Source organism: Cannabis sativa, chromosome 1, assembly GCF_029168945.1.
Source record: "Cannabis sativa cultivar Pink pepper isolate KNU-18-1 chromosome 1, ASM2916894v1, whole genome shotgun sequence".
Taxonomy (NCBI): domain Eukaryota; kingdom Viridiplantae; phylum Streptophyta; class Magnoliopsida; order Rosales; family Cannabaceae; genus Cannabis; species Cannabis sativa.
In genome coordinates this window covers 27,725,317-28,013,674 of record NC_083601.1, presented here as the reverse complement: position 1 = coordinate 28,013,674, position 288,358 = coordinate 27,725,317, and the positions used below count along the sequence as shown (strand labels likewise).

Below are 288,358 nucleotides of genomic sequence, written 5' to 3'. Positions count from 1 at the left end.
ATATGAAGCTTTCCATTTAGTTGGCCTTAGATTCACCCCTAAATATTTCAAAGGGAATGAACCCTCTTCCATCCAAGCTACGTGTAAAAAATGTTGCTTACAATCATCTGTTATACTTCCAAAATATATTTGAGACTTTGAAGTTTGAACTATTAGCTGAGAGTTGCGTGAGGGCACAAAACTTAACAAAAGCCTCTTGAATAATACCAATCGAATTCACATTGCCCTTACTGGAAATATCCAGGTCATTAACAAGGCATAGGTTAATAAGCTTCATCAATTTGCACATTGGGTGAAACCGGAACCCTTAGAATGGGAAGCATGGCTAGGCAAACGAGTGAGATACTCCATCACCAAGACAAACAAAAGGCATAAGATAGGATCTCCTTGACGAAGATCTTTTTGACCTTTAAAAGAACCATACAGTCAACATTAAAGTGTAAGAAGTACCTCGCAAGCAAATCACGATTCAAGTGATGAACTTGGAAGGAAAGCAAAGTCCTTTGAGTGAATCAGCCACAAAATCCTAATTAAGTGTATCATAAGCTTTACTAAAATCAATTTTCATCAAACACCGAGCTAAAATGTTCTTCCTAGTGTAGCCTTTAAGCAAGTTTTGAAAGATAAGAATGTTGTGCGCTAAAAATCTCTTTTTGATAAAAGCTTCTTGGTTGCTATGAATAAGGCACAGAAGCACCTCACTCAGTCTAGCGCATATCATCTTCGAGATACACTTGTATAAAGTGTTACAATAGGCAACAGGTTTATAATCCACATCCGAGGACAGAGCATTGGTTTTAGGGATCAAGGAAATAACTGTCTTGTTTAGCTCATTAGGAATGTGCCCCTCAATGAAAAAAGATAAGATAGAAAAAGTTATTTCATTACCAAACTCATTCCATATCTCCTTGAAGAATCCAACACCATACTCATCCAAACCAGGACTATTGATTGAGTGGATACTAAACAGCGCATCCTTCACTTCCTTATTAGAAAAAGGTCTTATGAGCTGGAGTTGCTGGTGCAAATTGAGCTTGGTAGCATACATAAGGAAGTTTGAATTAATTTTTCTGGTAGTGAGCAAAATAGTGAGAAATGACTCGCATATAATCATCAACAATCTAACCATTTTCCATGCATGACGTAATATGATTTTGCTCATTCCTTTTCTTTATACTAGCATGAAAGTAGTTTGAATTTTCATCACCAAAGGGAAGACGTTCGGTAAATTAAAATTAATCTGAGCAACACGTTTGGTAAATTGTAAACTAGCATTAGTGGAGTTGCCTGTCAAGTTAGACTGGGCAATAATGAAATTGTCCTTAGCACTCTGAAACGCCAAGAAGATGTCCTTAATCTCTTTCCTGTTGAATTTCTTCAAACAATGCTTTAGCCAGTTGAACTTATCGACAATACCATTCAGACCCCTCCCATGAATTAACCTACACCAGTTCTGTATCGTAGTTTTCTTATAATCTGAATGACCCATTAAGTAATTGAGAAAACGAAAAACTTTGATACCAACCTTATCTATTTTTAACTACTTAACAGAGCAATAACAATGATATGAGCAAACTTCCCATTGCAAAAAAGCTTCAGTTGAGGGGAAAAGATCCAACTAACTCTCATTTGTGAACACCCTGTCCAACTTTGAGTAAATACGAATCCCAAGGCCATGTTTATTAGACCAAGTATAATGAGAACCTGAATATTTTAGAGCATCAACTTGGCCTAAGGCTAGTTATTTTGAGCATCTAAAATATCCAAGTGAGTCACTTGCCTGCCCCCACACCAGTCATCATAGTTAAATATAGCATTGAAGTCCCACACAATAATCCCAGAAGATTATTTTGAGTTTGTTGGAATAAATAAATAAATAAAGGTATAGAATTTCTAAAGATTAGTAACTTTAATATAATCACTGAAACCTTTTTAAATGAGATTTTAAAAAGCAACAAAAGTTGTTGTTATTTTATACTTTCCTAAAGCATTTTCTTTTCTTTCAGTTTTAGAAATCATATGGCATTTGAAAAAAAAAAAATTGGGGAAAAGTAGACCTATAAAAATGTGTTTTAGTCCCGTAACTTAATCAAAAAAGGAAAAAAGAAGGAAAGCTCACAGTTTCTTCACTTGTAAAAGGCCAACCATAGATAAGGGAACTGTATTAAAAGAAAAACGATCTGTTAACCCTGAGAACTGGGAGATTATTGAATTTCATGTAAGAAATATATTTGGCGAATTTAAGGATGTTTGTAAGATTTGGATTTCATTAAACTATTGTTCTTATAGTGTACAGTTGAAGCCTGATGACTCCATTTGTGTATGCTCTATAACCTCAAAATGGTCTCTTTTGTCCAAAATTTTGACTGCACCATATTTCCTCACTCATAAATGCGTATGTAATTATGTATACAAACATGTGCAGTTGACCTGGCTACAATTGCTTCCTAAATCTGCAAATGGCATATCAGCAAATTAGTTTTTTTTAGCTCCATTATGTTAATAGAGTACATTAGACATGTACAAAAATGACGACTAGCATGTGCATGCGGTATAAAACGTACCTAAGCCCATTGATCAACTTCCACATTCTTTGCCATGCGCTGTCATCGTATAAAGCAGGTTCAGTAACATGTCCAAAAATCTTTTCCACCGAGGGTCCCTTCTCGTGGACATACTTGACTGATTCAGAGAGACGGTTGAGCAGATTTAGCAAGGCAATCACTTCATTTCGTTGCAGCTGCAGCTGCAGCTGCAAAGAGAGAAACACGCGTCTAAGAAAGACAGACATTCAAAATCACCAGGATTAACTGGCACACTAACTATACTTTCGCTAAAATCAGAATTCTTGCGAGGGAATTGTTTCAAAATGAAGTTGTCAAGATCATTATAGAAATGCTTCAGGGGCTCACATGCTGAACTGGAGAGTTATGCCCGTCAATGGAAAAGAGAATCTTCAATGCTGTACCGAGACCAAGAACCTGAAGCTTTCCCCAGAGACGACACTTCTCACAGCCAACACAGTCCATCAATGCACTGCAATTTGTAGGTAAATTAGTTGCATGTGAATTGTGGGTACATGGATAACTTTATGCAGATTGTAGCATTAACGAATTAGATGATTAAGCATAGAAGCAAGCATAAGGTAGTAATAAGATAAAATGGTAGAGACAAACCTAATATTTCTGAATTGCTTCTGAATTTGTTGCTTTAGTTGAGGTCCACTTTGGCCTTGCCACAACTTTGCTTCATCAAATGGAAGAGGACATGCAGCTTGAAGTTTATGACTGTACAGTAGCTGCTTCATTAAAGACTGTGTTTTCAAGTCTTCTGAATGGTTACCAGTATCATACTCAGCCAGTTCCAGATAATCTGCTGCCTGCAACATGTTATCAAGAAGAAACTGACTAAGAGAATCAAGAAACGAATTTGGATTATAAGAAACGGGCCAACAAGTGCTCACTTTGGTCACGGCTCGGAGAACAAAAAGGAACGTGAAGTACAAATTCTGGACACGATCTGGGTACTTTAGAACACGTTGATATAGTATTTCCACATTTTCACCCCACTGAAACCATATCAATAAATAATATCATTCCATGAGATAATACGGATTTATTCTACTGTTTCTGTACATGACTCCTACTATGAAAAACAGAATTTATACGTGCACCTAAACTATTATGTGCTATCAATAAATTGAAGGAAAAAAAAAACACAATTTGATCATGTTTTCTGTTATGCAAAATGGTGACAGAAGATCGTGTTTAAAATGCAAAAAAGTAACTGGAGAAAAAAAAACACACACACTTTGATCATGTTTTCTGTTATGCAAAATAGTGACAAAGATCGTGTTTAAAATGCAAAAAGTAACTGGAAAAAAAATTGAGTGTAAAAAGGTGAGGCTTAACTTCCTAACCAACGAGCAATCCATTTTTAGTTTGAACAAGAAGGCCTCATATTAAATTGCTGAATGCATGGAGTATGAATTGATGACATTATTTTTGCAACAATCTTTATATCTTCCGAACATAATCACAACAACTAAAGTTGATGTCAGCATAGCTAAAACACCATGATTAATTATTATGAGGCAGCAGGAGAACCTGATTGGTAGTTTCATCCAAAAGGTAATCAGAAGCTATGTGGATTGTTATTGAAGTATGAAGACCAGATATTAATTTGTATAGTACTTTCTTTTCCGGACATATTTCTCCAGATGAATCTGTCAAATTACCAAAAAGTTAATAAATAAGAACAAGAAAAATATGAATTCTTCAATGTATTTATCAAATAAAAATGGTACACGACATCCATCCACCCACCCATGAATGACATTCGCTGATGGTTAAACCAACAACAACAGACAACATTTCACAGCATGTGCATTCACATATCACATTAGAATAAAGATACGCTAGATCAAAACCAGCATTTTCAATTTTCATATTTTATTCCTTCAAAAAGTATACCATCTATGTCTCAATTGACATATTAGAAATGTAAAATTTCTGGTTTAAAAATATTATGCAACAAGAGTTACAAGCTTACAGCAAACAACAGCAAAAATAAAAAAATTACTAGGAAAATTAATGGCATAATAATTGCAGAGAGATCAGGATATATTTTATACAAACATTCGTGCATATTCTTATGCAAAATAAATATATTAATGCTTGCTTGGATTAGTGAAAACATTAACTACTATGCAATCCTCACTTTGTTAAAAATTAAAAAATGTCCAATTCTGTCAAGTGGTTTGCAGATATCAACTGGTTCAACTTACATCTTGGGCAATTTTCAGAATATACTGCATCCCATATCCTTCTAGCTGATGGTCCAGTATAGCCCGTGAAACGTTCAGGGTTTAGTTGAAGGTTAACATAGGTCATCTCACCTGCAGATCAAACAGTGAGCAATTAATCTCTTAAATCCTTTTGATAAAGATAGCTATAGCACACTATAGTATATAATCCGTAAGGGAATACTGACATCCAGGAATGAATCACCACGCTGTAGCCATTAACCTCAACAATCTTTAGCGTATGTATTAGTGAATTCAAGCTCCTGGATCAGGAATTAGCTTATTGTCCTATCATCTATTGATGAAAACTCTTCAGTACTACAACTTTTGAAATTAAACATGAATTCTCTTCTTTCATCTAAACCTCTCTATTAGTTGCAGGGCAGCTTTTTTAGTATTCACGAATTTTAGAACAGATTAGCAACTAAGACTAGTACACAAAAATAGCGGAATTACCATTATCAGTTTCGTCATCATTTGTCCATGGGTTATCTGCAACTATCCAGTCTCTGAAAGCTCTACTATCTAAAGTACGATCCACAGTCGATTGTGGCTTTCCTTCTTGACACACTAAATCATCTGGTGAAAGCCCATTGGTCCAGGGTTTCTTAAAAGTTTCTGGAAATTCATTTTCTGGGCATTCACAGACACTACAGTCCCGTAGACGACACATTCCATCATCAGGCCAAAAAGGGCAGTCACACCATAACTTGACCTATCATATGAAACAATTGCATAAGTCCCAAATTGGAAACATGGATTATCATATTGTCAGTAAATTACAATGAGGTCAATTAAATGCAACTTTAAAATTCAAAATACTATTATGCTTTCTCTATAATGAAAAAAGAAAATCATCACATCCAATCAACTTGCAATTGGTGCGTTAACCTGAGAAAATAATTCTGTAAAATTAAGAACAAATGAAGTGCAAATCATGCTGCTAGTATTAAAGCCATACTGAATGATGCAAATTATGCACAAATAAAGTGCTTAATCATGTTGCCTTCTTAAGAATCACGGGGTTCCATCTCAAAACCAATTGGCAATGAGTGGAGTAGCCCATGTTGCTCAATTCTCTACCATTTATTTTATGTGACACAATGTCCACAATATTCCCCCTCAAGATGATGACTATTTTTTTGCTCATCAATCTTGAACCGTATCAGAGTGGATATGGTCCCTTCGGATATGATCACTTGCCCGCAAGGGATATGGCTTTGATACCATATTGAGAATCATGGGGTTCCATCTCAAAACTAATTGGCAATGAGTTGAGTGGAGTAGCCCATGTTGCTCAATTCTCTACCATTTATTCTATCTGGGACAATGCCCACAATACCTTCTAACCACAGTTGCCGTAGATCTTTAAATACTTGAAAAGAAAAGGATATGCATTGTAATTACTTCAGGGTATACCTGATTCTTCCTGCCAGGACACCTCAACCAATCTATTAAATAGGACACACACACACACATGACTCTCCATGGTATGATCCCGCATCCGATCCCAAATGCCATAACAAGAAATTTATGTTGGACAGTGAACTCAAACAAAAAGAGGTAGCAGAAAAGGCTTTTGAACAAAAAGGAGTTTAAGCTTGTAAAAGGAATATTAGCACATAATATATTAGAGCAAAATTATTAAAGGAAGGCGGGAAAAAGGTTGGAAAACAGTTATACTATGAGATATCAGACCTTAAAATACCGGAAAAAGGAGGTCGTCACAAGCTCTTGTAGCAGAGGGTGCAAAACTTCCCCATTAATACTATCTATTACTTCATAATCACAACAGCAGTCCTCAATCATGCCAGTATATTTGTTTTGACCCTGCATCAGGCACATGGATAAATAAGAAGTAGAATGACTACTACTGTAATATTTCAATCCTTCATGTTTCAGATTTCTTTTATTAATTTTATTGTATGAGACAAAGCTTGTATCAAAAAAGAATTACAAATTTAAAAGTGAACAGACTATCTACAGTAAAGAAATAAAGTTTTATGATGAAGTCAAAATATATAATTTTAATTCCTTCATACATCATATAGCCAAAGGGCAACCCAAACCCAAAGCTTAATTCTTTCCCATAAGCAGTCCACATTGTCTCCACTGTCCAGAAAAGTTCTCCTGTTTTCTTTCCTAGACAAGATAGTTTTTTTACTCTTTCCAAAACGACACTATCTCTATTTGACAACTTTGTTGCATACTCAAAACGTTGTCATCAGTTTCAATCATGTTAATAGTTAACTAATCCAAATGAAAAAAAAAAGGCTCTAAAACACAACAATTCAAGAGTATAATAGAAGCAACAATTTAGGTGGCGTTTGGTAACACTTTTTTTATCAGTTTTCTGTTTTTAAAAGTAGAAAAGTGAAAATATTTTTCAAAAACATGTTCTATAAAACTGTTTTTACTTTTCAATTTTATAATTAGAAATCAAAATTTTAAAAACAAAAAGAATCACTTTCAATATTTTTTTAAACAGTTTTTTTTCTTAATCAATCTTTTAGATTAGGACCAGGTCCGGACCCAAATCCCCTCCCTACGGCCCTGGCGCTAAACCCGACTTTTGACTTGAACCCGAATCCGACCCCGGACCTAGACCCGACTTAAATAAAATCAAAAAATAAAAATAAAAATAAACTTTATAGAACACACTTTTGTTTTCTGTTTTTAAAATTGAAAAACAAAAGTGGTTACAGAACACATTTTTGTTTTTCAAAAACAAATTTTTTAAAAACAAAAATTTTACTTTCATTTTGTGATTAAAAAATTAAAAAATAAAAGTGTTACCAAACGGCACCTTAGCAAATTCACATATTCATTCTAGACTTTAAGAAACCACTACAACGTGCTACATTTTAAGCATACTACTAGAAATGATGACTCAGTTCAAATATTACTGCATTACTAAATAAAACCTTAAGCAACATTGTCTGAATCTTCCGCAAAAAAAGACAAAATATGAAAATAAATTAAGAACCAAAGTAATAATTAGAGATTACCTGAGGACAGTGACAGGGTTTGGAATCCTTAATGAAGAAAAAAGGGAAATTGAGGTAAGGAGTTGTAATAGAGCTCAATGCTGAAGCTACGAACACAATCGCCAGGGCACACACAAATGTCCATCTCGACATTCTCGTCTTCCTCTTTCCATTCTCCTCCTCTTTCTTCTCCACCATATTTTTCAATTTTCGGACAAATTTTATGAACTGAAAAACTCGTCGATTTTCCCAGGAACCACATGTAATAATAATAAGGGCATTTTATATACATTATTTTAATTAATTATATTCATAAAAAAAAAAAAGGTAAATACTATTTTGGACCTTGGGTTTTGCAAAAGTTACAGATTGGACCCTGTATTTTGTTAAATGACAAAATAGACCCTGTATTTTTTAAAATAGTAAAAATAGGACCCTAAGCTTAATTTTTGACAACTTTTTTTTTAATACAACCAACTTGAAGACAATGCTTAATAAGAACAGATACAAAAAATGTAAACAGTTTTGTCATAGCACTTTTAGATCGGATTATAATTAAACTTTATTTTGACAAAAAATCAATTCAGGGTTCATTTTGTCATTTAACAAAACACATGGTCTAATTGGTAACTTTTGTAAAACAGAGAGTCCAAAATGGTATTTACCCAAAAAAAAAATTACAAACTATGTAAAGAAAAAATTATTATTATTTTCTCATACATTTTTATATATAATTAAAACTTTTTTTCAATTTTTTTTATAATATATATGGTAATAATTATTGATTATTATATATACAATAACATTAGTTAGGTATATTTTTATGTTTATAATTATAATAAATATACCAATAATATTAAATATTTTATATATGTATTTATTTTATTTTCTATATTTAATAAACAAAATAATAATATTCATATAAGTTTATTATATCACTTAATGTGTGTTATGTTTATTTTTAAAAAATAAATAATATATATAAAAAATTGTTTATTTATTTATTTATTTATTTTGTTTATTGTGTCATGTTTATTTTTTTTAATTAAATAATTTTTGGAGTTTATAAAGTTATGTTTGTTTATTTATTTCTGATGTAAGAATTATATTTCAATAGAAAATTCGTTCACTAACTCATTAGAAAATAATCAATATATAGAAACAATAGAAATAAAATATACTTATTTTAGTATAGTATAAATTGGTCATGTTTATTTTTAGGCTAATTAGGATTTTTGCTCCATGAACTATTCAAAATGTTGGATTTAAGAACTTTTGTCTAATTTCATTCAATTTTACTATTTCAATGATTGCTTATGTACTAAATCATGCTCCACAGATTTTGATATCTACCAAATTATGCCCCTTGAACTTTGATATGTACTAAATTATAGTCCCTGAACTTTCATCTATGTTAGACTTTTTTACTAAAATTAGAAAAAAATCCTTAAATCCAACAATTTCAATAGTTCAGGGGGCATGATTTGGTATATGTCAAAGTTCAGGGGACAAAAATCCTAATTAGCCTTATTTTTATGTTTACAATTATAATAAACATACTAATAATATAAAATACTTTGTATATATATGTTTATTTTGTTTTCTATTTATTAAACATACTAATTTAATAATCAAAATAATAATATTCACATATGTTTATTATATCACTCTATGTGTCATGTTTATTTTTAGTAATTTTAAGTATTGATTTATATTTATATACATTAATGTTTATTATTTTGATATTGTATTTTATTAAAAAAAAAATCTTATTAAATTATAATAATTCATACTAAAATAGATAATAAATATTTATTTTTTAATAAAAAAAATATTTAACTTGTTTATTTAATAAAACTGTTTAACTAATTTTACAAATTTGTTTATTTTGAGTTTTAATAAACATATTTTATTATTTAATGATTAAAATGTATGGTTTCATGTAATAAGTTTTCAAAATGTATAAGTTTTTAAAATAATTTTTTTTTGCACATTTTTTGTAATTATGTTGTTTTTGTTGTACATTTATGAAAAAAAAAGTCCAATACCTAATGCATTTCTCGTCACCGATTCAAAGCCTATACGCGACGCCGCCTTTCAGAGGTGTTTTATGGTTTTAACGGTCAAAGGGATGACCAAACGAACTGCCACGCGCGGCAACATTATGAGATATTCACTTTACAATTCTTTAAGACGTAGGTACCGTAAAAATGGCATGTGTCCATTACAACCGTAGAGATCGTTTTTGAATATAAGCAACTTGTGACGATTTTTCAAGGGTGACGTGCTCTGGCCAATTAGAGATGAGCATTGCTCTTAGACCACTTGCGGTAACAAGTGGGACACCACTTATATAATGTGGTGGTAAAATTTGATTTTTTATGCTTACATATTCTTAAATTTTTTCTCCTAAACTCATAATATTTGATATTTGTGGGATATGACACATTTTATAATATCCCTAAAATACCCCCATTTACATTACCCCCTCTCTTTTCTTCTCTCTTTATTTCACTACACTGTCGACCATCGGGCCATATCAAATTCTATTTTTTTACACATGCAATCGGCCTCCATCGGGCCATCGGACCCTTTGGGCCATATCAAATTCTATTTTTTTACACATGCATCGGGCCCACTATCGGGCCTTTGTCTTCCTCAATTTTTTTGTGTTACCATCGGACCGGCATCGGGCCTGTATCGGGCTGCATCGGGCCTGACGAAATCAAACCCCAAACTCAGATTTTGCCCAAATCACATCCGACGAAAAAAAAAGAGGGTTGGTGAGGGTGAGATGGTGAGAGAACAACCGAGAGAGATAGAGGAAGAGAGAGAGTTGAGGTTTGAAAATGAGAGGGGTATTTTTGGGTTTATTGTAAAGTGGTTATATTTTTAAAATTTTAAAATGTATTAGATTAGGGAAATTTTTTTAAGGTATTTTATGCATATTTTTTCAAATTTCCCCCTCCAATAACTACAACTAAAATAATCTAATCTAATTATAAGGAACCGACCTTATTTGAACCCATCTAATAAAATTAAATATCCAATCATAATTAGATCGGTTACATGTAAATTTTGAAATCCAATTGGATCACTTATTAAGTGCGACATCCGATCAAATGAGTAACCGAATGAAACCTATCAAATTATCATTCAATAGTCATTTGATTATTTTTATATATTTTTAAAATACATTTATAGTTTTATATATTTAATATATTTTATTTAAAAATATATTAATTATTTTTATTTTGCACCTGCACACTTGAGATTAAATAAAAAATCTTAGATCTAAAATATTAATTCTAATCTTCCTAAACACTATCAATGCATATTGAATAAGTTTTGTTTTTTTGACAGTTTTATTGCAGGATCATGAGAATTATGTTAGAATAAATTAATATTTATTATGTATGTTAAATTATTAAGTTTTAAATTATATTTTTTTATATATATTTTCTTTTTAATGAAGTAAGCTTAAATAGTAGCTAAAAAAGATTAAATAGATCCAATTTAATTTAATAGAAAACCAACTAATACATCCAAGCTGAATCTATAGTGCATGCTCTCATTACATGCCCATTTGCACACTCATGTTGGATCAAGTTGGGTTCAACACTTTTGTTTCTACGTACAACACTGTCAACATTTGGCAATTAGTTTGATAATCTTTTTACTACTCTTGATTATGAGCGGGTTTATTGTGTTTCCATGTTGCATGTGGGCATTATAGAAGGCCCGAAATTAATGCGACGGTTTGGAAGAAAAAATTCTCCTCGATAAGTGAGGTTCTTGCATCGGCTGATTAATGTAAGTCTTAATTATTGGCTTAAGGCTCAGGATAATACTAATTCGTCATCTATGTTTTTTGAAATAAAGGAAATGGAGCGGAGTTTTGGACTATAAACCAGAATTGAACCACATCAAAATAAATATTGATGCTGCCTTATTTTCACGGGATAATTCTTAATAGTTTCAAAATTGTAGCTTGTGATAGTTTTGGCTACCTTATTGAGGCTAAAACTTGTTATCGAGGTTATGTTTTTGATGCTACAGTTATATATTGAAGAAGTAAGCAATTACAACTAATTACAACTTGTAGAAATTGAGACTGATAGCATGATCTCAATTCAAGGCATTCATAGTAATCAATTGATCTTCTATTATTTGACTATTCACGATTGTTTACTTTAACTCTCATCTTTACCCAATGTTAGGTTAGGTTTTATTAGACATGATCAACAAATTAAGTTGTTCATGTTGTGGCAAGACATTCTCAATTTATTTCTGGTCGCAATATTTTTGAGTATAATGTTTGGGTTGATTTAGAAGTTCTTCTATACTCTAAATTAATGCTAATATTTCAATAAAATTGCTATTCATTTTTTTTAAAAAAAGATTAATTTATATTATTTTTTTTTTTTGTTTTTATACTTAATTGAAAATAATTTTTAATGGCTTCTGATTTGGCTACTCTTACCACTACAAGAAATATATAAAAATATTTATAGTACACTATAAGAATATAGGATATTGGCGGCTAAACCACCTGAACTTTACGGTTTGTAACACTTAACCACAAAAACCGAAATTTTGGCGGCTAAACTACCTAAACCCTGGTTCCGTTTTGCTCTACACACATCCGTCTAAAAATCACAGTTAAGTGCCACGGTGGACTGTCCACGTGTACACACTTGTACACGTGGTAAGTTTTTAGTGGTCCACGTAATATTAATTTTAAAAAATTATTATAAATATTAAAAAAAAAATTAAAAAAATCAGAAATTTTTTTACTTTTTTTAATTTAAAAAAATTAAAAAATTAATTTTTTTTTATTATTTTTTTCTTCTTTTTTCTTTCTTCTTCCTCCTCCTCTTTATTCTTGAACCCAAATAATAAAAAGGAAGCAGAAGCCAAATTCAAGCAAATCTCTGAAGCTTATGAGGTATGTCTCTTTAGCCAAAACCCACCCCTCTTTTTCTCTCCAAAATACAAAACTTTATTAATATGAAGCTTTTTAATTAGCTGTCAATTTATGGTTAATTTCATTTTTGCAGGTTCTGAGTGATCCCCAGAAAAAAGCAGTGTATGATCAGTACGGTGAGGAAGGGCTTAAGGGTCAAATGCCACCACCAAACGCCAGAGGATCGGGTGGAGCTTTATACTTCTCGACCGGAGATGGACCCACGACTTTTCAATTCAATCCTCGAAATGCAGACGATATTTTTGCGGAGTTTTTCGGGTCCTCAGGACCGTTTGGAGGCTTGGGAGGGATGGGTGGTGAAGGAGGAGGTATGAGGGGTTCAAGGTTTTCAAGTGGGATTTTCAGAGATGACATATTTAGATCGTTTGGGGAAGGAGGTGGAGGTGGAGGTGGTGGCGGTGGCTCCATGAACCATGGTGCCCCTAGGAATTAAGCATCTCCGATTGTGAATAGGCTGCCTTGTAGCCTTGAAGACCTGTACAAGGGAACTGCAAAGAGGATTTATTCAGATCTCTAAAGATGAAGAGGATTATTAAGCAAAAGTAGCGAGAGGATTTATTAAGCAAAAGAAGAAAGAAGAAGAAAAAGAAAAAGGAAGAAGAAAAAGAAAAAGAAAAAAGTAAAAAAAAATAATTTTTTTATTTTTTTTAAATTAAAACAAGTAAAAAAGAAAAAAAAAATTATTTTTTTTTTCTGATTTTTTAATTTTTTCAATATTTATAATTATTTTTTAAAACTAATATTACGTGGAGCACTAAAAATTTGCCACGTGTACAAGTGTGTACACGTAGACAGTCCACCGTGGCACTTAACTGTGATTTTTGGACAGAGGTGTGCAGAGAAAAACGGAACCAGAGTTTAGGTAGTTTAGCTGCCAAAATTTCGGTTTTTGTGGTTAAGTGTTACAAAACATAAAATTCAGGTGGTTTAGCCGCCAATATCCCTAAGAATATTACTCTTTAATTACACAAATTTATAATATTTTTGAAAAAATGTTACCGACCTAAGAAAAAAAAACATGTTAAGTGAATATTTTTATAAGTATAAAAAATTGGAATAATAAAAAATAAAAATAAAATACATTAGCTAGAGAAAACTACCACATCACCTTATTTAACATTAGTATTATATAGATATATAGATAAATAAATAGATTATCAACATCATTTAAGGCTATATCGAAAGTGTATTGGGTTGAACTTTTTCGTTTGCTTATCAAGAAGCTCCTGTGAGATTTGGATATGAGGCTTTTGCTCATACTTTAGTTGTTAGTCTGACTAGGTGGCCCCAGAGGCCCTGTGGTCTCCACCGACTGAAGGGTGGTTCAAACTTAATATTGATATGATGGGTTGCGGCTTTCTGACTATTGTATGGGTTTTGGAGCGGTTATTCGAGACTTTACATGATGTTGTGTGGTGTCTGCAATTACCTGTTAGAATTTATTGGGGTCACAATTGTATATATAAAATGTGTGTTGGGTCATCAAATAAATAAGTCAAATTTATGTGGTCTATTTTGGAATAAAGTTTATGACTTAAGGGCATGATTGTTATGATTTTAATATGTGGATACCAATTAGACAATTTCTAATTTGATGAGGGGCCAAATTGGAAATAGTCAAAAAGGATTAATTTAAACCGGTATTGGTCCCCATTTTTGCATCGCTTCATATCGTATTCTTGAATCTCCATCATCAAGAAAACTCAAGTTCCAGAGAAAAGGTTTTGATGCAAAAAATTGGAAGATCATACCAATCTAAGGTTATTACAAAATCGATTCTATGGACTCTGGTACGCTTCCGCTATTCTTTAATCTTATTGTTTGATTCTCTTGAATTAATTAGGGCTATATACAGATTTACAGTATTTTTAACATGTAGTATCAGAGCATCCCTAAATTAATTTTTGAGAATTTATGGTAGTATTGATCTTCCATTAAATTATTGTTTTTGCATTTAGAATATTTTGTAAATCATGCTATAGTATCTATCTGCGATTGAAGTTCAATCGTAATCGTTGTTATATATATAGTATCTATCTGCGATTGAAGTTTATTTTTGCGTATATATATTGCTGCGATTGAAGTGTTTTGTGTAATCAATCGTTTGATTACTGTAATACTGTATATATATATCTCTCCGAAGGAAAAGACAAATTTAAGTCTTTTATTTTATATATAGTCAAAATGTCAAAAGAAATTATATATATATTGTGTGTGTGCATTCTGTGTGTGAGCATGTGATGCATTTAATATAAATGTTACAGTATTTTTGATTAAGTCAGTGCGATTGAATTGTTACAGTATGTTTTGGTTTGTTCCCTTGCGAGAGAGAATGCATGTGATGCATTTCCTTTCTTTTGCTTTATTATTATTATTATTATTTATTAATATTATTATTTTATTAATATATAATAATTTTAAAATAATAATAATAATTCAGTAACAATTAATTCAAATTTTGGTTTAAAAATTTATTAAGGATATATAATATTTTAGTTAAATTAATTGAAACAAAATGTCACCAAAGTGATCTCTTTTGTGTAAATTAATTTAATAAAAATATTATGATAATTGTGTGTATGTAATTCATAAATTTATTAATTAACCCAAAGGTGAGTTAATATTTGGATGAATTTCATGCATGTTTGTGGTGATAAATGTGTGACAATTATAAGGTATCTTGTGTGAATAATATGTTAGCCCAAAGATTGCATATTGTTTGACATAATTTATTGTCAAAGTTTGATCACTACAACAAGAGTACCGCTTACAATTAATATTACTGTCCAAAGACTTAATATTAATGTTGTGTTTGGTATCTTGAGATGGAATTAACCATTATTTGAATTTATTGTTTTATTCGGATTCTTATATGAGCATGTTATTTATGTAATTGTATTGTTCTTTTCAGCTGTTGCTAGTGTATCTGCTAACCTTAATTCGGTACCGGTCCTTAATGGTAATAACTTTAAGGACTGGAAGGAGAACATTTTTATTGTTCTTGGCTGCATGGATCTTGACCTTGCATTAAGGATGGATCGTCCTGCTTCTCTTACGGATACCTGTACCTCCGAGCAAAGGAGGATTTATGAGAAGTGGGACCGTTCAAACCGCATGAGTCTTATGATCATTAAGCGCGTTATACCTGAGGCTTTTAGGGGTGCGGTGTCCAAGGAGGTCACCGATGCCACAACTTTTCTTGCTGAAATTGAGAAGCGCTTTGCGAAAAGCGATAAGGCGAAAACAAGTACTCTTTTAAAGAAACTTATTTCCATGAAGTTTAAGGGCAAGGAAAACATAAGGGAGTACATTATGGAAATGTCTCACCTTGCTTCAAAGTTGAAGACACTAAAGCTTGAGCTTTCGGATGACTTGCTTGTGCATTTAGTGCTTATCTCTCTTCCTCCACAATTCAGTCAATTTAAAGTCAGTTACAACTGCCAAAGGGAGAAATGGACTCTTAATGAGCTCATTTCATTTTGTGTTCAAGAGGAAGAAAGATTGAAGCAAGAGAAGACTGAAAGTGCTCATTTGGCAAGCACCTCTAAGGATAAGGGCAAGAAAAGAAAGAATGAGGCTGCTAAGGATAAAGGTCCTGCACATAAGAAACAAACTCAAACCAACAGTGATGATGGTTGTTTCTTTTGCAACATGAAAGGACACATGAAGAAGGAATGTGCTAAGTATATTGCATGGCGAGCAAAGAAAGGTACATTTCTTACTTTGGTCTGTTCTGAGGTAAATTTAGCTTCAGTACCAAGAAACACTTGGTGGTTAGATTCCGGTGCTACTACTAACATCAGTGTTTCTATGCAGGGTTGCCTGAGTTACCGAAAGCCAAATGATGCTGAAAGAAGCATTTATATGGGAGATGGCAAGTCGGTAAATGTGGAAGCAATAGGGCATTTTAGGTTGTTGTTAAGTACTGGTTACTATTTGGACTTAATAGATACTTTTGTTGTACCGTCTTTTAGACGGAATTTGGTTTCTGTTTCTTGTTTGGACAAATGGGGTTATTGTTGTTCATTTGGAAACAATTACTTTAGTTTATCTATTAATTCAAATACTGTTGGAACTGGTTCACTTATGGTTTATGACAACTTATATTTGCTTGACACTGTTGCTTCTTATAATGAAACCTTGAATGTGGAATCACGTGGTACTAAGCGTAAAATGGATAATGAAAAATCAAGTTCCTTATGGAACAAACGGTTAGGTCACATCTCTAGAAATAGAGTTGAGCGACTTGTGTCTGATGGAATTTTAGATTCAATTGATTTTTCAGACTTTGATGTTTGTATTGAATGCATCAAAGGCAAACAGACCAAAACAAAAAAATTGGGTGCGAAAAGAGCTATAGATGTTTTAGAGTTGATACATACGGATATATGTGGGCCATTTCCTACACCTTCTTGGAATGGTCAACGATATTTTGTATCATTCATAGATGATTACTCAAGATATGCGTACCAATTTCTACTTCATGAAAAGTCTCAAGTGTTGGACGTGTTCAAATCTTTTAAGGCTGAAGTTGAGAATCAACTTAGCAAAAGAATAAAGCAAGTCAGGTCTGACCGTGGTGGTGAGTACTATGGCAGATATGACGGATCAAGTGAACAACGTCCAGGACCTTTTGCCAGATATCTAGAGGAGTGTGGAATTGTCCCACAGTACACTATGCCGGGATCTCCTAGCATGAATGGTGTTGCTGAAAGACGAAACCGTACTCTTAAAGATATGGTAAGGAGTATGATCAATCATTCAACCTTACCGGTAATCACTCTGGGGAGAGGCACTTAAGACAAGACCTACATTTTGAATAGGGTACCAACTAAAGCAGCCGCAAAAACACCTTATGAGCTTTGGACAGGGCGAAAGCCCAGTCTTAAGCACTTTCATGTTTGGGGATGTCCAGCTGAGGCTAGGCCTTATAGGCCAAATGAAAAGAAGCTGGAACCTAAAACTGTGAGCAGCTACTTTATTGGATATTCTGAACGATCCAGGGGTTTCAAGTTTTATGATCCCAAAGTAAAAAATATATTTGAAACGGGAACTGCAAAGTTCTTTGAGGATATTGAGTTTGGGGGGAGAAATACGGTTAAAGACTTTATTTTTGAGGAGGATTTAGAATCACCCACTTCTCTTGAAGATGAGTTGATTCCTATTCCAATAGTTGCTTTTGACAATATTCAGGATTCCATTCCTAATATTGATCAAGTTTTAGATCAAGAGCAACCAAACATAGTCAATCAAACCCCAGAGGTACAAACTCAACAACCTCAAGAACAAGTGCTTTTGCGACGGTCCACTAGAGAAAGAAGAAATGCTATTAATCCAGATGAATACATAGTGTATCTTCAAGAACATGAGGATGGCATTGGAATGATGGAAGATGATCCAATCAACTTTCATCAGGCCATGAAAAGTTCTAACTCTCAAAAGTGGAATGATGCCATGAATGAAGAGAATAAGTCTATGCAAGACAATAAAGTTTGGGAAGTTGTCCCATTACCAGAAGGTGTAAAACCAATTGGTTGTAAATGGATATTTAAAACCAAGAGGGATGAAAATGGTAATGTGGTGAGGTTTAAGGCACGTCTTGTAGCAAAAGGCTATACTCAGAAAGAAGGCATTGATTATAAAGAGACTTTCTCTCCGGTTTCATCAAAAGACTCTTTTAGAATAATAATGGCAGTTGTTGCTCACTTTGATCTTGAGTTACATCAGATGGATGTTAAAACAGCGTTTCTCAATGGCGACATTGATGAGACAATTTATATGGAGCAACCAGAAAACTTTGTGGTTGGTGACCCAAAGAAAATGGTTTGCAAATTAAAAAAATCCATCTATGGACTCAAGCAAGCTTCCCGTCAATGGTACCACAAATTTCATCAAGTGGTTCTCTTATTTGGTTTTGAGATGAACGCTGTTGATGATTGTGTGTATCATAAGTTTAGTGGGAGTAAGTGTATATTTCTGGTTCTATATGTCGATGACATATTGCTTGCCACTAATGATATAGGCTTATTGCACGAAACCAAGAGATTTCTATCGAAGCATTTTGAGATGAAAGATCTTGGTGACGCCTCTTTTGTTTTAGGAATTCAAATACATCGAGACCGTTCTCGGGGTATTCTTGGATTATCACAAAAGAGCTATATCGATAAAGTACTCAAACGGTTTGGCATGCAAGATTGTAGACCAGGTGATACCCCTATCGTTAAAGGAGACAAATTTTGTCTTAAACAATGCCCTAAAGGAAGCCTTGAAATTCAAGAAATGCAAAAGATTCCTTATGCTTCAGCTGTTGGGAGTCTTATGTATGCTCAAGTTTGTACGCGTCCGGATATAGCGTACATTGTTGGAGTGTTAGGCAGATACTTAAGCAATCCAGGAATTGATCACTGGAAAGCAGCCAAAAAGGTTATGAGATATTTGAAGAGAACAAGAGAGTACATGCTCACATATAGGAGGTCAGATCACTTTGAGATCATTGGATACTCTGACTCTGACTTTGCGGGATGCCAAGATAGTAGGAGATCTACTTCGGGCTACATATATCTGTTAGGTGGTGGAGCTATATCATGGAGGAGTGCAAAACAAACACTCATAGCTTCATCCACCATGGCAGCAGAATTTGTTGCATGTTATGAGGCATCCAACCATGGTATATGGCTGAGGAACTTTGTCACTGGGCTGCGCATTGTGGATGGAATTGAAAGACCACTTAAGTTGTATTGTGAAAATAAGTCAGTTGTATTGTATTCCAACAACAATAGGAGCTCGACGAAGTCAAAACACATTGACATCAAGTTCCTTGTTGTAAAAGAAAGGGTACAAAGTGGGCAAATTTGTATAGAACACTTAGGTACAAACTCCATGATTGCAGACCCCCTTACTAAGGGTTTGCCACCTAAGGTCTTTCACGAGCACACTGCTCGTATGGGTGTTTTAGATTATGAGGATATCTAGATTCAGTGGGAGTTTGTCTTTAGTGTGTTTTATTTGTTTTATGAAACATGTGTATTTGGATATTTTTCTGATCAGAAATTATGTTATTCAGTTTATTACACTTTGTACATTTAAGCTAAAGTTTTGATCTCCATAAAGTAAAGTAGGACCAATTGAAAATTGACATGAATAGATCACCATGCATGTAATTTTCATACCACATTATCATGATTGATCTATGTCATTTGGCTATATTGATGTATGTGACCATTGATGGGTTTAGTTGTGATTGATACAACGAAAATCGCTTTGATCCTATGTTGATATAGTTAATGGACGAGATTGCACATGCCTATGGTTATGATGACAAAGTTATGAGCTCAATAAGGGTAACACATTTATATGTATACATATGTGACCCAGTGGGAGATTGTTAGAATTTATTGGGGTCACAATTGTATATATAAAATGTGTGTTGGGTCATCAAATAAATAAGTCAAATTTATGTGGTCTATTTTGGAATAAAATTTATGACTTAAGGGCATGATTGTTATGATTTTAATATGTGGATACCAATTAGACAATTTCTAATTTGATGAGGGGCCAAATTGGAAATAGTCAAAAAGGATTAATTTAAACAGGTATTGGTCCCCATTTTTGCATCGCTTCATATCGTATTCTTGAATCTCCATCATCAAGAAAACTCAAGTTTCAGAGAAAAGGTTTTGATGCAAAAAATTGGAAGATCATACCAATCTAAGGTTATTACAAAATCGATTCTATGGACTCTGGTACGCTTCCGATATTCTTTAATCTTATTGTTTGATTCTCTTGAATTAATTAAGGCTATATACAGATTTACAGTATTTTTAACATTACCCTGATGGTGGGTCTTTTAGCTCCGCCTATTGCCGAAGCTATCACTATGTTAGTTGGGTTGCAATTGTGTTCTCGTACGTCTTGGATATCGTAATATTGAGACGGAGATGGATCAAGTTGTTACAAAATTCGTGATAAAAAGAGAGGCTTGTCTGGTAGATTACGGTTCGGTTTTACAAAATATTTATTTAATTTGTGATAAGCTTTGAGTTTTTGTTTACAAACTATATAGCTCATAATCTTATCAAACTTGTTCTCTTTCTCTTGATGGCCACTTAAATTTATGTAAGTCTTCCCACCTATTTTAACATTGGCCTAATAATAATTATCTTTCATTTGAAAAAAAAAATAATTATAATAGTGAGATATAAGGTAAGAAACAAATGAAGTAAAGTTCTTGGTGAATTCTAAACTAGTCCTACTGTACAAGCTGTAGTAGTGTTTTTTTTTCTGAATGAAAAAGTTGTAGTAGTACGTAGTTGAAATACGTGGACAAGAAAGAAAGTCCTCTTATTTGTTTGAGAAATATCTTTATGTTTTTATTTGTATACACCAAAAATAAATAAGAGATTAAGTGTATACAAATAAAAATGTAAGAGGTTTTGTCAGTAATTTTTTTAATATTTTTTAGTTAAGACTTCTGTGAACTCATTGAAGGACACGAAGTAGCTGAAATATGTGGACAAGAGAGAAAGTCACTCTGTACGATCGAACACATTGAAGGAAGGACCCGAGAGAATTAAACATATTAAATATAAGCGCATTAATTTTGGTCTCATTATAAGAAATCGGTACGCGTTTTGTTTTTTTCTAAAATGAAACCCTGACATTATAAGCATCTAATTAACCGGGTAGGTACGGTACCTACTACCTTTATTTAGGTATGTCAAAAAGATCAATTGAGATTCACCTCTGAAACATTCAGATACTTATTGAATTTTGGATCAGATTCGTTCCGCCCGAGCGAACCCACATATAAAGGTGGGCAATCGCCTTTGAACAAAAAGAATAAATTTTTTTAAATTAGTTACAATATATATTTGTAATAAAAAATAGCATTTGTAAGTATAATATTAATTTTGGTATAATAGTTAAGCTATTTAGCATACAGTTTAGAGGATCAGAGTTTTAATCCTACCAAAAATATTTTTTTCCTTTTTAAGTTTATTTTTGTCCCCCCTCACTTATTAAAAAAAATTACGTTCCCCTCACTTTAAATCCTAGGCCCGCCACTGCCTTGTAGTAAGAAGATTTCTTATAAGTTTTGAATGGTTGGTGCTTAGAGGTGAGGACAAGTAGGTGGTGTTGATTATAATTGTTTTTGACTCAAATAAAACTTGATTTTATTCGGACATCTCGAATCTTTAAACTTAAATTTAGTGTTAAAATAACACTAAAAAAGTATAATTTTAATATTAATAATTTTTTTTATTCCAATCACAACACTAAAATTTATTTTTTATTATTATATTATTTTATTAAACTATCTCTCATTATAATATGTATATAAACATAAAAATTTAATCATAAACACATTATTTTAATATTAAAAACTAAGAAAAAAAATTTAATGTAGTCTATAGTGTCCCACTATTTTTAGTGACACTATAGACTCTCACATATGTAGGATGACATTTAGAGTTTTATTGGAATAATTTTGTATCTAAACTCTACTATTTTTGAGATTTTAGTGTCCCATTAGATAAATCGTCAGAAAGCCGCTTAATATCGAGATGTAAGTTGGTGTTGACTAAAATATGACATACTAGGCAACTAAACCGTACTTTGCGCGGTCTTGTGATTTTTTTTTTTTATGAAATAAATTAGTTTATAATATTAATAAAAATTTAAATGCATAAATTATTTATTTTAAAGAACGTGATTGACTAATTAATATTATAAGTTATAATATGTAAAAGATAATTTTAACAAAATAATATATTATTGTTGACCGAGGTTTTCGGCAACTAATAAAATATGAATATAATAAGGAGCTATAAGAAAGCGAGATGAAGACTTTTTACGTGGTTGGGGCGTTAATGAGCCTTAGTCCACGAGCCACTGATATTTATGGATGTCTTTAATACAGATCTTACACTTGGGAGAATGTTTCTCTCTTTAATACAAAGAATGTTCTTGGTGAGTTTTTTCTCTGTTTGCTCTTAAGGCCCAAGATTCTCCGACCCCATTAAATGAGCTTGAAAGGGGGTATTTATAAAGGTTGTTTTAAAGGGGGACAATCCCTAGAATTGTACTTACACATGTGTCCGTAAGTATCCATAAAGTTGGGCATTTCCGATGAATATACCATGGGTGCCGCATGGTCAAATCCCTGTGTGCCGTAGGTTTTTATGGAGAATGTCCTTTTTGTCTTATGATTGACGTGACTCTTCGCAGAGTAGCCGTCGCTAGACTTAAATGATCATTACCGTAGCGTCATTGCCGTCGTGGATGTGCCGTCGACTTTATTGCGTGTACAGTCCCAACACGCTTCCTCCCATGCGGCATTAAATGCGACTTGATGTCTCGGGAGAGACCTGACACATCCCGGAGTGCCTTTGAGCTGTGCTCGCTTCCGGGAGTACCTTGTACTCCGGGTGCATCTTCCGGGACCCATGCGAATAGCGCTTCCTGGTGTCATACAAAGACTTAGCAGTTCTTCTCAAGTAATTTGATCCACGTGTCTCTTCCTGACTGGTCCACGTATATTGGGCGATTTTAGGAGCAACATTTACCCCCCAAGCCTTGTTTACTTAGTAAAAATAAATCAAGGCTTGTCTAAGTATCTCCAGTTGACTCCTCGTTTCCCCGGCTCGAGTCTCGAGCGCGTGGGGGGCACATTAAATGATGGTATTTAATGCGATAATACGTTTGTTCGTAGGAATGTTTCCAGCCGCCTCTGGGCCTTACGATACGACGTGGGGCGCGTGAAGGTGTGTCTAATAATGGCATTAAATGCAGTGATTCACTTTTGCAGAGGCCGATTCGTTTCACGCCCCATGATTGATGCGGCGCATTGATGGTGTCAGGCGGATACTCAAACGTTTGCACCGCCTTAATGGCGGATTGATCTGACCCGTTGATCTGTTGGGAATTCGAATCGTGCGCTTCCCCAACCGTACGATTGGTAGGTGAAGACGCCTGTTCCTCATGCATTTTTGCCTATAAAAGCCACCACCTTTCCTTCATTTCGGTTACTTTCCATTCCTTACCATTTTTGCTTGAATTTCTCAGAGAGAAAATTTCCTCAAAGTAGCACAAACCGTCTTAACACTTGAACATTTTCTGTAGTCTTCCAAAGGTTCGATTTCGCTGCTTCTCAACTCTCGCTCAACCATACCCGCACTCCCCCGCTCAACAATCAACCGTAAGTTTTTCGAATCTTTAGACTCTAGCATGCTTACATTTGTTTTGTTTGTTTTCTGGGTTCGTACTCGTAGATTTTCGGAGTGTGAGTGTTTCGAGCTCTTCGAGTTCGTCTTACGCTTTACTGTATTAGTTGTAGTCGTACAGTTTTGTTTGAAGAAGGCCGTGTATCCTTCGTTTAGCATTCGCTTAGGGCATAGGAAGACCTTTTCTTTTTGCAAAACCACTTTTACTGTTATTTTACTGCACCCGACACTCGTTCGTGGATTCTCTTTCGAGTTTCCTGTGTGACACGTGTCCGAGTGGGCCTCTTTCCACGGTTAGGGGACCCCCACTCCCTTTTTCCGGTTTAGGGTTTGATATGGGGCCTAATCGCCGGGTTTTTTTCTTTTCGTTTTTCTCGAGCATATCATGTCCGCTTCGGCTCAAAGTCCTCGAAGAAGAAGGGGAAGAGTATTGCCACCCCGAGGAGGTTTCTCCGGGACCCGTTGCCCGCAGCGGTACAAGTCCCGCGCCACCGGCCGGGGAGGCGCCGAGCTTCGATCGACCCCGACCTCGCCCTCACCACCGGAGAACATCATTAACGTAGCCGGGAATCAAACCCTCTACCTCGTGACCTTCCACCGCCTCCTCGTGACTCCTGAGACACCCAACCTCAACTATGATGGCTTCGGGCTTGGAGTCGACCCATTTGATGGCCGTGCTATGCTCCCGCCTCCAGACTATTTTGTTGATTTTCTTGTATTTGTCGGCCTTGCGCCATACCAACTTATTCCTCAAGCATACCGCCCGCTCTCGGCTTATTTATTTTTATGCCGCACGCGGGCCGGGGTCTCCACCGCGGAGATTTTATATTTTACGAACTTGTATCCGTCCCCAAGAAAGGGGACAAACTTAAGGACGGCTTATGGGTTCCGGATCCACCCCGCTAACGAAGGGGTGGTTCCGTATAATGTGCGTACTCATGTTAAGGAGTACCGCCACCGATTTTTCTTCTCCTCCGCTTTAGGGGCCGTGGACCATCCGGAGTCGCTCACGGAAAGTGGGTGCGATCCCACCTTACCGCCGTGACGCTCACCACTCGTGCGTTCCTTCGAAGGGCCCAAGCCTTCGCCTCTTACGACCATGCCGATCTTGACGTCGGGGCTCGGTCACCACGGAGAATTGCGTAAAGGCCAAACTTATCCTTTCTCACCAATCCGTGGATGACTCCAACCTTTCCAAGGTTATCCGCCCTAACGTGAGGGCGCCTGCCGGCGGAGAAGGCCTTCCCGGGATGAGCTTATTGCTACGGCAGAGAAGAAGTACCAAGATTATCTCTACCGGAAGGCCCAGGAGAAGGCGTATTCCAAAGCTGCCCAGTCGCCTTCGGGGAGAGGGCTCCGTGTGGGGAGCCCGGTGGTGCGGAGGAGCCAAGCCATCGGCTGAAGTCCGAGGCAAAATTTTTTGACAAGATTCTTCAAGAAGAGATCGAGGTCCTTCCGCCGGGGACCTCTTCGTCTTGAAGGTTCTTCCGAGAACCGTACTTCCCGCCTCTACCTTCGGCTCCCGAACCAAACTCGGCGCTCCCGGTGCTAGCACTTCCGTGCCGGTGGTAAGTCTCCTTTGATAATTCAATATGTCCCTTCGCCTGATGAATATACCGCCGTAGGCCCATAGGGTTCGACGAGCGTCTCCGTAGGTTTAAAATGCCGTCGACCCGGTGGGGGGATCATTTGAAGGAGTTTTATTTTACAAACTTAGAGATTACCTAGGTCGGTCCCGGATGGCCCCGCCCTCCGAACTCTATTCCCCTTAGGTCCGTCGGCCACATAGCGTCCACTCGGTTTTCGGCCCTCTGATGCTATCTTGGAGACGATGCCGACAAGCATTAAAGTTCGGACTTTGCTAGTACCGAACTAGGGAGTCCGGTAGGAGTAGTTTATTTACCGCGCCTTTTTGTAAGTAGTTTCTCACGACTTTTAACACTTGCTTGCTTTATTGGAACAGTACCTACATGGATGCCATCCCGGGAACGGCCGGGCCGTCCATACTCCTGGCTCCTCCGCCTTCACCCCTCTCCCCGGCCCTTCCTTGAAGGCTCTTCCGCGCTCCTCCCGAAACCATCGACTTGGTGGATGACGAGGAGGTGCTTCCGGAGAAGGCCGTGGGAAAGTGGTGGGACTTTCTGGAGGAAGCCGCCGAGGGTGGCTTCGAGACCCCTCAAGCTCTCCCAAAGGGTAGCAAGAGGAGGACGAGGAGGAGTCCGAAGGGCTCGATCCGCAAGCGCGGGCAAGATGATTGCCCAAGACGAGCCGAAGAGGCCTCGAGGGCCGACACTCCCGCTCATGGCTCGTACGGCCGGGTGTCTCCAATGGAGGAAAATCCGCTCCTCCTCGCATTGAGCTTACCCCGATTCCGGGGATGAGGCGAGGCAGAGCTCCGCATAGCCAAGCACAACTACGCTATGGACGAGTACTCCCTGGGATATGCCGATGTGGAGGCCCTTAGGAGGATTCCCCGCGCGAGGTTGAGGCGAGCATTAGCCATCCGACTATCATGATCCGTGAACCTCAACCTCGGACCCTTTGGCTGACCGGTTCCGTCCCCTCCTGTGGCCCACTCGGCTCCTTTTGCCGCGGAAATGACCTGAGTTCGCTTCTCGCCTACACGCCGTGCGCCCAAGCGGCTTGCCACTTGCGCTTCCCCGAACTCTATCTTCCAAGTCCAGGACCTCGCCCATTCCCTCACAAGGTAAGTACTTTGCAATTTCTTGCGTTTCCTTTTTGGTGTTTGTATGTTGTTTTCTTCCTTTGAGGAATTTTTCCTTACATTCCGTTATGGCTCGCCCTGTACCGAGGGCCGGTCGCCTCTCCAAGAACATCATAAGCCATGGCTTCGCTCCGTCCGATTTTGGGGACATGAACGACGTCAAGAAGGTCCTCCAAGACCTTACCGGCGGAGAGGCAGATCTACCAGAGGCCGCCGAGCGCCAGAGGCAGCGGCCAAGGCTAAGGAAGAGAGGGCCAAGGCCGTGGAGGAGGAGGCCATCCGGAGGGAGGCTCAAAGTGAGGACATGATCCAAAGCCGAGGCCCACGGAGAGGCAGGATGGAGGCCCATCATCAGAGGAGCTAAGGGCTCGGACCGAGGGCCGCCGAGAAGGCTAGGCGGGACCTTCGAGGCCAGGGAGGCTTTGACGAAATGGCCGCCAAGGTGAAGTCTCTAGAGGAGACTCACCACGGATATTGAATCCAAGGCCGCTTCCGTCGCGGAGTTGAAGGAGCTTCGGGACTATAAGGATGCCACATTAGGAAGGCCAAGAGGGCCGAGCTCCTTTCTCCCGTCTCCCGTGCTCGTGCCCGAAGCGCTTTGATGATGGTGTCTACATGGCTTGGGCCACCAACGATCGAGCATCAAGCTTTCTTCTATCCCAAACCCGAGGACATGATTGCCAAATTTTGGGAGAAGAAGAAGAGACTTGATGCTGAGCTTGAGGCACGGATCGGACCTCGTCTTCCGCCACGGCCGACCGAGCCGCCCTGTAACGTTACTTCCTCAAAAGCAGCCTTTATTTAAAGCGGGAGACAATTTGCGTCCGTCCCCGGCCATTTATATGTGTATGACCTAACCTTCGGTTAGGATATTTTATTATATATATTTTTTTTATATATATATGTGCGATCTTTTTTCCACACTTTATATATTTCAATTCCGTCCTTTGGCTCGGATTTCATACTTACGCCTTTTATTTTTGCGCATGTTTTTGACCTGCCCTTCGGGGTCGATATTTTACTTAGCTTTAACCCTCGCCCTTTGGGTCGATGTTTTACTTAGCTTGACCCGCCCTTGGGTCGATATTTTACTTAGCTTAACCCGCCCTTTGGGTCGGATGTTTTACTTAGCTTGACTGCCCTTTCGGGGTCGTGATATTTTACTTAGCTTGTTTTTGTTTGTCCGTGCGTATACCCTAGTACCCCCCCCGAGTGGCATAGAAACTTTGTTTTTAAGGCACTCAGCTTTATTTAATATGTAGGAGGCATACATTTGGACGCGTACAAACCCTTTGAACAAATGCTAAGTTTAATTCGCCATCGGTAGTATTTTCCGAGGTGATCAAAGCATTCCAAGCTCTCGGGGACAAGAGTTCCGTCCATTCTTTTCGCCTTGTAAGTGCCGTAGCCGATTTCGTCCTCGATTTCATATGGTCCTTCCCCAATTTGGTCCAAGTACCCCCACTCCGGTTCTTGGGTGGCACGGGAAGACCCTTCTTAGGACCATGTCACCGATAGCGAATTTTCTCGTTTTTAACCTCGAGTTAAAATACTTGGTCACATTCTTTTGATAAGCGGCCATCCGTATTTGGGACTCATCCCGAGTTCTTCGACTTGATCCGCAGCTTCTTGGAGCAAGTGGCCTCGATTGGTGGCCTGGATCATAAGTCGTTCTCCCCGTGGGATGGGAATAATGTTTCCACCGGACCATCGCTTCACAACCGTATGCCATCGAGAACGAGCGAGGACCGGTTCTCGGGGGTCGTCCGTAGGCCCACAATACCCTTGGCAATTCTTCAAAGCCAGTTATTTTTACAAGCTGCCAGCCTTCTTTTTCAAGGTGACCTTTAGGATTTTATCGACCGCCTCCGCCCTCGGCCGTTGTTTGAGGTCGGCTACCGCGTAGAAGCTTTTCACTACTCCGTGCTCTGCGGTGGTCGCAAATTCCTCGCAATCAAATTGCTTTCCATTGTCCGAGACTATTTTGTGAGGTAAGCCGTATCGACACACTATGTTTTTGACAACAAAGTCCAACGCCTTCGCGGTTATTGTCTTCATAGGCTTAGCCTCTCGTCCATTTGGTGAAGTAGTCTACCGCTACTATTGCATACTTTACTCCTCCTTTTCCCGTAGGTAGAGACCCGATGAGATCTATGCCCCGTACCGCGAAGGGCCGGGGGCTTGTCATCGCCGTGATCTCATTTGGAGGAGCTCTCGAGTATGTTCGCGTATCTTTGGCACGAATCACACTTTTGGACATAGTCTATACAATCTTTTTTCATTGTTGGCCGAAGTATCCCCGCCTCAATATTTTCTTTGAGAGGCCGGGTCCTCCCGTATGATCTCCATTGCACCCTTCGTGGACCTCCAAGATGATTTGTCTAGCTTCGTGGTCCGATACACACCTTAGATAAGGCATGCCGAGTCCTCTCCGTAGAGAATTTGGTCCATCATTACATAACGATGAGCCCGATACCGAATCTTTCGAGACAAAGGCCCTCTCTTTGGGGCAACTCACTCCGTGGTTATGTATTTTATGATGGGGACCATCCAAACTGGGTTCTTGCCCAACCGTTTGTGTGGCCTCTTTTATTTTGATGCTTGGCTCGCCAAGCTGCCCACGGTACTACCCCGGCTCTTCGATCTCACTATCCGAGGCTAACTTAGCCGACAGTCCGCATGAGCGTTCTTTTCTGGGATTCTTTTCTATTTTATAGTCCGTGAACTCGTGGAGCTTCTGACTATTGTTACGTACGCGGCCATTCTTTCGCCGCGTGTTTGGTATTCTCCTGGATACACGGTTTACGACCACTGGGAATCATCGTAGATTTCCACCCTCTTGGCTCCTACCCTTAGCCAATCTTAGTCCCGCTATCGTGTTTCATACTCGGCTTCATTATTCGAAGCCGTGAAGTTGAATCGAGTGCTGCCCGAGCCGCAACCGCTGGGTGATATCATAGCTACTCCGGCTCCCGAACCGTTTTCGCTGAAGCTCCATCCACGAATACTCTCCAAGTGGGGATGGGTGGCTCCTAGGCATTGGTAGGGTTGCCTCGCTTCATTACATTCGGTGATGAAGTCCGCCAAGGCTTGGCCTTTGCGAAATCCGGGCACGTAATGCAAGTCAAACCGACTCGGCCCATTGCCCATTTGAGGAGTCTTCCTGAGGCTTCAGGTTTTCGGGAGGACTTGCCGAGTGGATGATTGGTCAAAACTCGATTGGATGGGCTTGAAGTATGGTCTCAACTTCCGTGATGCCATCAAGGCGTAATACTAGCTTTTCGATGACCGGTACCTTGTCTCGCTCCTATCATGCGTTTACTAACATAATACACGGGATGCCGGATCTTTCTTCCTCCCGACCAATGCAAGACCGACCGCATGTTCGGAGACCGCGCAAAGGAACAAGTCTTCTCCAAGGACTCGGCTTTGATAGGATAGGAGGTTTGGCCATATGGTCTTTTAACCTTTTGAATGCCTCTTCGCATTCGTCCGTCCATTCGAACTTTTGGCATTTCTTCGCATATTGAAGAAGGGTATGCACTTGTCCGTGGATCGTGAGATAAAACGCTCAACGCGGCCACCTTTCCTGGCCGACTTTGCACGTCCTTATGTTTCCCGGGGGATGGCATGTCCGTGAGAGCTTGAATTTTCTCCGGTTCGCCTCAATCCCTCTCCGGGCTGACTATGAAGCCCAGGAATTTTCCCCGACTTGACTCCGAAGGTACACTTCTTCGATTGAGCTTCATGTCGTATCTCCGACGACTTCGAAACATTCTTCTAAGTCGTCCGCATGGCTATTGCATGCTTTGGATTCGACGAGCATGTCGTCTACATATACTTCCATGTTTCGTCCCAGAGGCTTTAAACATCCGGTTAACCATCCTTTGATAGGTTGCTCCGCGTTTTTCGGCTCCGAAAGGCATGACTAGGTAACGGTATACCCCCTTACCTGGCCTCCGAAGCTAGTGCACTCCCGTCCGTCGTATGCATCTTTATTTGATTGTACCCTAAAGATAGGCATCCATGAAAGATAGCATTAAACCGTGAGGTGGCGTCCACCATCGGTCAATCCCGGGCAATGGAAAAGGGTTTTGGGCGAGCTTTGTTTAGATCCGTGAAATCTATGCAAACCCGCCAAGTTCCGTTCGGCCTTGGCACCGTGACCGGATTGGCTAGCCATTCCGGATAGTATACGTCGCGGATCATGCCGTTGGACAAAAGTTTATCCACCTCTTCTCTAAGGCCTCGGCCGCCGAGTCGAGCGGCGTCTCTTTGTTGTATGGGGGGCATGTCCGGTTGACGCGAGGACATGCGTGATGACATGAGGGCCTGATGCCGGCCATGTCCTCTTCGGCGCCACGCAAAAACATCAACGGCGCCCCTTCGTTGTTTTTATTATTTTATCCTTTTCCTCCGGATCTAGGCCTCTCCCTATCCGAGTACTCGGTGGAGCTCGTCGTCGCACACCGGTATCTCTTCGACGTCCTCCATTGGTTCTACGACCCTTTCGATCCTATACGAGATCCAACTCGTCTTCTTCACCTTCTCTCTACTTCGGGCCCCTGGACCATGAGCACCGGCAAATGGGTGGCAACGTTGTAACATTGCCGGCCTCTCCTTGGTTTCCCCTCACCGTTCCGACTCCGGCTTCCCCGGGTAGGAAATTTTAGGCATAGGTGCCTGATGTTATTGCACCGAAGTCGACGAGGGCCGGCTCGGCCTAAGATTGCGTTGTAGGCTTGGACGCCTACCACCACGAAGGTGCAATACTTAAACGTGCTCGTGGAGTGTCCGGCACAGTGGTAACTAGGAGCCCGACTTTTCCCATCGGGATTAGAGTTGTCCCGTTAAACCCCGTGAGCCGCGATCCGCCAGAGAGAGTCCCTACTACTAACCCTATCGCAGTTGAAGGCCTCCTTGAAGAGCAAGTTCACTGAGCTTCCATTATCAATCGTGACCCCGGCCACCACTTTATTTGCAATGGGGGTCTCTATGACCACGGTCGTGATGAGGAAAACGCACCGTCTCTTGGCGTCTTCTTCCGTGAACGTTATGGGCTGGTCCATTAGCCGAGGCCTTCGAGCCGGGAGCTGAGTGACCTCCCACACCACCGTGCCTCGCGGCCTCGCATATCTCTTTCGCTCCTTCCGAGTGTTTCCTCCGATATGGGGACCTCCGAGATCATGGCTACCCGTCCATTAGTGCCGAGGCGTAGTCCGGTATATGCCGGGTGTCACCGCGGAGCAAACGGAGGCAATACTCCCGCCGTACCCCCGGTGTCCCCGAAGGCATGCCCCCGCCACCTCGCCCCGGTTAAGGTGGGGTAACCTATTCTTGATCCACTCGTAGAGGTGGCCCAACCGCGATCGATTCTCAATCTCATCTTTGAGATTTTTACACTCGTTGGTGCCGTGGCCGATGTCGTTGTGATATTCGCACCTTTTGCTCGGATCTCCGGAGCCGTCCTCGTACAATGGCCGGGGTCTCCGTAATGCGTATTCGCCTTGTGGCAAAATAGACACGTTCCCGAGAGTCCGTGAGCTCTCGTGTACCGGGTGTATCGGGGTGTGTACCCCTTCTTTTGGCGCTTCTCTCCCGTTCGGTGCCGCCTTGGAGGATCTCTTGCTTCGGACCCTTGAGTAGGGCCCGTTCAGCGGCCGAGCAGCTCGTGAAGGAGCCCGTCCATTCACCCGACGGATTGCCATAATGGGAAGATGCCGGGGGCGAGCTTGCCCTTGTATCCGGAGGGCAGAAATCGTATGCCACTAACCAGGGGTCGCGGCCCGGCGCACCCGAGGCGATACTCGGCATGTATCCCGCTATCCCTATTGGATAATAGCCTCCGTAAGCCACGATCCGGGCTTCTTCGAGGTTAATATATTTTTGGACTCGCTCGGAAGTCCCGAAGGCTGCCAGCCGCCCTCTTGCCGTAATTCGTTCCGGTAGTGGAGTCCCAAGACGATTCTTCGCTTGAGAAGCGCAAGCCGCGGTCCGTCGTCAACCTTCTTGGTCTTCGAGGCTTCCTCTCGGAACCTCTTGATGTAATTTTTCAAAGTCTCGTGGGTAGTTGCTTGATGTTAGTCAAGGCACTAACCTCCAAATTGACCTTCCCGGCGCGACAAATTGTCTCCGAAGTTGGTTTGGAGTTTGTTCCAACATCCCACCGATCCCGGTTCTAGTTTCTTGAACCACTCCTCTCGCCGAACCGCTCGCAGTGAGGGGGAAGCATAGGCACTTGGCGTCATTGTCGACCCGCATGACTGCTCATGACTCGCTGAATCGTGACAGTGATCACCGGTCGCGAGTTCCCGCATATGCCGCCATTTCGGCATTTTGAAGTTTTTAGGAGCTCCGCCTCCAGATATGCTTGGCGCAGTGGTTCCCGTCCTTGTCCGAGTCGAGTCATCTCCCTTCCGCTCGGGAGACTCGGCAATATCTTTTCGAAGGCCGGCAAGCTCCGCCATAATCCCTTCATTTACACCCGAGGAGACTTCGGGTTCCGTATCTTTTTTGATCAAGGTGATCCCGAGGTCACCTTGATTCCCATTGATTTGATTTCTCAAATCAACGGACATCTCTGTCCTCCTCTTCCTCTACCCCCCGGTTCCCGGTGCACGGAACGCTCTTTCGGTCCCCTCGATCCCGAGGGCCAAGACTCCTCTTCGGGGCTTGCCCCTCTGCGACCTTTCCACCTTTAGGGAAATGCGAGCGGACCTTACGCGGATCCCGCGCCTTTTTCTTTCGACCAGGGGCGAAGTAGGGTTTTTTGTTGGGTTTTCCTCGGCCAGGTGCCTTATGCGGCCAGGTTCCCTAGGCCTTTGCCGCCGGGAATTGGGCGAAGACGTAGCCGGCTCCCCATCGAGTCCAAGCCGCCATTGCCTTGGGATGCACGTGAATGCCACCGCTCTCCATGGCTTTTTGCATGGCTAGCATCACCTCATGCATCTTTTGATTTTGCACTTTCGAGCTTCGATCTCGCCTTCGTGATCGATGGCTTTTTGTCCGAGGAGCACCGCCTCGGTAGCTTCCATCATCGTAAGCGTATTCGTCGAGGTGTTCCTCGTGGTTTTCATCCGGAACTTCTTCCTCGGACTCCTCTCGCTGCCCTTGAGGCTACATCCTCTTCATTGGGATCTCCGAGCGTCCTCTGCAGGGCGAGGGTGACGTGTAGCTCTTGTCTCCACCATTGTTATGAAGTTAAATGCTTGTTGTGAAGCCTTTCCTCACTCTCAATGAAAGCACCAAAATGTTGACCGAGGTTTTCGGCAACTAATAAAATATGAATATAATAAGGAGCTATAAGAAAGCGAGATGAAGACTTTTACGTGGTCGTGGCGTTAATGAGCCTTAGTCCACGAGCCACTGATATTTATGGATGTCTTTAATACAGATCTTACACTTGGGAGAATGTTTCTCTCTTTAATACAAAGAATGTTCTTGGTGAGTTTTTCTCTCGTTTGCTCTTAAGCACTAAGATTCTCCGACCCCATTAAATGAGCTTTGGCGGGGTATTTATAAGTGTTTTAAAGGACAATCCCTAGAATTGTACTTACACATGTGTCTGTAAGTATCCATAAAGTTGGGCATTTCCGATGAATATACCATGGGTGCTGCATGGTCAAATCCCTAGGTGCTGTAGGGTTTTTATGGAGAATGTCCTTTTTGTCTTATGATTGACGTGACTCTTCGCAGAGTAGCCGTCGCTAGACTTAAATGATCATTACTGTAGCGCCGCCGTTTCGGGGGATGTGCCGTCGACTTTATTGCGTGTACAAATTCCAACACGCTTCCTCCCATGCGCATTAAATGCGACTTGATGTCTCGGGAGAGACCCGACACATCCCGGAAAGTGCCTTGAGCCGTGCTCGCTTCCGGAGTACTCTCGACTCCGGTGCATCTTCCGGGACCCATGCGAATAGCGCTTCCTGGTGTCATACAAAGACTTAGCAGTTCTTCTCAAGTAATTTGATCCACGTGTCTCTTCCTGACTGGTCCACGTATATTGGGCGATTTTAGGAGCAACAATTATATATATAAAAGATAAAGGATTCATAAATTTGTACTTAGTATAAATCTTCATCCAATTCAATTCACATATTGTTTTGAGATGTTTCTAATACTTAATTTTACTTAATTTAGGTAGTGTTTAATAATACTTTTTTAATCAATTTTCTATTTTTAAAATTAGAAAAGTAATTTTTTTTTTCAAAAACATATTTTATAAAACTATTTTCACTTTTTAATTTTTAATTGATAATTAAAATTTTGAAAACAAAAAAAAAAAGTCACATTCAATAGTTTTTAAACAGATTTTTTTTTCTTAATTAATATTTTGGACTCCGATCAAACCTGAACACGAATCCCCCACCCATGGCCCGGCCTTGAATCTGGCTTATGACTCGAACTCGAATCCGACCACCAACTTAAATAAAATCAAAAATTAAAAATAAAGATAAACTTTACAGAACACACTTTTGTTTTCTATTTTTAAAATTTAAAAATAAAACTAATTACATAATGCATTTTTGTTTTTCGAAAACAATTTTTTTTATTAAAAAATTAAAAAATAAAAATATTATCAAACGACACCTTAATTTGTCACGTTTAAAAAATAAATGAAAAAATATTTTCAACCAAAACAATAAATCAACTCATTATGAAAATATAACCATTGAAAATTTATTACTTACAGTGATGTATTTATCTATTACATGTAGCCTCACCATTTATCTAGAAACATATTAATTATTATTATTATTAGGATTGTTATAATAATGATAATTTTATGAGTGATTAATAATAAGAAACCATTATATTATTATTATCACGTTATTATTAAATAAAAAAAAATGAAAAATTAATATCCATGTAAATTCATGGTGATAAGTTATTATTTACAGTTTTCATGGAATAAATATAATAAAATAATTAAAAGTTATTACATGTCAATGGGAGATTCTAGAAAATAAAAGACACAATTAGGTTTTCATGGAGTAAATATAATAATATATAATGTAAAAAAATAGAAAAAATTAGAAAATTAAAAAGCCTGATTAGAATTCTAGATTTACCTTGTTAGAATCCTAATTAATACATGCAAATTGTTAAGAAAAATTTAAAGAAAATTAAAAAACCTAATTAGAAATTTACATAAACAAAATAATCGTATTTATATGCAATTTCGATCTAACTGGAGTACATGTGTAGTATAGTCTTAGTAGAAGAAACCTTCTATACTTAAAAATAAGAATATGTAAAACTATTATACAATAAATTGTATATTTTTTTGAAATGTAATTTTAATAATAAGAAGTCTTATTAATAATTTATATGTACAATATTTTTTATTATCATCTTAATTAAGTGCTAACGTTTCACCCTTTTTTTTTTTCTCTCACTTCCTTTAATTAAAGAATAAAAATTAAATACTATGATGATTCCTCTACTTTTAAATTTAATTGTAACACATTACATTTAGGTAATATCCCTTGGAACCATATGAGAACTCTTAGTATTATTATTATTATTATTAATGCATATCTATATGTAAACGAAAAGACAGCTAAGATGAATATGAACTAATAAAAAAAATAAGAAAAATAAATAAAAAGTTATTAAAAATTATATTTAATACAATTAAAAATAAAAACAAAAAGCCTGATATTTCATATATACAATTGACAAAGAGAAATAAAATTAATGTATTTGATATTATTTATTTATTTTTTGTGAGAATATTATTTAAAATCTTTATAACGTCTAAGGAGACAAAAATAAAAAGTTTAATTTGAGAAAGATTAATATATATATATAATTGAATATGATAATTTTGGTTCTAACATATTATAATATGGTTCTATTAATTCTACTATATACGATATATTTATCTCTTGAAAAATAATAAAATAAAAAAGAAAAGATTATTTCAATCTTAAAAAAAATCACAAATATAAAATTAATTAAATCATGAAAGTTCTTAGTTTACTAATTTATATATAGAGAGATACCATACTACCATAAAAATAATATACTACATGCTACCATACTCTGACACACAACCATACTATATCTCAATCTATTGAGCCAATAAAAAACTCAAATAATTGTGCTTACTGGTGAGAATGGAAACAAGGTATATGTTTCATTAAAATTATAACAAAAGTGAGAAAGAATAACTTACATGGAAGTAGGGTGATCATGATGGTTGGTGAGGAAAAAAAAAGAGCTTCAAATATAAGGAATCATTCCTAGACTCTATAAAAGTTGAAGATTGTTTATAGTCTGATCAGTATATAATATTTATGTATTTACATACATATATATTTACACGGATATAATTTTGTCCGTTATTGTATTTTCACGGATTGTAATCCGTGATGTACGACAGCCGCCAAATGAGGGAGTTATTTGATCTGACGGCTGAGATTGATTTAGGAGTAATTAGAGTTAAAAAGTAGAAATGTACCTGACACTCATTTAATGTACCCTGAGACCCATCTAATGTACCACAGAATACATTCCGTGAAAGTACATCACGGGATAAAATCATATTCCTATATTTATATATGCACACTAAAAACAACACAACAAAGAAAAAAAATTTATATGAATTTACATAATAAGAAAATTATAGTAGAGCACAAGTAATAATTAAAATATAATTCGCAAAAGAGAAAAATACATTTATTTATATAGTGATAAAATAACTAAAGGGGGTTATGGATAGATAGAAAGGTTGGTAACTCATGAATTTATAAAATGTTTATTATTATTAATTATATTTTTTTATAAATATAAAATAATTATAAATTTAAAATGTATATATATATATTCTTTATTGTAAATAAAAAATTGAAGTCTTTTAATGAAATAGAAAGGGATGTTGTGAAAATAGTTTTTTAATTTATATTTAATGAAATCATTATAATGTAATTTAAGTTATTAATGCATGCATTATGTAAGTAAAATAGAGAGTGACTTTTTTTTTTAGTACAAATAGAGAGTGACTTTTAGTCTTTACAATGTAACAGAATTTTTAGAGTATAAAAATAAAATCAAATAAAAAAAAAATTGAAGTCTTTTGATTAATTAGAAAACGTTGTGAAAAAGTTTTCACTACTACAAAATGAGTTTTTAGCTTCCCTTTTTTCAACCCATTTTATAAAAAGGGAAGTAAAGGATGTAAAAATTCCTGATTATTGAAAATTGACCTTTAAAGACGGTTTTTTTTTATAAAAACCGTAGGTATAGAATTGCATTATACTATTTAGAGTCGGTTGGAAGTTGGACGACTTTGGGTTATATGGAATTAACCTATAGCGTCGGTTCCTATAAAAGAACCGACGGCATAGGGTACACGTTTATTTGACGCGTGTACCCGTCGGTTCTTACATAAGAACCGACGCCATAGGGTCGTCCAAAATATAAAGCTTCATCTTCTTCCTCACAACGTCCCTCAGCTTAACCCAGCAAACCCAAAACCAGCAGAAAGCAAAACCCTCACCGCAACCACCTCCGCCCCACCCTTTCTTCCCCATTTCTCAACTATTTGAGCCTATTTTTTTTTTTTTAAATCTTCCATTTTCGATACTTAATCACATACACCTAAAAAGTTTTCATTTTTTACCCTTTTTGAGTGTCATTCGAACCCAAATAGAAAATTTTGGGTTTAAAATCCGGCCACCATTTTTTATTGAGAAAATATTGAATCTCAACCTCTTTTAAGATATCAATATAGTTTCTATTCATTTTTATAATGTACATTATTTTATTTTTGGTTTTTGTAAATTATTTTTTGGGTTTTTTCATTTTAGTAATATTGTTGTGTTGTATATGCATAGTGCCAGGATTTTTTATAAAATTGCTCGTCAGATTACGGTTATAAGGTAAAAATTTAAACCTCAATATATAGTATATATATATATATGTAGTTTTATATTTTATTGAATATGTGTATATATAATGTGTGTATACATTGTGTGTATATTAATTTTTATGTAAATACATTTTATATATTGTATTGTATATATTTTATGTAATATATATATATATATTTATTGTGAATACTAATGACATTAGAAGGATTTAATTAGTTTAGAAATAAAATTTTTAAAATTGAATTAGTGTGAGATATAATTGATTATATATATGTATGTATAATTTAGTAGCTAAGTAACTTGTTACTATTTTCTATAACTAGTTATAAGTAATGAAATAATTATTTTTGCAATTTCGTTGTATTTCTTTATATTGTAGGTTCGGCATAATTTTGTGTTGATCGTATTTGAGAGCTTGCATTTATAGGTATATACTTTAACTAACTTTTTCTTATTATATAATTAATTATCAATGCATGTTAGTTGAGTTTGAATATCTTAAATATTCATCCGTAGTGAAGTAGATTCTGCGAATACATGTACTGCGGTCGGATGGGTGGATAAATTTTATATTGTTTATGTTAATTTGTTTGTTCTGTATTGTTATATTTGTTTTGTTTGTTATTTTAGACACTTTTAAAATTTTTGGGAACGTCCAATTACAGTCGTTATGCTGCCGAAATTTCGGTAGAATTAGGATAAATCTTACTAAAAAGATATTAATATTTACATAACACAAATAAATAGTTAATTATAACATAGTAATAAGAAGTTAGGTCACATAAAAAATAATTATATACACATTTATATAAACTTTTCAATTTTACCAACATTCTAATCAACTAAACAACCTAATAACATGAACTAAACTAAAACAAGAATTTGAGTAATTTATAAATTAATTGTGAGAAACCTAGTTAGTTACATTGTGTAATTAGTAACTAGCTATAATTAGTTACTATTTACAGAATTTTTTTGGATAGGATTTTTGTTATAGATAAATCATGGATGCGTGAGGAGAGAGACACACTGCGATTTCAAGTAGGGTTCGATGCATTTTTAGAGTTTGCCTTAAAGAATTTTAAAAATCACGATCGTATTCATTGTCCGTGTGTAGATTGTTGTAATGTATCTAAAGGGAATATTACAATGATTAAGGACCATGTGTATTTACGAGGTTTCAATAGAAGTTATACTACTTGGTATTGGCACGGCGAACGTTTACCTGATGATCCATATCCATTAGGAAAGCGGGGGGTAGATGATATCGAGGGTAATGATTTCGATGATCATCCAATGGACTTGCTTAACGAAACACAGGAGGAATTTCTTAATGATCCTGAGAAATTCGATAATTTTCTAAGTGATGCTGATAAACCCCTGTTCGATGGTTGTAAAAACTAAGATTACCAACAATGGTAAAGTTTTACAACATAAAAGCAGAAAATAGAGTGAGCGATAAATGTTTTACTCAATTTTTAGCTGCTTTTAAAGATATCTTACCATTTGACAACTGCTTCCCAGAATCTACTTATGAAGTGAAAAAAACATTAATTCTATAGGATTGAAGAATGAAAAAATTCATGCATGTCTGAACGATTGCATTTTATATCGTAAGGAATATGCAGACATGAATCATTGCCCGACTTGCGATTTATCCCGCCATAAAGTAAACAAGAGTAAGGAGAATAGGAAACTTATCCCCCAAAAAGTTTTGTGGTACATGCCTTTGATTCCGCGACTGAAACGATTATATCGTAGTGCAGAACATTCTGAAAATTTGATTTGGCATGAGACCAAGAGAGTGAAATATGGAAAACTCAGACATCCTGCAGATTCTCAAGCTTGGAAAAAAGTAAACTACATAAATCCTGAATTCAAATCTGAACCAAGACACATTCGTCTCGGTCTGTCTGCGGATGGAGTAAATCCACATAGATCTCTAAGTAGTTGTCATAGTTCATGGCATGTCTTCCTAGTTATGTACGATCTTCCTCCCTGGTTAGTGATGAAGAGGAAATTTAACATGCTTTCTTTAATGATATCAGGCCCGCAACAACCCGGACATAATATCGATGTATATTTGGAACCATTGATTGACAATTTAATAGAATTGTATGAGAATGGTGTTCAGGCCTATGATAGTTTTAAAAAAGAATTCTTTAATCTGAAAGCTGTGTTATTGTAGACTGTCAGTGATTTCCCTACTTATAGTAATTTATCAGGCTTAAGCACAAAAGGTTATGAAGGTTGTCCGATTTGTTGCACTAACACATCGGCTCGTCGCTTGGCAAATGGACACAGGATGTGTTATATGGGTCACAGACGGTACTTGCCTGCAAATCATCCTGATTGACGGAAGAAGAAAGCATTCGATGTTACTGAAGAGGGAGATATGGCTCCTTTGCCACTGTCTGGGGAACAAATTCTCCAACAAGTTGAACTTGTAGATTTTAAGTATGGAAAGACGCAGAAAAATAAAAAAAAAACAAATGGTTGTTTTCAAAGAAAGTCAATCTTCTTTCGTCTTTCATATTGGAAAAGTTTACTTGTTCGACATTGTTTGGATGTCATGCATATTGAAAAAAATGTGTGTGAGAGTATTATTGGTACCTTACTTGATATTCCTGGCAAAACTAAGGACGGTCTAAATAATCATTTAGATCTCGTTGAAATGGGTATACGACAATCTCTGACACCTGAGAAGAAAGGTGAACAATTATATTTGCCTCCTGCTTGTTTCACTTTGTCCAAAAAAGAAAAACAAACAGTTTGCAAATCACTTGCAAATATGAAAGTACCCGATGGTTACTCGTCTAACATCAAAAACTTGGTAAATGAGACTAAATTGAAACTAATGGGTTTGAAATCACATGATTGTCATGCGTTAATGCAACATCTGCTTCCAATTGCCATTAGATCAGTCTTGCTAAAAAATGTTCGAGAGTGTTTGACACATGTTTGTATTTTCTTTAATAAGTTGTGCGGGAAGGAATTAGAATTGGATAAGTTAGATGTATTACATGAACATGTAGTCAAAATATTGCACAACCTAGAAAAGTTTTTTTTGCCATCTTTTTTCGACATCATGATCCATTTAATGGTTCATCTAGTGAGAGAAGCAAGGTTGTGTGGGCCGGTATGGGAAAGATGGATGTATCCATTTGAAAGAAATATGAAGGTACTTAAAAGTTATGTGCGTAACCACTATCGGCCAGAAGCATGTATGGTTGAATGCTACATATCTGAAGAGGCTGTGGAATTTTGTTCAGAGTACATGGCTGGAGTTGAGGCAATAGGAATTAGCAAACCAAGAACTGACCCAGATGAGGTTGATAGAGGATTAAAGGGGAAAGGGACAATGGTGACAGTGTCCAAGGTTGAACTAGATCAAGCTCAATTAGTCGTGATGAACAATAATGCAAAGGTTCAACCATATATAACGTAAGTAGCTTTTCTTTGATTAACATTACTTAAGTCACGATGAACAATAACTTGACTTACCTTACTTGTTTTACAGTGACCATATGGAGTTGTTACAATCAATGGTTCCAAGAAATCATAAAAATAAACAAAAGTGGATTGCAGACCAACATCGTCAAACTTTCATTGGGTGGTTAAGGAATACCATTATAGCAAAGTTGAACGAACTGAATCATGGAGTATCTGATGTGTTGAGTCGTATTGCCCTTGGACCAACTTTTGCGGTAGCAAAGCATGAAGCGTACATTGTAAGGGGTAAACGTTTTCATACAAAGTCAAGAGTGTTGGTATTATATTTATCCAGGATCTTAGATATATTTGCAAGTATGTTGATTTAACAACCTAATATTGAACTTCTAAAACGATGAACTAAACACATAAAAGTTAAGAATAACTTACAGTGATTGCAGCGGAATTAATGTCTCCTTCCACTCAGATCTCTAACCCTTGATTGCTGTCTGTAGCAGAGTATAATCAAGATCTGAGCCCGAAAGTTCTTCAGTTGGATGTGATCCTTCACAGTCTTCCAAACTATGATGAGATACTGAATGATGTGTGTGGGCACTTCTCTCTCACTAGGGAATTTCGAAATCTTCTCTTGCTTTTCTCTCTCTTGATTTCGTGTGACACACTTTGCAAAGCAAAGTTTTCTCATGCAAACACATGCATACAAAGAGAGGAGAGGGGCTGCTATAAATAGGAAAAGGGAAGATCACAACTTTCCAAATAAACAGTTTCCTCTTTTACTGTGTAATTGAATAACTGCCTTATTTAGTGTGATTCACCACTTTCCTATTTAGGCTAGGCTTTGATTAGCAATTAAATGATAAATTAAATTGAAAATAATAATTGGAAAAAGGCATTGATGTGGCCGGCCATGGTGTGAATGGGCCTCACATGATTTTTGCAATTTCCTCAATTTTATTTCTATTTCTCCAAAAATGCCATTTTTCCAATTCTAATCATTTAAATGCCAAAACCAATTATTTAATAACTAAAATAGATTATTAAATAATATTGCCATTTAAAATTAATTATTAATTCAGACATGCAAAGTCTCATAATTAATAATTAAACCTAGAAACCCTCTTATTTACAATTTCATCCCTAAACTGTGAGAATTCACAAATTAGACATAGTCTAACTTTTAGAATTATAATTGATTAATCATAAATCAATTATAGAGTCCTACAAACAGTATAATCTCAACTAGAATGGGGACCATGGATCTATATTCTGAGCTTCCAATAAGTTGAACCGATTTACCAAGTAAATCCCTAACTTATTAATTCCTCGTTGAATCCACTCTTAGAACTTGGAATTGCACTCTCAGACTTATATAGAGCATATCATATGTTTCACGATATCAATATGCTATCTCATTTAACTATTGTTATAATCTTAATGTGATTTAGAGATCCTCTATATAGATGATTTACATCGAGACGGGACCAATTTACCGTTTACACCCCTCAATGCATTTTGCCCATTTGAGCACTTAGTTACCTGTAAATGATGTTTTAGTGATCTAATATATACTGAAACAAGAGCTCATCCATTTACTTCTATTTAACTAAGCTCAAAAGGAATCATCACTTTACTTCTATACACCAGTAGAAGCTATAGATTTCCATATTTATGTTTAGCACTCCCTATTCAGTTATGCTATCATGTTCCCAAAATATATGTATTATCCTGACTCAAAGCAGGCTTTAACTAATAAATCAAAGAACAAGAATAGCACTCCTGAGATTGAGCCTAAGCATATCAGGATTTAGATTCTCTTAATCTAAGATCAACTTCTGACATTGACTTGGAAAGATACAACGGTAAGTTTACAATATCTTTAACCAAGTTCAATATCGGTCCAGTCCAATGCATACTCCATGCATTCGAAACCAGTATACTTTGCCAATGTTCTGGAAAGAACATAACACTTACTCCAAGTGTAAGTATACTTCATCGCTGATTATCACATCAGTGTAAATCCAAAACACTGATGAACAGGGACTAAATCTTTTGAATCATATAATCACAATCACATTCCACTGTATTGACGATACTGTAATTGTGAATAACTATATGTTCTGGATTTAACTGATTTTGTGCATATATCAAGTATATGTATTAAACCATAAACATGTAACATACATGTAAACATACTTCACTTCTAAATTGATAACTAATCAGATTGTAATGAGTTTTATTTAGGGCATAAAACCCAACAAAGAGATGATGCTCGAGAGGTTTAAAATAGTGGCATACGTATCGTCGCTAAAATTATGCACTTTGCAAGTGCAAAAGATAGAAACCCTGTTTTAGGTACTATATGGGAGCTCAATTATTTTGCGTTCCGAATTCCACATTTTAAATGTTCTTGGGTTGACAACAATGTTGGAGTAAAAACTGACGAGCTTGGTTTTACTTTGGTTGATTTAAGTAAGAGAGGAAGCAAGAATGATCCATTCATCATGGCTAGCCAAGCAGTTCAAGTTTTTTATATTTCTGATCCGGCTAATGATAAATGGTCTATTGTTTTATCGACACCAGAGAGGAGGTTCTTAGAGACTGAAGAGGATGAGGAGAATATTGACTTATGTTATGATGACTTCATTGTTGGACAACCAATTCATGAGCAAGTTATGGGAATTGATCGTAACCTTGAGGAAGACGACGCTGAATACATTAGAAACGATATCAATGAGGGAATATGGGTCAATTGTGATTCAGGCAAACATAAACAAAAAAAGAAAAGAAAACGTGTCTAATTGGTAACTTGATATATAACTTACTTTATATTGTGTTTGTTTATGCTGAATACTTAACAATTTGTTTATGCATTTAATATTTCGTATACATTACTTGTTATATATATATATAGAGCTAACTTGAAATTTTGTTTGTTAATGGTGTAGATATGGCCAACTCGGGTTCAGGATCTGATTCAGACCCAGAGGCGGAGTGTCCAACAGTAATACCTACACGAGGGCCTACGCAAATGAATGAAATATCCAAACTAATAGATCAAGGCAAACGATTGGCCCTCGAGGTTAATGATAAAGGACAATACTGCGGCAAAAGCTATGCCAAGCTCGTATCAACTTTAGGAGTCAGATGCCGGCAGACGATAGGGTTGTCCTATAAAAATTAGAAAGAAGTCAACCCAACTCTGAAAAATAAAGTTTGGAAAGATATACAAGTAAGCAGTTATTTGTTAGAATTTTGATTTGTTTTTTATTAATTCAAATGTTCACTCTAACCGTGTTTGTTTTCCTTCAAACTAGACGGGGTTCATTGTGTTGGATTCCTTCAAACATGATTGTCTCATCCTAGCTGTGAAGTTAATGAAAGACTTCAAGAATAGGATCACACAAGACATCATAATGCCCGCTGTGGAAGAGAAGGATCTGGGACGACTGACACAAGTCCCTGAAAAGCACCTCGAAATCAACCATGCTGATTGGTGCACTTTTGTTGAAAGTCGACTAACTCTTGAATTTCAGGTACGCTAATTATATTTGTACTAAGATAAAATCTTAAATACAAGTACATGTATCTAATGTATTTTTTTTGGCATTGTAGGAATTGAGTAAGGTGCAACGTGAACGTTCTTCGAAAATCCAATCCAGACATCGAAGTGGTCGGAGTGGAATGGTGAACGTACGGGAAGCTATGGTAAGTAATGCTTAAATTCTAATAATGTACTATAAAATTTAATTGGTACTCATTTAATTGTTATAAAATAATGTAGAAAAAGGATCTCGATGTTCTAGATCCCCCAGCCACCGTGTTTGGATCAAATCTAGCACCAAGAGTCGAAAACTTGTCACTAATTACGACAAGGAAATTTTAGAGAAGATAGTAAGTATATATTAATCCTTAATTGAGTTCTACTAATGAGTTAGTGTATATAATTCACATACTAATTGCTTGAATATATGCGTGCATTAGGCTCAATTAGAGGAGAAGCTTAGTCAGGGACAAATTCAGGTCCAAGGCCAAAACGATATTCTGACGCAGGCGCTCGGGACACAAGAGCATCTTGGACGTGTCAGGGCTGCTGGGTATGCTATTACTTGAAATGTTATTTATTTAGTTACACAAATAAAAACGTAGCTAATTTGCATTTTATGATTTACAGGTTCCTGACCAGGGCATCTAAACTGTTCGGCAGGAAGAAAAGGGAAGTGTCTGATGTTGTGGCTCGGCAAGCGAAGGAGATAGAAAAATTAAAGCCAAAGTCCAATCCCTTACGTAGAAGAGAAACGCTGCCGAACAAGAGAAAGAAGGAGAGTTGGCTGGTGAGGCGTATGTTCCACAACCATACGCTCGTGAGGATGAGGGTCAACCACAAACTTATGCTGAGGAGTTTATTTCTCTCAACGACCAAGCTCTCCTGTACAATTTCGATGACCATGCGACCCTTAATCAGCAAGTATATCTCTGCTCTGACAACATCGACAACATTGTAGCCCAAGCGTATTTGCACGAGCATGTTGGTAAAATCATTGTTCACTGCACGGACTACGATGATTCACATGCCCGGATTCTGGTTTCAGAAATGCTGCAAGAGGACGCTGAAATCCCAATCCCAATTGAAGGGTGCAGATATGTTAGGGACATATCACAGATGTTCCTTCCTTGGCCTAAACACTTAATTCTAACATCCGAGGTAACTTCTCTTATAAATTAATTATTAATGATTAGTGGAGTTTGAATATCTTCATTATTCAACCATAGTGAAGTAGGTTCTGCGAATATATGTGCTGCGGTGGGATGGATGAACAAACTACTGTTATATATGTGTTATTTGTCGTTATACATGCATGTTTAAAATTTTTGGGGGCATTCAATTACAACCGTTATGCTGTCGAAATTTCGGTAGAATTTGGATTAAATTTGATATATTATGTTCTGTTTTGTTTAGGGTCCACTCGCTCAACCGCCTTCAAGACGTGATGCGTCGAAGGGGAAAGCTCCGATGCTTTCTCCCCAAGGCAGTGGTGCACGGGAAGATGAATTGTTCTCGAAAAAGAAGATGGACTTGATCCCTAAATCGCTAAAATGGATGGTTGTTGAATTCCTGAACCTCAAAGATAAACGTGATATAATCACAATTACTGTACCCCGAGGATTCATAGCACTACGTACCCAGATCACGTTATCTGGAGAGGATTTGCAGCAGGTTGCTACGTGTGACTTCATCGACAACCAAGGAAAGTTGTTTGGAATGATGTATACTCTTCTTTAATCTAATTAACCTTATATATCAAATTCTAGTCAAATTATTATAAGACACTAATACTTAACAATTTTTTTGGCAGGCACATCTGGGAGAGCATCAACAGTATGAGAAATTTTTTCAAGTTTTACGACCCAGAGCTTCTCGTAGTGAATGGGAAAATCGATGAAGAGAAGAGTCAGTCTTTTGACAATGCGGCAAGACGTTTGGCTGATTGGTTATCATTGATGAATAACAACCACCAAATGTTCTTTATTCCTTGGAATATCGGGTAAACTCTATTTAATTCTTTAGTGCTAATTGTTCATTTCTATATTATGACTTCAAATTTTTTTTTATACTATCTTACTTATATTCCAATATAATTTTGTAGTGCGCATTGGACGCTAGAGGTCGTTACGCCAAAGAAAATTATCCATTTAGACCATGTACGTGGCCGTCCAATTCCTGAAGAAATTACTCAAATGATAGGAAGATAATAATTTAATGACTTCTTATGTAACAAATATAAATTAACTAATGAATTGAAATGCTAATATAATTTTTCAAAACAATGCATTTAGACGCACATGAGTATCTTGGCCCGTGGCAAGGAATTTCACTAGCAAATTGTCCAAGACAACCTAAAAGCCAAGAATGTGGTTTTTATGTTTTGAAATACATGACTGACATCGTCGTACGTGCAAACCCCAACCGTTACATACAAGATCAAAAAGTTGTAAGTTTTAATTATTGATTATAGTATTTATTATAATAACATTTATAATATACATATATATATCAACTAATATAAATTTTTAATTTTTTTAACAGTTTGGGGGTAAGGGGCAATACGATCTAAAAACTGAATTGTTACCATTACAACGAAAGTGGATAGAACGATTGATGACGCTGATTCACGATGACGATTGAGGTTGAAAGGCCTAAGAATTTTTCTTCATTATGTAATTTTTTTAGCTTAACTTGTAGTTAGATTTATTAACTTATTAATATTTTGGACTAATTTTACATTAATGTTTGTGTAATATTTAATTACTTTTATGAAATAAAATTATGTATTTTAGCCAATTTTAAATTTAATTTAAATAATATTTAATTTATATTTTAAAAAATAAATATGTAATTTAAATTAAATAAAATAATATATAAATTAATAAATATATAATTAAAATAAATTATATAAAATTAAAAAAATTGAAAACTGCTTATTTTTGGCGTCGGTTCTTACGCCACCTATGGCGTTGGTTTTTTAAAACCCTTTAGCGTCGCCCTGATCAATGTCGGTAGCGAATTTTACCAAAATCGACCCTGAAAGGGCTTAAAAACCACCTCTAAAGGGGTTTTTGGTAGTAGTGTTTTAATTTATATCTAATGAAATCATTATAGTGTAATGTAAGTTTCTAATGTATGCATGCAATATGTAAAGCAAATTAAATGTAAGTTACTAATGCATATATAATGTAAATAAATTAAAAAGTGACTTTTCAGTTTTAGAATGTAAATATAGAATTTTTAATAGAGTATAGAAATAAAATAAAGTCAAAAAAATCAAAAAAAAAAAAGAAAAAGAAAAATTAGAATCCTAAATTGTTAAGTTGTCATGTCATCTTGCTTAGCAAGAGAATTATATAGATATATAGATAGATAGATAGATGGTAGGTATAAATTGAATGTTGTCTTTCATTTTTTCTTTCAATCGATTAGGAGACTTTTTTGGAAAGTGTTTTAAAATCAATTTAATTGGGGTCTTAATAGGTTCATAAGGTATATATTAGTAGTTTTTCATTAAACGTTTTTTCTATCAATTTCTTGCTATAATTAGAATTCAATAATTTTAGATTTCTCAGTCTTGTTGACTAATATGAGATTTCAGGGAAAATTAGGTATTGTAAAGGCAAAGATTTTAAACTAATAAAGAAATTATGGTATAATTGTATTCTTCAAAAGTTGGTTTTTAAAAAGGAAATATTGTTATAAGGGTTAGTAACCAAAGGAATCTACTTAGTATGGATTTGTTATAAAATAATATAAAGTAGATGAGAGAAAAGAAGAAGAAGATGAAGAGAGAAAGAGAAAGTGAATGAGAATTTCTGAGTTGTTTATTCTAATGGGGTGAACCCTTATTTATACAAATACAAGAGTGAGATATTAAGAAACTAAGAAAAGGGAAACTAAGAAAAGAGGAATGTTGATTACAATTAATGGTAATAAATAAAAGATTTGGACATCCACATAATTATTAATATTTATAACACTCTCCCTTGGATGTCCATAATAACTGCCTTATTAAAAATCTTGCTGAAAACTTGATCAAAGGAAAAAGAGTATAGTGTAAACTAACTCCCCCTCATTTAAGCATTTGTGGAGATCTTCTAATCGACGAATTTCGATCTTATCTGCCGTCTTCTCAAATGTTGATGTTGGTAATAACTTTGTGAATAAGTTTACAAGATTGACACTTGATTAAATATGTTAAACACCAATATGTATTTTTTTGAAGCGTATAAAGAAGAATTTCGTGAAATGTGTTCTAACTCTATCTCCTTCAATGTACCATCCTTTTAGTTGACCGATGCAAGCAGTATTATCCATAGAGAATTGCTTAGATTGATACTTCTTTATTGAGTGCAATCCATATGTTTCCCGAATATGCTATGTCAATGATCTCACTCACACACATTCTCTACTTGCTTCATAAAATGCAAGTATGTTAACATGATTTAAAGTTGCCTCTTTAAAAACCTTGTCAGAAAAACCCAGTGGGACAAAATCTGAGCTAAGGAAAAAAAAAGTACAATATATATTTCATATTCATAACTATTTGCAAGCTGCCTCGTTAAAAACCTTGCCAGGAAAACCCAGTGGGACAAAACCTGAGCTAAGGGAAAAAGAGTGCAACATGAATATGTCTCCCCCTCATGCACATATGATCCATAATTCTTTTGGTGATAATAGATCTCATAAGATTATTGTTATCACTTTTAAAATATCACCATATATCATCTTTGATCATATATTTTCTATAACTCTTCCAGAGTATGTATGGACTTCTAAATTATAGATGAGGGGTTCGTGGAACATTAATCTTTATCCAACTAATTGTATCATTCATGTGTATATACAATCTTGTTCATACTAAAATTTAACATTTCAAGTAGATATGAACATAACACATTAATGGTACTATAAATTTTTATTTGTGACAATGATGGTACTCCAAGACCATATATTTGTTCCATCTTGTTGTATGATCTTAATTTCCATATCAAATGATCATCTATCTATAATTCTTAATACATATGAAGTACTTCAGGACTTCAATACTAATGAACAAACTTTATACATTTAATATTTCTCGATATACAAAAGAAATAAAAGTTTGTTTTGCAATTAATCAAAAACTCTTCAAGAGTCTATCACAACGTATAATTTACGTATTTATACTGCATAGACAACCATACGTATTTTTCAAACAATAATTTACTTACATGTCTTTATTTCATACAAAGATCTTTGTCATATAGTGTGCGCGACTTAGAATTTATATCACTTAAGACATGTATTAAATTCTTCTAGAATTTTTAGATAAGGCTTATTTCAAATTCTCACTATATTAGGAGCTCCAAATAAATAATCTTTTGTTGCAACATTTATGTGACGCTTATAAATCCTCATAAAATATATTCCAGGCTATAATCAAATCATGATTATATTTTCTCAATATTTAAGCCTTACTTCAATCAATCTCATGTCTATGCAAACTTTGTACAACAATTCATTATGTACAAATACATATATGCAAATTTCTCATTAGAAATATTTATTTGCACACCCTACAGGTCTTACTTCACTTTATGTGAGTAAATTTTCCTGGACTGCGTCATAATATTTTGGCCAAAAATCAAAATGTATGTCGATAATTCTCGACAAATCTAATATCATGATCCTTGCTATCTCATGTTAGTTTATTGCATATGCACACATTCAATATTTATTGTCGACAAAAATTTCAATAAATGATAATTTCTTCCCATATTGACATAATTTATAGAGATATCTTTAAATTACATATTTTTTAAATATGCTTATCATTTATAGGTACCTATAACGAATCACTTCAGGGATTCAATTATGATGAAATGTGTTATGTCTAACTTCTCTTGGGAGTCTCTTCGAGTACCGTTTTCATCACGGTTATCATTTTAATACTTTATAACATTAAGGTATCTCCATGAGTACCTCTAGATTTAACAACTTCAGGGCAAATCGAATGAACATTTACTAATAATTTCTATATTGTTCATTTACGCTTCAGGCGTTTTCAACTCATTCTATCTCAACTTTGAGTAATATTGATTTGCAGTTGGTATATATCATTTTGAACTATATCGTTCTTATACACTTTGTGCAAGGATCATTTTTCAAAAATTATCATCGATCCCAACTGCTTCTCTCCCCCTGATCGAGAGAATTTTTAAAAATTGTGATATATAATAATATTAATACACCTGTAGGGATTTCAATATATCACAATGAATCAATATTTATTTAAACCCATATATACTATGTGACATTGAACTTCAGGTTCAATATACTTCAGGTTCAAGTTCAATACTTATGAACTTAATTCATTTCTAAGAATGAGTCATACGTGTATAATTAGAAATACATAAATTTACACATTTTGTAAATGCATGATCATATAATCTTATTACATCGATAAGAAACTATGCAATAAAAATCTAACAATGGCTCAAGATTGTTAAAGAAATATAATTTAAAAATTTTTTATGTGCAAATATATGCACATTCTTCTTTTGAGCCTTATTAAATTAACAATGAGAAGAATCTTCTGGTTCTTCAACAAAATTTAGTCAAATCATTTGATAATTTATTGCATATGATTGATCATGTCAAAATAATTCAATTCATGAACTTCAAGTTCACTATAATTTGTATTTCAATGAAACTTTCAAAAGGTAATGTAAATTCATTACAACATAATCATTACAAGTTTCATTTTTATATACACGAATAATATAATTATATTATTCTCCAAAACATATACACTCTTTAGGAGTCACTATTATGTTTATCAAACTTTATATTTCGCCAGGAATCACTGTCATCAATTCAATGATGTGTATAATTTAAAAGATACATGACAACTTCATCATATTATTGTAATGGTCAAATAGATATAACCATAATATATCATTCATTTTTCCTAATATCTTTTTAACAAGTCGTCTAATTTATTAATAGACTATTCATCAGTCTAATTATCATGACTTGATATATTATATATTTAAATGTACAACAAGTACATATAATAAGTTATTTATTATCACTTTCATAACTAGATAAAAGTTATACATCTAGGTACATACAAAGATATTTTACTACTCAAAGTAGCAATTGCATGTAAGACTTCTTCAGGAAGCTTTTTAAATAATCATTTTGTGATTCTTTATCACTTTGATTATATTGGATCACTAACAAATTACTCAGCAATTTCTTTAACAATATTTCAAAGAATATATGAATACAATTTTTGCATAATCTCCAAGATGTATGCAAACTTTGATCTTTCACATGCAATAATTTTCAACATTGCAAGTAATAACAGTGTATAATAACATGACTAATACAAACAATCTTTAAAAGTAGTTGACTTCAATTTGTATCATTCTCTGCAGGGAATGATGAACAATAAATACATGTCTCATGTATTTAAATAACATTAGTCATGCTCACTGTTATTCTTATTCTTTGATGTTTCAATGCAATTTTCTTAACATTCTTTTTAGGTATTCAAAACTCACTATAAAATTGCATCAATAATAATCATTCTTAATGATTCTTTAGTTGTATTCACATAAATACAATCATTTTTTTTTGGACAAATATAAAACATTTACTTCAGGAAATGTTTGTCAAAATCTATATCGATATTAGATTACTTTTTATTGTCCTCAAAGAATACAAGAACATATATATAAATATGTATTCATCTCTTTCATTATATATTCATCAACTATATAATGAATATTACGTTTGCATAATCTTCAGGATATATGCAAGATTTTATTGAGGACGCATAATCATCAGGATATATGCAATATTTTATCGAGGATGCATAATCTTCAGGATATATGCAATATTTTATCGATGATGCATAATCTTTAAGATATATGCAATATTTTATCGAGGATACATAATCTTCACGATATATGTATAATTTATATAGATTTTCTCTATCATATCATAAGCAAACATATATTGTAAATATTATGAATGATAAGAACATAATATGTATATATATATATGAAATCAATAATAAATATATAAAAACATATACATACATATATAATATATAAATATATAGATAAAAAGAAAAAAGAAAACAAAAGATTCTTGAAATTGTTTCAGTCAGATAAGTATATATATAAATATATATTTAGTGTATCGTGACTTTGAAACAATTCAAGAACTTTAACAAAATACTTACATTGGGACTTGGGCAGAGACTCATGCTTGAAGCTTGAGCAGAGAGTGCTGATAACGAGTTATAAAATATTATAAAGTAGATGAGAGAAAAGAAGAAGAAGATGAAGAGAGAAAGTGAATGAGAATTTCTAAGTTGTTTATTCCAATGGGGTGAACCCTTATTTATACAAATACAAGAGTGAGATATTAAGAAACTAAGAAAAGGGAAACTAAGAAAAGAGGAATGTTGATTACAATTAATGGTAATAAATAAAAGATTTGGACATCCACATAATTATTAATATTTATAACATGATTAGTTTAGTCTCTTTAATCTCTTTTAGTATTAAAGGGGTTTATTATTGTCTTGTTCTCCTTGGATTTCACTTTAGGATGGAGAATGTTGTCAAATTTACGCTAATTAGTAATTGGCCGTTAAAAATTCCTCCCGAACCATTGAGATTGTTAAATTTAAGGACTTTTGTCTAATTTCATTCAATTTTACTGTTTCAGTGATTGTTTATGTACTAAACCATGCTCTCCATACTTTGATATCTGCCAAATCATACCCCTCAAACTTTGATATGTACTAAATCATGTCCCTTGAACTTTCATCCATATTAAAATTTTTTTACTAAAATTAGACAGAAGTCCTTAAATTTAACAATCTTAATAGTTCGGGGGAATTTTTAACGGCCAAAAAAATTCAGAGGGCACGATTTAGTACATATCAAAGTTCAGGGAAAAAAATTACTAATTAGCCTCAAATTTAAGTCAATAATTTAGTTTTATTTTGTGATTTCATTTTCTTGAAAGATTATTGTGTTTTGTACACGAATTTTAACAAGTTACTAACCAAAAGTGTTGCCTTTGGTTAGTATTGGTGTTTTGGTTTGTTTTACTTTTTTTTTTTTTTTTTAAAAAAAAAAGTAGGTTTAATTTTGTATCTATTGGGTTATTCTTTGGTTGATAATCTCGTTTTTTTTTGGTATTTTTTAACTTGTGTTAATGTTGTTGTGGTAGTTGATCTTTTTAGGTGGTATTACTGCTTTTCCAGTTGAAATTTTTGCTCTTTTGATTTTGGTTGGCCTAAATTAGACTCATTCGTGTGGATTTCTCCTACAAACGATTAATTTTGATTGTTTCCAGATGAGATGGGTGTGTTATTTGAGGATGTGGTAACTTTTTTGTATATTATATATGTATTTTAGCAGTTAGATAAGATAAGAAACAAATGACGGAAAGTTCTTGCTGAATTCTATACTATTTTCCAACTGTAAAAGCTGTAGTACAGTAGAACCTTTATCTAAGAATACACTTGGGACCAAGTAAATTATATTTTAATTGGGAGGTTATAACTAAATAGAGTTACACTAGAAAAAAAAATTAAAAAACCAAAGAATATCAATGTAACAATAATAACAATAAATAATCATTAATACTATATCATAATAAAAATATTTTAGAATAAATATAATATTCATACATGTATTAGAATTCAAAATAAAATTATTAATTTTACATAAATAAATTTACAAAATACATGTATATATTTTATTAAGATGTAATTATTCTTATATAGAGGTATACTTTCTTAATACGGGACTTAGAAAATGTATAACTAATTACAATTTAGAGGTTATTCTTATTTATAACTGGCCCAAATCGGGACTTAATTTTTTTATAACAAATTAGAGGTTATTCTTGAATAGAGTATTCTTAAATAGAGGTTCTACTGTAGTTGTTTTTGCTAAATGAAAAAGCTAGCTGTAGTACATAGTTGAAATATGTGGACAAGAAAAAAAGTTCTCTTATTTATTTGAGAAATTTTCCTATCTTTTGTAGTTAAAACTTCTGCCAATTCATTAATTATAGGGGACGAAGTAGTTGAAATATATTAAATATAAGCATTAATTTGGACCCATATTCTTTTGTTGTATATCATCGTTGTAGTAAGAAGATTTCTTGTCGGTGACCCAAAAAGAGATATATATCAATGATGAAGTAAAATAACCTTGGCCACATAAACCACCTACATTTCATTATAAGTTTTCTCTTTCTTTCTCTCTCTCTCTCTCTCTATATATATATATATATATCTATACATAGAGATCTAGAGAAGGAAGTAAGATACAGAAATCGCAAAGTATTAATTAAGAGTATAGTAATATAGTAGTAGTACATTGTAGAATAATTAAACGAATAAGTAATTGATATGGATCCACCTCAGGCTCACATAGCGATTCTTCCATCTCCAGGGCTTGGTCATCTAAACCCGCTTGTAGATTTCGCTAGACGACTGGTCACCGACCACAACTTCTCCGTCACGTTTCTCATCCCAACAGACGTACCGCCCACTCAGACCGAGAAATCCATACTCGAGTCCCTTCCTTCCGACTCCGTCGACCACATCTACTTGCCACCTGTCAACATGGACGATCTCCCAAAAGACACCAAGTTCGTCACCTTCCTAACCCTCGCCGTCACTCGCTCACTCCCCTCCCTTCGCACCATTTTAAAGTCTTTGGTCTCTCGTTTCAGCCGCGTCACACTCCTCGTCGACCTGTTCGGCACTGAAGCCTTCCACGCCGCACGAGAGTTCAACGTGGCACCCTACATCTTCTACACTTCCACCGCAATGGACTTGTCTTTGTTTCTCCACATGCCTCACCTCGACGAAACGGTGTCGGGTGAGTACCGACATCTGACCGAGCCGGTCAGGCTTCCCGGCTGTGTTCCGATTCCGGGCACGGAGCTTTTCGATCCACTCCAGGATCGAACCAACGACGCTTACAAGCTCGTTCTCGGTAACGCCAAAAGATTCCGTGAAGCTGAGGGAATCATTCTTAACTCGTTTAAGGAGTTGGAGCCCGGAGCCATCGAGGCTCTTCTACGAAACCCCGAGCCGCCGATTTATCCAGTTGGGCCGATGGTGAATATGAGCCCAAGAAAGAATGATGCGGAGTCGTCGAGTTTATGCTTGGCATGGTTAGAGAAGCAGCCACGTGGCAGCGTGTTGTTCGTTTCGTTTGGCAGCGGTGGGACCCACTCGTTGGAGCAGATTAAAGAGATTGCTCTTGGGTTGGAAATGAGTGGGCAAAGATTCTTATGGGTTGTGAGGAAGCCGTTCCAGGTCAAGAAAGAAGACGGTACCACTTACTTTGACCGAAACGAAAAGCCGTCGTTTGATTTCTTGCCTGATGGTTTTTTGGATAGGACGAAAGAGGTTGGGATGGTTATGCACCCTTGGGCCCCTCAGGCCCAAATCTTGGCCCACCCTTCGACAGCTGGTTTCATGAGCCATTGCGGTTGGAACTCGTCGCTGGAGAGCGTGGTGAATGGGGTGCCAGTCGTTGCTTGGCCACTGTATGCTGAGCAGAAAATGAATGCTATTGTTTTGAGTGAAGAGATGAAAGTGGCGCTTAGACCTAAGGCTAGGGAAAACGGTTTCGTTGAGAAGGAGGAGATTGCCAAAGTGGTGAAATCTCTTATAAAGGGTGAAGAAGGGAAAGAGCTCAGAAATCGAATTGGGAAACTGAAAGAAGCTGCGGCAAAGACTTTGAGCCCTCATGGTGCTTCTACTAAAGCATTTTTGGAGGTTGTTGCCAAATGGAAGAACCAGTAATTCAGTTTATTGATGATTTATAAAAGTTAATAATTTGTATGGGTTGTGTGACTCATAGTTTGCTTTGCTGATAAGAGACGGTTACAGGACACTTTCAAATCACTTACTTTTATCTAATCTTTCCTTAATTTTCTCATTTTTTAATCTTTTATTTGATGAAAAATACTTAATTATTCATATATGCCAAAAAATTCTTTCTCCAATTATTTATATCCATTAAAAAAATATACACTATAAATTTTTAAAAAATATCTTATAAACAACTAATATATGAAAATCATCTATACCAAATATAACTATATGTAATGTATATATAATTAAATATAAAAAAATTTACCGTAATTTAAACAAAAAATATATATACACATAACTTTATAAACCTAAACCCTAAGTTTAAACTATATTTTTATAGCTTTTTTTTTTTTATTTCTCTCACTGCACTTTTTTTTTCTTCTTTATTTTATTTTAAATTAATAAAAAATAAACAATATATTTTATAATATATTTATTGGTACATTACAAATTATTATCAATATTCTCTTTACTTCTTCTTTTTTCTATTTCTTTCTTTATATATAGATATATAAATAGATTTTTAATCTTTCTCTCTCACACACATCAAAATATTTTTTAAAAATTTAGGGTTTGATTGGTTTGTGATTCAAAAATAGTGTTTTTTAAAAATGTGTTTTGGAAACAAAAATTTAAATTTTGTAAGTGAAAAATTGTTTTTAAATATGTGATTGGTTGTAGTATGATTTAATGTTTTTGAGTTTTAAAAAAAGTGAATATGTGATTGGTTTGGAATCTCAAAATAAAAAAGTAAGAGAATAATTGGAGAGTTTTTGGATTCAATGATTTGAAAACACAAAAAACATAAAAATGGTGTTTTCATTTTTTAGCCTAAAACTCAAAATAGTATTCAAATTTTGTTTTTGAAAACACTCAACCAATCAAGAATTCTTAGGTGGACCCCCACCATTTTAATTTTCAAAAACATAGAATTCTTAGAGACATACAAACTTTTTTTTGATAACCGACGACTTCACCATTGTCGATGACATAGATTTTCTATTGGTATTTTTTTTTCTCTATATATATATATTTTATAATATATTTTGGTACATTACAAATTATTTTCAATATTCTCTTTACTTCTTCTTTTTTTATTTTTTTTAATATATATGGATATATAAATAGATTCTCAATCTTTCTCTCACACACATTAAAATATTTTTTTAATAATTTGGAGACCTCCAAACTTTTTTTTGATAATCGACGACTTCATGTTGATCATGTTCAGTGGTCTAAACTTGGCACGAACAATTCATGTTTATGGAATTTGTTGGGCATGACCCTTGATAACTCTATAAAAATAGAGTTATTTACATCTTTCTAGGCATTAAATTAGCTTTGTTCTCAAGTATTTTTAGTCTATTTTAGTAACTTTTGTTTGGTTTTATTTAGTTTTGCAATAAATATTAATTTTAGTATTTTAGATTAATTTTAGATTAATTTTGTAATATTTTATCAATTTTATTTAGTTTCCCATTTTATCAGTGTTAATCTTAATGTTGTGTATTTTTGTAAAAAAAGATCAAGGGTAAAATTTAGACTTATTAAGTGTCAAAATGGTCAAAATAGAGAACAATTTGAATTATGTATTTGATGTAGTTGATTAATTTACTAAAGTCCAGACCTAAATATCTTTTTTTTTTCAAAAGTTCATTGTATTTATTAATAGGCTGATATATTTTTAGTGTGATAAAGGTTTAAGAAAATATACAAAGAAAAGAAAAAACAAATGAAAAAAGAAAATGGGCTTGATATTTTTTCTTTTTGTAATTGGGCCTAGGTGAGAGAGGGGTTAGGCATATATCATATATGCATATAATTGAATAGAAAAAAGAAGCAGAGGAGGCGTGATTGGAAAAAAATCAAAAGGCGGCTGGACTGCTACTCCTCACACCGAAGAGAAGAAAATGAAGAAAAAGAAAAAGAAAAAAAAGAGAGAGAGAGTTTTATTTAGGGTTTTAATTTAGCATTTTTATTTTAGAGATTGGCAATTATTCAAAGGAAGAAGAAGAGAAATTTGGAAGAGGAACTTGGAGTATTGTGACAAGCTCCAAATGGGTTGTTATTTCTATCTTTTCTTTTAAACTTTGTAATTTTTGCACAATCTATTATGAGTTAATTTTTATTTTGCTAGAATTATTTTGTTGACTTAAATTGTGATTTGATATTTTGTTGTTATGTTTAGTGAATTGATTTTGTTCATTCAAGAGTGTTTATTGTGCAATTGCTTACTTTTGCTTAATCACCATTAGTAAGTAGTAGCTAATCTTGATTTTGGAAAAAAATATGGTTAGTGAAATTGCTTGAATGATGCATGAATATCACCTTGGAAAAGTGTGATTTGTAAATGGCATAGATATATGTTATTTACCATGTATGACTTGAAGGAATTGTGCTTAAATTGGTATTCTTAAAATTAATTGGGCATAGGAATATGTTAATTAATTAGAGAATCAAGCCATAAATACTTTGGAAAAAGGATTATGACATTTTAAATTCCTAGTTGACTTTATCAATTTACAACAATACTCATTTGCACCATTATATCAATTTTGTATTTTTAGGCCAATTTAATACTTCTAGCTTATTTTTCTCATAGTTTGTGTTTGTTAATTTTTTACATATTCTCAACACTTTATTTTATTTTTGTTAAAACCAATTTGTGAGTAATTAGTTTTATAAATTAATTTCCAGTTTTCAATCCTTGTGGAGACGATACTCGATTTATCACTTTATTACTTGTTAACGATTGCGTGCACTTGCGTATGTAATTTTTTCACATCAAGTTTTTGGCGCCGTTGCCGGAGATTGATTTAGTGAAATTTTATTTTTGGAACTTAATTACTATTAATTTGTTTTTTTTTTTTTCATTTGTTCATTCTACTTTCCTTGTTCTATTTTACGCTTTGTTTGTCTTGTTTTGATTTCTTTTGCAAGGTCTTGAGATGTCTCATCTACAATTCCTTATGAATTTTGTTCAACATCACTTGGAGCCCTTGTATGAAGCATGGTGGAGATACAAGGCATTTCTAATGAGATTTCCATATCATGGGTTGTCCAAAGAGTGTCAATTAGAGGTCTTCCTCAATGGGTTGGATCCAAGCACACGAGAATGGGTAGAAAGAGGAGATGGTACCACCAATTTCTACCAATTATCAACCGATGAAGCCTATTGGATGTTGGAAGATATGGCGGAGTACAATGAGTGGTGTTGTAATTGTCCAAACAATGACCATGTTTGGGAGGACAATTACAACAATTTGGAGCCAAATTTTGACACTTACACTCAAGGACCAAATGATGAGATTTTAGAAGATTTACAAGAGTTCAACATAGAAGAAGATCTTCATCAAATGGCTCAATCAAGCTCACTTGAAGTGTTGATGATGGAGTTCATGGCTAAAAATGATGCCTTAATTCAAAGCCAAGCTTCATCCTTAAGGAAATTGGAGAACCAATTTAAGCTTTTGGTGAATGAGTTGCGTGATAAATCCCATGAAACTTTGGGTATTGATATGGAAAATTCAAGGGAGAAAGAAGAAAGTAAAAATATCATTTTGAGGAATGGTAATGAGTTGGAGATACTTGGGAAAAATTTTGAGCAATTACAAGAGCTCACTTCAATCCAAAGTAGTGAAAAAAAAGAGTTAAGGAAGCAACCATTCCAAGTTGGTCAACATTTATTGCTGCTCATAATGTTGTAACATTATCACAGTAAAACTGCCCAGTTTTTGAAAAAAATTCAGCAAGAGCATTTTTGCATTCCTCAAGTCAGAGAGCTCGTGGTAATAGAATATCATGTTTATGAAGATCCTTTTTGGCCACCACCTCCTCCTCCACCATTGGCATGGTACCTTGGCATCCATCTTGTGCATTCATCGAATTCAAGTCAAGTTGAGCATTAAGCCTATTCGATTCCATATCTCGCCAAGCTTGAGGGCGTCCACAACAAAGACCCATTCGTGAGGGCATATGCTACTCTCTATGGGCTGAAGCCGCTCTTTAACGAGTGCTTCTCCAAAAGTCAAGCCGACGACTTTAAATCAAGCGCTTCTTGGGAGGCAACCCTAGCTTTCTAAATTTTATTTTTATTTTGTTTTAAATTCAATAAATATGCAATGTTAAATGGTTTTGACAATTGCATTGTAGTTTTTTTTTTCTCTCTTTCTTTTCTTTTTCTCTTTTGTAGGTGCAAGCATAAAGTCAAATGGAATTGGACGCACTTATGGAGGTTGACACAAGCAAGTTTGCACATCATTGACTAGGGGAGTTCTTCTTTAACTCTTCTTTATTTATTTTTAAACTTGCTTACACATATTTGAGAATTTGGTGCTTAAACATGTTTTGGGAAACGAAATATTTTTTTTCTTTTCTTTTATTTTGCTTGTTTGACAAAAAAAAAATTGAGGCATATGTGCCTTGGTTTGGTGATTTTCTACATTCTAATACATGATTGATAGTGTGCATAGCTTGTTGAAAAATGTAAATATTGCTTGAGCTTGTAACTAATTCTTGTGCTAGTTTCATTTTAATTGAGATATGTCCAATTTTGAGCACAAATGTCTTGATTATTTAATTGTGTGTGATTTGGTGAAAGTTTGTGTAAATATAAGATTTTGTGATCTCACAAGTCTTAGAATTTGTTTGATTCTCTCTTGAGGCGAAATCCTAGACTACACTAAACCAAGGACATGATTTAGGCCAATTTAATAGTTCTAGCTTATTTTTCTCATAGTTTGTGCTTGTTAATTTTTACATATTCTCAACACTTTATTTTATTTTTGTTAAAACCAATTTGTGAGTAATTAGTTTTATAAATTAATTTCCAATTTTCAATCGCTGTGGAGACGATACTCGATTTATCACTTTATTACTTGTTAACGATTGCGTGCACTTGCATATGTAATTTTTTCACAACAAGTTTTTCAAAATAGGAGTCAAGCTTGAAATATTATTATATAGAACATGTTTGGCTTCCATTATAAAAACGATGGGTGAGATAGGTCAGTTTGTACACATAATTTTTTATACAAAATTATATGAAAAATCGGTAAGATTAAATTTAATACAATTTATTACTTAATTAATATCATTAAATAATAATTATAATTTAATTTATCTATATAATTTAAAAAAATTTTAATATCCGCCGCGAAGCGCGGGTTGTTTACTATTATAGAGAAACATTTTGTGCTTTATTTATAAAAATTTTAAATTATATATATGAATATTAATTGTAAAATAAAATTATATTAAATAATTTTAAATTTATTTTTATGTATATTTTTTTAAGAATATTAATGAAAAAAAATGATAAATCTATATAAAGAACTCTAAAGAATTGTAAAATAAAAATTCATCTTGTAATATCTTATATAAAAGAGAAAACACGCAAAAAAATATTTTCAAATGTAAGTTATAGTGAAAAAAAAAATTAAAAACTGAATAATCCTCACACAAAATAGAGATCTAAAAAAACTCATTCTATAATGTCAAAAACAATTGTCATCACAGTATCTCACATGTACTCATCATTATATTTAGAATTGATGTTATCACGGTATCTCATTTGTAATCATTATTCATATCTTTTCCAATAATCTTCAAATGTACGTTATCCTGAGAGAAAATTATAAAAAATTAATTAATTTCTAATTGTTTTTTTGAGATGAATTGAAATCTAATTGTTAATATAAAAGTTTGTTACAATTTAGGCAAGATAAATTAGTTATATAAAAAAAATGATATAGAGAAAAAATTGAGTCCTATATTATTATTTAAAAAATCAAAATTTTACTATTGATTTTTTTTAAAAAAATGTTATTGAGAATTTTTTCCATTTATATACAGATGCAATATTTTATAGAATTCAATAATAGTTTTTTTTCCTCCATTTTTTAAGTAAATCGCAAAACTTCACTTTGGTTTCATGGTATTGATATACTATTTCTATTTTTCGAATCTCTTTCAATTAGGCTGTTTAAGAATCTTGCATCTAAATCAATTTGAGACTGGTCAAACACACGTGCGCCAACTACTTTATTATACATATCCTGCAGCTGGCATGGCAAATTAGTGAATCATGTTGGGTTTTGTGCCCTAAATAAAACCGATTACAATCTAATCTGATTAGTTATCAATTTAAGAGATTTGAAGTGATTTATGTTAACATGTATTTTTCATGCTTATGGTTTAATATATGCACAAAATCAGTTAAGTCCAGATCATATATTTATTCACAATTACAGTAATGTCAACACAGTGGAATATGATTGTGATTATATGATTCAAAAGACTAAGTCCCTGTTTCATCAGTGTTTTTGGATTTGCACTGATGTGATAATCAGCGATGAAGTATACTTACACTTGGAGTAAGTGTTATGTTCTTTCTAGAACATTGGTAAAGTATACTAGTTTCGAATGTATGGAATATACATTGGACTGGACCAATATTGAACTTAGTCAAGATATTATAATACTTACCGTTGTATCTTTCTAAGTCAATATCACTAGTTGATCTTAAATCAAAAGAATCTAAATCCTGATATGATTAGGCTCAATCTCAGGAGTGCTATTCATGTTCTTTGATTTATTAGTTAAGTCTACTTTTGGGTCAGGGTGATACGTATATTTTGGGAACATGATAGTATGATTGAGTGGGAGTGTTGAACATAAATATAGAATCTATAGCTTCTACAGGTGTATAGAAGTCAAGTGATGATTCCCTTCGAGCTTAGCTAAATAGAAGTAAATGGATGAGCTCTTGTTTCAGTGATTATATCTTAGTTCACTAAAACATCATTTACAGGTAGCTAAGTGTTTTAAGGGGCCAAATACATTGAGGGGTGAAACGATAAATTTATCCATTCTCGGTGTAAATCATCTATATATAGAGGATCTTTAATCAAATTAAGATTATAACGATGGTTAAATGTGATGGCGTATCTATATCGTGGAACATATAGAGCGCTCTATATATATCTGAGAGTGCAATTCCAAGTTCTAAGAGTGGATTCAACAAGGAATTAATAAGTTAGGGAATTTACTTGGTAAATTCGGTTCGGCTTATTGGAAGCTCAGTAATATAGGTCCATGGTCCTCATTCTAGTTGAGACCATACTGCTTGTAAGACTCAATAATTGATTTATGATTAATCAATTATAATTTTAGAATTAGACTATGTCTAGTTTGTGAATTTTCACTAAGCAAGGGCGAAATTGTAAAGAAAAGAGATTCTAGGTTTATTTATTAATTAAGAGACTCCATATGTCTAATTAATAATTATGTTAAATGACAATATTATTTAATAACCTATTTTAGTTATTAAATAATTAGTTTTGGCATTTAAATAGTTAGGATTGGAAAATTGGCGTATTTGAGAAAATAGAAATAAAAATTGTTAAAACTGCAAAATTCCAAGTGGGGCCCATTAACACCATGGCCGGCCACTTGCATAGCTTTTTTTTTTTCCAATTATTATTTTCATTATTTTAATCCTAAATAATTACTAACCTAAACCTAGTGGTTGCCTATAAATAGAAAGTGATGGCTCACACCAAAATAGAGAATTATTCAGTAATTCAAGAGATTGCCTTTCAGAAAATTGAGCCATCCATTTTCTCTCTATAGCTGACCCTCTCATTCTCTCTTTTCCTCTTCCAATTTCGAAATACATTGAGTGATAGAGTAGTGCCCACACACAGCAAGTGGTACCTCAATCATAGTCTGGAAGATCGTGAAGAATCCAAATCTAAGAGAAGGACATTCGGACTCAGATCTTGGTGATACTCTGCGACAGAAAGGATACAAGGGTTAGAGATCTGAGTGGAAGGAGACATATTATTCTGCTGCAACTAATGTAAGGTTTTCTAAACTTTATATGTGTTTATTATCGTTTTAGAAGTTCATATTTAGGATGTTAAACAACATACTTGTGAGTAGATCTAAGATCCTGGTAAAATAAATTCCAACAACTGGCCTCAGAGCCATGGTAATTGATTTGCTTGCAAGAAATTTAGACTTAAAACTATTTGTTTGTGATTTGGATGGTTTCATGTTGGTCTGCATGTTATATGATGATTGATTGATGTTTGTGAAATTTCGTAAAAAATAATTGAATTTGTTTCTGGAATTATTTTTATTGGATATTTTGGAAAAAATTAAGCAATTTACTTTTTTACAGAACTCAATTTCGATTTTATTTGAATTAGTTATGATTTTTTGAAGATTTGAAAAAAGATAGGTTGATCACCCATCCCACGCACGCGGAACCGAGTGTCCCTCGGTCAGCTACGTGTTCGGACAGGGTCTTGTCCGAGCGACACGCCAAGGGGTGTCTTAAGCCCCTTATCCGCTCGCAAAAATCATGCCAGGAAAGGCTTGCACCGAGATTTCTCGACAGATCACCTATTGGGCGCGCGCGGATGGTATGCAACTGCATACCATCCGTACAACTCACATTTTTTTTTTTTCGTTTTCTTCGATTTTTCATGCTGTTTCATGGAATTAACTTCCAATTTTTTGTGTATTTTTGTATTTTGATTTTTACTTTTCATATTTCAAATCTAATTATCAGAAATAAATTAATTTGAATTTTTTAAAATTAATTTAAGATATTAGTGTAATTTGAACTTGAAAATAGGTAAAAATCTATCTTTTTGCTTAATTTTTTATCTTATTTTTAAATTTGATTATTTTATCTTATTTTTAAATTTAAGGTCAGATATTAAATTTTTTTTAAATTATTTGACCTTATTTAAATTTAAAATATGATTACTATAATCATGATATTTTGAAAAGAAATAAGATATTTTGCTAACATTTAAATTTTGTTATTTTTTATTTAAATTAAATTATAAAATCAGAAAAGGATATTTAATTATCATTTTATTTTATTGAATATTTAATTTATAAAACAACATGAAAATTTAAAAGATGGTTAGTAAATTTTTTGAAATGATATTTAGGTTAGTTGAAACCTAATTTTTTAAAATTGTAGGTTTAATTTTAAATATTAATATATTTTATTTAAATTTATTTAAAAATCCGAAAATATTTTTTTTATTATTTATTATTTTCAAAATTTTATTAATTATTTTAAAATTTAATAAATTCTACATCCAACTATCCAATACAATTTGTTGCAGGAGTATATATGTGTTTTAGCTTATGTGTAAGTTTTATAAAACCTATTATTGCTTGATCTAAATTGTCATGGTTAACTTGTTGACAGATCCAATGATCTGATTTTAACCCATGGTTCAATTGTCAATAGGTCAAGTAAATAATTTGTAACAAGTAAATTTTATATTCTTCTTTCATCTGTGTATGACCTAGTAAAATGATAGGATCCATCCAAATCTGTGTGCCTGTGTGAGCCTATATGTTTACTTTTTGTTATAGATGCATATAGGTTGTTGCTAAATAAAATATCACACCATGATAGATTTTATTTAGGTCCATTTAGTTTTTGGGCCTATTCAATTAATAACAGTTGTTCATTTTAAAGTTAAATTCCTCTCTTTTGGGCCTTGTGTGAGAGTTGGGGGCCAATAGAAGTGGGTACGACATACTAAACCCAGCTCCCCCTCACATGAACTACCCCAACTGTGAAGGCCCATTTGCCTGATTTGGACAACTGTACTAGGTTAATTAAATTAGTTTAACCTAATAAAATTGATTAGCAACATAATTAACTCTTAAAATATATGAAATTAGTTTTTCATTTTAATATTTTAAAGTTAATTTTTTAAGAAAAACACTCTTAGTTTAATGATATTATTTCTAGATAAACTATCTGTATTTTTCTTGTATTTAATTAAATAAAGAATTTTAATTAACTAGATTCTTTCTGAAGCTTATTTTTTTTTTTAATTATTTCATTAAATATTCCTATTTAAGTTATAAATTAGTTATTTCTAACTAATTTTCATATCAACTTAAATTTGAATATCTTTGGAATTTAAAATTAAGTTGAGGAATTCTAGAAGTTGGTTATTGAAAATTCTAGAGATATTTTTTAAGTTTTTTTTTAAGCTTAAAATGGAATATTTTTTTTTTAAATTAGGTGGTTACAACTTAATTTTGATATTTAATTAAATTTAATTTGAAAAATATTTAAGTTGGATATTTTAGATTCTTTCTATAACAACTTAAATTAGTTTCTTTTTTCAAATTTTAGAAAAAAATACTTAGTTGAATTGAGATATTTTTTAGATAATTATTTCTAGTACTAGTTATTATTTCTAATATTAAATAGGAAAATATCATAGATTGTGAAATTAATTGTTTAATAATTAATTTTGGTACAATTTAAGTGTATTTTTCTAGTATTAAACTAGAATTAATAATTAAGTCTCCTCTATACTTAATTATTTATTTCTTGAATTTAATACATTTAATTAATTTGAAAATTAAATATCTAAGTTGATTTTCATCATGATACTTAAATATTATTATTTTCATGATATTTAATTAAATAGGAAATTATTTTAAGTTGGAAATTTTCTTTAAAATTCCATAACAACTTAAATTTGAATAATTTTCAATACATATTTTTTTTTATTTGATTAATCAATTTCGAAATTGTATTTAATTATGCAAGATATTTTTGAATTTATCTTGAAAAATAGATTAAAGTTGTAAATTAATTTTTGAACCAACTTAAATCAATGATTTTTTGATTTAATGATTAATTTAAAATAAATGAACTAAAATATAATTAGAAATTGAATTAAGTAGTCAAAGAAAATCTAGATAGATATTAATATTGGCTTGAAGTATTTTTTCTAGTAAAGTTTAAATTTATTTTATTTCGAAAATTGTATAATTTAATTACTTTAATTTTTTTTTTCTGAAATACAATATATACTTTTATAGAAAATTTAAATTTGAGTTGCAAATTTATTTAAATTAATAGAACTTAAATTAAATAATTTTCTTAATATTTATTGGAAAATTAATACTAAGATGGAAATAATTCATTTTATTTTCATATCCACCTAAGTATAATTTTATAAATATTAAATTAAATTTTTTAGAATTTTATTCTAAATTAGAAATTTTAATTAAACAAATATATATTTCAAATAAATAGATTTAAATAAATAATAGAAGACAATACATTTTAAATAATGAGCTTTATTATTATTAGGATATTCGATCTCCATTGTTGGTTTTACATAGCTATTGTTTTAGTGAGTAATCCTACCTAATGGAGGAACGTTCATTCGCAAGTTAGCGCCGTAGAATCTCGAAAGATAAGTATATTTGTAAGTTTTTTATATTAGTATTGATCATTCTAATAGTGGCGACTGTATAAGATTTACAAAAGTATGAAACAATGGTGGAAGCTCATGAAATAGGAATGACCTTGACTCTCGCCTAAACGGGACAACGTCAGATTCTCTTTTCGATCGAATAAAATGTTGCTAGAATGTTTATCATTTTAGATGAGCTGACAACTCTATTCAATGGATGGTAGCTTTGACTCTCGCCTAAACGGGACACTGATATCAGTTTGTTGAAAATCTTGGAAATTATTTAGGATTGTATGTTTTAGTATTTTCTCTTGTCATTCCTACTTGCTATGTGCTAATAATTTTTGAATAAGATTTTGTGTTAAACCATAATTGATTTCTATTTATTATTTTTTGTAGTATTCTGTATAATCATGTCAAATCCAATGTTATCACTGTTGACTGAAAATAAGTTAAATGGATCTAACTTCCCTAAATGGAAAGAGAACATTAATATTGCTCTCATAGGTGAAAGTGCGCTGTTTGTGTTAACTGAGCCGTCTCCTGAACAGCTGGGTGACAATGCAACTAAATATGTTAAAGAGAAGTTCGAGCGTTGGCAGAATGCTAACAACAAAGCTCGATACTTCATGCTTTCCAGCATGGTTGACACCTTGAAAACAAGGTTTGCAAACACTGTCACGGCTGCAGAAATAATGACGAAGTTAACTGAGCTATTCGGAATGGCATCTATTCAGTCTCGCTTTGACGCGACTAAGAAATTTATCAATGCACGGATGAAACCCCATCAGAATGTGCGTGATCACCTTCTCCAAATGGCAAGTTATTTCCAGGAAGCCCAGAATCATGGTGCTGAAATGGATCAGACAACTCAAGTGAGTCTTATCTTGAATAGTTTGACTCGAGCTTTTCTGCCTTATACATCAAATTATGTCATGAAGAAGAAGGAACAAGACTTTCACACGTTAGTCAATGACCTTCAGATATATGAAAATTTGATTGGAGGACCCAAGAAGAAAGGGAGTAAACCTCATAATTCTAGAAATGGTAATGGGATGATTAAAGCTGAGGCACACGTTGCCTCTACTTCCAGACCTAAGACAAAGAAGAAATGGAAAAATACTAAGAAGCCTGCTCAAGCTGTGAAAACAGTTAAAAAGAAAAAGGCTGCTATTCCTGGTGACACACTAAAAGGAAAGTGTTTCTATTGCAATGAGAAAGGCCATTGGAAACCTCAATGTCCTAAACTTCTTGCAAAGAAACAAGGTATTTCTTTTATTATAAACTGATGAGTTTTAGTGAATTATTATCCATTTGGATCATTAATTTTGGACTACTAACCTTGTTTATTTGTTTTTCTTCTTATTACAGCCCAAGCTGCTTGAACTCAGTTGCTATCTTAGCGAGTTGAATCAGAAAGCTGGACAAAGGAAGGAGATCGTCCAAGATAAATATGAAGCTAGTTTATTTTATTTATTTTTGAATTAATTGTTTCAATTTTAGAACAATTTAGATTTCAATTATTAGTTTGGGATTTTATTCCCTATTTTCTTTCATATTATTGCAAACTTTTTTTTTAAGATTTTATAATAAATTTTTCTATTTTCAAAATAAATTGCACTTTATGAATTGAGCTTTATCTTCTTTATCTTATGTATCAATTACCAATTATATTTATATGTTTATATGTGTATGTATTTTTATTATCGATACTAATTCTATAGTATCTTAAACTCTTCATAGAGTTATTACTACATAAACACTAGAAATTATTGTCTATGTTTGTGAATAATTGTTAATTCTAAAAACAATTATTAAGAATTTGTTTAATAAAAAGATCTTTTGATCTGATAGGGGTGGAGAAAAAGTTAAGAATAATATGCAGTTCAACGATTTTCTATATCTATTGAACTCTGGATTATATTCGAAACTCCACATAATCTCTATAACACTTAGAGAACCGTGATCTCTATATCCCTTAGGGGTGGATCATAATGTCTATATATTTAGGGGTGGACTATATACCACTGTACTCTTTGTGACACATAATTTTAAACATGAAAGTAATATAATGAATTAGTTATTATCAGAATAAATTCTTGATCTTGATTATATGTTTCAGTTTATATTTACTGTTGTAATAGAAAATGATACCAATAAAGTTCTTTAATAATGTATCACACTACCTTAATTGAGTGGGAGAATTTTAAAATTCTTTACTCATTTTCATTTGGTTGACACTTGTGATAGGAACTTAAGAACACTACTGAGAAAGTAAATCTAACCATTTGTGGATAGAAATAACTTATCAGAATTATGAGAATAAGATATAAGAATCTTGCATAGTCTATTCGAATGACTTGAGCAAAGATTTCTAATCCTCATAGCATTTTATGGTATCTCAATTTGATTGCTTAATCTCTAGCAAGTATTTTACACTTCAAATACTAGATTGCTATGCTGATGACTTAGTCTTAAATAAACTTATAGTTTCAGACTAAGATAATAAGTCAAAACTAGATATCCCTCAAAACAATAGTAAGAGGTTAAAAGTACATTTAACCAGACATCTACTATTGAGTGGGAGCCATCTGAGATGTAATCAAAGATTTATGAAAGATTTATGCAAAAAGCAGAGAAGAAATTGAAATTAAAAGGCGAAAAGAGAGGGATAGTAAATTAGGAATGGGAAGAAGGAGAAAACCTTGAGAAATGGTTGAAGGAGGAGGGCTTTAGTGAGAGAGGTAGAGTAATTTGGGAAGGAGAAGTGAGCGGTGATTCCAATGGAGTGGTCTTTACGGGCATGTGTCAAGAAATGGTATATCTTCCTCTTCGAACATTCACTCCATGTATCCATTGAGAATTATAACAGTACTTGTGTTACCAGATGTGATAGTCTTCAGATGCTTTGCCAGAGAGATGATTGGTCGGAAGCCATTTTCAACCGGAGTAGATGATCGGAGTCAGAGGAAATGAACCGCGGCAGAGTACAATCAACGGAAATACAAGAATGGGTGAGAAAGCTGTGGATAGTAAATACTGAAATAATTTCACACATACTGAAACAAAGTTTACAGTAAATACCTTGGATCGCCGTTCACCGGAGGAGACCAAGACACTCGAAATTCCTGTCGTCGGAGGAGCTGAGCACGAAGCACCAGCGATTATCCTTGGGGGCGCTCAGCTGAAGCACGAAGAAACCTAGCCTTTCTTCTTCAAGGCTACTGTATCCAACAATAAGAATGTCCAATTTAAATGAGCCCAATTTTGAATAACTCTTAAGGCCCAATAATTAATAAGACCCAATAACTATTAGATAACGTTTTTCTAAAAACGTTATCGCTGAATGTAATTAAAACTTTAAAACGTTGTAGTGATAGTCTATTTCTTAAAAAAAAATCACATTCTTAATACTAGCGATCAATTTGACAATTAACGAATATTAGCTATGATTATTCTCATTATAACCTACATTATGCATATACATATTTGTTTTAATATTACTTCTGTTTTTTATGATCAACTAGCTAGTTGCCAGAACTAAATTAATTCATATTACTTAATTGTATTTTTAATAGCTTTGTTTATTTTATATTCGGTGTCATTAATTTAATTTAATGTAATGATACTAATGTAAGAGATACTTTAACATTTGTAACTGAAAAAACTATATAATCCAAGTTGAGTAATCTATTTTTTTTTAGGGAAATCATTATCTCAAAGTTGGGCAAAAAAAAATATACATTCTACCGATCGAGGCATTTAATAATATTAACAACAATAATGGTTTTTTTGTCGTTGGACAACTTGGACATTTAATCATCAAGCGCTTAATTAACTTTTCAGGATTATATATAATAATAGGTATATAAATTTATATGTATATATATAAGACAAAATAAAAGGGCTAACCAATATAGTGGGGTTTGGAAGTTCCCAGCCTTGAAAAAGACATAAATAAATTAGAAGTGTGTAAAGGAGACTCTAACAATTAATGTATTATATGATCGGTTTATTAGAATGAATATATAATATATATTTATACGTATACTTGGACAAATACAATGCATATGCAAATATTAATTGGACAGAAAGATAAACATTGCTTTTTCTTTTTCATTTGCGGGCATTATCTTCTATAAAATAGTATAATTTAATATATGATAGAAATATGTGACACATATATTTATATATTGTGTATATACCTAGGGTTGTTGTATATATGCATGCACCTAATAATGTTCTTGACTTGTTAGTGTTGAATTGCGAGTCATATATGTCTATGAAAAAGGTTTTGTTGTCGAGGGATATATAGCTTGAGAAAGAAAACAAATTATAACAATTAGTTGTTATAAAATAATTTATTAACAAAAATTAGCTGGCTCTTTCTTTCTGCAAAATTATTAAGCGAGAATAATATATATAAATAGATAATAAGTATATATGATATGATCATTAAGAAAACAAGAACACAAAACTTTCCTTAACTGAATCATAATTTTAATTAAAGTAAAAAGGAGTTCACAGCTAGGAAAGTAGATTAGCCACTATTAGTAATCATCACTTCACTCTCTTATTTACAATTGCTTAATCATCATATATATATATATATATCACCTAGCTTCTCTTTTTTCTAACATGCACATATGCTTAACTTTTAAGTATGTTACGTGGAGAAGTACGTACGTAGTTTATTCCTTTTATTTTTCTTTTATTATGTATGTATTTAGATAGAGAGAGAATCTGGACTAAATATATATCGAAATCATATGTAACTAATAACTTATGTTTATCTTAAGAATTTTGGATCCCTATAGCTAAATGGAGGTGAATAACTAAAAGGGAAAGAAGAAAAAACTGAAAAACTATTACAATTTTGCCATAGCTATAGAGTGATCAATATGACAGATGTAAGTCGATTGATCAAATGTAGATATTTAATTTTAGACCAGTCAAGGAAGGCCATGATGAGGAGAATCCTTTTCCATTTTCTAATCATTGGATCTCAATCATGGTCCAAGAGTATTAGATGGGCCAACTAAGTAGGGCCCACCGACATGATTTATTATGCCATGCGGTCATGCCTGTCTCAATTCAGAATAAAACAAGGGATGAAGAAAAATGTGTCACTCACCTGAAATATTAGTAAGGGATGATTTACACAAAAACACACTTAGGTGGCATTAAATTTTTCACAACTTTGAATTGGAATTGTTATTCCTTCTATTTCAAAATGAGATAGTCATTCTACCTAAATGATAAAAAAGACATTCTACTAAAATAATATTTTAATACTTTAAAATACAACCAAACAAAAAAATAGAATAAAAATAATTTCATTTCCATTCTATTCTATTTTATTACTATCCAACTAAAACAAACACCTTAAAGAATATATATATATATATATGTGATAGATATTTGTGGTAAAATTTTCTTAACATTTACAATTGTTACATGTATAACTCTAATCAAAAAAGGGTAAATACCATTTTAGACCCTCTGTTTTGTAAAAGTTACCAATTGGACCCTGTGTTTTGCTAAATGATAAAATGGACCCTGTATTTTCTAAAATAGTACAAATAGGACCCTGAATTGATTTTTTGTCAAAATAAAGTTTAATTATAATCCAATCTAAAAGTGCTATGACAAAACTGTTTACATTTTTTGTATCTGTTCGTATTAAGCATTGTCTTCAAGTTGTTGTATTAAAAAAAAAAAGTTGTCAAAAATTAAGCTCAGGGTCCTATTTTTACTATTTTAGAAAATACAGGGTCCATTTTGTTATTTAACAAAACAGAGGGTTTAATTGGTAACTTTTGCAAAACAGAGGGTCCAAAATGGTATTTACCCATCAAAAAAAGTGACAGCAAATTTTACGATTTTGTTACAATTATGCTACTTTTTAGTTATTAAGTGCCAATTAAGTCAGTTAAGTACCGACTCAAAAATATAAATTAACATAATTCTTTAATTTATTTAATATATAGTCTAATAATATATCGTAATGACTAAAAAATAATATGAATGTAATAATATTATAAGATAAATTATTTTTGCTGTTATTTTTTTTTTTATTAAAATTATATTTGTAACAGTTGTAAATATGAGAGAGTTTGGCCTCATATATCCTATAAATTATAATAAACTCAAACACATACATGGTGGTGACACGTGACTTTGCATTTCTTGGTCCAATATTTGGGCCCTTGCCTCTTGGTAAAGCCCAATGTATTGAGGGCATACCAGCCCCCCTTTTCTTTTTTTAAATGCCCTATGACCCTTTCAGAACATACTAATTAATTATAAGTGCCTATTTTTGTTGGTTAATATATATATTCAAGAAAGTCCAGACTAGGTATTTGAAAAGCTATGTAGCCATGAGGAAGAGAGAGACCCTGTAAGTAGAGATCCACTTTTTTAATTGGGTGACTAATTACAAGTAGAATTACTGAATTAGTTATCATGAGCTTCTGCTATGCACATGTAATGCACGATTATACATCTGAAAATAACCAAATGAACATGAAAATTAAATATTATTCACACTTATTTACTTTATTTAAAGTTAGGGATCTTGAATTATTGTAAATAATTAATTAGTGAGGTTTTTATTGAATTATTACTTATTCCTGCACCCGTATAATTTTAGAGAATATCCAAACATCTTTAGCTGGCTTTTAGAAGAAGTATATATACAGTGACTTGCTACCAACTTTTCATTCCTTTTGTTCAGAATTTTTTAATTTTTTTTATATGATTTATATTAAGTTTAATAGTTTTGGCCTTACATATCCAATATTATTATCTTTTTCTTATTAATCATAATTAATTATGCAATGCAGCACATATAGGAGAATAAATAAATTAATAAATTATATCATCATTAATAATTGTAATATTTATAACTAGTTGATAGCTATCATCAAATTTTCTTTTCTACATTATTATTTTTAATTCATTATATTTTTTTTTTTTTGAATATTTAATAAAATAAAGAGGAAGTTTTTTAATAGCATATTGCATATATATAGGGATACAATTTTGTTCCGTAATGTACTGGAATGTATTTCATGGTACATTAGATGGGTCTCAGGGTATGTTACTATTTTTTAATCTTAATTACCCTTAGATTAACACCAGCCCTCAGATTAAATAAGTTCCCTATCTAACGGCTGCCGTACACCACAAAATATATTTTGTAAAAGTACGACAAAATCGTGTCCCTATATATATATACAACAATATATATATGCATGAATATTATATATAATTTAGAGAGAGAGAGTAGCCACTCTTTGAGTAGTAGGTACAATTTATATGTGTGTCGATAAATGACTATAGTAGAGTATGACGCAAGCTTTTTATAAAGGAAAAATTCATGTTATTAGGTTATACAATAATAAATTCATGTTATTAGGTTATACAATAATGTAGTGTATGTAGCTATACGTAATACATATATAGCCTATCTTATTGATTGTAGAGTATCATAATATAATACATATATTTTTTGAATAAATAATATAATACATATTAATTAAGCAGAACCCAATACTTTTTCTTCTTTTTGCTTGGTTAACATGTATGACACGTAACCAATCAGAACATATACGACTCCGGTGCATGCATCGTAATTCTACTAACTCAAATTTCTGTTACGTATATTCTATCTATTTCAAAAACATATGCATGTACGATAGTTGGTGTGATTATATTTTTAATTACTGGGTCAAAAATTATTATTACTCGAGAAGAGAACTTAATTGTAACTACCAAAACACCCACCTATAATAAAATTGCTTTATATAGTTAATTAGTTTCTCTCAATAATATATATATATATATCTTAAAAGGAATATTTATTTCTTTATTGCTATTGAGCACTATATAGTGATGCTTAGCACCTCTAGATATATATCGCTTTGCGATTGACTAGCAATGTTCTCTAAAAATTATTATGTTAAACTATATGAAATTTGATACTTAATTAGTTGGACTAATAATAATAATAATGACGCATTGCACTAATAATCACTTTAGCATTTATCATTTAAAAAAAAAATTATTTCTAATATAATAATTTATTATTTTTTCTAATATAATAATTTTGGTAGCAAAAGAGTGAGTATTAAGAAGAGCTTAGCTGCAACAACCGACCCTGAAATTTGCGATCACGAGGGAAGGCCACATCTCCCACTGCATTTATTTAATTTATGGTCCACTAGTATATATTATTACTAACCCCACTTTTAATACACTAGTTTGGAAGTTGAAAAACATTATTGATCCATTATTAATTTTATTAATTATTGTTTCACCAATAAATATACTTATTTTATTTCTTAGTTCTCGCTATTTATTTTTTTAAATATTATAGTTAATTAATTAAGCAGTAAAATTATCGGTTTCTTTTTTTTGGAACTATCGTTTTCATATATACGAAGGAAATTGGAATTCAATGAAAGAGTGGAAAATGAATAATAAATTAAGATTAAGAAGTAGAGATTGTGGTGTAGGCGACAATGTAGGGCCAATGTTGATCACGTGGCGAACAGCATCCGCTTCAGCTTCCACTCTGTGGGTCCCACACCCAAAGAGTGATGGGCTCCTACTATTGGCCCCTCAACATGGGACCTCCACCTCCAATTACATCACATCAAAATCTTCCAACTTCTTTATTTCTATTTTTAATTTCTAATATAATTTTTTTCAGTTAAATTCTTTCAATTATTACTCTACTTCCACTCAATTTTTTTAAAATTAAATTTTAATGATAAAACTCTCACAACTATTAAATTACTTACAAATATAAGGAGTCATCTATTTCTTACAAGTTAATTGTTAAAATATACACTAATTATATGTACGTCAAATTTATATAAGTACATGTAATATTATTATAATTTTAAAAATATAACAATTATTTCAAAATTTATAATATTTTTTATTTTTTAAATATTATTTTTTTTAATTTTAAAATGAATTTTGAAAATAATTTTTAAATAATAATGTTAAGTGTACCAATATAAACAACTCATAGTAACAATTAACCGAATGACACCTTAAATTTGCTATTAGTTCAATAGTTTAGAGAATTTTACCGTTAAAATTTAAGCTTAGAAAATTAAATACAAGTAAAACAACAATTGAGAGGGTTTAACCGCCAAAAACTCTTTCTAATATAATTTTATTTATGTATCCCAATTTTATCAAACATTTTATTAATAATCTGATGACTAATAATGATATTAAAAGAAATGATAGACATATACAACTTTTATTTTAATGAGAATCATTGGAACTAATTAAACAATAATTATATTAATAATTATTTTCTTTGTGGTGGGGTATCGGGTTGATGAGATACTAAAATAGTTAATTGTACTAATTATTAAACAATAACATGGATTTATTTATAGAAAAATATTGAGAAAACCTACACATTCTTTGTGATTTCAATATTGATGGAAGAGTCTACAACTACAAATGAATAATTAATGTCACATGCAGTTAATGCTAATATAAATTAATTAAATTATAATATCGTTACAACAATAGTAGTGTAAATATATATATATATACAGCTTAATGTACTGCTTTTTGTATACATTAATCCGCATGAATTCAGAGTCCATATATGTATATATATTTACGTGCATGAATGTACATATATATGTATATAACTATGGGACATATTATTAGAATTATTGGTTAAGTCGGTTAATTAGTGGTTAAGTCGGTTAATTACTTTATTACTGTGTCTGTATATATATGTCTCATTTCTTCTCCCAGTTGTAATACAGTATTCATTTTTCATCAATAGAAACAATTTTCTCTGTTACCACTAATATGGTATCAGAAGACTCCCCTCTCAATCTTCAAGAAATCAATTGAAGACTCCTCTCTCAGGCTTCAAGAAATCAATTGAAGCTTCTTCCCTCTTCAACAATGGTGCGTACTAGGGCCACCATCTCAGCTACCTCCACTGCTCAGAATCCACCAGTGGTCGATGCTACTCACGCCCCACCACCAACAATCGACTCCGCTGATGACTTACATCCCAATCTCGACCCTGTTTCTCGACCTAATCCAGTCGAACAGAATACTCATCACCAGATTCCTGTCTCAAGATCCGTTCCTGTCGATCAATCCACCCAGGAACCAAATCATCTTCCTCGATCAACCCCAATCGAGAGACCCCCTTACGAAGACATTCGGTCACCATACTACCTCAATAACGCAGACCATCCAGGGCTGGTTCTTGCAACTCCGATCCTTACAGACCGCAATTTTCAACCATGGCAAAGAGACTTCAAGATCTCCATAGGAGCAAGAAACAAAACTCCATTCTTGGAAGGTACCTTACCTCAACCCCCTATTCATGATAATCTTTACAGTTCCTGGAATCGATGTAATCAATTAGTTATGTCATGGATACTTCACTCTGTTTCACCTGAGATTAAAAGCAGCATCATGTACCTCGACACTGCTGCCGAGATGTGGACTGTTTTAAACAACAGGTTTAATCAAGGAAACGGCCCAAGAATCTTCGAACTGAACGAAACCTTGACTTATCTGCATCAAGGTGATGACACAGTGAGTGCTTATTTCACCAAATTGACAGCAATGTGGGACGAAATCAATCAACTTCGCCCTCGAATCCCATGTTCTTGTGCAGCTGCAGCACAAAATCAAGATTACAACAATCATGACCAAGTTTTACAATTCCTCAAAGGATTGAATGAAACTTATCATGCCACCCGAGACCAAATTCTATTACTTGATCCTTGCCCTCCACTCAACAAAGTCTTTTCTATGGTTATCCACCAAGAAAGACAAAGAACACTTGGTAATCGATTAATCCCTCCTATCACTGCTGCAGCACACACGAAAAATCCCTCTAATGATCCCTCTCCTGCTGCCAACAATACATCAAAAAATAAAAGACCAAGACCTCATTGCACTCACTGTCAAAAACCCGGCCATTACAAGGATAAATGCTATTTTTTACATGGTTTCCCACCTGGTTATGGCAAACCACGATCCAATGACTCTGCCTCTAATACCAGCAAAAAACCAGACACCGGTTCTTCTTCTCGGACCAATCCCCAAACACATCAAATTTTGACATCACAGAATGATCCCTCAACATCTCAACTTACTGCAGCTCAATGTCAGCAGCTAATTTCCATGCTCAGTCAACAATTGCAGCCCACAACTGATGCATCAACTAATAAAAATTTTCAACCCCCTCTATTTTGGATAATAGATAGTGGTGCTACTCACCACGTTTGCTGCAACATTAGATGTTTTTCTCACATCACAAAATCAACAACACACAAGTCCGTTACTCTACCCAATGGTACTACTGTCCAAATAGAACTTATTGGAACTGTGCCTATCAACTCTAATATCACTTTGCACAATGTTCTATTTGTCCCTAAATTTCAATTAAATTTACTTTCCATTACTTCTTTAATTGATGACAGTCAATATCATGTTTCTTTCACGCCTAACTTGTGTTCTATTCAGGACCATTCTCAGACCTCGACGATTGGGACTGCTAAAAGAATCGGCAAGCTGTACCACATCAATCAAGATGCATCATATTATCAAGCCTATAGTACCATTTCTTGTAATGTACAAAATACAAACCATTGGCATTCACGCCTTGGTCATCCATCTGTATTGGTTACAAACAAATTAAATAAAAGGCTGGAATTTTCTTTTGATGCATCTACTGTACACAATTGTCCAACTTGCCATTTTTCAAAACAAAAAAAGCTCCCTTTCGTCTCTCACAATAATTTTGCAATTGAGACATTTGACTTAATACATCTTGATATTTGGGGACCTTATCCCACTCCTTCAACTGAAGGATATAAGTATTTCCTAACCATTGTGGATGACCACTCAAGGTACACATGGTTATATTTCCTTCGGGCTAAATCGGATGCCCCTACAATCATTCAAAACTTCTTTACCTTTGTCAATGTTCATTACAAAAAGAATGTAAAATCGGTTAGAACTGACAATGCAAAGGAGCTAAAACTCACAAGTTTTTATGCCTCTCAAGGCACCATACATCAAAATTCATGTGTGGCTAGACCACAACAAAATGCTGTTGTTGAAAGAAAACATCAGCACATACTTAATGTAGCAAGAGCTCTTGCTTTCCAATCCAATCTACACTTATCCTATTGGAATCACATGGTCAAAACTGCTGTGTATCTCATTAATAGAATACCCTCTGCTGTTCTTAAAGACCAAACGCCATATGAGTTGTTGCACAACACATCCCCCAACTATAACCATCTCAGAAATTTTGGTTGCTTAGCTTATGTTTCCCCCACTCACATTGACCATAAATTTGCACCTCAGGCTAAATCTTGCATTTTCATAGGTTACCCTGACCATATGAAAGCATATACTCTCCTTGACATCCAAACAAACACAATTTTTCAATCAAGAGATGTCATATTTTATGAAGACATATACCCCATGCAAAATAAAATTCCAAATATAGAAATTGACAGTTTCTTTCCCAACTGTTCACATGAAACATATCCACATCCACCAAATTCTCCAACAATTTCAGATCATACCACTGATCATGAATCCCCTGATGCAACACCAAAACCCATTCATAACTCACATAAAAAAGTTGCACCAGCACAACAACTTGCACCAGCACCTCATACCACTGTTGCACCAGGCAACATTAAACCAGCACTTAAATCAACTGGTTCGAATAAAACATCAACTGATGTCAATACCCCAGCTACTGATTCCAATCAACCTGTTGCTAAAGCAACAATATCTGCTCCCAAATCAACTAAATCTGGCAGAAAAATCAACACCCCTGCCCATCTTAAAGACTTTAACTGTCATCATATTGGCAGCACCCAATATCCTCTCTCCAATTATCTTTCTTATCATAAACTCTCCCCTAAATTCAGGGCTGCTGTTCTAGCCACTTACCATTTGCTTGAACCCACATCCTACACTCAAGCATGCAAAGAAAAAGTATGGAACGATGCCATGGACACAGAAATTGATGCTCTTGAAGCAAACGATACTTGGATTGTTGTCCCATTACCTCCAGGACAACACACAATCAGCAACAAATGGGTTTACAGGATAAAATATAATCCTGATGGCTCGGTTGAAAGATGTAAAGCTAGACTAGTAGCAAAAGGCTACACTCAACAACAAGGAATTGACTATTTCGAAACTTATGCCCCTATCGCTAAGTTTAACACCCTCAAACTTCTAATTGCTCTAGCTGCCATAAACCAATGGCACCTTCACCATATGGACATAAACAATGCCTTCCTCCATGGTGACCTCAATGAGGACATATACATGAAATTCCCTCAAGGATACAAACCAAAAGGAAACTTACCTCCTAATGCAGTTTGCAAATTGAAAAAGAGTCTATATGGTCTAAAACAATCATCCCGGCAATGGTACGCTAAACTAAGTACCACATTGCTACAACAAAATTTTATACAATCCAAGAACGATCATTCACTTTTTATAAGAAACACCAACAATGTTTTCTTAGCAATTTTAATATATGTTGATGATATAATCGTTGCAACTAACAACACCACAGCTCTAAATCAATTCATCAGCAACCTTGATTCCAAATTCAAGCTCAAAAATCTCGGACCACTTCACTTTTTCTTAGGCCTTGAAATAGCTCGAAACAACCATGGCATCTCTGTTACTCAACGTCCATTCACTATACAATTACTCAAAGAAACAGGAACTCTTGGCACTAAACCGGTTTCAACACCAATGGAACCCAACATCAAAATTGACAATGAAACAGGACCTCTCCTTGCCAATCCAACTCAATACCGAAGCCTAATAGGAAAGCTCCTCTACCTCACCATCACTCGCCCGGACATATCATTTGCTGTAACCAAATTAAGTCAGTACCTACAGGCCCCCCGTGCACCACACCTCACAGCAGCCAATCGCATCATTCAATACCTTAAAGGCACACCTGGACAAGGCTTATTCTTCTACAAAGATGCTCCTACTCCTCTCCAACTTCGAGCCTTTACAGACGCAGATTGGGCATCATGCTTGGACACACGGCGGTCCATCTCAGGTTACTGCATTTTCCTAGGAAAATCTCTAATCTCCTGGAAATCAAAGAAACAGCAAACCGTCTCTCGCTCCTCTGCAGAAGCAGAATATCGAGCAATGGCCAACACATCCTGCGAGTTAACTTGGCTTCATTCAATCATTGCCGATTTCAACATCACCATCCAAAGACCATCCATTCTTTTCTGAGACAACAATGCAGCCATCCACATTGCAGAGAACCCGGTCTACCACGAAAGAACTAAACATGTTGAAATCGATTGCCATCTCATAAGGGAGAAGATCACCAACGGCACTATCAAAACAAACCATGTTCCTACTAAGTCCAACTAGGTGATATTTTCACTAAACCTTTGTTCCCCACTCAATTTCATCACATTGTATCCAAGATGAGTGTCCAAAATTTATACACTCCATCTTGAAGGGGGCTATTAGAATTATTGGTTAAGTCGGTTAATTAGTGGTTAAGTCGGTTAATTACTTTATTACTGTGCCTGTATATATATATGTCTCATTTCTTCTCCCAGTTGTAATACAGTATTCATTTTTCATCAATAGAAACAATTTTCTCTGTTTCCACTAATACATATAAATGTGAAGATGCATGGTAGAACTATATATATTATTATATATTGTATTTATATGCAAGCTATGTAATTGCAGTAACCAATCAAGAGAGATCTCTCGTAAGTACAGTAACGTCATAATAATAAAATAGATTAATTTGTAACATCTTAATTAAAATTAATTACGAATTGTAAAGTTACGACGTGAAATTGGATGGGGGTAGGAACTGTAGGATAACAAAATTACACACTAGATGTTAGCATGATCTAGAGTACTGCCTAAATGTATCCCAAATAAATAGGTATTAATTATTGGGAAATTTACATGGTATACTAATTTTTGCTATTTTCTTACAAAAATACTGCCAGGCGGTATTTTTTACTTTTTTTACTGTATTTTTTTATAAGTTTCATAAGTATAATGTGTTAAGTTTTCACTGGTGTTCTACTGGTGTTTTACTAGTGTTCTACTGTTGTTTTGAGTTGTTCTGCTTTGTGTTTTACTGGTGTTTTATAAAAACACAGTATTTTTGAAAAAAAATTCGTGTGACAGTATTTTTGTAAAAGTTAACCCAAATGCTAGTATTTTTGTAAATTTCCCTTAATTATTAGGGATCGGCTAGCTAGGTATAATACTTATAGGCCCGTTTGTACGTTATTGGACTGGATTGAACTGGACTGGACAAGATTGGATTATGCTGAAAGTAATTATGTGTTGGGTTTAAGAATATACTGGACTATTTTTTTTTATTTCTTTTTAGAAAAAGAAAAACTTAAATTAAAATAAAAATATATAATAATAAATTAAAATTAAAATATATAATAATAAATAAATAAAAATGAATAATTCGTAGCAAAAAATAAAAAATAAATAAAGTATAGAATAAAATAAAATAATATATCCTATATAATATAAAAGTATATATCATAAATATATAATAAAATATTTTATTATATTTTTTATTTAATAAATAATAAAATAAAAATACTTCAATAATATAAAATTATTTATCTTAAACACTAATTTAATATAAATATTATTTTTTTAAAATATTTATATGAATTTTCTAGTAATTTAAAAATAATATATAATTTTGTTCTCTTATTAATTGTTTTTCTTCGAATCAATTTAATTAAGTAACTATTATTTAATTAATAATACTATAAATTTTGAAAATTTATGTATAATAATTCAAAATTATACATTTTCACTAATTTTAATGAATAAATTTTTGATAAAAAAAAATGTATAAATAAATGTGCGATAATTATTTCTTTTAAATTCTTATTAAATTTATAATATATTAATAAAATTAAAATTAAAAAAACGATAAAAAAAAATCTCACCAGCATGGGATTATTTATTCCACCCTGCTGGATGGGATAACTAATCTCAGACAGATGAGGTTAGCTGAATTAGTTATCCAGACTTCTAACATGCCCAAACACTGAATTGGACAAATTAGCCTGTCTAATTCAATCCAGTCTTGCGTACCAAACGGGCCCTATTAATGTTCACTATTAATGAATGGTGAAGATCATTTATATCTTTATTTATACAATATAACAAATACATATATAATATAGTTTTCTACACATCTTTTATAAGATTAGTTAAAATGTTTATGTATATATTATGTTAATATTACGGTCCAATATATGTATATTTAATTATATTATTAGTTTGAGTATTTTTTTTTTAATTTATATTAGACTTGATACTTAATTACACCAATACTAGTATGACACACTATTAGACAGCTTAATTATAATTTTATTTTAACTTTCATATTTTTCATTTTTTTATAAATAAAAAAATAATATATATTTTTTTGATAACCACAATAAATAATGTCATAATAGTAATTAATCCTTAAGAAATATTTTTTTTTATTTTATTATTTTAAAAAAAATATAATAGAAATATATTTTTATAGATACATGAATTGAGTAAAAAAAATAATATTTTATTATTTAAAAAGAAAATAATAATATAAATATATTTTTATAAATACATGAATTGAGCAAAAAAAAATAATAATAAGAATATATTTTTTAAATTAATATGCACTTATAATAAATTTAAATTTAAATTGTAATATTAAAAAAAAACACAAATTATATTATACAACCATATTTATATATAACATATTATAAATTAAGATAATTTTGTTATAAATCTAGATCGATCACAATAATGATCTAATCAATAATAATAATAAGGACTAGGTGGTTGTTGTGTTGTACCTAATTATTGTATATATTTATATAATTTAATTAATATTGAGTATTATATATAGATATAGACATTTAGCTGTGTAATAGCCCTACTATTATAATGAATCCATATACTTCTATTTAATGTACAGTAGCTTAGCTCCTAGCTATTAATTTTTGTTTTTGTTTTTTTTTTTTTGTAAGAACTAACTATTTTGTTTTTTAATTATTAAATATTTATGTGTATATATACTATATAATAATAGAAAATATAGTTAATATGCGTGATTTTGACCAAGTCTAGTATTTTCGAATTAATTACTGCGGTCACTGTAAAGCATTCATTATTATGATCATCATTAACGGCTTTAATGTGTTTTAAGACTATTGTTACTAGACACCAGGTGGCATTTGGTTGGAGGTAATGAAATGAAATGGAATGGAAAAGAAACAATTTTCATTCCATTCCTTTTGTTTGGTTGTATTTTAAAGTATTGGAATGACATTCCAATGGAATGCTCTTTCCACCATTTTGGTGGAATGACTATTCCATTTTAAAAAGGAAGGAATGACCATTCCAATGTAACAAGAAAAAAAATTTAATTATTTTTTTATCAATTTTTTTTATGCATTTTAAATTTTATTCAATTCCATTCCTATTCTTATTCCCATTCCCATTCATATTCCTATATTTTCATTCCTCCCAACCAAACGCCTCCTAAATAGTATCTAATATTTTGTTATAAATGGTCATTCACGATTACTTAGTAATATTAATAATACTAATAGCAGTATAATAACAAAACGTTACTAAGGACATCTCCAATGGAGAAACTCAAATTTGGTGTTAAATCAACACCAAAAAACTACTATTTCAACACTAATTTTTTTTTTCAATTCCAACCACAACACTAAAAATTACACCAAATTTTATTTCTTTATTATTTTATAATATAATAAGAATATTTTAATACTAAATATATATAACTATTTACTTTTTTCTTCTTTAAAGTATTATTTAATTATTAAAAACTTTTTTTAAAAAAATAGTGTAGTCTATAGTGTCCCACTAAAACCATTTATGAGGATAGGTTTAGTGTCTCATTGGAGTAAATATAGTGTGAAACTACACTATATTTGGTGTTTTAGTGTCTCATTGGAGATGGCCTAAAGCACCAATAATTTTTTCTAATAATTTTCTTCTTTTTAATTACTTACGTGGCATATGCCACTTTCTAGCCGTTGTCAGCAATTTCTTATATAAATATTACATTTTTTTTTTGTAAATTTTATGTTAAATTTAGTTAAAAAATAAAATTATATATATTTGAAATAAATTTTATAATTATGCTCAAATATACTTTAAAATAGTATTTAAAAAACAATTGTAAAAAATCTATAAATATATTAAATTTTATTCAAAGTATATAAACACCCTATTAAATAGGTAAATAAAAATAAATAAAAAATAATATTTATTAATTTATTTTAATGTAAAATTTGACGCATGTTATATTTTGTATTAAATTTAATAAATTTTTAAATATTTATCAAATTTAAACCACATAATACATTACTATAGTTCAATCTTATAAAAAAATGCATATAGGCAACATTAGCATTCTATTGGTGATATTAGCATTTTATGGTAAAAACTTTTTAATCAAAAAATATCTAATATTTAATTACTTAATTAAACTAATAACAATATGGTAATGCTATTAACTTTTAAGTAGGTTAATTTGTTAATATTTTTCTTTCCATGTACAAACTATACACCATCATTTATAGTAGAATTACTTTATATATTACATTTTTAATTTTTTTTTTAAAATTTATGATTTGGATTGCTCTGATAATTTTTATGTATGTTGTTATATAGAAAAACAGTCTGTCATTTTTACTGAAACGACTTGTTGTTTTTTAGGCAGTTTGTTTAAATTTTTGATTGGTTACTTTTTAATATTTATGATTATTTTTTTTTTCTTCACATAACTAGCAATAAAATAAAATAAATGATAGTTATTTTATGTCTTCAACAACAAATTAAAATAAATAAAATACCAAATAACAAATTTTAAAAAAAAAAATTGTATGTATAAAGAAATGTTTAATTTAGTTTTAAATTGTATGTAGAAAAAAATAAGATTAGAATATACATTTGATTTATTAAGTTTTGAAATATAATTGTATTATATGTATTAAACTTTTAAATTACTATTTTCTTCACATTAAAATATTATTTGTATATATAGTTTTTTAATTTTTTTTTATAAATATGTGTGGATTGGATCGGTTACTTTTACATGTCAATCAACATCTAATCCGCACAAGTGCAGATTTTAAATTTTCCAATCCAATCCAATCCGCACAAGTGCGGATATCCACACTTTGCAGATTGAATTGGATTGGATCGGTTATTTTCTGAACACCCGTATAGACAATTTTGAGTGATGTGGGTTCGACATGATGGGTGAAGAAAACAATAGACTTTATGTTCAGGACTGTACCCAATAAATAGGCATTTGGTAGGACAAAATTGAAGTTTATGTGAGTTATAGGGCCTTAAATAAGGGTAACAAGCACAACTAAATACTTTCAAGAAAGTATTATTAGAATTCGAATTAAACAAACATTGAAAGAGACTTTTACCTTTTAAAACTAGTGAATATGCATTTTGTTAAGTAAGTATGTGGCAGTAAGGGAGGCTTCCCACTAAAAGGAGAGAGGCATGGCTACTTGAGCTAAAAGTGTAAGGCTACTTTCAACAATGTGCATGTGCTTATGTTTAATTCTACCATTTTGTTAGTGTATGTGAGGGCATTGTTTGCAATATACAATATGTTGCGGGAGGAAAGAAAAATAGAGAATGGCTTATATTCGCCACCCAAATCACTTTGAAACAACTTTATGTACTGACCAAAGTATTTCTGGACTTGTGTCTTAAAAGTTTGAAACACATAAGATTTTAGATTTAGTGTGGAAGGGGAAAATTCATGCATACCTAGTATAATCATCTAAAAATACCACATAATATCTATATCCTGAATTAGAGAGAATATGGTAGTGTAGCGCACTGGCTAATTGAGACACAATCTTTAGACTAAAGTGACCCAAACATGGGTGCCACTTACAAAAGTTGGTAAGAACTACACCGAAACACTGAAAAGAACTAGAAGGACTACACTAGTAATAGTTAGCTAAAATACAATTGAACAATCTAGACACAAAAGACCTAGCATTGGGAGAAGATCTTTCTAGGCTGGGGAAGAGGGAGTAGGGCCCATCCTTAAGATGTCCTTCCACCAAGGGTTGACCTGTTGCCTAGTCCGTGATGTAACAGACATTAGAATGAAATTCAAAAAACATGTCATCATCTCCAGTGAGTCGGAGATACTGATTAAGCTTTTCTATAGATTAGGAAAACATTACACATTATGTAATTCATTAGATCAATCATGAGATGGTGAATGTAAGAAAGCAAAACTAATATTTATAATGGGAAGAAGCTCACTATTAGCTACCATGTTTACCAAACCCGTGATAATCACTTTGCTTATTATTGAGATTGTTGAAGTTAGATGTAATGTGATATGTAGCGTAAGTGTCAACAGACCATGCTGGATCAGTTACGATCTCAGGTGTAGCAAAAAAGGTAGCCTTAGTGTTGTTGTTTCCAATGGAGGTCTAAGAGGAAGGAGGAGAATCCTCTCCATGACGATACTAGAAGATAGTAGCACCGTGACCTAGTTTGGTGAAGATCTGACACACAATTTTAAATTCAATACCTTTGTTAGATCCACAAGTGTGTCTAGGACCTCACTTCGCTCCACGACCTCGATTTGAGCTGGAGCCACAACCACGGTGACTGATCTAGAGCAAGATTTTCAGAGGGAGGAACCTTGACAACACCAGGGGTGAGCCATCAACGGAGTCGATTATCTTGACTCAACATAAGTGATTGAACTTCTTGAACATTCAAGTTTCCTTAACTCAGAATGCTGTTGATGACTCCATCATATTTAACTGGAAGGCCATTGAGGATGCTCATTATGAGATTGTCTTTTGGTACGCGAGAATCTACAAGAAGCAGAGTATCAGAGATGCTTTTCATTCAAGCACAGTATTTCAAAATCGTCAAACCTCCTTTCTTGGGTGTCTGAAGTTGATTCTTCGGATGCATGATGTGTGCCATGCTACGAGAGGAGAAAAGAGTTACAAGAGCTCTCTAAACTTCATGATTAGTACGATAGCCAACCACCTAACTGGAAATAGGAGGAGTCAACGATGAGATAATCCAGTTGAGTTGAAGTTGATCCTCATGATGCCACACCATGTGCTTTGGATTAGGGATGAGAACGTGTCTTCCGTTTTCATTAGTGATCTAAAAATTTTGAAGTTGTGGAGGAGTAGTACCAAACACGTATCCTTCAAGATTGCAGCCCCGAATCGCAGGAACTAGTTGAGCTCTCCAAGAAAATATATTTGACTCTGTTAAACTTCACCGATACCACATAATTGAGAGTGGAGGTAAATAGAGAAGCAGAGACACGAGAATCACCAGGGGAGGTGTAGGAGGCAAGAACTAGAGTTGAAGAAAAGGAAGCATTAGTCGCCATGGATGACTGAAATCTAATACCAAGTAAAGAATGTAGAGTGAGATTTGGATTGAATGGAGCTCTCTTTGATTAATTGAATTAGAGTTCAGACTACAACATAGTTTTTATAGCATAGCTATTACAAGCAAGCTAAAGCTAAATAGAGCTAAACAGAATACAACAAACTCTAACTGATTTCTAATAGCCTAACTAATTTAGTCGGTACAGCTCATTGCTGAGTTGTCATCGATCTAACAATTTCTGCACAAATTTAAGTTTCTCCTAATGCTATTTGAATCCAAATAAAAACCGTTTTAAAAATTCATTTTCTTTTTTAAAGTTCAAGTTTCAAAAGAGTTGGGTTATGAGTCATGCATGACTGAGAAAAATAAAAAATAAAGATGTCTTCTAATCTTATCCAAAAGACCAAGAGAAAGCTAGCTTTCGGCTTTACCGTAGCTCTTCAAACATTATATATAATGTCATACAATAATGGGGACAATACATTAAAGTATAAGTACTACTTTGTCATGAGCACCGTAACTATTGAAAGTTGTGAAATAATAAAATTTATTTATACATATAGCCACACCTACATACATTACAATTGATGTGCTCCATTACTATTTCATTAATGATTAATATATTATTCAATTATTGGACCTATATTGGAACACTCTCAATAATTTTTCTACTATATTTTTTAAAATACATTATTAAGGTAGCGTTTGGTAACACTTTTTTAATCAGTTTTCTGTTTTTAAAAGTAAAAAAGTGAAAATATTTTTAAAAAACATGTTCTATAAAATTGTTTTTACTTTTCAATTTTATAATTAGAAATAAAAATTTTAAAAACAAAAAAAATCACTTTCAATATTTTTTTAAACAGTTTTTTTTTTCTTAATCAATTTTTTAGATTACGACCATACCCGAACCCAAATCCCCTCCCCACGACCCTGGCGCTGAACCCGGCTTTTGACTTGAACCCGAATCAAACTCCGGACCTAGACCCGACTTAAATAAAATTAAAAAATAAAAATAAAAATAAACTTTACAGAACACACTTTTATTTTCTGTTTTTAAAATTTAAAAACAAAAGTGGTTACAGAACGCATTTTTGTTTTTCAAAAATAAATTTTTTAAAAACAAAAATTTGACTTTCATTTTGTGATTAAAAAATTAAAAAACAAAAGTGTTACCAAACGGCACCTAAAATTTTACTTTATATATTTTAATTACCTTAAATTTTTATGTTATATTATACATCAATTTCTCTATTTTTTTTTCTTTATATTATTTAAATATTATATTTTTAATATATTTTATTTATTTTATCTTAATAATTCATATAATATTACACTCGAAAAATTAAAGAAATTAATATTAAAATATATTTAGCTCAATGAATAGTTATCTCTATATTTAGCTAATCACTATTCATTAAGCTAAAAGAATATGTAAAACAATTAAAGTTTACCTCACTTGTTGAAATCTTAATTTTATAATTTTTTCTTTATAATTTAAAAAATAAATTATTTTAGCTTATCTATTAGGAATGCTCTTATAGAAAAATGTTAAAAGTAGCACCTTCTAAAATATTATATCAAGTATAAAATTTTATATAATTTAATATAATAATTTTTATAAAATATTATTAACTAATTATAAAATATTACTATTATAATTTACTGGTGTATAATGGCAATATTATAACTATAATATTCTATTAATTTTTTATAAAGTTTAGAATAATTTACAATTGAAAACAAATACTATTTATTTAATTTATTTTTTATATTTTTAAAAAATCCTCAATAGTTTTTAATTGTATTTTTGGCATAGGAAAACTAGTAGAGAATGCATAATACATAATTATGATATACCTTGGTTTAAAAAAAAAATTATAAAATACATTTTTATATAAAAAAATTATAATGATAATTTATCCTACACCAGAAACAATTTTTTTTAGAGACAAAAATAATACTCACCCTTCTAATATCTCTCTATATTATTGACTTAATAATTTAACTCATCCAAAATTCCAAAACTGGTCAACTCAACAACATACTACGCTACGCGCCCCCATCCCATCCTCTCTCTCTAAACAGTTGGGTCAACCAAACAGCTTTAATTAATTTACTGGGTCCCACCCTTGTCTTTGTACTTTCTCTCTCTTCTTCACCAATCTTTATAAGCCATCTTAATCTTCGAATAGAAAGAAAAAAGAAAGAAAAAACTTCTCTCATTGAATTTACATTATCTTCAAACATATATACATGCAATGCAGTCACCGGTATCAGCTGCCATGGACGAAGAATCAGCTCTGTTTTTCCCATCAGAATCAGATCTCGACTTCAGTTTCACCAGCTTTACCACTGCTACGTCATCCTCAACCACAGCTCGCACCAGCTTGGCTCGCAGCAGCCTCACCCTCAGCTTCAACGATCGCCTTTCCACCACTCAAGAGAGCACAAATACGACGCCGCTTTGTTCCCGTCCCCACCGTGCCAGGGACCCACACTGGTCCGCCATTAAGACCGCTCTCAACCTCTCCTCCGATGGCGCTCTTCACCTCCGCCAACTCAAGCTCCTTCGTCATCTCGGCACAGGAAATCTTGGAAGAGTCTTTCTCTGCCGTCTCAGGGATTCCGATCAAGTTAATAACAGCTGTTACGCACTCAAGGTCGTTGATAAGGATTCTCTGAGTCCCAAGAAACTCTCTCACGTGCAAACCGAGGCTGACATCCTATCCTTGCTCGACCACCCTTTTCTACCTACGCTTTACGCGCACATTGAGGTCTCCCACTACACGTGTCTTCTAATTGACTACTGCTCCGGCGGTGACCTCCACTCGCTCCTGAGAAAACAGCCTGGTAATCGTTTATCGGTTAAAGCGGTTAAGTTCTTCGCAGCCGAAGTCTTGGTGGCTCTAGAGTACTTGCACGCGCTGGGAATCGTGTACCGGGATCTGAAACCGGAGAACATTCTGTTAAGAGACGACGGCCATATCATGCTGTCCGACTTCGATTTGTGCTTCAAGGCTGACGTGGTCCCCACTCTAATCGAAACGCGCACCACCCGACGCGTGGCTTCCACGTCCGGGACTCAGTGCAGTTGCTTCGGCTGGGAAAATCTTAGCAGCAGTAGTAATAGTGATGGGGTAGAATCGGAGGGTGAGGAGACGGTGACGGAGTTTGTTGCTGAGCCAACGGCGGCGTTTTCTAAATCATGCGTTGGGACCCACGAGTACCTCGCTCCAGAATTAGTATCGGGAATGGGACACGGAAACGGAGTGGATTGGTGGGCCTTCGGGGTGTTGTTGTATGAGCTTATGTACGGAACGACACCGTTTAAAGGAGGGAGTAAGGAGAGCACACTGCGCAATATAGCGTCCAGTAGGCAGGTGAGGTTTCCGGATTTTGAGGAAGAAGGAATGAATGAGGCGAGGGAATTGATTCAGAAGCTGTTGGTGAAGGACCCGCGTAGGAGGCTAGGGTGCGCCAGGGGGGCCACGGACATTAAACGACACCCGTTTTTCGATGGGGTAAAGTGGGCTTTGATTAGAAACTACAAACCCCCCGCGGAGGTGAGAGTCTTGGAGAAGAAGACGAAATCGAAGACGCACGTGAGTCACGTGACGAGGGGATCACTGTCACACTCTCATCCCCATAGGAGACGCCGATTCTCTAGGTGGTGGAAGGGACTCGGTTTCAACAAGAAGAAGAAAATCGGTGGTTTGTTATAGCTGTAAATTTATTTATTTATTTATTTTAAAAAAAGGATAATGAAAATAATTTTCAAGAGTTTTCACAGAGGCACATTATTATATTATTATTATTATAATTATGATGATGGACAGTTTAAACTGAAAAAGAAAAAAAAAAGTTGGGCAGAAAAAATATATTAGGAGACGGCATATTTAAGATGTGTTCGTTGTAATTTTGGAGACATTAATTAATTATTGGAGAGTTCTTACATGTGGGTGGAAGTTATAGTTCTAAATAACTATTTATTACTGGTTTCAGAACATCATGTGTTATGCCCTGCCATGAAGAAGGTGTGTAAGTCTGTAATGAAGTTAAGTATCCATTAATACATGACCGAAATTAGATTCAAAGTTAGTAGATTGGACTGGTCAGCGTATTCAGGCATGTCAGTCAGATCGAATTCTAATATTTATTCACATGTAGCACAGTAGCAGCAGTGGGAGGAGAGGAGTGTTTTTTAGCCATGCCCATGCATATAAATATAATAATTATTGGATTAATATTGGAAAAATACTGAATATTTATTCAGTTTTATGTATCCACTAATAAAACTGAATATATATAATTCTCAACTAGGAAAAATACTCAGTACCATATCATTGAGATATAGAGCAATCAGCAGAAAACCATGCGATATAAATTATATTTACTGTACGCCAAATACAATTATACTATAAACTATATTTTTGTATTCTGGGTATTTTCCAAGTATGACAGTTTATCCATTCAAAAAAAAAAAAGAAGAAAATGACAATTTATAATGGTATATAAATGTGTAGCTGGACCCTATATATGTACTGCATGTCATAGGATTTTATCGTTAGTAATAAAATATAATTAAAACTGGTACTTATGACAGGATCATTAGTTATAGTACTATGAAGAGCTAGCTTGCTCTTGCTGCTAATTAAATTAATTAACATTAATAACAAGAATCAAAATTCTACTCATCTCCACATGGCTTTATATAAATATAGTTAATGTACTATAATTGATGAGAACCAGTATATATAAATATATATTTATATGTTTAACAACTTTCAAATATTCTTATAATAGTGTAACATGTATCCTTACTTACACCAGCCACTAACTATACAAAAATAATAAGAATAGTTCTGGTGCACGCCAATAAAGAAAGTAATTAACAGCTACACTAGCGCGAATCGGGCTGTGCATTATTAATCTAACATAATTTCTGATTAATTAATGTATGTATTTATTTATATTTGACAAACTAATGTGATCTAATTCTACCACACTATAATTACTATATAGTAGTTACTAGAGCAACATTATTTTCTAAGCAATGTCAAATATATGTAAACATTTTAAATACGTAATCCTTAAACGCAAATTTCATTCAGAGTTGATTAAATTAACAAAAAAAAAAAAAAAAAAAGAAAGAAAAACCTCAGCAGCATTAGACGACTTTTTAAGTTATATATTATAAAAATATAATAGCACTGACAACTGACAAGTCTTCTGTATTCAATTATATATTCTATACTAAATTATATTTATTTTATGAATGTGTGTTGTATTAATCTAACTGATATTTCTCGTTATAATTGTGTAAGTAATTATTTAATTTCCTGCATGATTTTTGTTTTTTATTCGTAAATTGATAATTATTGTTCTTCTCTTTCTTCCCTTAATAATTAGCTTTCTGTGTTCTAATAGTATATGGAACTGTGGACGTTCACATGTTAATATGAGCAATTATTTTCGTTCATGTCTTTTGCCAGTAACAATATTAAAATAACAATTAACAATATTATAGAAAGAAAAGGAGGGAATCCGAGAATCAAATCTAATTTTTGCTTGTGTTGCCTACAAGCGATTGAGTGAGTGAATTATGTAATAAGCATATTAATTATGCTTGGATTTGAAGCCTTTCCAAATCATGTATTGATAAATTGTATAAATATATATATATATATATTTATATGTAGATGGTTAGTACATAAAAAAGACCAAAGAGAACGTCCTCTTTATTTCCTCCACGGTCAAAATGAGAGGTGAAATCATTAATCACGTGGTCTGAAAGTAGAAGTTATTGAAGATCAACATGTGTCCAACTTCACTAAACCACCGCTTTTGAAGGAATTAATTCACAACTCCATTATTCCTGCATACACAGTAACCAGTAATCAAAGCAAAGCCAGAGTTAGTTCACTTCATTACCTGCAGCAGGGTCCTTGATCATAAAAAATATGTAAAGATTCCAAAAGGTTTAGACCAATGTGCATATAGTAAATTGGGTTCCAAAAGGTTTGTCTTACCTTTTGAAGATGCATCTTCTGCTAAGGGAGCTTCAGATGAGGCAGAAAATGAGTCCTTGCTGACAGTTTTCCTGGCCTCAAACATCATGGCAATGACTTCCTTCATTGTTGGCCTATTCACAGGGGATGAGCTGGTGCAGAAGAGTGCAATCTTGAGAAACAGAGTCATCTCATCAACTGTTGTTTGCTCACTCAGATCCAAGCCTAGTCTCTTGTCAAACAAATCATATGCAGGCACTGCATTTTTTATTGCCCTCCTCACCCAGTTGACTAGGTCCCCACCTTGTTCTAGTGGCTGAACAGGTGACCTTCCGGTCACTAGCTCCAGCAGAACAACCCCAAAGCTGTAGATGTCACATTTCTCTGTCACCTTCATGGTGTATGCATACTCTGAAATTGATCATATAACAAGTAGTTTATTACTTTCTTCTAACATCAACTATAGAACAATACATTTCAATTCTTAAAAATTGACTGATTTTCTCTGTCAAAATATTCATGCTTGACTGATTGTCTATCACAAAGACATGAAAATGCAAATGCAGTGTAAGTCAAACATGTATTCATACTGATAGAGTCTATGACGAATGAGCATGCCAATAGTAAATTTCTATGATATTTGGACACAACATATGGCAATGTAATGATGTATATATTAATGCAACCTATATAATGAATGAACACAAAAAGTATTAATATCCACCTGGAGCAATATAGCCATATGAGCCTGCAACAGCTGACATAGACATAGATTTTGAGTATGGAAAATCAATCAACTTTGCTAATCCGAAGTCTCCAACATGTGCCTGGAGAAACTCATCCAGCAAAATGTTGTTAGATTTTATATCTCGGTGTATGATTTGTGGCTTACAATCACAATGCAGATAGCATAGGCCTTCTGCTGCTCCAAGAGCAATTTTATATCTTGCATTCCAGTCAAGTAAACAAGTTTGCTCATTGCCATGGAGTTGTTCTCCTAAACTTCCATTTGCCATGTACTCGTACAAGAGAAGATTGTTGTCCTGGTGGTAGCAAAAGCCATGGAGCTTGACAATATTTCGGTGCCTGATCTTACCCAAGGTTGATATCTCAGCTCTAAAGCTACTGTCTGCACTTGCTCCTTCTCCCCGGGACTTCAATTTTTTGACAGCAATCACTTCATTGCTCATGACAGCCTTGTACACAGTGCCACAGGCTCCTCTTCCTAAGATTGTACTCTCTGAAAAATTGCTGGTAGCTTCAACAAGATCCTGGTAAGAAAATCCTTCTTTTGGGAAGTAATAGTCGTCGAAAACATCAGGCTTTGGTTGTTCCTCAATGGAAAGAAAAGTAGGATGATTACCGTTTATCGCCCAAAACAATCCCATGATAAGAAAAATGAAAATTAAACCAGCAACAACAGTGATGATGATCACTAACTTGGCTTTTGTTGAACCCTTCTTTGTCCCACTTTGTTTCTGAGTAAGAGATTGTGTTGCAGATGTATCATGATCATTTGAATCCAATCTGGACAGATCCTTGTTCCCAGCAAAGTTTGTTGAATCCATTCTTCGAAATGCAGGGCTGTTTGGCACTGCACCTACCAAGTTATTGTTAGAGAGGTTGCATACCATGAGGCTTGGCAGATCACCAATTGAGGAGGGGATTTCACCATCAAGCTTGTTATCATTCAAGAAGAGAGACTCCAACATCTGCAAGTTACCCAACCTTTCAGGAATTGGACCTGAAAGATTGTTGTGGCTAATATTGAGTGCAATCTGCAATGAAGAAAGTTGGCCAAGCTCCAATGGGATGTTGCCTGAAAACTGATTACCCCCCATTTGCAACTCTGTGAGTCGGCTTAATTGTCCCAAGGTACTTGGTATTTCTCCAGTAAACTTGTTATCAGAAAGTTTCAAAAGTTCCATATTCACTAGCTCACCAATTTCTGCAGGGAGAGAGCTTGTGAACATGTTACTGCTAAGGTCAAGCCTCTGAAGTTTCACACAATTTCCTACCTCATGAGGAATGTGTCCCGAGAGCCGATTAGAGGAAATGTTGAACGCCACAAGATGAACTAGATTTCCAATCTCTGGAGGAATATTGCCAACAAAGTAATTGTTTGCTAAGAGCAGCCTTTCCAACTTCATCAGCTTTCCAACCTCTGGAAGTATTGGCCCTGAGAATCGGTTTCGAAAGAGTTCTAGTGCTGAAAGATTATGAAGTTTATATAGCTCAAGAGGGAGGCTTCCTGTAAGGTGGTTATCTCCTAGCATTAGCTGCATAAGAGACTTGCATGTTTTGAGGCCATAGGGTATATTTCCAGACAATCTGTTTGATCCTAGGCTTAGGAACATCAATGTTTGGTATTTGCAAAGATGTGGAGGAATATTTCCAACTAAATTATTAGCAGACATGTCAAGAATGGTCAGGTTACTGTTAAGTCCTAAGTGAGGAGGAATTTTACCTTCAAGATGATTGTCAAACAGTTGCAAATCCACTAGAAGTGTAAGGTTCTGAAACTCCAGAGGGATTCTACCTGTTAAGTTGTTTATAGACAAATCTATGTTCTGCAGATTCTTCAGCTTCCCAAATTCCTGAGGAATACTTCCCTGTAGACGGTTTTCGAAGAGGTGAAGAAGCCGGAGCTTGGGAAGGTATCCCAATTGCCTGGGGATGAATCCTCTCAGCTGATTCTCAGAAAGATCAATCTCAACAGCATTGGTACAGTTCCCTAACGAATTTGGAATTGTCCCATTCAATTGGTTGGTATAAATGTAGAGTCTTTTTAACTTGGACAATCTTCCAAGTTCTTCAGGAACCGTTCCACTGAAAGAATTTTCATGCAAGGCAAGCAATTCCAGGCTTCTTAAGTTGCCAATCTCTGGAGGAATGGAACCAGAGAAACGATTTTGCCAAAGGATCAAATCAGTAAGATTCTGGAGTTTGTGCAAATTCCCAGGAAGAGCTCCTTCCAGCATGTTCTGTGACAATCCTAAAACCTCTAAGCTTTCACACTCACTGATTTCTGCAGGTAATGGTCCTGACAAGAAGTTCTTACCAGCCCTGATAATCTTAAGCTTCTTCAACTTACTAATGGAAGCTGGAATGCTACCAGTAAGATTATTACTATATATAACAAGCTCTTCAAGCAAAGTTAAGTTACCAATCTCCTCAGGCATTTCCCCATACATGTAGTTTTCACAGAGATAAAGCTTTTTAAGACTTGTAAGTTCAGAGATTGGGGTCAATAGTTCACCATGAAACCTATTAGTACAAAAGTCAAGGATCTGTAGATTATGGCAACTAGCAAGATTCTTAGGAATGGGACCAGAGATGAAGTTTATGGACACATTAAGTTCAATTAAATGGGGAAGGTTACAGATACTTGGTGATAAAGTTCCAGACAGATTAAGAGCACTGAGATACAAAGAAGTTACCTTAGAATCATTGCACTGTACTCCTTTCCAATTGCAGGGAGTTGAAGCAGAGGAGTTCCAACTCTCAAGATTGTAATTTGGGTCTGAAAGGGATTTTTTAAATTCCAAAAGGAAATGACCCTCTTCATTTAAGGAAGCTACCAGGCTAATTATAATGGAGAAAACAATGACAAGAGATTGAAGTAACAATGGTTTTTGATGGCTCCCCTGCATGGCCATTTTCGAGGTAGACAAATCAAGACACAATTTTGGAACGGTTTAAACCTTATGCAGCATTGAAATTAGAGTGGTTTATGAATAAAAGAGCAATTGTAAAAAGGAAAGTATCCCATAGATTGAAAACCCAAATTATGTAACGTAAAAACAAGGAAAAATATGAAGAAAGAAAGATGGAATAGTAATAATAATGCTAAAGAAACTAGAGAATAAGAAAGAGGAACCATTGACAAAACAAGAGTAGGAAAATTTACGAGCACTTAACAAGGCAGTGGACAAGTCTAAACAAGTTATAATTGAAAACCCAACAAGTCACAACCACAGAGTAGTAATCAGTCAACCAGAAAAACACTATAAGAGACACTCTGGCCTAAACGGTGGCATTAACTAAAAGGTTCTCGACATACCCACTTGAGAAAACAGAGCAATAGATACAAATAATAGGGTATAGAAGGCCATACAGCATTGAATAAAAGGTTGAATAGAGATAAGGAAGAGAGATATATAATAAAGACCCTTTTTTTACCTACTTTGACAGAACAAAATCGAGGGGTTGACAGCAAAAAAGAAATACAAGAGAGATTGAAAAATGTGAATGAACGTGAACAAGAGAGATACAGAGAAAAGAAAAAAAAAAAAGAGTCACAATCCTAAGCAGTGAAAGATGATTCAGAAGTCAACGCCACTTTGTACACCCAAAAAGTGATTCTGCAATTTGCTGTCGTTATTGGTGCTCTGATTCTTGCTTCTTTCTTCCTCTTCTTCTTCTTCTTCTTCTTCATGTTTTTTTGTTGTCGTTTTGTTAATCTTCTTCGTCGTCGTCTATGATGTTTTTCTTCTTAACAAACATCATTAGTTATTACTAGGATGAGGTGATGTGTTGCTTTTGGGCTGTCGTGGGATTGAGAGAGACAAGTCAAGGGAATTGCTCAGATCCCATCACTCTATAACATAGCCATTGTTGGTTTAGAGCTCTGTTTGATGTTGGTTTATAGGATTAGTCGTGGAATGTAATGATTTTCTTAGAGAACTTATTGGCTTAGTGGCTCACTAGTGCTTATCTTTCAATACTCCAACTATAGTTATGTCTACTCCACTATTAATTTTCTCAACTACATGCAAGGTACCCACCATCGTATATAGGCTATATAGCTTAGCTATAAATTATAACTTCTTGCCTATTATATATTATTTTAATATATTCATGAGCAAATCAGTGTTTGTGGTTAGCAAAGTTAACATTAAGACTTCGTAAAATTTTGCTTAAATCATACTCTTTAGAGAAAGTTGTAGAAGTCCATGCATAACCTTTAAATAATTATATGGAAAATCATTAGCAAGGTTTGGCCTAGTAGGGAGGGAATTAAGAATTGGGAATAGAAAGAGAACAAGGTTCCAACCTTGAATAACTATCAATATAATATATGGGGAATTGTTTTTATACTATTTTTTAATTTTTTTTTTTTTTAAATTTACAGTTTGGGTTGCTCCGGTGGTTTTTTCAGTAGTTTTTCCAGTGGTTTATATGTGGGCTATTATACGAATTTTGGTTTTAATTTAAGTTGCTCCGTCAGTTGCTATACATGATGCTTATTTTGTTTATTTGTAATGAAATAAAATATAAATTTGTAATAATATTTTTATTTTTCATCCTACTAATGTATAGTTTGTTTATGTACAATTAAAATACTATTGTCCCTTCGAGCTTTTAGAGGAAGGATAGCGATTTTTAAAACAAATTGTGTGACGTTAATAACATTAAATTGCAATCTGCTACTAAGATTTTACAACTGTGTTTGATTTTACTATTAAAGTTTCCTACACTTACTCTAATGATTTTAAGATCTTTATTAGAAATTTTTTACAAGTTTGTTATCTAGATTTTTAAGAGTGTTCTTAATTTGTGTTATTTATGGATTAATTGTACATGCATTATGAATTAAAAAAATAATTTGTTTGGCTAGATATGAAAATTCATATTTTTTATTAAATGTATAGTATTATTTTGATAATTATGGCATGTATAGTATTTATTTAATGAAGAGATGTATAGTATTTTTAACTAACGTGTATATCATTATTATATTTTCAATGAACTTATTTATTGCTTTTAAAAAAAAATTCAAAAGAAAAAGAAAAGAATTCAAAACTCTTTTTATTAATAAGAACTTTCTTTTTCTTCTTTTTTCCTTTTTTTTTTCTTTTTGAACTTTTTTTCTTATTAATAACTTAGGTAAAGAGGAAGATGTGATTATTTAAAATCAATTAAAAGAAAGGGTAATTTTTAGTAATATACCTAAAATGTAACAAAATTAGCAATATAACCTTCGGTCATTAATTGTAGTAAATACCGTTTATGTCCCTACCGAAAACGGAAACTAATATACGTGATTTTAGGAAACCACCATCTTCTCCGGCTGAAGAAACAACCGACATCAACAGCCCAAATTTCCCTGAAAAAATGGAAAAAAAAGATGAGCAATACACTATTAGTAACTCCTATATATACTTTAACCTCACCAGAAAAATAATTGAAGCAATGTACAGAACCTCCATTAGAGCTCTGCAACTCAACAATGGAAGGTCCGATCTTGTGAAAAATCATCAGAAACTCTCGATTCCAGAAATCAAACCAAAAAAAAAGGCAACCGATTGTGAAAACATCCTTGATTTAACACCTACATCTGCAAAAAAAAACACAGCGATCGTGCATGCCAATATCCAAAAAAGCTTCAGATCGATCACCACAATTTTCACAAAAAATTAAGTCGATCGTCACCATAGCGTTTCTCTAATCATCAAATACACGATCGAAGCTGTGCAAACTGAAAATTAGTTGATCAATCGAATCTTCAGAATCGCCACTGGAAAAACTCAACAACATCTTCGTTCCTCATACAAACTTTCCTGCAGAAAAAAGCAACAAAACAGCTCCAACAAACACTCAATTTCTCCAAAGAAGCTAAGAAAACAGAGGTAATTTCTCTATAAAACAGAGGTAATTAAAGGATTATCCTAACATACATTTGTAATTTTTCAACAGAAAAGTTAATATTACATTTATACCTCATTATGCACATTCAACTAGACATGTTCTATTCCTTTTTCTGAAAATCTTTACATTGTTAATCTCAGACAAATGGAATTGATGACATTGGTGCTTTACTACAATGGTAAAATTGTGGATAAATGCATATACACTGATTATGAAGTCACAGGGATACTATTACCAAAAAGTTTCTCATACAATGACCTACAAACCAAAATTTGTAGTGAGTTAGACTTGAACAACAAGACACTAATCAGTATGGAAATCCAAGCTTCAAATACGACCAACTATACCACCAATGAAGATCAAGGATGACAAGTACGCAGATTCTATGAGCAAATAAGGAAAAAAATGATGATGAGGCCGCATACCCATTACTCATTAACTTTTCAAAGGTTGTCTTCGTACCCCAACCAAAGTCTATCGTACCAACAATTATCATGCATTCCCCACTCAACTCAAATAGACAAAGAATGCCGAACCGTATGTACAAGAAACAAGAGTTACCTACAACAGCTCAACTTGCACAAACAATTGCAGAATATATAACAGACCAAGTTGAAAAAGCAACCAACACAAGCTGGGAGAACACATCAAACATAATTACTGATCCAAGGGTTGAAAGCATACAAATTGGACAGCTTTATAAAGACAAAGACACAATGAAACTCGCCATAAGCCTCTATGCCATAAAAATGAATCAACAATACAAGGTAAAAAGGTCATCATCCAAGGACTACAGCATAATATGTGTTGACAGTAACTGCAAATGGTACTTCCTAGCATCAAAACATGGCAAAACCGACATGTTTAAGGTCAGAAAACTCAATGACACTCATACATGCTCCCTAGAAATCATTTATGAAGACCATCCTCAAGCAACAAGTGACATAATTGCTGATTGCATCAAACGAAGGATCATAAACCCCAAAAGAAACTACAAACCAAATGACATTGTTGAAGACATAGCAGAAGATTACAGTATCTCCATCTCCTACCACAAAGCATGGAGAGCAAAAGAAAAAGCTACTTTCGACGTTAAAGGAAGCCCATATGATTCATACAATGAAATCCCTGGCTTCCTATACATGATTCAAAAATGCAACCCAGGTACACAAATAAACTTATAATAAAACAATTAGTAACAAAACAGTACCTGTTTCATAAATTAACTATATCATAATGTGTAATATTTGTAGGAACAATAACAGATCTTGTACAAGATGATGAGGGGAGATTCAAATACTGTTTCTTTGCATTAGCATCTTCTATCAAAGGCTGGAATCACTGCACACCAATAATAGTTGTGGATGCAACTTTTTTGAAGAATGCATATGGAGGTACTCTTATAGTTGCTAATGCACAAGATGCTGACAGACATATATTTCCACTAGCTTTTGCAATAGTCGATTCAGAAAATGATGCGTCATGGCAATACTTCATGGATAAACTCAAACAAACATATGGGAACGGGAAGAGCAATGCATAATTTCAGATAGACATGAAAGTATCGCCAAATCAGTGAAAATGGTATTTCCCAACTTGATGCATGGGGTATGTTGCTTCCATCTATTCCAAAATATAAAATCAAGATTTAGAAAAGGAGGAGATGAGCTGAGAGATGCATTCTATTGTGCAGCAAAAGCATATAATCTTGCTGATTTTGAAGGATTCATGAAAGAAATAGACATCATAGACAACCGAATTCGTCCTTACTTGACAAATGAAGTTGGCCTCAATAAATGGACAAGGGTTTATAGCACAAACAAGCGTTACTCAACAATGACCTCAAATATATCCGAATCCGTGAATTCAGCCTTGAAAGAAGTAAGAGAGTTACCCATTGGCACACTACTAGAATGTCTACGCTGCTTGGTTCAAAGATGGACTTGGACAAACAAAAATAGAGCTCTTGCTACACTCACAACACTAGCAAAAGGACCAGAAAAGGAACTCAAAGACAAATTAGATCGCAGTAAAAAATTGCAGGTAATATATCTTTTCAACAATACTTCATTATAACCTGTGAAAAATACTTAACAGTTACCTTCCTATAACTTTCCAGGTTGAAACATCAAACCATGCCATATATACAGTCAATGAGTTAAAAAGTTCGTACATAGTAGACATTCAAAAAAAGACATGCACATGTCAAAGATTCCAATATGACGAAATGCCATGTTCTCATGCAATGGCAGTAATATCAAAAAGACACTTCAAATGCTACAATTTCTGCTCTTATTTCTACACAAAACAAGCCTTCCTTGCAACATACGAAGAAACTGTGTTTCCAATAGGTGACCGAGACTCATGGGAGTTACCTGATCATATTAGACAAATTGAAGTACTGCCACCAAAGCACAAAAGACCAGCAGGAAGGCCAAGAAAACAACGGTATAAGACCGCAATGGAGAAAGCAACACAGAATCAATGCACACAATGCTTGAAAAGAGGACACAACCGAAGGACTTGCAAGAATGAACCATTGGAACCATCCGCAAAGAGAAAAAGATACTAAATAGACATTGAATTCCTACAACTACTAAATAAACATGAACAATACGTTCCAATTACTATCTGCAACCAAATTTCTTATTTTTTCATGTATGTTCTGTTTGAATAATTCAACATCAAATAAAGATTTCCACATGGAAAATTTGAAGATACAATCATAAATCTCATATAAGAAACAGTTACTAATGTGTACCTTAATTATAATTAATCTCATAAAAATACAGTCACTCTTCCTATGCCATACCCAACTGCTAATTATAACTCCTGTAAAAAAAATAAAAAATAAATAAATAATAGAATCACCTTTTTATAAATAATTCAATAATATCAATCTTTAAAAAAAAAAAACCAACATACATACAACAAAACATTATAAACTTCAACAAAAATATCACACTAAAAATCCAAAATATATATCCAACATAATACTTTGCCAATATCCATTATAAGGCAAAAAATAACAACAGCAAATCGTACTTAGTCTTAGAAATACAAAAAGGTACTAAATATATCCAAAAGAGTTACTATATTGTAACTATTTACAAACAATCCAAAAAAGTTACTATGCATTTTCCAATCTGTCCACTTCTAAACCTAAGCCTTCATTTCTGTCCACTTCTTCCAATCCTCCCTGGAAACTCAGATTCAGACTCGTACCCATTGATCTCCTTCTTCTTAGCATGAACATACAGATCCACAGCAAGCTTGTTTCTAAAGAACTTCACATCTAATGGATTTGGAAGTAAATCAATCGCACCGTGGATAAAAAACTCAGCATACTTAGCAACAAACAACCCACAGTCACTGCAACAAACAAAAAAAAAACAAAATAAATAAAAATATACAAACTAAAACATAAAAAAATAAAAAACATACACTTACTTATCCAATTGCTGAGGCAGATTAGTCACAGTAAACACATCAAGCTTGTCACTGTCTTTCTTCCCTCTAAACCAACCTTTGCTCCGGTCAATATCCTCCCTTCGACTATAAAAGTCCATCAAATGCAAACATATTGGCAACATAACAGCAAGAGGCCTGATATACAATCCTGTCGTCTTGTCACCATCTCTTTTCGACCACATTGAATTATAGACATTGAGACACCTATTCTTTATATCAAAAACAACTAAAACCCAATGTTGATCATCTTTGACATGAACATATATCAAAACATAATCAACAAACAACCACCGAGTATTAGCATACATACAATACCCCTCCATATACTCAATTACCATATTACTCTTAGGCACAGAATCAATATTTTTCTTAGACTTCACAAAGTTATCATACAACTCAACCACCTTGTTGTAAAAATTAAAATCTGTCGTAGTTGCAGAAACAGTAACCCGAGGATCATACTTCAGTTTCTTTCTCAAGTAGTAAAATATAACATCCAAATGCTGAAAAAGAAAATTATATAAATTATAGACAACAACAAAAAAACATACAAACAATAAAAAAAGATACAAAAATATATATAAAAATACTCACAGAGTCAGACAAACATCTCCCAGGCGTCAATAGATCATAAAACCACCATTTATCACTAACAGAATCAATTGAGAAATCCAAAGGTGAATCCAACATGTTCTTTCCCCTAACAAACTTCTTCTTCCTATTAAAAGTAACAGATTAGTGAATAACCATATACAGATAAACATCAAACAAACAAAGTTGTGTAAAAACAAAAAAAACCATACTTATTCTGGTCATTAAAGCCATCAAGAAACCACTCATCAAATGAATCTTGTTGAAGACAATGCGGTGGATCTAGCAACTCAGAATTGAAAGGGTGTAGACCTTTCAAATACTTTGTTTCACCAATCTTATCAGATTTTCCGGACGAATCACCAAAGTCAATTCTAATAACACCTTCCAAATCCCTTGGGGTACCAGCACTACCCAAATCAATAACTTTGGATTTTTCCTACAATAATATGAAAACCCAAAACAAAAAGTCAAAATAAATCAAAAAATAATTAAAAAATTAATCATACATAAATATATACAATTCATACCATACTCTTCTTCAACTCATAATCATGACAAACAGCATCCACTTTCTCTGATATAATTAACATCTCAGCAGATGTAATACCATCGTCAGTGCTCTCACTATCCCTTTTAGATGCTTCTATAACATTGTCATCCCCAACAATTTTTTTATCTTCCAACAAATCTACAACATTTTCAGACTGGGCCAACAAGGAACCCATAATATCAAAACTTGGACGATCATTACCAACCTGAAAAAGCAACATATTAGTTACTAAATCAACAAAACAAAATACAAAAGCATAATAAAACAAAAATAAATAAAAAACAAAACCTTATCCATGCAATCCTCAGCATGTTGATCACCAGCCTGAACGACAACTTCATTAACAACAGCATCTGATATTTGTCTTATTTCCTGAAAAAAGACAGCAAAAAGATACAAATATATAATAAAACCTATAAACACAAATAATAATATAAAAACACCACCCAAATCATCATCCTAAAAACTTATAAACTTATAAACACCTTATAAACTTCAGCACCATCATCTTTAACACCACCCAAATCATCAACAGCTGCACCATTACCCTCACCATCATCCTACAATGACAAACACGTATGAAAAAAATTATAAACAAAATAAAAATTGAAAAGTTATTAAAATGGAAACTAAACATTATATTATATACTAAAATAAAATAAAAAACCAACATAAAAACTCAAAAAGTAACCTATCAGTACCTCATTTTCCACATCAATATCATCAAGTTTCCCAGAATCAGAATTATCATCGTCCCCGTCACCACCATCACCACTGTCATCACCACCATCACCGCCATCACCGCCATCACTTCCATCATCATCCGCACCACCACTATCATCACTCCCATCACCACCATTTTGATCATCATACCTCTAAAACAAATATTAATAAATAACAAAACATTAAAATAAAAACACACAAAAATTAAAAAATAAAAAAATAATAATAAAGTAAAGTGAACTTTACCTGACTATTAACACAATCTTTCAAGCCCTCCAACACATCATTTAAATCTGAAAACTTCTTATCCAAATACAAAACCAAACCCTCTTCAATTTTAGAATCAATGTGAGCCTTCATTTTACTCTCAAAATGAACAAACTTATCATCAATATCCTTCCTCAGCTCCTTCAAAGAACTCCCAATCTCAGATTGCTTATTGATAATACGCATCACATAATGTTTAACATCATCAAACATAGGACCCCCAACAGTAACTTTTTCCTTAACACCTGAAGACTCACCCTTGTCTAACTGCCTCTTAGGTACTTTCACACTCTCAAAATCATCATCAGACAATGAAAAATAAGAAAAATTAAATCCAGTAAGATCAAATTTCTCATTCTCCTCAGCAGAAGGAAACACAGGAGTAACTGAAAGCTGAAATACAAACAAAACATAACTCAAAAAACAGATAATGAAAAAAAACACACAAAAAAAAACAACATAATAAAAAAAAGCAACCATACCTTAGATGACAAGTAGATTTTCCTCTCTACCTCACTTGAAGTAACTTCTTTCGCACTGGACCACATACACACCCTATATGTTGAAGAAGGGTCAAAAGTACAAATGTTTTGACTTCTAAAAAGAGGAATAACCTCATACAACCAAACTTGGAAGATGAAAGGAAACCCAGCCAATTTGTAAGTTTTACAATTTGAATCACTCCCCTTCTTATCAATTCCTTTTGCCTTAGCAAGAGCTTTCAATTTAGCACCCTTCTTACCTTTCAAACCAAGCCTCAAATAGTACAATGTAGTATCATAAACAACCTTGCCCCATGGGAAACTATCAAACTCACCCGAACCTACCAAATGTAACAACTCAATACTAACATGTTTATCTGGAGGTTTGCTTAACAAGTAGTTAGTAACCAAATACAACACTGCCATCCTAACTGCAAAGTCATCATCTTTAAAAGTACTACTCAGAAAACGCTGCTTAACGGCTCCATGAGTCACCGTCATATCACTAAAGTACTTATCTACAAACACGTCTCCCTTCCCAACATACTTCATCATATCAATATCACCCTTACACAACAGACCACTAATAACAGCAAACTCCCCTAAACCAAAACGAACCCTATCATGACCAAAATCAAACCACATCTCTTTCGAATTTGGTTGATGGACTTCCCTATTCAATGCAGTGTGAAAAATCTGATGCTGCAACTTATAAGACTGAATATCCAATAAATGCCCAAAACAAGTTGCAACAAACATAGCACGCTGCTTCTCAGTCAATTTTGCTCTAATATCTACTAAAACATCATCATTATGAGCCCAGAAAATGATTTTACCACAAAATCTTTCCTCTGGCTTCAAGTAAAATTCCCACAACTGCAACATAAACGTGTACCATAAAACCATTAAAAATCACAAAATAAGTAACACAATAGACACTTACACCGCATAAAACACATGAACAGTTTAAAAGATAATGTCATAATGAACTCTTTTGTTACAACTTAACTAGTTGAGACTACACTCCAGCTTTAACAAAACCTTAAATCCCCCTACTAACTGCCTTAACAGAACAAGCAACCAATACAGATAAACACAACGGTTCCCATTTTTTCCATATCAAATAAAATTCAGCAAAACTTAAAACACTTACAAAAAACACTATGAACACTCTACTATACAAAAAGAAACTAAATAGAAACTTTTCAACACAACATATAACAACATACACAAAAAAACCTAAAAAGATTCTAAACAAAAAACCTTTAAAAAAAACAAAAAACAAACATCTCAACCTCCAAACATCAAAACAGACCCTATAAAAAGTCTAAAATAACAAAAAAAAAAACAATAAAAAAAAAACAAAACAGTCACTGATCAACTAATAAAAAAAAAAACAACACATCTTCACTAAAAAATCACCAAACTAACCTTGGCTTTCGAAGGAATAGCAATACTACTTTCATCCTCAGAATCTAGATCTCCTTCATCAACCTCTGCCACACTCTTCAACTTTAACTTCTTCGATTTACGATCATCAGGAACAATATCAGGCACACGACTCTTTTTCTTCGCCAAAGAACTCACTGAACTCTTCTTCACACTCTCAGCAACCTTCTCGTTAATTTTCTTACTCTTCTCATTCACAACATCCTTAGACACAGGATCGTTACTCTTCTTACTCCTCCTCTCATTCACAACATCCCTGCTAACAGAATCATCACTCTTATCATCACCCAAAGACATTTTCCTCACATTGCCTTCCTCATCACCAACATCTTTTCTTTTCGAACCAGACGGTGATGGAGAAATCGAACTTCTAGTAATAGCCATACCACCACATTCAAACTCTTACAGATCACAAAAACAAACCCTAAAAATCAGTTCTATTTCGAAAAACTTAAAGAAGAAGAACAGAAAAAAAAATAAAAAAGAAATGCATAAACATAAAGAAATCTTACTTGATCAATTCAAAATATATAGAACCTTGAGGAAATAAACCGTCTAAGATCGTGACTGGTTAAGCAAAAAAAGTTTTGAAACTGAACAATGAGAGAGAGAGAAGATTAAAGAAAAAGAAGGAAATGATCGTGACTGATTGGGACTAACTGAAAAAGGCAAATCTAGCTATATCCCTATAAACGTGTAATACACGTATCAGATATGGACAAAACCAATAACACAATAAACGGTATACGTGGCATAAAAAATTTGAAAAAAAAACGGTATAAAACCGTATTATTTAAAGCGAGGCCAAATCCGTAAATAAGTGCAAAATTAGGTTCCCTGGTGCAAAAACTTCTAAAAGAAATGTCATTAGAGATCCTTCCAATTTACTATTAAGAATTGTTAAAGGACACTCGTGTCTAACACTATTTGTGAGGTATAGTATCGTTATTTGTATAATTTAATATCGAATCTCACTTATTTTACTTTAATAAAGATTATGAAAAATCAATAATCAATTATAAGGTGCCACCTCATAATAGTGTTAGATACTTTTACTACAAAATTTTTTGCTTTTAGTCACAACAAAATTTGTGACTAAAAGTAAAAAAAAAAATTGTGACTAATTATAAAACATCATTCTTATGTTGTGACTAAAAGGTTCGTGGTTAAATGTATTAGTCACAAAAATTATAATTTGTTGTGACTAAATATGTTTTTAGTTGTGACTAAAACTAAAATTAGTGACAACTTATAACTAAATGTTATGTTTTAGTCACAAGTAATATTTTGTTGTGACTAAGTAATATTTTGTTGTGACTAAATTAAAATCATATTTAGTCACATAAAATTTATGTTGTGACTAAAAAGTTGTCACTAAAAGTAGCTATTTTTTGTAGTGCTTAGTGCTCCATATCAATCACTAATTAATTAAGTGTATCGTGTCTCATATAATCACTAACTAATCGCAGGAAAAATATTATTATGATGTTTACTAAACTATCCGGAAAAAAAACCAGAATCATATTATTTTGTTTACATAACTAGGAAAGGTAATCGGAATGCTTTAATTTGACAAAATTGTCATTATTAGAACATGTAATTATTTTCTGTTTATAGATTTTTAAGGGATATATTTGTCTTTTTCATTTTTAATTAATAAAATTAAAATTAAAATTAAAATAAATTAAGTAAGGAAAGGAAAAAACATTCTCTATAAAAATGGGGGAGAACCTTTCCCTTTGTTTTCTCCCTAATTTGTGAAAGTCCTAGTTTCTCCCTTTCCAAAATTTTGTAAACAATGGTATGGGAATCAATACCATACCATTCATTCTCAATACCATACCATTCATTCCCATTCCTTTTAAGTAAACGTAGCATTAGGGTAAAACCGTTCCTTATTCCTTATTACTGTCCAATAGGCAATAAGGCAAATAAAAGGTTAGTATATTTATGATGAGTCTCTCTAAACCACTAGACACATGTCTCTTGACATTATAAGACCGATCGAGTGGATGAAAGATTATCACATTCGCATGCACACTTTACCACTTTTTCCTTTCTCCAACTTCCGAAGGCTTATGGCAAGTAGACTTACCAATAGTGACCATTTGGAGTCTAAACGATTACGTGAACCAATAATGATACCTGAAACCTGCAATTACTACATGTACATAGTTTTGTTAGTTATTAAATAAAAATATATTAAATTTGATACTAAATATACTATATTATTAGTATAATATTTTTGTGGTTTATTTAATTTTATCCTAAAATAAATGAAGTAGTAGATGGTAGTTGATAAATAGATGCAAATCAAATACCTTTCACTTTTTTTTATAATAGAATAAAATGCTTTTTCTTTTTTATATTTTTTTAGTGTTTTAATCATTAAAATAAAAATGGTAAAATGTGTTAACTCAAAATTTCGTTAACATTATGTTCAAAAAAAAATTCAGTTAATACAAATAAGACTTGATAATTAATGCTCAGAATTTCTATTGTAATAAATGATTTACATTTCGTTATAAATTACAATAGAGAAGACGTACAATTTTATGTAGTTTTATAGTTAAAATCTACATACTATTTAAGTCTATATTATTTAAGTTTCTTAGGATGAGTTTACAATTTGGCAGAATTTTTCTAAGTCGGAAATTTGGTCATGTTATTTTACAATGTTGGCTCTATTATTTATAGGAGTAGAATAACAATTATTTTTTATCTAATCCATACAACATTATGGAACATAGATATTGCCCACATTTCATATACTTAATTAACATGCGAAAAATATATATATTCGCCCAGTAATTGTCGAGCTTGATTATATAAAGACTCATCATCTCAAGAAACTCATTGGAGGAGGCGTATATTGAATGTAAATTAATTCTCGTAGACTGACTTGATTCAGATCACAAACCTTCTGAGACGACTATTAGGAACATGCTTAAGCAAGGTAAGTCTCTCAATTTTAACAATGTCAGCACCAGGAATGTTCCTGAATGCTTTAACAAGCTTAGCACCTTCAGAGTACATCTAATAAATTGTATTTTTGCATATGTCAATAAGTTTCTTTAATGATAGTAAAAAAAATGTGATTGTACCGATCTGCAGTAGCAGATTAGAAACCTGTCACAACAGAACACAGATTTGCAGAATCAAACCAGAAACAAAAATAAATTGTGCAAAATTTAAAAACTTGAAACAAGAGAGTTATAAGTGGTGTCAATGCCCAGAGAATGAAATCAATTAGTAAAGTATCAAAGATTACAAAATCATTTGACTTAAATAAATTTAGACTCCAAATGACGTAGTAGTATACGTATGATAATAAAACAATAGTAACGTTTTGTCGATGGAATCGTTGGAATGGGCTCCCGCACGATGGAGACGATGAGGGTGAGGATTAAAATGGGAGAAGCGGCCATAATTTGAGGAAAGTTTTGGGAGTACTGTTTCTGTTTGGATGGAAAGCAAGAAGCAGTTGTTTGATTTTTTGGATACTGGGGTTGTGGTGTGGCTTCGCGTTGCTTGTGTCGTCGTCGACTTTCCCACCCGGTACGGATCCCAACGTGGTGGCTTGCTTCCAAGCGGCTGATCAGGACGGAAGCGGCTTAATCGAAGATAAGGATTTGCGGAGAGCTCTCTCTTCGTATAATTAGAGCTTTAGTCTCAGAACGTTTCATCTTCTCATATTTCTTTTCACCAATTCATCCAATAGCTAGAAGATCGGGTACAAGAAATTTGGTTAAGTTTTGAATTGTTGTGAGTGACTCCAATGGAGTCGGTGAATCTCGAAGCTCCATCACCGATGACGAATGACGGAAGCCCAAGCACTGAGAAGATTTCGGCAAATTCAAGGTGGTTTGACTTCGTCGTCGGTTGCCATCGGCAGTTGCATAAATGAATAGTGGCTGAAGTGGTAGTCCGCTTTCATGCGTGATGGCAACTTGGCGAGAAATTAGTAACTGCTTTGATTATTATTATTATTATTATCATTATTATAATTATTATTATTACTAAACTAAAATATCTTGATAAATTTATTTTATATAATTCTACTATACAATTATTTTTTTTATTTTCGTAAAGTTTCTTAAATTAAATATTTTTTAAAAATAAATTAATATTTATATTTTCGTTATGACTACTTTTTTAAATTTTTTTATTTCAAGAGTATAAGAAGTATTGTATTAATTATTTACTCATTTTGATTTATGTTAATTTAGAAATCTTATCGATTTCATGAATTATATTTTGAATGGTTTTATTTTTCTTATAGTATCTCTTCTTAACAATTTGTATTTTTTCAAAACTATATTTTTCACCACTTTTTTCCTACTTAAAAGAGAGTGAGATAGTATTCTCACAAGTTATGAGTTTGTTAGTGTATTTTTGTTGTGTTATGTTTATTGTGTTATTTTTTTTTAAGTGTATAAATATATAGACTTTAAAAATTATTGGAGGATCAATGAATATCACAGATAAGTCTTTCTTCTTATTTTAATTGCTATATTGAAACTTTGGTTTCTAAATTTAGTTTATTTTTTATAAGTTAAATTCTTACCTCATTTATCTTTTCTTGGTATTTTGTAGGTTTATCTATACTTCAAAGGTAAAAAATTTACACATTACAGAAGATCTAAACTTATTGGTTACTTCTTAGTCATTCAACCAGAAGCATTAGCCTTAGTGGTAGTGCTGGATTGGTTTCACACGTTGTTCTTCCTCTTAGTTATGTGGAGTCTGATTGTTTAACTTCTGCTTTTCAAAAGCACTCTTTCTTTTGTAATGAGCAAAATTTTTTAAATTTTTTGTAATGAGCTAGGTTTTTTAGTTTTTTTGCTAGTTTGCTTTCCAGTTTTCCTGAGGCATCCCTAGTTCATGTCTGTTTCTCATGAATTAGTTGTGCATGCACTTAGGGTGGATGGTGAATTAGCTTAGATTGAGAATTTTTCATCTTTTTTATTGATTTGTATTAAACTCTGGTTCTTGTTAATAAGAGTTTAATTTCAAAAATAAATAAATAAATAAATAAATTTAGACTCCCTCTAATGATTTTCTGCAATCCTTTGTCATTCGCTTTGTAAATTTGATTTCTAAACACCACCAAACAGCAAACTCCTTTCGTCTTTTGATGTGTGAGTGCTTACTTCCTCCCAAAGTAAGACTTTGATAAGTCTTCTTCCGAATACTTTTCTCTTGTTCAATGAAACTAGCTCTTCAACCTATTCTAAGAACAATATAAGAACAATAATTTAAAAACTAAAACCTAACTAAACACTCTAGGTTTTCACAAAAGAAATTCTATCCTCACAAAAATGAAAATATATAAAATGAAACTAGAAGAGGTAAAAAATATTTGGCTGCTCTCTAAGTCCAAGTTATAGAACATAAAAATCCTAAAAACAACCACAAATAAATTTTTCCAGCTGTACAAAACTTTCCTAAAAAAATCCTTAATTTCTAGCATCAAGTTCGAACTAATAGGACCAAACGGGAAACTTTCCAAATAGGAACAAGATCACGATTTGGTCTTCAATAGCTGCCAAATAAAGATTATTTTTTTTTTGTTATATACATAGCAAAACCAAAATTAACATTTTTTTTAATGAAAAAGGATGCTTTATTTAAACATTGATATCATCCATTACAATCTTTAACAATTCGGAAGGTGAATTGTTTTTAAAGAAACTACGATCTGACAAATAACAAGAACTACGCGCAAGGAAATGCGCGACCTTATTAGCAGAACGCTTTACAAAGCACAATTGAACATGAGATAATTGTGAGAGTAGGTACTGACAGTCTTGCACAAGCATACCAAACAAAGATGGCAGCACCACTTTGGTATGGATAGCCTGAACAGCAACGAGACAATCACTTTCAATCACCACCTTACTCCATGTTTTCCCCTTAATCCAACTAAGGGCTTCTTTTATTCCCAACACTTCAACAGTTTCGGGTGAAGAATTCCCACTCTTACTAGAACATCTTGCTTCAATAATCGCTCCATTAGTGTCCCTTGAAATGAAACCATAACCAAAAGCATTAGTAGCTTCAAAAGTAGCTCCATCCACGTTAACCTTTACCATAGATTCAGTTGGTTTTGTCCAATGCTCCACCTCTCTTCCTACCTCAAAGTGAGATAAAGGAGGTTCACCCTTAGTTTGTTGAGCATTTTGCCATTGGTAAAGATGAGTTCGCGCTGATAAAACTACTTCAGCAGCAGTAGTATTCTTTTGGTTCCACATCAGGTTGTTTCTAGCATTCCAAATCGCCCAAGACACCATCAAGGCTTCCTCTATTTGTTCCTTAGAATTATTCTGCAACAAGTCTTGAAACCAGTCTTGGAATTGTAACTAACCAGCCGAGACAACATTGATAGAGGATCTATGCCAACAAGACATAGCATAAGGACATTGCACCAGAACATGTATTATTGTCTCCTCTGCCATATTGCAGAAAATGCAAAGTTTATTAACATAAACATGCTTTGTGGTGAGTTGAACTTTCATAGCTAAGGTGTCAGTGAGAGCTCTCCAAGCAAATTGAAGTACCTTCGGTTGAACTTTTATCTTCCAAAACACTTTCCAAAAACCAGTATCCAAACCAGGAACATTGGACTGGTTTTGCAGCCACCCGTAAGCACTTTTTACTGAATATAATCCCGTACAATCTTTGCTCCAGGACCAACAATCAGTTTGTACAGTTTCGAACAAAAGGATACTAAAAATCAAGTTACGATCTCTCGTATCAAATAAGTCCTCAATGATCTCTTTATCCCATTGCTTAGACTGAACACACATTAAAGAAGCCACTGTTTGATTCACCAGCCCCGGATGTATAGAATGCACGTACGGATCCTCCACATCAGGGAGCCAAGGGTCTCCAAGTATCAAAGTTTGAATGCCACTTGCTATACTCCTCCTTGCCCCAGCCATAATAAGATCCTTGGCTTCGAAAATGCTTCTCCAAACGTAACTGGGATTGTTTCCCAAGCTAGCAGATAGGAATGACCCATTAGGAAAATATCTAGCTTTAAACACCTTACTCACCAATGTTGAATCATGCACCAGCAATCTCCAAGCTTGTTTACCCAATAAAGCAATATTATATTGTCTCAAGTCTTTAAAGCCGAGTCCCCCTTTATGTTTGTGCCTGCATAATTTGATCCAACTCATCCAAGACACCCCCTACTTTGCTTAGAAGACTGCCACCAATACTTACTCATGATACTCTAAAGGGATTTACAAGTTTTAAGTGGCAGTAAGAAGACTGACATGGCATGATTAGGAAGAGCCTGCGCAACCGTTTTGAGAAGCAACTCTTTACCTGCCTTTGACAAAAACTTCCCTTCCCAACTCATTATTCGCTTGCTAGCCTTGTCCTTTAGAAAACCAAATACAACATTTTTATTTCTTCCACTTGTACATGGCAGTCCCAAGTATGAACTGTTTTCACCAGCTTCTTGAATCCCCATACTTTGGCAAATAGAAGAACAGACAGAAGCCTGGGTATCAACACTAAAAAAAACAGAGGACTTCGAAAAGTTAACTTTCTAGCCAGACGCAAGTTCAAAATCATGCATCAAGTTGAGAACGTTAGTTGAATCATTTCCATTAGCACGGCAAAAAATATAGCTGTCATCCGCAAAAAGCATGTGGAAGATAAAAGGAGCACCATTAGCAACACGTATACCTCTAATCTGATGTGAAACTTCATAATGCTTGATTAACTGAGAGAAGGCTTCAGCACAGATTAAAAATAAGTATGAAGACAACGGGTCTCCCTAGCGGATGCCTCTAGTTGGCACAATCGGTCCAATATGTCTCCCACCATGAGTAACCATGTATTCAACAGATGAGATACATGACATAACAAGGTGAATCCATTTAGAATCAAAACCCATTCTTTGAAGGACCGCTTCAAGAAATTGCCACTCAACCCTATCGTAAGCCTTACTAAAGTCAAGTTTCAACGCCATATAGCCTTCCTTTCCCATTCTTTTCTGCTTGAGATAATGCATGACCTCATAAGAGATCACAATATTATCAGTCATGTAACGTCCAGGGACAAAGGCACTCTGTGTATCAGATATTAACTGAGGGAGCACAGCTTTTAAACGATTGGCCATAACCTTTGAAACCATTTTATATAAAACATTACATGTAACGCCCCGATTTTCCGAGACGTCACACTAGCTAGTCCGTTTAAAACCATTTATTATAAAAATAATAAACTAATTTATTGAAAATAATTAAAGCATGAGATCTCATTATTTTAAAACAAAAACACTTGATTCATTTACAAATTTTTAAACATTAATTTTTACAAAAGTAATCGAGCCATAATCTTTAAAGAAATATTCTTAAACCAAAACATCGTGACAATCCCCTAACATGTAATCCACGCCTCGAGCTCGCCACCCTCACTGTATAGTTTTCCCTTTACTTGCACACAGAGTACCCGTGAGCTAACGCCCAGTAAGAAGAGCTATGTAGGACATAACCCCCCAACTAGATAACATAGTCATAAGTATAACAATATCACAACATCAAATCAATTCATACCATACTTGCATACATATAACAACATGTCATATCATATATTATTCTCACATACAATACAACATCATATCACAGTGTAATCTTAATGCATGCTATACTCACACACATAACACATAGTATCTTATCGCACATTGTCCTCACATACGATAATCTACTCCCACTCATGTTGATCAGACATGAAGTGTAACTTGCCCTGCCTTGTGCTATTCTCACACTCGGCATCCAATAGGGCAATCCTTTATCACAAGTTGTACTCACCCATGAAAGGATAACCTGCAAGTAAACCCATACAAGCAACCAAAAATATATCATGCAGTGCTATGCTCACACCAGCAACAGAAAACATATCCTATAAGTGTTATTCTCACACAAACAGTCAAAAGCCTTATCACTATCACATACTAACAATACTAACATAACAACAATTCATAGTACAAAATCTTATAAACACATGAACATCAAACCCACAATAAAGTTGTATGTTTCAACATACACCCTGTGCACAAATGTCCACTCTTCTTACCTCAGTTGTTAAGAACACCTTCTTGCTACTCCAAGCACCTCAATAAATTTTCTTGTTGAGGATAAGATCATCAAATCCCGCTGCTTAAGATTTGTTATCTCGTCATTACTACCTATAACAACACATGGTTCAAGGCCCTAACATTAAAATTCGTACTCTTACAGTACAGCAGAAAGATCACTATTTTTGACCAACAACTATACTAATTCAGTGAAAGTTGTATTCATAAAAATTATATGAAATTTCATTATCTTTACAATGATATAAAGATCATTAAAAATGGATTAAAACTGAGGGAGTTATGACTGTTTTACTGAAACTGTTTCTGAGAAGAAATATGGAGTAACGAATTACATGACTTACCTAAAATACAAACTTTTGACATTGAATGGTTCAGAACTAGAAGATAACATCTTCATTAAAGTTTTAGAAAATTAAATTCTCTTTCCAATGATACAAAAATCTTTGAAATTGGAATTATATTCAAGGAGATATTACAATTTTACCAAAACAGTTTTGCAACAACAAGATTCAAGAAACGAATCACATGATATTAAATAAAACTAATTTTCTGACATAGTATGACTTCGAATTAACAAAAAGTTTCTTCATAAAACTTATGGGAAATCGAATAAGCTTTCCAACGATACAAAAATCTCTAAAAAAGGATCAATATCAAGAGAGATATCATCACTTTACTGAAACTTGTTTTTTCTGAAAACGAAAAATATAATAGGTCCGAACCCTAGATAACATTTAGTATTATTGAGCAAGAAAATATTTCATACCTCTTCACAACTTTCTATTTGATGTCTCAAGCCCACAAGCCTTGATTATAAATCCAAAACTTTAAGAATGAAGGTAGAAAATAAGAAGAATTGTGGAAGGTTTGAGAGAAGCAACCATGAAGAAGAATGAGGCTTTGACTAATTGGTTTGGAGAGGAAAAATAAAACGTTTAGGGTTTGATAAAAAGATTATGAGATATCGTATTCTGATAGGTTTAGGTTAACTAAAAATAATAATATATAATAAAATGCTAAAATATTATTAAATCAACAAATATCTAATTTTTAAATTTTAAAAGTAAGCCCTTTATCACGTAACTTTAGGCTCAGTTTTCACCTAGAAAAATTCTGAATTATGATATAACTATTTCTACAAAATTTATAGATCTTTAATTATCTTTCCAACACCACTGGAATCACCTCAATCGGAGCTCTAAAACTCTAGATATGATCATTTTAGTAAAACAGTTTTTAATCCTGCGAATTTATCCAAACCTACGAATTTTTTTAACATTAATTCCATTATAATGTTATTTAATGCACTTCATACAATAAATTAAACCCACTAAATAATCTATTAAACTCTAATAGACTTTCATATTGGGCTTTAATTGAGTAATTATCCTAATTCGTAAAAACACCATAATTTTACCTTGACACTTACTATAATTTCAACTATGTTTAGAAATCTATCAATACTATTTTAAGCAATAGTCTCTATTCACTATTAGTAGAAATAAATAAATACTTATTCTCACACAAATTGTATAACAAATAAAATTTAAAATATATGTATATTTTTACCGGGTATTACATTACATAAAGAGATAGGTCTCAAATCTCCCATATCACAAGGGTTTTTCTTCTTTGGGACAAGGACAATATGTGTGCAATTTAGATTAGGGGGAAGATAACCATTAGAAAAGAACTCACATACCAGAGCAACAACATCCTTTTTAACAATGCTCCAACATTTTTGAAAGAAACCGGGAGTCATGCCATCGGGACCAGGTGATTTTTCGGGATGCATCTGAAATAGTGCAGCCTTGACTTCTTCTTCAGTAACCGAAGCAAGGAGGTCGACGTTCTGTTGAGCAGTCAACGAGGGACGAATATTGTCCACCACACCAGCCAAATGGACATTAGAAGAACAAAATAATTCCTCAAAATAGCTTTGAATAACATGATTCAAACCTGAATTCCAATCGCACCAGACTCCATTAGGCCCCTGAAGTTTGGTAATTGCATTATTTTTTTGTCTTGTGGTTGCTGAAGTGTGGAAATATCTGCTGTTGTTATCACCATCTCTAAGCCAAAGTTGTTTCGATCGTTGGCGCCAAAATACTTCCCTTTGAGCATATATTTCAAAAAGCTGTTTTTCTGCTTCATTGTAAGCTGAAATATCATCAGCATCATGGCTTCCCTTGAACTGGGCAATTTTCTTTTTCCAAAAACCAATCCTTTTTTTAAAGCTTCCAGTGAGATTTTTCCCCCAAGTCTCAAGATTCTGGCCACACAACCTTATTTTTTCCATAATCTCTACAGAATTATCATTGCCCCAGCTGTCTTGAACAATTTGAAAGCACAAAGGTTCTCTTAACCAAGAGTTCTCAAATCGGAATTGTTTAATAGCAGAAAAAACATCACTCACAATGTTAGGTTATTTTTAGTATTAATTTTAGATTAAGTTTAGTATATTTTTAATTGAGTTTTAATCGTGTTTGGAGCATTTTTACGCTTGTTATCTTTTATTTTTGCAGATTTAAAATAGAAGAAGATTAGAAAAATATCAGAGAAAAATATGGGAAAAAGATAAAAATATCATGAAATTTAAAATAGAGAAAACTGTGCAAGAAAATAAAGCTGAAACTTCAAGCCTGAATTCGACTGTCTTCTGATTGGATTTTGGAAAAAGTCAAAACATAAAAGTTCTAGATCTCTCTTTTATCTTTCCGGAACATCTTGAATCGTCCAATTTCGAGCAATATTGAGAGATCTATGGCCAAAATACTATCAGTCGACGCAGCAGAAAAATCGCTTCCAACACGGGCCGCGGCATAGCTTTAGCATGCCGCGACCCGCCTCCCTAAACAGCACAAAAATCGTATTTTTATCTCACGTGGGTGTTGGGGGTTTCTTAGTTCTAATTAGCATTTAACATGTGCGTTTTTCCATCTTTTTAGGCCCTGAATGCCTATATAAAGAGTAGAAGAGAGTTGATTTCAAAAAGCAATTTTAGAGAGAAAAAAAGAAAGAATACAGATGCAAACTGGAGAGATCAACTGTAATATTGGAAGCATTCTTCAGAGGGTTTTCAACATTCTTCTCTTCTCTATTTTCATCTCTTTTCTTAAAGTTAATATGTGTGATTGTGCTCTCATAAATATGAGTAACTAAACATTTTATTAGGGTTAGATGGATATTGTTTAACATTGTTTATGGTTTTAATATGATTAATTTTCCCCCTAATTTCTATGTATTCTATTTTATTTGTGCTTAATTACTTTTAATTGCCTGATCACCAATTAACTGTCTATGATTTTGATGCGAGATCTGAGAAGTGAGTGTCAAATATGCTATAGTAGAATAGAACTGAATTTCGATATAGGACGAGAGTACCTATATGGTTTAGATAGCTTATAGGGTTTCTGTGTTTAATGCCTGTTGCATGTTAAATTTATCACGAGAGTAAAATGTTTGCATGTAATTGAGATTTATATATCTGAGAAGACTATAAATTACCTTAGTAAACCTGCTATTGCATAGAAATTAATATTAGGAAAATAATCATATTAGGCCATATTCAATAGAAACAATTGAAATCGAAGCGCTAGTTTTTATTAACTTTCAATTTTCTTGTATAATTGTTCTTACTAGTTTTTTTTTTATTTTAAATTCTTTCTTTATTTTTATTTAACCAAATAGAAGTAAAAGTTTAATTTTAACGTACTTAACTACACTCCCTGTGGGATCGACCTCACTCCTGGTGAGTTTACTACTTATAACGATACGTACACTTGCGTGTGCAAAATATCGCAACAAGTTTTTGGCGCCGTTGCCGGGGAGTGATAGTTAATATTATTAAAAATTAAATTTTGTTCTAATTTGGTTTTTCTTTTTAGTTTTAGTATTAGTTTTTTTTTTGTTTCAAATTTTTATCTTTTTAGTACTAATTTAGTTTTATTTTATTTTTTTTATTTTACTAATGTTTTATTGATGAGCTTGACCTGCAAGATAAATCCAGATGCTATATCTTGAGGATTTTGTCCAACAACACAATGAACCATTCTATTCAGCTTGGAAGAGATATAAAGAGTATGGAGAGAGATGTTATCCCACTTTCTCAAGTGAGTGTTTTACGTGGCTCTTTTATAATGGACTTAATAATGAAACAAGAAGCTGGGTTGATTATGGAGCAGAGGCAACTGGAGCACATCTATTAATGAGAGGCTATGATGTAATAAATCTGTTGAATAACATGGCAGATTTTGATTACGACTGGCATTGGGATCCATCACTTCAGGGTTGGAGTCACCAATACCCATCTTATTGCCCAAATTCATCCCAACAATCTGAAAAAGAGGAGCAACTACTAGCACTTATGCAATCACTTCCAGGAGAGATTAATCGCTTAACAGACATGGTGAGATCCTTATGTGATAATTCAGTGGCTCATGATTCAGAATGTAATAACTCCAATAATGAAAGTTATGAGAGTTATTGCTACAATGAAGAAGGGTCATTAGTTGAATACAAGGAAGATAATGAGCCTACAATTGAAAATCAAGATCCTTGTGAAGAGGAACTCATTGAATATGAAATCATAAGTGAGGGTATGAATAGCCAAGTGGAGAGTGAGCAACAAGAAGAAGGGTTGTTAGATGAAAGTGTAGATACTGTGACATTGGAGGATAAGGAAGAACATGACATCATTGATCCGACTTCATCAATGATATTGACTAATAAACCACCAATGAATCCATATATTTCATCAACACCATATTATATCCTCTGCAAGCTACAAAAGGCTTCTCCCCAAGCTCATCATCCAAAGTCTTATGTTGTTGGTGCTGACTTTTGTTCAAACTCATCGCTTAATTAGAATCAATTATCTCAATAGATTCTTGTTGAGGATTGACTTTTTCCATATCATTACGATCATTCAAATCCTTTCTACCAAAATCATTACCTCTAGCCAAATCCACACCAATCTCCCCCTGATTGTTCTCCACATTCAAGTTATATCTATTTCCCATATTCACGTGATATGTTTGCATAGAATCAGCTGCTGTATCCTTGCCATTATTATCGATCACTCCCTGATTTAGTGTGCTGGTATTAACTGCATCATTAAATGAATTATCTCCACCGTTGCCACCTACATCGAAAAACTGGGCATCTGCATCCGTCCCTGTTCTAAGCCACCGTGCACCAATCAGTTTGTTCTTCCTCGGAGGATCTGCTTTCACCCATAAACCATATGGTTTGCTAATTGATTCAAGAGGGGTATCATATATACGATGACAAAACCTCTCAGAGTGGCCAATGATACCACATATGAAGCAGAAAGTTGGGAGAAACTCATACTTGAAATTCGTCCATAACCAATCCCCATCAGGCCTTTTCAACTTCATTCGCCTTTTTAAAGGTTTCTCTATATCTTTGCTCGTTCGAACTCTCAGATAATTCCTCCAGATGCCATTAAAGTTCTTGGGATCAGATTTGACATATATGCCAATGTAATTGGCAACATTTCTCACCACTGTATCCGACATGAAACCAGGCCTGAGATTATGCAATTGAACCCAAATATCCAGACGACATAGTTTAATTGACATAGGATCGACCCCCTTTTTCACACGTTTGAAAATCAACTGAAACTTATTGAATGTCCATGGACTCCCTTCTATGACTCTTTGTATATCCGCCTCGTGATAGAATTGAAACAGATACAAATTCGTTTGAAGCTCCTTGACGAACATTCCTTTCCCTGGCTGCCAGAGAGATGCCATAGTATGTTGCATTGCCAAAAAGTCTATAACCCGGCTCGTTAGAAATTTTCCAACCAAGCACCAGCGATCATCAATTGGCTGCCCAACATCTGCAGTGAAATCACCTCATCCTCTTCCTCTTCCAGATGAATATTCGCATAGCAGTCTTCAAGATCGTTGACCGTACTGCTAGTGGACGCCATAAGGAACCAAGACCCCACGAAGACACTTGCACAACAAAGCCCCACACACAACAGAATGAATCTGAAACAACACCCACTCACAACTCACAGCACACTCATGTCACAGGACAAGACATATCCCATTTTAAGAGATTATTAATTCTATCGTACATTTAAAGAATTTATGTTAAATTACTTCTAACATAAATGATTTTTTAGATTAATCAAAATCAATAAGTTTCTTTGATTTCATAATTGATTGTTATAAATTCCAACACAAACATTGATTCTTTGATTTGATAATTGATTTCAAAAAAGAACAACTGAACAAGTGGCCTCACCTAATTTATGGCCTATTTTAAAACAATAACTATGTTTAATTTGGTTAGGCAAGTGATTTAGATTTGGAATTATTAGTTTTTACAATTAAGATAAGAGAAGATGTAAACATAAAAGATTATGCTACAATTTCTTCATAATTTCACTAATTAAAACTTAAATGAAAATAAAATATTATTCTTGGAAATATAATTTTTTACATAGCTAACTAAAATTTCATAAAATTTTCTAGAGCTTAGAGAACAAAAAAATTAAATTCTAAGAAACATACAAGAGGGCTCTCGCCTCCTCGCCTTCCTATAAGTTATTTCAGTGCACACTCAATAATACTAGAAGAAGTTAGCATACTTGCGGCCAAGTAATAGCCTTTGGGTGCACAGTAATGCATTTTTGGTAACCTCATCATTTTTGTGGTCCAACAGCTTCATCACTCGTTCTTTGGCGTTGAGCTTCGTCACTATGAACCGGCCATCTATATGGTGCTTGATGAACTGTGACAGATCAAAGCAAGCAACAGCCAAAGCTCTTGGATCACATGAAGTGTCTAAAATTGTAATCAAGACCCTCAAAATCTGCATAATAAAATTGTTGTCTAAGTAATCGATCGATTGAATATCTTTACAAAAAAAAAAAAAAAAATTTAAACAAAAAAAAAAGTAAAATTCATACTTGAAAGTTGTTCTCTTCAAAGTATGCAATATTATTAGACCAGAATGCAGAATCTTTACGTATAGAAGTCCAATAAAGACGACCAAGGAGAACTTCTTGCTTGTAAATTTCGAAAGATTTTAATGCTTTTATCTTATTTAGATTCTCGTCTACTTGATTCAAAGCATCCAATAAATCCTGAAAATAGAACAAAGTGCAACCCTTAATTTAATTTCAAACAAAATAATAATAATAACAATAAAACAAAAGCAAATTACAGTATTCTAAGTCAATCAAACCTCATCACTCCATATTTGTATTTTTAAACTCTGCACAAGTTCTGATAGGTCAAGCTGTATCATTTGTGAATCAAAAATTCCTTTAGCGAGCATGTTTTGAAAGGTCATGATGACAACTCTAACAACCTGCCACACATTCATACCATTACTAATATGAATTTTTTTTTTAAAAAATAAACAGATAACAAACATGGTACCTAGAAATACAAGATTAAGGAAACAAAAAACAAAATTCATTAAGTAGGTGTAGAATTTTAGTGTAAAAAATGTGTGCACATATCATTACTCAATTTTAAAATTACGAATTCGATAACTACATGACTAACCACAACAAACTATAAAGGGATGCGTGATTACTCAATACATGAGAACAGACTGAAAAATAATCGAAACAAAAATTATTCCTCACCTTTTCCGCTGTGGAGTTCTTCGCAACATCCATGAGTCGGGGAAGAGCTTTAGAGGTAGCCAAATGCTCAATGGCGGATTCATAGTAAGATAAAAGCCACACACAAAAGCATGTTTCATACACAAGCTGTTTCAAAGTAGTATAATTAAACTCAAGTCAAATGCTTGTCTAGATAATCCATTTCATTATTGTATATTGAATTTAAGTTTACCTGAATTGACGGTTGAATGAAAGGTGGGTTTATAAAAGGGACGAGCAACCTAACTCCATTAGAGTGGACAAAGAATGCTTTAACCACAGGCTCCTTCAGTAAGGTTGTGAGACAGCTTATCGCAGTTGGAGAGCTACGACTAAGATTGGAAGGCAAAGGCTTCTTTAGCTGCAGCTGAAATGTTACCCACCCATATGCTTAAAAATGATGAACAAGCTAAGAACTCATTAAAAATAAAGTGACAACAAAATTTTAGAGAGACTATATATACCTCTGCACAAAGCCAGTTGACTAAGCATTTCAAAACATCATTTGTATTAGGTGATGTTTTCTTTAAATTTGAGGTTTCCCCATTTATAATTTTTTGTCTTGCACTGCATTTACATGTAAAAGAAATTAAAGCATGAATTATATTACAATAAAATGGTCTTCAATAATAACGACATTCTTTTATAGTTAAAGTATACCTCACTATGGAAGTAAGTATCTTACAACTCTTCTCTTGTACAAATTGACTATTATTCATGAGCAATCTACAAAATGAAGAAAAAATAATAATTCGATTGGCTAAAAAAATTTCAAGGTGTGAGTTTCAAAACCATGATGATCCTAAATACTAATACGACATAATTTCTTAATAGGTACGATAAATGTTTTATGTGATACAAATCTAAAATTAACATGTTTATTTCTTATTATTGTTTAGTTTATTCATTTATGATTTACCAACACTAATAACAGTTATAGTTTGTTACTGCCTAATACAATTAAATTTATTAAAGATGCTAAATTTGATGTGGTGGTGGAATTACCTTAAGAAAAGGCTGTAAGTCTTTTCAATAGAAAGTGATTTGTCATGAAATAATTTAGCTCTTTCTGAGTTTGCTACACAAAGGAAAAAAAAAAGTATTTAATCACATTATTAAAAAAATATTGCATAAACAATAATGAATTAAAATATTTTATTTTCTAGTATAGATTAACATTATTAGTTAATTATCCTAAAAAGAAAAGAAGTACCTTGAAGCATTTCATCAATCAATGCGACTACATATTCAACAGTTTCTTGCTTATGAATGTTCTCCAAAATATTAAGAAATTCTCCAACATAAGATAATCCATCCTGAATTAATTAATTAAAATTAATTAAATAATTCTAAATAATAATTAATTGAGAAGAGAAAATAAATTATTAATATTATCACCTCTTGGAGCAATTGTGCTTTGTAATCATGTGGTTTCTTATCGTAATTTCTCAAAAGCTGAAGACATGTTCTACTAATGAAATTAGTAGTCATGTAAGTCTCCCATGGAATATCCCTTTCCAAAACCTTAAACGAAATCAACAACAAAAAAGCAAATCTACTTTAGTATCATCATAATTAAATATTACTTTAATTGAAAAAGAAGAAGAAGAATATGTTAATATAAATATATATATATTAATTAGTGTTAACTATTGCTAAGTTGTCAAATCTAAACTCGCATTATTTAAAAACCAATTTACACAATCACGAGTATTGGTGCCGAATAATATTTATAAAAATATTTATATAATTTTTAGAGTGTAAATATATATATAGTTTAATTTTTTTTTATATATATATACATAGTTAAATATATAAATATATCTTATTGATTCAATAAAAAAGAGATTGTTAATTAATACGTACAAAATTAACAACTCTGTTCTATACTATATGCATGCATATGCATTCTCAACCAGTCTATGTATATATATATATATTTATATATAAATTAATAAGAAAAAATATACTAGTATTGGAAAAAACAGAGAGTATGATTGAATGATAGAAGAAGAAGAAGAAAGAAAGAAATTAACCTGTTCAGTTGAAAGCTCCATCAAGTTTGGATTGAATATTGAATTGAATTGAATGACACCACTTATTTCTACCAAACAAAAAAAATAAATGAATCCAAAATCTTTTGAAACTCATTGATTCATAATACAATATTTATAGAAAAATTTTGAGTTATAATTCCACTCCAATTAGGATTATCTTTTTCTTTTTTAAAAAAACGTATTAGGATATTTTGGGTTATCCGTTTATTTTATATAAATATTACTCATATCATATGTATTATCTTTTATTAATATTTATTTATATACTTTGTTTTATCATATGAATAGGTTTGTTTGTGTATATTATCCTTTTATTCAAATTATGTTATTTTAATAGCATTTTGTTTATGAAAAATTAAAAGAGAATAATTAATCAAAATACAAAGAAAAAAATGTATTTTGGAAAAGGAAGACGATGGCGAATGCAAAGGAGGGCATTTGAAATGAGGAAAACACCCCTCCCTCCAATACTCATTCAAATGGAGACTCATAAACAAACAAAACAGGGCATTTGAAATGACGAAAACACCCCTCTCTATTCTCTTCCTATGAGTTAATAATGATTAGACCCTGAGTTCATCAAAAGAAATTGTACTTACTAGGACCAACAAATGTATTTTTGCAATAGAGTTGTGTTTTGGAGTTTCTGTGGGTTTGTAATTGTATTATTTGGGTATTTATGGGGATTAATGAATGTATTGTATATGTCGTAAATGATTCAATTCACATAAATAACAGAAAAGTAAAAAACGACAGGTCGTTTTACTTAAGATAAAAAACGACATGTCGTTTATTAAATGATTCAAATTCTACAAAAATAACAGAAATAACGTCCTTTTCTAAGTCTATGACTAATGTTGTTGCAATGCAATAATGGATGGCTTCTTTTCTCATCAGTACTCACTCACAACAACAACAATAGTTGAAATGATTGACATTCATATTAATCTTCACAACATTTTGAATCTTCATTGATTTCAATAGTAGAAATGAAATAGTGGACTTTGGGGCATTGGTACGCATATATAGTGTGTGTGATATAAAACTCTCAACTGGACACACTTCACTAAATATTCTCAAATGTAATTGTATTTATAACAGATTTAACTAACTCTAATTTTCCTATATATTCCCTTGCCTCTTAAACCTCTCTCTCTCTCTCTCTCTCTCTCTCTCTCTCTCTCTCTCTCTCTCTCTCATTCATTCATTCTTTCTTTCTGTCTTGTTGCAATGGATTTAGGAGTAGCATGGAACCATGTCTCATCAAACATTTACAAGAAATTATTGGATAACTCAGCAGAAATTGAAACCGTACCCGATTTAGAACAAGAATTCTGCTCTCTCCTTGAGGCTGCACCAACACTTTTTCAGAGTAAAGATCTTAATGCATTTGACAAACAATCGAAATTCGTAGAATTGATCAAACAAGCTCTGTCTCTTAAGAAGCGTGTGGACGAGTTCGGTGACAAATGCTTAACCTACAACCTTCCATTATTTCTTGGTGATGGTGAGTATGAAGATGATCAATCTTTCAAGAATTACTTGAGATATTTACAAGAGTTTATGAGTATTGGAAGACAGAAACCGAAAAGAAAAGAGAGAATGGAGGAAAAAGCTTGATTGAAAGGCTTAAAGAGGTTGATCAATCTCAAAGAATAAAGAAGATGTTGATTTGTATTGGTACATATTTGTCTCTATCCATTAGTGATTTTATTTTGATGATTACGATTTTGGGTGATAGGAAAGGAATAATGAAGAATCTTGAAGATTTCAAGACTATGGTAAAACTACTAAGTTTAGATAATGATAATTATTCCATTGTGATCAAGAGTTTGGTATGTGTGATCCAATTAACAAAATCAATAGTGAAAAAGAATAAGCGTTTGATTTTGTACAAAGTAGAAAAGATTAATGATGATGGGGACATAGAATTGGAGTTGCTTCGAATGATACTCAAAGAAATTTTGTGTGTTGAAGTTGTTTTCTGTTATGCTGAGATCAATGTGGTTTTGACAGATGATCAATGCATATCATATGAATCTTATCTTGATGATTACTTGTGGAACAGAATGAGTTCTTTGAATTTGAAGATGAATGAGTTGATAGTGCAAGCGTTTTCGGTGTCTGCTCAATATAAAAAAACAAAAATAAATGTGAAATTCTTGAAAAAACAATAGATGAAGGGATTCGAAACATATGGAACAAACTTGATCTTAACTCAACATCATGAGTATTCGAGTTTGAGATGAAGATTAAGATGAAGATTATCCAAAGTCTTAATTAATGTTTCTCATTCTAGTATTCATTTTCTTTCAATGTTGAGTTTGTGGTTCATTTTTTCAGTGATTTTTTCCATTATTACTTGTTAATTTGACTCTATTTTGGTATATTGATAGTTATGGTTTAGTTGATTACAAAGTCAGTTTATTTTGTATTCTCTGATTTTGTCAACTTGTTTATTGATGAATTAGTGATTAATTTGATTGTTTAAAATAACAAATTAGTCAATTACTCAACTTGGTTTCTCTGATTTTGTAGAAATTTGCTACTGATGTGTCTATTTAGTCCTAAATTATTTCTTATGATGTCATCAACTTCTTCTACTTTTCTTTATATAGTTTTATAGTTTTAATTACCAAACTATGAGTAATCAATCAAGTCTAATATTGTGTTTTTCCACAACTAAACATCACAAATCAAAGATCACAATCTTAATTAGCATGATTAATCAAAAGTTAATAATATGATCATAATCTACTACTAGTTATAGATTGATTGGATCATTTTGGTAGAAAAATGAATGATGATTCCATTATATATAAATTAATTTAGAGTATTACAAACACTAATATAAATCAAAAGAGATCAGTACTCACAATTTTAAATCACTCTGTTCCAAAATTATTACATAATTTAATTAAGGATTGGAATTAATATAAAGAGAAGGAAAGGTAGTTAATTGTGTTATATATGGTTTGTGATTTTGATTTAATATTTTTGATAAACGACATATTGTTAATGACAATATGGAATTTATTATGGTTACGACCACTTTTATTAATTCTGAAAAATTTCATCTAAGTCTGCCAATAAATTTGGATCTGCTAATAAGTTATCGAGATTGACAGTTATGCTCTCGAGCTCATTTTTCATTAATTCTGTTGATGCATTATTTGGTGGTTTTTGCTCTATTGCGATATTCTTCTTGTCATTCATAAATACTTCAGTTGATTCTTGCTCTTTTGCTATCATAATATTCTCTTGTACTAATTTTTCTCTTTTTGTGTTTAGTTCTTCATTCTTATTATTTGTAAACGTCTTCTTTTCTTTTGATTTCATTTTATAAATCTTGCACAATATCTAAGTACATCGCTGCAAAAAAATAAATTAAAATTAAGTTAGACTTTACTATTATGTACACTAAATATTAAAAGTGAAATACTAATGATCATTAAGGGTATTTGTTAGTACCTGTGTGTCATTGGATTCGAGCAAATGATACTCAGTCATCTTCCATAGAGTTAGTTTTTTATCTGGCTCCATAAAATCCAAAGTTCTTTTAAAACCTATCTCGACCTTTTGTTGATTCAAGATCGACTTCTTTGTTGCATTGACGTGCCAAGTTCCATTTTTTGCTTTTCGATTCAATCTTTTATTATTCTTTGTTGTGAAAAATAAATCTTTTTTATAATAAAAATACCACTCATTTTCAGTCATCGGCGGGTATCGATCTGTAAAATTATTGAGAGCAGAAACATAATGTGAGTAATAAAACTAAAGAAAAACTAATAATAATAAAAAAAAAATATTGTTATATTGAATTCTTACGAGTGAGTTCTTGAGGATGAAAGTCATATATATTTACATCCAAAATGTGATTGGATTGAAGTAGATGAGGGTTGAAGTTTTTGTTGTATACATAAAATCCAACAATTTCTTCATCATTAGGAAGAAATCTAATCTCATGTGGAAAATTATTAAACACCATAGTTATTGAAATACTAGCAAGCTGTAATGTTAATAGAAAAACGTAATATATGTCAATATATCTTTATATATTAAAAGTGTCTATCTAACGGCATTTCTTGGTTTAACAGAATATACTTAAAAATAAAAGAATATTCTGTTAAATTTAACGATTAGCTTTGATCTTCCGTTAACAAATAAACCCAATAATTAAACCAAAAAATTAAACAATCTTTTAAATATTAATAATCTCTTTTTAAATTAAAAAAATCATCTTAGCCACATATCTCTCTAACAAACTTATCTTGGGAGAATATTAATAATTTTTTTTTTTTAAAAAAAAAGAAAAATATAGATATTTACCTTATATGTTTGTGATTATTTTTAGTTTTATTTTTAATTTTACCACCAAGAGGAGAAGATTGAAAAATATTAGAATATGAAAATATTATTGGTGCTTATTAGTAATTTGCAAAGAATGTGAAAGTCTATAAATATATAGTTGTGTAGCTATTATTAGATATGAAATGAGATAATAGAACTTTTTTCAATTAGAAGATTAATGTACATTTTACTATTAATAACATACATTATTATAACACAATTATGTTTTACTTACTAAATATACTGACACATATTTTATTTTTTTTTAAAACAAATCGTTCAAATAATTATACTATTTTAATTATTAATTAAAATAAAAAAATTAAAATATTAAATAAAACTAACAGTACGTGGCTTGGCACGTAACGATCACCTAGTATAAATATATACGTACATATATATATATGGAAGAAAAAGAAATTATAAGAAAAAAAAAAACCTGTAAATTGATTGTTGAGAATAATGAGTTGAAAGACTTTGGTGGACTGAATTTTGGAAGCTAAGAGCATCTCCAAAGAGACACCAAATTTGGTGTTACACTATCACCAAATTTGGTGTCAAAAATTATTTCTACTCCAACCACAACACAAAAAATTACACTAAAAAAAATATTTCTTATTATTATATTAATTTTTTAATAAATTAAAAAAATAATATCATATTAATTAACAAAAATTACCACAATTGTTATATTTAAATAAACTTACTAATGTGATTAAAGACAATAATACTGTAAAATCGGCGAAATTCGATAAATTAAAATATCATATTGCAATAACATAAATATTACATTACTAGAGAACAAACATTACATTCATGACAAAAAAATTACATTAAATTAAATTAAACTTGAAACACACACTTAAAATTAATTAAATTATATTAATTTTGTGAGTTACCATATTCGTCCCACAAGTGTTCGATTAATGCATTTCGAAGCTCAATGTGAGCATCTTTATCTTTAATTTTTCTATGTCTGGCAAGAAATTCTTGAAACCGAGCATTATCATCTTCTACCATCTCAACTTCTGGACTTGGCACTTCGACACGCTCTTCAATTGGTGCATTTAGATCACGTTCATCTTCTATTATCATATTATGCATAATAATACATGAAGTCATTATATCATGTAAAACCGTTTTATTCCAAAGACGTGCCGGTCCAGCAATAATTGCAAATCTAGATTGCAATACTCCAAATGCACGTTCAACATCTTTTCTACATGCTTCTTGTTTCATTGCAAATAGTTTCTTTTTTGGACCACGTGGATCATGGATAGTTTGAACAAGAGTGGACCATTTTGGATATATACCATCGGCTAAATAATAACCCATATTGTACTCTTTTCCTTTAATAACATAATTAGCGGGTGGAGCAATACCTTCAGCCAGATTAGCAAAAAGATGGGATGCCTCTAACACATTAATGTCATTATTAGATCCTGGTAAGCCAAAATATGCATGCCATATCCAGAGATCATAGTCAGCTACTGCTTCAAGATTAATAGTCGGGGACCCACTACGACCGGCATATTGTCCTCCCCAAGCAGTTGGACAATTTTTCCATTTCCAATGCATACAATCCAAACTTCCCAACATTCCTGGAAAACCTCGACGTTCACCAATGTGGAGTAGTCTTGCAACATCATGAGCGTTGGGTGATCGGAGATAGTGGGCTCCAAACACCTCAACAACAGCACGACAAAATCGCTTCAAGCTTTCTAAAGTTGTAGATTCTCCTATTTTGATGTATTCATCGGTAGCATCTGCCGGCATACCATATGCTAGCATACGAAATACAGCTGTAACTTTTTGCAAGCCTGATAACCCGAGTTTTCCCATTCTATCCCTTCGCTGGAGAAAGTAATTGTCATGTCTTTGTATAGCATCCAAAATACGAAGGAATAAAGGACGACCCATTCGAAATCTTCGGCGAAACATCAAATCGGTAAATCGAGGATTCTCTGCAAAATAGTCGTTGAAAAGATTACGATCAGCATTTTCCCGGTCACGGTTAATAACTATATGACCAGGAATCGAGCCTCGACGTGAGCTTTGATTTTGTTGGTGTTGAGCGATACAAAAATTATTGTTAGCAGTGATTTGACCTACCACTTGCATTTCTATATCATCATAATATTCATCATCTGAAGAAGACGATGATGATAAATACGATGAACTACCAGGATAAGAATTCATATTTTTTTCAAAGTTAAATTGTATATATTTTTGGTGTGCCTCATATCATGTATCATATCCATATTTTATAGTGTAAACATTCTTATCTTCTGATTCCAAAATTAAAAGATAAGAAATCTAGTGATTTAATCTTGGCCGCTGAAATTATTTCACCACGATCTCAACCGTTGCAGTGTGTTGTCACATCACAACCTTATCTTCTGATTCCAAAATTAAAAGATAAGAAATCTAGTGATTTAATCTTGGCCGCTGAAATTATTTGACCACGATCTCAACCGTTGCAGTGTGTTGTCACATCACATCCTTATCTTCTGATTCCAAAATTAAAAGATAAGAAATCTAGTGATTTAATCTTGGCCGCTGAAATTATTTCACCACGATCTCAACCGTTGCAGTGTGTTGTCACATCACAACCTTATCTTCTGATTCCAAAATTAAAAGATAAGAAATCTAGTGATTTAATCTTGGCCGCTGAAATTATTTGACCACGATCTCAACCGTTGCAGTGTGTTGTCACATCACAACCTTATCTTCTGATTCCAAAATTACAAGACAAAAAATCTCAGTTTAATCTTGGCCGCTGAAATTATTTCACCACGATCTCAACCGTTGCAGTGTGTTGTCACATCACAACCTTATCTTCTGATTCCAAAATTAAAAGATAAGAAATCTAGTGATTTAATCTTGGCCGCTGAAATTATTTGACCACGATCTCAACCGTTGCAGTGTGTTGTCACATCACATCCTTATCTTCTGATTCCAAAAGTAAAAGACAAGAAATCTCACAGTTTAATCTTGGCCGCTGAAATTATTTGACCACGATCTCAACCGTTGCAATGTATTTTCCTTTCCTATATAATCTCACACTTCTCATTCAATTTGATCACATCTCTTCAACATATTTCCTAAATAGCTATATTTTCTTCAAAAATGTCTTCCATTCGCGGTTCTTCTTACTCGCAGAGGAAGATGTGCACTTGTGTCATGTCTATGTTGACATTTCTCAAGATCCAATCGTAGGAAGAAACCAATCAGGTAATAATTTTTGGGCAAGAGTTCAATCAGAGTACCACAAAGATGGAAAATTTAGTAATAATCCTCGCCCAGTAAGATCTTTGCAAACTCGAATGTCTACTATTAATAGTGCAGTTGCAAAATTAAGGGGATGTATCAACCAAATTGAAAATAAAAATCCAAGTGGTGCTTCAGCAGAAGACATTGTAAGTGTTTGTTATTATAATTTATTTATTATTACTATCTTATTTTTCAATTTTCATTAACGTTATTACTTAATTTATATTGCAACAGTTAATTCAAGCAAAGATGTTATTAGCCCAAGATAAAAAGTACGATAAAGGCTTTAAATTTGATCATGTGTGGCACATCCTCAAAGGTATTCAAAAGTTTTCAAATGATGAAAACATCAATGCACCACGTAGATTCCAACACGAAGGTCCTAGTTTCACTTCATCGAAATCATCATCTCACAATTTTGAGTCTCCAACATCGGCATCCACTGGTATGAGTTCATTTGATCTAAACATGAATAATGAGGAAATGAATACTTATCCAACAGAAAGACCATGTGGTGTAAAAAAAGCAAAGGAAAAACAATTAGGTAATGATCAATTCAACAAACTAATGGAACAAAATAAAGAACTCATTAAAGTTATTGAAAAGAGTAACAAGGATAGAAATGAACGTCACAGAAGAAAGGCTGACGAAAAAATTTTATTCACGGATTTGAATTCTATATCCGATCCAGAGTTTCATAAGTACATTCAAAGTGAAAAAGACGAATTTACAAAGAAAGGGCACAAACATCCGAAGTTGGAGAACAAGGAGAAGGATCTCAATATGAGGGATCTCAATATCAGGGATATCCAAATCAGGGATCTCAATATCAGGGATCACAATATGAGGGGTCACAATATCGAGCATCTCAAGATTCGGGACATGGCGTTGAAGATGAAGATCAACGATCTCAAGATCAAGGTGAAAGAGCTGAAAATGACTCACAAGTTTATAGTCCGTATTATGACTATCTTGGCGGATCAAGAAATAATCTTCCACATTATTAAATTGTTGTATCTCATTTTGTCTTTGAAGGTTCGTATCTGTGTTATTACTTTTCCGTTTAATGTTTGGTGTGTTGTATTTTAATTTTTAAATGTATGTTTAAGTTTGTAATGTTTTTATTATGTATTATTGAGTGTGCTTTAATTTTATAATGTTCTGTTGTGTAATATAAAATATGTGTACTATTGATTAATAAGAATATGATGTTTTAGTGTGTTTAATTTTAATTTTAATATGTGTTCAATTTTAAAAATTATTTTTATTGTTTAATATAAAAAAATATAATAAATTTTTACTTAAATTATAATTAAAAGAAAAAAATAATTTATGATATTCACATTTAAATTTACACAAAAATAAATATTATAAGGTGCTTTTACAATGTATTCTTCTAAATAAAAGAGTCACGCAACAGAAAGTTTGAATTTTATTTTCGGCATGTTAAATTTTTTTAAATTTTTTAAAATTTTGCAAGATGTTTTAAATAACTATAATGTACACGACCATAAAAAAAAAAAGACTAAACAAGTCTCCCGAATGCCGAAACAGGTAGGAGTAAATCAGTGCACCACTTTTAAAGAAGTGCTTTATTTTCGGCTTATTAAATTTTTCTAAATTTTTTTTAAATTTTACAGGATGTCTTAAATAATTATAATATACACTACTATATAAAAAAAATAGACTAAAAAAGTTTGTCGGGTGCCGAAATAAATAGGTACATCACTTTTAAAAATGTGTATTAAAAAATTTCCCAAAAAATAATTCTTAATTTTACAAATATAATAATATAAATATATATAAATATTAATTAAAGTATTAAAAAAAAAAAAAAAATGCCGTCGCTACAGTGCACGGCATATAAGCCGTGCACTGTAGACAAATCATCATTTTGCAGTGATAGATGCTGCCTCCTTGGAGCATTAACTACTCCATTTTTCAATTTTTGCTGCCTCTTTGGAGGTACTCTAAGTTTGGAAATTAGGTTTATGTTGAGAAGACACGCGTATATTATATATATATATATAATATTTTCTATAAATTCAAATGATAATTTTTTAAATAAAAGATAATATTTGATATATTATTACATTTAAAATAACATTTTTAACTAACATTTTATCAAGTGGTACCCCACTGCCTCTTAATGGGGTATTTGAAAATATCTCATTTACTAATTTTTAACATTCAATAAATATCACAAATTTTATTTTTAAAGTAAAAAATAATAGTCTAACAAGATACATAAAAACTCACTAGAAATATCATTTTTACTGAACACTCCATCTGAAAAATAAAATAAAAATCTTTATTAAAATTGTGAGTTACACTAAAAAACTAATTTATTTTCTACCCTATAATTAATTCTTAAAAAAGTTAACTATATAGCAATCCTTCAAGACATTAAATCTAAACGACATTCATTACAAAGAAGAAAATTGTAGTTTGATATAAAAGGAAATCAGTAAACGACATGTCGTTTACTTAATGAAATATAACAGAAATAACTTCCTTTTTTTCATTCTCTTTACATTTGAAGCCACTTACTAAACCCTCTCACACACTCTCTCTCTCTCTCTCTCTCTCTCTCTCTCTCTCTCTCTCTCTCTCTCTCTCTCTCATTCTTTCTTGCTTTCTTTCTCTGTTGTTGCAATGGATTTAGGAGTAGCATGGAACCATGTCTCATCAAACATTTTCAAGAAATTAATGGATAACTCAGCAGAAATTGAAACCGTACCCGATTTTGAACAAGAATTCTGCTCTCCTTGAGGCTGCACCAACACTTTTTCAGAGTAAACATCTTAATGCATTTGAGAAACAATCGAAATTCGTAGATTTGATCAAACAAGCTCTGTCTCTTAAGAAGCGTGTGGACGAGTTCGGTGACAAATGCTTAACCTACAACCTTCCATTATTTCTTGGTGATGGTGAGTATGAAGATGATCAATCTTTCAAGAATTACTTGAGATACTTACAAGAGTTTATGAAGCATTGGAAGACAGAAACCGAAAAGAAAAGAGGGAATGGAGGAGAAAGCTTGATTGAGTGGCTTAAAGAGGTTGATCAATCTCAAAGAAAAATTGCATTTGAGAACATCAAGATGCGGTTAATTTATGCTGGTAAATATTTATCAAACTCATGAGTGATTTTATTTTGATGATTGTGGTTTTGGGTGATAGGAAAGAAATAATAAAGAATCTTGAAGATTTCAAGACTATGGTAAAACTACTTAGTTTGGATATGTAAGAGCTAATCAAGACAAACAAAATTAACAGAGTATAGTGCAGAGCAAAAGAACAATGCCAAGAAAAGCTTAACCCTTAATGGTTAGCTTGAATTTATTTATATAGAGTAGTTGCAGATACAAGATGAAAAACAAACCAACAAAGAAGACAGTTAAAACAGAAAAATACAGTTGGCATAACAGAATAACAGTATTTGACTGTAACAAACTGCCTTTGACTTTAACTAACAGATTCTTGGTTAATATCCCCCTTCAAACGAAATGGCGATGAAGCCATATGAAGTTTGTTCTTCAAGTAGTTGAACCGATCTGTTGTTAAAGGCTTGGTCAATATATCTGCAGCTTGATCAAATGAAGGGACATAGCAAACTAGGAGCTGTTTTGCTAGGATTTGATCACGAACAAAGTGGAGATCGATCTCAATATGTTTACAGCGAGCATGAAACACGGGATTTGCAGCAAGGGCAGTAGCTCCTTGGTTGTCAACCCACAGAACAGGTGCTTTTAACTGAGGGATTTGAAGTTCAGACAGAAGAGATAGAAGCCACTGAACTTCTGCTGCAGCGTTAGCAAGAGCACGAAATTCACTCTCGGTGCTTGATCGAGCAACAACATGTTGCTTCTTGGCTGACCAAGACACCAAATTGTCACCCAAAAACATAAGATAACCCCCAGTTGATCTCCTATCATCAATGCAGCTTGCCCAATCTGCATCGGTAAAACCTGTCAAGTGAAGATTGTCAGTTGGTCTAATCCAGATGCCTTCCGTGAGAGTACCTTTGAGATACCGAAGTAATCTTTTGCATGCTTCCCAGTGTTTGATAATTGGTGCCTTAAGAAATTGACTTAGTTTGTTTGTAATATAGGCAACATCAGGCCGAGTTAAGCTCAAATATTGTAAGGCCCCAATGGTACTTCGGTATAATGTGATGTCTTCAAAAGGATCTCCATCATTTAGACTCAATTTAGAACTTGAACTTGTAGGATTAGGACAAATTTTGGCTCCCTCCATGTGAACTTTGGTAAGCAAATCAGTAATGTACTTACTTTGACTAAGATACATGCCATTTTGATCTCGATAAACCTCAACCCCCAAAAAATAATGAATCGGCCCCAAATCTTTTAGTGAAAATTCAGTATTGAGAGCAGTTATAAACTGATTAAGAAGAGAAGTATTGGGACCTGTGAGTAAGATATCATCCACATAAACAAGCAAATAAACCAATGTGTTACCCGAGCCATGATAGAATAGAGAGGTGTCGGATTTTGATGCAGAAAATCCCCAATGAAGAAGAGTTTGCTTTAGTTTATCATTCCATGCTCTTGGAGCCTATTTCAAGCCATATAAGGCTTTATGAAGAAGGCACACATGATCTGGCTTGGACTTGTCAACAAAACCTGGGGGTTGTTGCATATATACGGTTTCATTAAGAGTCCCATTTAAAAAGGCATTGCTTACATCTAACTGCTTGACACACCAATTTTTGCTGACAGCAAGTGAAAGAACAACCCGAACAGTCACTGGCTTCACCACAGGACTAAATGTGTCTTCATAGTCAATCCCAGGTGTTTGAAGATACCCTTTGGCCACTAATCTTGATTTGCACTTGTCAAGAGACCCATCTTTGTTTAGCTTAACCCTGTGTATCCATTTATTAGTAATCACCTGCATGTCTTTAGTATAGGGAACCAATGTCCAAGTTTTTTGATTGGTAAGAGCAGTGAACTCATGGTTCATTGCAGCAAACCATTTGGGATTGGTGAGGGCATCCTTAAGAGACTTAGGTTCAGAAGGAATGAGGGATTCAGGGAGAGGATGCTTAGTAGCAAGATAGGCTTTGGGTTTGGTAATCCCATTTTGAGATCTAGTTGTCATGGGATGATTTCGGCTTATAGAAGGAGCTGGGATGATTTTGGTTGAGTCTAGAGAGGTATTAGATGAACTAGGAGGAGGATGATGTGATGTTGTAGCATCAGGTACATTTGGTAATGGTAAAGTGTTCAATGACACATGGATAGTGGGGGACCGGTCTAGTGGTGAGGTGGGGTTGGTATTACTAGGTACAGTTGGTAATGTAGACAAGTCATTGTTTGGTGATAAAGGCATGGAAGTGGGAATAGTGGGGTCACAGTTGGATTGATTATTTCGAGATGGTGGGTGTGTCTCGGGTAGAGTTTGGACAGGTGGTTCATGAGAAGACAAATGAGAGTCAAACATAGTACGTACATTAGCATGAGAAGATAAAGGTAAAGTATTAAAGGTAGTGAAAGGAAATGAAGGAGTGGTTGAGGATTGTACCTGATGGTGAATAGGGGGAACTTTTGCAGGATAATGTTGTTCATTGAAAACAACATTTCGGGCAATATAGACCCTGCCTTCATTGCTTTCACAGATGTAACCTTTATGATGAGTAGAGTACCCCAAAAAGAGACATTGTTGTGTCCTATACTCCATTTTATGTTGATTGTAAGGCCTCAAATGAGGGTAGCAGGCACAACCAAAGGATTTTAGAATATTATAATCTGGTTTGGTATGAAATAGAGTCTCATAGGGTGTTATGTAGTTTAAAACTCTTGTGGGAAGTCTATTGATGGAAAAGACAGCAGTACTAAAGGCATACCACCAATAGGATAGGTCCAAACCAGATTGAGCAAGTAAGGTGAGACCGGTTTTAGTGATGTGTCTGTGTTTTCTCTCTGCCCTCCCATTTTGTTCATGAGTTCTTGGACAAGGATGTTGAAAATGAATGCCTTGATCTTCCAAGAACTTTTTGAATGATCTGTATTCTCCTCCCCAATCGGCTTGAACAGATTTAATTGGAAGATTAAACTGTTTTTCCACTAACCCTTTCCATTTAATAAAGACCTCAAAGGCTTGAGATTTTCGAGTTAGTGGAAAGATCCATGTGTACCTGCTGAAATCATCAAGAAAATGCACATAATACTTGTATCCTTGTTTGGCATCAACATGAGATGGTCCCCATAGGTCAGTGTGAATTAAGGCCAAAGGTTGGTTTGCTCTATTTTCAGAAATGGAGAAAGGAAGAGTATGGCTTTTGCCAGACTGACAAGCTGTACAAAAGTTTAAGTCTTTGATGGAACCAGTATGGGGAAGAGATGGTAATAGTTTAATGAGAGTGTTTATGGAAGGATGACCAAGTTTGCAATGCCATGTGTTAACATCTTTTGCAGTAAAGGTGTGATATAATTCAGGAGACAAAGATGTATAACTAGTGGAATCCAATGTTTCATTTATTGAAGAGGAATTACAATTGACTACAGCAGGTACTTCATGATCTTTATTCATGTTGGTACAGACACATTCAGAAGAGAAATTAGGACAAGACACAAGATTACATTGCAATGTAGCTGAAGTAGAGGATGCAGAGTCATCTCCCAATTGATAAAGACCATCTTTAACCTTCCCTTTGATCAGAACTTGCCCAGTTTCCTTGTCCTTGACAAAGCACCAGTGTTTATGAAATTCAAGAAAGACATCGTTATCTTCTGTTAGTTTAGAAACACTAACCAAATTCTTTTTAATGGAAGGAATTTGTAAAACAGAATTTAACTTGAGAGGACAGTTATTGAAACAAGGTAAATGAGCAGAACCAATGTGAGAGATACAAATGGTCTTACCATCGGCTACAACAAGTGTCTTAGGGCCATTGTAGGCAGTGGGAGTGTCAAGAGTCTCATGAGTGTTGGTGATGTGGTTTGTAGCCCCAGTGTCAACAAACCAAGAAAGATCATCACCGAAATCAGGTAATACCACAGGTTGATGATGGTCAGACAGATCACATTCAGTGAGATACGCCCTTGGTGCAGACACATTTGGTTTTGGAGTAACCCATGATTTGTCAAATCTGTAGTGGCACACAGCAGCTGTGTGCCCAGACTTCATACAGACTTGACAAATTAATCGAGAGCTTGGATAGGAGCCACGGCCGAAGGTTCTTGGTTGAGTTCTGAATTGATTGTCACTGGGAGGGTCTCGATTGTGAGATTGAAATGGTCTGAAGTTGTCATTTCTGGAATTTTTTGAGGCAAGATTAGCTTGCATTTTCAGAGTGAGATCAGAGACAGAGTTGTGATGATCTAGTCGACTTTCGTGAGCCATTAACAAGGCTTGGACTTCTTCAAGAGAGAGATCATCACTTCTGGAAGTAATTCCTGAAACCACAGGGTCATATTCGGGTCCTAACCCATTGAGTAATTGCAATATGAGATCTTGGAGACCAACAGCAGAACCAGTAATGGTGATCGCATCAGAGAGAGACTGAACCTTTTCAACATAATCGGAGATAGAAAGAAAGCCTTTCTTGATGTGAGAAAATTGCCCCTTGAGCTGGAGAAGCCTTGCGCGAGACTGACTGGTGAATCGTTGTTCTAAGGCGGTCCAAACAGAGTAGGAGCTGGTGTAATTGGCGACAGAAGCAAGTACACCTTCGGTCATTGACGATCGGAGCCATGAAAGGGGTAATTGATCTCGTTTCTTCCATTGACGATATTGAGGATTTGGTTCACCGGAGACAAGATGCTGGGGAGGGGGAACGCCAATGAACAGAGTGTCGTCGAGATCGTGTCCGATGACGGTGGGGACAACCTGAGATTTCCACGCAAGGAAGTTTGATCGATCAAGCCTAACAGTGAGGGAGGCAGAGAGAGAGAGTTGGAAAACGGATTCCATGGAGGTGGAGGAGTAGCAGCGGTAGCAGGGAAGGGAGGATCGAATTGAAGACCAGAGGTATTACCGGAGGCCATTAGAGACAGTCGTCAATGGCGATTGATACCATGTAGGAGCTAATCAAGACAAACAAAATTAACAGAGTATAGTGCAGAGCAAAAGAACAATGCCAAGAAAAGCTTAACCCTTAATGGTTAGCTTGAATTTATTTATATAGAGTAATTGCAGATACAAGATGAAAAACAAACCAACAAAGAAGACAGTTAAAACAGAAAAATACAGTTGGCATAACAGAATAACAGTATTTGACTGTAACAAACTGGCTTTGACTTTAACTAACAGATTCTTGGTTAATAGGATAACTCAAATTCCATTGTGATCAAGAATTTGGTATATGCAATCCAATTGATAAAAACAATAGTGAAAAAGAATAAGCGTTTGTGTTTGCCAAAACCGGGGATGTTATTAAGTGATGATGGGGACATAGAATTCGAGCTGCTTCGAATGATACTCAAAGAAGTTTTGTGTGTTGAAGTTGTTTTTTGTTTTCCTAAGATGATTGAGGATTTGACAGATGATCAATTCTTATCATTTGGATTTGATCTTCATAATTACCTTGGAACAGATTCATGGCTTTGGATTTGAAGATTACTGAGCTGAGGGTGCAAGCATGTTTGGTGGCTCCCTTAAATGAAGAAACCCAAAAGAAATTGACAATTCTTCAAAAAACAATAGATGAAGGGTACCAAAACATATGGAACAAAATTGATCTTAACTCAACATCAACACCATCATCATCATCATCCTAATAATTTGTCAGATGAAGATTATCCAAAGGATTGCTTTCTTTTTCTTTTTCTTTTTTTGTTTTAAGTGTTAATGTTTCTCATTCAACTGTATAGTGTTGTTTGTTTTAGTACTTAATTTTCATACAACCTTTCACTAATCTTGAATTCTTTCTATAATTAATTCATGGCTTTCATACTAATAGTAATAATTAATGTCCTTATTGGTAAAAGAGACAGTGATCAAATTGGAAAGAGTTGCAGAAATATGCAGTAAAGAACACTATGTACAGTTATTATGGACTGATTTTTTTTTTTGAACGCGGTGATCAAAATCACACATGATTAAACAAAGCAGCAATCCACAATCGGCAGAGACACCTCCTCGAACCAGGATAGCTCATCGTCTAACCGAAGGGCATGCTTTGCCAAACCATGTGCTGCAGAATTCTTATCCCGAGCCACATGGGACAAAACTGCCCCCGGAAATTTAGACAATCAAGCTATGTCTTCAGAACAGCACCACATCACATTGAGAAAACACCTTCCCATTATTAATAATTGTCTCCAGAGCTAGCGAAACTGAAAAAACAATGCAACACCAAACCAAAAATACAGTTATATTAGAATGACAGTCTTCAAAATAAAAAATAATAATAATGAACAAAATAAAAAAAAATATATATAAACTAAGAAAAACAAAACAAAACGAAGTTACCACTCAACAATCACCAACAATTACTATTCTCAAATAATAATGAATTTAGCTACCAATTTCTAAAGGCCTTCTCTTACTGATATTGACTAAATCAAATATTACCACACAAATTCAAGAGCATCAAATATTACCAATAAACTATTCTTGAATTAAACATGCATCTATACAAAAATTAAGTACATTAGATAAGCTCATGAAAATCATACTAAAGTTTCATAAATAACTCTCCTAATTAATCAACACTTGAGAAGATGAGGAATGTTGTAGTTTGTTGGAATCATGATAAAGTATTCTATGAGGTTAATAAATATATATGATCATAATCTACTACAACTTATAGACTGATTGGATCATTTTGGTACAAAAAATGATGATTCCATATATATAAACTAATTTAGAGTATTACAAACTCTATATCAAGATTAAATTTTATTTTCTTACCCTTTGAACATGACTCAGTTTTGTCATGACTTAATTTCTACAAAATATCATGCACAATTAATGATTATATACTAATTTAATATATAACTTAAATAAAAAATAAGGCTTATTAAACTTTAGAATATTTATTATTTTTACTTAAAATCGTATTTTTTTTTACATTACTGTACTATGTTTTCACAATGTGAAAATAACATCTCTTTTAGAACAACTTAAATACAATGGTATTAAAAAATAGTAAAATTAAAAAAAAAAAAAAACAATAATAAGTAAAAATATTAATTTTTTTTTTTTTGTTATTTTTGAGTATTAATTATAGTCTCCTATTCCCTTGTTATTTTTTTTTTTATAATCTCCTATATGAAGTGAGTTTATAATTTATATATGAGGCACTATTTGGTAATGGTTTTAAAGAAAAGGAAAAAAAAAAAAAAGGAAGAATATATCAAGACCAAATCTTGGAAAAGATCGATATTGCTATGGAGATGGAGATAGAAATTTCAAAGAAGAAATTGATTAAGAGATTGCAAGAACTCGATAAATTCAAACACATTGGTTCAGTAAGAGAAGGCGAGATTGAGCCTCTTCAACAAAAGAGTACTAAATTTTTGAAAAGTGAAAATGGTTCGAGTTCGAATTCTAGTAAGAAAAACACCAAGAAGAAGAACAAGAACATCAATGCAAAAGAAGTACTCATCAAGCTCAACACTATAAGGGATTACATAAAGAGAGAGAATGAGTTTTTGGACAAGTGTGAAGAGAGATTCCAAAAGTACAACATCCCAAAACGTTATCAAAATGGTCACAAACAACCTTTAAAGGATTACATAATGAGATTGGAAGAGTTCATGGAGATTACTTGGAGAAAAGAATCCAAAAAGAAAAGGGCAAAAGGGTATTGTAATTTGCTCGAGTTGATGATAAAGATTGACACAAAAAACGAACTTGGTTTCTCTGCTTTTAATTCTCTCAAGATTCCTATTGAAGAAATCGCTATTGAAATCTCTAGTTTCATGATTGACTACATGTTCTTGATCATGGTAATAACTTCCAGCACAAGTAACCATTTTCTTGATGAGCTTAAAACTATAGTGGAATGTTTACTTGTGGAAAAGAAATGTGTCTCTAATACTTTTGTTACCATAATTCGTTTCATAATTGCTTCAATGGAGTTGGCAGGACCATTTTGGAACAACAATAATAATGAGAAGGATTATAAGTTTGTTTTGAATGAGGAAAAAATGGAAGACGATTTAGTTCATCATATCATCATGGAAGTTCTTCGTTTAGAGGTGTGCATATATAGTCCTGAATTCTTTCACTACTACAAAAACCCCCTTTAGAGGCAGTTTTTAAGCCCTTTCAGCGTCGGTTTTCGCGAAATTCGCTACCGACGCTGATCAGGACGACGCTAAAGGGTTTATAAAAACCGACGCCATATGTACCCCTATGGCGTCGGTTATTATGAAATAACCGACGCCATAAGGTACATATGGCGTCGGTTTTTATAAAATAACCGACTCCATAGGGGTTTCCTAAATTTTTTTTCAGCTTTCATTAATATATTTTTTTTACATTTATTGAAAATCTAAATTTATTTTTGTATTATTAATTAAATTAAATTAAAGCATAAATAAAATTAAATTAAAAAGTTAAATAAATACAAATTTACATTGCTCTATATGTTTGTATATTAAGTATTTTTTTATTAATATTTTATATTTTATAATTAATATGTGTTTGTATTCTAGTATTTTAGTATCATTTTTATAATTTTTTAAGTTATGTTTTATATAATAATTAGTATATTGAATATTAAAATGATGTGTAATATTTTAATTTTTATGTAATTTAATATTTTTATACATTTAAATTTTATAATATGGGTTTGTATTTTTCTAGTATATTATTATTATTTTTATAATTTTTTAAGTTATGTTTTATATAATAATTAGTTTATTGAATAATAAAATAATGTGTAATATTTTAATTTTTATGTAATTTAATATTTTTATACATTTAAATTTTATAATAGGGGGTTGTATTTTTCTAGTATATTATTATTATTTTTATAATTTTTTAAGTTATGTTTTGTATAATAATTAGTTTATTGAATAATAAAATAATGTGTAATATTTTAATTTTTATGTAATTTAATATTTTTATACATTTAAATTTTATAATATGGGTTTGTATTTTTCTTGTATATTAGTATTAATTTTATAATTTTTTAAGTTATGTTTTGTATAATAATTAGTTTATTGAATAATAAAATAATGTGTAATATTTTAATTTTTATGTAATTTAATATTTCTATACATTTAAATTTTATAATATGGGTTTGTATTTTTCTAGTATATTATTATTATTTTTATAATTTTTTAAGTTATGTTTTGTATAATAATTAGTATATTATCCCAATATTTTTGTATTTTTTTTAGCTTACTATATCTATCATTAACACTCAACAATATCTATCCTATGTATTAATATTATTCGAAAATTACTCTAAGTATTTAAGGATTATCTAAATATATATAAAAAATATTCTTATAAAAGTAAGTTAAAGAAAACATACCTTATACCAAAAATTATGTACTTGACTTCCGATAAAGTCACTTCTGATAAAATCCTAACAACCAAGTTTAAGAGAAACGAAAATCAAATATTATCCTAATTCTATCAAAATTTCGTCAGCATAACAGCTATAATTGAACGTTTCCAAAAAATTTAAATCTATTAATAACATTTTCCTAATACCATTAATAAACAAAATTTGAGAACCTTTCAAATATGAACTTTGACATTGATAATCATGGTACTAACACGAACATATTATGAGTCAAATATAAAGACCTACTAAGTATAATAAATGCATAGACACATCAATTAGATTATACAAGACAAGTGCCTAAAGTAACAAACAAAACAAATGTCACCTAATTTCACGAACATGTTTTGAGTCAAATATAAAGACCTACTAACACGAACATGTTTTGAGTCAAATATGAATGTGTGATGTCACCTAATTTCTTACAACTAGCGAGTAATAACCTAGTTATTTATGTTATGTACTTTTCCTTTAACATTTATGTTTTTTATAATAAAATTTGATCCAAATTCTACTGAAATTTTGGCAAAGATAACTACGTAATTGGACGTTCCCAAAAATTTTAAAAGTGCCTAAAGTAACAAACAAAACAAATATAACAATACAGAACAAAGAAACTAACATAAACAATACAAAATTTATCCACCCATCCGACCACAGTACATGTATTCGCAGAACCTACTTCACTACGGATGAATATTTAAGATATTCAAACTCAACTAAGCATGCATTGATAATTATTTATACTAACAAAAGGTTAGTGGATGGATATACCTATTGCAAATTCGATCAACACCGAAATATGTCGACCCTCAAATATTAGCACACAACCAATAACATAATGCAATATACAACCAATTTAAAATTTTAATTATTAAATTACTTACTAGTTATTAAATAAAGTAGCAAGTTACTAGCTAGTTACTAATTTCCATAGTTAATTTTTTAAAAAATAACATATAAATATATATACATATATAATCAATTATATATTCACACTACCATTATTTTAAAAATTTTATCTCTAAACTAATTAAATTCCTACTACCTCTCATTCTCATTCACAACAAATATATATATACAATACAAATACACAAAATACACAAATAGTATATACACACAAGATATATATAAACACATATTCAATAATAAAACACAAATATATACATATATATTATATATCAAGTTAATAAATATTTACCTTATAAACGCAATCCGGCGATAAAATACTACAAAAATCCGACCACCTCTAGAACACACACAATATAATATTAATAAAATAAAAAAATTCTAAAAAAATTTACAAAAACGAAATAATACCAATGTACACAAATAAAATGAATAGAAAGCATATTTATACCTTAATGGACGTTGAGACTCAACGTTTTCTCCGCTAAAATCGGTGGCCGGAGCTATACCCACCACCTTTCTTTATAATAGGTTCGGTTTGGTATATAGAGGGGAAAAAAACTAAACTTTTTTACAGTATAGGTTTAGGTATAGAAAATAGAAGATTTTAAGACAAAAATGGGGTAAAATGGTTAAGAAATGAGGGAGAATGAGGTTGTTTTAGTGGTGGTTGGCGAGGGTTTTTTCGTGGGTTTGGGGCTGCTGTGGGTGTCTGTTCTTCGTGCTCAGCAAGGTGTGAAATGAGGAAGTGAGAAAGACGAAGCAGAAAGGGTCTGATATATAACCCTATGGCGTCGGTTATTAGGTATTAACCGACGCCATAGGTGCCACCTTTATTCGACACGTGGCACCTATGGCGTCGGTTAATACCTAATAACCGACGCCATAGGGTTATATAAAAAAACCCTGATTTTTCCCAACCCCCAACTGACGGCATAGATATATATACACTCTATACCTACGGTTTTTACCAAAAAACCGCCTCTAAATGTCAATGTAGATATTTTCACCCCCTTTAGCTTCCCTTTTTATAAATTAGATTGAAAAAATGGAAGCTAAAGACTTAGATTGTAGTAGTGTTTCCTATGATGCTTTCAAATGATGTGTTTTTCTCGATGTCAGAGCATCTTAAGTGTAATGTTTTCGAGGAAAAATTGAAAAGAGTTAAAGATAAGATAAATGAGTGGAAATTGGGTATTAAATTTGGTATTAATAAAGATGATGAAGAAGAAGATTATTATTGTTCAGAGATGAAATTTTTAAGGCAAGTTTTGGAGGATGGGGTTCATGAGATTTGGTGTGCACCTAACACTACTCAATTGATCTTATCAAACCTAGTGCTCCTTTAGAATCATCAACTTTTTGTTTTAGATTTAATATTGTTGATTTTTTTTTGTCAAGATTTTTTCTTATTGTCTAACAATTATAATGAATAGTATTTTGCTAAGAGTTTTTTTGGTTTGGTAAAATTTCTTATTTTCTAGTATTGACTCATATAACACAAATTTTATATGAAGACAGTGTCTTTAGTCGTATATATATATATAAAGTTATTGAATATCAAATAAAATTTGTAAGGACTTGTAACACACTAATAACTTTGTATTGTATATATATATGCCTTTTCATTCAAGATTATTATGTTATTGGTACAATTCATAAATAAAGATTCTTATGCTTAAATAAACGCATAAGAATTCATTATCTTGTATGACAAGTTTTCTTTATGACCAACATTTAGAAAAATAGAAAGTTAATTTTTCTAAAAATAATCAACTTTCCATAGAGAATTCATTCTCTTGTATGACAAGTTTCCTTTATAAAAAGGAACAACTGTAAATAAAAAGTGTCCTAAAAGAAAAAAGGCAATCATATCCATAAAATTAACACAAAAAATACTATTTAGTTCACAAATAAATTAATAATATTTTAACAACTAAATTGCTAAATAATAACCTAACAAGATCATTGATCTCCGAAGAGATTAGTTGCTCCTTGTGTAACATATAGACCATGATAGTTAATCCCGAGAAGAGTTATATATGGCATTTCCTTAGTTGGGCGCTCTTAAGATAGTCTTATGGCATGCCACCGTTTTATTTTGAGATTAATATTGTGTCCCCACCTTCTCGTCAATTGACACTAATGTCACTTTTGCCAGCATTTTTTTGTGCTGGTAAAAGTTGGTATTGTGCTGGTAAAATAGAATTTACTTGTGGTGTGTTGGCAAATGGGAGTTGGCGAATCAATGTTGGTATTATAACTTTTGCCAGCATAAAATGAAAAGTGCTGGCAAAAATAACTTTTTCCAGCGCGTAAATGCACTGGTAAAACTTTGACCTCTTTGTCAGTGTAGTTTGCAAAATGCGCTGGTAAAAGTCACTTTTACCAGCGTAGTAGCGAACTGTGCTGGTAAAAATGACATTTCTTGTAGTGTGAATAACTAGTTTTCTTGATTGTACACGTGTCACATAACATAACACTTACATTTATTGTTCAAAAAATGAGTATTTTTTTCTTATAATTAAAAGGAGAACTTAGACTAGATGGTCATTACAAATAAGGTCCACTGGAATCATTCATACCTCAACCATACCAATTAAATTTTGAGAAAATATCCAATTAGCCACATTATTAGCCGTAAAATTATAAAGTCTAGAAATAAAAGATAAATTATAACACAAAAACAACTTAAAGAGTCTATTACAGTGATACATGTAGTTATCAATACTCCAAACAGAACAAGTCCCTTTACAGTTTTGATAACTATCTCAGAGTCACTCTCAATCATCACAAAATAGTGCTTCTAAGAAAATACCGTCTCTAGGGCAAGAAGGCGGGTCTTAGCTTCGCCAATAAGGAGAATGGAGAAGTTGAGCCTGTTAGTAGCAACCCATAAAACCGTTCCCAAGGGATCTCTACCAATGTCGCCACACGCATAGCCCCACCCTCCATTTTCATGTAAAATTAATCTTGATCCAATCATTCAATGGTTAAGACCAAAGAAGAGACGCGATAACTGGAGGAGGAGTTGGAAACAAACAAGAGCCAAAATATGTATAACAATGAACGATATACAGTCAACATAATATTTAATATTATTATGCTTATTATTGTGTACTTTATCATTATGGATCTGCCAAATCGTATATACCACAATTTAGGCATAGAGGAACACCTCATGTGTAAACACTGTTAGGCTATTCTTAGCCTAGGTTTCGGATCTATTCTATGTGCGTTTTTCGCTGTATTGGGACGGAATTACGCTTGTTTTCTATGTTTTCAGGTTCTTTGGAATAAAAGAGATCTCGGAGGTAGAAATTCAACAAAAGACGGGCTGAGCCAAGGAAAACACGAATTATAAAGTATTTTGCACATCTGGCCGCGGCTAGACACAGCTTGGCCGTGGCTAGATCACAAAATAATCAACATTGAGAAGTTGCTCCAGTCGCCGCGGCGAGGGTGTATATGGCCGCGGCTAAAAGCTCCTTACAGAACAGTCGATTTTTACCACCCATCTGGCCGCGGCGAGAGTGTATATGGCCGCGGCGAGATCCCGTACGGACCAGGGGCATTTTCGTCTATCGAACCCTAAATTTTAGTTATAAATAGAAAACTGCGATTGGAAGTCTGGGAGAGCGATCAGAAACCCTAAAATACAGCTGAGAGCGGCAGGAAGAGCACAGAGATTTAAGTGAAGATCCAGAATTCATCCACCAACAGTTCTTTTCTCTATTCCTCGTTAATTTCTTTATGTTGAATATTGCTATAGGAATGGTTATGGATTTGTTTCTGAACTAAATTTTCCATTTAGGGAGGATGATGATTGTTGTTTAATGTTTTGCCTAGTTAATGTTTAATTACCATTCCTCAATTCTTGTGTGTGAAATTATCTTAATTTGTTCTTAATTTCATGTTTAAGATTGATCATCTTGTGCATGCTCTATGATCTCAATTCGAAATCTGAAAAGTGAGAATTGAGAATGCTAAAATTAAGATAATCGATGTTCTATGTGAAACGAAAGTATTTGCACGACTTATGTGACGAGTAGATTATTACTTAATGCTGATTTCATGTTAGTTTAATTAAGGAATTAATTAGATAACATGTGATTTAGAATCTAGAAGATTTGAAAGGAGCTAGGTTATTTCATAATCTGTCATTCACTTCAAGAATAGGATAGTAATTAAGCATTAACGATTTGGGTAAACAACAACAGGATTCTCCTCCCTATTATCTCATCTTGCTCAACTTTCAATTGTGTTATCAAGTTTTCTGAATTACTTTCATACTTTACTGTTTTTTTAAATCATAATTGCTTTCGATTTGCCGAATAGAATTATACGTATAGTTTAGTGGTATTTAACCCAATTCCCTGTGGGATCGACCTCACCTGTGTGAGATTTACTACTTGATTGTGTATACTTGCGTAGCGTTTATAAATTATAGCAACAAACACCCTTATTTATTTTAATAAAAATATTTTAAATGAACTCGCGTCAAAATTGTCTATATTCAAAAATAATTTTCAAAGTTGGATACCCAGTCTAACTCAAAATGCCACTATTTAAGTAAATGCAAAAAAAAAAAAAAAAACTAAAAACAACATTCATAAAATAATTTAAATAACTTTAAAATAATTTTTAGCAAATTAAAGATGGCCAAACCACATTTAGTTAGACGATCCCATAAGATACACCCCTCTCTGCCCAAGCTCAACTTGTGACAGAACATCTATAACCTTGCTTCTCTGCACATGGAAAAATAATTAGGATTAAGTTGCGATGCCTAATAAGGAAAAGAAACCATATACCGAAATTAAGACAATTATATCTAAAATATGTACATACCAACCTATTCAATAAATCAATTACCATAATAAAATATATTAATTTCAACTTTATATTATTTAAATAGTCATATAAATTATATAATATATAAATATATATATATAATAAAAATATATAAATATATATAAAAAAAACCCTCTAAATCGGGTTGGTATTATTTTTAACTCTCCCAATATAAAGATTAGGAGGGTTATATTTTCGTCGTATTTTTCGGTTTGTATTTTTATCGGGTTATCTCAATTTAGTTTGAGCATGTTATTTAGGTTAGACAATTTACAAAAGTTTATGTACAGTCCTAATCTGAGGATGAGACACTGTACTCAACTTTAATTTTGTGCTCATAGTTCTTTGTACACTTTCTCAAAACTTAGAGGTGAAAACTGAACCCCTATCAAATACGATGGTCTTTGGGACATGTAGCCTGACAATCTCTCTGACATACAATTCATCATACTTTTTTGCATTGTAGTTAGTACATACTGACAGAAAATGTGCTGATTTAGTGAGCCTCATCATAAATTTAGAGAGTTTGCTTCTACACAAAAATGAAGACTTTTGATAACAAATATTGGACTAGGAAGAAAAGGAGGAAAAAAGTAAAGTCTAAGCGCATATGGCACGAAAAGAAATCCAATTTCGGTATAACTTATAATCTTAATGTTTGCTATTCTTTGGTAGCCATTGTATTGGTGATTATTGATCATTTTTGTAAGTTTGCTCATTTTATTCTAATCAGAATTGTTTACAAGCTTATCGAGCTAGTTGCCTTTAATTAATGTGGACAACATAGTTCATTAGGTACCTTAAATAATTTTTTATGATAGAGATCCTTAGTTTAAATCAAGATTTTAGAAAGTCTTGGAACAAGCTTTAGGAACTAAGTTGCACTTCTCTCTCATCATGCTCAGATAACTGGACAATATCTGAGATGATCATACAAACTATAGATACAAGTTTTGTCTTTGTATTGTGGATTTTGAGGTAGGTGGGGGGAACACTTGTCATTGGTGGAATTCACATACAAAAATAACTACCAAGCAAGTATAGGCATAACTAGATGCCTTATGTGGGAGACCATGCAAATCGCCACTTTGCTGGGCTGAACCAGATGAGCATGTTGGTATTGGATCCCAATTTATCACTTGTACCCTTGAGAAGATTAATGTTGTTTATAGTTTTCACAAAATCTATGTTGATCTCAATCGACGAGAATTTGAGTTTGATGTTGGTGATTATGTGCTCTTAAAAATTACTCCTATGTGTGGTGTAATGAGATTTGGAGTGAAGGGTAAGCTAGTCCCGAGTTATGTTAGACCTTTCGAGGTTATTGAGAGAGTTAGAGAGGTCGCTTATCGATTAAACTTACCAATGTTGTTGGGACATGATCATGATGTGTTCCATATGTAGATGATGAGGAAGTATATACTCTAGTTCTGTCACCTGTCATTGAGTATGAGTCTATCTCTCTTTAGGAAGATATGACTTATGAAGAACAACTTGTCAGATTCTTGGCAAGATAGCTAAAAGTATTAAGGAACAGAGAGATTTCAGTAGTCAAGGTCTTATGGCAGAAACATGTAAAAGAAAAAGAGGCTAACTTGAAAATTAGGGTCGGAGATGTATGAGAAGTTTTCTCACTTGTTCAATTTTCAACTTGAGGTTGCACTTTGAAATTTTGGGATAGTATTTTCTTAAGGATCAAAGAATGTAAGACCTCGGCCAAAATAAAAAAAAAAAATAAAGGCTAATTAGGATTTTTGCCCCCTGAACTTTGACATGTACCAAATGATGCCCCCTGAACTTTTAAGGTCATTGAAAATGCCCCCTGAACTATTTAGATTGTTGGATTTAAGGACTTTTTTCTAATTTTAGTAAAAAAGTCTAATATGGATGAAAGTTCAGGGGGTATAATTTAGTGCATGTCAAAGTTCGAAGGGCAAGATTTGGTAGATATCAAAGTGTGGGGAACATGGTTTAGACAAAAGTCCTTAAATCCAACCATCTCAATAGTTCAGGGGCATTTTCAATAGCCTTAAAAGTTCAGGGGGCATGATTTGGTACATGTCAAAGTTCAGGGGGCAAAAATCCTAATTAGCCAAAAATAAATATACATTATATTCAAATTTATGGTGAGACCTACTTTAAAAAAATCATTTTCTTCAGTCTTTTCTCTCTCCCGTGTATCTCTTTCTCTCTCTCCTCACTTTTCTTTCTCTCGCATGACATACAAACTTATTAGAATTTATGCCCTAAAGCAAGTAATTAATGAATAATATATTACAGAATATATGATATACGAGAGAAGAGGAATATATGATATACAATTATAAGATAAATGATACATTAATTATAATAATATAATTATTAAATATCTGAAAATTCTTTATGCATATGGAGAAAGTATAATATTAAAGATGTACAAGAAAATTAAGATTATACGATATGAATAAAATAATAAATTTAAAACGAAGTCTATACTAACAAAATTGGAGAAAATTATAATATTTTACAAACATTAAGTACTTATACTGCTAAAAAAATAATTAAATTTATGCCGCTTACAAACTCAAAACTTTGAGTATTTATATCCTTACTCTTAAAAGAATGATTAAAATGAAAAGAAAAATTATGCATTAATTTGATATAGATTCAAAATTCAATATCATTGGTATATGATTTGTAATTGTTGGTATGGGTGTTGAGAGAAGTAGAATGTTAGGTAAATTTTTAGTCAATATAACTAGAGTATGGGAGCATCCAAGTATGAAAAGTAATGTAATATATATTAACACCAGACTCAAATTTCAAAAACCCTATTCTCTATTCCTCCTCATCCCTACGTCTCTATTCTCTGTCATTGATATCGATCACTTGCCTCCTATCTCCGTCACCTTGATCAGCTCCTTTTCTCCCCACCTTCCACCTATATATTTTACAGACTCATAATTTTTAAAAAACTAAATTTATTTTTGGTTTAATTGATTCTGGAAATATATATTAACTTAGTGTTGTTTTATTGGAGCAGTCGAGATGTACAAAAATGTTGTGTTTAATATATTACGTTTGACACTGGATTTTCGTTCTATATGTCTTACATGATTAAAAACAAACAAAAAAATACCAAATACCAAAAATAACCAATTACCAATTACCATTTACCATTTACCAAATACTCGGTCCACAAACAAGAATGAAGATCAAATTGTATTACACATATCCCAATCCTAACAGATAAGAGTATAATTAATGTGCGATTAATAAAACAATATTAGTAATAGTTATTTCAGCAAAAACATAAATAAAGCAATATTAGTTTCAAACAAAAATTTAATATTATATATAATTAATAATTAAATGTATATATATATAGTTACTCCACTCATTAAATTTTGGCCAAAAATGCTAAAGTAGATACTAGTGCTGCACGACCGTCTCAATCTTATGTAAGGCCTAGGGATGCACATTTTCTCCATCGGGATGGGATCCCGCGGGGACCTACACCTAATGCATGGGGCGGGGATTCCCTGTCTAAATGGGGAACGGAGCGGGGATGGGAATCAAATTTGGTCCCCGAATGTTGAACGGGGCGGGGACGGGGATGACACTCCCTGCCCCGACGGGACCCGTTTAATTTATTAATTATTTTTTTATTAATATTTTATATTTTACATATGCGTTTGTGTTTTTTTAGTATATTAATATCATTTTTACATTTTTTGAAGTTGTGTTTTTGTATAATAATTACTATATTGAATAGTAAATAATATGTAATATTTTATCTTTTATGTAATTTAATAATTTTATACATTTAAATTTTTAAAATAAATTTTATTTTTATAATAAGGGATTCCCCGCCCCGTCCCCGTCCCATTAGGGGATTTTCCGCCCCGTCCCCGTCCCATTAGGGGATTCCCCGCCCCGTCCCCGATGGGGAATAAGCAGGGATGGGAATTAAAATCCTTAATAGGGATGGAAATGGGGACGGGGAGAACACTCCCTGCTAATTCCATGCCCCGTGTGCATTCCTACGCCTTAGGAAAAATTGCAAAGTAATTAATTAAATCTTTATGTTCAAGTTCATTTAATAATTTTTTTTTCAATAAATAATATAGCTAACCTATTTAATCCTTGTTGTGATCGATCTTAAATAAGATTTCATTAAATTTAATTTTGAAAAACTTTTTTCACCAGAAATAATAATTATTAGAATTGTTAATAATATCAATAAGCAATGTAATTTAGAAAATAATCTAATCTTTTTATATACTAATATATGATAATTATAATTACAGTAACGTTGGTAGCTATTCAATCACCAAAAATTTACTTAAGAAGATATGTATTTTTAGTTAATATATGATTTTAAAATTTTAAATTGATAGAAAATTAAATAGGCATTTTAGTTGTAAATTATTAGTTATGTATCTTTGGTATATATCAAAATATGAGTGATATATAGTTTTGGGGAAAAAGAAAAAGTATACATATACGGTTATGTACTTTTTAATCTCAACATTAAAAAATAAAATAAGAAAACGTATTCTACTAAATGAGGCCTTAGGCAATTATTGATATTTAGCTATATTTCTGTGTACTTAAATTATAATTCTTTCAATTATTTTTTAATTATATTTATTAGAACCTAATCTCAGTATATTTTTGTGTTTTTTTAAGGTAATTTTCCGGTAGTTCAAGCAAAATGTATTGCGATTGTGATGGTTTTGGACTGAATTTTTTCTCTAGGCTATACTGTTCATATAGTTGAAACTGATTGCTTTACATTTGTGTCTGTTTTTAATAAGAGGCAATATTTTTTTAATGATCTTGGATCATAATTTGTTGGTTGATTTGGCAAGTTTGTTGTCCAGATTTTCAAGGGTATCCCTAATTCATGTTCGTCGAACAGCCAATGTGGCTGCTGTTGGAATTATTTTACCAGGATCTAGATTTACTACCATGTATGTTGTTTAACATCCTAATATGAATTTCTAAAACAATAAAAATAAACACATATAAAGTTTAAGAAAACCTTACATTGGGTGCAGCGAAATATAATGACTCATTCCGTTCAGATCTCTAGCCCTTGATTCCTTTCTGTAGCAGAGCATTATCAAGATCTGAACTTGGATCTCTTTCTCTCCTTCTTGAGTCTGATTCTCCTTCTTATTGATTGGATTCTTCACAGTCTTACACATTATGATTGAGATACCACTTGATGTGTGTGGGTACTCACTCTATCACTCAAGGTATGAAAATTTTAAGAAGAAAAGAAGAAGGAATGGTGGTTCGGCCTAAGGAAAAGAATAGGAGGCTCAATTTTCTGAAGACAATAAAATTCATCAATCACTTAAGTGTGAGCCACCACTATCTATTTATAGGTAACCACCTAGGCTTAGGTTAGATTTAATTAGCATTAAAATAATAAAAAAATTAAATAATAAATTGCATTACAAGTGGCCGACCATGTGTATTGGATAGGGCCCCAATTTCCAATTTTGCCATTTTGACATTTTTCCATCCCATTTTCTCAAAAACGCCAATTTTCTAATTTAACCACTTAAATGTTGTTGCCCCTGATTTTGCCCAATATACGTGGACCAACCAGACAGGGACACGTGGACCAAAAGATCTTAACATTTAAATTATTTGCTAAGTCTTTATGAAGGAAGGCAGTATCCGGGACTTGTTTCCCGGAGAAGGCACCCGGAGCCCCCTATGCTCCCGGAGGCCTAAATAACATCAAAGCATCTCCGCGAGGTGTCAGGCTTCCCCTGAGCAGTCATCTCGCATTTAATGCCGCATGGGAGGAAACGTGTTGGGACTGCTACACGCAATAAAGTCTGACGGCACAACCCCCAATCTACACCTGCGAAGTAATGATCATTTAAGTCTATTGACAGCTACACTGCGAAGAGTCACGTCAGTCAAAAGACAATAAGGAGATTCCACGTAAAAGCCCTACAACACCTAGGGATTTGACCATGCATTACCCATGGTATATTCATTGGGAATACCCAACTTTATGGATATTTACAGAGATACATGTACAATAATCCTGGGAATCACCCCACCAAAAACACTATAAATACCCCCTCAAAGCTCATTAAATGGGGTCGAAATTTTTGGGTTGCATAAGTTCAAGAAGAGTAAATACTCACCAAGAACATTCTCTGTATTTAATACACTCATAAATACACAGACTCGTGGACTAAGGCTCATTAACGCCCCAACCACGTAAAAATCCTTCTCTTAATTTCTTACAGCTCTCTAATCTTATATTATTTTATTGGTTACCGAAAACCTCGGTCAACAAATGCCAATTCCAATTATTTAATAACTAAAATTAATTATTAAATAATATTGTCATTTAATATATTTATTAATTAGACTTCTTAAAGTCTCTTAAGTAACAAATAAACCCTAGAAACTTTTCTTCACATTTAAGGTCTTGCTTAGTGAAAAATTCATAAACTAGACATAGTCTAATTTTAGAATTATAATTGATTAACTAAAATCAATTAACTGAGTCTTACAAGCAGTATGGCCTCAACTAGTATGGGGATCATTGGCCTATATAATCGAGCTTTCAATAAGCAGACCAAGAATTTACCAAGTAAATTCACTGACTTATTAAGTCCTTGTTGCATCCACGTATAGAACTTAAAATTGCACTCTCAGTCATATAGCACGCTCTATATGTTCTACGATATAGATACGCTATTAATTATCTATTGTTATAATCCCAATAATCAATGATCGTCTATAGATGATCTACATTGCATAGGGATAAAGTTACCGTTACACCCTTTCAATGTATTTTATCCTTAAAACACTTGCCACATATAAATATGATATTATAGTGAACTAATATAGTCACTAAAATGAGCGCTCTATCATTTATCTCTATTTAGCAAACTCGAAGGAAATCATCGTTTCACTTTTAAATACCTATAGAAGCTATATATTCCATATTTATGATTAGCGCTCCCACTCAATTACACTACCATGTTCCCAAAATGTACGTATCACCCTGACCAAAAAGTAGGCTTAACTAACAAATCAAAGAACATGAATAACACTCTTGAGATCGAACCTAATCATATCAGGATTAAGATCATTTGATCTAGGATCAACTAGGTGACATTGAATTGAATAGATAATACCATAAGTTTATCATATCTAATCAAAGTTCAATATCGGTCTCTTCCAATGTATACTCCATACATCTGATACTGGTAAACTTTGCCAATGCCCTAGATAGGACATAACACTTATCCAAAGTGTAGGTATACATATCGCTGATTATCATGCCAGTCTAAATCCAGTGAACTGACAAATCAGGGAATGAAACTTTCGAACATATAAACATGATTTTATTCCACTGTGCTGACAACACTACAATCATGAACAAATACATATGTTCTGGACTTAATAGAATTTATACATTAAATATAATCATGAAATAAATCATGTGAACCATGCAACATAAAATGTTATTTCTGATCTTTATTAATTATGTAAATCTGATTATATTGAAATGGATTTTATTTAGGGTACAAAACCCAACAGCTGCACATGGATTAGCAGTGCATGCCCTTCGGATGGATATATAAACAACTTGTGTAGTTAGACAACTTTTCTTATTGGCTCTGGGATTTGTAGGTTTTTACGTTTTTGTAATCAAACATTCTGTTTTTGTACAATGATATATTCATTATTTTCAAAAAAAAAAAAAAACAGTTGGTTATGTAGGGGTACTTCTCACACTTTTATGTTTTTTGCATTTTTACGCTTTAAAAATAATTTTTGCATTTTTTTGAAAATTTTTGTATTTTTACAAAAATTTACATAGTAATCTAAATCGCAACTAAAATTTATTTAGCAACCTAAATTGCAACCAAAATTCACATAGCAACTTACATAAAAACCATCATAATAACTTAAATCATAAATTGAAAAAAAAATAAAAAATAATATATATGAAGTAGTTCTCCTAATTATTAAAGAGTGTCGTTAACCAAAATCTCATAACCACACATAAAAGCTGACCAATAAGCTCATCATTTAGTTAATTATCATATAATAAAATTTATTCTGTTGGTTCTAGAGAACTCTAGTGGCATGCATCCCTCCGTTGCTCCACCGTTCATGGTGGATCTGGTCCATCCAAAATGGTTTTGTGATGGTTTTGTTCCTCTAATCCAATTCTTCTCTCCTAAGCCTACTCTGTTTCCTTTCTTTTCTCTCATTAACTCTTGCATTTATTGCTCTGAGGGATATAATGAATATCCATCCCATCCTAATATCTTCTTTCAGAGCATTAAATGTGCAAATCCCTCCAATTTTCTTCTCATCAGACTTCCTACTTTCTCGTTCTCTCTATCTCTTTCTTCTTCCTCTCCCCCAAATTTCATCATTACTGTAATTAAATACTTTGGGTTTTGGAAAATGGAGGCGGAGCTTGGGTTTAATGATGATTTGAAGCTTAAAATCATCATTTTTCCTATCAGGTCTAGGATTTGGGACAAGATGGCTAGATCCTCCAGGCGATCACAAAGGGATTTATGGTTTTATCTATTTAAGGGAAGATCAAGGTACCGTCTTTTCCATTCCACTTTGTCTTTCCATACTGTTGCTTTGTATTTACTGGGTTGGTGTTTGTTTGTCAAGATGGATGAGTTTTTTGCTAATGTGTCTAATTCCTTAGCCCTAAATACTGATGAGTCAACTGTGTTTACTTATGAGGTGGGTAGTGTGGATTCTCCACATACCATTAGTCTTCTTCTTCGTCTTCATACCATTCGTCATTTTAACCGTCCGTCTCTTATGAAAACCTTGTCTGAAATCTGGTCATCACAGTGTCGATTTCCTGTGGTTGTGTCTGAACATGCTGATAGTCTCTTCCTTGTAACTTTTGGGTGTGAGGGAGATAAGGGTAGAATCCTTGAGGGACAACCATGGCACTTTGCTCAAAGTGTCACGGTTTTTACTGCTCCTGACAGTGCCTTCCCTATTCTTCCTGAGCAGTTACATTATGTTCCATTCTGGGTCCAGTTTATGGGATCCCCTTCATGTGCAAGTCACTGGAACTTGCTAAGTTCATAGCCTCTGAGATAGGGGATTTGGTTGAGGTGGATCAATCCACGGTTAAGGAGGGTACTGGGCCGTATCTTAGGATTAGAGTTTTACTTGATGTTAATCTTCCTCTTAGGCGTGGATTGAATGTTAGGTTTATTAAACTGGGAAGGGAGATTATTAAGTGGATTGATTTTAAGTTTGAGCGTTTACCTAATTTCTGTTATTATTGTGGTAAGCTTGATCATACTCGCAAGTATTGTCATGCTTATCTTCAAAAGTGTGATGAGAGTCCTACTCTTCCTCCTTGTCCTTTCACGATTCTTCTTCGTGGAAAGGAAAAGCCTGCTGAAAAAGTCCATCCTTTCCAATATCCACATCCTCCATCTATCTCTGTTGTTCAGCAGCCTCAGGGGGGATTTTCTCTTCCTTCTATTCCTAATTTTCCTACTATCCAGTTTTCCTCTTTATTTCCCCAGTATTTAACTGTTGATACTCAATTTGCTAGTGCTTCTGCCTCTGATGGTGTTATGATTCCTACTCCGATTAACCCTAACAATCTGGCTCTGAGTACTGGATCGATGGATCCTACTCTGCATGCTCCTTCACCAGTTTATGGGGCTTATTCTACTGATTCTATACTTGTGGCTGATAGGGCTTCTTGTGAGGTTTCTGGGGGTGTTCAATCTGTTCAGTCTATTGTGGGTAGTGCTTCTGTTTCAGCCTTTAGGGCTGTTTCTGGTGATTCAAATGCCCCTGGTAGCCAGGGTGATCCTTCTGCTATCCAACCTGATTCCTCTGTGCGAGGGAAAGGCCTTGCTTCTGCTTCTGGAGTAAAAAGGGCTTCTTTCCAGCCGCATCAGCTTATGGTTGGAGGCTCTCTTAGGGAAACTCTCAAGAGAGCTAGGGCAAATGAAAATGATGATGTAACCACTCTTGCTGACCTATCCTTGGAACATGCGGGTGTTGTTGGGCACACCCGCCCTGAAAAATGACTATTATCAGTTGGAATGCACGAGGGTTGGGGGGTACTCGTGCGTTCCGAAGGCTCTCCCTGTTGGTGAAGGAGCATAGGCCTTCAATTCTTTTTTTGATGGAAACCAAGCTGGCTGCTGGAGCTGTAGACAGAGTCAGGGTTTCTTTGGGGTTTGATTTTGGTTTTGAAGTCCCTAGGAAATATTTTGGGGGGGGGGGGGGGAACTTTTGCTTTTATGGAAGGCTGATATTTATGTAAATATTTTAACTTACTCTTGTAATCATATAGACTGCCATATATCTTTTAATGATAATACTATGTTTCATTTTACTAGTTTTTATGGTTCCCCTATTGTTAGTCAACGTTCTTTTACTTGGAATCTTTTGCATAAAGTGTTTTATAATGCTCCTAATCTTCCTTGGTTTGTTATTGGAGATTTTAATTCTTATTTGCTTTATAGTGATAAAACTGGTAGTAATTATCATAATGTTACTGATATGGAGGAGTTTGCTCTTTTTTTGGATAAATTTAAACTTTCTCCTATGGATTTTATTGGTAATAAGTTTACTTGGAAACATGGATCCACTTATGAACATTTAGATTGGGCAGTGTGTTCTGACTCTTGGGTTGATATGTTTCCTAGTGCTATTCTGCATCATTTAGGTTTTTTTGGTTCTGATCATAGAGTATTAAAAGTAGATATTAAGTTAGATACTTTTTCTATTCCTATTCGCTCTAAGAAGAGATTTTAATTTGAGAATGTCTGGTTGGAAAATGAGGAATTTTATCAAACAGTTCAGCGTTCTTGGTTGAGTCCTTCACATTCTAATAATTCTAATTTTGCTAGTTTTATGGATAAACAAGAGTCTTGCATTTCTTCTTTAAAGTCTTGGAATGTTTGTACTAATAGTATGTTTAAAAATAAAATAGTTGCTCTTAATAAACGTATTGCTGACCTTCAAAATCATATCCCTTTAGAGGAGAGTCATGTGGCTGAGATTAAGATTTTACAATCTCAGTTGGATGCTTTCTTGTATAAAGAGGAAGTGTATTGGAGACAGCGTGCTCGTGTTAATTGGCTTAATGCTGGGGATAAAAATACTAAGTTTTTTCATAGATTTGCTTCTAAAAGGAAAAAAACTAATACTATTAAATTTCTTAAGTCTGATCATGGGGAGGTTGTTAATAGCTTGGAGGGTATTAGTAGTATTGTTTCTTCATATTTTGCCAATCTTTTTCAAACTCAAGGTTGTGATTCTGGTTCTGTTGAACAGATTCTTTCTGTTTTAGGTCCCCCTCTGAATAATTTTGAGATTGACTATTTAGGGGAGCCTTTTCGGGCTGAAGAGGTGAAGAAAGCTGTTTTCCAGCTTTCTGGGGACAAAGCACCTGGATTAGATGGCCTGAATGCTTTCTTTTATCAAAAGAATTGGTCTACTCTAGGTCAAGATCTTGTTAAGGCTGTGTTGGATTGTCTTAATAATGATAGAGATTTTTCCTATATTAATCAGACTTTAATAACTCTTATCCCTAAGAAACAACGTGCTCAATTCAAGATTTTAGGCCTATCAGTCTATGTAACACATTTGATAAAATTATTTCTAAGGTTTTAGCTAATCGTTTAAAAGTTATCTTAAGTAAGATTGTTTCCCCTGCTCATAGTGTTTTTGTTTCTGGAAGGGTTATCTTTGATAATATACTTCTGGCTCAGGAAGTTGTGCATGCTATTACCAATAGAAAAAAAGGTAAATTAGGTTGGGCTGCACTTAAGCTTGATATGGCTAAAGCTTTTGATAGGGTTGAATGGCATTTTTTGCATAGTATTATGTCCCATTATAATTTTCCCCAACAATTTGTGTCTCTCATTATGAGGTGTATTTCTACTACTCAAATTTCTTTTTTGATTAATGGTAGTGTTACTGGTAGTGTTCAGCCTACTCGGGGTCTTAGACAGGGTGATCCTCTCTCTCCTTACTTGTTTATTTTGTGTGCTGAGGGATTATCTTCCTTGCTTAGGTTTCATCAGGATAGACAGCATTTGAAGGGTATTTCTATTTCTCGTAGGGCTCCTTCTTTGACTCATTTATTTTTTGCTGATGATAGTCTTATTTTTTGTACTGCTACTCGTGAGTCTTGTGATGTTTTATCTGGAATTTTTGATATTTATACTAAAGCTTCTGGTCAGGCTATTAATTTTAATAAGTCTTCTATTTTCTTTTCTCCTAATGGTACTGCTCAGGATAAAAATCTTTTCCTTACTAATCTTAATTTGCAAGATAAACCTTTTATTAGTAAGTACTTAGGTTTGCCTCAATGTCTTGATAGATCTAAGTATCACTCTTTTTCTTTTCTTAAAGACAGAGTTTGTTCTGTTCTTCAATCCTGGCATTCTAAGTGTTTTTCTAAGGCTGGGAAGGAGGTCCTTCTTAAAGCAGTAATTCAAGCTATTCCCGCTTATGCAATGGCTTGTTTTAGGTTGCCTGTTAAACTTTGTAAGGAAATTGAGGGTGTAATGGCCAGATTTTGGTGGGGTTCTTCGGGAGATTCTAGGAAAATTCATTGGAAAAATTGGCAATCTCTCTGTCATTCTAAGTTTGTGGGGGGTTTGGGGTTTCGGTCTCTTATTCACTTTAATCAAGCTATGCTTGCTAAGCAAGCCTGGCGTATTTTCACTCAGCCTGATTCTTTATTGAGCTTAACTCTTAAGGCTAGGTACTTCCCAAACTCTTCTATTCTTGATGCTAAAGTTGGTCATAACCCTTCCTTCTCTTGGAGAAGTATCCTTTGGGGTAGGGATTTGTTGGTTTTTGGTCTGGTATGGAAAGTGGGTAATGGGGAGACTATTGATACTTTAAAAGATCATTGGATCCCTAATTCTAGATATAAGCAAACCCTTTGTGACCTGGACCATTAGCAGTCGAAACTATCTTATTTTATTGATCCTTTGGGGTCTTCGAATATGGATAGACTTCGATCTTGCTTTGATGATTCTACTATTAATGATATCTTAAATGTTCCTTTTTCTGGACTTGAGGGTAAAGATGAGCAAATTTGGGGGAGGGAGAGTTTGGGGCTTTTCTCTGTTAAATCTGCTTATCACTTAGCTCTTGAATCTCGCGATATCCCTTCTACATCCTCCTCATTTGAATTGAAATCTTTCTGGGCTAGAATTTGGCATGCTTACATTCCTCCTAAAGTTAAACATTTTGTGTGGAGAATTGTTTCTAATTCAGTGCCGGTTGCTGTTTTACTCTCTCAACGCCACATTATTTCTTCTCCTTTATGTCCTCTGTGTAAAAATTCCCCAGAAACTGTTATGCATGCTTTGCTAGAGTGCTCTAGGGCTCGGAAAGCTTGGAAGGCTTCTGATTTTGCTCATTTTTATTTACAAAACAACCACTTGGATATTATACAATTTCTCTCTAATGTGTTCTCAAGTTTAGATAAAGGTTCTGCAGATTTATTGATGTGTTTTATGTGGACCATTTGGAATCAGAGGAATAATGTCTTTTTTAATAGATTTGCTCTTCATCCAAAGGATATGTTTGCTTGGTGTCAAAGCTTTCTTTTGCAGTACTTGGATGCGGGACAGACAAGATTTATTCCCTCTTCTCAAGGTGATCAGAGTCCCTCAGATATGGATCGGTGTCCACCGGGCAGGTATAAGGTATTCACAGATGCAGCTATTGATACTGGGAAGCAGGTTTTTAGCCTTAGCGTGGTGGTGAAGAATGACTCAGATCAAGTGATTGTTGGGTTGGTGAAACCAATTACTGGGATAATTACTCCAGTTATAGCTGAAGCTAAAGTTGTTTCTCTTGCAATGGCTTGGACTAAAATGATTAATTTACCTGTTCATGTTCTATTTTCGGATTGTAAGGTTGTGGTGGATAAGATTAATATATAAATGTAACTGGAATAATAGTGTTTGTGATGATGTTTTAATGGATGTTTACAACTCTTTGTCCTTTAATCCTAGGCCTAAAGTTGTGTTTATTAGAAGAGATGATAATACTCATGCTCATAATTTAGCTAAGTTAGGTTTAGAATTAGACAGAGAGTTATTATGGAATGGTTCTTTACCTTCCTTGTAAGGACATGTTTACTTTGTACTGCTTTTTCTATCAATGAAGCTTCAAGTTCCAGTCAAAAAAAAAAAATAAAATAAGCTCATCATTTAGTTTTAAAATGAAATTAAATAAAAGAAATAATAAGCCAAACCGCTCTCCATATAAAATGCATATCTAAATTATTAAAGTTTCTAATTACGTATAGAATCAAGTACGTAGTTTATTAATTATAAACAAAATTTCGACGTTTGCCTAATTAATTAATTTTTTTTGAAGAGTTGGCCTAATTAATTATTAAACCATATGAAAAGTCAAAAATATTCACCCCAATAAATACTGGATACAACATACCTTAATTTCTTCGATTTCTGTGTTTTACTTGAGGAGAGATTACTTAGGTTTCAATGGCGGAGGAGGTGATTCTGCTGGATGTAGGGGTCAGCATGTTCTGCCTAAGGGTGAAAATAGCTTTGGCCGAAAAGGGTATTAAGTGCGAGTACATAGAACAAGATCTTCAGAACAAGGACCCTTTGCTTCTGAAGATGAACCCATTTCACAACAAGGTTCCTGTTCTCATTCACAATGGAAAATCTATATGCGATTCTCTCATTATTTTGCAATACATCGAAGAGGTTTGGCCTGAGAAACCTCCTTTACTTCCCTCTGATACTTATCACAGAGCCCAAGCAAGGTTGTTGGCAGACTTCACTAACAAGGTATATATAATTAATAATATTAATTATTAATTTTCTCAATACAATAATGTAATCGAAAAGCTAAATGCATGCAGATCCATGGTTGTGGTTGGAAGATATGTCTTTGGGATGGTGAAAAGCTTGAAGTAGCCAAAAAAGAATTAGTTGAAATGTTGACGGTGATTGAAGGAGAGCTTGGAGATAAGCCATACTTTGGATTTGGAGGGGAGAGGTTTGGGTTTGTAGATGTTGCCTTAATAGGATTCTACAGTTGGTTTATTGTGTATGAGATGTTTGGGAAGTTCAGTATGGAGAGTGAGTTTCCCAAGCTCAGTGCCTGGGCCAAGAGGTGTCTACAGAAGGAAAGCGTCTCCAAATCTATTACTGATCATATAGATGGGAACAAGACTTACCAGTACGTTGTCCAATCCAGGAAGAGGTTGTTGGAGTAAACAAATATCGTATCTATTCTATATAAAGTGTGCCTATATAACTGAATTCTTGGTTTATGAGAAATTCATGGGTGACTTTTTATTTTTATTTAATAAAATAATAAAATATTATTTATATATAATAAAATAATAATAAAATAAATCTCATTAATATTTGAATTAATATTTTCTTTTTATAAAACACAGGGCAAAAATAAAGCCCTAATCGATTCTTCTCTCCCATGCAATTGAACATGATATGAGAGAAAGAACGTCATGAGAGATTCTCATAGTGAGGTGATGGCTTCTGCTCTCGATCATATCATGGTAGAAGCTATCCTTGATAGTTTGAAACTTTGCATCAGTCTTATTTGTGATTATTATTGAATCTAATTGCATCAATGTTATTAATGTTCCAAATAGTAAGTTAGTAGATAAGCTGCATGATTAGAGATACATTGTCCTTTGGTAACAATTCATCTACTCATTTTTTTTTCTTTTTATTGTTTTAAGATTGTTAATAGTGTTGACTTACTCTTTTTTTGAATAATCATTATATTTAGTAATCTATGATATTGTTTTCTATCTTGAGGTTTTTCTCATTAAATTTACTCAAAAAAATTTTAATAAAAATAAAATCCAATTGTACGAAAGAAAAAAAAAAACAGCAAAGCAAGAGATATTTACTAAAATTTTATGTCGATACATAAATAGTTTTGAAAATATATATATCTTAAATACATGATACAAAGTTATATTCAATTGTACTTTCGGGAAGGTAATAAGGTGGCTCATTTATTGATCAATTATGTTTTTAAAAACAAAGTTAGTACTATATAAATTAAGGTATCACCCTACTCTACTCGTCATATAATTGAGTGAAACTTGTCATTTACTTGTAATCGTTGTTGAATGAATTCCATTTCTCAAAAAAAAAAAAAAAAGACATGATACAATAGGATTTGAAAAAGATACACATGATACAATATTAAAAAAATTAGGATATCATTGTATGATGAGAAGCTAGCAAATATTAATCAATATATGAACAATAATTTGAATTAATCTTATAATCTTAACTTTAATCAAATAGAGTTTATAAAAGAGACATAAATAATCAAATAGTATTAGAAATACGGTAATTAAAGAAAATCTAGAACCCTATTATTTTTGAATTTAATGAGATTTATTTTATTTTTATTTTATTATATTAAGTGCACCTGATATAATGCACTAATCATCCTCAAGTACAAAAGCAACCTGTTAAGTAATATGTATAATGTTGAGCAAACACCAATTCGATCACACCAGTAGGTGTTTCTTTCATGCACCAGAACAGACTCAGGTTCAACAACTGAACCTATCCAAGGAACTCGAATGCAATTAGACAGAATTGAGAGAGAGAATTAAAGCTTTATTGATACTTAGCTTTATTACAATTGGTTACTAAAACTAGATAGCCAAAAGGCTATATATACACACATGAAACAGTGAAAGGCACATAACTAACATAACTGTCAAAACAGTTATGTCAGTTGGTGTCCAAGGGTAAATTGGGTATTAGTAGGCATACCAAAATTAACAATTCTCCACCTTGACTACTAATACACATTACACAGGGAATTTACAAGTATGAATAAAATGAACAAACATAGGAAGCTTTACTAAACATCATTGATCATGAGCAATTGTAGACAGTGTTGAAACTTGACTGATGTAAGGTTCTTAGTAAGCATATCAGCAGCATTGTCTTCAGTTGATACTTTGCATAGCTTGATTTTCCCTTCATTGATAACATCTCGAATGAAATGAAGCCTAACATCAATATGTTTGGTTCGTTCATGGAATACTTGATTTCTGCTGAGGTGCAATGCACTTTGGCTGTCACATAGAATGTTTATGCTTTTCTATGCCAAGTTCCCTAGTACATATATACATATATATGTGTTGCAATAAAAGTATAGTAGTTATGCTATTTTATATTGTACGTACGTGTGTTTTCTTATTGCATTAATTTGCATGCATGTGTTGTTTGTTGGTTGGTTATACATATTATTAAATATTAATGTCTTTGCTTCTGTAAAGAATTTGTTTAGTTTGTGCCCGCCAAATAATAAATAGGGCATTTTACAATTTTGTATATATTATTTTAATTAATTATAAAATATGTGCAAAAAAATTTGTTATCATTTTCTCATACATTTTTATATATAATTAACAACTTTTTTTCAATTTTTTCATAATATATATATGGTAATAATTATTGATTATTATATATATGGTAATATTGGCTATGTTTATTTTTATGTTTACAATTATAATAAACATACCAATAATATAAAATAGTTTATATATGTGTGTTATGTTTATTTTATTTTATGTTCTATATATATATTAATATAAAATAATTTATTTTATTTTTTATTAATTAAACATACTAATTTAATAAACAAAATAATAATATTCACATAGGTTTATTATATCACTCTATGTGTGTTATGTTTATTTCTAGTAATTTTTTAAAAAATAAATAATATATATATAAAAAAAATTATTTATCTTTATCTCTTTTTTTTTATTATTGTCTTGTTTATTTTTTCTAATTAAATAATTTTTGGAGTTTATAAAATTATATTTGTTTATTTATTTTTTGATGTAAGAATTATATTTCAATAGAAAATTCGTTCAGTAACTCATTAAAAAATAATCAATATATAGAAACTATAGAAAAAAAAAATATACTTATTTTAGTATAATATAAATTGGCTGTCTATTTTTATGTTTACAATTATAATAAACATACTATTAAACATACTAATTTAATAAACAAAATAATAATATTCACATATGTTTATTATATCACTCTATGTGTCATGTTTATTTTTAGTAATTTTAAGTATTAATTTATATTTATATACATTCGTGTTTATAATTTTGATATTGTATTTTATTAAAAAAATTCTTATTAAATTATAATAATTCTTACTAAAATAGATAATAAACATTTATCTTTTAATAAAAAAAAATATTTAATTTGTTTATTTTTATAAAACTGTTTAATTAATTTTACGAAATTGTTTATTTTGAGTTTTAATAAACATATTTTATTATTTAATGATTAAAATGTATGGTTTCATGTAATAAGTTTTCAAAATGTATGAGTTTTTAAAATAATTTTTTTTTGCACATTTTTTGCAATTATATTATTTTTGTTGTATATTTATGAAAAAAGCCCTAATAAATATTCTGTTAAAATTGTTCAAAAAAAAAATATTCTGTTAAAAATAGATCACAATTTGATCTTGCAAGTAATATAAAAAAGTTTTCTTTTTAGGCTAAATATATTTTTGACCTTGTGTTTTGCAAAAGTTATCAATTAGACCATTTATTTTGTTAAATGACAAAATAGACCATCTATTTTCTAAAATTGTACAAATAAGACCCTAAATTGATTTTTTGTCAAAATAAAACTTAATAATAATCCGATCTAGAGATGTTATGATAAAACTGATTACATTTTCTGTATCTGTTCGTGTTAAAATTTATCTCATAGTTGATTATATTAAAACATAAAATTATTAAAAATTAAACTCGAGGTCCTATTTTTACCATTTTAGAAAATATAAAATTCATTTTGTCATTTAACAAAACAGATGGTCCAATTATTAATTTTTACAAAATACAAGGTCCAAAATAATATTTACTGTTTTTTATTTTACCGTGCACTTTGCAATTTTTTTTTATTATTATTAATTTGGTTGTTTTGAGAACTAATAAGAGATAGAAAATCTGAAGTAAAATTCTCTAATATATATGTCCAGTCTGTGATTTAATCTAATCGATATTATTAATTAGTAATTTTTCCCCTGAACTTTGACATGTAGTAAATCGTGCTTTCTGAACTTTTTTTGCCGTTAAAAATTCCCCCTGAACTATTGAGATTGTTAAATTTAAGGACTTTTGTCTAATTTCATTCAATTTTATTGTTTCAGTGATTGTTTATGTACTAAACCATGCTCTTAAGAATTTGATATCTACCAAATCATGCCCCTCAAACTTTGATATATACTAAATCATGCCCCTTGAACTTTTATCCATGTTAGAAATTTTTTACTAAAATTAGACAAAAGTCCTTAAATTTAACAATCTCAATAGTTCGGGGGAAATTTTTAACGGCCAAAAAAGTTGAGGGGGCACGATTTAGTACATGTCAAAGTTCAGGGGGAAAAATTACTAATTAGCCTTAATTTTAATATAAATGCAGCTCATGCATGCATGTATGTTATAATAGCACTATAAAAAATTACTAAAAGTTTCAGTGACAATTTTTTAGTTATAACATAAATTTTTTGTGACTAAATATAGATTTTAATCATCACAACAAAAAATTACTTGTGACTAATAGTAGTTAGATACAAGTTGTCACTAATTTACTTTTAGTCATGATGATAAGTCATGAGATTCCATCTCAAAACCAATTGGTAATGAGTGAAGTAGTTCATGTTTTTATATATAGCTCAATATTTTTACATTTAATTCATGTGGGACAATATTCTCCAATATCCCCCCTCAAGATGGTGGCTATTTTTGCTCACCAATCTTGAATCACCTTATCACAAGCCATGCCATTTGCTCGCTTATTTTTTTTTTTGTTCGGATCTCAAGCGTCTTTCTACCATTTGGATAGATTTGGATCAAAAGCCCGCTAGGGATATGGCTCTGATACCATAATGAGAATCATGGGGTTCCATCTCAAAACCAATTGGTGTTGAGTGGAGTAGTTTATGTTCTTATATATGGCTCAATAGTTTTACATTTAATCCATGTGGAACAATGTTCTCCAATAAGTCACAACACTAAACACACATTTAGTCACAATAAATTGTGATTTTGTAATTAATACATTTAGCCACGGACGTCCTTTTAATCACAATATATATGAATAATGATATATAATTAGTCATAGCTTTTTTACCTTTAGTCACAAGTTTTGTTGTAACTAAAAGTAAAAAAATTTGTAGTGTAGACTAAAAATTTGAAAATAAAATTACAAAAATACGTTAATACGGAAAAAAAATTATTTTAATTTTTTTATTTATAAAAATATACTTCTTTATTGTTTTTTGGTTGTTTTATAATTTATTTATAACTGTATTGTCATGATCGTTTTTCTGATTGTATTTTGTTGTTTTATAGTTTATTTATAATTGTCGTGAAGTTGATTTCACGTTCATTTGATGTTGTTTTTACTTTTTACTGAGCAAAGTATAGTTTTATAATTTTAAAATTTTACATGCGTATTTTCCTAATTAAAAATTTTAAGCCATAAAATTGTAAATAAAATATAAAAAAGTGTACTTTTAAAACTTCATTTATAATAAATTAATATTATATATATATAAGTTCATGAAAACGTGGATGGTAGGATTAGGGCCGGCCCAAGCATTGGGCAGCTTGGGCCATTGCACAAGGTTTCCATTTTCTTAAGGCCCAACTTTTTTTTTTGAAAGAAAATGTTTATTTTTGTCTCTTTTTTCCTATTATATATATAAATAAATAATTTATTATTGAAAATTCATGAATGAATCCTAAAAAAAAAAAAAGCTAGTAATAGAATTGTAGTTTTAATGTACACGATTTTTTTTTAAAAAAATCCAATTTTAAAATTTCGCACAAAACTCCCAAAACACTTGAGCCGGCCCTGGGTAGGATTGATTGTTTAAGCTTTTACAATAATTTATTAGTTCGTGAGTTTAGATAATAATGTTTATATAAAAGTGTGGTTGATATGGATATTTTGGCCTATATATCTTTATCATGGTAAATTCTAATGGTAGTGTAGAAAGTAGTTAAAATTTAGCATAAAATATATAATCTGATCCAAATTTTATTATTTCTTGTTTATTCTTTTGCCACTTTTTTCTTTTTAGTAAAAAAACTTATTATTATAAAAAGAATAATTAGCTTTTTTAGTCCCTGTACTTATGACACTATACTATGATGCCCCTTAATTTATAAGTGTAGTTAAAAATACCCCCTAAAATATATCAGTTGGAATAGTATAATCCTTTTATCTAATTCTGTTAAAATTGACTAAAGTTGACTGTTAAATTAATAATGTGGCATTATACATAGATAGTAGTTGAAAAATTATATACCATTAGGAAAATAAATTACAAGTCATAAAAATTACAATCACAGGAAAAAAAAATGAAAAATAACATCCCAAAAAATAGAATATCATTACCTTAATTCTCCAAAAATCCCATGTTCTTTCTAGTGATATCCATCTCTTCAAATACTGTAGAATCCTAATTTTACACCTTTTTCTAATTTGAACTGCTAAAAAACGATTGGAATTATTTTAATAAAATTATTTTTATTAAATTTTTTTAAAAGGTTATGAAATCATTTTTTAATCATCTTTCATTGTCAATTATTATGCCACCTCATAGTCAATTTTCCCTCTAAAAAGAGATGAAATTACTACTCTATCCTTTGTTATAATACCACATCATCAATACAAACGGTATTTTTAAACAAAATAAACAGAATGACTAAATGTATGCATATAAAATTATACAAGGATTATTTGTAACAAGCTGAATAGATTAAGGGGCATAATAGTATAGTGTCATAAGTACAAAGGGTAAAAAAGATAATTATTCTTATAAAAATTAATACTTTTTGCCACTTATTAATGTATTTAGTAATTTTTTACATTTTATTTATATATTCAATAGGATTTTTATGTACTTTCAAAAAAAAAAAAATGCTTTTGTTAATACTTTTACACCTTTCTATAAAAAAAATAAAAAAATTTACCCCTAATTAGAGTACTATTGTATAATTTGAACTAAATATAATATTTACCTATTTTTTGAATTAAATTTAATTTAAATTATAATCGAAATTAATAGTAGAACTTTTTCAATACAATACAAAAAAAAAAAATTAGTGTCACCGTTTTTTTATACATATTTATGTAAGACAAACAGTCCTTATTTATTTAATTAAATATATGGGACAGTAAAGGGGAGAAGAATTTCCCGTTGTACAAAAAAACAGTTAATAGCACATGCCCGCTACATTCATAATATATTACATCCTCACATCTAACACATCTCTAATTAATTGAATATATGTGTAAATATTGTATAATATTTAGCATAAAAATTAATGCAATGTGACATATTTAACATAAGTTTAAATTGAGGCTTTAAAAAAAAAATCATAAACCTTGAGGTGGGCAATTTATTGAATTAACCCACCCAAAAAAAAAAAGAACAAAGTGACACAAAAAAAAAAATAGTTTGGTGAAAATATTTTGATACAATTGATTAAATAAATATTAGAAATGTGTTATAAAAGTGTCACATATATTAATTTAATAGGAAATTATTATATTATTTAATAATAAAAATATAAATTTAAATGTGATAATATATTATATATTATTATGTAAATAATATGATATATTTGATAAATAAATTATGTAATATATGATTTATTTAACTTATAAATTGTAGTCTACACTTTGTAACGTGGAGAATAGTTATAAGTTAATTACTTTTGTAATTTTTTTAGTTGATTACATTTTAGTATAATAAAAAAGATATTAGACAAAATTGATTATGAGATTCAAAGCTATGATAATATAACTGTTGAGAATTGGATTAATACTCATTTATTTAATAAAAATGAGATGGGAAACGTTTGGGATTGTGGGATGATTTGGCTCCAAGGCCGTTATAAAACACAAATTTTAAGTAGAAATATGTACAAGCGACATACGTTGCCTAGACTCAGGCAAACATGTCGCCTGAAGGTGAAAAATTCAGAAACGTTCTTTGGATATTGGGGAACGGTTCTATCTATTGTATGTAAACACCAAATCTTCATTATTAATCCGTTTTACATTCATTAATTATGTGCTCATTTGTGTAAAAACACTATAAAAAGAGGTCTAATGTGTTCATTTGTGTAACCTAGTTTTCTATCAAAAAGAACATTTTACTAGAAAATTCTAAGGTTTTGATAAATCTCCAAATTATTTTCTAGAGCTCCCTTGGTGCTTAAAGATATAAAAAAATAAGTTTTTGAATAAACATGTTACACCTTGTTCAAGTCATAGTGATCCTTACTATTTTACACTCAAGATTGTGAGTGAAAATTATCTTCATCTCTTGTGTTGTAATTTTATCTTCTACCTTTCTTATATAAATATAAATATATACAAAGTGTATGTTGTAACATTTTTTTTTTTTAAGAATTGTAACATCTATTTAATTAATCTTTTAGTCCTTTTAGTCTTCGTATTATTATTATATAAGTAGATTTATAATTTATCTTCTATCGTAATAAAATTTTTAACATATAAAAATGGGTCTATCGATCGGCTAATGCATCCCTTTCGTATTTTTCGAAATATCAAATAATTTTAAACCTTTAATTTTCTATATATAATAATTATATTGTAATTATTTAAAAAAAAAAAATCAAAATAATTTAAATCTTAAAAAATAAAAAAAAAATTGTTTGAGCCCAACTTTTATTATAAATTATTTTTAAATTTTCAAAACCTTACATTAAATAACTATATCAATATACACCATCATATATAAAGATTAAGATTTTAACTATATCAAAAAAGAAAACACAAAAATGAGTGCGTCTTTACAGCTGTTTTTGGGAGGTGCATGGAAATTGTATTAACTATCTTTAAAATTTGGACAGAAACAAAAATATATAATAAAAAACTAGAGAAATTTGGGTTTTGAAAATATATATTAATAAAATATAATTAATCTTATCTTATAAGTAAGAACACACTTTCTCTTTGGTTCTTACACCTAATTCCCCAATTAATCAAATTTGTGATCTCATTTCTTTGACTGTGTTTGAAAGAGAGCTGTGTAGAGCAAGCCATGGGAGATGAGGATCAGGTTGTTCTATTGGATTTCTGGGGTAGTATGTTCGGCATGAGAGTGAGAATATGTCTAGACGAAAAGGGTATCAAGTACGAGTATAAAGAACAAGATCTTCTTGACAAAGGTCCTTTACTTCTTCAAATGAACCCCATTCATAAGAAGATCCCTGTTCTCATCCACAATGGAAAACCCATATGTGAGTCTCTTATCATTTTGCACTACATCGAAGAGGTTTGGCCTCACAAAGCTCCTCTCCTACCATCCGATCCGTACCAGAGATCCCAAGCAAGGTTCTGGGCTGACTTCATTGACAATAAGGTAACTAACTATATCATATCTATATTCTGTTAATTATTGTATAATAAGATTGATCATTGGATATATTTATTAATTGCAGGTGTATGGTGTTGGATTAAAAATCCTTTGTGGGCACATATGTATAATGTATATGCTATTATAAAGTGTGATACAAAATTAAGTGACCAATTATGTTATGGGTATTAAAAGGGTATTAAAGTGTCATGGAATTAATGTGTAGATACCATAAGTTAATTTATAATTTGTTGAGGGGCCAAATTATAAATACCCAAGAGTTATTCTAAGATGACTCTATAAATAGGTAGTGGTCCCCAAGAAACACTGGGGTTTCTGTATTCTCTCCTTCCCCATCAGAGAAAATACTTTAGAAAATAGTGTATTCTTGGAAGATCAAAACCTTCTCTGCAATCTCCAACAATGGCTTCAGGTTAGTGCTTCCGCTGATCTTTTATCATCATCTTCTTCTTTAATTTAACAAAGGCTTTATAGATTTATATGATTTAGGGTTTTCTATATTAAAGCACTTTAGGAATATGTTTAGATCTGTGATTTATATATTTCTTTAAGTGTTTTATAAACCCTAACAAGTGGTACCAGAGCCACCTTTGTTAAATTGATTGAAGATCTGATAATTTAGTTTATAAAATTTGGGGATTTTAAAAATTAGGGTTTTGATTTCTGTTTAAATAATTCTGCCACTGTATTTTTATTTGGGGGCTTTAGATTCAATCCCATATATCTAATTACATATATGATATAATATTTTGAATCTGTGTATATGTTTGATATATCATAATATGCGATCATTCATAATGGAATTCTCCGTCGTTTGTAGTGTCTTTGTTAATATATATAGACTTTTGAATACGGTTTTCGATGATCTTCTTTTCTCTATTTGACTACAGTTAACTTTGTTATTTACTTTTGAAAAGCCTAAGCCCAATTTGTTTTTTTTTTAATATCTCATAATATCATGTTTTGAATTATGTGATATATATACATATATATATTCTTCAGTCGACTAATTTGGCTTCAGACATCCCTCTTTTTGATTGATGTAAGCGTGGCTTCAGATCAATTGTTTTTTTGGTATTGGGCTTATGGGCGACTACTTCTTGATGTGGTCATATTATTGTAAATATATATATATATAACCTGTTATGTGATCTTTTGCAAGACCGTAGGTTATACGTACATACATTTATATATTATTTTGTTATATATGCCAGATGTTATATACATATTTCAGTTCGGTTTACTATTATATATGCTACGGTAAAATTATTTTAATTAAGATATTTTGAAAACAATTAAATTCAAATTTTGGTGTTGGTTTATGACTAATATTTGAGTAAATTAATTGAAACAATATGTCGCCAAAGTGACCTCTTTTGTGTAGATTAATTTATTTAAATATTAGGATGGTTGTGTGTTTGTAATTGATGCTTATATTGACTAGCCCAAAGGTAAGTGAATATTTTGCTAGATTTCAAACATACCTGTGGCAATAAATGTGTGACAATTATAAAGTATTTTGTGTGAGCAATACGTTAGTCCAAAGATTAACCTATTGTTTGACACAGTTTTATTGTCAATATTTGATTGCTACACCAAGAGTGCCGCTTACAGTTAATATTACTGTCCAAAGACTTGATATTAATGTGTGTTTGGTATCTTGAGATGGGATTAACCAATTTTTGAATTTATTGTTTAATTATGCATATTAATGTGAGCATGTTTTATTTGTTCTATATTTAGCTAGTTCATCTTCTGCTACCTCAATATCTGCTAATATTAGTTCTATTCCTATGCTTAATGAGACCAATTTCAAGGATCGGAAAAGGAACTTACTTATAGTTCTGGGATGTATGGATTTAGATCATGCACTAAGGAATGAACAACCTGCACCTCTTACTAAGGAAAGTTCCCATGATGATAAAAGGGAATTTGAGAGGTGGGATCGTTCAAATCGCATGAGTCTAATGATTATGAAACACAGCATTCTAGAAGCCTTTTGGGGCACAGAATCCGAAGGGGTTACTATGGCTAAGAATTTCCTTGAACAAATTGAGGAACGTTTTGCTAAAAACGATAAGGTTGAAATGACAACACTTCTTGGTTCTTTAATGAACATGAAGTATAAGGGTCAAGGAAATGTAAGGGAGTACATTATGAAAATGCATCATATTGTCTCAAGATTAAGGACACTTAAGATTGAGCTTTCAGATGATGTACTTGTACTCATGGTTTTGTTAACGCTTCCTCCACAGTTTAACCAATTTAAAATTAGTTACAACTGTCAAAAAGAGAAATGGACTCTCAACGAGCTTATTTCTCATTGTGTGCAAGAGGAAGAAAGGTTGAAAAAGGACAAAACCGAAAGTGCTCATTTGGCCACTACCCCTAAGGATAAGGGCAAGAAAAGAAAATTTGAGAATGAAGCTGCTAAGGGTCCAGTTCCAAAGAAACAACAACAGGATTCTAGAGGGTTGTTTCTTTTGTAACCAACCTGGACATGTGAAGAAAGATTGTGCCAAATATCACGCATTGCGTGTAAAGAAAGGTATTAATCTTGCTTTGGTCTGTTCTGAGGTTAATTTAGTTTCAGTGCCTAGAAACACTTGGTGGATAGATTCTGGTGCTACTACTCACATAAGTGTTTCTATGCAGGGTTGCCTGAGCTACCGAAAGCCAAGTGATGGTGAAAGATACATCTTTGTGGGCGATGGACAATTGGTAGAAGTGGAAGCAATTGGGCATTTCAGATTGTTATTAGGAACTGGTTTTTATTTGGATTTCAAAGACACTTTTGTTGTGCCGTCTTTTAGACGGAATTTAGTTTTCGTTTCTTTGTTGGACAAATTTGGATATTCTTGTTCATTTGGAAACAATCAGTTTACTTTGTCTTTAAATTCAAATATTATTGGAACTAGTTATTTGAATACTTATGACAATCTTTATTTGCTAGAAACAATTGCATCCTATAATGAAATCTTGCATGTGGAATCACGAGGTACTAAACGTAAATTAAATAAAGAAAATTCAGCGTCATTATGGCATAAACGCTTAGGTCATATCTCAAGAGGTAGAATTGAGCGTCTTGTATCTGATGACATTTTAGAGTCTCTTGACTTTCACAGATTTCAATGTCTGTGTAGATTGTATCAAGGGAAAACAGACCAAAACTAAGAGATTAGGTGCCAATAGAGATTAGGTCCCTCTGGGGAGAAGCATTAAAGACAGCAGCTTACATTCTGAATAGAGTACCAAGTAAAGCAGTTGCAAAAACACCTTATGAGCTTGGACAGGTCGAAAGCCTAGTCTAAAGCATTTCCACATTTAGGGATGTCCAGCTGAGGCAAGGCCTTATAGGCCACATGAAAATAAATTGGACTCCAAAACAGTTAGCAGCTACTTTATTGGTTATTCTGAGCGATCTAGGGGCTATAAGTTTTATGATCCCACTGTCAGAAATATTTTTGAGACGGGAACTGCAACATTTTTTGAGGATGTTGAATTTGGGGGGAGAAATAAGGTTAGAGACATTGTTTTTGAGGAGGAATTGAATTCAAACTCAGTTCGTACTATCATTTTAGACAATGTTCAGGCTTCCACACCTGTCATTGATCAAGAAATGAATCCGGAACCTCAACAAGACAATGTTGAACAACTCCCAAATCAAAATGAGGCTATTGTTCCAGAAGAACAAATTCAACACCCTCAAGAACAAGAGCCATTAAGGAGGTCCACAAGAGAGAGAAGAAATGCTATTTCAGATGACTATTTTGTATTTCTTCAAGAACATGAGGATGAAATTGGACTGATGGAAGATGATCCAATCAACTTGCATCAGGCCATGAAGGTTCTAACTCTCAAAAGTGGATTGATGCCATGGATGAAGAGAATAAGTCTATGCAAGACAATAAAGTTTGGGAAGTTGTCCCATTACCAGAAGGTGTAAAACCAATTGGTTGTAAGTGGATACTTAAAACCAAGAAGGATGAATATGGTAATGTGGTGAGATTTAAGGCACGTCTTGTAGCAAAAGGCTATACTCAGAAACAAGGCATTGATTATACAGAGACTTTCTCTCCGGTTTCATCGAAAGACTCTTTTAGGATAATATTGGCACTTGTTGCTCATTTTGACCTTGAGTTACATCAGATGGATGTTAAAACAGCGTTTCTCAATGGCGACATTGATGAGACAATTTATATGGAGCAACCAGAAAACTTTGTGGTTGGTGACCCAAAGAATATGGTTTGCAAATTAAACAAATCCATCTATGGACTCAAGCAAGCTTCTCGTCAGTGGTATCACAAGTTTCATCAAGTAATTATCTCATTTGGTTTTGAGATGAATATTATTGATGATTGTGTATATCACAAGTTCAGTGGGAGTAAATACATATTTCTGGTTCTATATGTCAATGACATATTGCTTGCTACTAATGATATAGGCTTATTGCACGAAACCAAGAGATTCTTATCTAAGCAATTTGAGATGAAAGATCTTGGTGACGCCTCTTTTGTATTAGGAATTCAAATACGTCGAGATCGTTCTCGGGGTATTCTTGGATTATCACAAAAGAGCTATATCGATAAAGTACTCAAAAGGTTTGGCATGCAAGATTGTAGACCAGGTGATACCCCTGTTGCTAAAGGAGACAAATTCAGTCTTAGACAATGCCCTAAAAGCAGCCTTGAAATTCAGGAAATGAAAAAGATTCCCTATGCATCAGTTGTAGGGAGTCTAATGTATCTTCAGGTATGTACGCGTCCAGATATTGCGTACATTGTTGGGATGTTAGGTAGATATTTAAGCAACCCTGGTATGGACCATTGGATAGCAGCCAAGAGGGTTATGACGTATCTTCAGAGAACAAAAGATCACATGCTCACATACAGGAAATCAGATCATTTGGAGGTCGTAGGGTATTCTGATTCTGATTTCGCTGGATGCCAAGATAGCAGAAGGTCTACATCAGGCTACATTTTCTTGTTAGCTGGAGGAGCTATATCCTGGAAAAGTGTCAAACAGACACTTGTAGCTTCTTCCACTATGGCAGCTGAATTCGTAGCGGGTTATGAGGCATCAAATCAGGGAATATGGCTGAGAAACTTTGTCACTAGGCTGCGTATTTTGGAGAATGTTGAAAGACCACTTAAGATATTTTGTGACAATAAATCAGCAGTGCTGTATTCCAATAACAATAGGAGCTCATCCAAGTCAAAACATATTGACATAAAGTTCCTAGTTGTGAAAGAAAGAGTGCAGAGTGGACAGATTTCCATAGAGCATATTGGGACAAACTCCATGATAGCGGATCCGCTCACAAAAGGATTACCACCCAAGGTCTTTCATGAGCACACTGCTCATATGGGTGTAGTATTACTTGAGGATATCATGATTTAGTGGGAGTTTGTGTTCTCTTTGCTTTATGTTTGTTTAAGACATTTATGTATTTGGTTATTTTCTGATCAGAAATAAAGTTTTCAGTTTATATACTCTGTTTTGTTATGTTTAAGTTTGACCTCACTTTGGTTTAAGGAGGACCAGTTGGAAATAGGCATGTTCGGTTCACATTGCATGTAATTTCCATGCTACACATCCATGATTGATCTATGTCATTTGGCTATATTTGTATATGTGACCATTGATGGGTTTAGTCATGATTGGTATGACGAAAATCGCTTTGATCCTATATGGGTATAGTTGATGGACGAGATTGTTGTAAATACCTTTACATAATAGCAAATTTTGAGCTCATAAGGTTATACATTTATCAGGTAACATATGTTGCCCAAGTGGGAGATTGTTGGATTAAAAATCCTTTGTGGGCACATATGTATAATGTATATGCTATTATAAAGTGTGATACAAAATTAAGTGACCAATTATGTTATGGGTATTAAAAGGGTATTAAAGTGTCATGGAATTAATGTGTAGATACCATAAGTTAATTTATAATTTGTTGAGGGGCCAAATTATAAATACCCAAGAGTTATTCTAAGATGACTCTATAAATAGGTAGTGGTCCCCAAGAAACACTGGGGTTTCTGTATTCTCTCCTTCCCCATCAGAGAAAATACTTTAGAAAATAGTGTATTCTTGGAAGATCAAAACCTTCTCTGCAATCTCCAACAATGGCTTCAGGTTAGTGCTTCCGCTGATCTTTTATCATCATCTTCTTCTTTAATTTAACAAAGGCTTTATAGATTTATATGATTTAGGGTTTTCTATATTAAAGCACTTTAGGAATATGTTTAGATCTGTGATTTATATATTTCTTTAAGTGTTTTATAAACCCTAACATATGGGGCTGGTAAGAAGATATGGACCACAAATGGAGAAGAGAAAGAGGGTGGGAAAAGGGATTTGCTTGAGATGTTGAAGCTTTTGGAAGGAGAGCTTGGAGAGAAGGATTACTTTGGGGGAGAGAGATTTGGATTCCTGGATGTTTCCTTGGTGGGATTCTACAGCTGGTTTTATGCTTATGAAACTTTTGGAAATATGAGCATCGTGGCTGAGTTCCCAAAACTCATTGCTTGGGCCAATAGGTGCCTTCAGAGAGAGAGTGTTGCCAAAGCTCTTCCTGATGGTAAAAAAGTGTATGAGTTTCTTGTTGATGTTAGAAAGAAGTGGGGAATCGAGTAAAAGACAAATTAATAAGCAAAAGGAAACCTGAAGATCTCTACTCTGATCTTTAAATTGAATGCTTTAATTGCTTTTTTTAATTTATTTTACGTTTGTTTTCTTTCACGCATGTAGTCCATATCACTACATTATGTGGGTTTTTTTTTTCATTTTCTTTGTGTGTTTGATCGATGTTTGAGGCTTCTTAATCTCTAATTATCTTATATACTGAAATTAAGAAAAGTTATGAGATTTTTTTATCTAAGAGCATGGAAACAAATTTATGGACTACATCATTACAGTTTTGAAAAAAGAAGATATATAGCCTCGAAATCTAATAATAAACCAAGTACAAAGTCTAGTATAATAATAAACCAAGTACGAAGTCTATAATTAAAACCATCTCAAAAGACATATACCCAAGAAAGTCATCTGTGAAGTTTCCATTAATTAATATAATATTGTTAAAATGATTAAAAAAAAATTATATTAATTAACCAAAGGAGTGGGTTCAGTGTAAATTTAAAGTATTATTAGATTTATGAAAAGTAATTTGTAAATATATATATAGCTCAAACTTGATTAAATAAGTGCTCCATCATGTTTTTTTTTCTGAAGCTGTAAATTATATTCACTCGAATTCAACAATATTAATAATATTAAAAAAGAGATTATACTCTGAAAAAATATGATCAATATATAATCATAATGCTCTAGCCATAACTACCTTTCCAAGACTAATTATTTTATTTAGGACTTAACATTTAATTAGTAAATGTACCTCATTATAACTTTAGTATTGATCAATCTCGAAAAGCTTTGAACCATTATTAATTTCATAAACTTCTTTATCTACACATATAAGAAAAAATAAGAGAGTTTAGGTAAATAAACACTACTCTTCCATTCTCTAACACCGTAGCCACACATTATTTATGGATTTTTTTATTTTTACACTTCAAAATACTTTTTTTTTTTTTTGTATTTTACAGAATTCTATATAAAAATTCTTATTGCAACTAGCGCTGCAACTTAAATTGCAATAAAAAATCGTACAAAAACTCCTTTTACAACTAGCGCTGCAACCACTTTACCCAAACCGTAAATTTAAAAAAAAAATTAAAAAAATAGCATATGGAGTAATTCCCTTTTTTTTATACATTAATAAAAAAAAAACTCTCATATTATATTTTATTAAAGGGTATAATGGGAACATCATATATAAAAGTGAGTATACCTTAAAGAATATGAAAATAAAAGTAAAAATTAAAATAAGTAAAGTAAAATAGGTATGCAATGTAATTTTTTCATGTGAAAAAATTAATTCTTGACTTAATAATGGCCTGACCAAAGACGCCCATCTCATTATTCCTCATAATAATAATACTGATTATATAGTTATCATTATATATTAATATTGATCTGTTGAGTAAACAACATTTAATTATATTAGTCCATTTCTATAATAGACATATATAAATATTTTATGTCTAAATGCATATTTAAATGTTGTTTGTTTTTTTTTAAAAAAATAATTAATTAATTTAAAGTATATTATAATTATATTTGATATTATATATAAATAAATATTAAATATATAGAAAATATTATTGATGATGGGATAAAATGATTAAATAAATAATGTATATTAAATTATATAATATTTAAATGAGATATAAAAAAAAACATAGTGTAATGTAGAATAATAATTTTAAAAATAAAACTTTAGTGAGATATTTTAATAAATAAATTAGAAACTAATGTGAGTGCTTTCATGATATATAATGCTTCAAGGAAGAATTCTTTTTAGTGTAGAAAAAATTACATTTTTAGTTTTGGTATCTCCGATCATAAAAGAATTTTGATTAAATTTTTTTAATACGGAAACAAATAAAATCTTCTAAAATAACTCTTTAAAGAGTTTAATACAAATTTTTTTAGTATTAATTTGATGATTTTTCGTCTTCAGTGTTAATCATGAAATTTTAAGGATGCGTGTATTTGGTAAGCCGTATAAAGGTCGTATTGTATCAAATAATAAATAACATTATATTTAGATAAAGCAATACATTGTATTAATTATTACAGCCAAAACTTTTAATACAATATAAACTGTATTATTTAATACTTAATAAATAGTTTGTATCAACTTGTATTATAATATTTATAAAGGATTCGGGATCAATCCAATTTTCTGACCTAGACCCGGAACCCAGACTCGGACCCGGACCTAAACCTGGACTCGGGACTTGGACCCGGAACCGAACCCGGACTCAGACCCAGACCTGGACCCTAGACTCGGACCCAAACTTGGACCTAGGACCTGAACCTAAACCTTGACTCAGACCTAAACCCGGGACCCGGACCCGGACCCGGACACGGGACCTGGACCCGAACCCTGACTCCCGACTCAGACCCGAACTTGAACCCAGACCCAGACTTAAACCCGATACTTGGGACCCGAACCGGGACCTAGACCTGGACCAGGACCCGGACCTGAAACCCGGGACCCAGAACCGTGATCCGAACCTAGACTCGGACCCAAAACTCGACCCGGACTCAAGACCCAGACCCAGACTCGGACTCGGACCTGAACTCGGGACCCAGACCCGAGACTTAGACCTGGGATTAGGACCCAAACCCGGGACCCGACCCGTAGTCGGTGTTTGGGTCGAGTTTATTGAAAATATATTATAACCTTACACAATCTATTAATACAAATCAATATCAAACATGGTATATTGTATTAAATAATACTAATACAATACAATCCAACATAATCTAATACAACGTACCAAACAAGTTCTAAATACACTCTCAATTACGGCCCCTTGTATTTTTTTCATTTTAAAAAATGACAGCCCCCTAGAGAGACTATTAATTAATCCTAAAATATAGTTAAAGCAATAGACACTTTTCTTACACTACAAGATGACGACGGGAAAATCAATATATTCAACCTAATTAAGCCTTGAGAAAAGAAAATAATAATAATAATAATAATAATAATAATAATAATAATAATTAAGATTTAAAGAAATTACTTTATATATTATTTTTAAAAAAAAAAATTTCGAATTTACAGTTTGGATTTTTAAAATAGTTTTTCCAGTAATTTCTATGTGGATTGTTATACAGTTTTTACTTATGATTTAGGTTGCTCCGTTAGTTATAATATGGGGTTCTATGTAGAATTTCGTAAAAAATACAAAAAAAAAAAAAAAAAAAAAAAGCTGTTTGGAAGTGTAAAAATAAAACAACCGTAAGATTTAAGCAGTAGATAACAAGTCTAGCTGAATGAGATAGGCAGACCCATATTGTAGCGAGAGGGGTAGTCGGCTCTCTTAAAAAAAATCAGAAAATATATATATATTTATATTTTTTTAGTTAGTTACAATATATATTTGTAATAGAAGATGATGTTTATAGACATAATAGTTGATTTATAGTGTAATAGTTAAGTTAGATTACATATATGTTAAAGGTTAAAGGATCAAATCCTATTAACAACACTTTTTTTTTTCTTTTTAAATTTACTTTTGCTCCTTGCTTTATCGAAAAAAAATTACACTCCCCCTCACTTTAAATTTTAAATCCGCCACAATAAAGAAAATTGTTTGAACTTTAGTGAAATTTTACAAGATCTTTGTATGAGAAGTGAATATGCGCATGAGTGAGGACTCACACACCAGACCACCACATATGCACGTCGTCACTGTCCGACTGTGTCGAATTGAGCTAGTAGGTATGGTGTCACTTTATATTTTTTAGAGAAAATTTATTTATTAAATTATTATTTTTTCTTTCTTCTCGTTACTTCATTCTGTGTGTTCCTATATAATGTATCAGAACCAACGGAAGAAAGACATCCCTTTTCTCTAAGAAAAAATCATATATAGTTTTATACGATTATATTACAAATATATTCGAAGCAGTAGTGTTGGATGTGGTATTTTGACGATTCTCTATCGTACAATGGAGCTCCTATAAAGTATTACATTTGGGTTATTTTATCCTGGGGACGACGAGACTGATAGGTTGCTTGCACAATTGAGCAGTGCCACGAACGTCTTAAAAAGATCTAGCGACCTAGTTCGTGACTCAACCCATACTTTAATTCGGTATACTCGTTCCTTTTATTTTGTGTCACAACTATTTTCAATAATTTTAAGACGTTGTATTTCATGACTACCGATGAGAATTTTGTCTTGTTGATATTAATAAATTTTTTTCATTTTAAGGAAAGCCATTTTAAAAGATAGAGACACAAAATATTATTTTTCCTCATTAAGAAGAAGGTTGCTTATAAACTTGTTGTTTATGATTGTTATGGATTTTTCAACACGCAAGTATACATATTATTTTCAAGTAATAGACTTATAAGAGTGAGGTCAATCCTACAAGAATTATAGTTAATTACTAACTTACTAAATTTCTAAGTTCTATTTGGTGACAAATTACGGAAAGATAATTAAAATTCTAATGAAGAAAAAGATAAACAAGAAAACAAATAATTAATGCAAACTTAATAATGATTTAAAGCTTAGGGCTATTAATTTCGATTGAATGTACTTTATATAGTTTTTTCTCTAAAAAAATAAATCTATTTTATATAGTTTAATATAATTTAATTCTTAAATTTTAATTTCATGTGATAGCAAATTTACTAAAAAAAATTATATTCGGGCTAGAACATATAAATCTCAACCTAAATACAAATTTTCTACTCTTGTGATAAATTTAAACACTTATGAGATATTAAGTATAAAAGTCATAATGGCTACATAAACCATATAGGTACACTCAAATTTATGTCCATTTAATTATAGCATAATCAATACTCATTTTTTAAATTTTGTGTCGAAATGATAACCATACAATTAAAAGAAAAGTATTTAGGCACCAGTGGTGCTTAGCACCTTCTCGACATTTCGCGTTACGATTGGTTAGCGATAATCCATAAAAGCTATTATATTAAATTATAATAATTAATTGGACCAATAGCGATATTGACACATAGGAGATTGCTAGGCACCACTGGTGCCCTTTAGCATTTTTCTTAAAAGAACCATTTTAATTCGGTAAACTCAACTCAAATTTTAATTCAGTAAACTCGTTTTTTTTTTCTGCAACAACTGTTTTTAACAATTTTAAGACGTTATATTTATGCGATTGACTACCAATGAAAATTTTGTGTTGTTGATATTAATAAATCTTGTTGTTTTTAGAGAAATAATTTTAAAAAATGGAAACAGAAAATATTAATTTTCCTCCCAAAGAAAAGGTTATTTATGTTTTAACGAGGATAAACTTATTATGTATGATTATTATGAATTTTTTAACACGTAAATCTACGTATTATTTTCAAGTAATAGATTCATAATAATAAAGTCAATCGTAATTAATTACTAACTAATTAAATTTTTAGTGAAAATTAGGGAAAAATGATTAAAATTCTAGAAAAAAATAAATAAATTATTAATGCAAAATTAAAAATAATTTAAAGCTTAGGACCATTAATTTTATTGAATCTACTTATAAAATGACACGTGTAAAAATTGCAGTGCCATATTTTTGGCGTGAACCTCTTCAATTGTTTAAAGATAATAATTAAGAAAAATGCTAGAATCTACTTTAGAAATTCGAAATCGAGATGCTTCTTCTGACCTCCGGCTTCATAGACAAGAAAACACAAAAAAAAAACTCTTGAAACGTTATCCATGACATCATCATCTTGGACCGATGAGGAGAATAGATATCATATCAAACGTAGTTGGACCAATAATTTAACCTTTCTTCTTTATTCGTTTTCTATATAAACGTCCTATAATCTAATATCCTCTCTCACTCACTGCTTTCATAATCATATTATATACAGTTTTAATTGTTTCAGAAAAATTCGGCAATGGCGGACGAGGTGATTCTGTTGGATTTCTGGCCCAGCATGTTCGGCATGAGGGCTAGAGTAGCTTTGACCGAAAAAGGTGTTCAGTACGAGTACAGGGAGGAGGATCTGAAGAACAAAAGTCCCCTGCTTCTAAAGATGAACCCGATTCACAAGAAGATTCCAGTACTGATTCACAATGGAAAGCCCGTATGTGAGTCGCTCGTTATTTTGCAGTACATCGATGAGGTTTGGCCTGGAAAATCTCCTTTGCTTCCTTCTGATCCTTACAAGAGAGCACAAGCTCGCTTTTGGGCTGACTACATCGACAAGAAGGTAACTCTTCTTAATTTTTAAGCATTAACCCTAACTTATTATAATTTGTTTTTCTCTTTTTAATTTGGGTTTTTGTTAAATTTGATTTTTGATGTGAGATGTTATACTCACGCATGATAACTACTCGGAAATGAATAAAGTGAAATTAGTTTTTAAGATCAGTTTTTGGACTAGTATAGAGCAGAGATTATTAAACGGTTTCAACAAATATTGTGAATCGGCCCTTTTTTTTTTTTTAAAAAAAAAAAAAAAAAAAAAAAAAAAAAAAAATTCTATAATCATACGATGACTTAGACTAACAGTCTTCTTTTAATAGTTTCCAGTCAAAAAGCACAATTATTCTACTGACAGAGAAGCTTTTTCTACTAAAATTTGACTGTTGAATCAATACATAGATTTGAGAATGTTCATTATATAGATTGCAAAAGTGCAATTTTTAACCCCTTTTCACATCTAAAGATGCTAGTCACTTCAAAAGATGCCCAACAATATATAGATATGGGTTTCTCGTATACCACATTTTGCGTATCATTTTTCATCTCGATTCAATTCAATTAGGCTATGCTTAGAAGTTGGATTTAATTGGAAAAAAAAAAAGTATGGAAATAGTAAAAAAAAAAAAAATAGAAAATAATAAATAATAAGAAGTATAAACGACTTCTCTGAATTATCAAATAATAAAGTGGATATGTGTGAGGGGTAGGTTGGAGCTTACATATTGTATAATCTGGTCTAATGACATTAGATGAAGTGTTTGAAAGAAAGCCTCAACTTAAACAAAAGGTATTAACATATTTGTACTGTATAATGCAGGTCTATGATTGTGGAAGGAAGACATGGAGCACAAAAGGAGAAGAGCAAGAGGCTGCCAAGAAGGAATTCATAGAAATTTTGAAGGTGTTGGAAGTAGAGCTTGGGGACAAACCATACTTTGGAGGAGACAGCTTTGGGTATGTAGATGTTGCCCTTATAGGATTCTACTGCTGGTTTGATGCCTATGAAACCTATGGCAAATTCAGCATTGAGGCCGAGTGTCCCAAGTTTATTGCATGGGCCAAGAGGTGTCTGCAGAGGGAGAGTGTCTCCAAAACTTTACCTGATGGGAAGAAGATATGCGAATTTGCTAGCCAAATCAGGAAGAAATCCGGCATGGAATAGAGAAAATCAGAAAGCTTCTAGGTCATATATAGCTTGGTGTTGCTGCTTTAGGAATTTGTACTCTAGTTTATGAGCTTTCTTTATTTCTTTTGTTTCTTTCTTATATTTGTGTTGTTGTCTTTGTTGGAGCTGTGCTTTCTTTTCTGCTTAGAGGCAGCTGTGGGTTATGTAATAGACACTTGTTGTGTCTGATCATCATGCTATGTTAAAATCAGCTGAAACTTTTATATCATATGCCAATAAATAAATAGAAAGCTTTCTCATTTGTTTGTTTAACCTGTTTTCCTTTAATATACCCTCAAACCTATTTTCATATTTTTCCTAAATAGAGAGAATACTTTAATAAAATTATTAAAAAAATAATATCTAGATTGTGGAGTATTAACTTAATTCATTATTGTAAAATATATTTGAGAATCAATTGTTATTTTTTTTTTATTTAGGATTTTTGCTCTAGTATTTGGACATATATATTATTATGTCCTTAAATTAATCTCTGTTCATCATGACAAACAAAATAATGACTTACTAATTAACACATCAATGCCAAGTATATAATTTAACATTAAAAAAATAAAAATTAGACCGTTTTAAAAAATTATTAAATTATTAGGTAAAATTAAATTAAAAAAAATATATATTTTTAAATTAATTACATAGATTGGCGGTTAAAAGACAATGACGTGATAAGTGACTAAGTATTATGTCATTATTTTATTATTTTATTATTTTATTTATCACTTGTGATAAAATTTAAGATAATGACCAATATATAACACTATTAAACTATTAATATAGTTCATAAACTATTTTTAGCAGAATAAAAAATTTTAGGGTACAATATATAATATATAAATTATTATTCGGAAACAAAAATCTTAAATAGCCGTTAATAAAATGCAAAAACTCGATCTATGCCAGAGGTTTACTTATTTAAAAGCAACAGAGGTGTTTTATTTTAAATGTAAAGGATTAAGGAGTTCATCAAATTAACATAAAAAAGAATTACTATATACTTTTATTATAGAAAAAAAAAATGTAATTATTTTTTAGGTAAATACTATTTTGGACATTATTTTTTGTAAAAGTTACTAATTGGACCTTTGTTTTGTTAAATGACAAAATAAACTATGTATTTTCTAAGGGCATCTCCAATGCTCAAAGTTAAATATAGTGTCAAAACAACACCAAAAAAGTATAATTTTAGCACTAAATTTTTTTCTACTCTAACCACAACACTAAAATTTACACTAAAAAATATTCTTTATTATTATATTATTTTATCAAACTATCACACATTATTATATTTATATAAATATAAAAATTTAATCATAAACACATTATTTTAATATTAAAAACTAAGAAAAATATTTAGTGTAGTCTATAGTGTCCCACTATTTTTAGTGTGACGTTATAGACTCCCACATATATATAGGATGGCATTTAGAGTTCTATTGGAGCAATTTTATGTTAAAATTTTACTATTTTTGAGATTTTAGTGTTCTATTGGAGAAGCCCTAAAAGGGTACAAATAGGGTCCTAAATTGATTTTTTATCAAAATAAAATTTAATAATAATTCGATCTAAAATTGTTATGACAAAACTATTTACATTTTATGTATCCGTTCGTGTTAGGAATTGTCTTCAAGCTGATTATACTAAAAAAAGTTATCAAAAATTAAACTCAAGGTCCTACTTTTACTATTTTGAAAAATACAGAGTCATATAAAATATAACACGAATACGACACGTTGACACGTTTTACAACCTCTAAATTTTACAAAACAAAAAAACAAAAGAATTAAATATATAAAAATTAAAACATAAATAAATTTCACCAGCAATAATAAAGAGTTCATACTTCATAGTTCGGTCCAAAATTTAAAATAGGAGTAGTTAAATATAAGGACAGTTTAACTGATGCATCAGTTTCGTAAACAAAAACAGCAAAGTTTGTTGCATACAACTACATCATCTACATTACTTTAAATCATTATAATGACTAAAATTCATTATAGTTTTTTTTTTTTTTTTTTTTGGTAATTTGCGGCTAAACTTTCTATATTTTTATGTTTGTTACCGTTTTAACTTTCTTACTCGAGAAATTATGGCTAAACTTCCTAGATTCAATAATCGTTTTGCTCTGTAGTCCTTCTGTTTATTTTGGTCTGCTAAGTGCTAAATTGGACTACCAAAGTGTACATAAATATTTTTTTTTTCCTCTTTTTTCTTTTTTTCTTTCTTTTTTTTTCTTTTTTCTTTTTTCTTTCTTTCCTTTTTAGTTTTTTTTTTAAAACTACTTCTTCTTTGTTGCCCAGAAAACCAAACCCCCACCACCACTACAAAAAATTACTACTTTTAGTGACAATTTTTTAGTCACAACATAAATTTTTTGTGACTAAATGTGACTTTTAGTCACAACAAAAAATTATTTGTGACTAAAGCATACCATTTAGAAACAAGTTGTCACTATTTAGTTTTAGTCACAGCAAGTATTGTGACTAAAAATACATTTAGTCACAACAAATTGTAATTTTTGTGAGTAATACATATAGTCACAGACCTTTTAGTCACAATATAAGAATAATAATTTATAATTAGTCACAATTTTTTTACTTTTACTCACAAATTTAATTACGACTAAAAGTAAAAAAATTTATAGTGCGCGCACCCACCAACCCCCACCCCAGAACCCAGAACCACCCTGACGAGACTCCAATCTCGACGAAACCACCACGTCGACTCCTGCCTATCAACCAGCCAGCAAAAACCCACTACCCACCGTTTCGATCTCTCCCTCTCTTTGAGATCTCACCATCTCGATCTATCCTCTCCCACCCTCTCGATCTCTCTTGTCGTTCTCCTTCAAATCCAATGAATCGCACCAAAATTTTCACCACGATAGCAAGGTCTTCGCTCGTTTGTATCTTCGGCTTCGCGCGAGTAATAGGTTTGGGTTTTGGATTTTAAGTTTTGGAAAAAAAGAAAAAGAGAATGAGGAAAAAAAATATTTTTTAATTTTTTTTTAATTTTGATTTTTTTATAATTTAATTATTTTTTTTAAATTTATATTATTCATATTAAGTGGATTAATAAACGATTGTGAGAGTTTAACCGCAAATTATCTTAATTTTTTTAACAATAACTAAAATCATTATAATTACATACATAATAATAATTAGAAAAATACTAGAATTTACTGTGGAATTTGAGAAATGCTACTTGGTAGATAGGAACGATAATCATCCATCTTTTTAATTCCAAATTGTAGATATTTTTTCAGAAATATTAAAACGTTACCATGACGTGCTGCCGACACCATCTTTGAACCAAACACATGACACAATAGACAAGGTAGAGAGCAGTCATTACTATAAGTATTAATTTATGATTAGTGATCCATATTTTTTAAATTTTATTTTCTTAAGTTATATGAGATTTGCTATATGCTAAAGGCCACTTAATATAATTTAATATTAAATTTTACTTATTTTAATTTAATAAAAATTATAGAAAACTGCTAACTAATTATAAGATGTTATAATTATCATAGAGGTGTCACACACCTTGGTGTCTTATAAATATTCTTGTAATTGGTTGGTTAGCAATATGGGATGCGTTTGTTAACACTTTTTTAATGTTTTTTATTTTTTAATTAAAAAAGTAAAAATATTTTTTTAAAAAAAAAAAAACATATTTTGTTCTTCAACCTCAACTTGACATGCAGCCCCGGACCCGAGCCCCGACCCCGACCCTAGACTCGGACCTTAAGCCTGACTCTAGACGTCGAACCTAGACTCCAAACCTGAATCCTGTACCCGTACTCGAAGTCGAACTCGGACCCGGACCCCGGACTTAGACCATGGACCTGAACCCCAACTCCGACCCTTGACCCGAACTTGGACCCCAAACCCGGACTCCAGTTCGGCCTCGGACTCCAAACCCGGAGCCTGCTCTAACCCCGAACCCTGTTCCGACTCCAGACCTTAGATTCAGACCCGACTTAAATAAAATCAAAAAATAAAATAAAATTTATATAACATACTTTTATTTTTTATTTTTAAAATTAAAAAATACACAATCTTATTATATTTTTGTGATTAAAAAATTTAAAAGCTAACACCACCTAAATTAAACTAAATCATATACATAATTTCACCAATATATAATTAGGGACACGATCTTGTCTCGTGATGTACTTTCACAGAATGTATTCTGTGGTATATTAAATGGGTCTCAAGGTACATTAGATGAGTGTCAGAGTACATTACTATTTTTTAACCTTAATTATTCCTAGATCAATCTCAGCACTTAGATCAAATAACTCATCCATCTAACGGTTGTCGTACATCAAGTGAAAGTACAATCAAAAGAAACAAAATCATATCCCCGTATAATTAAATATGACACCTATTATAAAAGGCTAGTTCCTTTTTGCATTTCTACATTAAATAATCAAAAAGTGTTGTACCAAATTACCAATAGATATTAAAGTGTACAAAAATAATACAAAATTGGAACCATTAATTATTATTTGTTTTTATTACCAAACAAACAAATATATTATTAGTTTTCTATATAAGGCTATACACGGATGTATATCCTCTCACTCACTTCTTTCATATTTATTTGCTCTCTCACCACTCGTTTGTGAAAAAATCGGCAATGGCGGACGAGGTGATTCTGTTGGATTTCTGGCCCAGCATGTTCGGCATGAGAGCCAGAATAGCTTTGACTGAAAAGGGTGTTAAGTACGAGTACAGGGACGAGGATCTGAGGGACAAAAGTCCCCTGCTTCTGAAGATGAACCCTATTCACAAGAAGATTCCGGTATTGATTCACAATGGAAAGCCCGTATGTGAGTCGCTCGTTATTTTGCAGTACATCGATGAGGTTTGGCCTGGAAATTCCCCTTTGCTTTCTTCTGATCCTTACCAGAGAGCACAAGCTAGGTTTTGGGCTGACTACATCGACAAGAAGGTAACTCTGTTTGTAGCTTTTAATATAAGCCTTTTTTTTCATAATTTGTTTTTGGACTAATATAAAGGAATACTGTTTAACAGCTTTTTGTTGTTGTTTTTTTTTTTTTGAAAAGATAATAATAATTCCAATCATAGGATGACTTTCTTTATTTGGTAGTTTTCAGTCAAGCACAGGAGACAAGCTTTTTTTTATTACAAAATGATTATTAAATCACTTTATTTATGTTTTATTCGGCTGATTCAAATGCAATGTGTAGATCTGAAGCTCAGACATTATCAATGCTTTTCTCAGCACTAGTACAACTTTATCTCTTTCACTTTTGGTTGTTGTACAATTAAGTAATATCTTTTTTTTTTTTTACTTTCAGTAACCATCTAAGCTAAAAAGAGAATTTTTATAATGGGGTTGGAGCTTACTTACATACATCACTTGTGTGTTGTACCTATTAAAACACTGTTTATAATCTAGAGGAAGTGTTCTAAAGAAAGCCAACTTTTCTAAAATTTATTAACAAATTTGTACTGTAAAATACAGGTCTATGATTGTGGAAGGAAGATATGGAGCACAAAAGGAGAAGAGCAAGAAGCAGCCAAGAAGGAATACATAGAAATTTTGAAGGTGTTGGAAGCAGAGCTTGGAGAGAAGCCATACTTTGGAGGCGACAACTTTGGGTTTGTAGATGTTGCCCTTATAGGATACTACAGCTGGTTTTCTGCCTATGAGAGCTATGGGAACTTCAGCATTGAAGCCGAGTGTCCCAAATTCATTACTTGGGCCAAGAGGTGCCTGCAGAGGGAGAGTGTCTCCAAAACTCTGCCTGATGGGAAAAAGGTATGCGAATTCGTTAGCGTATTGAGGAACAAGTTTGGCATTGAATAATAGAGAAGTCAGAAAAGCCTGTGGTGCTGCTTTTGGAAGATGGTTTAGTCAAATACATGAATGAGCCAAATCTTTTTTATTATGTGTTTTTGTCTTTGTTGGGGTTGTTGTGCTTTCCTTTGTGCCTGGTTGCAGCTAGTTGAGTTAGCTAATTAGACACTTGTTGTGTCTAATTATGTTCTGTTAGAACAGCTGACTTGTTTATCCTATGGCCAATATAAATAAAAAGCTTCACCAGTAGTTAACAATTTTCCTTTTTCTTCTCTTAATTTGTTTCTAATTGGTTCATAAACGTAAATGACAAGACACAATCACTTCAGCCCGTTTTTCTTACTGAAGGATAATGTTGAAGTCATTCATTAGATAAAAGTATGATATAAAATACATAAGATGACAAAAATGTCATCTTAACTTTTTCATGGTGATGATTTTATATTAGTGTCAATAACATTCAGTGGTTGGATCTGGACACATGTCACTGTTGTGTGTTTACTCTTCTAATATGAAAGGTGTCCACATTTTTACTCAATTATAGACATGTGGCTGCGATGAATTAGTGTTGAAATTCTCTTCGATTTCTAGGTAATTAAATATCATTATCAAAACTAATCCTTGAGATTTGAATACTTTTTGAAAAGATAATGTTACCTACTCGGTACGCTTCTCTAATCTCTACGAATTAATAATTTACCATCTCAAATATTTTCATAAGTAATATAAAGTATAAAGAAGATAAGTTAAAAAATTTGTATTGATTTTTTTTTTTTTAAAAAAAAAATAATAATAAAAACAACAACAACAACAAAAATTGTATTGGACTAAGTGGCTGGTCATGAGCAATTCAAGTTCGACCAAACGAAACATGTAGGGACAAGTTAAAAAAGTTTTATGATACTGATGATGAACTTATAAAAGTACGGATTATTATAAGAAGGCCCCTTATTTTATTTGTACTAATGTTTTATGATGTTAAAAATGAACTGAATATTATTTTGCTTAAAAATCAATACAAGTAAACAAGTTGTTTTTAATAAAAGTAGACATTAAATTAAATTAAGATGATTCTTCAAATTAGATTGGAAATTTGAATCCACTATTGATAAGGTGCGGTGGTTCTGGTGAATTTATGGCACAGCATGTATGGGCCGTGAGAGTGAGAATGGCACTGACGTAACTGTAAGTATCACCATAAAACTTAGTTATGGTCCCCTAATTGTCAAAATACCAAGTGATGCTAAAAGACCGAAAGCTGTCCACACGCATGCATTGGCGAGCGCCTGACATGCTTCCATACAAAGTCTCGTGTGGTTGGGGGTTTGGATTTTTGGGAATGTAAATGTAAAATCAAGTTTAGTATTATTTTATTAGTGGAAAATTTATGTTTGTGTGGGTCTTATCTGTATCTTCAATTTTTCTCAATCTCAATCCATTTCAATTACCACTGAGTAAAACTCTCATACAAAATATCATATTAGAGCATCTCCAATAAAAATATAAATAAGTAGTGAAAAGCTATAATATAGCTCATTTAACAAAAAGTATATAAATTTAGCACATAGCAAATTGTGTGCCAAATTTAGCACAACATTTGCTATGATGTAAAATTTATACTACAATAAATGCACTACTTTTTTATTTACATTTAAGTCATTTCTATTATTTTATTAGTATATTTAACTATCACATTAAATTATAAAACATTTATATTATTTTTTTATTGTCTTACATATTAAAATAATAATAAAATTAATTATAAAGTTATTAGATTTTATTTTTTTTAATAAAACATTAATTAGATATTAATTTTTACATCAAAATTTTGCAATAATATATTGGAGCACAAAACTAAAATTTAGTATAAATTTACCACAAAATTACTTTTTGTGCTAAATATAATATAGCATAATTTTAACATCTCTAGTCTCATAGATTAGCTAAATGACCACTCTTGATAGATGATAATTGATGACTTTATTAATAAACTAGGTAACAGTGTCGCGCTTCGCGCAGCTCTTCAAATATTTTTAAACTATATTATTTTTTAAAATACGACAAACTAAAAATTAACTAAAGAGTCATTGTCAATTTAAATTAATAATTTTAATATAAAACATCAAAACTATATAAATTCCCTTAATTTAGCAGCTTCTTATTGATTCAAACTAATTATTTACATACGTTTTATTTTATCAAATTAATCTAACTTAAATTTATAACAAAAATTCAAACGTCCAATATTTTGGTCCATATATTTTCTAAATTATTAAACACAATAAAAAATAATAATCTTATCCTAACAATTTATATAAGCTTAAATAATATGCTATAAAGACAAAACAAAAATAATAATTATGTTTTGTTGAGATGTACTTTTATTTCATAATTGAGAATGTTTATTTAAATATAAATAATACTCCATCATCTTTTAATTCCTTGGAAGACGTTTTTAAATCTCTCTTTATTTTATTGAGATGAGATCATACACATTTTTCATAATACTGTATATTATATATTACATCGAAATTATAAATAATTTTTTTTTGCTAAAAAAAAACAATTAAAATTCAATTAAAAATATAATCCTCTTCACTTAATCTCTAAATAGATAAATTCTTTCATCACCTGTACATTTGTGTATCCAAAAAGCTTCTTTCTCTAAAGTTAGCTATAATTTGATGAGAAATATATTTCATGTACAACAAATTATTATGTAAAAGTATCTAGAAAAATTATATTTATAAGAAAAATGACTTATAATAAGAAGTTGCTCATATCTCTTTATTATATTACATATATATATTATTTATATACAACTTAATAATAGGATGGTATATTAATATAGAGTTTTCATAATATTAATTAATATAATGCATATTAATATAAATGCATAGTTCTATATTTATACTTTGTATACATATAATGACTTAGTAATTAATAGAGTGCTGTTTAAATATGAGCTTTTCATATTCTTAAGAATGCAACCAATTTTAATGTACAGTCTTCTTTTTGTTATTGTTTCTTTTATAATTATTAAAAAATTAAAAAACCTAGAAATTAGAAACAATAGAAAGAAATAGCAATTGTCATGTCAATCACATTTTTATATTTACCTTTATATGAATATATAGATATATAAGATATAAATATAAATAAATGAAATATATAAATTAATATTTATTTCTTATTATTATAATTATATGAGTAATAATGTCCATAGATTTTATATTTGAGTTTTATTACATATTATTTTGTTATAATAATTGGAATATATATAAGCAAATAACATATATAAAATATTCTATAAAAAAATATTCAAACAACCGTTATATATTTTAATAATTATTTAAGCATTATATATGTAATTAATATATAAATATTAAAACCAAAACTTATTTTATAATAAATCACTTAGTATAGTCTATTATACCTATTATCAATATATTAATTAAAAATACTACATATTTTTTTATTTTAATTTATATTGTATTATAATCTCATTTTTCTTTTGGTAAGCAAGAATGATCATATCAAATAATATTAATTAATAATAATAGATCTTAAAACTAAAATAATTAGTATTATTATAAAATTCGGTTATTTTTGCATCTTTTAATTGGGTAGGTTAACTTTATTTTTTAATTATTTAATTTTTCTCTTTTAATTAATTAATTATTATTTAATAAATCTTAAAAATTAGAATAATATGAGATTAAAATTTAAAATAACCATAAAATAAATAAATTAGAAAGTAATAAGAAGATCATGCCACAGAAGTATATCAAATAAACTTTCATTCTATGTGAGGAGCTTATAATATTTTCCAGTAAGAAATTTGTTCATCATTTACCTGATAAACATCATTAACATGTATGACAAATGAGCTATTTAAGAAAGTAGAAAAGTCATGAGGCTTTCAAAGATACTTCAAGATTGGTGCTAGTTCTCCTTAATTAGCATAGCAAAAACTTCTTTACATGAATGTTTGTTGATTGACATAACCTACACGTAAAATTGATACAAATGTAAGTACATATGCTAATATATAAACATGTATATATATAAATAAATATATTTATACACTTAAAATATTACATATAAGTTGCCTAATAAAGATTAGAGAAGAAACAATAGCACAAATCAAAATATATATTGCATAAAAGAGGACATATAAATATCTACTTATATAGTGATAAAATACAATAAATAAAAGAGTTATGAATAAGTTGAAAGATTGTAAAATTATGAATAACTTGAAAGGTTGTAGTTAAATATTTATTATCACTAATTAAATTAAAATAAGTTGAAAGGTTGTAATTGAATATTTATTATCACTAATTATAATAAGTTTTTATGAATACAAAATTAATCAAAATATAAAATTTTGAGAAAATAGAAAAGGTTAATGAAATAAAATGTAGAGTGCCACCTAACCTCTCTAATGCTTTCCTTTATATATAGATATAGATATAGATAGATATATAACTTTTATTGAAATAAATATTTTTATTAAATATTAAGAAATTGAACTTACCTCCAAAACATTTAATATAGTAATATATTTTGAGAGTTTTTGGCGGTTAAATTTTGAAACTCTCAATTCACTTATAATTAACTTTTCAACTTCAAATTTCAGTAGGAAAATTCTTTAGAGTACTAGTTCGTTTGTATTTTTAAGGTGTCGTTTCTCCAGCCTCATTAACTTTTTATTTTGTTTACGTGGTAATGACAAATCATTTAAAAATTGCCCAACATGGCCACATTTACCAAAACTTTAAATATAAAAATAAAAACTAAATAATTAATCTAGATAAAAACTTTATAGTAGAAACTAAAACTTAAACTAATCAATAACCTAAATTATAAATCAAAATTAAAACTAGAACTAGCTTGGAGAAAGAAGAAAAACCAAAGTACAAAAGAAGAAGAAAAAAAAAGAAAGAAAAAAAGAAGAAAGAATACCAGGGAGGAGACAAAGGAAGAAGAGAAGAGGAGAAAGGCGAGAAGAACAGAAGGAGACGAAGACAAGAAGAGAAAAAATAGCTCTATATCAGTGAAGAACAAAGAGAGGAGGAGCATGAAGGAATCAATAACCTAATTTTTAGGGCTATATCAACGAAGAATAATCAGAGGAGGAGCACGAAGGAGATGAAAAAGAAGAGAAATATAAAGAAGAGAAAGACAAAGGAGACGAAGAAAAGAAGAAGAGAAACACAAAGAAGGGGGAAGAAAATGGCTTATGTGACTGTGAAATATCATTGTAGTCCCCCATAGAGAGTTATGATCTTCACCTCTTGGACTAATGCAAACTCAGGTAGAAGATTTGTGAGATGTCCTTTGTATAATGTAAGTTTGTATTTTTTTCAAAAATTTTCTTCTCTTTTTCATCTTGTTTTTTTTCCCAAGAAGTAATATTTTGTCTAGTTTTGTTTTCACATCAAGTGGTGGGTGTAAATTTTGAGTGTGGTATGACCCTTATGTGTGAACGTGTTGCAGTAGTTATACCAAGTTTGTTGAAAAAAGAGGAAAGTTGGAAGCTGAACTTTCATCTATGACATTAAAAGTTGTTGAACTCTCATTTATGTTGGAGCTGCCTGAAGATTCTAACTTAACAAACATAGATGAAGCTCGCTACAATGAATGTTTTGTTGACAGTAGTCCAAATGTTCATGTTCCTGAAAACAAAAATAATCAAACTTTTAGATTTATATTAATGTGTATTGTAATTATTTTTACTTTTCTGTAGTTGAAATCATAAAATTATGTAAAAAAAATATGAGTTACAAATTTAATAAAATATAGTCAAATGTTTGCCCCAATTTCTAAGTTCATTATAAAATAGACCTGTCATTATGCTCATGATGTTCACTTAACCTACCTAAAATAGAACATTCAACACCTAATTTCACATCATCCATATATTTGTATCTTTAAACCTAAAACTCTCTAAATTAAGTAGCATGCAAAAAAATAAAAAAAAAATACTACTTACAATTCATACATCTAGTATTTATATATATAGATATATAAAAAAAAAAACACAATTACAATTATAATTACAATTCAAAGATTAAAACAGTGGTGTGCTCTATCAAATTAGAAGACCCTGCAGTTGGAGCTGCATGTGCATTGGGCACCGCCCTATTATCCCTTACTTCCCTTGCCAATTGTTTTTCTTTTCTCTTCCTCCTCTTCAACTGCCGGTGGAGCGGTCGTTGCTGGAAAGTTTGTGCCGCATGCTCAGATTAATATTTTAGTCATAACTCATTCAATACAACTTGGAATTGGACAATTGAAAATATTCTAAAAATCTAAGAATGAGATCTACAAATGTCATGTTGAGCTCCAATTCCAATTGTTCCCTTAAAGTTGTTTAAATTTGCAATTACGTTCAGTTTAGTCAAACCAAGCTCCCTGACTTCTACTATTTTCTACCAAAATGTGTAAAAGATTCTTCAAATGTCTCCCAATGCATAATTAGCCTTCATAAAAGTCCTAAAAAGTAAAAATCACACTGTCAATCGTCTAAGGAATTAATTTTAAAATATTAACTCATTAATTATTCATATTTATAAGATAAATATGGACTTATCACCCTAAAAAAATTATGATAATTGTTATAGTATTAATTTTATGTCTAGAAATACGAGCATAGTCTGGTATATACTTGACACGTGGACTCGATTCCCAATTAAAAAAGGATGATGTGTTAATAACTGCTCTAGTAAAACTATCCTCGCATGATAGAAACTTGCGAGAAGGTGTGACCGAGACAGGATCTAGTCGCAGACTATGTGCATCATAGTGAAGTAAAAGCGAGACCAAAAGAAGTTATCATAAATCACGCATATATTGATTATATATGAGGACCTAATGATTCTCTCTTGCGTCCCATGAAAAGATTGCATCTTTAAAAACGTCTAGTCCGAATGACCAATATATGTGATAACTCATCTTGAACCCACGACTTCTATGTTGTCAGTAGATGAAACAACTGATACATGACCCATATAATTGCATGTGTTTTACCTTATAAATTAACTCAAAGTTGGTCCTAAGACTTTATATGTGAGTAACATCAGGAAACCCGCAAGTTCATATGTTGTTGAGGAAAACGAACGATTAATATGCGACTCTTAAAAATATAACTAAGAACGATCAAAATTGGTCTTTCATTTATTTTGTAAATGTTTTTCATCTTAATTAAAATGCAATTAATGATGTAACGATCTTGTCTAACCGACTATGTAATCTAAAGGATCACTTACTTTCTATATAAATGAGTGATCCAACTCGAAATAAGAATAATCACAAATCTCTTATAAAAGTGGACTAAAAAGATCGAATTTTGACTTAACCATCTATAATTTTCTATGTGTCTTTACATATACAGTGTTTTTATTTTATTATTCATTATTTTACTTTAAGTATTTTGTAGGAAATAAATGCAACCCGAAATTACCCCTACACACAACACCCCAACAGTCATAAATTAAGGGTAAATTCGTCCTTCCCTCTTTGTGCGGATCTAAAAGGAATATTCCCTTTTTTCAAAGTCAGATTTCCTTTTTCAAAACCCTATTGCATTTAATTGCAATATAAAACCATTCTTTTCTCCTTCAAAGAAAACCTAGCTGCCATAATCAATTTTTCCACAGCCGGCCCTTCACTTTCTTCTTCCTTTTCTCTTTGAAATGAAACCCTAGCAGCTCCTCCTTCAAGCTTTGAAACACAACAGCCCACTTTCCTCTTTTCTTCCTTTTTCTTCTTGCTGTAAATAACACCAGCCGAGCCTTCTGCTCGTTTTTCTTCAAGCTACGGCTGTAGCTTTCATGGAAGCCACTGCTGCCCTTCTTTCTTCTTCTTACAGCAGCGCCTTAGTGCCTGCAATACACACAAACAAACCGAGAGAGAGAGAAACAGTAGCAACAAAGATCTAAAATGATCTTTGTTGGTTTTAGAAGAGAAAAACCGAAAAACCACAACAGAAAATAAAGATGAACACTACAAAATTTGATTTCGGAGTTCCCCTTGAAATCAAGAGTACATCTCCGTCAAGCTTCCCTCAAAGACGCTTGAATCTCCACTATGAATGTTAGAACCGGTTACAAGTTCATGGAGATTCCATGCTACAAAACCCAGCAGGTAATCTATTTCTCTTCACTTTATTTCTCTTAGTTTTCTTTACAATATCTCTCACTAACTCTCTCTATTTTTCCTCTCTTGTTTCTGAGGTGGGTTACACAAGGAAAAACAAAGGCTGTTGCCTTTTATTTCTGCTGGCCGAAATGGTGTGTTGCTCAAAGTGGAAGGTTGAACCACTTATTTATAATGTTGTTGTTGTTGTTGTGTTTGTTTCTGATCTGAGAAAGTTTGTTGTAATCTGTTGAGATATTTTCCTTGTAAAGCTGAAAGTTGTTAGAGTCTTGAGATATTTATTTGCTTCCTTTTATTGTTAAGAAATAAAAGACCTAAGCCTAGGAAAACAGAACCGACAACTGTATGAGTTATAATGGTCTGTTGAGGCTTTATAAAGAGGTCTAATTTATTTTCCTTGTAACTTTATTAATGGGACAATAGTATGGGAATTTATCCAACAAATTCCACCTAAATTTCCATACTAGCAGTCCAAAAAAGTTTCTGCCTATGCTTTGTTTACTTGTTGCTGTCTTTGAGGGTCATTGCTTGAATATGTGTCCATTTACCATCCTGTGTCAACTCCCAACAGGTTCATACAATGTTTGAACTTGTTGAGAGTGACCACCTTAGTTCCCATATCTGCTGGGTTCTCCTCAGTAGGAACTTTTTCCACTTGTATTTAACCTTGAGTCACCTTGTCCCTTATAAAGTGGTATTTAATCTCTATATGTTTAGTTCGGTCATGGAACACAGGGTTCCTACATAAGTGTACACAACTTTGACTGTCTGAGTACACTCTAGGAACCTCTTTAAGTAACTTGATCTCTGTCAAAAGTCCTTTCATCCATATGGCTTCTTTAATAGCTTCTGTGGTTGATATGTACTCCGATTCTGTTGTTGAAAGTGCAACCACAGGTTGGAGTTGGGCTTTCCAACTCACACAGTTTCCTCCAAGTAGGAACATGTAAGATGAAGTAGACTTTCTGCTGTCTCTGTCCCCGGCATAGTCGGCATCGCTGTATCCTTCTATGTTGGTGCTGAACTTCTGTTGCTTGTAGATGAGTCCAACCTTAGGTGTCCCTACTAGGTATCAGAAAGCCCATTTCATTGCAAGCCAATGAATCTTTCCTGGGTTTGCCATGTATTTGCTCAAGGTACTTATGGCAAAAGCCAGATCTGGCCTTGTACAAGCCATTAAGTACATAATAGTCCCAACAGCACTTGAGTAAGGCACTTTACTCATTGCTTCCTTCTCTGCTTCAGTCTTAGGACATTGTTCCTTTGTTAAAGTGTACTGGCTAGTTATTGGCTGAGAAGTTTTCTTTGAATCTTTCATTGAAAACTTCTCTATAATCTTTTGAATGTAGTCCTCTTGTGTCAAGAGTAACTTGCCCAACTTTCTGTCCCTCTTTATAGTGATACCCAGTATCTTAGATGATATCCCCAAGTCTTTCATCTCAAACTCAGCCTTGAGTTGCTTCTTCATCTCATCCACTTGAGATCTTTCCTTGCTTATGATAAGCATGTCATCTACATAAAGTAACAAGTAGATGACCGTGTTGATGTCAGTTCCTTTGTGATAGAAACATGCATCATAGTAACTCCTTGAGAAACCTTGTTTCATCATAAAGGTGTCAAACCTTTTATTCCACTGCCTAGGGGATTGCTTGAGTCCATACAAGGACTTAACCAGTTTACAAACATGGTTTGGTTTTCCCTTCTCTACATACCCTTCTGGCTGGGTCATGTATATTTCTTCTTCCAATTCCCCATGGAGAAAGGCAGTGGTAACATCCATCTGATCTATCTCCATGTCAAACTGAGTAGCTAAGCTTAGGACCACTCTAATAGTTTTATACTTCACCACCGGAGAGAAAATCTCATTGAAGTCAATACCTTCCTTTTGTGTGAAACCTTTAGCTACTAGCCTAGCCTTGAACCTTATAGGCTCATCTTTAGATCTTCCTTCCTTGTGCTTGAACAACCATTTACAAGACACAATACTTTTACCCTCGGGTTTTGGTACCACAACTCAAGTCTTATTCTTCTTGAGAGATCCCATCTCATCATCCATGGCCTTATTCCACTCCTTAGAATTCTTTCCATTTACTGCCTCATTATAAGTCTTGGGTTCCATATCATCCACAGATAAATCTGTTAGAAGAGCATAAGCCAATTCTTTACTCCAAATGTTGTAGCTGAATTTCTGATTAGGCTTCGGAGTCCTCTTAGATCTGTCCCTTGTCAACTGATAGTTTGTAAGGTCCTCTTCGGTGTCTTCATCCCTGATCTCTTGTTGAGCATCAGTTCCTCCCCCTTGACCATTGTTCATGGGCTGCTGGCTTTGGTTAGGTTCCACCTGAACCATTCCCGGTGTGTCTTCATTTTGTTCCACCTGATTAGAACCAGTTTTAACCTCTAGGTTTGTACCTCCAGGGTTAGTATCTTCTATTCCTGCACTAGACTTTTCATTAGGTAAACAAGGAAAAATATTTTCTTGGAATATAACATCTCTACTATTCATAGTTTTAAATCCCCCTTTTTCCTTTACCCAAAGTCTATACCCTTTTACCCCTTCGGGGTACCCTAAGAAAACACACTTTAAAGCCCTAGGTTCGAGTTTTCCTATGCTTTGATGTGCATAAGCTGCACATCCAAAAACTTTCAAATGCGAAAGGTTTGGTGGTTTACCTGACCATTTCTCCTCGGGAGTTTTACCTTCAGTTGCTCTTGATGGGCTTCAATTTATTAGGTGAACTGCTGTCAAGGCAGCTTCTCCCCAAAATCCTTGAGATAATCCTGACTGAAGTAGCATACACCTTACTTTGTTTAGTATGGCGCGGTTCATTCTTTCAGCCACCCCATTTTGCTGAGGGGAATTCCCACTGTTCTATGTCGCTGCAAGCCATTTTCTTTACAATAGAGGTCAAATTCATTGTTACAAAATTCCAAACCATTATCAGTTCTTAAAGTTTTCAGCTTTTCATTAGTTAAGTTCTCAACCAATAATTTCCAATGTTTGAATTTTGTAAAAGCATCATTTTTATTCTTAAGTAGATATATCCATACTTTCCTAGAATAATCATCTACTATAGATAAAAAATAAGAACAACCACCATGAGTGCTAAATTTTTCAGGACCCCATAAATCAGAATGTACATACTCAAGTATTCTTTTAGAGTTGTGAGTACCTGCTGTGAACTTTAATCTGTGATGCTTTCCAAGTATGCAATGTTCACAAAAGTCTAGTTTACTCACTTTATCCTTACCCAACAGTTGTTGCTCACTCATGAGTTGCAAGCCTCGCTCACTTATATGCCCTAATCTTCTGTGCCATAGAGTAGCTATCTCTTCTTCTTTGTCGTTGTGAGTTGTAATGTTACAGCTTGAAATAGGAGAGCCTTGTAGGTAGTAAAGTCCACCATTTTTGATTCCTTTCATGATTGTTAATGCTCCTCTACTAAGCTTCATATGACCTGCCTCTACCTTACTCACAACACCCAAATCATCAAGCACACTAATATAAATTAAATTTCTAGAGAGATTAGGCACATACCTCACTGCTGTTAGGGTTCTTACTATCCCATCATACATTTTAAATCTGATAGATCCCGAGCCTTTAATCTCACAAGTCTGATTGTTTCCAAGGATTACTTTTCCTCCTTTAGATTCCCTATAATCAAACATATAACTCTTGTCATTAGTCATATGAAAAGTACAACCTGAATCTAAAATCCAATCATCTTTAAAAGATGATGCAGCAATGTATACTTCACCACTATCAACACTCTCATAACCATCACCATAATTAGCTTGGTTATTTTTATGAAAATTAGGTTTAGAGTTAGAATTTTCTCCCTGTCCTTTATATTTATTTGGTTTGCCTTTGTTTAGAAAATAGTAATCTCTCTTGAAATGCCCTGGCTTGCCACAGTTGTAGCATCCCGTAGGATCAGTTGGTTCTTTTGAGTTTGATCTTCCCTTGTTGTGATTCTTTCCTTTGTGGTGATCTCTGCTGTGACTTTTACTTTTGTAGTGTCCATGTTTTCTTTAATTGGATCTTCCTCTACTGAAGTTTACTTCTCCATTAGAACCTCCATGCTTCTCATTCTTGATCTCTAAGTCTTTTGACTTCAACGCTGAAATTACTTCTTCTAAAGTAATTTCTGTCCTACCATATTTAATGGCATTCTTCACTTCTTTGTAGGATTCGGGTAATGAGTTTAAGATGATGATGGCTTGGTTCTCATCACTTAAAGCCTCATTTTCACCAGAATTAGCCAATTCAATATGTAACCTTAGAAATTCATCTAGGTTTTCATCAAGAGTCTTGCTAGTGCTCATCTTGAAACCAAAGATCCTTTCTTTAAGAAAGATCTTGTTGATTAAAGATTTCTTTTGAAACTGATCTTCAAGCTTTTTCCATATTTTTGCTGGTGTATCTTCTTTATCAACTAACCTGATAATAGCATCAGACAAATTAAAAATGATTAAACCAGTAGCAGTTTCAAGAAGTTCTTCTTGTGTAGATTTAGAAGTATTTTCTGGCCATTCTATGGGTTCACTAAGAACCCTAAGTAATTTGTTATGAGCAAGAAGAGCTCTAATCTTCTTCCTCCAAATCCTATAGTCCCCCGATCCATCAAACTTGTCAACATCCACTCTAATATTACTCATGTTTAATTGTTATAACAAGATAATAAAAGCAAGAATGTAACAAGATAAAGTTTAGGTTAGAGTTTTCCTTTTTATCAACTTCTTGATAATTTCAGATTTGGCTTCTTCAATGTTTTGATGATCTTTCTTGTTTCTTGACGTTGTTTCCAGGTGTTGTTGAATCTTCTTGCTTCCCCGAGCTCTGATACCACTGTAGGAAATAAATGCAACCCGAAATTGCCCCTACACACAACACCCCAACAGTCATAAACTAAGGGTAAATTCGTCCTTCCCTCTTTGTGCGTATCTAAAAGGAATATTCCCCTTTTTCAAAGTCAGATTTCCTTTTTCAAAACCCTATTGCATTTAATTGCAATATAAAACCATTCTTTTCTCCTTCAAAGAAAACCTAGCTGCCATAATCAATTTTTCCACAGCCGGCCCTTCACTTTCTTCTTCCTTTTCTCTTTGAAATGAAACCCTAGCAGCTCCTCCTTCAAGCTTTGAAACACAACAGCCCACTTTCCTCTTTTCTTCCTTTTTCTTCTTGTTGTAAATAACACCAGCCGAGCCTTCTGCTCGTTTTTCTTCAAGCTACGGCTGTAGCTTTCATGGCAGCCACTGCTCCCCTTCTTTCTTCTTCTTACAGCAGCGCCTTAGTGGCTGCAATACACACAAACAAACCGAGAGAGAGAGAGAGAGAGAAACAGTAGCAACAAAGATCTAAAATGATCTTTATTGGTTTTAGAAGAGAAAAACCGAAAAACCACAATAGAAAATAAAGATGAACACTACAAAATTTGATTTCGGAGTTCCCCTTGAAATCAAGAGTACACCTCCGTCAAGCTTCCCTCAAAGACGCTTGAATCTCCACTATGAATGTTAGAACCGGTTACAAGTTCATGGAGATTCCATGCTACAAAACCCAGCAGGTAATCTTTTTCTCTTCACTTTATTTCTCTTAGTTTTCTTTACAATATCTCTCACTAACTCTCTCTATTTTTCCTCTCTTGTTTCTGAGGTGGGTTACACAAGGAAAAACAAAGGCTGCTGCCTTTTATTTCTGCTGGCCGAAATGGTGTGTTGCTCAAAGTGGAAGGTTGAACCACTTATTTATAATGTTGTTGTTGTTGTTGTGTTTGTTTCTGAACTGAGAAAGTTTGTTGTAATCTGTTGAGATATTTTCTTTGTAAAGCTGAAAGTTGTAAAAGTCTTGAGATATTTATTTGCTTCCTTTTATTGTTAAGAAATAAAAGACCTAAGCCTAGGAAAACAGAACCGACAACTCTATGAGTTATAATGGTCTGTTGAGGCTTTATAAAGAGGTCTAATTTATTTTCCTTGTAACTTTATTTATAGGACAATAGTATGAGAATTTATCCAACATATTTGACATTCTAAATAAATACTCGCAGTTCTGTAAGTGAGTATTTTATGCTTATCTCGAATCCATTTTCCTCTAACAACAATAGTATAAATGGCTTTTTTCTTTTTTTTTTTCTTGTCTAAATTTTGCCCTGTTTAATGACCATATTCATATACAGATATTTTTTTCCCCCTGAAAATCACAATAATTGTGATGAAAATGACAATATAAAAAATATGCTGAAATAAAAGACAATTTTTACACAATATAAGGACTTTTGACTAAATACTTCTGACTAAAAAGAAGTTTTGAAAATTGCATAACTAAAGCGTGGATATTGGAATGTAATAATAAGCCAGTGGATAATAAGAGATGAGTGGTCTCAGTGGACGGGACTGGACTGTGTGAGGTAACATTTTTACAACAACCCCTTCTCTCTCTGTCTCTCTCTGGTTATGGAGATCATATGGCCCAGGCCAACCATTCTTTAGAACCCATTGTATGGCTTGCTTCTGTTTTATTCTTGCTTAGTAAAATTCTTAGTTGAATTCCATTTAGTTTTCTCTATCTCGCTACTCCATTTTGTTTCCGTGTATTTTTCATAGTATATTAAAATCAAACTGAGATGTTAGATTGACTCAATAGTTAATATTTTTGCAAAAGAACAAGTTTGAGTTATAACTTGCTTGGTTTCAACTACTGATTTTGCTTGTTATAATCATTTATTTGTTTATTTATTTCAATATCTATGGCCACCCTGTTAAATTCATTCTCTCCTATCGCACACCCATCATCTGAAACTAGTAGAAAGAGCTGTAACTTCTTTTCCCATGTCCCAAATTTGCCTACTTTTTCAACCAACAATGGATTTTCCAGAGTTTTGGCATCAACCCAGATCACCATTTCTCCAAAGGACACTGTTTTCACAATGCCCAATTGGAGGTCGGGCAAGAATGACCATAGTAGTAAGGAACTCAGGCTCAATGATGCTTTTCTCTACTTTGAGACTATGATAGAAAATGGCCAAAAACCAGATGCAGCTCAAGCAACTCAGCTTATATATGATCTCTGCAAGGTAAATAAGTTAAGAAAAGCAGTGAGCGTGATGGAAATGATGGTTGCTTCGGGTATAATACCTGATGCCTCTTCATACACTTTCTTGGTTAGTAGTTTGTGTAAGAAAGGTAATATTGGTCATGCTTTGCAACTGGTTGAGAATATGGAGGAATATGGCTATCCAACCAATACAATGACTTATAATTCTCTTATTAGAGGGCTTTGTATGTGTGGTAACTTGAATCAGTGTTTGCAGCTTTTGGATAAGCTGATAAAGAAAGGGTTGGTTCCAAATGCTTTTACATATTCTTCCTTGCTTGAGGCTGCTTATAAGGAAAGAGGAGTGAATGAAGCCATGAAGCTGTTGGATGAGATAATTGCCAAAGGTGGGCAGCCTAATTTGGTTAGCTACAATGTTCTGCTAACTGGGTTATGCAAGGAAGGTAGGACTGATGAGGCTATCAATTTCTTAAGGGATTTGCCTCTCAAGGGATTTAATCCTAATGTTGTGAGTTATAACATTGTGTTGAGGAATCTGTGCTTGGAGGGTCGATGGGATGAGGCCTATATGCTTCTTTCTGAGATGGATGGTGAGGAGCGATCTCCTTCTGTTGTTACTTACAATATACTTATTGCCTCACTTGCTATTCATGGCAGGACTCGACATGCTTTTGATGTAATTGATGAAATGACAAGGGCACGGTTCAAGCCCACTGCAGCTAGCTACAATCCCATAATTGCTTCTCTTTGTAGAAAGAAGAAGGTTGATCTTGTGGTTAGGTGTTTAGATCAAATGATTTATAGGAGATGCAATCCTAATGATGGTACATATAATGCAATTGCTGAGCTCTGTAATGTGGGAATGGTGCAAGAGGCATTCTCTATTATTCAAAGCCTTGGCAATAAACAAAAAACTTCCACTCACGAGTTCTACAAGGCCGTGATTTCGAGCTTGTGTAGGAAAGGGAATACTCGTGCAGCATTTCATCTTTTGTATGAAACAACCAAGTATGGATTTACACCAGACTCTTACACCTATTCATCTTTGATTAGAGGGTTGTGTATGGAAGGTAAGCTGTACGAGGCAATGGAGATTTTTAGCATAATGGAGGAAAACAATTATAGGCGTGACACTGAAAATCTCAATGCCCTTTTGGTTGGACTTTGCAAATCTGGGAGAACAGATTTGTCTTTTGAGGTTTTTGAGGCAATGATCGAGAAAGGGTATGTGCCTAATGAAACAACTTACACTATTCTAGTGGAAGGGATTGCCCATGAAGGAGAAATGGAACTAGCAGCCAATGTTTTGAAGGAGTTGCACCAGAAACAGGTGTTGAGTCAAAGAACAGTAGAAAGAGTTAATATGCAGTTTGATCTTTGAAAGTTTACATGTGCATAAGTTATACAGGTGCCCCAAGAAGAAACTACAAACAGACAGAAAATATCAAAAGAAGGATACTGGAATGTGAATTTAAATCAAGGTGACCCTCAAGACCAAGAAGTTGTCTTGTACCTACTCTGGTCCACAGTGGTTTTAAGTAACTACTTTCTAGATCCACAGGAAAAATAAAATAAGAGAATGAGAGCTCTCCTTTTCTTTTTCTTTTTAGTACCTTTTACATGTGTAAATGAAGAAAATATTGAGTTAGGCAACAAGGTGTTGCCTCTATGACATCAAATTTGTTTATGGTTCGTCTCTTTTTAGTTGTGAAAAGGAGGCTGGGCTGGTTAACTTTGCAGTTTTTGGACAGAACTTGTATGCTTAGCTAACACAATGTGTAAACATTTACTTCTTTCAATAAAGGCATATTAAGATGTCTAATCCATTTTTATCAGAGTTCTTCAAGTATACTGTTGCTAGATTCTGGATATCAACATTTGAAATAGCTTATTTGCTTTTGAACTTTCCGTTGCATCCGTATTAAGCTTATAAAATCAATGGGTTCCTTTCCTTATGTGCCATTAAGGTTTTGAAATTGCAACAGTAGCTTGTAAAGCAAAATAGGCCTGCTTTTAGGAAAGAAACTTGTTCCATTTGGGGTTTGCAAAAGTTGGAAATAAAGTCAAAACAAGTGTTTGTCCACTTGAATCGTTCATATCGTATAAGGCTAATATGGAAAATGGAGTTGACAGGATGACAGACACTGAGAACAGAGAGATCTTGAGATCAAGTGTGGTGGAAATTGGAAAACGTTCGAATAGCATACTGTTGTGTTTCAACAACCTCAGCAAGCATAAAACATAATAATCAAACCAGAAATCAATAATTCAAAAATGCAGAAATGTAAATGACAGAATTAAAGAACACAATCAAGATTATAGAGATTCGAATTTCCTTCACAATTATGAAGTGCCTAGTCCCCTTTGGACTCCTTTACGATTAGTCTTTCAGTATGACAATTGGCAAGATTACAATCTATTTAAGAGTACAGTATTTAGTGATCAAGTATGATGAAACGCTTCCCTTGTTTGAGCCTTAATCAGAAGCTTCAACCCTTAGAAACACCCTGAAGCTCGATCCTTGCTTCCCTTAGTTTCTCACCTCTAGTTCTTCATAACTCCATGAATTTTCCTCCTCACCGTACAAAGCTCACTCTCCTCTCTCTATGTTTTCTTGTATTACTAGTGAAATGAAAAATGAAGTTTTAAATAGGCAACCACAGTCGGTTAAGCCTTTACAAAAGTAACAGAAAACTAAAACAACTAACTTAACTAACTCCTAGTTAAAGTCTTGACGATGTGTCATGATCCCACTTGTTTCACTTGCCATGTCATAAGTTTTAGATATCGTTTTATTAAGGACTGAAAAAACAACACATACCATCCTAAAATGTTTCCATAGATATATACTAAAAATTTATATAGGAAAATCTGTTCCAAGTTTCAAAAGACAACAGGCTTTATGGAGCAGATGCACAAAGAAATGATGAAGTACTAATAAATAATATAAGTGTGTATATGCTCATAGAAGGAGGCTGTCATGCACACATATATGGTGTATCATACAATACTTTGTTTCTATTTTCTATTTCTTTTATGTATGAAATGAAAGTATGCACTATAAACACCAAGTGGTAAATAAACAGATGAATATAGGAAACTTAAAGGCAATCTTAGGCATTTGAAATAGTATGTCTACCAAGATTCTTAGTTTCTTCTAACATATTGAAGAAGCCAGACAAAGATGCAGAATCATTTTTACTATCTCTCTTGACCAACCACTCATCTTGAAGTTGCACATTAACATCCTTCCTAAGAGCAAGAACTTGATAATTCCTTCTCAAATAATCAGCATATTTGGTAAGAGCATCTTGTGCATACTGCTTCCCTACAGTTCTCACAGAAGCCGCGTTAAGTAAATTCTCCAAAGAACCATGTTTTTTCAAAAGTTTAAGAGCAGTTTTTCTCCCAAACTCAGGAACCACATGTTGGATTCCAGGAACACCATCAACCTCATCACCCAACATGCACCTGAGGCTCAAATCAGAACAAGGATCACAGTTGTACTGAGACATGTAATGCTTCAAGGTGTAAAAAGACCACCTTTTTAATTCCACCAAAGGCATAACAATCTGAACATCTTCTGAAAGCAATTGCTTGAAATCTTTATCAGGAGAGGCAATCACCACCTTGTGTCCCTTTTGTAAAACTTGGTCCACAAGAGTAGCCACAACATCATCAGCCTCATGGCCTCCTATTCTTACTAAAGGCACATTGCATTTAGAAAGAAAATCCGATATGATTTGATGTGATCGTCCGACGTGACCCTTTGAAGGATTTCTCAGAAACTTCCATCTGTGTGCTTTATAGGAAGGTAACAACCTTCTGCGGTGTTCGCTCCCTCCTTCTCCATCAACGACGGCAATAACAGGGTCGTTTAAACTGACTTCATTGAAGAACAAAGATACCCAATGGCCAAAAGAGCGCAAACTTGGGGTGCTTCCGGCATAGCACAATGGGTTTACGTCTAAAAAGAAGACCCTTCTCCTTTTTGTGTTGGGAATCTTATCCAAACTCTTTGATGGCGATTGCCCACCAACTGTTTGATTAAAATACCCAGAAGCAGAAAAAGAAGAAGGTGATGAAACTACAGAAGACTCCATTTTCACTAGTAGTTTCGTTCTAGTCGTGGGTCTTCCATGTGAGTGGCAGTAGCGAGGTGGGCATGGAGAAAAAGAGAGGTTGACTTGAATTCGAGTGGGAAATGAAATTTCCATCATATGCATTTTTTGATTAATTTTTCCCGAGCTTTCAACAATGGATTCGCAATTCCAATCTCTAGTCTTTACAATATAAATGCAGAGATTAGAGTTTCTTCGATTTTCTGCGGATTAAATCAATATAACTCTTAATTAAAGTGAATAGAGTTGAAGCAAAAATTATTATAATATATGGATGAAGTATGAAGAGAAGAAAGAAAAATCGATAGCTTCGGTTGTATTGTAAAATTGTACCTTAGATTGGGCCGTATGGGAGTGAAAATGGCTAAGTACTTGATTTGTAGAGGATGAGACTGACTACATAGGAAGGGGACGATTGGACTGAATTGTAATTTCCTAAATGGTTTGGATATTTGGAAAGGGGGAGTGATATTTGCACCCCTTAAACTTATAAATACACCCCATTATTAAAAAAATATAAATTTAAATAATTTTTTAAAATTAATCTTAATATTTTTTTAAAATTTTTTCTTCACATTATTTTATGTTAATTTCAATACTTATTTTGATTTCATTTTTATCATTTTTTCTAACTCATGTGTATATTTTTTTTTATTTTTTTCTTAAAAAATTTCACATAATTTTTTATTTTAATTTTTTTGTCATAATATTTAAAATACACTTTATTTTTGTTGGATAGGTATATTTTTTAAGAATATGAATTGAAAGAAAAAAGTTAAAAGAAATTAGTACAATTAAAAATATAAATTTTATATAAAATAAAAAAATATTAAAATGGGGTGCCTTTAGAACTTTTTGGGGTGTAAATAAAATTTCCCTTGGAAAGAAGTGGGAATATCACAAATATACATTTTTTTTAAAAGAAAATAGAGATATTCCATAATTAGGCACAAAACTTGAAAGATTAAACAACTATTGGCTTGTTTATTAAGCCATATAAAAATCGTATTGTATTAAATAATAAATAATATTATATTTGGATAAAATAATATATTGTATTAATTATTACGACTAAAATTTTTAATACAATATATGTTGTATTATTTAGTATATAACGAATGAATCTGTATTAACTTGTATTATAATATTTACAAATGATTCATGGTCAACTCCAATTTTCGACCCGAACTCGAATTCGAATTCGAACTCGAATCTAAACCTGGGATCCGAACTTGGACCCTAGACCCGGACCCAGACCTTGGACCCGAGACCCAAACCGGGAACGGGAACAAAACCAAACCCGGACTCAGACTCGGGACCCAGATCCGGACTTGGACTCGAACTCGAACCCAGGACCGGGACCTGGGACCTAGATCCGAACCCGAAATCGAGACCCGGGACCCGGACCCGCGACCCAAACTCGAGACCCGAGATCTGCGACTTGGACCTAAGACCCAGACCCAGACCTTGACCCAATCCGTAGTTGGTGTTAGGATCGAGTATATTGAAAATATATTATCATTACACAATCTATTAATACAAGTCAATACCAAACATAGTATTGTATTAAATAATACTAATACAATACAATACAATCCAACACAATACAATACAGCATACCAAATCAACCCTAAATCTACAAGGAATTCCAATCACCAAACACAAAACACGTGCCACCTCTACTAAATAGTGAGCAATAGTATTCAAAGATATATTACAATGAAAAAATTATGAACTATGGAAAAATTTCTAAATCTGAGATATATTATTAAGCATAATAATAAACTCATGACAAACATCATTACCTTGACAACAAAAATCAAGCAAAGACAATTAGATTGTTGTTACACTCATAAAACCCCAAACGAAGGCAAAGAAAAAAACCATAAAACAAAGTCATCGTCTCTGCTATATGGGGCTCAATGGTACCAATCAACGAAAAAGCACTAGAAAACAACATAATCTTATTGGTGCCAGAATTCTCATCACGAAACTAGCATCAACAAATAGATTAACATCACCCAAAATCAACTCACATTGGTGCCAGAATTCAAACTTGACCCCGAACTAGGAGGGTGTTAACCATTATTCGAAGACCCTCCAACTTGAGCATCTTGATACCTCCAAAGATAGTTAAGAGCCTAAAGACTTACCATATTATCTGACAAAAGCTTGTGATCATGAACAAAAGTGTTACGCCTATGCCAAATAAACCAACTAAGAGTAATAAACTTCTCCAACTCTTGTTTACTCAAAATATTCATACAACCCAACAGGAGCTCATAAAAGACACATTTTAACTCTTAAAATCCCCGGAGAGAGCATGATCCAGTTCACAGAGAATATTGTTGCAGTGTTCGAAAACTCAGATATTGAGAGGAAATAAATAATCACCTATCTAGGATGTGTTTTGGAACAGGTCTGGAGAACTAGAAACGATATCGGAAGGAGAGGTACAAGAATTAACTTTGAGATGGTAAGGAGGAAAATTCAATTGGCTTTCCATGACTATTCCACCTTTAATGGCAGAGATGAATCCTTGGATGGAATAGCAGTTCACTTAGAGGACAGAATTGAGAAAGTAGATTGGAAGAGAGTATTGGACGGGAAGCGGGTTATTTGTACTGATGCTTCCTGGGTGAAAGATGAAGCTGGGCTGGCAGCAGTAATGCGAATGAACAATTCAGATTTTTGGACACACAAGACTTCTAGAATCGAGGCGTATTCAGCTCTACAGGTTGAATTAGAGGCCATTTTGTTAGCTCTGCAGTGGGCTTTGGAAGAAAAGTGGGAAGAAATATGTGTGCTTTCGGATTGTTTCCAAGCAATCCAGGCTCTGAGAAACAAGCAATGCCCCTCAGATTGGAAGACTTTTAATGTTTCTTTAGCTATTTTGGATAGTAGTAAGAAGTTTTTAAGTTGTGAGTTCTTTTACATTAGTCATAATTTAAATGGAATTGCGGATGAGATAGCTAAAAATGCTAAAGTGACTAGCAATTTTCCAATTATGATTCAAGGGGAGGGAAATCCTCCTGTATTTCTCATCTTTTTTTTTCAGTTTAACAATCTCAATAGTTCGGGGGAATTTAACAATCTCAATAGTTCGGGGGAATTTTTAACGGTCAAAAAAGTTCAGAGGGCACGATTTAGTACATGTCAAAGCTCGGGGAGAAAAATTACTAATTAGCCAAAAAATTAACTAAGGATTTTTTTTAACAAAAACAATTTTTAATATAATAAATAATTTTATTGGTGAAATTTCTTTTAACCAAGAAAGTGAAACCTCGTTTGCTACCATTTTTTATTTATTTATTTATTTATTTTTTTCAATAATCGTTAAATGATTTTACATCAAAATTTCAAACGCTCCTAACGACTCTCTCTCCCTCCTCAATTCCTCCTACTCCACCAAAGAAAAGACTCCATTAAAGACCAAGCTTTCTCAGAGAGAGATGAGAACCAAGCATCCAGCTAACAGGAAAGTCAGCAAGCCCGCTCGCCCCTCTCTTGGTCTCTCTCTTTCTCTCTTTCTCTCTATCTATATATATATATATGTATGTTTGAGGGTTCTTGACTCTTTTGCTCTTAAAATTTCCAGGATCCAGCTCACCTGCAACGACTCCGGTATTCTCTCTCCTAATATTCTGTTGTTTGGTTTGCTTACAAAAATGTAGTGAGGAGTGTTAAAACTTTAGACTACGGAACATTCGAGCTAATTCTACATTTACCTTTTTCCGCTTCTAAGAATTTGAGAAATTTTGGTTTTAGGTTTTTTGAGTTTCGATGTTTTATGAGTAATGCACTGTTAAACTGTTAACTTCACATTAGGAAGAAATTGGAACTGTAAATAGCTGTTTGTGAAGCAAATTCTAGTTTAATCTATACATTTACCCTTTGTTATATCTTGGAATTCCATTTTCTCTTCTTTGGAACAAACAAAGAATAACAGAAATTGTTGTTAGGAAAAGAAAGTATTCAATTTAATGTAATGTGATTTTAAAGAATTTTCAACTTTTCTTAAGATATGATAAAAGAGAAGAAATTAAAAAGTATACATAGAATTTCACGAAAACATTTTCTTCTTTTGTTCCTAACTTTCCCCCTCACTTGGTAAGATCCAAGTGCATTATAAGAATTTATTAGCTCTACATTAAGTTCACCCTGATTTGGGGTTTTTTTTTCCCATTTCCTTTTGGACCTCAGAAATGCAAAAGTTAACAGTGTTTTTCAATTTATTAACCATGTTGGCTTGTTCTTCTCACTCTTCTTCATTCCTACTGTAATATCTTAGTGATACAAGTCTTAATTTTGTATATGCATTATTATTTATTCAATAGAAAAGGGCAGCTGGCACAGTGGGAAGAAGATTAGAACAAGATGCTCCAGAAAGTAAATATGTTCTATTTGATTATATTTGGTCTACTTAAATGGTGGTTGTGGGGGTTCTGATGCTTTTACAATTGTTATTTCTTTTTATAATTTAGCATCGACAACACCAAGATCTCAAGGATCAGAACCGGCAAGGAAGAAGCGTCGCTACAAGCCAGGAACAAAGGCTCTCCGGGAGATTCGACAATACCAGAAGACTTGGACACTGCTAATTCCTTTTGCTCCATTCATTAGAACGGTAAGTGTATTGTCTCCATTCATTGATATACACCAAGATTTTCATGCTGTACAAGCCTTGAAACACTTTGACAACATAAAAGGGTGTTTTTTTTTTTGAAATGGACATAAAAGGGTGTTTATATGTTCCAATTTATATTTTATGGATTCCCAGTAAATTCTTGTTCCCTTTAAAATACTATATATATATGTATATATTTATATTTGAAAAGATGCAAGGGAAAATAAAACACTGATAAAAAATCAACATTCAGCACTTACCAATTAGCATAGCGATAATCTGGCTGAAGATAAGGATTTTCTTTTGAAGAGGTTAATTATGGGCTTCTTCTTTGGTTTTTCTTGAAGGGATTCAGTGTCTTTTCCTTGATGTTGATTAGTTGGAGAGATGATTTATGATTTTGTTTGGTCTTTTTCTATCACTTTTCAGTGTTGGGTTTTGTTGAATCTAGTATTTTTATTTGTATTTCCCAGAAAATTTTAAAAAGAAGGAAATAAGTGAGGTAAACCTTGAATTATGAAAAATAACATGATTGTGTAGTGCTGATGGTTAACAAGCCCTGTATTGTGTTCTAGGTAAGAGAGATCAGCAACCAATTTGCTCCAGAAATCACACGTTGGCAGGCCGAAGCTTTAGTTGCACTTCAGGAGGTGATATTTCATTTCCCATATAATGAAAAAAACAAATCTGATGCATTTCTTCCTAGACACTCTTTAAAATAGAAATGGATGCACTTATTTACTGTGAGTTTTACATACCCAATAATATCATCTTTCTGAACCTCCCTTATTTAATCATGCCTTCTCTATTCAGGTTTGTTGATACATGGTAGCTAGTTGTTACATTGCTTGAGATAGCATGATTTGTCTACTATTATCCTATTAATCTTAGCTACTAATTCAGACTGACATTGATTGTGTATATGATTCCAATTAGCTTTCTAAAATTTAGGTTGAAAAAAAATACTGCTGATTAATAGCACATGATAGCTATTTTTGGTTGCAATTACACATTTTTCAATTCAATTTTTTGTTTGTTTGTGAATAGACATTCAATAACATTCTTGTAATTCACTCTGTTTTGATGACATTTAGTTTTCCTTGGAAAGGAAATTGTATACTCTTTCTTTTTTGAGGACAATTTTAATATTTGCAATTTGCAAATGGCTAGTTCACTATGATTAATATTCCGGAAAACATTGTTTCTGTGGAATCTGGAGGTAAACTTGTTCTTTTGTTTACTGTTGTTCAAGAAAACCTTAGACACGAGGTGCTGATGGAACCACTGCATACATAACATGAAATTCCTCATTTCCTTATTTGAATTTCTTTTCCTAAAACACTGATTTTCTTTTTCTCACTATCTATATCCAATGAAGTTTCACAATATCAAATAATAACTAAGTCAATCCATGAAATCTCTGTTACTAGGGACCCTTTTAGACTTGAAATCATTACTTACTATTTAGGTATCCCTTGCAGGCAGCAGAAGACTTTTTGGTTCACTTATTTGAAGATTCGATGCTATGTGCAATTCATGCAAAGCGTGTAACTCTTAGTAAGTTCCCAAGTTCAATTTTTTCCTTATTGTGCTTAGCTTTATTTTAATCTCCACGTGCTATTTCTATTGAGGAGTATTACATTATTGGAATTTGGATCCATTAGTCTTTACTTGTTCTTTTCCTTTCCTTACAAAAGTAAATATAATTTTCAGTGTAATGTGTTCTGTATTTTTCGTACTTTCACTCTCAACATGATTATATAAATATGAGCCATATTTTGTTTCTTATATGCAAATGCTGTAACTATCCAAGCATAATATGGGCTCATCACCATTACATTTTATCGCCTTTTTCTGAAACTAGATAGTTATGAAAAGTTAAATTCAATGGATAAAACTGGGAAAGTCCTCAATATGTTGCTGCTGTTTTTGTATTGGTTGATTAAGCAGTCTGCGTTAAGTTGGTATTGCATTTGTTCAATTTACTGTTTCCTTATATTTCTGGACTTGTTTCATCAGCCTATGGGTTAAGATGACCATTGTCTTTCCTACTGATTCTAACAAGTTGTTTCGACATTTTTGTTGCCTCAGTGAAGAAGGATTTCGAGTTGGCACGTCGACTTGGAGGGAAAGGGAGGCCTTGGTAAAAAAGCATCAATTATTTAACTAAATGCATTCCGATTTCGATAACTACCATTTTTCATTCAGTTGACATTTGTTGGCTAACACAAGCTACCAATGTTCATGCAGGTGAGATTTACCATATACTTGTACCAAGTATTGTATCATGAAAAATAGGGTTCACCAATTAAACTTGTTAGATTCTGCTATTCGATTTAATATACCCCCGTATGTAATTTTGTGTAAGAGGGTATGATGCAAGATTATTTTCAGATTTCATATTGCTTTGCTGTCTTTCCTTATGGATAAACCTACATTCACAAGTGAAGATTGCATTTACATTTGCTCATTTCTGGTAGGGTAATGTTTACATATGGAGTATTTTATTTATTTATTTATTTATTTTGCTATTGGCCAAATAAAAAGCACAAATTGGTAGTTGTCATTTGCTTGACATTATAGGTACTGAAACCGTTAATTGTGTAAGACTTAATTTCATGCTTTTACCACAAGCAATTAAAAAGAGAAACAAGCCCATTTACTACACGCATGCTCCATGGGGACAAAGCTATGATTTTGGTTGATTGACATTGAAGTTATCGTTATGGGGATACTATTATAATAAATTATCTCTTAATTAAACCAATTATATGTAGTAACTGTTGATAATGCACAATGATAAGAATGGAGTAGTAGATTGAGCATTCAAGAGATAATTACTGTAAAAATAAAAAAGACTAATGCTAGACACTTTAATTCATACAGGTTTTTTTAGTTTCTTAAGGTTTGGCAGTGCAGTTCTTTCATAATTTTTTTTGGACAATCAAGTCGTAGAGTTTAGAAAAATAGAAACAATCATTGAGCCTATTTAGTTAAAAAAACAAAATTCAATTTCTTTTTATGGATAATATTTGATTTTTTCTTCTATAAATATTTGACATGTTTGAACATTTTTCCTATAGAAAAATTCAAAAAAATTATAAAAAAAAATGAAGACTTGATTGTTATTGTCTATAGAACGTAAGCTATTAAAAATAGAACGTAAGCACTTGATTAACAAGTTTTTTCAAATGCTAAATTACCAAACAGGACAAAACTCAGGGTATAATCTATCATTGTTAATTATTATTAATAATATATTAATAATTTAATAAAGCATAATTATTAATCTTCTTTTGTTTCACACATTGATCCATCAAAGGTTAACTACAGGCATACAGCTCGTGAAACTAATATGTAAATTGTTGATATTAAAGATAAGAATAATATTAAAGGAAAGGAGAAAGTCATGGGCAAAAGGTGATGACATAGTTGGCCCCTCCAGTGCATGTAAAAGTGCTGGTTTTATCATCATAAGCATAACTGTATGCCTGGGGACAATGCTGCTTGAAGAGCCTTGAATACTGGCTTGGTTGGCATGTGTTGGGAGAATTAAACTCATCTCTGCAACAATACTGCGATTGATCAAATACCAAACATGCACTTTTACAAGCAACTACAGCCCCACTTCCACTCTTCACAGCCAATTCTTTTGGACACACATCATTGATACTAGCAGAGCAGCTAGTTGTGTTGCAGCCATCATTACTACCAGACCCCCCTCCTTCAGGCTTCACCGAGACGGGCAAGTTAAAGCCGTCGACAAGGCTAATGTCGTAGAAATCTCGTCCATTGTTTGGCGCTAGAGTGAATTCGACAAGCGTTGCTGGTGGAATTCCCCCTGCTCCTTTGCAGCCTATCTCTCCCGAGCCACATTCTCCCGTGGCGCAACTGAACTTTCCATTGTGGTCCATTGAGCAATGTGAGCGGCCCCAGAATCTGCCGGACCATGGTGCTGGGATGTTTAGGGATAAGGAAGCACTTGGAGCTAACTCAAACCCTGTTGAAGGTATTTGGGGGCTCCCTGCACCAGTGACAGTTCCTGGCCAGACTGTAAAGGGACAACTATTCTTGAATGTGAATAATCTGGCAGAGTCAGCTCCTACATTGGACACATGTATTGTAAGATTTTATTTGTAAATTTTCTATAGAAAAATCAAAAGAGTACAATTTAAGCCTAAGACAACAAGTGTCCAATTCAAGAGTAAAAACTAAAATGAATTGAAATTCGAAAACATAACAAAAATGTTTAGATGGGACTTGCCTGAGAGGAAGAGGATTGTCAAGGTGAAAAGAAAAAATGTGTGAAAATCCATTGCAGTAATGTTTTAGGTTGCTCTTGTTTCAGCTACTTTTGTATGTGGTGTGAGTAAACTAATGTTATGACTTATGAGGTTGAGGATCAACACAAGAGATTAATATATGTAGATGAGCATTGATTAAAAAAGTTTACTTTATTTTCTTTGTTTTTTTATTAACCTACAAAAGTTACTAAAAAAATGTTCTTTATTAATGAAAATTACAGCATAATAACAAAGGATGGAATTTGTATCCAAACAAGGTTATTATGGCCATGCATACATAAAATCAAGTAAAATCATTTAAAATAATTAACGAAGTTGTTAGTGGTTGATCAAAATTAGGCAGCAATGACATGACACCATTGGGTAAAACCAACCTCTCAAAGCATTGAAAGAGTGTGTGTGATGTTTAATAGTCATTTAATTAACTCATGCACGTTCTTTGAAACATGTCAATCTCTTTCTATAACTATTTTAAAGAAAGAAAAAGAAAATCCATCATCAAAACCTAAACAATAAGATTATAAGAAAATATGGAAACAGTTGGTGGGCAATCTTAAAAGGTAACCGATTCATCCATAGGTTAAGAATAACAAGTGGAAGATTGATTTAGAACGGTATTAAAAACTGTGAATAAAAACTAAAGCTGGTATAAATTAACTTAAAAAAAAATTATTTTAATTAAAAAAACTCTAGTAAATTATTTTGTACTAAAAATATATTTAATTATTTATAATATATTACAAAAAATAAAAAAAAAAATATTTTTTTAAAGGAAAAAAATATTCAAAATAAAAAATATTTAAAATTCTTATTTTTTGTTTTATTTTAAAAAATATTCTGTATTTTTATTATTAAAAGTCCACATCAACCTATATTACAATTTTTTTTACAAGTGATAAAAATATAATTTAAAAATATTATAAATTATTTTTTATCAAATACATGTAAATTTATACTATTAGAAAAAATAATTAAAAAATATATAGAAAATTAAAATAATATATAACATAATTTTTTTTTAAAATATTTGTAATTATAATGAACTAGATTATAACATTATTATTACTATAATAAAATTTTAACAACTTACAATACTTTAAAATTTATAATTTACCATACAGTCTGCTCAACTTTAATCTACAATTCTATTACATCTATTTTTACTCACAACACATCTATAATTGCTTTTTCTCACAACACAGTTGTGCTAAATTGGCCCTTAGTAGCTCCAAAAAAATGGCAAGAATTTTATTTATACTCCAAAAAAAATATAAATACAACATATTCTTCTTCTTCTTCTTCTTCTATAATTTATACTAAATTTTTTCTTTCCTATTACAATCAACCATTTTTTTACATACAATATATGTTAAAAAGAAAAACTAAAAATATGAGTTACAAAAAATTAAAAAAAAAAAAAAAAAAAACATCAAATGTTGTTTTTTATTTTAAAAAAATCTGTATTTATTTTTTGTATAACACATTCTTTTTTACACTTTTTACTTGGACCGGACCTGCCCCTGAGACCCGAACCCAACCCAGCCCTGGGACCTAACCTGCCCCCGAATCGGCTCCCTGACTCAGGACCCATATTCATACCCGGTCTCAGGACCCAAACCCGCCCCCGAATACACCCTTGAACTAGGACTCAGATCGACCTTGGGACCTAGACCCAGACACGAACACAAACCTCACACCTAGGACCTAGGACCCGAAGTCGGGTTTGGGTCCAGGTCCGAGGTCCGAGTCCAGTATGGGACTGAATTCATGTTGTGGTATGGTGTAGAATATTGAAGTAGTATTTTATTTTTATTTTTTTGGCAAAAGAAAAAACTAAAAGTAGTTTTTAGAAAACATTAGCCAAACACTTTTAAACTTTTGAAATGACGAAAAATTGTTTCCTATTCTAATTTTAAAAACCACAATTCTAAAAATTGAAAAGTGAAAACACAACCAAACGATCATCTCTGAATATTTAGTTTGTTAGAAATATTAAATCTTTACAGTGAAATAAATATAGTCTACATTCTTTTTTTTTTTGTTAATTTAAAATTTACGGTGTATATTTTGAACAAATAATTTTACTTTAATATTATTGAATACTATCTAATAATAATATTTAATAATATACAATGAATTTATTTAAACTCCCAAAGACTTTCACTAAAGATATTCATAGGATGTGTGCTCGCTTTTAGTGGAGTGGTTCGGATGTGAAGAAAAAAATGCAATGGTGTACGTGGGATCGGTTCTGTTGCACAAGCAAGTTGGGGGTATGAGCTTTCAAAATCTTCATCTGTTTAATCAGGTGATTATTATATAACTTTCCTCACTCTTTGGGTGCTACAGTGATCAAAGGTCTTTATCATCGAAGGACTTTCTTTGGGCCAGTTTCGTCTTCTAAATTGAGTTATTTTGTTTGGAGGAATATTTTGTGGAGAATGGAGCTCTTTGCGTGATTGGGTGATAGGATAGCTTTTACTATCTACTTGGATAAGTGGATTCCTACTCCAGAAGTTATTGTGTATGTCTCGCCGCACGTTCTTGGTGATAATGCAGTTGTGGCAGCTTTATGGAGAAATGATGGTGAGTGGAATGAGGATCTTATTCGGGCTAGCTTTAATCCTTTTGAGGCTTCAGCCATTCTCTCATTTCCCTAGTCGAATGATCCTTCTGAAGGCAAGCTTATTTGGGGTCATGATAAGTCGAGGTTTTACTCTATTGATAGTGATTATTCGTTGGCAATTCGTCAATTGGGTTCGGCTCATGCTTCTTCTTTTGGTAAGGAAACAGGTTGGTGGAGTTTAGTTTGGAGTATTAATATTCCCCCAAAAGTTAAATTTTTACTTGGAAAGCCTTTTCTAGATGGATTCTTACCTTAGTCAACCTTAACATACATGGGATGAGCATTGATCAAACTTGTCCTAATTAGTGGAGTTTAGTTTGGAGTCTTAATATTGTTCTCTAATGGGAATCCTCGTATTTTGGTCACTAATTTTTTGATCTTTCTTAAACAATATGCTGCTTTTCTTCCCCCTTTTGATGCGGCTAAGGTATTTCTAGTTTTGTGGTGGAGGATGTGGTTTCGTAAAAATAAGATTATTCATGAGAATGTCACGTTGAGTTCGACTTTGACTGCTGATTGGGTGTGGGATTATCTGGACGCTTATCAAAATAGAAACATGCTAGGGGGAGTTTCAACTGTGATGGTTGATTGTGGAGTTGGTTTGGTGAGTCCGGTGGAGGTTCGGGTTCCTCATTAGCTTCGTCCGCCTTAAGGGTGTTGCAAGATTAATACTGATTCAACACTTGATTGAGGGTCGGACACAGTTGGCTAGAGAATGGTGGTTTGTGACGATATAGGTGTGGTGTTGGCTTTTGTGGCGTGGAGAGTTCTAGCATGTTTAGACCCAGAAGTTGTAGAGGCTCTTGCACTTCGGCAGCCCGTCTCCCAATGCAAGTTGTTTGGCTTTGAGTGGGTGCTAGACAAATTGTCAAAGTGTGGTCCTCAAGCTCAATAATTTTTCTATGCTCGATTCTTATTTTGACCTTATTCTTAATGATATATTATATGCTTCACATGAGTTTTCTATTGTAGATTTTTTGTTTTGTCCTAAAATAGTAAATGTAATTGTTATAGGGTGAATTATTGAGCTAGAAATACAAGTACCTTCTCATGTATATTTGATAATGGACTCAGTTTCCAATTGAAAAAGGATGACGTGTCAATAAATAACTCTAGTAGAGCTAACCTCGCATGACAGCAACTTAGGAGTAAGTGCGACCGAGACAAGGTCTAGTCGCACACTATGTTCACTATAGTAAAGAGTAGGACCGATTATATGCAAGGACCAAGTGTCCCCTGCGTCCCACGTAAAGACAACATCTTTATGGACGTCAGGTCCGAATGACTAATGTACACGACACACATCTTGAACCCACGAGTTCTATGCAATCAGTACATCAATGCCCCAATACACGACTCACATACTCACATGCATTTTACCTTATAAATTACCCCGAGAGGTTTTAAATGGTCCAAAGACCTTATATGTGAGTAACACCAGAGAACCCACAAGATCATATGTTACTCAGGAAAGTGAACCATCAATATGCAACTTCCAAAAGTCACATACGTTCAGATATTAACTAAGAATGGTCGAAACTGTCCTCTTATTTATTTTCTATCTTAATTAAATGTAATTAATGTTGTAACGGTCTTAACTAACCAATTATGTAATCCAAATAATCACTTGCTTTTTATATAGGATCAATTGATCTTGTCTGACCAATTATGTAATCCAAAGGAGTATTTCAATCTATATAGGATCAAATGATAAACTTTGCAAAAATAGACTAAACATACTAAGCTCTGATTGAACCATTAATTCTTTGTCTCTTTATATTTTTCATTGTTTTTATTTGTATACTTATTATTTATATTTGAGTATTCATAATTTTAGGGTGTTCTGCAAAATAGTGTTTTTGTTTAACTTGAAATACTCATAATATTTGGTGTTGTTCATTTTTTTTTTTTTGATAACAATAGTACTGTTTGGTGGTTTGATTATCTTTTGTGTATTAAGAACATTATAATGGATGATGCCATTTGATTAATGAAGTTTTTTTAGTCCTCCACCTCTTATTGTGATTTGCATGGAGGTGTTATTTTTGAAGGCTATTTATCAAAAAAAAAAAAAAAAATAGGATAAATATTATTTTTGAGATCATATTGTAAAAGTTATTGACTAGATTTTCTATGGGCTATTTTCAAAAATATGGGAAAAATTATTAAGGTTATGATAAATATGGCATAAAAAGTAAATACCACTAAATATGGCATTATCTAACCAATCAAACTAAAAATATGGTTTTTTTCTAAAAAAAACCATACAAAACATTAAAAAGAAATCTGAATTTAAAATTCATAAAAAATAAAAACTTAATTAAATTACCATAAAAAATATTAAAATTCCCTTCATATTTATTTTTTTTAAAAAAATAAAACAAATAAAACTATAGTGATTGCCGAAGTTGTCACTCGTGCTGGAAAAGTCACCGGAGTTCTTGTCGGCACGGAAAAGTCGTCGGAGTAGCCGCAAGTCTTTAAAAAGTCGCCGGAGTTGCTGCCGGCGCCGAAAAAGTCGTCAGAATTAGCATTGTCGCTGGAAAAATCACCAAGAAACCGGTTTCTTGATGTTAGAAACCGGTTTCTTGGTGATTTTTCGGTAATTTTACCAGAGACAATGCCAAGTTCGACGACTATTCTGGAGTTTGATGTCGGTGCCGAAAAAGTTGCCGGAGTAGTTCCTGGTGTTGGAAAAATCGCCAGAGTTATTGCCGGCGTAAAAAAAGTCGTCAGAACTGGCATTGTCGCCAGCAAAATCATTAGAAAAATCACCAAGAAAGTGGTTTTTTCATCAAGAAACTGGTTTCTTCATCAAGGAACTAATTTTGTTACACAACAATAATAAAGATTATGAAAACAAAACAAAAATGATATACACTGAAAATAATTGAAACCAGTTTCATCAATCAACCAAATAGAGAAAAAAAATATAAAAAAAATTACCAAGAAACTGGTTTCTTCATCGAAACCGAAAAAACCGGTTTCTTGGTGATTAGCCCGATAATTTTTCCGTGACAATGACAATTTTGACGAATTTCCTAGAGTTTCTTGTTAGTGCGAAAAAGTCACCAGAGTAGCTGTCGGTGTATTAGTCGTCAGAGTTGCTACCAACGCTAGAAAATTCGTCAGGCCATTGTCGTTAGAAAAATTACCGGAAAAATTACCAAAAAACTGGTTTCTTCATCAAGAAACCAGAAACCAGTTTCTTGGTAATTTTTCTACGCGATTATGCCAATTCTAATGACTTTTTTGAAGTTTCTTGTCGGTGCTTGGAAAATTCGCCGGAGTATTTTGACACTAGCGTCGAAAAGTCGTCGAATTGTCATTGTCAACGAAAAAATCACCAAGAAACCGGTTTCTTAGACTTTAAGAAACCGGTTTCTTGGTGATTTTTCGATGATTTTTCCGCGAAAATGCCAATTCCAATGAATTTTCCGTATGGCCGGCAACTCCGACGACTCTTCCGACACCGACCGCTACTCCGTGACTTTTTTCCGCACCTAAAGAACTCCGGTGACTTTTCCGGCATCAATGACAAATAAAACTTCCTAAACAAATAAAAACAGTAAATATGGGATTTAGAAACCTAATTACATATATATGGCATATCAAATACCATACAAAAACCTAAAAACAAAAAAATACCATATAAATTGGCCAAACTTAAATGTGCCATATTTATCATAAGAACTTTTAAAATCCCATACTAAATGTAATTTCCTCATTTTCTATTGGGAAATTTTATTTACACCCCAAAATTTTTTAAAGACATCTCATTTTAATAGATTTTATTTTATAAAAAATTTATATTTTTAGTTGTATTAAGTTTTTTTAATTTTTTTCTTCCAATTCATATTCCTAAAAAATATACCCATCAAACAAAATTAAATTATATTTTAAATATTATGACAAAAAAAAAATTATATAAAATTTTCTTAAAAAAAAATAAAAAATATATATACATGAGTTAGAAAAAATTAAGAAAATAAAATCAAAATAAGTATTGAAATTAATATAAAATAATGTGAGGAAATTTTTTTAAAAAAACAGTAAGTGTGATTTATAAAAATGATTTAAATTTGTATTTTTTTTTCATAATGGGGTGTAATTATAATTTTATGGGGTGCAGATAGAATTCCCCTTTTCTGTTTTGTTACATGACAAATTCGATCCTATATTTTTTAAAATAGTAATATGAACTGATTTTTTTATCAAAATAAAATTTAATAATAACTCGATTTAGAGATGTTATGACAAAACTAGTTATGTTTTTTATATTTATTACTGCTATGAATTATCTTTAAGTTGCTTATATTAAAAAAATTATTAAAATTAAACTCAAGATTTTATTTATACCATTTTAAAGAATATGTGTTCTTTATTATTTAATAAAATAAATAATCTAATTAATAATTTTATAAAACAAGTTTAAATAATATTAAAAGAACTAGTATTTGGTCAATTTTTGTGGAAGACCAGGAATTCATAGTTATGGAATACCATGATCAATCTTTTCGAAATTTAATCCCAATAGATTTCTGTGAAATTAAATTAAAATAAAATAATGAGTTTCAGAAATCAAATAATTAAAAAAAATCATTCCGGCGTTCGAAACGCCGTTGACCGTGCGCCACGTATGATCCGATAATCTGGCCTTGCCGCCACCACTATTACGTATCCAACTCATCAACGCTCACATTGACACGTCATCGAATTGCCAAAGAAGCGGGTCCCACCACTTCAACTTTCTTCTCCTCCCGCGAAAGTCATCATCATCATGTCTACACTGAAAACGACATCGTTATGACCCCGTAGTTGTCGTTCGTATGCTTATTGGCTCTTCCGTACTCAATTAAATTAATTATCTCTCTAATCTAATCTCCTCTCTCTATTTTCTCCGATTATCCCGAGAAAATCTTCCACCGAGAAAATCTCTCTCTCACTCTACCCACCGACTTATTTCCTAAATAAATATATATAAAAGGGCGAGAGACACAACTATAGATGGATCATCGGAGAACCGCGAGTCCGGTGTACTCGCGGCAGTGGAGTGGTGGAAGCAGCACGGGGTCCTCTTCTCCTGCTATGTCACCGGCTCACCCTCACTCGCGCCTCCAGCCTGGAGCAGCTGGCGGCTTCTCCACCATCAAGCGAACCCAAAACGTTGCTGCTAAAGCTGCAGCCCAGCGCCTGGCTCAGGTCATGGCGTCGCAGTCCGCCAACGCCGATGATGATGATGAAGACGACGATCTGGGGTTTCGATACCCGCCAACTGCTAAGCCTATGTCATTCAACAATAATTCGGGTTCCAACTCCGCTGCTGTTCCGGCGATGGCTTTTTCTCGGCCTAATAGATCTCCCTCTCCTGCGGTTAGTTTCAGATGTTTTATGTTATGATTTGTTTAAAATCAGAATTCAGTTTGAATTATTTGATAATCGACTTTGTTGCAGAAATTTGAAGTTTCGGGATCTGATATAGGGTAGTTTGTTTTTCATAAGTGATTTAGGTTAGGTCGTAGTGTACTTGGTTGCTGATTTAGATTAACAAAGTTGCGTGGAGGTTGAGTCCGCTTCAGTCTTTAAAGTTTAGTGATTGGAATTTTGCAGCTTTGTCATGACTTTGTTTGATTATATGACTTAGATTGTCATATGAGTTTTTTCGTGATTCTCTTATCTAGTTACCTGTTTATATGTTTTTGATTCACTTTAGAGACTAAATTTTAGTTTCTTATTAAGTTTTGGTTGATGGGTTTTTAGCTCATATTCCTGAATTTGGTACTAGAGGTGCTAATGTAGGTAATTTAGCTTGTATTCGTTCTTTCTTTCAGAGGAGACTAATTGGATTTCTCTGGTATTTTAATTAGTTAGGTCGGAACTTTGTAGATCATACTCCGTCTGTACGGTCCACTTCGGCTGGAAGACCGTCTGTTTCACTTCGTTCAACAACTGTAGTACCACCAACCAGATCCTCATTAAGAACTCCAATGTCCATACCTCCTATTGACCCTCCTACTAATAGGAGCAGAGATAATAAAAGGCAAGGATACATGCTTTGTATTTTCTTGTTTTGGTTGGGCAAGAGTGATCTTTTGCAATAAATTACTTGGTTTGTTAGATTTGATCTTTTTTATCAATGCAGGTTTTCAACAGATATTGGACAGATGAACTTAAAAAATCCTGCAGAAGAGCGTGAAGCTTCAGCACTTCGAGATGAAGTATGTTACAGTAATTTGCTAGCTCAAAGTGGTTGGGTTGGGTGGTGTTGTGTAGTCTTGGTTCAAGTCTTCATAATTGTATTTTATAATAATAATAATGATGAGTGGGATATTGAAACTAACATGAGATGAACCATAATTGCAGCTTGATATGCTACAAGAAGATAATGAAATTATACTTAATAAGGTTTGTACTGTGAATCTCCTCACAAATGAAACATCTTTGAGAAACATGATTCTGAGAATTTATAGTTGAACTTGTTGTACAGCTTCGTACTGCAGAAGAAAGACGTGAGCAAGCAGAGGCAAGAGCTAGGGAGCTTGAAAAACAGGTCAGTTCTACTAGCTATGTTTTCTTCTTTACAAGATGTTTGATACTTGTAAATTAGGTTTTATTTTCTATGGACAAGTATTGTCAATCTTTTTGTTGTTCACTCTTGTTTTCACCAAAGGAGTAGGCCCATAGTAGAAGATTCTTTAGGTCTATTATAACTACTATCAACGTAACTTAGCTTGAACGAGAGTCTAATGGCGCATATTTGAGCCTGTTTGGTATCCTATGCTTGAACGAGAGTCTAATGGCGCATATTTGAGCCTGTTTGGTATCCTATAACTTGTCCAGAAGCAGGATAATAAGTTTTTGTGATGGGTTTTTCTGGCTGAAAATGACGACTAGTATCAAATGGTTGAGTGAGCTCAGTAGTGTAATTTTCGGGTTATTTTGGCTGAAAAAGAAGTATCATTAGTAGTGGACTTTTGTTAAAGAGAGATTATTTGTAGTTTTCATATATATGAGACATGGGAAGACTTCTTAGATAATTGGATTATTAGGTAATGTATGTTAAAATGCACTGCCACTCTTCTTCCACTAAATAAATAAAATAAACCATCACTCTCTTGGTTATGGGAAGCATGGGACTAGGAAGCAATGCCTAATTTCCATTTCTTTCCACCCCTTTTTGTTTGTATGTTTGTTTGTTTCTTCTCTTCAAAATAGCGACTTTTCTTCTTCTCTTTTTGTGTTTTTCTTCCCACAAAGTATTATATTTAAGTTCAAAGTTCTTTTGTATGAAAGTTTGATTTTTCCGGGACTGAAGTTAATGAAGAGAGGAAATTGGATATAGCTGCGTTGTGCCTACAGGCTTGACTCATATATTCTTACCTTACTGTTTTTTCCTAAAAGCAAATTCCAGCAAGAATTCCCATTTTCTTTTCACTTTTATTGCTCACATTATCCTATTATAATTTGGCTTCGTAATTTCATTTTAGAACTCTGCACTTGTATAACTCCACTATTCCTTTACTTTCCTTTTATGTATAAAGGACCAGAAAAGATCACTCCAAATGAGAGAAAGGAATGGCAAATGATGAACACAAACACAGTAAAACAAATATTAAATATTCCTGTTAAATGCTAAGTCTGGAGTGACTAGAAAATATTTTGTCCAAATCCTCTTTGGACACTAAAGTGAAAAGAAAGAGAGGCAGAAATTAGAACTTATGTAAGGCAACCTCTGCTTTGAGCAACCTTTCCTAATCACGAAGTTGAGCCATGAAAAGCTTGGTAATTTTATTTGTATGGGTGGTTTAGCTTTTTTCTGGAGTTGTTACGTCTTAGATGAGGCATGTACTTGTTAATGCCAATTTTGTTCCCTTGTCATGAATTTTATGTGATGAATGCTGTTACATTTATTTATCACTCAATGCTGTTTTCTGCTTCAACAGGTTGCTTCTTTAGGAGAAGGTGTATCACTGGAAGCAAAATTATTAAGCAGGTAAATTTGAGATATGTTGCTCATGTTCCTTCTAAGTATTCTAGTTTTAATGACTAATTTGTTGATTGATTATCTGCAGGAAGGAAGCAGCTTTGCGCCAAAGAGAGGTAAATTATGAGAAAAATATGTGTCCTTCAGAGACTTGAGACTGGTAGTAATTGCTTGGGAATATTTACTCCACTAAATGAGCTAGGTTACAGATAACGTGATATGGGCTATCTGAAAATTATATAAAAGTATTCAGGCTATGCACTGTTTTTTAGAGGGCTAATTTTCATTGTCATAGGCTGCTCTGAATGCTGCGAAACAAACAAAGGATGGTAGAAATGATGAAATTGCAGCCCTTCGTTCAGATATTGAGGTAAAGTTATCATTTGTTTGCAATTATTTTGTTCATGGTATTGTACATCTGTATAACTGGTTGAGTATTTTTTTTCCATATAACATATTTATGTTTATTTCGCCTTTTTCTTTTTGGTTAATCAGAATTTAAAAGAAGAAGCTTCAACAACTGTGGAACAACTTCGAGAAGCAGAATCTGAGGCAAAGTCACTTCGCACAATGACACAGAGAATGATTTTGACTCAAGAAGAGATGGTTTGTCCTTTGACAGTGAACTGAGTTTTATGGCTGATTTGTGGTAATAATATATATTTCTCTTAAATGTATACTTTTGCTTTTCTCTTCTAGGAGGAGGTTGTTCTGAAGAGATGTTGGCTTGCTCGCTACTGGGGCTTAGCTGTACAACATGGTACCAATTTTTTCCAAATTCTATCTTGCTTTATTGTTTTCTATGTATGAAATCAGTGGTTATTTGTTGAGACCAAGTTAGAGTTGTTTTTTACTGGGCACGTAATATGTAACTGAACCAAACTAGTCTTATTATGTATTTATTTTTTCCAAGAAATAAATAGAACAAATGATGTCAAGTTAGTCCTTTGTTTAATTCCCTTTCTATGATGGTTGATATTGTAGCTTAGTGGTAGTTATATATGCATATAATGGCCAGTTTTCAATGCCCTGGCTCAGATGTCTTTTCCCTTTGGCTTCTTTTGAATTTGTACTTGCAGTCACATTTTGTTTGTTTTCTTTTTTTCAGGCATATGTGCAGATATAGCTGTGTCAAAGCATGAACACTGGTCCTCCCTTGCTCCTCTTCCATTTGAAATTGTCATTTCCGCTGGTCAAAAAGCTAAGGAGGTGTCCCGGAATGCAGGCTAGTCATTTGATTGAATCTGTTGTATTTATTTCTATTGCTGTTATTTTTTCTCCTTGTATCCTTGTACTCCCAATGAACTTTTATAATGCAAGCAGGTGGTGATGATTCAGATCGGAGCAAGCCTGTTCGAGATTTAAGTGATCTTACCGGGGAAGGAAATATTGAGAGCATGCTTTCGGTTGAAATGGGTCTAAGAGAACTAGCATCTTTAAAGGTTTATCCCTAACCTGATTTCTTGTTAACTTCAAAAATTTTGTTGTATCTTGCTTTGTTGTCATGAATTATTCTTTTGCTGGGGTTATCTAATATCGTAATTAGGCTCATGACACATGCTTTGCATGTTTCATCACTGTTGTTGAACCATGGATTCTAAGTATACTTGTTTGTACATTCTTTTTAATGTGCAACAGTAAATTATCTTCTATTTGTGTTGTGGTTGTTTACTTATGCTCTTTTATTTGTTTTCTACATTAAGGTTGAGGATGCCGTTGTGCTCGCTTTGTCACTGCTGCGCCGTCCAAATTCCATTCGACAGTTGGGAATAGGTTTGTTTTCCTTGTTTTGTCACGCTAGTTTCTTGTACATTTCATTTTTTAATATTGTTATTTTTTATAGGCTTTATTTGTTTTATTTAAGCATCTCTTTGAGAGTTAAGAGCTTTCTGTCATCATTGATACTTTATACAGGCCTAGGGCTAGACTATTTATTTTCTTCTCTCTTTCCTTTTTCTTTTTATATCTTCTTTCACTCTCCCGATGCTAAAATCTTCAGTTCTTTCAAGCTCCATCTCATTTTAGTGCTCTGCTTTAGTATGTATTATATTTAAGGCATTGATAGTACTGTATGGCTTACATGTAAATTGATTTGTTTCTGTTAGAAACCAATTTCATACAGGGTATTTCAGTGAGCTCTGCCAGGGTTTTACTGATGGATCAATGGAAAAAGGAACTTACGTTGTGTTTTTATTTTTTTTTTCCATTTTCAGATTCCAAAGCACCTGGTGAACCCAAGTTTTTGGAGGCTTATGGTAAGACAAGTATTTTCATGATCTACTAGAGATGTATTTCTTATATGAGTAATGATATGTGCACACAAAATATGCACAAATATTACACGTTGTGTGACAATTCTTTTCAACCATTTACATTGATTTAAAATGGGCCATTTCTTTTAAAAAAACCTTGCCACATACATAACTATTATGATGTTTTGGTGTTTTTCTCGTGTGCATATCATTACTCGGTCTGCTACATATGTTGGTACGTAGGGTGGATATTTATTTCCTAAGGTTACACTTTACAAAGCTAAAATTGTTTTTTTTTTCTTCACTATCCTTGTTTACATGATGATGACATTGGGTGGCATAGCTGTGTTACTATCTCCAAAAAAATGAATTTTCTCCGTAAGTTAAATGAGTTGCCCATAAAATTATATGATTGTGATCTAGATTGGCAGGCCATGTTTTCCTGAAGTAATTAAAACATCTAAATAAGCACGTCCATTTGTTCTGGTCAAACCTTTACAAGTTATCTTCTTTCCCTATTTGCTGCAGATATAAGTGAAGAGGAGGCAGAAGATGTTCTTTTTAAAGAGGTATGCTTTTCTTTTTACTTATTTTTAAGAATACAACCTTATAGTTTCTTGCAGTACAATTTTTCATACCCCCCCCCCCCCCCCCTTCTCTCTCTCTCTCTCTCCCCAACCCTATCCGAGAGAAATTAAAATTTCGATTTTTATTGTAAGAAATTAATTAAATTAATGCCGCCAAATGTATGAAACAAACTGAATTCTTTTATTCTTTTGTATAGAAGAAAAGAAATAAATAATGATACCCAAAAGTTGTTTCTTTTCCTTATCTGTCATTATTGATTTTATCCTCAAATACCCATTTATCTCGCTCCATGTCCAAACATAGCAAAGACTGTTCAGTTCCACAAACTGAGTCTTCTACACCCATACTTGAATTTTCTTTTTGTCCAAAGGAAGGCATCAAGTTAAACATATGGCTTGGAGTAAACCATGTACTCTCACCTTTTTTAGAATTGTCTTTCAACATTTGATAACAAATGTATATTCCCATTCTTACTAGTTTAAACCTAATATGGCAGGCCTGGCTTACTTACTTTTGGAGAAGAGCTAAAGAACATGGCGTGGAAGAAGATATTGCGGAAGAAAGGCTACAGTTTTGGATCAGTCGTAGTGGGCACTCACCAACTTCGCATGATGCTGTGGATGGTAAGCTTCGTTGTGATACTTGTAATTTACATTTTTTGATTTGAGTTACTTTGTTTGTTGCCCTGTGCATATCTTATAAGGAGTGTACTGATTTAGCTTTTCACCTCATTTCTTCTAGAGCTATTAGGACATGCATGCATCAGACGTGTTATGTTTGAGTTTTAATCCAAAAGGGATAGCTAAAAGCCTAAAATGGTCAGGCATGTAGTTTGCTATGTGGGTACTTACATAGCATTTGGTTATTGTAGGGTTAGGCGGGGATCATAGTTTCAAAGAAGAAAAGTTATGTTTGAGTTTTACAGTTTAGAAATTCATCAAGGGAACATACCATTTGTGGTGCCTCACAACCCTAGCCTTGTAGTTTAGTTAGTTCAATGCTTCTATATTTATTTATTTTTCCGTTGCTGCCTCAAGGAAAAGGGTTAATGATTCATTTAATCTTACTTGTGGACAATTTATGAAGGTAATTCAAATTCATTAGCATTTTGTTACTGTTGATTGAGGACTTTGAACCTGTAGTAAGCACCACAGCTACTATTGTCTAGTGGTAGTAGTATCTTTGTGCTCTTACCGCTAGTTGTCCATTTTCATTACATGGGAAGCTGGCAAATCAATTAGATTGTAGACTAGAATAGGAGCTTATTCTCATGTTTGCACAAGCTTAAGATTTTAGTAGTTAGACCTACTGGATACAGTCCTAGACAAGTCATATATATTGCATTTTTTCTTTTCTTTCAGCAGTTTGTTTCTTCTACTTATTATCACGCTCTTTTATGGTAAGCATATATAAATTCGAGGGTGGTTTATTGCAGTTGAGCGTGGTCTATTGGAGCTGAGAAAGTTGGGGATAGAACAGCAACTTTGGGAAGCATCTCGTAAGGAGATTGATTTGGCCTCTCCTCTTTTCCCAGTTGCTAATCACAAAAACCAAACAGACTCTGAGATTTCCTCGTGATAAAAAATTAAGGTACCCAACCACAAGTCCATAACAGGCTGCTGCATGTGCTGTCAATTCAATTTTTTGGGTCTTTTCTTCGCTCTCTACTTTTGTCTCATAATTTTTTCTTCACATAAAATTTGTAGTGCTGCTCGAACTGGTTTTTCTCATGCTGCATGCCTTGTGGCATCATCATATTCATTGTTATATATAATAGAGTTGCTCTATCGCTCTAAAACTTTTGGTAAATTTGTAATTTATTGCAGTGAGCGTTTTGGATTGACGTAAAGCTTGTAGATCCATTATTTTATTAAATTGAGTTTTATGTTTCTAATAAGTTTGTTGATTACTTAAGAATGTATAGCTTTATTTACAACTTTTTCCATTTTTATGATTTTTATTAATTGATGATTTGTGTGAAGAATATGAGGTCAATTGGTTGCTCTTGTTGTTCAATATAACTGGTAAAAACAAGCCAAAAAATTATGCTCAATATTATTACTTTCGTGGAATACTTGAGCATAATTTTTTGGCATGTTTTTACCAGTTAATTTATTCTTAGCTGATATGGCGATATCATGGCCATTTTTATTATATATTATATTTTAATTTATTGTTTTGTCTCCCAAAATTCCCTTTTTGACCAGGATTGAGTAGGTCATTCTACATTTTTAAGTCACGGAGCAATATGTATTCATCTTGGCTGTTCGTTAGTCTTTATGGACCTTAAAATCAGAACGAGTTTATGTTCAATCAACTTGGAGTTTTTCTTTTACAGCCAAAGAAAAAACATTGGAGTCTTTTCTCAAATTTATTTATTTATTTTGCAAGTCTTTGTTATAAGACATGCTTAGTTATTAACCTTAAATTTCTTTTCACACAATAAACTTTTAAAGCAGAAGGATGAAATACGAGTTGCTTATGACTAACTAGCATGTAGTCTCTAAAATCGCCAAATGAAGGAGTGAGAACCAGACCTGTACCACAAACATGATGCACTTTTTGGTTATAAAACGATTTCAAAAAGAAATGCCATCTTTCGAATCAATTAGAATTTGGCATAATGTATAAAATACTTTGAAAATATATAGTAAGGTAATTGAGTTGTCTTCTTCTCTACTACACAAATCTCTTCTTGCCTTTCCAATACTTCATGATTCTAACATATACAATTTTTCACTTAAATTAATTTTGGTTTTTTTTATTATATAATGTATGACTAATTTATTGATTCATTCTACCCTTTTTGTTTTTCTCGTAATTAATTTTCTTTAAACAACTGTATATATTATAATTATGCATGATGCAAGTTTTAAGAAACTTAAAAATTATCTTTGTTGAAATCAGACAATTTATTAAACGTAATATTAATTTTTTATACGTGTATTTAACAAGAGTATGAATTCTGATTTCGATATCTAAATAACTCACAGTACAATCTATAAATATAGTAGCATTTTAACTTCTTCAAGTGTAAGAAAAAAATAATATTCACCGCTTATATGGGAATAAATAATTAATAATTCTGGTAATTTATATTTAGTAAATCATTTATATCTATTCGGATTCGGTTTATATTCTAGTAAATGTTCCATAAAGGATTATATTAAAAATAAAAATAAAAAAGTTCCATAAAGGAACAAAATATCTAAGGATAAAATAAATCGACCATAGACTAAGCATCAATGGGACAATAACCGTGAAATCTGCAGCCATTTACATCCATATCTCAAAGAGTGCTCCAAAAGTATATTTTTTTTTACAAATTCATGAGTTTAAAATATTTGAAAAGTTGGCTAACTTTTCTCAACTATGGTGCATTTTAAAATTATCTTGCGAAACATGGAAACATATAGAAGATAATAAAATAAGAATAAGATATACAAAAAGAAAAGGTACTCGGTAGCTTTGCTTTCATCGCAAGGGTTCAAAAAGCTTACATGTTCACATACTCTCATGCTCCATGACCCAACCAACTAATATATATCCATTTAGCTTAATCATTTTCAAAAATATATTGCTATATATAATACCCAATTAAAATTTATAGTTTAGTCTCTCCTAATTAAGAACACTTCTTTCTCAAGCTGCACTTATTAATCTATATGAGTTATAATAGTTTCACCTAACAATATATTGTTACTATATATAAATAAAAAGAAAACCAAATCATTTCAAAAAAAAAAAGAAAAGAAAACCAAACATTAGGTAAATATATATAGGTCAAACAAAAGATATTGATGACTGAAAATATCAGAGTCGTTGACCCTCCATTTGGGGATCATATTAATGTCTTGCCCCTTTTTTATGCTGGATTGAAATTTGTGATTTATTATTTTTTTTTTTTCTAATGGTTAGGTATTTGCAAATGCCAATAACTTCAATTTTATTTTATTTTTCTAATGATTAGGTAACTTACTGTAACGTCCCCGCTTCAAGTTTCCATTGGGCCCTTACACTCACGGACTAATGGCTCTTATACACGAGTACGTCACTGTGGCTGCTTCCTGGATCGATGACTGACCCTACAGACCAACACGAGTGTTTCCAGCGTGCTTTGTCCTCACTCGCACGCTTCCTGGGAAAACTTCCCAGGAGGTCACCCATCCTCGAAATTGCTCCCGTGTCGAGCACGCTTAACCGTGAAGTTCTTTCGTGATGGGCTACCGAAAAATAAGATGCACCCTTGTTGATATAGGTAGTACCCAATCCATTTAAGCTATTCAATCGTGTAGTCCCATACACATCTCGAATCATCCCACTTGACCTTTCCGCGGTGTGGGATTGTACGCTACCGGTATTTCCCTTTACGGATCACGGGACTCGACCGTCATCAATCACCCCCCCTTACGGGGTTCGACGTCTCGTCGACCACGGTGGTCAGGCTCGATACCATTTGTAACGTCCCGCTTCAGTCCATCGGGCCCTTTACACCCACGGAATGAATGGCTCTTATACACGAGTCGCCACTCTCGCTTCGGATTGATGATCGGCCTACCAACACGAGTGTTTCCGGCGTGCTTTGTCCTCACTCGCACGCTTCGGAAAACTTCCCAGAGGTCACCCATCCTCGAAATTCTCAGGGCAGCACGCTTAACTGTGGAGTTCTTTCGAGATGGGCTACCGAAAAACAAGATGCACCTTGTTGATATAGGTAGTACCAATCAATCCATTTAAGCCCTCTTAAATTGTGTAGTCCCATACCTACATAGTCTCAGAATCATCCCACTTGACCGTCCCCAGGCGGTGTGGGATTGCCGCTTGCACCCGCATTTCCACTTACGGATCACGAGACTACTGACTATCACAATCATTGTGACGATGGTCCCGTGATCCGTAAGTGAAAATACGGGTAGCCGTGCAATCCCACACCACCCTGGAAAGGTCAAGTGGGATGATTCCGAGATCGTGTGTATGGGACTACACGATTGAATGTAGCTTAAATGGATTGATTGGTACTACCTATATCAACAAGGTGCATCTTGTTTTTCGGTAGCCCATCACGAAAGAACTTCACGCTAAGCGTGCTTCGATCCGGGGAGCAATTTCGGTGATGGGTGACCTCCCGGGAAGCTTTTCCCGAGGCGTGCGAGCTGAGGACAAAGCACGCCTAACACTCGTGTTGGTCCGTAGGGCCGCCATCGATCCAGAAGCGCCCACGGTGGCGTGCTCGTGTATAAGAGCCATTAGTCCGTGAGTGTAGGGCCCACGAGGCTTGAAGCGGGACGTTACAAATGGTATCGAGCCTTCGACCCGGAAGTGTGGTCGACGAGACGTCGGACCGTGGCGGGGGTGATTGTGATAGTCAGTAGTCTCGTGATCCGTAAGGGGAAATACCGGGTAAGCTGTGCAATCCCACACCGCCTGGGGAAGGTCAAGTGGGATGATTCTGAGACTATGTAGGTATGGGACTACACAATTTAAGAGGGCTTAAATGGATTGATTGGTACTACCTATATCAACAAGGTGCATCTTGTTTTTCGGTAGCCCATCTCGAAAGAACTCCACAGTTAAGCGTGCTTGGCCTGGAGCAATTTCAAGGATGGGTGACCTCCTGGGAAGTTTTCCCAGGAAGCGTGCGAGTGAGGACAAAGCACGCTGGAAACACTCGTGTTGGTCTGTAGGGCCAGTCATCAATCCAGGAAGCAGCTAGAGTGGCGTACTCGTGTATAAGAGCCATTCATTCCGTGGGTGTAAGGGCCCAATGGAGGCTTGAAGCGGGGACGTTACACTTACAATTATGTTCAATTCTGACTAGGATACCCAAAAAATAGGCGAAAAATAGCATGAATAATGAATTGGTACAATATAATTATTACGAAGATGAATTTCTCAAACTTTGTAGCATTTTTATTAGCTGTGAATGCATATCCAATCACTTATGGGAATGAATGAGCAAAGGAAAACACTTTGAGTGTAGGTCATTAATATTTCTTTTAATGGTAGACATTTTAATGATGTACGTACTATTATTTTTTATTTTCTAAAATACTATTAGTACGATCTCCTTAAAATTAATCAACTTTTTTTTTGAGTGAAGGTTATTAATATTTCTTTTAGTGGTAGACATTTTAATGAGGTATTCTTCTTCTTCTTCTATCTAGTTACTATTACTACTATTTCTAGTACGAGTTCCTTAAAATCAGTGGCCAAATGGGCTCTCTCTGAGAGTGTAATAATGAAATAAGCAGGCCTATTCATAAAGCCTGCTCATCCATGGTAACTTTAATTTTGCTTTTTTTTAAAAAAAAAAAAAATTACAATGTAAGTTGAATGAGCTGCAAATCAGTACCAAGCATGGATTTTTGTCTCTTTGTAGCTTGTTTGCTATCTCTTCTTCTTATTCTTCTTCTTTTTGATACATAATGATTCTTGCTTCTTATTTTTTAAGCCAGCCAATAAGCCCCACAAGACACTGAATCTTCTCATGGTAGCTTTAGCTAAAAACCATGATCAAAATATACATTATTATAAGATTTACCAAACCAAATATTAAAAAAGAAAAATTGTTATATATAGTATACATATAGATGAATCATATATTTGAGTATTTTTATTAATTTATGGTGGTGATGGACAATGGACAATACTAACTTTAGATTAATATAACACGCACTTTCATGTGATATGGTAGGGATAATAATACTATGTATAATTTAACCCAAAAAAATATATATATATAAAGTCATTGATAGCAATAATCACTTATGGATGGTATTTAGATATTTTTTCCATGAATTAATGAGTACTAACTGTACTATAGAGCTATTCTTTTTTTGAAAGAAATAGAGCTATTCATTTATGTGTTTATATTTTAATTTTTAAAGTGGTAAAATATATGAGTGAGAATAGAAAATTAAACGCTATAAAAAGGGCAAAGACACAAATAGAAGGCATTATTGGTGTTTTTGAAGCTATAATGTGAAGCATGTGTTGTGTTGTCTGTGGTCCCCGGCACGTGATTTAATTATATATATTTATACATATAATCTGTTTGTGTGGACTAAAACAATGTGTATTATATTGTCATTGTATTTTTTATATACATGTATATTGTATAATTTGTAGTATAGATTAAGGCAGGTATCCAATTTTCATTGGAGATGATCTTTATAAACAATTGGTCAAAAGAGAACAAATTATTCATTACAGAAAAATACATAAAGAGAGAGCTAGCTTATGCTTGGTTTCTACTCATACCTATTACCTACTATAAAGTAGCTAGTGTTAAATTTATATTATATATTAAACAAATCATATTACTTTATGTATTATATCATATACCATAAAATAAATTCCACCAAAATTAGTTTGTTTGTGATGAAACCCAAACGTAGATCTGATCTCATATTAAGTGCTCTAAGTATGAAACCATGATAGTTTAATTTCCATAACAAAAAAATTAAAATCAAAGTACCTTTTTTATATTTTTTCCACAATGGTTATATTTATTAATTTTAAATCTTGCTCTCTAGTTGAACATTAGTCAACAATCATTTTCTGAAAATTTCAAAACTAGGAATTTGGGTTTGTACTTGCGTATCAAGAAACGTTAATTAATCAAATCATACTTGAAAAAAAGGAAAAAAAAAAAATAGTAATAATCCTCAAACCCTCATGATGCTATCTTGAATTCATAAATCTTAACCAAAAAGAAAAAGAGCACATTGGGTTCTGTAATATTCAGAGTTTTTATTTTTGTTTCCAAATCCATATTGAAAGTAGTAAGCATTGAAAAGCCACTTTCAAGCAAAACTGTATTGTATTGCTGCTTTAAGAAAAATAGCAGGTATTTGTTATTATGCTTATTCTATATAAATTTATACATAAAAACAAAAGCAAAGTAAAAATATAATAAAAGAAACAGAAAGAGAAACAACAAAATTGTAATTTCTGAAAATCAATCCAAGCCCTTTGTAGTAGAACTTAGAAGTAGAACAACCCCCCACTCACCTGCAGATTCCTTTTGCTTATTCAGAACTTTTTAGTGTAAAAAGACCCATACTTTATCTGCTGACTCACCCCAAACAAGAACATCAAACTCACTCACTCACTCACTCACACTATTCATTTCATTGTGTCTCTCACACATCTCTTTCAATACCGTTTCCAACTTCCAAGACTCCAACTAAAAAAAGTTACAAACTCTAATCATATTATGAAACAATAAAAGAAATAAACAAAAGTCAATTATAAGGACTTTTATTTATTTAGTCCACACCACAACTTCACATTAACACTTCATCATCATCAAATTTCAAGTCTTTTCCTTCCTTCCTTCATTCCTCTCTCTCTCTCTCTCTTTCTTTCTCTCTCTGTCTCTGTCCTAATAGTTTTGGCCAATATGGAAAAGAAGTCTTTACTAGTATTACTACTTGTGTTTTTGGTTTTCTTTCCCATGAATGTAATTGAATCTTCTCCCATATCTCATAATTCTGACAAGATTTCTAAGCTTCCAGGACAACCTGATCATGTGGGTTTTCAACAGTTTTCTGGTTATGTGAAAGTAAATGATAAGAAGAACATTTCTCTGTTTTATTACTTTGTGGAAGCTGAAACAGATCCAACTTCAAAGCCTTTGGTTCTTTGGTTAAATGGAGGTTAATAAATTTGTTTTGTTTGTCAACTTTCTCATTCTCATTGCCTAATTAATTTGTTTATTTGTTTGTTTGTTGTTCAATTCAGACTAATAAATTAATTCAAATTACAGGTCCTGGTTGTTCATCTCTTGGGGTTGGAGCATTCTCTGAAAATGGACCTTTCAGACCAAATGGGAAAGTCTTGCTTAGAAATGAATATAGCTGGAATAAAGGTCTTTCCTTTTATATCTAATGTTTTTCTTTTTTTGGTATTTAAAACAATAAAAAAGAAATAAAGGTGTTAATATTATTTGGTTTTGGTAATTGACAGAAGCAAATATGCTGTATTTGGAGACACCAGTTGGAGTGGGCTTCTCTTATTCCACTGATACTTCCTCTTATGTAGCAGTGGATGATGAAGCAACAGGTATTAATATATATATATTTTTAATATCACTTTCAACATATTTATTAACATTAAATTGTATTTCCTTTTTGGTTTATTCTTAGTTTTCTCCTGTATAATCTCATACCTATAGTTTAGTTTGTCTAAGGGGAAGAAGGGGACATCAACAGTTGATTTGCACTAAACATATTTAGACTTTTAAAAAGTGAAACACCAAGCAGTATTTATTGTTGTTGTTTGTTGTTTCTTGTTTCACTGCTTTACTTAAAGACTTTTTTTTTCTTCTCTTTTCTTTTTCACTTATGTGTATTATTATTGGTTGAAGAAAATAAAGAAAAGAGGGTCCTAGCTAGATCTTTTTCACTTGATTATTTAATTAATGTACATATGTTTGTCACTTTTGATTTGATATGTTAAGCCAGGGAGAACCTAGTGTTCTTACAACGTTGGTTTAAGAAGTTTCCTCACTACAAAAACACAGACTTGTTCTTAACAGGAGAAAGTTATGCAGGTACTTATCTAAACACTTTACATACATATATACACTTTCTGATTGTACTAAGCACCACAAGATAGTACTATATAGTAATTATAATTATTATTTTATATATATATTTAGGTCACTATATTCCTCAGCTGGCAAAGCTTATGGTTCAAGTAAACAGAAAAAAGAAGGTTTTCAATCTGAAAGGAATTGCTGTAAGTACCAGAATTAACTGTAAAAAAAAAAAATTGTTTCAAATTCTCATGAAGTGTAAGTAACATATATGATATATGTATATGTTATGTATGTGCAGCTGGGAAATCCTGTTCTTGAATATGCAACAGATTTCAATTCAAGAGCAGAGTTCTTATGGTCACATGGGCTGTTATCAGACACAACATACGAAATGTTCAGCTCAGTGTGTAACTATTCAAGGTACGTGAGTGAGTACTACAGAGATGCAGTTTCACCATCTTGTTTGAGTGTGATGACCAGAGTCAACGCAGAAACCAGTAAGTTCGTGGACAAATATGATGTTACACTGGACGTTTGTATCTCCTCAGTCTTGTCCCAATCCAAGATCCTAAACCCTCAACCCCAACAACAACAGCAAGTGATGATGATGATGAGGGAGAAGAGTGTGGATGTGTGTGTTGAAGATAAGATAGTGAGGTATCTTAACAGAAGAGATGTCCAAAAAGCTCTTCATGCTCGCCTCGTTGGTGTCCGCACATGGGAAGTTTGTAGCAAGTAATTAACAATAATCTCAATTCTTTTAAATTATTAATCTTCTTACTTATCATATCATTATCTACCATAAATTAAAATATATATAAGTATATAATAAGAATTAGGCATGTGTTTTTCAATCTTCAATTTATTAAAAGTTAGATTTAGAGACCATAAGTAACCTTAGGGATATGGCTCTAATACCATGTTGAGAATCATGGGGTTCCATCTCAAAACCAATTGGCAATGAGTGGAGTAGCCCATGTTCTTATATATGGCTCAATTCTCTTCCATTTATTCCATGTAAGACAATGTCCATAATATTTATAAATTGGGTACTCTTGGGCTACGGTGGCCACCTTAGATCAGAGTTACCTAAACACTATTTTTCTAATGATTTACTCTCTAAATTTTAGTGTTACTATCTAAAACTTTTATCTCTATATATGTTGTAATATAGCATATTGGACTACCAAGTGTTGAACGTGGAATTGCCTACAATCTCCATTGTGGGATCACTAGTCAAGGCTGGAGTTTCGGTCTTGATTTATAGGTAATAACACAACTCTACAACTAAACACAAGTTTCTATCCTTTGCTTTTAATTGCTTTCTCATCTCATTACTTAATTAGTGGAGACCAAGATTCTGTAATTCCATTGATGGGGAGTAGAACCTTAGTACATAATCTGGCTAGAGAGTTGGGCCTCAATACCACTGTCCCCTACAGAGTTTGGTTCCAGGGAAAGCAGGTATTCTTTCTTTTTTCTTTCATTTTTAAATCCTCTGTTTTGAAAAGAAATAAATTTAGTGAGTGGTAATAGATAAGGTGTTTTTGGTGTTATATATGTTTTAAACAAAAGATTAAAGTTTATGCATGGAATATTAATGGGAATGAAGGTTGGAGGATGGACTCAAGTTTATGGAAACGTATTGTCGTTTGCAACAATAAGAGGTGCCTCTCATGAAGCTCCCTTTTCACAGCCTCAAAGATCTCTCATGCTCTTCCAATCATTTCTTCAAGGCAAACCCCTCCCTGAAATTTTCTGATATAATTAAATTTACACATTTATATATGCTATTAATTTATTATATTAGTCTTATCAGTTTGTAATGGATCCAATCACATCGAATTTTTGCATATGGGAAAGAACAAAAAATACCACACAGATTACAACATACAATACAGCAATAATTTACACTAATATATACAATGTAATTTAATCAATTATCCTATACTTTCATGCATATAAGAAAAAAGTTTATAATTACCTAATTTTATTATTAATTAAACCGTTAACTTTCACACCTTTTTAGTTTTAAAGTAACTTTCATTATTCTCTTTCTTTAATCTTACAAAGCTCTCTCATTTATGCTTGAGTAGAAATACTTTCGTAGTAAATGTATAAAGACTGCGTTATTTTTAATTTTGTATAATATATATTCAATTATAGTTACTTCTCAAAAAATTTATATCTATACATCAAATCAAAATAATACAACAGCAAAATTAAAAAAAATATATATTGAAATTAATATGAAAGAATGTGAAAGGAAAAATTAAAAACGAATAAATGTTATACCAATTGGACTCTTTTGAAACCCACACTTTAATACCCAAGAAAATTATCTCCCAGCCATAACTTTCACCATATTCTTCTTCCAGCTGCCTCCTTTATCAGTTTTTTTATATATATCTTTCATTTCGTATATTTAATGGCTATTACCTATAGTTCTGCTTCTCCATCTCTATTGCCAAAAAAAAAACTTCAAAAATAGGTCATAAATAAGTTGCTAACAAGGCTAAAGGGAAACGGCCAGTCATCGACGATGATGACTCCAATTTCGCTCCCCCCGTGGCTAAAGGTGGTTGTCGTCCAGTAAAGAAGAAGTCGAAGGTGTCTTTGCCTGAAAAAAATTTCAACTTCGACGGCCAGAAGGGGAAGAAGAAGTTAACTTCAAGGCAACTATGATGAATCTGTAATGCAACAGTTATATCTATTGCGAGCAACTAACATAGAACCACAAAATAATTAATAATGCTACATATTTAATAGAAAACGAATATTACAATAATCGTGTTTTATCTTTTAAGGTCGCATATTTGACAATTCTGAGCCTTGATTTTATAATACTATGATATTATAGTAGCAAAACTATTGCTCAACTAACATGTAACTTAATAGCAACTAGAAATGTTAAATGTGAATGTGTATTTATAAGAAACTATTTGTCAGTATTTTTTTGTCATTGATCGATAATTAATTGTACTTATGTGGAGAAACAATTGCTAGACCTCTGTACACTAACTTTATATCAACTAATTTAGTATATTAATAAAAGGGTAAATACCATTTTAGACCCTGTGTTGTGAAAAAGGTACCACTTGGACCATCTATTTTGTTAAATGACAAAATAGACCATGTATTTTCTAAAATAGTAAAAATAGGACCCTAAGCTCAATTTTCAACAATTTTATTTTTTAATATAACCAACTTTAAGACAAATTTTAACACGAACAGATGCAAAAAATGTAACTAGTTTTGTCATAACATCTCTAGATCAGATTATTATTAAGTTTTATTTTGACAAAAAAATCAGTTCATGGTTCTATTTGTACAATTTTAAAAAATACAAGGTCCATATTGTCATTTAACAAAATAGAAGGTCCAATTGGTAACTTTTGCAAAACACGGAGTCCAAAATATTTTTTTTTCAAAAATGTTATTTTATAGGAAAATTGAAGTAAAAGTTAAAAAATCTAAGAAAATGAGGTAAAGGTAACCAAATATCTTTATGATAACCATACTTTATACTATTTTTTCTATATTTTTTAATTTTTTTTTTTCATAAGATAACTTTTTTTTTTGATAAAAAGTCACATATTTACAAATTTGTACTTAAATTACCGTAAAAATAAAATCCCCTCCCCCCTTTTTTTGAAATTTGGGTTATTTGCGGCAGAATTCTCTAAAGTAGGCATGTTTTTGCAACTCACCCCCAATTCTAAAATTTTAGTGGTAAAACCTCCTAAACCCAGCTTATGTTAGCAGTTAGCTTTTTCCATCTATTTTTGGATGTTAAATGACAAGTTGGAATGTCTACGTGTACACAATGTACACGTGGCACAATTTAATTAGTCCACGTAATAAATATTTAAAATTAAAATATAAAAAATTAATTATTTTAAAAATAAAAAAAAAAAAATATATATTTTTATTTAAAAATCAAAAAATTTATTTATATATTTTTTTTTTGCTTTTCTTTTTTTCTTTCTTTTCTTTCTCTTTCTTTCTTCACGCCTCCTTCTTCTTCTCTCTCTAACTTCTTCATCTTTGAAACCCTAGCCCCCAAAATCAACCCCATCAAACCCCAGCCGCAACATCCACGGGAACCCTCCATGCCAACTCCACCATTGGCAGAAACCAAAATTTCACGGTGCTGAAACACAACAAAAACCTTCCATGCCTGGAGCTCCTCAGACCCAGCATTGACAACGGAAACCTCCGACTTGAAAGCCCAGGACTGAGCAGACACGTTTTTCCCCAGAGCAGGTGGCGGAGCCGTATACGAAAATTCCTTCTTTCTTCTTCTTCTTCCTCGGTTGGATGAACGGGGCTCGGATGGTGTCGAGTGGAATGGTGAAATGGAGGTGCTGCTGGGTTCAGTTTGGGTGATGAGGGCTTCGGGTCAGATGTTGAAGGTGGGTCGTTTGGGTGATGAGGGCTTCGTGTCAGATGTTGAAGGTGGGTCGTTTGCAGGTGGGTCGTTTGGGTGATGAGGGCTTCGGGTCAGATGTTGAAGGTGGGTCGTTTGCTAGGGTTAGAAGGAGGAAGAAGAAGAAGAAGAAAGAAACAAAAAAGAAAAATAAAAAGAAGAAAAATATAAAAATAAATTTATAAATTTTAAATTTTTTTATTTTTAAATAAAAGTATTTTTTTTATTGTTTATTTTTAAAATAATTAATTTTTATATTTTAATTTTAAATATTTATTATGTGGACTAATTAAATTGTGTCACGTGTACATTGTGTACACGTAGACATTCCAACCTGTCACTTAACACCCAAAAATGGACGGAAAGGGCTAACTGCTAACAGAAGCTGGGTTTAGGAGGTTTTACCACCAAAATTTTAGAATTGAGGGTTAGTTGCAAAAACCTGACTACTTTAAGGAGTTTTGCCACAAATAACCCTTGAAATTTACATAATAAACTTAAAAACAAATATTTTTTTTACTGTTTTACAATTTTTTTAAAAAAAAAAATTTACAAACCTTTCTTTTTTATTTACACTTTTACAAAATTTTTTTTATAGGACTTGTTTTTTTTTTCCAACGAAAAATGTTACTTTCACGTTGTTTTCCTATAGCATTATTTTGAAACAACCGAAAAACACCTATGTATATTTGTATAAACAAATCATTTTACTTTCTCATAGTAGCAATGTCAAAATAATATTTTTTTCGAGAACAACAAAAAAACAACACTCTGTATTTTTGTAAAAAAAAAAAAAAACAAAAAACAAAAAAAAAAATACTGTAAAAATGTAATTTTTTTTGTATATTTATTTAATAATCTATTTTAGGAAAAGAATAAAAATGTGGGGGATGGATGTTTATATGATTATGCAATGCTTTTATTATATATATATATATATATATTAGCAAAAAGTACGTGCGGAGCACGTATACTAAATTTTATGTTAGTTTTCTTTTTTTATATTATTTAAAAGTGATACAATTAAAAATTAAAGAAAAAATATTATTAGTTATTAGGTGAGATTATTATTACGTGTATCTAAATAATATACTTTATAATTTAGATATGGTGTGTGGAATCCATAGTCCATTGGATGCTTGGCAACATCTTCAGGCTCGATTCTAGCAGTGTTCTGAATTTGCAAAATGAATATTAAGAGTATAAATAAATATACAACTCCTAAAGTCATAACCCCAAGGTGTATCAGAAATGGTTCTGAGAGGTAAAACTGAATATTTTAAATGGAATGCCACCGGTAAGTACCTTTATTATAAAAACTAAGCTCGTTAAAAATGTGACCAGGAGAAAACAAAATATTCTCAATGAAAAAATGTTATAATTACCACTGGATGAGAAGGAAAATATGGTGCCTAAGTGCTTCTTCACACCAATAGGACCACCTCCTCCATGTGGAATACAAAATGTTTTATGAATTGAAGATTGAGATGGCAAACATCAACTCCAATCCAAATCACTGAATGAATTTCAAAATCAAAAAATAAATTAGAAATATGATAAAATAATGAATGAATGAAAAATAAAGCCAAAAAAAAAACTATTTTAAATGATTCGTCTATTTTTTTTAACTATTTCAAATGAATTTGTTCAATGTAATTCAACCATCTAATTATAATTTGGATGATTATCAAGGAGCATTGAAGCTTGTTTCTCATGTTTTGGTATCTTAGAACTCGATATCGATCTACTTGAGCTTGCAACCCCCTTTGATGCAATATCAATAGAAACGAAGATAATCCGCACTAAACATATAGCAATAAATTATATATACACATAGAGTTTATAGATATTCCATTAAATTAATAAACATATATAGGGTGATATCTCAAATAAAACAAGTGTACCTTAACAAAAAAAAAAAAAACAAATGGGCTGTACAAGTTGTATTGATACTTGAAAATCTGATTTGTTTGGGCTCGGCTTTGTTCCAATAATTAATTTCTTTCGTTCCGATTAGTTCTCTGTTTTTGTATCCATTGAGAAGAGATTAGAATTTGACGCCTAAATCTTGATCGGAGATTCGCCATACTCTGAGGAAATCGCTTGATGTGGCTCGGAGACGGGTTTTTGGCACTCCTTGTCTGGAATGAAGATTGTTTGGTCGGAGGGTATGGGTGTTAGAATGAGAGAGGCAGAACGGAGCAGATATCGCCATTGGAGTCGTATGTGTAGATCTCTGAACGTTTTTGCTACTTCAAAAGCTTAGTGAATAAATGATTTAACAAAAAGGAAAAGGAAGAAGAAATAGTTGGGATTTCACCAAGAACCAGGAAAAAATAGCTAAAAATAATTAAATAAAAAAAAACAATACAAATAAATACATATTCATACCAAAAATTAAAAAATTTACAGATCAAGAATGCTTTAAAAAAAACGTTATAGATTCGACTAATGTCTAAGAATGAGCAATTCAGAGAAGAGAGTCTTGATCATCATCTTTAAAAAAAATCAGAAAATGTAATTCTACTTAAAGCCCTAATCTTTCCACTAAACTAAATTAGATTTGTATGAAGAAAAGGGATTAGGGTTTGATTACGTCTAAATAAAGCCCCATCTTTCTACTAAACTAAACTACATTTGAAAATCAGAAGTAGATATTGGGATTTTAGTTTATTTTTGCTAATAAATTGGGTTTCAGTTTCGATTTTGAGATCATTTTGATTTCATAGTTTAATTTGTACTTTTATTTTTTATTTATATTTATTTTAAGAAAAAATTAAAAACTTAACAGACGTTACATTAGCTTAGGCATTCAAAATTGTTAAATAGTAATTGGAATAAAGTCACCCAAAAACCAAAAATTCTGTTATATAGCTACATTTTATATAAAATAGATATATATATAAAAATTAAAGGGTAAATACTATTTTGGACCCTCTGTTTTACAAAAGTTACCAATTGGACACTGTGTTTTGTTAAATGACAAAATGGACCCTGTATTTTCTAAAATAGTACAAATAGGACCCTAAATTGATTTTTTGTCAAAATAAAATTTAATTATAATCCGATCTAAAAGTGTTATGACAAAACTGTTTACATTTTTTTGTATCTGTTCGTATTAAGCATTGTCTTCAAGTTGGTTGTATTAAAAAAAAAAAAGTTGTTAAAAATTAAGCTTAGGGTCCTATTTTTACTATTTTAGAAAATACAGGGTCCATTTTGTCATTTAACAAAACACAGGGTCCAATCTGTAACTTTTGCAAAACACAGGGTCATTTAACAAAACACAGGGTCCAATCAGAAACAAATTACAAATATCAGTTCAAATATTAATGAGATTTGTTTTATTTTTATTTTATTATATATAAATAATATTTTATTATTTTATTGAATATAAATAAAAAGTCACCCATGAATTTCTCATAAACCAAGAAATTTAGTTATATAGGTACACTTTATATAGAATAGATATATATATAGGTTAATATTATGGTAGGACCTAGCAAAAGTTCCCTACCGGTGGGGGAACTTTTTTTTTACAATTGGTTTTAGATCTTGTAGTTATTATGATGTAAGGTATATACTCTTACTATAGGACTACTTGTGTACAATTAAAACTTTATACATATTATAATAATATTTGATAATATATTTATTTTAAAAAAATAAAATAATATTAATAATTAAAAAATTTATTAATTTTTTATTTTTTTAATTATTATTATTATACTCTTACTATATGACTGCTTGTATATAATTAAAACTTTATACATATTATAATAATATTTAATAATATATTTATTTTAAAAAAATAAAATAATATTAATAATTAAAAAATTTATTAATTTTTTATTTTTTTAATTATTATTATTATTTTCTAAAATTAATTTAAATTATTTTTATATAGATAATTATTTTCAAAAATTCTTCTGATGTAGGATCGCTTGAATGATTTTAGATGCTCTTTAATTGGAACCGTACCAACTTGCTTCTCTTAAACTCAATTTTTTATGGTAGAAAAAATAATATCAAACCGAGTTAATTAGTTTTTTTTTTTTTTTTGATAAGTGGCGTCTCAAAAGAGCAGCCAATTAACAAGATAAAAACCATTGAAAAAACAGTCAATAACACCATAACTACGCACAACCTAAAAGCAAACTAAAAAAAAGACTAGGTGTAAACATAAAAAAAACCATCAGTAAATTATGAAAAGCCGAAAAATAAGAAGCAAAAAAAAAAAATAAGTTTAGAAAAAATATTTTTTTTTTTGAAAATAAATATCAATATAAAAATAATTCAAAGTAACTTTTTTTTTTTAAAAAAATAATAACTCAAAATAAAATTAATAAAATTTTTAATTATTAATAATATTTTTTAAAAAAATAAATATCATTAAATATTATTATAATATGTATAAAGTTTTAATCGTATACAAGCAGTCCTAACGTAAGAGTATACATCTTACATCATAATCACTACATGATCTAAAATCAATGGTCAAAAAAAATTCCCTACCGATAGAGAACTTTTGCTAGGTCCTACCATAGTCTTGCCCTATATATATAATATTTTCTTTTGAAGATTAAGGGCATGTAACTAAATTTGGTGTTAAATTAACACAAAAATAATAAAATTCGAATACTAATTTTTTGTTTATTCCAATCACAACACTAAACATTACAATAAAATTACATTTTTTATTATTATATTATTATATTAAATTATAAATAAACACAAATAATATAGAGGTTTTTTTTTTAATATTATACCTAAAATTAATTTTATTTACAAAAATACTTTTAAGAAAATTATTTGCACAAATATCGTTGTGCCATGTCAGCATACATACCAAATTTAAAACAATTACCAAAAAAAAAAAAAAAAAAAAAGCTGGAAAAATCTTGTTTCCATAAATTTTTGTTTTTTGGGAGATTTGAAAAAAAAGCAACCATTTAGTTACTTTTGACGTGAATGCGATATCAATTGATTACTTTTCTATTAAAAATTTTATTTCAAAATTTTAAGCATATATAAATAATGAAATAACTATTTTAATATGTGGAAAACATCTATTTTCTGTCTCTAAAAAAGGACGACTAATATTAAAAAAAACTTTTTTTATTTGTTTTTAATATTTTTAGGCTATATTATGTTATTTTATTGTTTAAGATACCTTGAGGTTATTTTTTTTAATGTAACTCATATAATGTTTCACATACTATTCAATTTATTTACAAATTATTTTGTAAACCTACTAAACTAGTTTTATAAAAGTAAATTTATTTTTATTTAATTGTGTAATGTTTAAATATAAAAATAAAAAAAATATATTTTTTTAGAGATTTATTAAGTTGTTTGATACATTAAATTTTATTTAATTTTAAATATTGTTTATTTATTGATTAACAAAATTTAAAAAAAAATATTTAATAAAAAAAGGAAAAGAAGAAGAAAGAGAATATTTGACAAGTTTATCATCATTATTAAAAAAAAAATTACTCTATATGTCATGATTCACGTAAAGACAAAAAAAAAGTAATCAACAAATAAAAAACGTGTAGGCACTGAAGTTTAGAAGAGAATCACTAGTATATTGATATATGTGTTAGCCTATTTTAACAAAATTACTGGGTTTCAAAACTAATCACTGTTACACGTGTGTAAAACTATTACATAATAGCTGCTATTTTAATAACCAACAACAATTTCTTAAATAATTTGATATTTATCTGTTGGGATGTAATTAATTCTAAAAAATATAAAGTAACTTGTGATGTTAGTTGTTGTATTGAATTTTAAGATATTATGTGATTTCCATATATTTATTTTAAGAACATATCAAAATTGTTACAAAATAAACTAAATGTAAAAGTATATTAGTAACTTATAAAATTAGTTGATATATTAAATTTTATTTAAGTTGAAAGTTTGATTATTTTTGTTAACTAAATACATAGAAAAGAAACTTAAAAGTTATTCTTTCGAGTCATTTGTTTTTGTAGCAGGAAAAAAATATATACTTTCCACATATCAAAATGATCATCATAAAAAAATAAATTATAATGGTATAATTTTTGAGCCAAAATAATAAATAATGTAACTAAATTTTTTTTAAAACTTTTGAAAAAAAACAATAATTGCTGCCACCTTTATTCACACACACAAACAAAAAATTGGCTACTAGCTATAACAGAGAGAGAAAGCATTTTTTTTTTTTTTAAAAAAAAAAGAAAATAAACTTATAACACAAAGTGATTAAAATTGATTAATGTCTCAATTAATTATAATGTTTACAAAATAATTCAACAATATACAGTAATTGGAGTAATAAAATTTTGAACCACATCTTTATAATTAATATAAAATTAATGTGATGCCATGTAAATTTCTCAATAATATATATATAAAAAATTTACTTATAAATATATTATATATTTTTTTTTTGACAAAATGATTAAAATCACTCATGAATTTACGACGCCAACGTCCGCCATCGGCGCTGGAACCTCCTCGAACCAGGATAGCTCATCGTCTAACCGTAGAGCATGCTTTGCCAACCATGGGCCGCTAAAATCTTAGAGCGAGCCCCATGGGACAAAACTGCCCCCGGATTTTTTGACAATAAAACTATAACATCTTCAAACAACGGTCCTAACTCAATAAAATACTGAAGTTCCACCTGAAAAAAATCAAAAAACAGCATAAAACTTTAATTAGAAAACTATTCAAACTTAAGAAAATCAACCAACCACCAAAACTAAGCAACTAGATCTCCCTATAAAATACTAGAACTACCCTTTGGCTAGTAACAACTAAATTATAGCATTCTACTTCATAACCTTCATAGGATCTCTATTCCTTACTTTTACCCTTTTAAAATCAAACATAAATAAAATTTTCCTTTTAATACCCATTATTCCTTAAATATTCAAAATATTATATACTAATTATTTCATTTTATCTCTTAAAAATATTACTTATTTTTAGACTAAAACATGTCAAAATCCTTAATAAGTCAAATTGTTTATTATTTTATTTATAGCATAAAACATGGTATCTATAGTCTTTATTCAACATAAATTAAACCAAAATTGTATTAATATCCTTAAAACTTAAGATTGCATTTTTTACATTCAAAAGTACATTTTTCCTAATACCACTTCATCATATATTTAATTAATAATATTAAATTAATATTAATTAATTCAATTTGGTCAAATTATTATAAAAATCATTCATATTAGTATCTTCTTATACAACTAATAAGGCAATAATCTCAATACTTCATTAGCATTTACTTCTCATTTATTTCAATATCTTCCCAAAAGTAAAAAATAAAATAAAAACAACGTATTCTCAATTCACAATTAATATCCCTACCTCCAATTTATTACAAAATCCCACATTTATAATTTATATACCAAAATTAATATTATGTTATCTATAATATTATGTTATCTATAATAAACTCATATTTATAATTTATATACCCAAAATTAATATTATGTTATTTATAATAAACTAATAAGGCAATAATCTCATAATTATATACCATAACTGTTATCTATTAAATTTTTTAATATTTTTACAAATTTTAACCAATTACCCTAAATAATTAGGTGTAATATCCAGATTAAAATAGTATTTAATTTTTTTTTTGGATATTAATTGAGCGAGGATAATTATATTGTTTCTTTGTGTTGTTAGTGAGTTGATATTATTGCTTAGAGTAGTTGTACCAATTTTCTAGAGAGAGTTAAAGTTGTATTAACTACGAAAGTAAAATATTATGGTATTTTTACAGAGTAAGTAATCGTTTAATTAAAGCCCAATATGAAGGTCCATTAGGGTTTTATAATATATTTAGTGAGTTTAATTAATTAATGTTAAAAATTCGTAGGTTTGGATAAATTCGCAGGATTAAAAACTGTTTTACTAAAACGATCATATCTGGAGTTCTAGAGCTCGGATTGAGGTGATTTTAGTGGCGTTGGAAAGATAATTCAAAGATCTATCAATTATGTAGAAATAGATTTATCGTAATTTTAACTTTATTGGGGTCAAAATTAGATTACAAAGTGACGACCTGTTAAGTTTAGTATAGAAACCCTAAGTTTTAAAATTCAAATTTAAAACTTATATCTAACAAATAAGATTTTTATTTAATTATTCTATTTAGAGTTAAATTAGCATCAGATTATAGGGGTTATTTTATTATTTTCTTTTATAGATTTAATTAGATTATAAAACCTAAATCTATCACATTCTTGATACGTAATATGCAGAGTCTCTAACCCTAAGAAAAATAAAACTCAATCTCAATCTCTTTCTTTCAGCCTGAATACAATTCTTAGAGAGGACACTCATAAAATTCTATATCCTACAAGTTATCCATCTCGCTACCTATCAAAGATTTATAATTTTCCTTCTTGTTTCATTCTCTTCGCCAAACAACACTCATGATTTTCATCAACATAACATTGAGATCATCATCACCATTCTAATAATTTGAGATTTCAAGATCTAGCACTGATTAAGAAGAGTCATCAAGAGGTAAGAGAGTTCTTCCACTTATTGTTGTGAACTTTTAGGTTAAACTATGAAATCTCGTTTTTATTTTTTTCTGAAAATTATTATCTTAGTAAAATAGTCATATCTCTCTCAATATTGATCCGTTTCCAGCGATTTTTGTATCGTTAGAAAGCTTATTCGATGATCTAAAATTTTTATGAAGAAACTATTCACCAGTTCGGTGATATTCTATGTCGAAAATTATCATCTTTCTGATGTTGTTGTAAATCGTTTTTTTCATATTCCCAGAAAAAGTACTTTCACTTAAAATACCACAACTCTCTCAATTCTTGTCCATTTTTAATGATCTATATATGGTTTCAAAGCTTATTCAATTTTCCATAAGTTTCATGAAGAAACATTTCGTGAATTCGGAGTTATACTATGTCGAAAAGTTAGTTTTCTTCTGTATCATGTAATTCGTTTCTTGAATCTTGTTCTTCCAAAACTGTTTTCGTAAAATTGTAATATCTCTTTGAATATAATTCCAATTTCAGAGATTTTAGTATCATTGGAAAGGGAATTTAATTTTCTAAAACTTTCATGAAGATGTTATCTTCTAGTTCTGAACCTTTCAATACAAAAAGTTTGTATTTTTGCTAAGTCGTATAATTCGTTACTCCATATTCCTTCTCAGAAATAGTTTCAGTAAAACAATCATAACTCTCTCAGTTTTAATTCATTTTTAATGATCTTTATATCGTTGGAAAGATAATGGAATTTCCTATAATTTTTATGAAGACAACTTTTACTGAATTAGTGTAGTTGTTGGTCAAAAATAGTAATCTTTCTGCTGTACTGTAAGAGTACGAATTTTAATATTAGGGCCTTGACCCATGTCTTATTATAGGTAGTAGTGACGAGATAACAACTCTTAAGCAGCGGGATTTGAGGTAAGGAAATTAGATAGTTTTCTATGTGTTTATCTGCATAAATTTAAATTCTTTATATATTGAAATATGATTTATGATTTGTTATTATGAATATGTATATGGTACTGAGAATGTGTGGTATGGACACAATATGAGTTTGTGAGTTGATACATAGATTATGGTTGTATGACTTGTATATGTTGTACGTTGTATTTGTATGCTTCAGGTTGTATGTTGTATGATATATTTGTATGTTGCATGTTGTATGTTGTATGTTGTATGCTAACGTCTCAGGTAAAGTGGGGGACCATGGTGGGGTATGATACGGGATAAGGCCGTTGAATGTAGAGATACCCTACCCTGCATTTTACTGAGTCGTGTATGAGATTGTTATGGTGGGTATGATACAGTGATGTTACTGTTGAATATAGAGATACCCTATCCTATAACAATGGTAGGGCTGCATAGGCCCATGTTATTATATGGGCAGATTAGGCCCAGGATATTGTAGGGTCAGGCTAGGCCCGGGTTATGTAAGTAATGGCTATGATATGCCAATGTTGTGATAATGTTATTATTATTTATAGTATTGATATGATTATGTTATGAGTATGATATTGGAGTTATGATCTCTGTATATGTGTACGGTGTGAACAAATAGTATAGACTTGTATGATAAAGGTTTCCATATGTACAGTTATTTGGTTATAGTTATAAAAGAGTATGTATGATATTGCTAAAACTTAATAAATACATTAATGGTATGTGTGATATTATATGGTATTGTTTGATAAGCATTTCCTTACTGAGCTTTTAGCTCACCCCCTTACTTTCCCCCTACAGGTATTAGATAGGGAAGTATGTATAGTGAGCAGGGTCAGTTCTGGTACGTATACTGTGAGCGGCTACGGGCGGACAAACGATCTAGAACGCCGGTGGTGCCTTAGTTTTATTTTAAGCAGTTGATAAATCTAACACAGTGGAAATGCATTATTTAAAATTATTTACTTACTGTATCTTGTTTTACAAATGAAGGATCCTTCTCTGTTGCATTTTGATTTTTTTTAAAATCCACTGTTGTATTTAAATTATTTTTTTTATCTTTTCAAATTATGCATGAAAATAGTATTTTTGTAAAATAAGGCAAAATATTGGGGCGTTACAGTTGGTATCAGAGCCGATCGTCCGTTAGCCCGAAGGATACTCACGGTATACATACAGAAGACTGAAAAAGATCCCTCTCACTATTATGTAAGTGTTAGTTTTAATTTTCTTGGTATTGCCATTAATAGTCTTATATGTGATACATATAATTAGAGCCTCATCTTAGGTGGTGCTTAGAGACATCAATAGTACCCTCTATCTCTTATGATTGATTACACTTTTTAGGAAGAAGATGTATAAGTTTATATTTCTTTATTGTCTTGAATTGAACTAGGAAGGACCGTGTTCCTTTCTTGAAAATTTAGAATAAATTATATTAAGAGTTCATAAGACTTTATTTGATAAATAGAATATTACTAGTTAAGTTTGACAACATTAAGTTTAGATATGTACATAAAATCTTCTCTTCCAATAATTGAACTCTTTTGTTTCTTTTAAATCAACATTTCTTGTAAACATGAAACTAGAAGATCAGTTAGAATCAATGTGAAAGGAACGACCAATAGAGGTGGGGGCTAAGGATGTGTGTTCCGCTGACCCACAGATGGTTGATGTTCCAGAGAACCCAATAATAGTTAAGGCTAACGATCTAATAGAGGTATTGGAAGGACTACGAGCATGACTAAGACAATTTGTTGAAGAGTTTTCACAGGCTCAGCAAAATATCACCAACACTAGTAGTGGAACTTGAAGCACATAATGAAATGTACCAATAGCCAACTAAGTACCGACGCATATATTTTCACCTATCTATGAATGGTTGAAGAAGCGGTCTCTACACCTAGCCATGAATGGAAGCCCAACATATAGGAAGTAGGGATGACTTAGAATAGTAGACGCTATACCAGACTGGGACAGTATAATTTACGAAACCTACTTATTAAGAAGGATGAAATAATAGATCTTTAAGGAGAAGGTACTATCTTGTTGGATATTCTATAAGTTACACACTCTTAAGTTAGATGGTAAGAAGTATGAGTACTGTATGCAAAGACATTGGAGATAAGTATGTTATAGAAATGAGTCAGGAGAGGACGATGCCATCATATAGAAAGGAGTGCGGTGTGCTGAATAGAATCCAAAATGAGAAGTTAGAAAGAGACATGATAAAATTACTAGAGGTAATAACTTATGAAGGTATCTTAAACACTAAGAGATAAGCAGAGCATCAACAAATATTAGATTACCGAAGGAAAGTTGTAAACTTTAAACTCAAGGTCATCTACTTGGTGGAGGAGATAACAGAGAAAAATGTGTATGGTTTCGACAGAGACATTTTCAAAGGAGAAAGACAAAAAAAGGGTCCAGGCACGGCTAACAATTTGGGTACAACATGAATGAGAGACAACTAAGAGGGTGACTACTCGGAATTGATCACAGCTACACAACTAAGAGATTGTGGATGCAGCTTTGTGGCGGGTGTACAACAAACAACTATAGAGAGTAGATCGCAAATTCAAAACTTGAGAAAGATGAGGAATTAGCATTCAAGGGTGACATCCCTAGATTCCAAATACTCACTGATACAACAACAATGGTGTGGAGTATAGCTCAATGAGAAAATGTTAGGAAAGCCTCACTTAGAGACAGGAGAAAAGTGAGACACAATTAGGACCAAAGTAACATATATTGAAGAATGTCATGGCATGTCAAGGACCATACAAGTTTTTGATAAGTGTTGGGATTAGAAAATACACTCATGCAACATAAAGGAATTCAAGGCACAACGTAAGCAAAGGATACTACAATCCAATTACGGCTTATATTATGGGCAATAGTATAAGTATGTTGGAGTGTCATCTAATGAGAAACTAAGAGGAAAACTCACAAAGTCCAGCCCTGCTGAAAAGAGATGGTGTTTCTAGGTCCTATAATGCCCGAGAAGAAAATGACTATGGATTTGTCAAAAGCTAAAATTGTTAAGAGCAAAAAAAAAAAAAAGGAAAAATATTAGATATTTTTCTCAATCTAAAAAGCCAGTAATAGAGATCTTTGGAAGGACTCTCTCAAGCTGACAATAACTAACTTATTGCACACTACTAAGTCTTGTCCAATTGAAAGTGCAAAAGTTAGAAGAAGAAAAAAAAACAAGATAAGTATTGATAATTTGGTGGCGTTTGGATGTAAAATGAGACGCTTGAACGAATTATTGACTTGTGCTTAAAGGTAGTATGGGAAGTAAGAATAAAAAAATTCCTGACTAAGGAATTATAAATAGTGAGTCTCCAGTAATAAATCAAATACAAGTAGGGGTATAGGAGGTATAATAGTGATGGACAGAGTAAGGTCTGTTCGGCATAGTTTGCAAATTATATATATAGTATCCTTACCCTGATAACTTGGATGATCAATACATTATGAGATTGGTATGGTTGACTTATTGTTAAAAGTCAACAAATAATAAATAGTTGGGCTACGATAAGCTATGGTAGGATTGAACTTATTTTAAAGGGGTTATTAGTGTGCTTTCTATGTTTTAATACATATATGTTATAGTCTTAAGTAAATAATCAGTATTGGAATGTATGTTTAAGAGATTTGGAAGATTTAGAGGTACAATTAAGAAGTTGAGATATTTTTTTTTTTTGGTGAATTAAAGAAGGCTACAATATACAGGGCATGAATATGGCTGGAATAATCAATGCTATGATAAGTATGAAATTATGTGATACCTTAGATGGCTAGTATATTAGAAGAAGCAATCATTGAACATAACTATCAGAATCTATCGGCATTACAGATTCAAAGTTCACCACTATAGCAAGATAATACCAAAGTAGATAAAAGTTAGTATAGAAAACTAGCTAATCTCATAATCAAGTCAACTTGATTGAAGGGGGTAATGGAGGACCAAGCACCATAGGAGAGATTAGCAAAGAAAATACAATATAGTGATACAAGAAAGAGACTACAAAAGGAACCGACAGTGGTTACCTAGGAAAATGGGAAGGCGTGACAAGTGCAATGAATACATGGATAAAGGATATCAAGAGGTGAATGTTAGACAAAAAGGTGGTCGAAATGGATCATTAAATATTTATATATAGAAGACCTTTTAAAGAGCTTAAATGTTTATTTCCAAGTGTCATGGAACAAGTGTCTATCGATGAGTGGGTAACACCTATGAAATTGAAAGAATGACATTGTAGCCTTATAGTAGAAAATCAAGTAGAGAAGTAAGATTTTTATAGGTAATAACATTCAACTAATGAATGGGAATGATTAAAGACAAGTTTGCATAAGGTCTTCTACCCTACTCTTTGTGTTTGTTATTTTGTATTGTATAATGTGTTCTCAAGTGACATGTAAGGATGTTCATTTAGAGAATAATTAGTGTTACTTTAAATGGCATGTAAGGATGCTCATAGAAGAATAAATAGTTTCACTCTTAATGGCATGTAAGGATGATCATAAGAGAAAGAAAAACTTTTCATATATTACGAGCATGTGATACAAAACTTAGTATTTAAAGCATGTATATGTAAGTTATTATGATGGAGTACATTTTGGTATTTAAGTAATGTATAGAGAAATAATAATACTTAATTAAGTTGTGTATATTTTATGTGTTATGGATTGACCGATAAGACATAGGTTAAATGCATGTTTATTGGGTCCATATATATGGTAGATAATGAGGTAATGCAGTAAGTGGTGAAAGACATGACGACTCAACACCCTGAGTGTTGGTAAGTTAAATTTCGAGGACGAAATTTCTTTTAAGGAGGGTAAAATGTAATATCCAGATTAAAATAGTATTTAATTTTTTTTTTGGATATTAATTGAGCGAGGATAATTATATTGTTTCTTTGTGTTGTTAGTGAGTTGATATTATTGCTTAGAGTAGTTGTACCAATTTTCTAGAGAGAGTTAAAGTTGTATTAACTACGAAAGTAAAATATTATGGTATTTTTACAGAGTAAGTAATCGTTTAATTAAAGCCCAATATGAAGGTCCATTAGGGTTTTATAATATATTTAGTGAGTTTAATTAATTAATGTTAAAAATTCGTAGGTTTGGATAAATTCGCAGGATTAAAAACTGTTTTACTAAAACGATCATATCTGGAGTTCTAGAGCTCGGATTGAGGTGATTTTAGTGGCGTTGGAAAGATAATTCAAAGATCTATCAATTATGTAGAAATAGATTTATCGTAATTTTAACTTTATTGGGGTCAAAATTAGATTACAAAGTGACGACCTGTTAAGTTTAGTATAGAAACCCTAAGTTTTAAAATTCAAATTTAAAACTTATATCTAACAAATAAGATTTTTATTTAATTATTCTATTTAGAGTTAAATTAGCATCAGATTATAGGGGTTATTTTATTATTTTCTTTTATAGATTTAATTAGATTATAAAACCTAAATCTATCACATTCTTGATACGTAATATGCAGAGTCTCTAACCCTAAGAAAAATAAAACTCAATCTCAATCTCTTTCTTTCAGCCTGAATACAATTCTTAGAGAGGACACTCATAAAATTCTATATCCTACAAGTTATCCATCTCGCTACCTATCAAAGATTTATAATTTTCCTTCTTGTTTCATTCTCTTCGCCAAACAACACTCATGATTTTCATCAACATAACATTGAGATCATCATCACCATTCTAATAATTTGAGATTTCAAGATCTAGCACTGATTAAGAAGAGTCATCAAGAGGTAAGAGAGTTCTTCCACTTATTGTTGTGAACTTTTAGGTTAAACTATGAAATCTCGTTTTTATTTTTTTCTGAAAATTATTATCTTAGTAAAATAGTCATATCTCTCTCAATATTGATCCGTTTCCAGCGATTTTTGTATCGTTAGAAAGCTTATTCGATGATCTAAAATTTTTATGAAGAAACTATTCACCAGTTCGGTGATATTCTATGTCGAAAATTATCATCTTTCTGATGTTGTTGTAAATCGTTTTTTTCATATTCCCAGAAAAAGTACTTTCACTTAAAATACCACAACTCTCTCAATTCTTGTCCATTTTTAATGATCTATATATGGTTTCAAAGCTTATTCAATTTTCCATAAGTTTCATGAAGAAACATTTCGTGAATTCGGAGTTATACTATGTCGAAAAGTTAGTTTTCTTCTGTATCATGTAATTCGTTTCTTGAATCTTGTTCTTCCAAAACTGTTTTCGTAAAATTGTAATATCTCTTTGAATATAATTCCAATTTCAGAGATTTTAGTATCATTGGAAAGGGAATTTAATTTTCTAAAACTTTCATGAAGATGTTATCTTCTAGTTCTGAACCTTTCAATACAAAAAGTTTGTATTTTTGCTAAGTCGTATAATTCGTTACTCCATATTCCTTCTCAGAAATAGTTTCAGTAAAACAATCATAACTCTCTCAGTTTTAATCCATTTTTAATGATCTTTATATCGTTGGAAAGATAATGGAATTTCCTATAATTTTTATGAAGACAACTTTTACTGAATTAGTGTAGTTGTTGGTCAAAAATAGTAATCTTTCTGCTGTACTGTAAGAGTACGAATTTTAATATTAGGGCCTTGACCCATGTCTTATTATAGGTAGTAGTGACGAGATAACAACTCTTAAGCAGCGGGATTTGAGGTAAGGAAATTAGATAGTTTTCTATGTGTTTATCTGCATAAATTTAAATTCTTTATATATTGAAATATGATTTATGATTTGTTATTATGAATATGTATATGGTACTGAGAATGTGTGGTATGGACACAATATGAGTTTGTGAGTTGATACATAGATTATGGTTGTATGACTTGTATATGTTGTACGTTGTATTTGTATGCTTCAGGTTGTATGTTGTATGATATATTTGTATGTTGCATGTTGTATGTTGTATGTTGTATGCTAACGTCTCAGGTAAAGTGGGGGACCATGGTGGGGTATGATACGGGATAAGGCCGTTGAATGTAGAGATACCCTACCCTGCATTTTACTGAGTCGTGTATGAGATTGTTATGGTGGGTATGATACAGTGATGTTACTGTTGAATATAGAGATACCCTATCCTATAACAATGGTAGGGCTGCATAGGCCCATGTTATTATATGGGCAGATTAGGCCCAGGATATTGTAGGGTCAGGCTAGGCCCGGGTTATGTAAGTAATGGCTATGATATGCCAATGTTGTGATAATGTTATTATTATTTATAGTATTGATATGATTATGTTATGAGTATGATATTGGAGTTATGATCTCTGTATATGTGTACGGTGTGAACAAATAGTATAGACTTGTATGATAAAGGTTTCCATATGTACAGTTATTTGGTTATAGTTATAAAAGAGTATGTATGATATTGCTAAAACTTAATAAATACATTAATGGTATGTGTGATATTATATGGTATTGTTTGATAAGCATTTCCTTACTGAGCTTTTAGCTCACCCCCTTACTTTCCCCCTACAGGTATTAGATAGGGAAGTATGTATAGTGAGCAGGGTCAGTTCTGGTACGTATACTGTGAGCGGCTACGGGCGGACAAACGATCTAGAACGCCGGTGGTGCCTTAGTTTTATTTTAAGCAGTTGATAAATCTAACACAGTGGAAATGCATTATTTAAAATTATTTACTTACTGTATCTTGTTTTACAAATGAAGGATCCTTCTCTGTTGCATTTTGATTTTTTTTAAAATCCACTGTTGTATTTAAATTATTTTTTTTATCTTTTCAAATTATGCATGAAAATAGTATTTTTGTAAAATAAGGCAAAATATTGGGGCGTTACATTAGGGGCCAGTCATAAATCAAGCGCAAAAACCTTAAAAGGCACCAAAGCCATAAACAATGGCGCAACTCATCCATCAAATTTGTACTTCCATTTCTTCCATCAAAAAATTAATACCACTTATCCAGAAATTCTTTAAAAATACAAATAATATAATAATTTTGGTACATTCCCATAATATTGAGAACAAACCAAAATTCCATAATAATTTGACTTTCGAAATATACCTGAACCAATATATTCTCATTAGACTATTAGTGTTCCACCTCCGTTTATTACAAGATCCTTAAGATTTTTATTCTTCAATTTACTTAATTAATTATAATATTAGAATCTAAATACTAAAATTCCAAACACTTTCCTTTTATGCTGAAAATTCCTAAAAAATATAAACCAAAACATACCTATTAGGAATTAGCATTTAAAGTAAACCCTCTTAAGCCTTATTTCAGTTTAAAATATTCTTTAAATCATACCTTAACCAAAATAATCTTTTTATATTGACTAATAATCTGTATAGTGCACAACTTATTAACTTTAAAATATTATTGTGCCAAAATTTTTTTATACATTCAATACCGAAAAACGTAAAAATTTAAACAAACTACCCTAAATAATTAGGGGTCTAACCATATAATAGGTGCTAAAGCCTTGTAAGGCGCCAAAGCCATAAATAATGGCGCAAAATAGAACAAAATCAATATAAAACAAACCTATAACAAAATTAACAGTATATCCCATTATATCAGCTTGCCCAAAAAAGAACAAAATTAATAACAAACAACAAGATGAAATCAACTATCCACCATTTCAGCCTTCAACCCAACACGACACTTACCGAGATCTCCCAGGCTCAAAACTAAATTAAAAAAAATTAACTTAAAAACTTCATCATCACACTGTGCAAACATTCAAGAAAAAAATTCTAAAATCTATAGAGGCCTTTCACTAACTCAAAATGAAACCAGCATAAATTCCCAAACAAACCAACTACAAACAATCTTAATGAATCTAAAACTAAAGGACTAGTATTATCTAGATTCACATATTGTATGTATATACAATCTGTGGCACAAAAATAAAAAATAAAATAATGTAAACTAGAGGAATAGTATTACTAAATTTTAGAAATCCATCTCCTACGGAGAAATTGGGGTCTCACGGGCCAGGAAAATTTAGAGGATTAAAGATTTTGGGTTCGAAAAGATATTTCTAAAATTCATGACTCATATGAATATCTAAAAAGAATGGAAGATTTAATTCAAAAACAAAAAAGAAACTCACCTCATAATCGAGTTTTCAGTCGAATCCAAAAGAGGATCTGAGATATCATTCTTCTTGATCCAAAAGATATCATTCTTCTTGATCCACTACTGAATTGTCACCACCTTATTCATTTATGGCATTTTCCAATACTAATTTTCTTGGTCCTCATATTATGAACAGATTAAACTATCAAAATGCATAAATTAACAACGTAAAGCAAAGTAATAAGAAAAATGAAAATCAGTAAAACGCAAGGAACAATATAATCAGATCAAAATCAAACCAAACACTATTCCTCTGAGATCATAACATCAAATAAATAGAGCAACTACGAAATCGGCAACATCCTCAACAAATGCTTTGCCAACGTCAGTGACGGCGATGCCGGCGCCATTCGCGGCAAGCGAAAGCCTTCCTCGTGCATCTCGTCGAAGAGTCCGATTGAGATGGGTGGATGTTGGTAGATCTTATAAATATATTATTTAAATATTAACAATTAATAAAAAAAATATTTTAGCATTGTCTATAGTGTCTATAGACAATGTTATATATACAATAAGTTTTAGAATGTGGTTGGAATGAATTTAATAAAAAATTCACAAATTAATTGAGATTTTAGTATTTTTGGTTATTGAAACTTGAAAGTGCTCTTAATCATTAATATCATAGCTTCATTCCATATTTAGCTGTTGTGAATAGAATACTTGACAAGTTTGGTATCATCAATATTTACAAAAAAAATATATATATATATATAAGTTTGCAATGATGAGAGAGAGAGAAAGTTCTTTTGGAAGCTTAGTCAAAATAAATAAAAGAAACCTACAACCAACCTAAATTATCTCCAACTCATTAATTTACTCATACACCAAATAAAACATTTTATAGCTTTATTATTTGGGTTTTTTTTACATGCTTTAGTTTAACTTTATTACTAATATAAAAAAAAAAAAATAATAAGTTAAATAATAGATAAATGAAAACTAATTTAATTTATAAAGATTATAAGATCATCCAAAAGAATCAAATAGGAATCATGGACATTTAGTTTAAGTGAATGAAAGGCAATATCAATTAATGAACCTTATATTATAAATCAAACAATAATCTAGTTTTAGGAATATGGGTACAATTAATTAACATTTCCAAATATATGGCTAAACAAAGAACCTTATTTCAAAGACCTAAAACGAAAACCAATTCCTTCAACAACATTCTTAACACTACTCTCAATAAAATGAAACAGATCATTCTGAAATATTCAATAGAAAGTTGAAGCCCCTCCTAAAAGACATTTTGCCAAGAAAACAACTAAATAAATCCCACCTTTACTACATATGTAATTTTTTTAATTAAAACATTTAAGAAAAAAAAAACAGAAAAAGGCAAAAGGCTCATTGATTTCCATTATTTATATCAAACTATGGGGTGTAATTTGTTAATTAGTCAAAGTTTAACCTACATTTTTTTTTATAGAATGCAATTAATTATCCAAACGTTATATCATCGTGGATATCGTATTAAATGCAGTATTTAATTGAAGACAGTATATATACAGTATTTAAAGAAATGAGATTAAAAAAAACATGACAATGCTACTTTCATACATTATCTAAATTATTATAGACTTGTGCTGTGAATACATAGACACAGATTCAAAACAGTAATTTTAAAGATTAGAAATTTGATCCGTAATTTATGTAGAAATTAAAAGAAATGAATCAGAAGAACGTCGTTGAGTTGTGTCATAAGCTAAATTTTCACTTCCAAGGAATAGATCCGTTGAAGAATCAATCTCAATAAGAGCAACCTATACAATAATATATAAATATCAATTCATCGGATCTCATGACTCGTACCAACAAACATATAATGTTATTATATCATCTTATATATATATTTTTATATAATCCGCTCCAATCCAAGCCGACTTTACTTGATTGAAAAGAGCACAGTATTCAATATCACCATATTCCAATTTCCAAGCTTTCAGAGCAGTTTTGAAACAAAACTCAGAGACCCACTTCCTTAAAACTGGTGTATTTGCCATTGAAGGCTAGCTTAAGCTTAGTATAAAGTAGAGAATTCAAAACACAGCCGAGGATAGATAGATACACCCCCAAAAGCGCCTACTCTCTCTACAGTCAGTTCCTTAAAAAAAGCAAACTACTTTAGTTTCGCCAAATTTTGTGTCTTTGGTCAGACCAGTTTGTTGTCTTTCTCTCTCCTTCCCCATTTTTCTTTCTCTCTTTTTCTTTTTTTCTTTTTTTAATTTTCTTTTTCTTTTTCCCTCAAAAGAAACTGAACCTCCGAAAATTAACATTATGGAAAATGAGCATAAGGAAGTCTCTGCAGCAATCATCAACCCCATTCAGGTCCACCTATCCCCACCATGTTCCTCACTTTTCTTTTTCCCTCTACTTTTTTATTTTAAAAAATAATTTTTTTGTACTGGGTTTCTTTCATTCTCTCAATCAACATCATAATAAATGAGTGTCTCTCTGGCTTAATTTAGATAGAAGTACACATGGTGATCTTTTAGGATCTGGGTTTCCATTGCTTTGCATCATTGTTTTCTTTCTTTCTTTCTTTTTTAAAGTCACTGAGTTTGATCTATTATTGGTCCTTTTTTTTTTTATGACGAAATTACAGAATAAAGAGGAAGCCAAGGAAGTGGGCATTGGATCCGACGAGCCTGAAGCCCCTTCTCCCTTAACTGTTACTTCCCGGGTCAGTTACCTTTTTCATTTCTATTGATTGGTAATCATATCATTTCTATATTTAGAAATTAACGTGTTGATGAAGAAGGGTGTCTGGAATTGGAAATGCCTGTGTTGTTGGAATAGATATTGAGTAAGAATCGAAAAATGGAAAGTTACTGAATTGGTTTTTGTGATGAAAATACAGGTTTTGTATATGTTGGGTGACATTGCTGCAGGACCAGCGTATAGGTTCACCCAATGGCTGGAACTGGTTCGTAAACGCAGCCACCAAAACCGCTCCTCAGGCTTCCCCAACCGCCCTCTGAGGCTCGATGATATGCCTTCTTGGTTAGTTTTGTGTATATTTCTCTTCTCTGTCATCACTAACTGTTTGGATACTTTGTGTTGGCATTATGTAACCATGAGGTAAGTTTGCTTATAATCACAATTCAGATTCAGAACCAATGTAGAATTGAACTAGCATTTTTCTTTTAACTATTTCTATAAATAGTTACCTTTTGTAAGGCATTTTTTGTGTCATTATTAATGATGAAATGATCACTATTCAGTGCAGGAGATTCAATTAATGATTCAAAGGGTCCTGGTCATTCTGATCAAACGACAGAAATCAATCTGTGGGAAAGACTTGGTACAGCTGCAATGATGGATATCGAATCAAGCTCTTTCTCTTGGGATAGGCTTTCTTCACTACATCACACTGAACACAGTAGCAGTACTGACCAATCTGAGGATGAAATGAACAAAGCCCTCGAGGTCTGCAGTCTATTTTTTCTACAAATCGTGAAATGGATCAATTTTTAGTAACCCCAAGAAATGGAAATGCACATTCTTTATATGTTTGTGGTAAGAGTAAGATTTTTGAGTTGTAAAGCTATTGTCTCATATTGTCTTTAGTTGTGTGCATATAGGTTACTGTGAATTCTGGAGGAGTTGTCTTCTTTGCTCTTTTCAACCAACATGGAGATGATAATTCTTTTGCGAATGAAGCAGCAGCTGTTATAAAGTTCTCATCATCAAGGATGGCTTCACAATCTGAACGTCTTGGATATGAGTTGGCAAAGTGGCTCGGAGTTCGAACTCCTCAGGTTTTACCTTGTACTACTTGTGTGTTATATTTGCTATTCCATTAGAGTAATTAACATTGATTTAAGAAGTGATTATTGTATGTTGTTTGGGCCAGAATGTTTTCTTACTTTAGTGTTGGAATATTTCAGGCCAGGGTCATCCACAATTCTGCCCCTGAATGGCTCCAGATTAAAGAAGCTGCAGAAAAAGCAAGAGACACAGCAAGCTCAGAAGGAGATGAAGTTGGTGAAATGACTTGCTCAGAACTATTGGAAGCTCTTGAACTTAGTAGATGCCTTTTCTTAATGAGGTGCAATTTAATTCTTTTCTGTTTATATAAATATATATAATGTAAACAGTACTGCAAGTCTGCAATTATATGGTGCGAATAATATTGCATATTATGTCATTTGGTGTCTGTAATTTTGTGGAAGAGTTAATTAATTGATTTATTTTTTGTCACTTATTATAGGGATCATTAGCTCTTGTTTTTTGTTGTCCTCTCTTCAATTTTGGTATTTCAAATAGAACAGGAGTTTCTGGTCTCTGAGATAGATTCAACTAATTCATGATTGCATTTTCTGTATGTTAAGAGAAGATTGTGATTGTTGTGTCTTCAAAATCGACAAGTATTACATGTAGTACAAAAATATTAAGTTTGTTATGTTGTTACTTAGGAATTTCCTTGTCTTATGCAGTTATGTCCATGGATCACCTTTGCTAGAAAGTTGTAATGCATTTGAGATGAAAGAAACAGCAGAGAAGACAGCAGCCGCCCTTGGTAGGGTGTTCATGTTGGACCTGATCATCAGGAATGAAGATAGGCTCCCATGCCGCCAGCTTAGATGGCGTGGTAACAGTGCAAATTTGTTATTGGCTGATAAAATGTCTTCGGCATACATGGATACTTTGGATGAAGCCTTAGATTCTGTAATCAAGCGATACATACCAAGATCACTAAGAGCTCTTCAAAAAGAAAGAAGGGCAACTTCAGTTGATAGCAGATTGAAATCTCATAATTCAGTATTGGTGTCTCAGAACTCTGATCTTTCTGATATCACTGAATCACCTAAATCTAGTGAGTTGAGCTTTAAAAGTCAGCTATCAGATGGATCAACGTTTTCTGATGTCCGAATTGTGGCTATTGACTCTGGTGTTCCTCGTCGACCTCCAGTAGGGAAACGTGCAAATGATCAGGCAACTTATCCTAAGTTGGTTGAGTTACTACTCAATAGTTCTGAGTACTCATCCAACCTGTTATTTGACATAACAATGGGGAAGTTAGGATGTTCTTCTTCTGCTCAAAACAATGACACAAATGATGTGAGGTTTGAAATGGGTTCAGTTGTTCAAGAATTTCGAAATGGATTTCGTGGTGCTCTTAGAGACATGCAAGGATTCCATATATTCCTACTCACACTTCACCAAAAACTAGAAAGCTTGTTACGAGTATTTTGGAATATCATAAGTAAAATTTCATCTGGGGAATCTGACAAAGAGGATTCAGCAGTTCTTGAGCCACCCTTGCAAGTTGCTGGAAATGCTCATTGCCCTTCTCCGCCAAGTAAGGAGCGGTGTATTCATGATAATCATTTAGATTTTTGTGATTCAGAGCAGAGAAGTGCTACAAGATCATCCTCTTCAGGAAATAAAGAAACCTCAGATGCAAGTTCTCCAGTTTCACGTGAAGGTTTGCATGGAAGATTTTGTAAAGGTAGTGTTGAACGGAATCTGCGTTTGACAGCAAAGCTCCGAGATTTCCAGAAATATGCAAAGGTTGGTAATTTTCTCAAAGTTTATTGATAACAGTTATGCTGTTAGAGATATAATATGTTCATTATTATTATTATTATTTTATGTTTAGGTGGAATTAATGCAACTATTCCTTGTTAATTCATTTTATGGACAACAATAATGCGCCAAGTAATTTAAGACAGATTTATTAGATAGTTTGGCCATTGTATGAATATAATTATAATTTAAATGGAGCTGTTTAATTGAAATGGCAATGCACAAGTTTTAAGTGATGTAGAATTAAATTTGAACAAAGATACTGCTACAATAAAATCCTTAACAATATCTGACAATTATGAAATGCTGAGCAGTTGTTTAGATGTTAAATTCTTATGCTACATTTAGTTTTATTTATCCCAAGTTGTAGTTCAGTTCAATCTGGTTATACATTTAGTTTTTTCTTTTCTCAATTTGTATATAGGTTTCATTTTCTATTTCTTCTAGGATTAGATTTGTATAGGATCTCTCTCTTTTTGTTATTATATTTCTTTATAAGTAAGCATGTAACCTCTAAGTTGAATCTCTACTACAGAAGGCAACTAATGCCAAAATTATTTTTCTTTTCGTTGAATATTGTTCAGGTTGATGCTGAATCAAGTAAAGAATTAGAGCAATGGAATGAAATGCTAAAGAATGATGCAGTCAAGCTCTGCCAAGAAAACAATTTTAATACTGGATTTTTTGAGGGTAGTGATAATAATTGTGCCATTGATGCCTACGAATTGAAGGTAATTTTTATGTTTGTATTGTATATTCTTACACTTTCGACTTTCATTGTTATTTTTGTGGTGATAGGATATGGAAAACATAATGGATAACTGTTTCAGAGACTGATGATGTTATTGATTGATTTTAAATTGGTTTAGTAGTTTTGAGTGAAAATATTACCAGGAACAATTTTCTCTTTTGCATTTTGCTTATCTCAGAAACAAATTTTTGGTATGAATTACAGGTGAGACTAGAGCACATTCTTGAGAGGATTTCATTGATATCAGAAGCTGCAAATACTGAGAGGCCATCATCAATCACAAATAGCTTGTTCATTGGTGGGGCCCTGGCAGCAAGATCTGTATTCACACTGCAACATTTAGGTATCACTCATATATTGTGCCTTTGCTCCAATGAAATCGGACAGTCAGATTCTCAATTTCCTGATCTATTCGAGTACAAGAATTTTTCGGTCAGTACTCTTATGTTGGACCATATTTGGTGGTGTGTTTCCTTTTTCTCTTTAAATGTCTTTTCTTAGATGTGAGACATTTCTGTTGAGATACATTTCAATTTGCAGTTTATGATCAACAATTTTTAACATCATAAAAGCAGTTTAATTTATATCAATATCTCAAAAATGAAAGAAATGGTCATACATACAGCATACATTTATTTTCATGAATTGGGTTTCCCAAGTTTATTTAAGCTCTTTTTGGATCAGATATCATTTAAGGAGGTGTAAGAGTAGAATTGTTAAACTTAGTTACTGTTTGTATTTTATATAAGTTAATATTTTCTTAAATTCTTACTTTGTGGATACTATGTAAGATTTCATTGTTCTTCCTTTGAACAGATAAACGACAGCGAAGATGAAAACATCAGTAGTATCTTTGATGATGCTTCTGACTTTATTGATCATGTTGAGCAAAAAGGTGGCAAGGTTTTAGTTCATTGTTTTGAGGGAAGAAGTAGAAGTGCCACAGTGGTGCTTGCATACCTAATGCTCAGGAAGTAAGTAGTGAAAAATACATTTTACTAGTTAGAATTATATGTGAATTGAATTCCATATTCTGTGATATCTATCTAACCTTTAACCACTAATCATTCTCACCCTTCCATCTTGCAGAAATTTCAATTTGCTAGAAGCATGGAACACACTTAAACGTGTTCATCGCCGAGCCCAGCCTAATGATGGATTTGCAAAGAACTTACTCAATCTGGATAGGAAACTGCATGGGAATGTTTCCATGGAATGGCAACAGAGAAAACCGATGATGAAAGTTTGCCCCATCTGTGGGAAGAATGCTGGTCTGAGCAGCAGCTCACTTAAGCTTCACTTGCAGAAATCTCACAAGAAGCTATCATCAGGCAGTGTTGACAGTGCCATGACAATGGAAATTCAAAAGGCTTTGATGGCATTACAAATTAGCCGAGGTGGGAGTGTTAGCCCTACTCAAAGGGTATCTTGTTCGGATATGGATGATTAGAAACTCGTGTACACCTTCAACAGAGATGATCAAAAGCTTTTACAAAGAACAAAAAATATAGAGAAAAAAAAACGATAAATTTGATTTACATTTGCAAAATGGTGTTACAACAGGCCTGTCTCTATTTGCTTGCACATAACCATTAACCATAAAGTGTTAAAAAATAAAATTAATTATGGAGTTTCAGTGTTTACTTCATTCATGTATGTAAATAATGAGGCATATTAGATCAGTGTTGTAATCAAGAAGCTTTGGCTCATTATCTGTAATGGGGTTTGGCATATGAAAAGGAAATGAACTTGAACGTTCTGTATTTAAATAGAGAATGTATCATCACTAATTTGGGGGATATAATTGGAATGTGCATAAACGACTGATTTTATCTTTTCAAAGGCAGTCCTTGCTAGAATTTGACTTGTGTAAGCGCAAAGGAAGGATTATTAATAATCTAATCTTAAAAAATAATCTAGTTTAATTCTAATCTAATCTTGCATCTTAAAGGTGCCTTTAACTGGATGTAATGAAAATTTATTAATGAAATAGCTATTGTATCAAAATAGTAAAAAAGAAGTCATTCTAATATTTTATAAGCGCACTAAATAAAGAAGTGGATAAGTGTAAAGATGTTAACCTTCTTACTCATGTCTTGCTAAGTATGTTTTTTTTAATTTTTTTTTTTGAAAGGAATTTTATTAAGAAATAGCCTCAACCATTACAATATTCTTCAGAAAAGAAGGAGCATTCAGCTCATCAAACAAACAACCTGACAAAGAACAAGACTCCCGAGCAAGACAATGGGCAGCCTTATTAGCAGATCGATAAACAAAGGAAATTAAAACATTTTTTAGAGTAGTTAAAATCAAGCGACAATCCTCCACCAACAACCCAAAGTAAGAAGTCATGTGGATTGAACTGTTGAGAGCTTGAACTACAATCAACGAATCAGTCTCAACGATCACATCCTCCCACCCTTTCCTCTTGATCCAACTTAAAGCTTCCTTCATGCCCATGATTTCAGCAATTTCGGGGAGCACCACACCGAACTTAGACTCCGCAAAAGCTTCCAAGAGTTGACCCGTATGGTTACGCGCCAAGCACCCAAAACCAAACAATTGTTGGGGTTCAAAAATAGCTCCGTCAACATTTATTTTGATCTTACCACTCATTGGTTTGGTCCAAATGTTGCTGCCAAAATGAACACCAGTAGCATATGAGGCTGCTGTGTTCGAATTTGCAACTCGCCATTGATCAAAAACCTTTCTAGCCGACTGAACTACTCTCAAAGCATTGCTGGTTTTTTTCTGCCAGAAAACTTCGTTACGTGTCTTCCAAATGCCCCAAGAAATCATAGCCGCATCCTCCACTACCTCAGCACGATTGCTGTCCAAAAGGCCGAAGAACCAACTGCTGAAATCATCCACACCAGCAGCAATGGTAGCAGCCGAAAGGTTCCAGCAGGCTTGGGCAAACCGACACCCAAGCAACACATGAAAAATCGTCTCGTAATAGATATTGCATAAAGGACAAACAAGATCGACATTCACATGTTTAGTACTAAGTTGCACCTTTGTTGGAAGCGAACCGGAGCACGCTCGCCATAAGAAATGGAGAACTTTAGATGGAACATTAATCTTCCAAAGCTTTTTCCAGTAGCTTTCATCATCCAAATGTAGCCAATTACCTGTTGAAGCTTGGAGATGTTTGTAAGCACTTTTAACAGTGTAGAAGCCGGAGGTCTCCAACTTCCAATACCAAGAATCCATAAGAGACGAGTCACTCAAAGGAATACTCAAAATCAGATGTGCATCGCGCTCTTCAAACATGTCCTCAACAACCTCTTCGTCCCACCCCCTTTCCCCCATCAGCATTAGATTCGAAACCAATTTATCCTCAAGACCTTGGTTCACAGTAACAACATACGGATTACTGTCATGGGGCAACCAAGGATCATTTAAAATACTCACTAAAGATCCATCTCCAATTGATCTTCTAGCACCTTGCCGAACAAGGGACTGAGCTTCCCAGATACTGCGCCAAATAAAACTAGGATTTTGTCCTAATTCAGCGTTAATGTAAGAGCTCCGTGGGTAGTATCGGGCCTTGTAAATCCTTCCAACAAGAGAATCTTCCTTGGTTAATAATCTCCAACCTTGTTTGCCCAAAAAAGAAAGATTATAATGCCTAAGATCTCTAAAACCCAAACCACCAACATGTTTGTGCTGACACAATCTCTTCCAACTAACCCAGTTAATCCCCTTTTGAGAAGTGTTTGATTGGGCTTTCCACCAGAACTTAGCCATTAGACCTTCAAGGCTAGAGCAAATTTCTTTAGTTAAAAGAAACACACTCATAGCATAGCTTGGAAGAGCCTGGGCTACAGACTTAATCAACACCTCCTTTCCAGCCTTTGAAAGAAATCTGTTTTCCCAACTGAAGATCTTCTTCTTCATCTTCTCCTTCAAGAAACCAAGAATCGCGTTCTTGTTTCTACCCATGGTACACGGCAAGCCAAGATAGAAACTATCTTCACGAGCCTCATTCAATCTCATAAGACTACAAAGATTATCCTTGATATCCGATGTCGTATTCTTACTGAAAAAAACTGAAGACTTCTCAAAATTGACCTTCTGACCAGAAGCAAGCTCATAAGAATGGAGAAGATTAATAACCTGTTGAGCTTCTCTATTATTTGCCTTACAGTAGACATAGCTATCATCAGCGAAAAGCATATGAGATACCGCAGGCGCACCACGAGCCACTCTACAACCAGTGATAAGTTGACGTCTTTCATAGTTTTTCAATAGAACCGACAGTCCTTCAGCACAGATGAGGAATAAATATGGAGACAACGGGTCTCCCTGACGCAGCCCCCTACCAGGCGTGATAGGACCCAATGAATGCCCACCATGAGTCACAGAATACGTTACAGTAGAAACACAAGTCATAACCAGAGATACAAAACGACTACCAAACCCCATATGTAGCATCAAATTTTCAATAAAGCTCCATTCTACTCGATCATAAGCTTTACTCATGTCAAGTTTAATAGCCATGTACCCATCTTTTCCCCTTCTCTTCCTTTTGAGATAGTGCATAATTTCGAATGAGACCATGATGTTATCAGATATCAAACGACCAGGAAGAAATGCACTCTGCGTATCAGAGATCACCAACGGCAAAACACTTTTTAATCTGTTAGCAAGCACCTTGGAAATAATTTTATACAGAACATTACACAAGGAGATTGGCCGAACATCAGTCATCATCACAGGTTGCTTCTTTTTCGGAATAAGAACAATGTTAGTATGATTTACCTCATTTGGGAGAGAACCTTCAAGAAAAAAGTCCTTCACAAACTTGGTAACATCATTACCAACCGTAGTCCAACATTTTTGATAGAAGCCCGGTGTCATGCCATCTGGCCCCGGAGATTTATCTGGGTGCATCTGAAAAAGGGCTCGCCTGACTTCATCATCAACAATCGGTTCAACTAACTTTTCATTGTGCTCAGGTGTAACCGTGACAGGAGTACAATGTAGAATCTCAGCAAAATTCACATCAGAAGACGAAAAAAGTTGTGTAAAATAATCACTTACAAGAGAGTCAAGCCCATTCTGCCAGTCAAACCACACACCATCATCGTTCTTCATTTTCTGAATTGAGTTTCTGCGCCTCCTTGCCGTAGCAGTGGCGTGGAAGTACTTCGAGTTACTGTCGCCCTCCCGGAGCCAAAGTTGTTTGCTCCTTTGCTTCCAAAAAATTTCTTTCTGAAGAAGAATGTCATTAAGCTTAGTAACCGCCTGCTTATAGTTGTCCACCGAGACCACATCCCGACCCTTCTTCCATCTTCGAATATTCTGCTTGCATTCCTTAATACGGTGAGAGAAATTACCAGTATAATCTTTTCCCCACACTAGAAGCACATCACCACAGTATTTAACTTTACGCATGACATCAAGATTGGGATAAAGAGACCAACTTTCTTCAATAATCTTAAAACAAAGAGGTTCCTTAAGCCAAGAATTCTCAAACCTGAATACCCGATTTGTAGCAACAGTTGTTACATTATGAGGCACAAGGTGAAGAGGGCAATGATCAGAACTAGAAGCTTCCAAATTGAACAGCTTGGCCGTGGGAAACAAGTCAAGCCAAGGTTGGTTAACCACCGCTCTATCAATACGCACTTCTACCCAATCATCCGTACCACGATGCCTTTCCCAAGTATACGGGTAACCAAAGAGATCCATGTCGCAAAGCCCACACTCCCCCAAAGCTTCATTAAAACCATCAATCAACCAGTTTGGATAAGGATTGCCTCCTTTTTTATCATCTTGAGAAGTCACATTGTTGAGGTCACCAATAACACACCATGGTAGTCTTGATTTGTCACGAAGAATTCTCAATAAATCCCAAGTTCTTCTACGCAAGCTTCGGTTTGGCTCTCCATATAATCCCGTTAACCTCCAATCGCCATTTTCACTATCAGTGATACACACATCAATATAATCAACACCAAATTCCATAACTTTTACTTCCTCCTCAATTCTCCAAAGTAGAGCAACTCCGCCACTTTTGCCTCTAGCATCCACAGAAATAGCACCATCAAAACCAATAGCCACCCGCAACCTCTCTACCACCTCCTTCCTTGACAAAGTTTCACATAAGAACAAATAATTGGGTTTCTTTTGGATCACAAGATCTTTGATGAATTGTTGAGTCCATGGGTTCCCAAGCCCATGGCAATTCCAAGAAATAATGCTCATAATGTCTGGTGGGCCTGAGAACCAAGGCCCACCTTCAAATCGTTTTTTGTAACCATTTTGACCACATTGACTTGGCCCAACTCCTTCTCAACCACTTCATCATCACGTGAGGCTTGCTCCACTCCTGTGCGCCTTCTTTTGCTATCCATAAGCAACAAAATCTCATCATCATTAATAGCCACCTGCCCATTATTCTTGCCAATGTTTCCTCTTTCAATACCACCTTCATTACTATCATTATTTCCAAATAAAACACCTTTATTCTTTCCTAAATTTAAGGAAGCCATATTCTCTCCCTGATTAGTATCATCAATCTCCATGATTTTTGGCCCAACCGAATCTGCTATGTTCACACCAGGACGCCCACCTTCTCTGCCATTGTCGCCTGCAACCTCCTGCTCAGAACCGGTCCGAAGCCACTGAGCTCCGATCAAATAATTCTTCTTCTTATTCTGTGCTCGCATACCGTTTCCATACGGCTTAACTAAGGGATTATAGTCTTCATCAAATCTCCTAGGACAGAATCGTTCGGAATGACCGATTATTCCACACACAAAACAAAAGGTGGGAATGTGTTCATACTTAAAATTCGCCCATATCCACTCACCATTATCTTTGCATAGCTTCATTCGACGCTTCAACGGTTTGTCGATATCAATTGTGGCACGAACCCGAAGATACTCCCTCCAAATTCCGTTAAAGTTCTTCGCATCTGTTTTCACAAACTTGCCCACATAGTCCCCTGCCTTACGAACCACCTTCTCCAGCATATACCCCGTTTTCAGATCGTGAATCTGAACCCAAAGATCCAAGCAGTGTAGTCGAACCATCTTCGGGTCTTCTCCTCTCTTCAGACGATGGAATATCAAAGGAATCCTATTGAAGGTCCATGGGCTGCCATCAATGACCGCTTGAATATCGATTTCATGATAAAATTGAAATAGATACCTATTCGTATCTAATTCTCTAATATATACTCCCTTCCCCGGTTGCCAAAGAGATGCCATCATATGCCTCATCGCATCGAAATCAAACAATCTACCCGTCAAGAATCTACCCACGAGACACCAACGATCATCGAACGCCACCTCCTCACCCTCATTATCATCACCAATCAATATCCCCTCCTCCTCCTCTTCCAAATTTATTTGTGCATATTCCTTGTTTAAATCAAAGCCTGTACGACTACTAGAGGCCATATTCAATACCAAGCTTTAACAGTGAACTAGAAATAAGACAAACCCAGAAATAATCATTCAACAATGACAAAACAAACTTTCAGAGACAAGTCAAAAGACTAGACATGGATTTTTTTTTTTGCTAAGTATGTTTTGAATGTTAAAGCATATATTTCAAATGGGACAGTGACCCTCTATTGCTAGTCCAAATTAGACTCTGTCACTTGTTTTTCTAGTTTTATTAACAATTTCCTTTTTTCTTTTAGAATGAAAAATGAATAAATCTATTACCAAATATATCCAAAGTATTTTCCTACAGTTTCTTTAATTTATAATTGTCCTATTCCTAATTTAGCTATGCTTTTGTAATTCCTAAGATGTGTTAGACTTGATTATTTTTAATAAAATATTCTTTCTTTTTTAAATAAAAATTACGAAATATTCTTTTTTAGACATTTCTATGAGAAAGCAAAACATGGGAAGTTTAAGCCGTATGATTTTAATATCTCACTTCTACAACATATTACTCGGTCAAGCCAGTCACCACTGGTTGTTGATAAGATCTGAAACATGTTCGTCACCACTTGCTCTTGGATCATTAAAGCGTGATACTTTTCAAAAATATATGAAGCCATATGATTGAATATTCAATGAATATTCCTCACCATTACTTTTTCACCATTTCTAGATACTTTTCAATACATCAACTTCAACATTTTAAGATTCTATGAACTACTATAACATATTATGTAATATAGACATAATTTGGTTTGGTGGACCCATTTTCTCG

The 288,358-nt window shown here is 32.7% G+C and overlaps 24 protein-coding genes and 1 pseudogene across 31 annotated transcripts; 18 read left to right on the top strand and 7 right to left on the bottom strand.

The window, feature by feature from the left end:
- Positions 1 to 2,247: 2,247 nt before the first annotated feature.
- Positions 2,248 to 8,081, bottom strand: LOC115703643 (endoplasmic reticulum oxidoreductin-1). Of its 3 annotated transcripts, none has more exons than XM_061112767.1 (10): positions 7,813 to 8,081; positions 6,503 to 6,634; positions 5,261 to 5,519; positions 4,787 to 4,897; positions 4,107 to 4,225; positions 3,464 to 3,568; positions 3,177 to 3,379; positions 2,913 to 3,036; positions 2,565 to 2,752; positions 2,248 to 2,453 (listed from the first exon to the last, which is right to left on the bottom strand). In XM_061112767.1, exons 1-10 carry the CDS (start codon positions 7,987 to 7,989, stop codon positions 2,435 to 2,437), a joined length of 1,437 nt encoding a protein of 478 aa, XP_060968750.1. In that variant the 5' UTR covers positions 7,990 to 8,081; the 3' UTR covers positions 2,248 to 2,434. The 3 variants fall into 3 exon arrangements, with proteins under 3 accessions (XP_060968750.1, XP_030486741.2, XP_060968758.1); XM_030630881.2 differs by having other exon boundaries at positions 2,565 to 2,746; XM_061112775.1 differs by lacking the exons at positions 6,503 to 6,634; positions 7,813 to 8,081 and adding an exon at positions 5,696 to 5,781 and having other exon boundaries at positions 2,565 to 2,746.
- Positions 8,082 to 12,649: 4,568 nt separating this feature from the next.
- Positions 12,650 to 13,718, top strand: LOC115707859 (glycine-rich cell wall structural protein 2-like). Its single transcript, XM_030635946.2, has 2 exons — positions 12,650 to 12,739; positions 12,852 to 13,718. Exon 2 carries the CDS (start codon positions 12,918 to 12,920, stop codon positions 13,209 to 13,211), a length of 294 nt encoding a protein of 97 aa, XP_030491806.1. The 5' UTR covers positions 12,650 to 12,739; positions 12,852 to 12,917; the 3' UTR covers positions 13,212 to 13,718.
- Positions 13,719 to 16,028: 2,310 nt separating this feature from the next.
- Positions 16,029 to 16,813, top strand: LOC133029191 (uncharacterized). Its single transcript, XM_061101683.1, has 2 exons — positions 16,029 to 16,487; positions 16,595 to 16,813. The coding sequence occupies exons 1-2, from the start codon at positions 16,052 to 16,054 to the stop codon at positions 16,621 to 16,623; spliced, it is 465 nt and encodes a 154-aa protein (XP_060957666.1). The 5' UTR covers positions 16,029 to 16,051; the 3' UTR covers positions 16,624 to 16,813.
- A 38,922-nt stretch (positions 16,814 to 55,735) lies between these two features.
- LOC115705627 (hydroquinone glucosyltransferase) lies at positions 55,736 to 57,545 on the top strand. The gene has a single exon (XM_030633021.2). The coding sequence runs from the start codon at positions 56,034 to 56,036 to the stop codon at positions 57,441 to 57,443; it is 1,410 nt and encodes a 469-aa protein (XP_030488881.1). The 5' UTR covers positions 55,736 to 56,033; the 3' UTR covers positions 57,444 to 57,545.
- A 34,659-nt stretch (positions 57,546 to 92,204) lies between these two features.
- On the top strand, positions 92,205 to 94,258 carry LOC115708117 (serine/threonine-protein kinase WAG1). Its single transcript, XM_030636313.2, has one exon. The coding sequence runs from the start codon at positions 92,563 to 92,565 to the stop codon at positions 94,024 to 94,026; it is 1,464 nt and encodes a 487-aa protein (XP_030492173.2). The 5' UTR covers positions 92,205 to 92,562; the 3' UTR covers positions 94,027 to 94,258.
- A 1,567-nt stretch (positions 94,259 to 95,825) lies between these two features.
- Positions 95,826 to 101,110, bottom strand: LOC115708137 (leucine-rich repeat receptor-like serine/threonine-protein kinase At1g17230). 2 transcript variants are annotated; one of them, XM_030636336.2, is made up of 4 exons: positions 99,753 to 101,110; positions 97,037 to 99,579; positions 96,334 to 96,723; positions 95,826 to 96,179 (listed from the first exon to the last, which is right to left on the bottom strand). In XM_030636336.2, exons 1-4 carry the CDS (start codon positions 99,878 to 99,880, stop codon positions 96,163 to 96,165), a joined length of 3,078 nt encoding a protein of 1,025 aa, XP_030492196.2. In that variant the 5' UTR covers positions 99,881 to 101,110; the 3' UTR covers positions 95,826 to 96,162. The 2 variants fall into 2 exon arrangements, with proteins under 2 accessions (XP_030492196.2, XP_030492194.2); XM_030636334.2 differs by having other exon boundaries at positions 97,037 to 101,110.
- Positions 101,111 to 103,490: 2,380 nt separating this feature from the next.
- Positions 103,491 to 104,506, top strand: LOC133033610 (uncharacterized). Its single transcript, XM_061108564.1, has 2 exons — positions 103,491 to 104,127; positions 104,217 to 104,506. Exons 1-2 carry the CDS (start codon positions 103,491 to 103,493, stop codon positions 104,504 to 104,506), a joined length of 927 nt encoding a protein of 308 aa, XP_060964547.1.
- LOC133036233 (uncharacterized) lies at positions 103,659 to 105,929 on the top strand. Its single transcript, XM_061112753.1, has 2 exons — positions 103,659 to 105,006; positions 105,083 to 105,929. Exons 1-2 carry the CDS (start codon positions 104,545 to 104,547, stop codon positions 105,533 to 105,535), a joined length of 915 nt encoding a protein of 304 aa, XP_060968736.1. The 5' UTR covers positions 103,659 to 104,544; the 3' UTR covers positions 105,536 to 105,929.
- Positions 105,930 to 106,056: 127 nt separating this feature from the next.
- LOC115700372 (uncharacterized) lies at positions 106,057 to 112,689 on the bottom strand. Of its 2 annotated transcripts, XM_061112743.1 has the most exons (12): positions 111,012 to 112,689; positions 110,482 to 110,900; positions 109,051 to 109,926; positions 108,548 to 108,961; positions 108,280 to 108,453; positions 108,064 to 108,138; positions 107,867 to 107,950; positions 107,556 to 107,783; positions 107,238 to 107,464; positions 107,029 to 107,152; positions 106,414 to 106,937; positions 106,057 to 106,335 (listed from the first exon to the last, which is right to left on the bottom strand). In XM_061112743.1, exons 2-12 carry the CDS (start codon positions 110,881 to 110,883, stop codon positions 106,134 to 106,136), a joined length of 3,330 nt encoding a protein of 1,109 aa, XP_060968726.1. In that variant the 5' UTR covers positions 110,884 to 110,900; positions 111,012 to 112,689; the 3' UTR covers positions 106,057 to 106,133. The 2 variants fall into 2 exon arrangements, with proteins under 2 accessions (XP_060968726.1, XP_060968721.1); XM_061112738.1 differs by having other exon boundaries at positions 110,482 to 112,689.
- A 717-nt stretch (positions 112,690 to 113,406) lies between these two features.
- LOC115704339 (uncharacterized) lies at positions 113,407 to 121,913 on the bottom strand. The gene is made up of 10 exons (XM_061108560.1): positions 121,317 to 121,913; positions 118,349 to 118,639; positions 118,103 to 118,237; positions 117,783 to 118,012; positions 116,928 to 117,660; positions 116,154 to 116,825; positions 115,653 to 115,727; positions 114,004 to 114,147; positions 113,604 to 113,628; positions 113,407 to 113,522 (listed from the first exon to the last, which is right to left on the bottom strand). Exons 1-10 carry the CDS (start codon positions 121,911 to 121,913, stop codon positions 113,407 to 113,409), a joined length of 3,018 nt encoding a protein of 1,005 aa, XP_060964543.1.
- A 12,492-nt stretch (positions 121,914 to 134,405) lies between these two features.
- LOC133029053 (protein ALP1-like) lies at positions 134,406 to 136,173 on the bottom strand. The gene has a single exon (XM_061106988.1). It carries the CDS (start codon positions 135,869 to 135,871, stop codon positions 134,555 to 134,557), a length of 1,317 nt encoding a protein of 438 aa, XP_060962971.1. The 5' UTR covers positions 135,872 to 136,173; the 3' UTR covers positions 134,406 to 134,554.
- A 527-nt stretch (positions 136,174 to 136,700) lies between these two features.
- On the top strand, positions 136,701 to 138,174 carry LOC115713711 (uncharacterized; annotated as a pseudogene).
- A 30,030-nt stretch (positions 138,175 to 168,204) lies between these two features.
- LOC133033601 (uncharacterized) lies at positions 168,205 to 169,152 on the top strand. Its single transcript, XM_061108551.1, has one exon. The coding sequence runs from the start codon at positions 168,205 to 168,207 to the stop codon at positions 169,150 to 169,152; it is 948 nt and encodes a 315-aa protein (XP_060964534.1).
- A 516-nt stretch (positions 169,153 to 169,668) lies between these two features.
- On the top strand, positions 169,669 to 170,621 carry LOC115705786 (probable glutathione S-transferase). The gene is made up of 2 exons (XM_030633227.2): positions 169,669 to 170,031; positions 170,106 to 170,621. The coding sequence occupies exons 1-2, from the start codon at positions 169,720 to 169,722 to the stop codon at positions 170,460 to 170,462; spliced, it is 669 nt and encodes a 222-aa protein (XP_030489087.2). The 5' UTR covers positions 169,669 to 169,719; the 3' UTR covers positions 170,463 to 170,621.
- Positions 170,622 to 179,368: 8,747 nt separating this feature from the next.
- On the top strand, positions 179,369 to 180,745 carry LOC115705787 (glutathione S-transferase U25). Its single transcript, XM_061108548.1, has 2 exons — positions 179,369 to 179,689; positions 180,707 to 180,745. The coding sequence occupies exons 1-2, from the start codon at positions 179,369 to 179,371 to the stop codon at positions 180,743 to 180,745; spliced, it is 360 nt and encodes a 119-aa protein (XP_060964531.1).
- LOC133036208 (uncharacterized) lies at positions 179,836 to 182,601 on the top strand. Its single transcript, XM_061112720.1, has 2 exons — positions 179,836 to 182,252; positions 182,360 to 182,601. Exon 1 carries the CDS (start codon positions 181,498 to 181,500, stop codon positions 182,191 to 182,193), a length of 696 nt encoding a protein of 231 aa, XP_060968703.1. The 5' UTR covers positions 179,836 to 181,497; the 3' UTR covers positions 182,194 to 182,252; positions 182,360 to 182,601.
- Positions 182,602 to 191,950: 9,349 nt separating this feature from the next.
- LOC115705788 (glutathione S-transferase U19) lies at positions 191,951 to 193,979 on the top strand. Its single transcript, XM_030633229.2, has 2 exons — positions 191,951 to 192,545; positions 193,359 to 193,979. The coding sequence occupies exons 1-2, from the start codon at positions 192,231 to 192,233 to the stop codon at positions 193,701 to 193,703; spliced, it is 660 nt and encodes a 219-aa protein (XP_030489089.2). The 5' UTR covers positions 191,951 to 192,230; the 3' UTR covers positions 193,704 to 193,979.
- A 4,173-nt stretch (positions 193,980 to 198,152) lies between these two features.
- LOC115705789 (probable glutathione S-transferase) lies at positions 198,153 to 199,813 on the top strand. The gene is made up of 2 exons (XM_030633231.2): positions 198,153 to 198,683; positions 199,221 to 199,813. The coding sequence occupies exons 1-2, from the start codon at positions 198,369 to 198,371 to the stop codon at positions 199,563 to 199,565; spliced, it is 660 nt and encodes a 219-aa protein (XP_030489091.1). The 5' UTR covers positions 198,153 to 198,368; the 3' UTR covers positions 199,566 to 199,813.
- A 14,222-nt stretch (positions 199,814 to 214,035) lies between these two features.
- Positions 214,036 to 216,601, top strand: LOC115705742 (pentatricopeptide repeat-containing protein At1g79080, chloroplastic). The gene has a single exon (XM_030633165.2). It carries the CDS (start codon positions 214,472 to 214,474, stop codon positions 216,158 to 216,160), a length of 1,689 nt encoding a protein of 562 aa, XP_030489025.2. The 5' UTR covers positions 214,036 to 214,471; the 3' UTR covers positions 216,161 to 216,601.
- Positions 216,602 to 217,095: 494 nt separating this feature from the next.
- Positions 217,096 to 219,373, bottom strand: LOC115705756 (uncharacterized). Its single transcript, XM_030633184.2, has 2 exons — positions 219,234 to 219,373; positions 217,096 to 219,103 (listed from the first exon to the last, which is right to left on the bottom strand). The coding sequence occupies exon 2, from the start codon at positions 219,003 to 219,005 to the stop codon at positions 217,893 to 217,895; it is 1,113 nt and encodes a 370-aa protein (XP_030489044.2). The 5' UTR covers positions 219,006 to 219,103; positions 219,234 to 219,373; the 3' UTR covers positions 217,096 to 217,892.
- Positions 219,374 to 222,225: 2,852 nt separating this feature from the next.
- LOC115705795 (histone H3-like centromeric protein CENH3) lies at positions 222,226 to 225,997 on the top strand. Its single transcript, XM_030633239.2, has 8 exons — positions 222,226 to 222,410; positions 222,499 to 222,524; positions 223,238 to 223,289; positions 223,385 to 223,527; positions 224,103 to 224,177; positions 225,009 to 225,084; positions 225,619 to 225,670; positions 225,778 to 225,997. Exons 1-8 carry the CDS (start codon positions 222,353 to 222,355, stop codon positions 225,779 to 225,781), a joined length of 486 nt encoding a protein of 161 aa, XP_030489099.2. The 5' UTR covers positions 222,226 to 222,352; the 3' UTR covers positions 225,782 to 225,997.
- Positions 225,998 to 226,745: 748 nt separating this feature from the next.
- Positions 226,746 to 228,105, bottom strand: LOC115705776 (thaumatin-like protein 1b). Its single transcript, XM_030633215.2, has 2 exons — positions 227,792 to 228,105; positions 226,746 to 227,629 (listed from the first exon to the last, which is right to left on the bottom strand). The coding sequence occupies exons 1-2, from the start codon at positions 227,841 to 227,843 to the stop codon at positions 226,935 to 226,937; spliced, it is 747 nt and encodes a 248-aa protein (XP_030489075.2). The 5' UTR covers positions 227,844 to 228,105; the 3' UTR covers positions 226,746 to 226,934.
- Positions 228,106 to 235,302: 7,197 nt separating this feature from the next.
- Positions 235,303 to 243,190, top strand: LOC115705740 (coiled-coil domain-containing protein SCD2). Its single transcript, XM_030633161.2, has 17 exons — positions 235,303 to 235,830; positions 236,325 to 236,497; positions 236,600 to 236,675; positions 236,821 to 236,862; positions 236,945 to 237,007; positions 238,401 to 238,450; positions 238,530 to 238,557; positions 238,737 to 238,811; positions 238,937 to 239,047; positions 239,141 to 239,201; positions 239,550 to 239,666; positions 239,765 to 239,883; positions 240,145 to 240,214; positions 240,655 to 240,696; positions 241,222 to 241,262; positions 241,778 to 241,904; positions 242,717 to 243,190. Exons 1-17 carry the CDS (start codon positions 235,465 to 235,467, stop codon positions 242,857 to 242,859), a joined length of 1,704 nt encoding a protein of 567 aa, XP_030489021.1. The 5' UTR covers positions 235,303 to 235,464; the 3' UTR covers positions 242,860 to 243,190.
- A 4,964-nt stretch (positions 243,191 to 248,154) lies between these two features.
- Positions 248,155 to 252,765, top strand: LOC115715816 (serine carboxypeptidase-like 45). The gene is made up of 9 exons (XM_030644487.2): positions 248,155 to 249,941; positions 250,052 to 250,153; positions 250,252 to 250,347; positions 250,745 to 250,837; positions 250,946 to 251,025; positions 251,124 to 251,560; positions 252,000 to 252,092; positions 252,172 to 252,289; positions 252,438 to 252,765. The coding sequence occupies exons 1-9, from the start codon at positions 249,686 to 249,688 to the stop codon at positions 252,585 to 252,587; spliced, it is 1,425 nt and encodes a 474-aa protein (XP_030500347.2). The 5' UTR covers positions 248,155 to 249,685; the 3' UTR covers positions 252,588 to 252,765.
- A 22,731-nt stretch (positions 252,766 to 275,496) lies between these two features.
- On the top strand, positions 275,497 to 281,946 carry LOC115705671 (dual specificity protein phosphatase PHS1). 4 transcript variants are annotated; one of them, XM_030633067.2, is made up of 11 exons: positions 275,507 to 276,222; positions 276,500 to 276,577; positions 276,755 to 276,897; positions 277,119 to 277,323; positions 277,479 to 277,655; positions 277,785 to 277,945; positions 278,334 to 279,411; positions 280,011 to 280,157; positions 280,382 to 280,609; positions 280,994 to 281,151; positions 281,267 to 281,946. In XM_030633067.2, exons 1-11 carry the CDS (start codon positions 276,172 to 276,174, stop codon positions 281,625 to 281,627), a joined length of 2,787 nt encoding a protein of 928 aa, XP_030488927.2. In that variant the 5' UTR covers positions 275,507 to 276,171; the 3' UTR covers positions 281,628 to 281,946. The 4 variants fall into 4 exon arrangements, with proteins under 4 accessions (XP_060962966.1, XP_030488927.2, XP_030488928.2 ...); XM_030633068.2 differs by lacking the exon at positions 275,507 to 276,222 and adding an exon at positions 276,229 to 276,377; XM_061106983.1 differs by lacking the exon at positions 281,267 to 281,946 and having other exon boundaries at positions 275,497 to 276,222; positions 280,382 to 280,641; positions 280,994 to 281,128.
- Positions 281,947 to 288,358: the final 6,412 nt, after the last annotated feature.

Bases quoted from the DNA above. Each gene is read 5' to 3' on its own strand.
- LOC115705789 (XM_030633231.2), top strand. From the start codon at position 198,369: ATGGCGGACGAGGTGATTCTGTTGGATTTCTGGCCCAGCATGTTCGGC. The intron at 198,684-199,220 runs GTAACTCTGTTT...TGTAAAATACAG, and splicing joins CTGACTACATCGACAAGAAG to GTCTATGATTGTGGAAGGAA.
- LOC115705756 (XM_030633184.2), bottom strand. From the start codon at position 219,005: ATGCATATGATGGAAATTTCATTTCCCACTCGAATTCAAGTCAACCTC.
- LOC115707859 (XM_030635946.2), top strand. From the start codon at position 12,918: ATGCCACCACCAAACGCCAGAGGATCGGGTGGAGCTTTATACTTCTCG.
- LOC115705740 (XM_030633161.2), top strand. From the start codon at position 235,465: ATGGATCATCGGAGAACCGCGAGTCCGGTGTACTCGCGGCAGTGGAGT. The intron at 238,812-238,936 runs GTAAAGTTATCA...TTGGTTAATCAG, and splicing joins CCCTTCGTTCAGATATTGAG to AATTTAAAAGAAGAAGCTTC. The intron at 241,905-242,716 runs GTAAGCTTCGTT...GGTTTATTGCAG, and splicing joins TTCGCATGATGCTGTGGATG to TTGAGCGTGGTCTATTGGAG.
- LOC115705742 (XM_030633165.2), top strand. From the start codon at position 214,472: ATGGCCACCCTGTTAAATTCATTCTCTCCTATCGCACACCCATCATCT.
- LOC115708117 (XM_030636313.2), top strand. From the start codon at position 92,563: ATGCAGTCACCGGTATCAGCTGCCATGGACGAAGAATCAGCTCTGTTT.
- LOC115700372 (XM_061112738.1), bottom strand. From the start codon at position 110,883: ATGGCTATTACTAGAAGTTCGATTTCTCCATCACCGTCTGGTTCGAAA. The intron at 107,951-108,063 runs GTGTTTATAAGT...GTCTTTTTTCAG, and splicing joins ATGGTGCTGAAGTTTATAAG to GAAATAAGACAAATATCAGA. The intron at 107,465-107,555 runs GTATGAATTGTA...ATATTATTGTAG, and splicing joins ATGAGTTGAAGAAGAGTATG to GAAAAATCCAAAGTTATTGA.
- LOC115705788 (XM_030633229.2), top strand. From the start codon at position 192,231: ATGGCGGACGAGGTGATTCTGTTGGATTTCTGGCCCAGCATGTTCGGC. The intron at 192,546-193,358 runs GTAACTCTTCTT...TGTATAATGCAG, and splicing joins CTGACTACATCGACAAGAAG to GTCTATGATTGTGGAAGGAA.
- LOC133029053 (XM_061106988.1), bottom strand. From the start codon at position 135,871: ATGAATTCTTATCCTGGTAGTTCATCGTATTTATCATCATCGTCTTCT.
- LOC115703643 (XM_061112767.1), bottom strand. From the start codon at position 7,989: ATGGTGGAGAAGAAAGAGGAGGAGAATGGAAAGAGGAAGACGAGAATG. The intron at 3,569-4,106 runs GTTCTCCTGCTG...ATATGGTTTCAG, and splicing joins TGGATGAAACTACCAATCAG to TGGGGTGAAAATGTGGAAAT. The intron at 3,037-3,176 runs GTTTGTCTCTAC...TACAAATTGCAG, and splicing joins AAGCAATTCAGAAATATTAG to TGCATTGATGGACTGTGTTG.
- LOC115704339 (XM_061108560.1), bottom strand. From the start codon at position 121,913: ATGGAAAAAATAAGGTTGTGTGGCCAGAATCTTGAGACTTGGGGGAAA. The intron at 118,013-118,102 runs GTTCTCAACTTG...GTTGATACCCAG, and splicing joins ATGGAAATGATTCAACTAAC to GCTTCTGTCTGTTCTTCTAT. The intron at 115,728-116,153 runs GTAATGGATGAT...TTCTTAGAATAG, and splicing joins CTTCCGAATTGTTAAAGATT to GTTGAAGAGCTAGTTTCATT.
- LOC115705627 (XM_030633021.2), top strand. From the start codon at position 56,034: ATGGATCCACCTCAGGCTCACATAGCGATTCTTCCATCTCCAGGGCTT.
- LOC115705776 (XM_030633215.2), bottom strand. From the start codon at position 227,843: ATGGATTTTCACACATTTTTTCTTTTCACCTTGACAATCCTCTTCCTC. The intron at 227,630-227,791 runs GCAAGTCCCATC...TGTCCAATGTAG, and splicing joins GACAATCCTCTTCCTCTCAG to GAGCTGACTCTGCCAGATTA.
- LOC115705795 (XM_030633239.2), top strand. From the start codon at position 222,353: ATGAGAACCAAGCATCCAGCTAACAGGAAAGTCAGCAAGCCCGCTCGC. The intron at 222,411-222,498 runs GTCTCTCTCTTT...TAAAATTTCCAG, and splicing joins GCCCGCTCGCCCCTCTCTTG to GATCCAGCTCACCTGCAACG. The intron at 224,178-225,008 runs GTGATATTTCAT...TATCCCTTGCAG, and splicing joins CTTTAGTTGCACTTCAGGAG to GCAGCAGAAGACTTTTTGGT.
- LOC115705671 (XM_030633067.2), top strand. From the start codon at position 276,172: ATGGAAAATGAGCATAAGGAAGTCTCTGCAGCAATCATCAACCCCATT. The intron at 277,946-278,333 runs GTGCAATTTAAT...TGTCTTATGCAG, and splicing joins AGATGCCTTTTCTTAATGAG to TTATGTCCATGGATCACCTT. The intron at 280,158-280,381 runs GTAATTTTTATG...TATGAATTACAG, and splicing joins TTGATGCCTACGAATTGAAG to GTGAGACTAGAGCACATTCT.
- LOC133036233 (XM_061112753.1), top strand. From the start codon at position 104,545: ATGGTATTTCCCAACTTGATGCATGGGGTATGTTGCTTCCATCTATTC. The intron at 105,007-105,082 runs GTAATATATCTT...ATAACTTTCCAG, and splicing joins ATCGCAGTAAAAAATTGCAG to GTTGAAACATCAAACCATGC.
- LOC115705787 (XM_061108548.1), top strand. From the start codon at position 179,369: ATGGGAGATGAGGATCAGGTTGTTCTATTGGATTTCTGGGGTAGTATG. The intron at 179,690-180,706 runs GTAACTAACTAT...TATATTCTTCAG, and splicing joins CTGACTTCATTGACAATAAG to TCGACTAATTTGGCTTCAGA.
- LOC115715816 (XM_030644487.2), top strand. From the start codon at position 249,686: ATGGAAAAGAAGTCTTTACTAGTATTACTACTTGTGTTTTTGGTTTTC. The intron at 251,026-251,123 runs GTAAGTACCAGA...ATGTATGTGCAG, and splicing joins TCAATCTGAAAGGAATTGCT to CTGGGAAATCCTGTTCTTGA. The intron at 252,093-252,171 runs GTAATAACACAA...TTACTTAATTAG, and splicing joins GTTTCGGTCTTGATTTATAG to TGGAGACCAAGATTCTGTAA.
- LOC115708137 (XM_030636334.2), bottom strand. From the start codon at position 99,971: ATGGCCATGCAGGGGAGCCATCAAAAACCATTGTTACTTCAATCTCTT. The intron at 96,724-97,036 runs GTGGATATTAAT...GATCAATTTCAG, and splicing joins ATATGGCTATATTGCTCCAG to AGTATGCATACACCATGAAG.
- LOC133033610 (XM_061108564.1), top strand. From the start codon at position 103,491: ATGCCGAACCGTATGTACAAGAAACAAGAGTTACCTACAACAGCTCAA. The intron at 104,128-104,216 runs GTACACAAATAA...TAATATTTGTAG, and splicing joins GATTCAAAAATGCAACCCAG to GAACAATAACAGATCTTGTA.
- LOC133029191 (XM_061101683.1), top strand. From the start codon at position 16,052: ATGAAGTTTAAGGGCAAGGAAAACATAAGGGAGTACATTATGGAAATG. The intron at 16,488-16,594 runs GTACATTTCTTA...GTTTCTATGCAG, and splicing joins TGCATGGCGAGCAAAGAAAG to GGTTGCCTGAGTTACCGAAA.
- LOC133036208 (XM_061112720.1), top strand. From the start codon at position 181,498: ATGCTTAATGAGACCAATTTCAAGGATCGGAAAAGGAACTTACTTATA.
- LOC115705786 (XM_030633227.2), top strand. From the start codon at position 169,720: ATGGCGGAGGAGGTGATTCTGCTGGATGTAGGGGTCAGCATGTTCTGC. The intron at 170,032-170,105 runs GTATATATAATT...AAATGCATGCAG, and splicing joins TGGCAGACTTCACTAACAAG to ATCCATGGTTGTGGTTGGAA.
- LOC133033601 (XM_061108551.1), top strand. From the start codon at position 168,205: ATGGATAGACTTCGATCTTGCTTTGATGATTCTACTATTAATGATATC.